The 217,546-nt window shown below is 47.8% G+C and overlaps 1 protein-coding gene across 1 annotated transcript; it reads right to left on the bottom strand.

The window, feature by feature from the left end:
- Window positions 1-24,881: 24,881 nt before the first annotated feature.
- Window positions 24,882-166,953, bottom strand: rnf24 (ring finger protein 24). Its single transcript, XM_078408219.1, has 6 exons — window positions 166,453-166,953; window positions 81,994-82,143; window positions 68,904-68,946; window positions 64,752-64,793; window positions 29,225-29,304; window positions 24,882-26,475 (listed from the first exon to the last, which is right to left on the bottom strand). Exons 2-6 carry the CDS (start codon window positions 82,134-82,136, stop codon window positions 26,364-26,366), a joined length of 420 nt encoding a protein of 139 aa, XP_078264345.1. The 5' UTR covers window positions 82,137-82,143; window positions 166,453-166,953; the 3' UTR covers window positions 24,882-26,363.
- Between the last annotated feature and the right edge of the window lie 50,593 nt (window positions 166,954-217,546).

Here is a 217,546-nt window from a genome sequence, read left to right as displayed (position 1 = left end):
GAAGCAACCACCTTCTGCAAAGATTCACAATAAAAGATAAAATACCCCAAAAGTGCTGTTAAATAGTTCTCATAATTTGCTACCATTTCCTCCTGATTAGTTGAGACAAAAGCACATTTTTTGAATCCCTTCTCTGAATTTCTCTCTGCTGGGTTTAAGATGGACAGCAGCTTCCTTGGAATGTGTCTACGTGTCCTTGTTTGCTCTGATCTCATGTCACTGTGACACATCAGGCCTTGTTCTGGGGCCTGAATATGTGTGTAAAACACAAAGTGCTGGTGGAACTCAGCAGGTCAGGCAGCATCTCTGGAGAACATGGGATAGGTGACCTTTCCGGTCAGGACCCTTCTTCAGATTGTTCTTCGAGTATTGCACATAAAACTCCAAGGATAGATAATGATTTCCACAGTAAAGATTTTACTGACATCTCCCCTGATTCGTTCCCGATCTCTTTAGATCTGTATCTGTAATCCTCGACCCACTATCTTAAAGGCAACAACCTCTCTCCAATTACAATATCTAAAAGCATTATGATCTTGAGCAAAACACAAAGTGCTGGAGGAACTCAGCGGGCCCGGCAGCATCTGTGGAGAGAATGAACAGGCGGCGTTTCGGGTCAGGACTCTTCTTCAGACTGATTGGAGATGGGAGGCGGAAGCTGGAAAAGAGAGTTTTGGGTGGGACAAATCTCTTCACTGGGATGGTGAATCTGGAATTCTATGTCACAGAAGGCAGTGGAGGCCAAGTCAGTGGATATATTTAAGGCAGAGATAGATAGATTCTTGATTACTACGGGTGTCGGGTTATGGGGAGAAGGCAGGAGAATGGGGTTAGGAAAGAGAGATAGATCTGCCATGATTAAATGGCAGAGTAGACTTGATGGGCCGAATGGCGTAATTCTGCTCCTTTCACTTATGATCTTATGAAATCCTTGCAAGTGGAGACACAAGGAAGGGCGGGTGCTGAAATCATGAGTAAAACAAGGTGCTGGACTAACTCAGCGGGTCAGGCAGCATCTGTTGGAGGGAATGGCTGGACCATCGTGTGACAAGTATGTACCGTTTGCAGCCCCATTACCTCTCTTTAGACTTTAGAGATACAGCGTGGAAACAGGCCTTTCGGCCCACTGAGTCCAATCTGACCAATGACCCCCCCCCGTGCACTAGCACTATCGTACACACTAGGGACAAGTATTTTCTTATTCTTACAATATGAAAACAGGCCATTCCGGCCATTTAGTCTATGGTAGCTCTTAGAACGTTCCCCATCTATTTACCTCTATCTACATTCACTCATATATCCACCAAACGCCTGCACCATCCTCACCCTGATTCACCTATCACAAAACTAGCAGTGGGTATTTAACCGATTAGGCCCTGTGGGAGGAAACCAGAGTCCCCAGGGGAAACCCTGCAGTTTACAGGTAGAATGTGCAGCTCCACACAGACTACCAGAGATTGGGATCAAGCCCCTGTCTCTGGAACTATGTGGTAACAGCTCCATCAACCTCGGTCTAGAAAACAATGGACCCTGTCACTTGGTGTCAGAGTAAACATAAATCATCCAAAAGACACCAGTGGCTCCCCAAAGTCTTTCCCTTGTGAATATGACGTGAACGCTGCCAAATTGTGATTAGTTTAGAGATAAGGCATGGAAACAGGCCCTTCGGACCACCGCGTCCACACCAACCACCGAGTTTAGTTTAGTGAAGTTTAGAGATACAGTGCCCTTCGGCCCATTGTGTCCGTGCCAACCAGCGATTACTCACACACTAGTTCTATTTTACAAACTAGGAGCAATTTACAGAGGGCAATTAACCTACAAACCTGCACGTCTTTGGAACGTAGGAGGAAACCAGAGCACCCCGAGACAACCCACATGGTCACAGAGAGAACGTATAAACATGTCAAAATAAAATTGTGAAAATAAAATTATCAACCTATGTTGCCACTTCTAATCGAAACATAGAAAAATAGGTGCAGGAGTAGGCCATTCGGCCCTTCGAGCCAGCACCACCATTCCATATGATCATGGCTGATCATCTAAAATCAGTTCCCCGTTCCTGCTTTTTCCCCATATCCCTTCATTCCTATAACCCTAAGAGCTAAATTTAACTCTCTCATGAAATATGATAATAATAATCTTTGGATGTGCACTAAGGTCCCTCTGTTCCTCAGTATAGTATTCCCTTTTAAAAACAGGATGGTGCATATATGGAATAAGCTGCAAAAGGACCTGGTAAAGGCGACTACAATTAGACATTTAAAAGGCACTTGAACAGTTTCATAGATAGAAAAGAGAGGAAAAGATCTGGTAGGCACACAGTCTCTTGCTCAGTCCCCGTGGGCAAGTAGGGGAATCGAGGACCAGAGGACATAGGTTTAAGGTGAAGGGGAAAAGATTTTATTGGAATCTGAGGGGTATCTTTTTCACGCAAAGAGTGGTGGGTGTATGGAACAAGCTGCCAGAGGAGATGGTTGAGGCAGGGACCATCCCACCGTTTAAGAAACAGTTAGACAGGTACATGGATAGGACAGATTTAGAAAGATATGGGCCAAACGCAGGCAGGTGGGACTAGCTGGGACATGTTGGTCAGTGTGGCCAAATTGGGCCGAAGAGCTGGTTTCTAAACTGTGTGACTATGACTCAATGAAAGATTTTGGAGGGATATGGGCCAGGCACAGAAAAGTAGGACTAGCTCAGTCTGTGAACTTAGTCAGCATGGACAAGTAGAACTGAAGGGCCTATTTGGCCCAATACTTCTGGTCACCTTAGGTAGGATGTGATGATATTGGAGAGGCTGCAGGTACAGTTGACAAGGACTTTGTCAGGGCTGGAGAATTCTGCATGGAGATACAGTAGTGGCTGGTATTGTTTCCTATAAAACAAAGAAGGCTGAGAGTTAAGAAGATAAATATATTTATAACAAAAGGTCAAAAAGAAGGACAGGGTAGAGTGGCTAGGAGGACATATGTCATAAGGCTATTTTATAGAATGGCTGGGCCAGATTCGAGGAAATATTTCCTCTCCCAAGAGGTTTTGTTCACGAATGAGAGGACTAGATCGGGTAAACGCACATAGTCTCTTGTCCAGAGTAGGGGAATCGAGAAACAGAGGACGTAGGTTTAAGGTGAAGGGGGGATAGATTTAATAGGAACCTGAGGGGAAACCCTTTTACTCAAAAGGTGGTGGGTGTATGGAACGAGCCGCCGGAGGAGATAGTTGAGGCAGGGAATATCGCAACATTTGAGAAACAATTAGGAACATGGATAGGACAGATTTTGAGGGATATAGGCCAAATGCAGGCAGGTGGGACTCGTGTAGATGGGGCATGTTGGTCGGCGTGGGCAAGTTGGGCCGAAGGGTCATTGTTTCCACACTCAATGAATATGACTCTTATCTATAATGACAGAAAATACTTAGTAGGTCAGGTTGCAGCTGTGGGAAGAGAAATAGGGTCATTGTTACAAGTCAGATACCCCCATCAAAATGATATCCTCCACACTGCAGTTGGGACTAAAATCTGGAAGGTGGGATTTGTCTAAGTAGCCATTGTGTTGTGTCACTGGCCTGGCCACATAGGGCCATGTGGTCTAGGGTTGCCAACTTTCCTATATTAGCCGGGACATTCCGTATTTTGGGCTAAATTGGTTTGTCCCGTACGGAACCGCCCTTGTCCCGTATTGGGCCCGGGGCGAGCTGTTGGCCCGGACACTGCACGCCCGGACAGTGTAGGCTAACAGAGTGTGTTCGGGGAACGGGGCTGAGTGTGTTCACCAAACGAAAGTTGCATAGCAACCCGCCTCCCGGCCTGGGCGGCCGCCATTGGTGGAACGGGAGCTGGCTGGGTGAGGTCACGTGGGGCGAGGTGGTGACGTCACCTTTTGTCCCTTATTTGGGAGTTCGAAAGTTGGCAACCCTAATGTGGTCTCTAAGTCTGAAATTTCTATATAAATAACATTCACAAAATATACACGTGACATTTCAAGTTGCTTGTGTCTTCCAGGGCCAGCACTTACGTTTAAATGGTGTAACCCAACAGCTGGTATGTGCCTTGTTTGTATTGTAAATAAATCTCACCAGAGCACTCCTGACTTTCCACAGTTGAATCAGGCTTCCTGATGATTTGAGTTAGTGAAAAAGGATTGCAGAGGAAGGAACTGCAGATGTTGGTTTATACTGAGATAGACACAAAGTGCTGGAGTAACTCAGTGGGTCAGGCAGCATCTCTGGAGAAAAAGAATAGGTGGTCAAGTGGTTAACCAGTGGTCAAAAAGGCTTTTGGCACATTGGCCTTCATCAGTCAGAGTATTTAGTATAGAAGTTGGGAGGTCATGTTGCAGTTGTATAAGACGTTGGTGAGACCGCATTTATAATATTGTGTTCAGTTCTGGGCACCATGTTATAGGAAAAATATTGTCAGGGTTGAAAGAGTTTCAGAAAAGATTTATGAGGATGTTGCCAGGACTAGAGGGTGTGAGCTTTAGGGAGAGGTTGAGTCGGCTTGGTCTCTATTCCTTGAAGCGCAGGAGGATGAGGGCAGATCTTACAGAGGTGTACAAAATCATGAGAGGAATAGATCGGGTTGATGCACAGAGTCTCTTGCCCAGAGTAGGGGAATCGAGGACCAGAGGACATAGGTTCAAGGTGAAGGGGAAAAGATTTAATAGGGATCCGAGGGGTAACTTTTTCACACAAAGGGTGCTGGGTGTTTGGAACAAGCTTCTAGAGGAGGTATCATATCATATCATATATATACAGCCGGAAACAGGCCTTTTCGGCCCACCAAGTCCGTGCCGCACAGCGATCCCCGTACATTAACACTATCCTACACCCACTAGGGACAATTTTCACATTTACCCAGCCAATTAACCTACATACCTGTGCGTCTTTGGAGTGTGGGAGGAAACCGAAGATCTCGGAGAAAACCCACGCAGGTCACGGGGAGAACGTACAAACTCCTTACAGTGCAGCACCCGTAGTCAGGATCGAACCTGAGTCTCCGGCGCTGCATTCGCTGTAAAGCACCAACTCTACCGCTGCGCTACCGTGCCGCCCTTGTTGAGGCTGGGACTATCCCATCGTTTACGAAACAGTTACACAGGGACATAGATAGGACAGGTTTGGAGGGATATGGACAAAGGGCAGGCAAATGGGACGGGTGTAGCTGGGACATTGTTGGCCGGTGTGGGCGAGTTGGGAAGAAGGGCCTGTTTCCACACTGAATCACTCTATGACTATGACTCTAGGTGACTTTTCGAAGGTATCACAAAATGCTGGACTAACTCAGCAGGTCAGGCAGCATCTAGGAGAGAGGGAATGGGTGACACTCTTCTTCAGACTTTGGGGAGGAAGCGAGTGATTCAGGGCAGTAATGGGACAGCTCCCTGGCTGACTGATGTCATTAGTATGTGATAACATCATATTGTTTTGATCACAAATGCCATTCTCATCTCTTGTTCCCTCAATTAAGTACTTTCGTTATTTGCCGTTCCAGGTTACTCTCTAGTTTTAGAATCGTAGATAGATTCACATGGCATAGAAACAGGCCCTTCGGCCCGACAAAATCAATGCTTACTATCAAGTACCCACAGTGGCGCGGCGGTAGAGTTGCTGCCTTACAGCGCCAGAGACCCAGGTTCGGTCCCGACTACAGCTGCTGTCTGTACAGAGTTTGCACATTCCCTCTCCGGGTTTTCTCCGGGTGCTTCGGTTTCCTCCCACATTCCAAAGATGCACAGGTTTGTAGGTAAACTAGCTTCTGTAAACCGTCCCTGGTGTTCAGGATAGAACTAGCGTATGGGTAATCGTTGGTCGGCAGGGACTCAGTGGGTCGAAGGGCCTGTTTCCACGCTGCATCACTAAACTAAACTAAATTAAACTAAATTACCCATTTACACCAATCCTAAACTAACCCCATTTTATTCTCCCCACAATTCCACCAATTCCCCCTCCCCCAGATTCTGACACACTCCCACACACTGGCGGCTATTTACAGCAGCCAATTACTCTATCAACCCGCACGCCTTCAGAATGTGAGAGAAAACAAGAGTATATTATACATCAGTTGAGTTTAGTTTATTGTCACGTGTACTGAGGTACAGTGAAAAGCTTTTGTTGCTTGCTAACCAGTCAGCGGAAAGACAATACACGATTACAATCGAGCCGTTACGGTGCATTGATACATCATCTCGTTTAGGTCACAAATGTCATTCCCATCTCCTGAGTTCTCGGAGGAACCTCATGTGGCCATTGGAAGAACGTGCAAACTCCAAACAGGCAGCGCCGGAGGTCAGGATCGAACCCGTGTCACAGGAGATGTGAGAGAGCAGCTGCGCCAGTGTACCGCTTAGCTCACTGTGCTAACTGATGCACCGCGGGGTCTTTGAAGGAGAATGTGTAACAGTAATCTGCCCTTGTCTGGCAGGATCACATTCCTTCCCTCCTTTCACTGCCGACGGAACCAAAGCTGCAGCCTCCGGCTTTAATCGCTGCCAACGGCACGTGTGCGATTGTCTCAGTGCCCCCAGGATGCCACCGATACTGGACGAGAAGAAGGCTTTTACATCCAATTAATCCAAGGACCTGGAACCTATCACTGCTCGCTGAACTATTTTACAAAGGTGCAGCCCACAAAGATGTCATTCAGGCCATAGAAATCAAAGCCATTTTGATAGAGTTAGCAATCAATCCCACCCCGACACTTTCCCCTTGCCCGACCAATAGACAATAGACAATAGGTGCAGGAGGAGGCCATTCTGCCCTTCGAGCCAGCACCGCCATTCAATGTGATCATGGCTGATCATTCTCAATCAGTACCCCGTTCCTGCCTTCTCCCCATACCCCCTGACTCCGCTATCCTTAAGAGCTCTCTCTTGAATGCATTCAGAGAATTGGCCTCCACTGCCTTCTGAGGCAGAGAATTCCACAGATTCACAACTCTCTGACTGAAAAAGTTTTTCCTCATCTCAGTTCTAATTGGCCTACCCCTTATTCTTAAACTGTGGCCCCTTGTTCTGGACTCCCCCAACATTGGGAACATGTTTCTAATGTGTCCAACCCCTTAATAATCTTATATGTTTCGATAAGATCCCCTCTCATCCTTCTAAATTCCAGTGTATTCAAGCCCAGTCGCTCCAGTCTTTCAACATATGACAGTCCCGCCATTCCGGGAATTAACCTAGTAAACCTACGCTGCACGCCCTCAATAGCAAGAATATCCTTCCTCAAATTTGGAGACCAAAACTGCACACAGTACTCCAGGTGCGGTCTCACTAGGGCCCTGTACAACTGCAGAAGGACCTCTTTGCTCCTACACTCATCTCCCCTTGTTATGAAGGCCAACATTCCATTGGCTTTCTTCACTGCTTGCTGTACCTGCATGCTTCCTTTCAGTGACTGATGCACTAGGACACCCAGATTTTGTTGTACATCCCCTTTTCCTAACTTGACACCATTCAGATAATAATCTGCCTTCCTATTCTTACCACCAAAGTGGATAACCTCACACTTATCCACATTAAACTGCATCTGCCATGCATCCGCCCACTCACACAACCTGTCCAAGTCACCCTGCAACCTCATAGCATCTTCCTCACAGTTCACACTACCACCCAGCTTTGTATCATCTGCAAATTTGCTAATGGTACTTTTAATCCCTTCATCCAAGTCATTAATGTATATTGTAAATAGCTGCGGTCCCAGCACCGAGCCTTGCGGTACCCCACTAGTTACTACCTGCCATTCTGAAAGGGACCCATTTATCCCCACTCTTTGCTTTCTGTCTGTCAACCAATTTCCTATCCATGTCAGTACCCTACCTCCAATACCATGTGCTCTAATTTTGCCCACTAATCTCCTATGTGGAACCTTGTCGAAGGCTTTCTGAAAGTCAAGGTACACCACATCCACCGGCTCTCCCCTGTCAATTTTCCTAGTTACATCCTCAAAGAATTCCAGAAGATTAGTCAAGCATGATTATATGAAAAAGTATATGAAAAATGAGTATATGAAAAAGCGCTATATAAATTAAAAAAATAAAAAATAAATGTATTATTATGATTTCTCCTTTGTAATTCCATGCTGACTCGGAACGATCCTGTTACTACTATCCAAATGCTCTGCAATTTCGTCTTTTATAATTGACTCCAGTATCTTCCCCATTCGTTACTTCCCCATCAAGTATTTCATGGAGAACGTACACCTCAGAAGGAGGCCATTTGGCCCATCACGTCTGTGCTATTTGATAGGTAGCAACCCAACCTAAACCCATGAGGTCACAGATCCCCATCTACTTGTCCAAGAAGTTCCATACGTGACGAGGGGCTGTGTCTCCAACTCCAACCAAGAAGCACTTAGAAAGTCTAGGGGAGAAAGTAAAAGGAAAATTAGGAAAGTACAGAGTGTGGAAAATATACTACTGGCTGGTTAAAAAAAATATCCAAGTGTGTTTTACGTAAGTAAGGAACAATTGGATAGCTAAGAAAAGCACTCCAGCAAAGCATTCTTCAAGGATATTACGTGAAATATTGGATGGGATAAACATGGTATAAGAGGAAGTATGAAGAATCTGGAATTTAGAAGGATGAGAGGGGATCTTATCGAAACGTATAAGATTATTAAGGGGTTGGACACGTTAGAGGCAGGAAACATGTTCCCAATGTTGGGGGAGTCCAGAACAAGGGGCCACAGTTTAAGAATAAGGGGTAGGCCATTTAGAACTGAGATGAGGAGAAACTTTTTCAGTCGGAGAGTTGTGAATCTGTGGAATTCTCTGCCTCAGAAGGCAGTGGAGGCCAATTCTCTGAATGCATTCAAGAGAGAGCTGGATAGAGCTCTTAAGGATAGCGGAGTCAGGGGGTATGGGGAGAAGACAGGAACGGGGTACTGATTGAGAATGATCAGCCATGATCACATTGAATGGCGGTGCTGGCTCGAAGGGTCGAATGGCCTCCTCCTGCACCTATTGTCTATTGTTTAAGAGGGGTAGCATCGTTAAACGAGGAGTAATTAGTGGATCTGGATGAAACGTGGTAAAGGAGAAGCAGGAGAGGGCTGTTTGGTCCCTTGAGCCTGCTCCACTATTCAATATTAGTCATAGAGTGATACAGTGTGGAAACAGGCCCTTCGGCCCAACTTGTCAACACCGATCAACATGCCCCATCTACATTCTTCCCACCTGCCTACATTCGGCCCTGCAAGTCTACTCTGCAATTCAATCATGGCTGATCTATCTCTCCCTCCCAACCCCATTCTCCTGCCTTCTCCCCATAACCCCTAAACCCCATACTAATCAAGAATGTATCTATCTCTGCCTTAAAAATATCCATTGACTTGGACTTCACAGCCGTCTGTGGCCCTTATCCCTCTAAACCCGTCCTGTCCAAGTACCTGTCTGAATGTTTCTTAAACATTGCCAATATTATCCGGCTGATCCTCTGTCTCGTACACCTTGCCACCCTCTCCACATTACCTTTTGTGTCAGGCAATCTCTTCACCTTGCTCTCTAAATATATTTCATGGCTCTATGGGTCAAACGTGTACATACAGTATGGGACTGGCTGGATGGGCACTTGGTCAGCATGGACAAGTTGGGTCGAAGGGCCTGTTTCCATTCTTTATGACTCTGGGACTCTATGACTTGCTCTCCAATTAGGGTTGCCAACTGTCCCGTATTCATATCATATCATATCATATATATACAGCCGGAAACAGGCCTTTTCGGCCCTCCAAGTCCATGCCGCCCAGCGATCCCCGCACATTAACACTATCCTACACCCACTAGGGACAATTTTTACATTTACCCAGCCAATTAACCTACATACCTGTACGTCTTTGGAGTGTGGGAGGAAACCGAAGATCTCGGAGAAAACCCACGCAGGTCACGGGGAGAACGTACAAACTCCTTACAGTGCAGCACCCGTAGTCAGGATCGAACCTGAGTCTCCGGAGCTGCATTCGCTGTAAAGCACCAACTCTACCGCTGCGCTACCGTGCCGTATTAGCCGGGACATCCCGTATTTTGGGCGGGCCGGCCTTTTCCCGTATTAGGCCCGGGGGGTGCTGAAGGCCTGCACCCTGTAGGTCCCAACAGTTTAGGTCCCGACACTCTAGGTTTCCGACATTTTAGCTCCGGACGGTCTAGGTCCGGAGGCCCGGGCGCCGCCTAATGGAGGTTGCATAGCAACCCGCCTCCCAGCCTGGGCGGCCGCCATTGGTGGAGCGGGAGAACGTGGCCGCTGGCTGGGTGAGGTCACGTGGGGGCGGGGCAGTGACGTCACCTTGTCCTGTATTTGGGAGTGAGATAGTTGGCACCCCTATCTCCAATGGACTCAGCAGCAGAGAATCCGACAGATTCACTCTCTATATGTACATTAACCTATCAACCAGACGGCTTCCTCAACACTGCATCCCCATGACGATCCTCGCCTCACTCTATCAAAGATATTCCTGTTGTCTCATCCCTCTCTCCCTTCACCCGCTCTGAAACTTAAAACTAACTTGGTTCTCTCCTCCATAGCTCAGATCTGAAACGTTAACTCTGCTTCTCTTTCCACCGATGCTGCTTAATCTGCTGAGTCTTTCCAGCAATTTATTTTCATATTTCAAATTTATTTAGTCTGGGATAGGCAGCGTTTTAGAGTAAAGGAATTTCTCCTCATCCCAGTCCTTAATATCTTACGCCAAGTAAGATGCCAAAAAACATGTCCAGTCCTTAGGTTTACGGCGTAGAATACAAAGACAAGGAAGTAACAGAGACTTTTCCAAGATGGCATCCAGACCAGGTCACTCTCTGCCTGCTGGTCCTAGAAGTGGATCTGCAATCATGCATTGTCATAAGATCACGTGATAGGAGCAGAATTGGGCCATTCGGCCCATCTACTCCGCCATTCAATCATAGAAACATGGAAACAGAAAATAGGTGCAGCATAGGAACCTACGCTGCACTGCCTCAATTACAAGGATGTCCATCCTCAAATTAGGAGACCAAAACTGTACACAATACTCCAAATGTGGGCTTACCAGGGCCCTATACAACTGCAGAAGAACCTCTTTACTCCTATGCTGAAATCCTCTTGTTATGAAGGCCATTAGGATTTCTTCACTGCCTGCTGTACCTGCATGCCAACTTTCAGTTACTGGTGTACAAGGACACCCAGGTCTCGCTACACCTCCCCCTTACCTAACCTAACACCATTGAGATAATAATCTGCCTCCTTGTTTTTGCCGCCAAAGGGGATAACCTCACATTTATCTATATTATACTGCATCTGCCACGCATCTGCCCACTCACTCAACCTGTCCAGGTCACCCTGCAACCTCCTAACATCCTCTTCACAGTTTACACTGCCATCCAGCTTTGTGTCATCCGCAAACTTGCTAGTGTTGCTTCTAATTCCTTCATCCAAATCATTAATATATATGGTTTCTATCCATGTCAACACCCTACCCCCAATACCATGTGCTCTAATTTTAGTCACCAGTCACCAATCTCCCGTGCGGGACCTTATCAAAGGCTTTCTGAAAGTCTAGTTACACTACATCCACTGGCTCCCCTTCATCCATTTTACTTGTCACATCCACAAAAAATTCCAGAAGATCAGTCAAGCATGATTTCCCTTTCGTAAATCCATGCTGACTTGGACTTATCCTTTTACTGCTATCCAAATGCACCGTTATTACCTCTTTAATAATTGACTCCAGCATCTTTCCCACCACCGAAGTCAGGCTAACTGGTCTGTAATACCCCATTTTCTCTCTCGCTCCTTTCTTGAAAAGTGGGATAACATTAGCTATCGTCCAATCCAGGAACTGGTCCTGAATCTATTGAACATTGGAACATCAAAGGTATCACAGAATGCTGGAGTAACTCAGCAGGTCAGGCAGCATCTAGGAGAGAGGGAATGGGTGACGTTTGGGGTCGAGACACTTCTTCAGACTGATGTCAGGGGGGCGGGACAAAGAAAGGATATAGGTGGAGACAGGAAGACAGTGGGAGAACTGGGAAGGGGAGGGGGGAAAAAGAAAGAGACAGGGGAACTATCTAAAGTTGGAGAAGTCAATGTTCATACCATTGGCTGCAAGCTGCCCAAGCGAAATATGAGGGGTAGTTGAAGTGCTCAGCCACCGGGAGATCAGGTTGGTTAAGGTGGACTGAGCGAAGGTGTTGAGCGAAACGATCGCCGAGACTGCGTTTGGTCTCGCCAATGTAGAGAAATTGACATCTAGAGCAGCGGATACAATAGATGAGGTTGGTGCAGGTAAACCTCTGTCTCACCTGGAAAGACTGTTTGGGTCCTTGGATGGAGTTGAGGGGGGAGGTAAAGAGACAGGTGTTGCATCTCCTGCGGTTGCAGGGGAAAGTGCCCGGGGAGGGGGTGGTTTGGGGAGGAAGGGATGAGTGGACCAGGGAGTTATGGAGGGAACGGTCTCTGCAAAATGCAGAAAGGGAAGGAGATGGGAAGATATGGCCAGTAGTGGGGTCCTGTTCGAGGTGACGGAAATGTTGGAGGATGATTTGTTGGATACGCTGGCTGATGGGGTGGAAGGTGAGGACGAGGGGGATTCTGTCCTTGTTACGAATGGGGGGAGGGGGAGCAAGACCAGAGCTGCGGGATGTAGAAGAGACCCTAGTGAGAGCCTCATCTATAATGAGAGAGGGGAAGCCCCGTTTCCTGAAGAATGAGGACATCTCTGACGCCCTAGTGTGAAACACCTCATCCCGGGCGCAGATGCGGCGTAGACGGAGGAATTGGGAGTAGGGGATAGATTTTTTGCAGGAGACCGGGTGGGAAGAGCTGTAGTCCAGATAGCAGTGCGAGTCAGTGGGTTTGTAGTAGATGTCAGTCACTCGTCTGTCTCCTGTGATAGAGATGGTGAGGTCCAGAAACAGGAGGGAGATGTCGGAGATAGTCCAAGTATATTTAAGAGCAGGATGGAAATTGTTAGTGAAGTGTATGAAGTCAGTGAGTTCTGCATGGATACAAGAGGTAGCACCAATGTAGTCGTCGATGTAGCGGAGGTAGAGTTCGGGGTTGGGGCCGGTGCACAGGGATTGTTCGACGTACCCGACAAAGAGGCAGGCGTAGCTAGGGCCCATGCGAGTGCCCATAGCTACGACTCAGGTTTGGAGGAAGTGGGAGGGGTCAAAGGAGAAGTTGTTGAGGGTAAGAACCAGCTCTGCTAGGTGGAGGAGAGTGTTAGTAGATGGGGATTGGCTGGTTCTACGGTCGAGGAAGAAACGGAGGGCTTCAAGACCATCCTTGTGGGGGATGGAAGTGTAGAGTGAGTGGATATCCGTGGTGAATATGTGTGGTGCCGGCCCCGGGGAGGCGGTGGAGGTCGGCAGCAATTGTAGCGGTTGTAGCCTATTTATTTTGCGGTAGCAGTCCCGTATTTATTGGAAAATTGGAAAATAAATATTGGAAAATGATCACCAATGCGTCCACTATTTCTAGAGCCACCACCCTGAGGACCCTGGGATGCAGACCATCAGGCCCAAGGGATTTATCATCCTTCAGTCCCATTAGTCTACCCAAACTATTTCTTGCCTAATGAAAAATTATTTCAGTTCCTCTACCCCCTAGATCCTCTGTCCTCCAATACATCTGGGAGATTGTTTGTGTCTTCCTTAGTGAAGACAGATCCGAACTACCTGTTCAACTCTTCTGCCATTTCCTTGTTACCCATAATAATTTCACCCGTGTCTGTCTTCAAGGGACCCACATTTGACTTTGCTACTCTTTTTCTCTTAACATATCTAAAGAAGGTTTTACTCTCCTTTATATTCTTGGCCAGCTTCCCCTCGTACTTCATTTTTTCAGCCCGTATTGCCCGCTTTGTTACTTTCTGTTGTCCTATGAAAGTTACCCAATCCTCTGGCTTCCGGCTACTCTTTGCTATGTTATACATCTTTTCTTTTAGTTTTATTCCATCCCTAACTTCTCTTGTCAGCCACAGTTGCCTCCTACTCCCCTTAGAATCTTTCTCCCTTTTTGGAATGAAATAGACAATAGACAATAGACAATAGGTGCAGGAGTAGGCCATTCAGCCTTTCGAGCCAGCACCGCCATTCAATGCGATCATGGCTGATCACTCTCAATCAGTACCCCGTTCCTGCCTTCTCCCCATACCCCCTCACTCCGCTATTCTTAAGAGCTCTATCCAGCTCTCTCTTGAAAGCATCCAACGAACTGGCCTCCACTGCCTTCTGAGGCAGAGAATTCCACACCTTCACCACTCTCTGACTGAAAAAGTTCTTCCTCATCTTCTGGATTATGCCCAGAAATTCCTGCCATTGCTATTCCACCATCATTCCTGCTAGGATCCTTTTCCAGTTGACCTTGGCCAGCTCCTCTCTCATGCCTTCATTGTCCCCTTTGTTCAACTGCAACACTGACACTTCCGATTTAACCTTTTCCTTCTCAAATTGCAGATTAAAACTAATCATATTATGATCACTACCACCAAGTGGTTCCTTTATCTCAAATTCTCTTTATCAAATCTGGTTCATTGGACAACACAAAATCCAGAATTGCCTTTTCTCTGGTAGGCTCCATTACAAGCTGCTGTAAGAATCCATCTCGGAGGCACTCTACAAACACTCTTTCTTGGGGTCCAGAACCAACCTGATTTTCCCAGTCTACCTGCATATTGAAACCCCCCATCACCACAGTGGCATTACCTTTGTTACATGCCAGTTTTAACTCCTGCTGCAACTTACACCCTACATCCGGGCTACTATCATGGCTGTTCCATCCCGCCCTCCTCTTGCTTTCCTGATTAGTATGGGTGTCATAACCACCGACACCCGTACGAATCAAGAATCTATCTATCTCTGCCTTAAGTATATCGACTGACTTTGCCTCCACAGCCTTCTGTGGCAAAGAATTCCACAGGTTCACTACCCTCTGACTAAAGAAATTCTTCCTCATCTCCTTTATCGAAGAAAGACCTTTCATTCTGAGGCTGTGACCTCTGGTCCTAGACTCTCCCACTAGTGGAAACATCCTCTCCGCATCCACTCTATCCAAGCCTTTCACTACTCTGTATGTTGAAAGACTGGAGCGACTGGGCTTGTATACTATGGAATTTAGAAGGATGAGAGGGGATCTTAATGAAACATATAAGATTATTAAGGGATTGGACACGCTTGAGGCAGGAAACATGACAGTAAACGTAACAATAAACTAAACTAAACAATGAACCTTTTCTCAGAGGGCATTGAATCTCTGCAGTTGCCTGTCCTGAAGGGCTGTGGAGGATAGATCATTGACGGCATTTAAAAAGGGCAACACGGTAGAGTTGTTGCCTTACAGCGCCAGAAACCCGGGTTTGATCCTGACTACGGCTGCTCTCTGTGTGGAGTCTGTACGTCCTCCACCTGACCTGCGTGCGTTTTCTCAGGGTGCTCCTGTTTCCCCCCCACACTCCAAAGATGTACGGGTTTGTAGGTTAAATGCTTCCATAAAATTGTAAATTCTCCCTGGTCTGGGTAGGATAGTGTAAGAAAATAACTGCAGAGGCTGGTACAAATCGAAGGTATTTATTCACAACTCTGCTGGAGTAACTCAGCAGGTCAGGCAGCATCTCGGGAGAGAAGGAATGGGTGACGTTTCGGGTCGAGACCCTTCTTCAGACTGGTAGGATAGTGTTAGTGTACGGGGATTATCTGATCGCTGGTGGGCTGAAGGGCCAGTTTCTGCGCTGTATAACTAAACTAAACTAAACTAATACATTGTTTGAGAAAGAACTGCAGATGCCTGTTTAAATCAAAGGTAGACACAACATGCTGGAGTAACTCGGCGGGACAGGCAGCATCTCTGGAGAAGGGGAATGGGTGACGTTTCGGGTCGAGACCCTTCTTCAGACTGATGGCACGTTCTAATGCACAGTAATAATAAACGAATACATTTTCTGGTGTGAAGTTAACTGGGATTTAGTATTGATTTTGGAAAGCTGCGATATGCTCAGACAGAAGATGAGCTGGTGGAATGTTGCCCTCATTCCTGACATGACGTGGAGGCCCTGGAGAGGGTGCAGGAGAGATTTACCAGAATGCCTCCAGGGGTGAGAGACTGGCGCTGAGACGTCAGAGAAACAGGATTTGTTTTCCATGGAACTGGGAATATTCGCAAGGTTATCCGATTTAATCTCATGGGCGGTATTTATAGGGTGGAGGGAGATTGGAGATTGGATGTCAGATTGGAGGGAGGGAGAACCTGTAGAGGGGAGGGAGGGAGGGAGGGACGGAGGGAGGAGGGGAGACCACAAGAGGGGAATGGGTGAGTGAGCGAGAGAAACACTGCAGAGAGGAGGGAGGGAGGGAGGGAGGGAGGGAGGGAGGGAGGGAGACCCACAGAGTGGAGAGAGAGTGAGGAAGGAAGGAAGGGTGGGAGGAAGGGTGGGTGACAGGATGCAGGTGATCAACAAAGCAACTAAAAGCGGCATGGGAAAAATATAACCCAGCAAATGGTCTGAGTCTGGAATGCACTGGCAATGTAGCAGTTGAGGCAGAGGGACAGTAGGAAGTCATGGGCTGAATGGCCTTTTCCTATGCTGTAACTATGCTGTGATTCTGATTCCGTGCACCCTTCGCACCCCCACAGGGTAGTGGCTGAGCTATTCAGCCACTCTGCTGTTCCGTCAGTGGGAGGAACAGATCGGGTAGAAGCACAGAGTCTCTTGCCCAGAGTAGGGGAATCGAGGACCAGAGGACATAGGTTCAAGGTGAAGGAGGAAAGATGCAGAAAGGAAGCATGTAGGTACAGCAGGCAGTGAAGAAAGCCAATGGAATGTTGGCCTTCATAACAAGAGGAGTTGAGTATAGGAGCAAAGAGGTCCTTCTGCAGTTGTACAGGGCCCTAGTGAGACCGCACCTGGAGTACTGTGTGCAGTTTTGGTCTCCAAATTTGAGGAAGAATATTCTTGCTATTGAGGGCGTGCAGCGTAGGTTCACTAGGTTAATTCCCGGAATGGCGGGACTGTCGTATTTTGAAAGACTGGAGCGACTAGGTTTGTATACACTGGAATTTAGAAGGATGAGAGGGGATCTTATCGAAACGTATAAAATTATTAAGGGGTTGGACACGTTAGGGGCAGGAAACATGTTCCCAATGTTGGGGGAGTCCAGAACCGGGGGCCACAGTTTAAGAATAAGGGGTAGGCCATTTAGAACAGAGATGAGGAAAAACTTTTTTAGTCAGAGAGTTGTGAATCTGTGGAATTCTCTGCCACAGAGGGCAGTGGAGGCCAATTCTCTGAATACATTCAAGAGAGAGCAAGATAGAGCTCTTAAGGATAGCGGAGTCAGTGGGTATGGGGAGAAGGCAGGAACGGGGTACTGATTGAGAATGATCAGCCATGATCACATTGAATGGCGGTGCTGGCTCGAAGGGCCGAATGGCCTTCTCCTGCACCTATTTTCTATTGTCTATTGTCTATTTAATAAGAATAAGAAGAATGACTGAGGGTGGTGGGTGTATGGAACGAGCTGCCAGAGGAGGCAGTTGAGGCAGGGATGATGGACGATGTTTAAGAAACATTGAGACAGGTACATGATTAGGACAGGTTTAGAAGGATATGGACCAAACGTAGGCAGGTGGCACTAGTGCAGATGGGACATGCTGGTCTGTGTGGGCAAGTTGGGCTGAAGGGCCTGTTGCCACACTGTATGACTCTGTGACTATGTCAGTGCATTCAGTCGACGTGGAACAGCATTGGCAGGAGGCAGGAGGCCCCAGGGCGTGTCGGAAAGTAAGTCGGAGCATTAACCAGGGATAAGATCACTGAACAAACAGCACACGCAAACTCAGACCAACGCTGGAGTTAGTTGTGGTGATTTTTCCTTTGTTTGTCTTGCTGAAGAAATCCTGATGTGGAGGCAGCTTGTTGCGAATGCACTGCCAGGTCCAAGTCAGAGTCGGGTTCCAGTTGGGTCGACCTCTGCAGGCAACGTGATCAGTTTAAGCTGTGTTTACCGCTGTGTTTCCTGAGGCTCAATGCTGGCAGCGATTCTTTGAAATTAAAAACACAATCAACAAACTTTGAGGAAAAGTTTAGTTTCCTGGATGGGAGTGCCGGGGACAAAATTAAAGGTGGAAAATGTGCTTAGGCCTTCCAGCCTAAACTCCCTCCCTGTAGGTTCCTTGTCCACATTCCATGTGCACATTGATATCGCAGGCACCTCTTTGGATGCAGAGTTATCCTAATGGACTAATAATTCAATGACCTGACTTCATATCCCACTCTGGCAGCTCTGGAATTTCAACCCGGAAATTAAAAATAATCCATTCGTAGGTAAAGAAGGCTATTGGTTTGGGAACAGCTCCATCCAAGACCGCAAGAAATTGCAGAGAATTGTGGATGCAGCCCAGGCCAACGTACAAACCAACCTCCCTTCCATTGTTAGATCCTTTTCACCAGAGATTCTGTCTGACCTGCAGAGTTACTCCAGCATTTTGTGTCTATCTCCCTTCCATTGACTCCCATCAACACCCCACGCTGCCCCAGCTACCCCAGGTACTCCATCTTCTCCCCTCATCCATCAGGCAAGAGGTACCAAAGTGTGAAAACGCACTCCTCCAGATGTAGAGACAGTTTCTTCCCAGCTGTTATCAGGCAACTGAACCATCCTACCAACAATTAGAGAACGGTCCTGAGCTACCACCTCCCTCATAGGAGACCTTCGGATTACCTTTAATCGTACTTTACTGGACCTTATCTTGCACTAAATGTTATTCCCTTTATCCTGCATCTGTACACTGTGGATAACTTGATTGTAATCAAGTGTAGTCTTTCCGTTGACGCAACAAAATGCTTTTCACAGTGCCTTGGCATACGTGACAATAAACTAAACTAAACTAAACTAAAGCTACCAGATTGTTGTAAAAAGCTACCTGGTCTGTGAGGCAGGGGAATCTGACATCACTCCCTGCTCAGACCTATCTATATGTGACTCCAAATCCACAGTATTTCAGATTGGTCCATCATGGGTACTGACCTCCCCACCAGCATCACCAGAGACCCACACCACCCTGGCCACACACTCATATTTATATATATATATATATATATATATATATATATATATATATGCAGTTGTGCAGGGCCCTAGTGAGACCGCACCTGGAATATTGTGTGCAGTTTTGGTCTCCAAATTTGAGGAAGGATATTCTTGCTATTGAGGGCGCGCAGCGTAGGTTTACTAGGTTAATTCCCGGAATGGCGGGACTGTCATATGTTGAAAGACTGGAGTGATTAGGCTTGTATACACTGGAATTTAGAAGGATGAGATGGGATCTAATCATATTTCATATTATTTATTTTCATATTTCAGATACAGTGCGGAAACAGGCCTTTTCGGCCCACCGAGTCCGCGCCGCCCAGCGATCCCCGCACACTAACACTATCCTACACACACTAGGGACAATTTTTACATTTACCCAGTCAATTAACCTACAAACCTAATCGAAACATATAAGATTATTAAGGACACGTTAGAAGCAGGAAACATATTCCCAATGTTGGGGGAGTCCAGAACCAGGGGCCACAGTTTAAGAATAAGAGGTAGGCCATTTAGAACGGAGATGAGGAAAAACTTTTTCAGTCAGAGAGTTGTGAATCTGTGGAATTCTCTGCCTCAGAAGGCAGTGGAGACCAATTCTCTGAATGCATTCAAGAGAGAGCTAGATAGAGCTCTTAAGGATAGTGGAATCAGGGGGTATGGGGAGAAGGCAGGAACGGGGTACTGATTGAGAATGATCGGCCATGATCACAGTGAATGGCGGTGCTGGCTTGAAGAGCCAAATGGCCTCCTCCTGCACTTACTGTCTATTGTCTATTGTATTCAGTCCTGAACCGAAATGTCACCTATTCGTCTCCTCCAGAACTGCTGCCTGTCCCACCGAGCTGCTCCAGAACTTTGTGTGCTTTTTTTCCCAATAAAGTGGCTTGATTGAGGCCAGGAAAATGTTTGTGTTCTTAGGCAGGCGATGTATGGGGAAAGTGACTGATACAGCACAGCAGAATGGGCCCAGCACAGAATGACCAACCGCGCGCGCCTGGTCCAAGCCTTTGGCACCACTATCCAGTTGATCCCTGTTCATGCTCCACAGACCATCTAGAGTCAAGAGTGTTTTATTGTCATATGTCTCAGCTGCTGGTTTACCAAAAGCACAAAGTGCTGGAGTAATTCAGGGGCTCAGGCAGCAGCTCTGGAGAACATGAAGAAATGAAGTTTTCAGGGCCGGGGCCTTTTTTCAGACTGATTGCGGGTTTGGGGAAGTGGGCGGTGGGGGGAAGAAAGCTGAAAGACTTTTCCTCCTCCATACATTCGGTGGAAAGTTCTCAACCTGAAACGTCACCAGACGTTCTCCAGAGATGCTGCCTGACCCACTGAGTTTTTCCAGCATTTTGTGCCTTTAATTATTCCTATCTCAATAGACAATAGGTGCAGGAGGAGGCCATTCGGCCCTTCGAGCCAGCACCGCCATTCAATGTGATCATGGCCGATCATTCTCAATCAGTCTCCCGTTCCTGCCTTCTCCCCATACCCCCTGACTCAGCTACCTTTAAGAGCTCTATCTAGCTCTCTCTTGAATGCATTCAGAGAATTGGCCTCCACTGCCTTCTGAGGCAGAGAATTCCACAGATTCACAACTCTCTGACTGAAAAAGTTTTTCCTCATCTCAGTTCTAAATGGGCTACCCCTTATTCTTAAACTGTGGCCCCTAGTTCTGGACTCCCCCAACATTGGGAACATGTTTCCTGCCTCTAACGTGTCCAACCCCTTAATAATCTTATGCGTTTCGATAAGATCTCCTCTCATCCTTCTAAATTCCAGTATACAAGACCATCTCCTTCATGCGTCACATGCTGACCATTTCCAGCATACGCCTTTTGGTTTTATTTCTGATTTCCAGTATCTGTAGTTTGTTTTTTAAACTTTTCCTCTGGCAAGCTTGCTTCAATAACACAAGGAGCTGATTTTATCTTGATAGGACATGATGTGATTTCAAAGCTTAGCAAAATTAGTTGCTATAATTCACAAAAATAGATAACAGTCTGCTGTCATTTTTGTGTGTGTGGGTGTGTATGCGCATGTGTATATGTGTTTGTATGTATATGTACGTGTGTGTACATGTGCGCACGTGTGTGTGTATATGTGCATGTGCGTGTATATGTGTGTGTGTGTGTGCCCGAGCTTTTATGTATGTGTGTGTGTGTGTGTGTGTGTGTGTGTGCGTGTACATGCGAGTATGCATGTGTATGTGCACATCCAAGTATGTGTGTGCACATGCATGTATGCGTGTGTACGTGCGTGTATGCATGTGTACGTGCGTGCAAATGAAGCAGAGGCTAAACATATATCTCCCTGGAGAATGCGTTATAATGTTCCCATGTCTGCACTGGGCAGATCGGGTCAGCCCCACCCAAGGTTCCAGTAAGAGAAGTGGAAAATCTGGGAACTATTCAGGGAGCACTTGAGGAGAAGGAAGCAGAGTGAATATTTCACCAGAACTTGGCTTTGCAGCTTCCACAGTATGAGGCGTCAGTACTGACAGCCCTGTGAAAGGGCAGCCAGCTGCACATTCCTTTCCTACAGCAAGAAACCTCTCGTTCAAACTGAAAGAAAAAGCCATGCAAAGCTGAAAAGATTATTAATTATGAAAGAAGATTCAAAATTTTATATTCAGTAAAGAACATAGAACAGCACAGTGTGGGAAGGAACTGCAGAAGATGGACACAAAATGCTGGAATAACAGTGGGACAGGCAGCATCTCTGGAGAGAAGGAATGGGTGACGTTTTGGGTCGAGGTCCCTTCTTTAGACCACGTCTGCAGAAGGGTCTCGACCCGAAATGTAACCTATTCCTCCACTCCAGAGATGCTGCCTGTCCTGCTGAGTTACTCCAACATTTTGTGTCTATCTTATAGAACAGCACAGGAATAGGCCCTACCACCACCACATCTGTGCATGCACATCATTAATTTCCTTCTATTTTCTGCATATCTATACATTTTATATAGAGTTCGTGGAAATGGGTGGTTGGTGGTCAGCACAGACATGGTGGGTCGAAGGGCCTTTTTTCCCCATGTTGTATCATTCTGTGACTCTAATTGAATGGCAACTCAGATCAAACAAGCGGGGAGAGGGGGGAGGAGAGAGGGGGGGAAGAGAGAGGGGGGGAGGAGAGAGGGGAGAGGGGGGGAGGAGAGAGGGGGGAGGGGAGAGAGAGAGGGGGGGAAGGGAGGGGGGAAGGGAGAGAGGGGGGAGGAGAGAGGGTGGGAGGAGGGAGGGGAGGGGGAGAGAGAGAGGGGGGGAGAGAGGAGGGGGGGAGAGAGGAGGGGGGAAGAGAGGGGGAGAGAGGGGGGGAGGAGAGAGGGGGGGGAAGAGAGGAGGGAGGGGGGGCGAGAGAGGGGGGAGAGAGGAGGGGGGGAAGAGAGGGGGGGAGGAGAGAGGGGGGGAGGGGAGAGGGGGAGGAGGGGGGAGGAGAGAGGGGGGGAAGAGAGGGGGGGAAGAGGGGGGGGGGGAAGAGAGGGGAGGAGAGAGGAGGGGGGTGAGAGAGAGGGGGGGTAAGGTTAGAGTTAGGGAGTGGCTCAGTTGGCCGAAGGGCCTGTTTCCATGCTGTATCTCTAAAGTCTAATGAGTGCTAAAGGGAAGTTGCAAAATGGAGCCCGGATGCAGTTCCGAGACCCTGAGGTGGACAATAAAGGATTGGGAAGTTCAAGGAAAGCCTGAATTGGATCAGAGTGGATTGGGATGAAAAGTTGCTTGTGATGAGAGCAACTGGATCTTATTGGGTTGTACATTCTTTACTTTATACTTTATCACTTGATTGTCACATGTGACAAGGCAGAGTGAGATTCTTTGCTTGCGTGCACAATGTATACAAATAGCGGCCACCTACGGCACTGACAAAGCTACAAAGTACTACATCAGGTAACCCCATCACCGGCAGAATATTCTGAACACTGCAACAAGGAAGCATCGGTCGGACTTTGCTGACTTTACCTTGCACTAAACGTTATTCCCTTATCATGTAAGGCCGCCACAGTGGTGCAGCGGTAGAGTGGCTGCCTTACATAGAAACATAGAAAATAGGTGCAGGAGTAGGCCATTCGGCCCTTCGAGCCTGCACCGCCATTCAATATGATCATGGCTGATCATCCAGCTCAGTAACCTGTACCTGCCTTCTCTCCATACCCCCTGATCCCTTTAGCCACAAGGGCCACATCTAACTCCCTCTTAAATATAGCCAATGAACTGGCCTCAACTACCTTCTGTGGCAGAGAATTCCACAGACTCACCACTCTCTGTGTGAAGAAATGTTTTCTCATCTCGGTCCTAAAAGACTTCCCCCTTATCCTTAAGCTGTGACCCCTGGTTCTGGACTTCCCCAACATCGGGAACAATCTTCCCGCATCTAGCCTCTCCAACCCCTTAAGAATTTTATATGTTTCTATAAGATCCCCCCTCAGTCTTCTAAATTCCAGTGAGTATAAGCCTAGTCTATTCAGTCTTTCTTCATATGAAAGTCTTGCCATCCCAGGGATCAATCTGGTGAACCTTCTCTGTACTCCCTCTAAGGCTAGAAGGAGCTTGCAGCGCCGGAGATCCCGGTTTGATCCCGACTAAAGGTGCTGTTTGTACAGAGTTTGTACGTTCTCCCCGTGACTCTTCTCCGAGGTCTTCAGTTTCCTCCCACACTCCAAAGACGTACAGGTTTGTAGGCTAATTGGCTTGGTGTATGTGTAAATTGTCCCTAGTGTGTTAATGTACGGGGATCGCTGGTCGGTGCGGTCTCGGTGGGCCGAAGGGCCTGTTTCCGCGCTGAACAGTACCTCTAAAACTAAAACTAAAAAATGTATCTGCACACTGTAGATGGCTCAATTGTAATCGCGTATAGTCTTTCCGCTGACTGGGTGGCACGCAACAAAAGCTTTTCATTGTACACGTGACAATAAACTAAACTAAAACGGAAACTAAAAAGCAGAGCTTTAAGGAAGAGCCTCGTCACACCCCATCTTTGCAGAAACTTCTCCTTTATTTACAATTCCAGTCAATCACATGCAAATGTTCTCTGAAATACAGTGCAATTAATTAGCAAAACAAAAGCCATCCAAATTTCAAAATAGCAATTAAATATACAAAAATATAGCTTACAAATAGCAATGTTTTAAAATATATTCTGCTGCCGAATTCTTATATAAACACGTCTATGAAACCGATAAGCTGCGTTTCATAAACATTAGGGGGAAGATTTATTACATGGTGTCAATAGAAGACCACCTACAAGAAGGCCACAGCAGCTGCCCAAGGTGACGTTGCTAACTGCGTTGTTAACCGAGGTGGGGCGGCGGGGGGTGCAGGGAGGTGTGGGAGGAGAGGGGGCGCAGTGGGTGGGTGAGGGAGGGAGTTACAGGGAGTGGGGGAGGGAACATGCAGGGAGTGGGGTGCAGGGGGGAGGGGCAGCAGTGGGGAGCAGGGAGGGGGGGAGGGAGTGGGGTGCAGGGAGGGGTCGGAGGAGGGGCAGAAGTGGGGTGCGGGGAGGGGGTGCAGGGAAGGGGGTAGGAGGTGGGATGCAGGGAGGGAGGAGGGGGGTGCAGGGAGGGGGAGGGAGTGGGGTGCAGGGAGGGGGGAGTGGAGGAAGTGGGGTGCAGGGAGGGGGAGGGGAGGAGGTACGGTGCAGGGAGGGTGGGAGTGGTGTGCAGGGAGAGCAGGAGAGAGTGGGGTGCGGGGAGGGTGTGCAGGGAGGGGAGGAGGTGGGGTGCAGGGAGGGAGGAGGGGGGGTGCAGGGAGGGGGAGGGAGTGGGGTGCAGGGAGGGAGGAGGGGGGGTGCAGGGAGGGGGAGGGAGTGGGGTGCAGGGAGGGGAGGAGGTGGGGTGCAGGGAGGGAGGAGGGGGGGTGCAGGGAGGGGGAGGGAGTGGGGTGCAGGGAGGGGGGAGTGGAGGAAGTGGGGTGCAGGGAGGGTGGGAGTGGTGTGCAGGGAGAGCAGGAGGGAGTGGGGTGCAGGGAGGGGAGGAGGTGGGGTGCAGGGAGGGGGGTGTGGGGAGGATGCAGGAAGGGCGGGAGGGAGGGAGGTGGGGGTGCAGAGCGGGGGGAGGGGGTGTGGGCATACAGTGCTGGCACCTGGGGGGATGAATAGGGAATCCAGCTTCGGCTCACACGAGCGCCCCGGGACTTCGTTCGACACTTAACCCACTGGCCTCCCGATAGAGGCCGGGTAACTATGGACATTCCCTGCGCTTTGACAATCTTGCGGCACCGGCTGAAACATAAATCTCCAAGCCATCCCGCCTCGCACGTCGCAGTGCGGCAAGGGCACTTTCACAGGATTAGGCCATTCGGCCCATCAAGTCTACTCCGCCTGTCAATCGTAGCTGATCTATCTCTCTTTCTCCTCATCCCATTCCTCTGCCTCCACCCCACAACCCCTGACACCTGTACTGATCAAGAATCTATCTGTGTTTGTCGTAAAAATATCCATTGACTTGGCCTCCACAGCCTTCGGTGGCAATGAGTTCCACAGATTCACCACCCTCTGGCGGAGTAGAAATTCCTCCTCGTCTCCATTCTAGAGGAACGTCCTTCTATTCTGAGGCTTTGACCTCTGGTCGCGTCTGTTCCCTTTGACCGCTATTCCCTTAAAATGACGCTGCAACTTTCTCGCCATCGGACTCGCTGTAACTTGAAGGTATAAATAATTCCCTCACCCCCCCCCCCCCCCAGTACGCAACGTGTAGCCCTTACTCTGCCCGGCTGTACTGTGAATGACAGTGGTCGGGCGGACGAGGAGGAAGGAGAGTCAGTGTAAAGTGCCCCCTTTTGCCAATAGCTCTTCAATGTGGCCGCCGCACTTACTAAGGGAAAGGTCCAGTAGCAGTTGTAGTTGCTGGCAAATCCAATGACCAAAGTGCTCAGGTCGTTCCCCTCCCCTCCCCTCCCCTCCCCTCCATTCCCCTCCCCTCCCCTCCCCTCCCCTCCCCTCCCCTCCCCTCCCAGTCCGCACCGGGTGACAACCAGCGCCCCTACACGGCCTGGCCGCTGTTGGCACGGTGATCAGTCTGGAGAAGGGTCACGACCCATTCCTTCTCTCCAGAGATGCTGCTGCCTGTCCCCCGCTGAGTTACTCCAGCATCTTGCGTCTGTCTTCGATTGTGGTTCTGCCGCTGGGCATCTCACCCCTTGTCGGTTTTGCCGGTGTGGGTCCGTCATTCACGCAGAAATAAGAAACGGTAGAAAAAATAAAAAACAACGGCAACGAGAATTCTTTTTTTTTTAAATGGTAAATCCTTCCCGGGTGTTGCTCTACAAACAGCCGGGGTGTGTTGGGGGCGGTTGGTGGGGTGAGACGTGGATGGTTACACCAGATTGTCAGTCCCGTTCACCGCTCCGGGCTCCTGGTCAGTTTGGAGCACGGGCGTGTTGCACAGCGGGCAAACCTTCCGCACCTCCAGCCACTTGATCAGACACCTGCCCGCAAAGAGAAACAAAACAAAGGGTTATACACAAAATGCCGGGCGGGGTAACTCAGCGGGGGACAGGCAGCCAGCATCTCTGGAGGGAAGGGAATAGGTCGACACCTTTCTTCAGGCTGAGAGTCAGGGGAGAGGGAGACTCGGGATATGGAAAGGTGCAAGCAACAAATGAATGAAAGGACAAATACAAACGGACAAATCAATGCCAGCAACAACGTTCAAAGGAGATTAGACAATAGACAATAGGTGCAGGAGGAGGCCATTCGGCTCTTCGAGCCAGCACCGCCATTCAATGTGATCATGGCTGATCATTCTCAATCAGTACCCCGTTCCTGCCTTCTCCCCATACCCCCTGACTCCGCTATCCTTAAGAGCTCTATCCAGCTCTCTCTTGAATGCATTCAGAGAATTGGCCTCCACTGCCCTCTGAGGCAGAGAATTCCACAGATTCTCAACTCTCTGACTGAAAAAGTTTTTCCTCGTCTCAGTTCTAAATGGCCCACCCCTTGTTCTTAAACTGTGGCCCCTTGTTCTGGACTCCCCCAACATTGGGAACACGTTTCCTGCCTCTAACATGTCCAACCCCTTAATAATCTTAATGGTCCATTGTTGGCTGTGGAGAGGGTGATAACGAGTGGACACAAACAGTGAAACTAAGCAGGACGACAGTGACACTGGTCGGACGGACTATGTCAGACTGAGATTCAAGGGAGAGGGACACGAAAAGTACAGAACAAATCAGAGCCGGCACGGGTGGCCAAGGGAAGGTGGGGCCCACAGTGGTCCAGAGAGAGGGACTGCAAGTGTTACTTGAAGTTAGAGAAATCAATATAATAATAATAATAATAATACATTACATTTATATAGCGCTTTTCATATACTCAAAGACGCTTTACAGGGATTTAGAGAACATAGGGAAGTGAATAAATAGATAAATAAGTAAACGAACAGAGAAAGGAGACAGAGGGAGGGTGGGGTGACCTTCAGTGGTTGAAGGCAGTGCTGAACAGGTGAGACTTCAGTGATGTTTTGAATGTGGTGAGTGTGGAGTGTGGAGAATATTCATACCGCTGGGTTGGAAGCTGCCCGAGCAAAATATGAGGTGCTGTTCCTCCAGTTGTGTGTGTTTGGCCTCACTCTGACAGTGGAGGAGGTCCAGGGCAGAAAGGTCGGTGTGGGAATTGAGATTTTCTTTTTAGAGATACAGCGTGGAAACAGGCCCTTCGGCCCACCGAGTCCGCGCCGCCCAGCGATCCCCCAACATTAACACTATCCTACACACACGAGGGACAATTTTCACATTTACCCAGTCAATTAACCTACATACCTGTACGTCATACCTGCACCTGCACAGGAACTATAGAGGAAAGGTTTGGAGGGCTATGGACCAGGTGCAGGTCAATGGTAAATGAGAGGAACATGGCAGCACTGCCCAGCAGCTGCGGCTCCCTGCAGTCCGTTTGTCTGAAGATCTCGGAGAAAATCCACGCAGGTCACGGGGAGAACGTTCAAACTCCGTACAGACGGTGCCCGTAGTGAGGATCGAACCTGAGTCTCCGGCGCTGCATTCGCTGTAAGGCAGCAACTCTACCGCTGCGCCACCGTGCCGCCGAGATACTGGGAATCACATTGCTGGGCCACGTCTGCTCACAGTAAGGTCCATGGTACAAGATTTTCTCATTGAGGTCCCAAAGTGAGCTTTGCAGGCTCTTCCATGTTCAGCTTTAACCAGTGGGTTAAAGGAAAGGAGCATTTCCTTGCCCCCTTGCGCTCAACATCACAGAAGCACTTCATTCTCGGCCCATGAAGAGTTACGGGTAATTTTACACCCTTTATCCTATGTTGACTCCGTTTACACCTCACGCTGCCTCGGCAAGGCCAGCAGCATAATCAAGGACGAGTCGCACCCTGGCCACTCCCTCTTCTCCCCTCTCCCATCAGGCAAAGGCTACAGAGGTGTGAAAACGCACACCTACAGATTCAGGGACAGTTTCTTCCCAGCTGTTATCAGGAAACTGAATCATCCTACCTCAACCAGAGAGCAGTCCTGAACTGCTATCTACCTCAATGGTGACCCTCAGACTGTCCTTGATTGGACTTTGCTAGTTTAACCTTACACTAAATGTTATTCCCTTATCATGGGTCTATAAATGGACTGGTTGTAATCATGGATTGTCTTTCTGTTGACTGGTCAGCACGCAACAAATGCTTTTCGCTGACACGTGACAATAGACTAAACCGGAAACTGAAATCAGGAGCGTTCTGGATTTCTATTTGGTATCTCCGGGGGAACACGGTGGCGCAGCAGTAGAACTACTGCCTTACAGCGCCAGAGACCCGAGTTTGATGCTGACTACGCGTGTTGTCTGTACGGAGTTTGTACCTTCTCCCCGTGACCTGCGTGGGTTTACTGCGAGATTTTCGGTTTCCTCCCACACTCTAAAGACGTCCAGATTGTAGGTCAATCGACTTGGTGTAAATGTAAATTGTCCCTAGTGCGTGTAGGAAAGTGTTAGTGTGCGGGGATCGCTGGTCGGTGCGGACGCGGTGGGCCGAAGGGCCTGTTTCCGCGCTGTACCTCTAGACTAAACTAAACATAACAAAATGCGCGGCTTTCAGCTGTCAAAGCTGGTTGCTGCCAGAAATGGCTAACTCCCCCAGGCAGGTCACGCACACACACACACACACACACACACACACACACTGTCGCACTCCCCCTCAGCGCCACACTCGGCCACACTCACTTTCGGTGGAAGGCGTGCTTGCACGGGCAAATCCCCAGCTCGTCCTTCGACTTGAACTCCTCCAAGCACACGGCGCAAATCTGTAAGACAAAACAGGGACACAAATCAGCGGTGGGTTGAAGGAAGGCGCAAACAGAAATGAAAGGAAAGGCGACTGAATTACTCCGACTGGAGTAATTACTGGAGTAACTCAGGGGGACAGGCAGCATCTCTGGAGTAACTCAGGAGGACAGGCAGCAGCATCTCTGGAGTAACTCAGGAGGACAGGCAGCAGCATCTCTGGAGTAACTCAGGGGGACAGGCAGCAGCATCTCTGGAGTAACTCAGTGGGACAGGCAGCATCTCTGGAGTAACTCAGGAGGACAGGCAGCATCTTTGGAGTAACTCAGGAGGACAGGCAGCAGCATCTCTGGAGTAACTCAGGAGGACAGGCAGCAGCATCTCTGGAGTAACTCAGGAGGACAGGCAGCAGCATCTCTGGAGTAACTCAGGGGGCCAGGCAGCATCTTTGGAGTAACTCAGGAGGACAGGCAGCATCTTTGGAGTAACTCAGGGGGACAGGCAGCAGCATCTCTGGAGTAACTCAGGAGGACAGGCAGCATCTCTGGAGTAACTCAGGGGGCCAGGCAGCATCTTTGGAGTAACTCAGGAGGACAGGCAGCATCTTTGGAGTAACTCAGGAGGACAGGCAGCAGCATCTCTGGAGTAACTCAGGAGGACAGGCAGCAGCATCTTTGGAGTAACTCAGGGGGACAGGCAGCATCTCTGGAGTAACTCAGGGGGCCAGGCAGCATCTTTGGAGTAACTCAGGAGGACAGGCAGCATCTTTGGAGTAACTCAGGAGGACAGGCAGCAGCATCTCTGGAGTAACTCAGGAGGACAGGCAGCAGCATCTTTGGAGTAACTCAGTGGGACAGGCAGCATCTCTGGAGTAACTCAGCGGGACAGGCAGCAGCATCTTTGGAGTAACTCAGGAGGACAGGCAGCAGCATCTCTGGAGTAACTCAGGAGGACAGGCAGCAGCATCTTTGGAGTAACTCAGGGGGACAGGAAGCATCTCTGGAGTAACTCAGGGGGATAGGCAGTATCTCTGGAGAGACGGAGTGGGTAGGAAGGAAGGAATGAATTATGCTGAGTTTAGTTTAGTTTAGTTTTAGAGACACAGCGTGGAAACAGGCCCTTTGACCCACCCAATCCGCGCCGACCAGCGATCAGAAACTACTACTACCCTACACACCTAGTGTGTATAGGATAGTGTTAATGTGTAGGGATCTCTAGTCAGTGCGGATCATTCATTCATTCATTCATTCACCAGGTGGGCCGAAGGGCCTGTCTCCACGCTGTATCTCGAAACTAAACTAATGTACTTGAAACGCTGCAGCAAGCTGTGACATTGTTCCTGGCCAGGTGCAATGAACAGCCTTGACTTTCGGTACCAGAGATGAGTATCAGTTCTGGAGGAACTCAATGGGTCAGACAGCATCTGTGGAGGGAAATGACACATGAGGTATGCCAACTTCATTGGAGAGAATCTTGGTGGTGGTTTGATTGAAACATTGACTGGTAGTCTGCAGGTAAATGGAACCACAACTCACGCGACAAGTGGGTGCCATCATTAACGCAGAGGGTGGCAAGTGAAGGGTTTTGGCTGAACCATTGTACACACAATGTGATGAATTCACAGAAGAGCATGGCCGAGAAAGCCCGGGAGAACAAGGCAGAAAACTAGTCGAGAAAGCAGGCGTAGTTCAGTTGTGTTTAGGTTAGAGACACAGCGCGGAAACAGGCCCTTCGGCCCACCGGGTCCGCCCTGACCAGCGATCCCCATACACTAACACTGTCCTACACACACTCGGGCCAATTTTACAATTTTCACCAAAGACAATTAGCCTACAAACCTGTACATCTTTGGAGTGTGGGAGGAAACCGGAGCACCCGGGGATAATCCATGTGGTCACGGGGAGAACGCACAAACTCCGTACAGACAGCACCCGTAGTCAGGATCGAACCCGGGTCTCTGGTGCTGCAAGGCAGCAACATTACCGCTGTGCCACCGTGCCACCCTATTGAATGAAAGGCACCTGCACAGGGACTATAGAGGAAAGGTTTGGAGGGCTAAGGACCAGGTGCAGGTCAATGGAAAATGACAGGAACATGGCGGCTCTGCCCAGCAGCTGCGGCTCACCTGCAGTCCGTTTGTCTTTTGAGTTTTTTGTCTTAATTGTAGTGTTTAGATATGATGTAGTGTTTTTTGTGGTTGTGAACTATGTTGGGGGGAGGGGGGGGGAGAACTGTAAAATTGTCTCTTCCGAATGGAGACCCGACCTTTTGTTTTCTAGGTCGTGTCTCCGTTCCCGCTGCGGCCTACCATCGGCCAAACACCTGGAGCTGGCGGCCTCCAGCTGGGACCACCTGGGGCTCTGGTTCGCAGAGCCCGCGGACTGTACTCACCACCTGCGGAGCTGGCTGCCTTCGGAGGCTGTGGTGGCGCTGCGAGAGCGGCTGCGACACGCCTCCGGAGGCTTCGGCCGCGGGCCGCATGGATGTCGGAAGCTCCCAGGCCCTGCCCTGGGTGGGGGCCGACATCGGGAGCTCCAGCAGCGGCAGTGTCTTCGCCCACCCTGAATAGCGGGGCTTGTGTCAGCCCGCTGCGGACATATCACCGTCCGGCGCGGCCTGGAACCGGCCACGGGATTTTTCCCCGCCCGGCGGGGGCTTCAATGTCGGGAGCCCCGACCGCCCCGACGTGGCAACTTCAACAGCCTGACCGCGGGAGGAGACGGCAGGGGAAGAGAAAAGACATTCTGGCCTTCCATCACGGTGAGGAGGTGACTGGAGGAGACTCACTGTGATGGATGTTTTTTTTTGTTTTGTGTTGGTTTTGTGATTGTGTGTGTTATTGCTTATTTGTATTGCTCTTATTATTGGACTGTGGGTAACGGAATTTCGTCCAAAAGCTGATTCTGATTCTGATTCTGAAGCTGGAGTAGGCCACTTGGTCAGCACAGATGAATTGTAGCCTGCTTTTAGGTTGCTCCATAACCACATGATTCAGTGGTATCCACTGAAAAGTCTTTGGCAGGGCTATGCGCTAGGAGAATGGGTGTGTAGAGATGTGAACCTGGAGATATAACTCAGGCTGGACAGGAAGATGACAGTCTCTCCTCTGACACCTGTCCTGATCCCAAACATCCACTGGTTGAGCCCCCTACCTGTGAGTCTGCAGGTAAATGGAACCCTAACTTACATGACAGGTAGGTGCATCATGAGCTCGGAGGAATAGAGGTATATAAGATCATGAGAGGAATAGATCGGGTAGATGCACAAGGTCTCTTGCCCAGAGTAGGGGAATCGAGGACCAGAGGACATAGGTTCAAGGTGAAGGGGAAAAGATTTAATGGGAATCTGAGGGGTAACCTTTTCACACAAAGGTTAGTGGTTGTATGGAACAAGCTGCCAGAGGAGGTAGTTGAGGCTGGGACTATCCCATTGTTTAAGAAGCAGCTACACAGGTACATGGATAGGACAGGTTTGGAGGGACCTAATGTTGGCTGGTGGGACTAGTGTATCTGGGACATGTTGGCCGGTGTGGGCAAGTTGGGCCGAAGGGCCTGTTTCCACACTGGGTCACTCCATGACTCTATGAATGCAGTGCAGGGTTTTGATGGAACCATTGTACACACAGTGTGATGCATGCACAGAACGACTGCGAAAGCACGAGAGAGAACAGGGCCGAAAACCAGCCGGGAAGCCACGCGAAGCACACTCTCTCTACGTGCAGCAACCCTCGAGAGGGCCCGTTATATTTTTTTCTCTAAGCGGTTTGACAAGAAAAACAAAAGTTGCATAACACGGATTTTGCAGGAGATTAGTTTTAGTTAAATGCCAAGAAGAATTATTCTCGGAGGTGTAAGTAAATAAATCTGCCTTGGCCTTTATCCAGTTGGGTGACTTCCTGGGAGCGCCTGGTGAAAAGCACTGGGTCACTGCCTCAACGTTTCACAGCAGCTGTCCATAATCACCTGGTCAGGAGTGCAATGAGATCATGTTGGCCTTACCTCCTGCGCTCCAAGGACGTGGAAAGCCCTGAGGATTTGCTCACCGGATGAGGCGATTGCCTGCTTAGTTTAGTTTAGTTCAGAGATACAGAGATACGGATACAGGCCCCATCCGCCCACCGGGTCTGCGCCGACCAGCGGTCCCCGTACATTAATACCATCCGACACACACTAGGGACAATTTACAACTATGCCAAGCCAATTGACCTGCAAACCTGTACGCCGTGCAGCGTAGGTTCACTAGGTTAATTCCCGGAATGGCGGGACTGTCGTATGTTGAAAGGCTGGAGCAATTGGGCTTGTATACACTGGAATTTAGAAGGATGAGGGGGGATCTTATTGAAACGTATAAGATAATTAGGGGATTGGACACATTAGAGGCAGGAAACATGTTCCCAATGTTGGGGGAGTCCAGAACAAAGGGCCACAGTTTAAGAATAAGGGGTAGGCCATTTAGAACGGAGATGAGGAAGAACAGTCAGAAAGTGGTGAAGGTGTGGAATTCTCTGCCTCAGAAGGCAGTGGAGGCCAGTTCGTTGGATGCTTTCAAGAGAGAGCTGGATAGAGCTCTTAAGGATAGCGGAGTGAGGGGGTATGGGGAGAAGGCAGGAACGGGGTACTGATTAAGAGTGATCAGCCATGATCGCATTGAATGGCGGTGCTGGCTCGAAGGGCTGAATGGCCTGCTCCTGCACCTATTGTCTATTGTCTATTGTCTATTGCCTTTGGAGTGTGGGGAATTAACCAGAGATCCCGGAGAAAACCCACGCAGGTCACAGGGAGAACGTACAGACAAGCGCCCGTAGTCGGGATGGAACCCGGGCCACTGGCGCTGTAAGGCAGCAACTCTGCCGCTGTGCAACCGCGCCACCCACGTGATTGACGAGGTTGCTTCTGTGGGCTCATCATTCCAAACTACCCGACCGCTGAGGGGGAATGTGGAAATGTCCCTGGCTCCAGATATATGCCAGAATCCAGCCAACGTCTGTGACATGGGTGGCACGGTGGCGCAGCGGTAGAGTTGCTGCCTTACAGCGCCAGAGACCCGGGTTCAATCCTGACTGTGGGTGCTGCCTGTACGGAGTTTGTACGTTCTCCCCCATGACCTGAGTGGGTTTCCTCTGGGTGCTCCACTTTCCTCCCACACTGCAAAGACGTACAGGTTTGCAGGTTAATGTAGGTGTATGTAGGTTAATTGGATTGGTAAATGTAAAAGTTGTCCCTAGTGGGTGTAGGATAGTGTTAATACGCGGGGATCGCTGGACGGTGCGGTCCTGGTGGGCCGAAGGGCCTGTTTCCGCGCTCTATCTCTAAACTAAACTTGCAGGCGCCGCCATGTTTTGGCGCTTTTTCCACAAGTCCAAAGTCAGTTCCCCCCCCCCCCGTGCTCGGTCTGTTGCAGATGATCAAGCTCTGTGTTTAATACTGGTTCTAGACAAATAAACTGTCTGAACTTGAGTGCAGATGTCTCCCAATAGTATTTTTTTTTTTTCAGTTAAAGGAAATATTTTGCTGACTCTGTGTGGAAACAAGAGGCCATCGTGATACACCACGAACTATGGAGCAAAGGTGTTGACAGAATAAAGTGCTGACAGAATGAGAGTAAAGTCTTCCTCCAGATGTATCTAGCAGATGGCCAGAGACTTGGAGAGAGAGGGGAAGCATCGTGGCACGGATTGGGGAACAGCTCCACCCAGGGCCGCAAGCAATTGCAGAGAATTGTGGACGCAGCCCAGACCGTCACGCAGAGCAACCTCCCTTCCATTGATTCCACCTACACCTCACGCTGCCTCGGCAAGGCCAGCAGCATATTCAAGGATAGGTCCCACCCTGGCCACCAGATTCGGGGACAGTTTCTTCCCAGCTGTTATCAGGCAACTGAAGCATCCTACCACAACCAGAGAGCAGTGCTGAACTACTATCTACCTCATTGGAGAACCTCAGACTATCTTTGATTGGATTTTACTGGACTTTATCTAGCACTAAACGTTATTCACGTTATTCCCTTTATCATGCACTGTACATGCTTGACTGTAAACATGTATGTATTTCCGCTCGTAAGTAGACCATAAAATGCTGAGTAAATCAGCGGCACAGGCAGCATCTCTGGAGAGAAGACTTGCCTGTGTCTCCATACTCAAGGTATATATTTCCATTGGCTGGTGAGCATGCAACAAAAGCTTTTCAGTGTACCGCGGTACATGTGACAATATACTAGTGGAGGAAAATAACTGCGGATGCTGGTATAAATGGAAGGTATCACAAAATGCTGGAGTAACTCAGCAGGTCAGGCAGCATCTCTGGAGAGAAGGAATGGGTGACGTTTCGGGTCGAGACCCTTCTTCAGACAGATGTCAGGGGGGGCGGGACAAAGAAAGGATATAGGTGGAGACAGGAAGACAGTGGGAGATCTGGGAAGGGGGAGGGGAAAGAGAGGGACAGAGGAGCTATCTAAAGTTGGAGAAGTCAATGTTCATACCGCTGGGCTGCAAGCTGCCCAAGCGAAATATGAGGTGCTGTTCCTCCAGTTTCCAGTGGGCCTCACTATGGCACTGGAGGAGGCCCATGACAGAAAGGTCAGACTGGGAGTGGGAGGGGGAGTTGAAGTGCTCAGCCACCGGGAGATCAGGTTGGTTAAGGCGGACTGAGCGAAGGTGTTGAGTGAAACGATTGCCGAGCCCGCGTTTGGTCTCGCCGATGTAGAGAAGTTGACATCTGGAACAGCGGATACAATAGATGAGGTTGGAGGAGGAGCAGGTGAACCTCTGCCTCACCTGGAAGGACTGTTTGGGTCCTTGGATGGAGTCGAGGCGGGAGGTAAAGGGACAGGTGTTGCATCTCCTGCGGTTGCAGGGGAAAGTGCCGGGGGGGGGGGGGGGGGGGGGGCGGTTTGGGTAGGAAGGGACGAGTGGACCAGGGAGTTACAGAGGAAACGGTCTCTGCGGAATGCAGAAAGGGGAGGGGATGGGAAGATGTGGCCAATAGTGGGATCGCACTACTCCGTAAAGGTCTCGACCCGAAACGTCACACATTCCTTCTCTCCAGAGATGCTGCCTGATCTGCTGAGTTACTCCAGCATTTTGTGACAATGTACTAAACTCAACTCATGTTCAGAAAACAACTGTGAATTTCCTTTGCTGTAGTGTTCCATGTTCTCTGAATTGGAAGAGAAGTGTTTCCAAAGTTCCTCTACTTTAACTCAATCTCCATCCGACAAAGGTTGAGGGGGGGACCTCATTGAAGCTTACAGAACAATGAAAGGCACAGATAGAGTGGGTGTGGAAATGATGTTTCCACTGGTGGGAGAGTCTCGGACCAGAGGTCACAGCCTCAGGATTAAAGGGCGCTCTTTTAGAAAGGAGGTGAGGAGGAATCTCTTTAGTCAGAGGGTAGTTAATCTGTGAAACTCATTGCCACAGAGGGCTGTGGAGGCCAAGTCAGTGGATATTTTTAAGACAGAGATGGACAAATTCTTGATTAAAATGGGTGTCAAGGGTTTTTTGGGGAGAAGGCAGGAAAATAGGATTAGGAGGCAGAGATCAGCCATGATTGAATGGTAGAGTAGACTCGATGGGCCGAATGGCCTACATTCTACTCCTATAACTTGTGAAATCCCCACCATCGCCCTCACTGGCTTGTTGCCATTGCTTAAGGAACCTCGCCAAAACCTTCTCTGAAAGGCAATGGGGGTTGGGCATTAAATGCTAGTCAGGCAAACAATCTCCAATGAACATAACAGAGGGTTGCATGATGCACCCTGTCTCCATCTTTCAATCCCACTGCTCGCAGTGAAATTCCTAAACAAAAGTGCGGCACAGTGGTGCAGCAGTAGAGTTGCTGCCCTGCCCGAGAGACCCAGGTCCGATCTTGATTACGGGTAGCTGTCTGTGTAGAGTTTCTACGTTCTCCCAGTGACCGTGTGGGTTTTCTCCGGGTACTCTGGTTTCCTCCCAAACTCCAAAGAGTTTGTAGGTTATTTGGCTCCTGGAAATTGTACATTGCCCCTGGTGTGCAGGATAGTGCGAGTGTACAGGGTGATCGCTGGTCGGCACGGACTCGGTGGGCCGAAGAGCCTGTTCCCCAGCCTGTATCTCCAACGTCTAAGAGTCAGCCCTGCTGACTGGGGATGAGTTTTGAACCACATATTTCCAAGAGTTGGACGGTGTGCAGTACAAGGCTTGAGAAGAAATGAAAGTGCAGAACAAGTGGCCCTGTTCATCACACTGACCAGACACCCCACCATTGACTCCATCTACATTCACGTTGCCATGAAAAAGCCACCACCATAATCAACGACTTGTCCCAACCCTGTCATTCCTTCTTCCCCAGCTCCTGTCAGGCAGAAGTTACAGAAGATACAGAAGCTTGAAAATGTGCACCACCAGACTCAGGAACAATAGACAATAGGTGCAGGAGGAGGCCATTCGGCCCTTCGAGCCAGCACCACCATTCAATGTGATCATGGCTGATCATTCTCAATCAGTACCCCGTTCCTGCCTTCTCCCCATACCCCCTGACTCCGCTATCCTTAAGAGCTCTATCTAGCTCTCTCTTGAATGCATTCAGAGAATTGGCCTCCACTGCCCTCTGAGGCAGAGAATTCCACAGATTCACAACTCTCTGACTGGACAGCTTCTTCCCCTCTGTGATCAGGATATTATACAGTCCCTTATAGGCTAGGGGACTGTCCAATTCACCCATATTGCAATGCAATGCATTGCGGATATTGGACTTTGTCTATGGAATTGGGGCATTATATTGTGGAGAGCTAGAGAATTAATAACATGTAATACAGCTGTATAAGATCACCACTCAGCCTACTGTACTCAAGGAAAAACATCTAAGCCTGTCCGACCTCTCCCTGTAGCTCAGACCCTTGAGTCCTGGCAACTTCCTTTTATTTTGAGATACAGTGCGGAAACAGACCTTTTGGCCCACCGAGTCTGCACCGACCAGCGATCCCCGCACACTGACACTATCCTACACACGCTAGGGACAATTTACACTTATACCAAGCCAATTAACCTACAAACCTGTAACATCTTTGGAGTGTGGGAGGAAAGCGAAGATCTTGGGAAAAAAAACAAATGGTCACGGGGAGAACGTACAAACTCCGTACAGACAGCACCCGCAGTTGGGATCGAACCTGGGGTCCTCTGGTGCTGCAAACGCTGTGAGGCAGCAACACCACCGTCGTGCCACCGTGCCACCCTTTGCACATCTTGCCACACTCTAAGAATAAAGGGGAGGCCATTTAAAACTGAGGTGAGAAGAAACATTTTCACCCAGAGAGTTGTGAATTTGTGGAATTCTCTGCCACAGAAGGCAGTGGAGGCCAATTCACTGGATGAATTTAAAAGAGAGTTAGATAGAGCTCTAGTGGTTAGTGGAATCAAGGGATATGGGGAGAAGGCAGGCACAGGTTACTGATTGTGGACGATCAGCCATGATCACAATGAATGGCGGTGCTGGCTCAGAGGGCCAAATGGCCTCCTCCTGCACCTATTTTTCTATGTTTGTATATTCTCTGTATACTTTCCAGCATAGTGACATCTTTTCTATTGCAGGGGGACCAAAATGAAACACAATATTCCAAATGCTCCGACATTTGGATAGGAAAGGTTTAGAGGGATACTAGACCAAGTGGACCCGTTGGGCCCAAACCTCTCCTGCATTGGTGCAGCACCCTCTCCTCCCCACCTCCCCTCTCCCCCCCTCCACCTCCTCCCCTTCCCCTCCCCCCCACTCCATCCCCCTCAACCCCCCCTTATCATCCCTCCATCCCTTCCCTCCCTCCCTAGGAGATAGATTTAAACTTTAAAATGTGAATAGCTTTAAAAATATAACACCGATTTCAATGAAACTTCTTCCATTAGCACCAAAGGGACGACGGTGAGTGAGGTGGGCCTAAAATTGTTGCGCTATCATATACCGTTTTAGTTGTAGATCAGGAACAAACAAACAAACAAACGAGAGTATTGGTATATAGATGGGCCAAACGCGGGCAGGTGGGACTAGTGTAGACGGGGCATCTTGGTCTGCATGGGCAAGTTGGGCCAAAGTACCTATTTTCTGTGTTGCATGACTCTATATTTATATTCGGTATCTTCCCCTTTGCTCTACCAATTGTAGTTGAGTTTGACGTGATTGCCTTCATGTACAGCAAGATCCAATCTAATTAGATAACATGCAAAAGAAAATGTTTCACACACTGTACATTGGTACAAGTGACAATAAAAATCCTAAACTTAGACCTATGATGGTGTAGAGGAAACTAAACGGCACTATAAAGACAAACAGAAAAATCTGGAGTCAGGCAGTGGGTCAGGCAGCATCTCTGGAGAAAATGAGTATGTGACACTTCGGATCAAGACTCAAGGACAGTCTGAAGCAGGGTCTCGACTCGAAACATCATCTATTCCTTTTCTCCAGGGGTGGTGCCTGACCTGCTGAGTTACTCCATCTTTTTGTGTCTGTCCTGTTTAAACCAGCATCTGCAGTTCCTCCTTACATCTGATAAATTACACTATGTACTGTATAATAGACAATAGACAATAGGTGCAGGAGTAGGCCATTCAGCCCTTCGAGCCAGCACCGCCATTCAATGCGATCATGGCTGATCACTCTCAATCAGTACCCCGTTCCTGCCTTCTCCCCATACCCCCTCACTCCGCTATCCTTAAGAGCTCTATCCAGCTCTCTCTTGAAAGCATCCAACGAACTGGCCTCCACTGCCTTCTGAGGCAGAGAATTCCACACCTTCACCACTCTCTGACTGAAAAAGTTCTTCCTCATCTCCGTTCTAAATGGCCTACCCCTTATTCTTAAACTGTGGCCCCTTGTTCTGGACTCCCCCAACATTGGGAACATGTTTCCTGCCTCTAATGTGTCCAATCCCCTAATTATCTTATATGTTTCAATAAGATCCCCCCTCATCCTTCTAAATTCCAGTGTATACAAGCCTAATTGCTCCAGCCTTTCAACATACGACAGTCCCGCCATTCCGGGAATTAACCTAGTGAACCTACGCTGCACGCCCTCAATAGCAAGAATATCCTTCCTCAAATTTGGAAACCAAAACTGCACACAGTACTCCAGGTGCGGTCTCACTAGGGCCCTGTACAACTGTAGAAGGACCTCTTTGCTCCTATACTCAACTCCTCTTGTTATGAAGGCCAACATTCCATTGGCTTTCTTCACTGCCTGCTGTACCTGCATGCTTCCTTTCATAAATATTAAATATCCAAGATGCAGGACAGAATGCCACTGGAGATCCTTCTTCCCTGTAGCTATCAAACTGTATAACTGTACAAACTGTACAGTCTTCCCCTTCTGTCATGGGGTAGACTGAGACTGACCCCCCCCTCCCTCCACCCCCCCCCCCCCACCCCCAATCTTTGCACCGCCCCAATCCTTTCCACTCGTCACTTTAATTTCATGTATTTTGTGTTTTTGTGTTTTTTATGACTGTTGGAAGATCAATTTCCCTCCTGGGATAAATAAAGTTCTATCGTTTCGTATTGTATCGTAAATAGCAGTTCAAAGACGTAAAAATATCAATGTTTTAACAAATATTCGCCACTAAAACTGGAACCGTAAATGACACATTAAGATTTTGGACCAAGGTATCACACTGCAATTTCACGCTCGCACCATTTTATTTGCCTAAAGCATCACAACACGCTTACTGTAAATTAAAAAAAACGCCCTCTTTCATTACTTTTGACAGAGGTTGCTGATGATAAACAGCAAATTTACCAGCCAGTACACTATCTCAGCAGCAACACTGCTCCGTTTTCAATCAATATTCAGCGCTCAAAACACTGTCCCCATTGAAATCATGGATCTTTTAATCAGTGCATTCTCCAAACAGAATACGATGTCACTGTAAACTTGTAAGATTTTGCCCTTGGGGCTCGTCTGCACAAAAAAACATTTTTGTTTTGTGCTCTTTCTCTTTATGGTGTAAATCTATTTCTGAAACACGTCTCAATTAAGGCTGTGTTTAAAAAAATAAAAGCGCCCTTTTTCTCTCGTCCAGGCTTTGCTTTTCGTGCGGGCATTTTTCCAACATTTCTCTGTGAGATGTGATAAAGCACAACCAAATTAGGCTGCGTTTAGAGGGCTCTTCTACCAAAGGCACATCTGGTACAGCTGCTGCCTCACAGCTCCAGCGAGAAAGGCTCTCGACCCGAAACGTCTCCCATTGCTTCTCTCCAGAGATGCTGCCTGTCCCCCTGAGTTACTCCAGCTTTTTGTGTCTGTCTCCAGCAACAATAGACAATAGACAATAGGTGCAGGAGTAGGCCATTCGGCCCTTCGAGCCAGCACCGCCATTCAATGTGATCATGGCTGATCATTCTCAATCAGTACCCCGTTCCTGCCTTCTCCCCATACCCCCTGACTCCGCTATCCTTAAGAGCTCTATCTAGCTCTCTCTTGAATGTATTCAGAGAATTGGCCTCCACTGCCCTCTGAGGCAGAGAATTCCACAGATTCACAACTCTCTGACTAAAAAAGTTTTTCCTCATCTCTGTTCTAAATGGCCTACCCCTTATTCTTAAACTGTGGCCCCTGGTTCTGGACTCCCCCAACATTGGGAACATGTTTCCTGCCTCTAACATGTCCAACCCCTTAATAATCTTATACGTTTCGATAAGATCCCCTCTCATCCTTCTAAATTCCAGTGTATACAAACCCAGTCGCTCCAGTCTTTCAACATATGACAGTCCCGCAACTTGGGTTCAATCCTGATCTCGGGGCCTGTCGTCGTGGGATCTGTGCACTCTCTTTGTGACTGCGTGGGTTTCCTCTGGGTGCTCCCATTTCCTCCCAAAAATGCACAGATTGGTGGATTAATCGCCACTGTAAATATCCCGCGCGTGCAGGTGAATGGTAGAGTGCAAGTGAGTGGAGGAATATGGGCATCATCAATAAGAATGTGGGGAGAATACAATGGGATCAGTGTAAGTGGGTGCTTTACAGTCAATGTGTCCGACAACCTCACTGCCTGCATGTCCAGATATCCCACCCCACTATAAACAACTCCCCCCCCCCCTCACCCCCTCACAACAAGAAAAATAACATGCATCTGACACTGAAATCCCATCACATATCACCATTGTACGAGTCATTGCTGAGACCACATTTGGAGTATTGTGCTCATTTTCTGTCATCCTCCTAAATGAAGGATGTTGTTAAGCTAGAAAAGAGTGCAGAGTAGATCTACAAGGACTTCGACAGGGGATGGCACGGTGGCGCAGCGGTAGAGTTGCTGCCTTACAGCGCCAGAGACCCGGGTTCGAACCGCCCATGGGTGCTGTCTGTATGGAGTTTGTACGTTTGACCTGCATGGGTTTTCCCTGGGTGCTGAAGTTTCCTCCCACATTACAAAGACATACAGGTTTATAGGTTAATTTACCTCAAGTAAATTGTCCCTAGTGTGTAGGATAGTATGGGGATCGCTGGTCGGTGTGGACCGAAGGGCCTGCTTCCACATTGTACCTCGTAACTAAACTAAACGACGACCTTAGTTATAGGGGGAGGTTAGGCAGGCTAGGACTTTATTCTTTGAAGCGCAGGAGGGCGAGGGGTGATGTTATAGAGGTGTATAAGATCACGAGAGGAATAGATAGGAATGCATAGAGTCGTTTACTCAGAGTTGGGGAATCAAGAACCAGAGGACATGGGTTTAAGGTTGAGAGGGGAAAGATTTAAAAGGATCATGAGGGGCAACTTTTTTCACAGAGAGGGTGGTGGGTGTATGGAATGTGCTGCCAGAGAAGGTAGTTGAGGCAAGTATAAAACAACATTTAAAATAGATTTGGACAGGTGCATGGATAGGAAAGGTGGGCCAAACGTGGGCAGGCAGGACTGATGCAGATGGGATATTTTGGCTGGCAAGGGCAAGTTGGGCTGAAGGGCCTGTTTCCATGCTTTATGACTCTATATGGCCGATTCTCGGACAAGGTCTGAATATGTATCCTGGCCATCCAATTATTCCTAGAGTCATGGAGCTTCTTTCAGTTTAGTTCGGAGATGCAGCATCCCTTCGGCCCACCTAGTCCGCACCGATCAGCAATCACCCCGTACACTAGCAATATCTTACAGAATAAGGGCACTTTACAATTTTATCGAAGCCAATTAACCTACAAACCTGTATGTCTTTGGACTGTGGGAAGAAACCGGAGCACCCGGGGAAAACCCACACGGTCACAGGGAGAACGTACAAACTCCGTACAGACAGCACTCATAGTCAGGATTGAACCGGGTCTCTGGAGCTGGAAGGCAGCAACTCTACCGCTGTGCCACTGTGCTACCCCTCTGGTGGAAAGATGCCCTGAGCTCATTCTGCAATCTCTCTCTCTCTCTCATTCTGCAATCAATCTCTCTCTCTCTCTCTCTCTCTCTCTCTCATTCTGCAATCTCTCTCTCTCTCTCTCTCTCTCTCTCTCTCTCTCTCATTCTGCAATCTCTCTCTCTCTCGCTCTCTCTCTCTCTCTCTCTCTCTCTCTCTCTCTCTCTCTCTCTCTCTCTCTCTCTCTCTCTCTCTCTCTCTCTCTCTCTCTCTCTCTCTCTCTCTCTCTCTCTCTCTCTACCTGGGATTGCTGCAGAGATCTCTCTCCCACTCTCAGGATCTTTTTAACAACTTTAATTTCTCGACCTATCTATACTATCTGCATGAGTGTAGGATCCCTCAAAATATTTCATTGAGCAGAGACTACAGGCCAGAGTAAGCTCACCAGTACAATGTCAATTCTTTTAATCATTCTCCTTTCAGGTCCCTGGTCACCAGGACGATGACCAAACTGACCCTTATTTTTTCAGCCTGGACCTGAATGACCTACCTACCGTAACAGAGAAGGCATTCTCTGTATTATGGTACCTTCCGTACTATAACAGAGAGATCATTACTTTTAAAAGGGGATGTTTGAAGAAGATTTTCCTGCTAACATTGGGAATGGCAGAGATAAGTGTAGACGAGAGACGAGCAAAGTTTAGTGGATTTAGTTTAGGAAAAAAACTGCAGATGCTGGTTAAAATCGAAGGTAGACACAAAATGCTAGATAACTCAGCGGGTCAAGCAGCATCTCGGGAGAGACACAAAATGCTGGAGTAACTCAGCGGGTCAGGCAGCATCTCGGGAGAGACACAAAATGCTGGAGTAACACAGCGGGTCAGGCAGCATCTCGGGAGAGAATTTCCCATGGATTTAGTTTAGCTTAGTGTAGTTTAGAGATACAGCGCGGGAACAGGCCCTTCGGCCCACTGAGTCCGTGCCGACCAGCGATCCCTGTACACGAACACTATCCTATACACTAGGAATGACTTACCATTTTTACCATAGCCAATTAACCTACAAACCTGTACGTGTGGGAGGAAACCAGAGCACCTTGGAAACCCACGCAGGGAGAACATATAAACTCCATACAGATGGCACCCATAGCCAGGATCGAACCTGGGTCTCTGGTGCTGTAAGGCAGCAAACTCTACCGCTGCGCCACCGTGCCGCCCCACTGGATTTGAATGGCCTACCACACATAACAGTGTGTGGTGGGTCATAACATAAAGCAGGCTCGGCGATCGCTTCGCTCAACACCTTCGCTCAGTCCGCCTTAACTAACCTGATCTCCTGGTGGCTGAGCACTTCAACTCCCCTCCCACTCCCAGTCTGACCTTTCTGTCATGGGCCTCCTCCAGTGCCATAGTGAGGCCCACCGGAAATTGGAGGAACAGCACCTCATATTTCGCCTGGGCACCTTGCAGCCCAGTGGTATGAACATTGACTTCTCCAACTTTAGATAGTTCCTCTGTCCCTCTCTCCTCTCCCCCTTCTCAGTTCTTCCACTGTCTTCCTGTCCCCACCTATATCCTTCCTTTGACCCGCCCCCCTGACATCAGTCTGAAGAAGGGTCTTGACCCGAAACGTCACCCATTCCTTCTCTCCTGAGATGCTGCCTGACCTGCTGAGTTACTCCAGCATTTTGTGAATAAATACCTTCGATTTGTACCAACATCTGCAGTTATTTTCTTACACATAACAGTGAGATCGCTGCTTTTAAAAGGGGACATTTGTAGGAGAATTTCCTACTAACTTAGGTAATGGCTGAGATACGAGTAAGCAGGAGATCCGCAAAGTATAGGGGATGTTTATCTGGAAGAGAGGAATAAATCGAAGCGGGGAATTAGGGGATTAATCTCACCTTGCACCTGAGTCTGCTGATAGAACATAGAACAATGCCAAAGTTTAAGCAGGGATTGTGTAGACAGGAACTGCGGATGTGGGTTTACACGGAAGATAGACACAAAAAGCTGGAGTAACTCACTGGGTCAGGCAGCATCTCTGGAGAAAAGGAATAGGTGACGTTTCGGGTCGAGACCCTTCTTCAGACTGAGTCCTTGAGTCTTAAGAAGGGTCTTGGCCCGAAACGTCACCCATCCCTTTTCTCCAGAGATGCTGCCTGTTTAAACAGCGGGTGGATGGGTTTTGACCTTACAGCAACGAATTAATCTGCTTGTGGTTCCGTACAAAAAGGAGCATTACCATGCCATCCTGACCTTATAACGGAAGGTGGACCTTATAACGGAAGGTGGGGAAGGGAGGATTCATGATGCCAGAGGTTTCAGGTCTAGGAGTGTGACAAAGCCACACCTTCAGATTCAGGGACAATTTCTTCCCAGCTGTTATCAGGCAACTGAATCATCCTGCCACAGCCAGAGAGCAGTGCTGAGCCACTATCGACCTCATCGGTGACTCTCGGATGATCTCTGATCGGACTTTACTCGACTTTACCTTGCGCTAAACATCATTCCCTCATCATGTATCTGTATACTGTGAGTGGCTCGATTGCAATCATGTATTGTCTTTCCACTGACTGGATAGCACGCAACAAAAGGTTTTCACTGCACCTCGGAACAAGTGACAATAAATTAAACTAAAGAAAGTGGCAGAGAGCTGCTATTTTGACATTGTAACCATGCAAGGTTATAAATAGTCCCTCGATGTTAACTGCTGCAACGCCAGGACTGCAAGTGTTTACCAGCTCGGCAGAGTGCTCGTCTCAGCAATGAGCTGCATTTAGAAACTCACAGTGCAGATGAGGCTGTGAAAATATTATCCACCTACTGACATCTCTGCCATTCCCAATGTACGTATGCTGCCAGACCTCAAGGGCCTGAGTGAAAGGGAGAGGTTGAACAGGCAGGGACTCTATTCCCTGTAGCGCAGGAGGATGAGGGGTAATCTTTATAGAGGTGTATAAAACCATGAGAGAAATTGATCGGGGAGTCGCACAGTCTCTTGCCCAGAGCAGGGGAATCGAGAACCAGGGGACATAGGTTTAAGGTGAAAGGGGAAAGATTTAATAGGAATCTGAGGGGTACCTTTTTCACACAATGGGTGGTGGGTGTATGGAACGAGCTGCCGGAGGTGGTAGTTGAGACAAGGACTATCGCAACTAGGGTTGCCAACTGTCCCGTATTAGCCGGGCCATCCCGTATTTTGGGCTAAATTGGTTTGTCCCGTACGGGACCGTCCTTGTCCCGTATTAGGCCCGGGGGGGCGCCGTAGGCCTGGACGTTGTAGGCCAGGACGCTGTAGGCCCGGGGAGCGCTGTAGGCCTGGACGTTGTAGGCCAGGACGCTGTAGATCCGGATGCTGTAGGCCCGGACGCTATAGGCCCGGGGGCCGCTGTAGGTCCGGACAGTGTCAACCAGGCTGCCGCCATTGGTGGAGCGGGAGCATGTGGCCGCTGGCTGGGTGAGGTCACGTGGGGCGTGGGGCGGTGACGTCACCTTGTCCCTTATTTGGGAGTGAGATAGTTGGCACCCTTAATCGCAACGTTTAAGAAATATTTAGACAGGTACGTGGATAAGACAGGTTTAGAGGGATATGGGCCAAACGCAGGCAGGTGGAACTAGCGTAGATAGGACATGTTGGTCGGTGTGGGCAAGTTGGGCTGAAGGGCCTGTTTCCAGGCTGTGTGACTCCAAGTAGGAAATTCTTCTTCAAATATCCCCTTTTAAAAGTAATGCTCCCACTGCTACGTCCGGTACCAAACCCAGGCCCAGATCAAGTCTGGAAGTCAGACGAAGGGTTCTGACCTGAAACGTCACCTATTCCTTTTCTCCAGGGATGCACTCCATCCTGCCTGAGGTAAACAAACCCTTGGCCCATTAACTTCTCCAAGGCTTTTCTTCGTGTCCACAGCTTGCCGATGGATTTCAATTTGTCTCAGTTGCCAAAGGGAGCGAAAATAAACAAGCTCGGCAGCAAGACATTTTCGAGCTCAGCTAAATTCCAATGGAGTTTTGCAAAGAGAAACATAGCCGACAAGGTCAGATGACGGACACAAAATGCTGGAGTAACTCAGTGGGTCAGGCAGCATCCCTGGAGAAAAGGAATAGGTGACGTTTCAGGTCAGAATCCTTCTGACTACCTAGATGGTCAGATGATAGACAATAGACAATAGGTGCAGGAGTAGGCCATTCAGCCCTTCGAGCCAGCACCGCCATTCAATGCGATCATGGCTGATCACTCTCAATCAGTACCCCGTTCCTGCCTTCTCCCCATACCCCCTCACTCCGCTATCCTTAAGAGCTCTAGCCAGTTCTCTCTTGAAAGCATCCAACGAACTGGCCTCCACTGCCTTCTGAGGCAGAGAATTCCACACCTTCACCACCCTCTGACTGAAAAAGTTCTTCCTCATCTCCGTTCTAAATGGCCTACCCCTTATTCTCAAACTGTGGCCCCTTGTTCTGGACTCCCCCAACATTGGGAACATGTTATCTGCCTCTAATGTGTCCAATCCCCTAATTATCTTATATGTTTCAATAAGATCCCCCCTCATCCTTCTAAATTCCAGTGTATACAAGCCCAATCGCGCCAGCCTTTCAACATACGACAGTCCCGCCATTCCGGGAATTAACCTAGTGAACCTATGCTGCACGCCCTCCATGTGGTACTTGGTTGCTTTCTGTTAGAGTCTTAGAGTCATAGAGTGGTACAGTGTGGAAACGGGCCCTTCGGCCCGACTTGCCCACACTGGCCTTCATGTCCCAGCGCTACTAGTCCCACCTGCCTGCGCTTGGTCCATATCCCCCCAAATCTGTCCTAGCCATGTACCTGTCTAACTGTTTCTTAAAAGTTGGGATAGTCCCAGCCTCAACTACCTCCTGGAGTAAGCTTGCAGGCCCGGCAGCATCTCAGGAGAACATGGATAGGTGATGGGAACATTATCTAGTCTTATCAATCTGCTGATCATGTGAGCTTGCTACGCACCAGTCAGTGGCTGTGGCTAAGACACCCAGGCACAGCTTTATGAAAGATCACACTCCAGTGAACCCATCTACACTTCACACTGATCGGTGTTTAATGTTAACTCCCTTCATCTTCCAACACCCATAACAAATTGCAGAGAGTTGTGAACGAAGCCCAGACCATCCCGCAAACTAATCTCCCTTCCACGGACTCCATCTACTCTCCACTCCGCCTCGGCAGGGCCAGCAGCATAATCAAGGACCACTCTCACTCCCTCCTCTCCCCTCTCCCCTCGAGCAAGAGGTACAGAAGTGCAAAAACGCTCACCTCCAGATTCAGGGACAGTTTCTTCCCAGCTGTTATCAGGCAACTGAACCATCCTATCAACGACTAGAGAGCCCTCCTGAGCTACCGTCAACCTCATTGGAGACCCTCAAGCTATCTTCAATCGGATTTTACTGGACTCCATCCTGCACTAAACGTTCTTCCTTTTATCCTGTGTCTGTATACTGCGGAAGGCTTGATTGTAATCATGTGTAGTCATTCCACTGACTGGATAGCACGCAACAAATAAAAAGCTTTTCATTGCATCTCGGTACACGTGACAATAAACGAACTAAACCAAACTTTGTAAAGTTAACTTTTTCTAATCCAAAATGGTGCAAATTCAGCCACTCTTTCTATTTAAGTTTACGCTGACCTTGGTGGGATTAGGGGCTTTTCCAAAGCGATTCCTAATGAGAAACTGTACTCACCACTCTCACCAACTTCTACAGATGCACCATGGAGAGCATTTTATCAGGATGCATCACAGCTTGGTTTGGGAACAGCCCCATCCAAGACCGGAAGAAATTGTGGAAACAGCCCAGACCATCACACAAACCAACATCCCTTCTATTGACTCCATTTACACCTCACGCTGCCTCGGCAAGGCAAGCAGCATAATCAAGGACAAGTCGCACCCTGGCCACTCCCTCTTCTCCCCTCTCCCATCAGGCAAAATGTAGAGAAGTGTGAAAACACACACCTCCAGATTCAGGGACAGTTTCTTCCCAGCTGTTGTCAGGCAACTGAACCATCCTGCCACAACCAGAGAGCAGTGCTGAACTACTATCTACCTCTTTGGTGAACCTCGGTCTATCTTTGATCGGACTTTGCTGGCTTTACCTTGCACTAAACATTATTCCCTTAACATGTATCTATACACTGCAAATGGCTCGATTGTAATCATGTATTGTCTTGTCAAGGATGAGAGGAGATCTTATCGAAATGTATAAGATTATTAAGGGGTTGGACGCGTTAGAGGCAGGAAACATGTTCCCAATGTTGGGGGAGTCCAGAACAAGGGGCCACAGTTTAAGAATAAGGGGTAGGCCATTTAGAACTGAGATGAGGAAAAACTTTTTCAGTCAGAGAGTTGTGAATCTGTGGAATTCTCTGCCTCAGAAGGCAGTGGAGGCCAATTCTCTGAATGCATTCAAGAGAGAGCTAGATAGAGCTCTTAAGGATAGCGGAGTCAGGGAGTATGGGGAGAAGGCAGGAACGGGGTACTGATTGAGAATGATCAGCCATGATCACATTGAATGGTGGTGCTGGCTCGAAGGGCCGAATGGCCTCCTCCTGCACCTATTGTCTATTGTCTATTGTCTTTCTGCTGACTGGTTAGCGCGCAACAAAAGCTTTTCACTGTACCTCGGTACACGTGACAATAAACTACACTGTAACTGAACTTCTTTCTCCGTCCTCTCTTGGTTTTTTCCCCAATTGGAACCACACACAGCTGAGAATTAGCTTTTTAAAAAAAAAACTGTCGGCACCTCAGATTGAAATGTCCAACACGCGGTAAATCCTCTGCCTAAATCAGCAGCAAAATCGACTTTCCAGAGTGAATTGCTTTCATCCCGTCTGGAATCCCACACTTATTGAAACATATAAGATAATTAGGGGATTGGACACATTAGAGGCAGGAAACATGTTCCCAATGTTGGGGGAGTCCAGAACAAGGGGCCACAGTTTAAGAATAAGGGGTAGGCCATTTAGAACGGAGATGAGGAAGAACTTTTTCAGTCAGAGAGTGGTGAAGGTGTGGAATTCTCTGCCTCAGAAGGCAGTGGAGGCCAGTTCGTTGGATGCTTTCAAGAGAGAGCCAGATAGAGCTCTTAAGGATAGCGGAGTGAGGGGGTATGGGGAGAAGGCAGGAACGGGGTACTGATTGAGAGTGATCAGCCATGATCGCATTGAATGGCGGTGCTGGCTCGAAGGGCTGAATGGCCTCCTCCTGCACCTATTGTCTATTGTCTATTGAAGTGACCTTATGAAGTGAATGTTACCTCTGCACTTCTGGGTCATCTCTCCCTACTCCCACATTATCCCAAAGCTGGAGCGGATCAGGATAGGATCAGTGGAGGAAGGAACTGCAGATGCTGGTTTAAACCGAAGATAGACATACATTCTCTATCCCTCCTCCCACAACCAAGTCGCACCAGCTTCTCGTTTTCACCCAACAAACAGCTCACAATGAATGGCCTGTTTCCTTTATCATCATGACCTTTTTGCATCTCTGTTAATCATTGTTCTTTATCTGTCCACATCATCGTCTATATCTCTCGTTTCCCTTATCCCTAACCAGTTTGAAGAAGGGTCTCGACCCGAAACGTCACCCATCCTTTCTCTCCAGAGATGCTGCCTGTCCCACTGAGTGACTCCAGCTTTTTGTGTCTATCGTTGGATTGGATTAGTGTTCTGATGAGTAGCTTCCTGCCAATTGTGTAACCCTGGCGAATAGTTTAGTTTAGATTAGTTTAGAGATACAGTGCGCAAACTGTCCCCTCAGCCCACCGAGTCCGTGCCGACCAGCGATCATCCTCTACACTAGTACTATCCTACACACCAGGGTCAATTTTTTTTTTAACCAGAGCCAATTAACCTACGCACCTGCACGTCTTTGGAATGTGGGAGGAAACCGGGGCCCCCGGGGAAACCCACGCGGTCACGGGGAGATCATACAAATTCCATACAGAGAGCACCAGTGGTCAGGAAGGAACCCAGGTCTCTGGCACTGTAAAGCAGCAACTCTACAGCTCCACCACCATGCCGCCCTAAAATAGGCTGAAGCGCTTTCCATCATCTTTCACCAATGAATCAAATTTCTCGTTTTAGTTGGCAAATAAAAACATAAAAACTGCTTGATTGTGAAAGAGGAAATCCGGCAATCTGGCAAGAAACGAAAGTTCTTTGACAATTAGTTGATGGTCTCGGGAACGGCGGAGGTTGCGGGAAGATCTGGTTGAAGTATATAAAATTCATAAGTCACAGGAGCAGAATTAGGCCATTCGGTCCATTGAGTCTACTCCGCCATGCTATCACGGCTGATCTATCTTTCCCCCTCAACCTTCTCCCCATGACCTTTGACTCCCGTACTAACCTTTGGCACCTGTACGGGTCCCGTACCCGTACCCAATGACGTAGTCTCCACAGATGCCTGTGAAATTATCACGGGCATAGATAGTGTAGACAATCAGAACCTTTTTCCCAGGGTACAAAAATCAATGACTTCATTGGTACATGCGCGCAGTCACAGGAAAATCCCTTTCATGCACACAATTCTGTGAGCAGCTTACTATACATACACAGGGCATAGCTACAAGGTAAAAGGGGCAAAGTTTCCAGGAGATGTGCAGGTTGTTTTTTTACACAGACGGTGGTGAGTACTGGGGGCAGATATGATAGTGGCATTTAAAGGACTTTAGGACAGGTGCATGGATATGCAGGGTATGGAGAGATATGGGTTATGTGCAGGCAGATACGAATTGTTCGGTATCATGTTCGACACAGTCATTGTGGACGGAAGGGGCTGTTTGTGTTCTATGTTCAATGTTTTCGAGAAAAAAAAATCAAGTTTTTCCACAATGGGATTGTGCTTTCGAATATAGTCTTTCTTGTGTGAAATATGTCGTATCATCTTGTGGGGACACCAGGGGGCTTTATGCGACATCGAATACATTTGTGAACCGACAGCGTGCTGCCATCTCCATCACAGAGACTGGTTGTAAGCACAGTCGTTAAGATGTAGAAAGGAGAGGACACAGGGAGAGGGATCCCAGCTTACGGACAAAGGCAACAATGGGTGAAGGAAGATAAGACACACAATGCTGGCTGGAGTCACTCAGCGGGACAGGCAGCATCTCCAGAGAGAAGGCATGTGGGATGTTTCGGGTCGAGGCCCTTTTTCTTCTTCGTCATCTATTCTCGACCCAAAACGTCACCCATTCCTTCTCTCCAGAGACGCTGCCTGTCCTGCCGAGTTACTCCAGCTTTTAGTGCCTATTCTCCAGAGACGCTGTCTGACCCAATGAGTTACCCTCAAGAGAGAGTTAGATTGGGCTCTTAAAGATAGCGGAGTCAGGGGGTATGGGGAGAAGGCAGGAACGGGGTACTGTTTGTGGATGATCAGCCATGATCACAGTGAATGGCGGTGCTGGCTGAAAGGGCCGAATGGCCTACTCCTGCACCAATTGTCTAATGTCGACCCCAGCTTTTTGTGTGCGTCTTCGGTTTAAATCAGCATCTGCGGTTCCTTCCTACACAATGGGTGAGGGAAATTGGCGCAGACAAGAGGTCAGGGGAATACTGGGAGATGAGTGTCGTAGGAGCGGGAGAGCTTCCCACATTCCCCCATCCGGACAAGAAACTCTCCCCTGCAAAGTGCATCTTCCCAAATCCAGAGCAAAACACAGCGTGCTGGAGGAATTCAGTGCGACACGGAGCATTTGGGGAGGGAATGGACGGGTGAAGTTTCAGGCCAGACTGAACAGTTCAGGGTCTGAACAAGGTGAAAGTTTTGGACACCGTATCTGAGGAGGGATGGGCTGGCATTGTAGAGGGGCCAGAGGAGGTTTATGAGAGAGGTGTCGGGGGGCGGGGTGGGAGATTGGGTTACGGTATGATGAGCATTAGAGGGCACTGGGCCTGTTCTCGCTGGAGTTTAGAAAGATGGGGGGTGGGGACGGGACGACCACATTGAAACTTACCGAATAGTGAAAGGCCTGGATAGAATGGATGTGGGGAGGATATTTCGGCCAGTGAGAGAATCTAGGACCAGAGGCCAAAGCCTCAGAATTAAAGGATGTATCTTTAGAAATGAGATGAGGAGGAATTTCTTTAGTCAGAGGGTGGTGAATGGGTGGAATTCGTTGCCACAGACGCCTATGGAGGCCGTCATTAGGAATTTTTAAAGAGGAGATTGAAAGGTTCTTGATTAGCCAGGGTGTCAAAGATTAAGTGGAGAAGGCAGGAGAATGGGGTTGAGGGGGAAAGATAGATCAGCCTTCATTGAATGGTGGTGTAGACCCGACGGGCCGAATGGCTTAATTCTGTCCCTATGACTTATGAACATAAACTTAGGGTCTTGATCGAAACGTTGTCTATCCAATCCACTCAGATGCTGCCTGATGTGCTGAATTCCTCTGGCACTCAGGATTCCAGCATCTACAGTCCCTAAATCTACTCTAGACCGGCTTAAAGAAGATGGGTCTCCATCGGCTTCCACCACCAGCAATTTCCTTCCCTCCATCCTCTGCTTGGCCTGGCCGTGCAGTTTCTTTGCTGAATCCCTGCTTTCCTTGTGCCAGACTCCGGCAGCGAACATTGACAGGGGGGGTGGGGTGGGGGTGGGGATGGGAGGAGAGTGTGGGAACTAGGAAACATCTGCGTAGATAATGACCCCAGCTTTTACACAGTGGCCGCAGGTCCAAGAAGAATGCTCACGTTGTCGTCTGACACAGCAATCTCCCATTTACAATTCTACCTTACAGCATTGTGTGCCGCGGCCCGACGCTGAAAATTCAGGTTGTCAAATTAAAATCTGCAATCATGAGATTTCTAATACTTTGGCAGGTGAGTTTTATCCGTGTCACCTTCCTGACTCTGTGCAGTTCCTTTAATGGCGAAACCCTCAGAGGTCAGTCTAAAAATAGAAGGTGAGCCAGCATCAGGAGGGGTTTGTCGAGTAAACACGTCGAGAGTTCTGTTTACTGCACATCTTCCCGTCTGAGCGCAGACACAGTTACACCCAACGAAGGCACAAAATGCTGGAGTAACGCAGCGGGTCAGGCATCATTCTAGCCTTAGAGGGAGTACAGAGAAGGTTCACCAGATTGATCCCTAGGATGGCACGACTTTCATATGAAGAAAGACTGGATAGACTAGGCTTATACTCGCTGGAATTTAGAAGACTGAGGGGGGATCTTATAGAAACATATAAAATTCTTAAGGGGTTGGAGAGGCTAGATGCGGGAAGATTGTTCCCGATGTTGGGGAAGTCCAGAACTAGGGGTCACAGCTTAAGGATAAGGGGGAAGTCTTTTAGGACCGAGATGAGAAAACATTTCTTCACACAGAGAGTGGTGAGTCTGTGGAATTCTCTGCCACAGAAGGTAGTTGAGGCCAGTTCATTAGCTATATTTAAGAGGGAGTTAGATGTGGCCCTTGTGGCTAAAGGGATCAGGGGGTATGGAGAGAAGGCAGGTACAGGTTACTGAGTTGGATGATCAGCCATGATCATATTGAATGGCGGTGCAGGCTCGAAGGGCCAAATGGCCTACTCCTGCACCTATTTTCTATGTTTCTATGTTTCTATCTCAGGAGAGAAGGAATGGGTGACGTCTCAGATCAAGACCCTTCTTCAGACTGATGTCAGGGGAGGGGGCGGGACAAAGAAAGGATGTAGTTGGAGACAGGAAGACTAGTGGGAGAACTGGAAAGAGGGAGGGGATAGAGAGGGAAAGCAGGGACTATCTGAAGTTAGAGAAGCAACGAGGGTAGAGGTTTCTGGATCTCCGAGGGTTAAAAAGGAAATCAAAGTCTTCCCTTGTCTGACTGGAAAACTTTGCCGCTCTTGGTCTGACCAGCTTTATCACCTGCCATAACCATGATATCATAGAGTCATAGAGTCTTACAATTGGAAACAGACCCTTCGGTCCAACTTGCCCACACCGGCCAACATGTCCTATCTACACTAGTCCCACCTACCTGCACTTGGCCCCTATCCCTCCCTCTAAACCAGTCCCCATCCAAGTACAATGGTACATTGTATAGCCATATCAATACTTGTTATGCGTGTTGGCACGATGGCGCGGCGGTAGAGTTGCTGCCACATTCCAAAGACGTACAGGTATGTATGTTAATTGTCTTGGTATCAGTGTACATTGTCCCTAGTGTGTGTGGGAAAGTGTTCTTGTGCGGGTATCGCCGGTCGACGTGGACTCGGTGGGCCGAAGAGCCTGTCTCCTCTCGTCAAAACTAAACTAAACGAACAATGATACATTTTAAAACCATCACAGAATCTGGTCAAATGTGAGGTGACACTACAACTAAGCTCACCACTGATTCATAAGTTGTACATTGCCAATGCACCCAGAAAACATATAGATGAAAGACAAACATACTGCAGATGCAGAGAATCTGAGATATAAACAGGAAATACTGGAAACACACAGCAGGTTTGGCAGCATTTGTGGAAAGTGAAAGAGTTCGACAATAGACAATAGGTGCAGGAGGAGGCCATTTGGCCCTTCGAGCCAGCACCGCCATTCAATGTGATCGTGGCTGATCATTCTCAATCAGTACCCCGTTCCTGTCTTCTCCCCTGACTCCGCTATCCTTAAGAGCTCTATCTAGCTCTCTCTTGAATGCATTCAGAGAATTGGCCTCCACTGCGTTCTGAGGCAGCGAATTCCACAGATTCACAACTCTCTGACTGAAAAAGTTTTTCCTCATCTCCGTTCTAAATGGCCTACCCCTTATTCTTAAACTGTGGCCCCTTGTTCTGGACTCCCCCAACATTGGGAACATGATTCCTGCCTCTAACGTGTCCAACCCCTTAGAATCTTATACATTTCGATAAGATCTCCTCTCATCTTTCTAAATTCCAGTGTATAGAAGCCTAGTCGCTCCAGTCTTTCAACATATGACAGTCCCGCCATTCCGGGAATCAACCTAGTAAACCTACGCTGCACGCCCTAAATAGCAAGAATATCCTTCCTCAAATTTGGAGACCAAAACTGCACACAGTATTCCAGGTGTGGTCTCACTAGGGCCCTGTACAACTGCAGAAGGACCTCTATGCTCCTATACTCAATTCCTCTTGTTATGAAGGCCAACATTCCATTGGCTTTCTTCACTGCCTGTTGTACCTGCATGCTTCCTTTCAGTGACTGATGCACTAGGACACCCAGATCTCGTTGTACGTCCCCTTTTCCTAACATGACACCATTCAGATGATACTCTGCCTTCCTATTCTTACCACCAAAGTGAATAACCTCACACTTATCCACATTAAACTGCATCTGCGATGCATCTGCCCACTCACACAACCTGTCCAAGTCACCCTGCAACCTCATAGCATTTTCCTCACAGTTCACACTACCACCCAGCTTTGTATCATCTGCAAATTTGCTAATGGTACTTTTAATCCCTTCATCCAAGTCATTAATGTATATTGTAAATAGCTGCGGTCCCAGCACCGAGCCTTGCGGTACCCCACTAGTTACTGCCTGCCATTCTGAAAGGGACCCATTTATCCCCACTCTTTGCTTTCTGTCTGTCAACCAATTTTCTATCCATGTCAGTACCCTACCTCCAATACCATGTGCTCTAATTTTGCCCACTAATCTCCCATGTGGAACCTTGTCAAAGGCTTTCTGAAAGTCAAGGTACACCACATCCAACGGCTCTTCCCTGTCAATTTTCCTAGTTACATAATAATAATAATATAATAATAATAATAATATTCATTTATTGTCATTGCAACGAGTACAACGAAATTAAAAAATAGCCAATCCTGATGGTGCGTACAAACATATATGCAATAAATGCAAAAACAAATAAATACATCCTCAAAGAATTCCAGAAGATTAGTCAAGCATGATTTCCCCTTCGTAAATCCATGCTGACTCGGAACAATCCTGTTACTGCTATCCAAATGCTCTGCAATTTCGTCTTTTATAATTGACTCCAGCATCTTCCCCACCACTGATGTCAGACTAACTGGTCTATAATTTCCCGTTTTCTCTCTCCCTCCTTTCTTAAAAAGTGGGACAACATTGGCTACCCTCCAATCCACAGGAACTGATCCTGAATCTATAGGACATTGGAAAATGATCACCAATGCGTCCACAATTTCTAGCGCCACCTCCTTAAGTACTCTGGGATGCAGACCATCAGGCCCTGGGGATTTATCAGCCTTCAGTCCCATCAGTCTACCCAACACCATTTCCTGCCTAATGTGGATTTCCTTCAGTTCCTCTGTCACCCTAGTATCTCTGGCCACTAGAACATCTGGGAGATTGCTTGTATCTTCCTTAGTGAAGACAATTCAGCTGGGAGATCTTCAGTCTCTGATCCGAAACAATAAAGTTGTCTCCTTCTCATCTCTGGTCTTTTTCCACCCATCTGCCGATCAACGGCCTCACCTGTATCCACCTATCACTTGCCTGGCTTTGTCCCGCCCCACCTTTGTTCAAGATTTCTCCACCAACGATACTAGAGGAACAAGATAGACCACCCGACCCTAAAAACCATAGTACGTCAAGGCGCCATTTTAGTAGGCAGAAACTAGCAGAAACATTTTAAAAGAAAAATAACAAAAATCGGTGAATTGATAGATGAGATATATTCTGCATTTTGATGGTATCATCACCCATACTGTTCCCCCAAAACATTGATTACACTGCGAGAGGCATAACGAACGGCGGGTTTTGTCTACTAAAATGGCTCCTTTGCGTACTACACTTCAGTATACGCGATTTCAATGGAGTGGTCCATCTTGTTCCTCTAGTATCTTTATTCTCCTCTATTACAAGAAGTATGAAGATGAGTCCTGATCCAAAACGTCGCCTATCCATGTCCTCCAGAAATGCTGCCAGACTGAGTGGCTGAGTTACTCCAGCACTTTGTGGTTTTTGCTCAGGATGCCAGCCTTTGCAGTTCAGTTCCCAGTGTCTATGTTAATTCTGATCCTCTCTCCACAGATGCTGCCTGATCTGCTGTGTGTTTCCAGTATGTCCTGTATTGATCTCAGCACATATTTAGAGGGATACGGGCCAAACATTGGCAGGTGGGACTAGTGGAGAAGGGACATCTTGGTTGGCGTGGGCAGGTTGGGTGAAGGGCCTGTTTCCACGCTGTATGACTTCTGATTTTGTACTGTTTTCCTCTTCTGACACTGGGACTGTCTCTCCCTTATCCCGGTGCAGGAGGCTGTGCAAACGTCACACTCCGTAACTTCCATACTAAATTAAATGTTCACCTTTCTCGTTTTAGCCCATTTCTTCAAACAAATCTAAGGTCCTCTGCTGAAAGATTTCTAAAAAATCAGCAGATGCAAAATACCGCAGAAGCTGGAGATCTGAAATAAAATCAGAACTTGCACATGCATAGACGACTAAGACATACATTAGTTTAGTTTATATTCACGTGTACCGAGGTACAGTGAAAAGCTTTTGTTGCGCGCTAACCAGTCAGCGAAAAGACAGTACATGATTACAATCGAGCCATTTACAGTGATTAGATACATGATAAGGGAATATATTCACAAAATGCTGGAGTAACTCAGCAGGTCAGGCAGCATCTCGGGAGAGAAGGAATGGGTGACGTTTCGGGTCGCCGGAAACGTCACCCATTCCTTCTCTCCCGAGATGCTGCCTGACCTGCTGAGTTACTCCAGCATTTTGTGAATAAATACCTTCGATTTGTACCAGCATCTGCAGTTATCTTCTTATACTACAAGATAAGGGAATAACGTTTAGTGCAAGGTAAAGCCAGCAAACTCCGATCAAATGAGGTCCAATGAGGTAGATAGTAGTTCAGGACTGCTCTGAAGAAGGGTCTCGACCCGAAATGTCACCCATTCCTTCTCCCCAGAGATGCTGCCTGTCCCGCTGAGTTACTCCAGCATTTTGTGTCTTTCTTCGGTTTAAACCAGCAACTGCAGTTCCTTCCTACACATTTCGTCTGCTCTCTAGTTGTTGCTTTTGATGATTCAGTTTTGCCTGATAACAGCTGGGAAGAAACTGTCCCTGAATCTGGAGGTGTGCGTTTTCACACTTCTATACCTTTTGCCCGATGGGAGAGGGGAGAAGAGGGAGCGGGAGAAGAGGTTACATTTGGTGAAACATAGAAACATAGAAAATAGGTGCAGGAGTAGGCCATTCGGCCCTTCGAGCCTGCACCGCCATTCAATATGATCATGGCTGATCATCCAGCTCAGTAGCCTGTACCTGCCTTCTCTCCATACCCCCGATCCCTTTAGCAAAAAGGGCCACATCTAACTCCCTCTTAAATATAGCCAATGAACTGGCCTCAATTACCTTCTGTGGCAGAGAATTCCACAGACTCACCACTCTCTGTGTGAAGAAATGTTTTCTCATCTCGGTCCTAAAAGACTTCCCCCTTATCCATAAGCTGTGGCCCCTGGTTCTGGACTCCCCCAACATCGGGAACAATCTTCCCGCATCTAGCCTCTCCAACCCCTTAAGAATTTTATATGTTTCTATAAGATCCCCCCTCAGTCTTCTAAATTCCAGCGAGTACAAGCCCAGTCTATCCAGTCTTTCCTCATATGAAAGTCCCGCCATCCCAGGGATCAATCTGGTGAACCTTCTCTGTACTCCCTCTAAGGCAAGAACGTCTTTCATCAGGTTAGGAGACCAAAACTGCACACAATACTCCAGGTGCGGTCTCACCAAGGCCCTGTACAACTGCAGCAGAACCTCCCTGCTCCTAAACTTAAATCCTCTTCGGCCCATTGAGTCTAACGGGACTGTTCAGGAACAATGCAGTTTATTTATCCTGGCTACCCCTTCTTGTTTTTCTATCAGTAAATGCGCAATGCGCTTCAACAATATTTCACAGCTCTCTGCTTCTGTTGTCCCTTGAGGCAATGCCTTCACAACATACAGAAGAAACTCCACCTCGCTAATGTAACAAAAATAGCTGATGCTGTTTTGTGCGTTTATTTGGTGACAGTTGCCACAGGCTGCAACAACACGCAGAGAATAAAAATAGAAAACCATGTCACGGTGAAGGGGAAAAGATTTAAGAGGGATCTGAGGGGTAACTTTTTCACACAAAGGGTGGTGGGTGTATGGAACAAGCAGCCAGAGGAGGTAGTTAAGGCTGGGACTATCCCAACGTTTAAGAAACAGGTACGTGGATAGGACAGGTTTGGAGGGATATGGACCAAGCGCAGGCAGGTGGGACTAGTGTAGCTGGGACATTGTTGGCCGGTGGTCAAGTTGGGCCGAAGGGCCTGTTTCCACACTGTATCACTCTATGACTCTGTCCCTGATACATCATGTATAAAAGTGGAGTGCCAAGTAATGTAACCTCAGCGAATAGCTCAGGCAGCATCCCTGGAGAACAAGGATAGGAGACGTTTCAGGTTGGGACCCTCCTTCAAAGTTCATAAGCCGTTGGAGCAAAATTAAAACCATTCGGCCCATCTAGTCTACTCCACCATTCAATCAAGGTTGATCTATCTTTCCCTCTCAACCCCATTCTCCTGCCTTCTCCTCATAACCCTTGACATCCTTACTAATCAAGAAATTGTCAATCTCCACCTTAAAAATACCCAACGCCCTGGCCTCCACAGTCGCCTGTGGCATTGAATTCCACATTTACCACCCTCTGACTAAAGAAATTCCTCAAAGTGGAAAGCCGTTGAGACAGAGGTTCACCTGCACCTCCTCCAACCTCATCTATTGCATCCGCTGCTCTAGATGTCAACTTATTTATATCGGCGAAACCAAGCGCAGGCTCGGCGATCGCTTCGCTGAACACCTGCGCTCGGTCCGCATTAACGCAACTGATCTCCCGGTGGCCCAGCACTTTAACTCCCCCTCCCATTCCCAGTCTGACCTCTCTGTCATGGGCCTCCTCCAGTGCCATAGTGAGGCCCGCCGGAAATTGGAGGAGCAGCACCTCATATTTCGCCTGGGCAGTTTGCAGCCCGGTGGTATGGACGTCGACTTCTCCAACTTCAGATAGCTCCTCTGTCCCTCCCTTCCCCTCCTCCTTCCCAGATCTCCCTCTATCTTCCTGTCTCCACCTATATCCTTCCTTTGTCCCACCCCCGACATCAGTCTGAAGAAGGGTCTCGACCCGAAACGTCACCCATTCCTTCTCTCCCGAGATGCTGCCTGACCTGCTGAGTTACTCCAGCATTTTGTGAAAGAAATTCCTCATCTCCCTTCTAAAGGTGAGTTCTTTTATTTCCCCTTTGCTCTACCTATTGCACGAGTTTGGCTTGATTGCATTTATGTACAGCATTATCTGATCTGATTGGATAGCATACAAAAAAGGCTTTTCACTCTGCCTCGGTACACAAGAGTATAGGAGCAGGGAGGTTCTGCTGCAGTTGTACAGGGCATTGGTGAGACCACACCTGGAGTATTGCGTACAGTTTTGGTCTCCTAATCTGAGGAAAGACATTCTTGCCATAGAGGGAGTACAGAGAAGGTTCACCAGATTGATTCCTGGGATGGCAGGACTTTCATATGAAGAAAGACTGGATAGACTCGGCTTGTACTCGCTGGAATTTAGAAGATTGAGGGGGGATCTTATAGAAACTTACAAAATTCTTAAGGGGTTGGACAGGCTAGATGCAGGAAGATTGTTCCCGATGTTGGGGAAGTCTAGAACAAGGGGTCACAGTTTAAGGATAAGGGGGAAGTCTTTTAGGACCGAGATGAGAACGTTTTTTTTCACACAGAGAGTGGTGAATCTGTGGAATTCTCTGCCACAGAAGGTAGTTGAGGCCAGTTCATTGGCTATATTTAAGAGGGTGTTAGATGTGGCCCTTGTGGCTGAAGGGATCAGGGGGTATGGAGAGAGGGCAGGTACAGGATACTGAGTTGGATGATCAGCCATGATCATATTGAATGGCGGTGCAGGCTCGAAGGGCCGAATGGCCTACTCCTGCACCTATTTTCTATGTTTCTATGTTTCTATGACGATAATAAACCTAAACCTCTCGTTCTTGATTCCCAAAGCCTGGTAAAGAGACTGTGTGCATTCACCATATCTAAGCCCCATATGATTGTAGATGCAAGGAACAAAATCTCAGCCTGCCCAACCTCTCTCTAGCTCAGATCCTCAAGTTTAGTTTAGAGATACAGCGCGGAAACAGGCCCTTCTGCCCACTGTGTCCGTGCTGACCAGTGATCCCCGCACAGTAACACTGTCCTACATACACTAGGAACAATTTTACATTTAAACCAAGCCGGTTAAGCTACAAACCTGTACGTCTTTGGAGTGTGGGAGGAAACCGAAGATTTCAGAGAAAACCCACGCAGGTCACGGGCAGAACGTAGAAACTCCGCACAGACAGCACCCGTGGTCAGGATTGAACCCGGGGTCTCTGGTGCTGTAAGGCATTAGCTCTACCGCTACGCCATTGTGCCGTCCATCCTTGTCATACACTCTTTGCAGCTAATCGACATCCTTCCGCTAGCAGGGTGGCCGAAACTGAACACAATCCTCCAAGTGTGGCCTCTCATGTGCAGTCTTGCACAACTAAAACATAACATCCCAACTTCCATTCTTAATTCTCTGACAGATGAAGGCCTGTGCACAAACAAGCATATTCACCACCCTGTCTATCTGTGAAGCTACTTCCAAGCAACTATGTACCTGTACTCCTAGGTCCCTCTGTTGCACAACACTCTTTAGCGCCCTACACCACTGTGAAGGTCCTTCCCTAGTTTGACTTCCCAATGTCCAACACTCACAACTAAACTCCATTTGTCATTCCTCTGCTCTCTTACGCAAGGTAAATCCTGACCAAGATTTTGCTGTAATTCTCAATAGCCGTCTTCACTGTCTTCAAAACCACCAATTAAAATGCCAACTGCAGACCTACCAACTATATATACCTTGTACATTTTCAAAGGGTGTGGTAAAACAAACAAAACATTAACAAAGGTCGTTGTGAAACAAACTTGATGAACCCTTTTCTAAGTTCCTCTGGCACTTTGTGTACATCGGGGGAGCAAGTGCCAGAGGAGTGGGGAGAGAGGGCCGGAGGAGTAGGGAGAAGGAGGGCCGGAGGAGTGGGAGAGATGAGGGGGGGAGGGGGGGTGGTGACGAGGTGGTGAAAGTGGCCCGGGGACTTGAGAGAAAAGAGCCGAGGAGCGAGGAGCGAGGAGTGAGAGGGCCGGGATGTGTGGGGAGACAAGGCCAGTATTCCAGCAGAGAGGTGCGGAGGAGTGAGGTGTTTGGGTGAGGCCGGAGGTGTGCGGAGTAGGAAGAGGGCCGGAGACTGGGCGGTTGGACGGTGACGTGCCGGCTGCCCATTGGTCCGCGCAGCCCCGTCGCCAACACATTCTAACCGCGGCGTTGCCAACACATTCTAACCGCGACATTGCCAACACATTCTAACCGCCGCATTGGCAGCACATTCTAACCGTGGCGTTGGCAACACATTCTAACCGTGGCGTTGCCAACACATTCTAACCGCGACGTTGCCAACACATTCTAACCGTGGCGGTTGGCAGCGGCGCGCGCAGCGCAGCGTCCCTCAGTGGGATGCCAATTTCAAGCATTTAGCGGGCCCTCTAAAGCGTGGGGCCCGTTGCAAATGCTACCTTTGCTACTATGTTAATCCGGCTCTGCTGCAGCACTTTGTGTTCCATGCAGGATACCAGCACCTGCAGTTCTTTGTGCCTTCACCTGTTTTCCATGGATGCTGCCTGACCTGCTGTGCTTTAGTTCACGATGCAATAATGTGTAGTCAGACAGTATAACTTGAACAGTCAGTTCTTCAACGTGACACGTTAACCTTGCACGTGTAGGCCTGCAGTACAGTAACGTGAAGGGTCTGCAGTGTAGGCTAACAATAACGTGCAGGTATGCAGTATAACTTGCTCAGCCTGGCCTTCAATCTTACCTTTCACGCTACAATAACATGCAGTTCAATTTGCTCAAAAAAAGACACAGACTGCTGGAGTAACTCAGCGGGTCAGGTAGCATCTCTGGAGAGCACTGATAGGTGGCGTTTTGTCGACCAGCACACTGTGTCTTTTTTTTGTTGTAATCCAGCGTCTGCAGTTCCTTGAATCCAGGTTTAACCTATTGAGTGTGGGTTGGAGACAGTGAGCAGGGTAAAGATACAGCAGCACAAAGAGTTAAACAGAGAGCCTCGGTAACTTCTTACCTCATGCAAATTGAGTTCTTTTACTTTCTCTTTCAGTATGACCTGCAAAACAAACAGGAATCACAATGGGTCACATTGAGAAAATTCCCGTCATTTACAAAATATTATTCAATAAAACCCACCAGGAGATAACCATAACATATTGCCTGGTGTTTATTGCCACTATCTGTCAGAGCTCTATAGTCCTATTCTGAGGCTTACATTCCTCATCTTCTACTTTAGATTTAGTTTTTCTTTAGAGATACAGCGCGGAAACAGGCTCTTCGGCCCACCGAGTCTGCACCGACCAGCGATCCCCGCACATTAACACTATCCTACACACACTTGGGACAATTTACACATACACCAAGCCAATTAACCTACAAACCTGGAGTGTGGGAGGAAACCAGGGATCTCGGAGAAAACCCACGCAGGTCACGGAGAGAACGTACAAACTCCGTACAGACCTCACCCGTAGTCGTGATCGAACCCGGGTCTCCGGCGCTGCAAGTGCTGTAAGGCAGCAACACCACCGCTGCACCACTGTGCCGCCCGCTAATCTCCCTTACTCCCACCTTCCCACTCCCATTGCTCCCAAGTCAAGGCATTTACCTCCACCACTTTGCATGCAAAGATTTCCGTGTTCCAATCACCAAATGAATTACAGGATTTCCCCTTATTTCCCTTTGGGATTTTGCTGTGAATCTCTGCTGTTTATTGCTTCAAGATGTGAATTCCTGCAAAAAGCAGGAAGGTTCTTCCTGTAACCGGCCCATTTCGAACAAAACAACCCGAGGGGCTATCCCAACTTTTTAAGAAACAGTTCAGACAGGGACATGGATAGGACAGGTTTGGAGGGACATGGGCCAAATGCGGCCACGTGGGACTGGTGTAGATGGGACATGTTGGCCGGTATTGGGCAAGTTGGGCCGAAGGGCCAGTTTCCACGCTGTATGACTCTATGTCTCTAAAATAGCAGGAGCAGGCCACTCAGCCCATCTAGCCTGCCCGGCCATTCAACAGGATCATGGTTGATCTGTCCCAGCCTTCATCTGCTCTTTTGCGCTGGCTCCCCATATCAACAAACATATCCACGATCTTTTAAACATTTGTCCACCTCCTCTTTAAAGATCCCCTATGCTCTAGAATTCCAGAGACTCTCTGCCAGACGAGTTTTCATAAGAGTCACGTAGCACAGAAACAGGCCCTCTGGCCCACACTAACTAACCATCAAGCACACATGATCATCAAATACATAAGAACTGTTTAACAAAAAATAATGTTATATTTTGCCTTGTGAGCAGATTTCTTTGAACACCCCCAGGCTTTTCATGTTCCCTGTTGCTCTCCTCTCATTTATTGTGCATGTTCATTTACACTAATCCTACTTTTATTCTGCCAACATCCTCTAGATTTCCCTCATAAAGGCCTGTTTTTGTGTTCTATCACTCCTCATCACAGAGTCAATGGTCCAATGGTACTTTATCGTGACATGTACTTAGGAGCAGTGTAATTTCTTTTTTTGCGCACAGTTCAGTACAAATCTTACTACACATAGGCACAACCAAATTAAATACAAGATTGTAGGAATAGTAGATAACAATTTACAAGAATGATCACAAGAATTTACAAGAATGATCTCAGGAATGAGTAGGTTATGATGAGCATTTGACAGGACTGGGCCTATATTTGCTGGAGTTTAGGAGAATGAGGGGGGGGACCTCATTGAAACGTACAGAATAAAAAAGCTCGGATAGAGTGGATGTGGAGAGGATGTTTCCACTAGTGGGAGAGTCTAGGACTGGAGGTCATTGCCTCAGAATTAAAAGACGTTTTTTTAGGAAGGAGATGAGGAGGAATTTCTTTAGTGAGTCTGTGGAATTCTTTGCCACAGAGGGCTGTGGAGGCAAAGTCAATGGATATTTTTAAGGCAGAGATAGATAGATTCTTGATTAGTACAAGTGTCAGAGTTTTATTGGGAGAAGGCAAGAGAATGGAGTTAGGAGAGATAGATCAACCATGATTGAATAGCGGAGTAGACTTGATGGGCCAAATGGCCTAATTCTACTATCGCTTATGATCTTATGAACACAGAGACAGTACACAACATAAGAGTTATAAAGCTGTACAGCATGGAAACAGGCCCTTCGGCCCAACTTTCCCGTGCCAACCAAGATGGCAAGCCCCATTTGCCTGCATTTAGCCCTTATCCCTCTAAACTCTTCCAGGACATTCCAACTGTAACCCACCCCCCCACACACGTGTGCACTGATTGATACCTTCTTGAATTATGTCGAGTGTTTAATGTGGATAAGTGTGAGGTTATCCACTTTGGTGGTGAGAATAGGAAGGCAGATTATTATCTGAATGGTGTCAAGTTAGGAAAAGGGGACGTACAACGAGATCTGGGTGTCTCAGTCACTGAAAGGAAGCATGCAGGTACAGCAGGCAGTGAAGAAAGCCAATGGAATGTTGGCCTTCATAACAAGAGGAGTTGAGTATAGGAGCAAAGAGATCCTTCTGCAATGTACAGGGCCCTAGTGAGACCGCACCTGGAGTACTGTGTGCAGTTTTGGTCTCCAAATTTGAGGAAGGATATTCTTGCTATTGAGGGCGTGCAGCTTAGGTTTACTAGGTTAATTCCCGGAATGGCGGGACTGTCATATGTTGAAAGACTGGAGCGACTAGGCTTGTATACACTGGAATTTAGAAGGATGAGAGGGGATTATTAAGGGGTTGGACACGTTAGAGGCAGGAAACATGTTCCCAATGTTGGGGGAGATGAGGAAAAACATTTTCAGTCAGAGAGTTGTAAATCTGTGGAATTCTCTGGCTCAGAAGGCAGTGGAGGCCAACTCTCTGAACGCATTCAAGACAGAGCTAGATAGAGCTCAGGGGGTATGGGGAGAAGGCAGGAACGGGGTACTGATTGAGAATGATCAGCCATGATCACATTGATTGGCGGTGCTGGCTCGAAGGGTCGATTTGCCTACTCCTGCACCTATTGTCTATTGTCTATTGTTGTGCTCTTTAGCCCTGGGGGCCTTTTCCAGTTTTAGCTCTACAGCTCGACTAATTACTTCCCCCTTGCTGTTTTAAGTTTATTCTCGACTGTAGATTCAATTCCATCACTTTCTTTAATCAAAATCTGCAACTGAGGACCTCTGCCGTTTCTGCTATTATTTTGATTGTCTTTATGTGACCCAGTCTTTTATGTCCCTTATATATGAACTGTTTGAAGAAGAGATTTTATATTTTGCCTCATTAGTGGTTTTCTTTGAACATCCCCAGGCATCTCATGTTCCCTGCTGCTCTCCTCTCCTTTATTGTCCACATATTTTATCTTCACGGTTTAAGAATAAGGGGAAGGCCATTTAGGACTGAGACGAGGAAAAACCTTTTCACCCAGAGAGTTGTAAATCTGTGGCATTCTCTGCCACAGATGGCAGTGAAGGCCAATTCACTGGATGTTTTCACAGAGGGTTAGATTTAGCTCTTGAGTCTAAGGGGATCAAGGGATGTGGGGAAAAAGCGGGAACAGGGTACTGATTTTAGATGATCAGCCATGATGGGCCGAATGGCCTACTCCTGCACCTATTTTCTGTTTCCATTCTATGTTTCTGTGCTATAATCACAGTCAGTCACAGAGGAAATATGGGGTCACAGTTTAAGGATAAGGGGGAAGTCTTTTTTTTCACACAGAGAGTGGTGAATCTGTGGAATTATCTGCCACAGAAGGTAGTTGAGGCCAGTTCATTGGCTATATTTAAGAGGGAGTTAGATGTGGCCCTTGTGGTTAAAGGGATCAGGGGGTATGGAGAGAAGGCAGGTACAGGTTACTGAGCTGGATGATCAGCCATGATCATATTGAATGGCGGTGCAGGCTCGAAGGGGCCGAATGGCCTACTCCTGCACCTATTTTCTATGTTTCTATGTCCCCTTTGAGCTCTCATTTTCGTAACCTTACCCTTCCATAACTCTTGTTTCCCTCTCCCCTGACTCTCAGTCTGAAGAGCGTCTCGACCCGAAACGTCACCCGTTCCTTCTCTCCACAGTTGCTGCCTGACTCTACTGAGTTACTCCAGCATTTTGTGTCCATCTTTGATGTAAATCAGCAACTGCAGTACCTTCCTACACATCATTAACTTGTCTGGTTGGTTTAGTGGGTCTTACCTGCTTATAGGCATAGAGCTCCTTGTGTGCTTGGTGTCGTAACCTGTGCAGAGGAAGAAAAGAAAAAATAAAAGTTGGCCGTTCCTACAACTGCCAAGGTATTTCACTGCAACAGTACACCACAGTTTAGTTTCGTTTAGAGATACAGCGCGGAAACAACCTCTCATCCCACCGAGTCCGTGACGACCAGCGATCTCTGTGTTAATACTGTCCTACACACACTACGGACAATTTTACATTTACATGCCAAGCCAATTAACCTACATACCTGTACGTCTTTGGAGCGTGGGAGGAAATCAAAGATCTTGGAGAAAGCCCACGCAGGTCACGGGGAGAATGTACAAACTCTGTACAGACAACACCCGTAGTCAAGATCGAACCCGGGACCCTGGCGCTGTAAGGCGGTTGTTCAACTGCTACACCACCGTGCTGGTCTTTTATACTTTTATGCTTTCCACTTTAGACATACATAGTGGAAACAGGCCATTCGGCCCATCGAGTCTGCGCCGACCAGCGATCACCCCTTACACTAACACTATCCAACACATTGGCACAAGCCAACGGACCAACAAACCTGTCCGTCTTTGGAATTCTGCACTTCCATCTGGAAGAGATGCCATCTTTGGCATAGAGACATAGAAACATAGAAAATAGGTGCAGGAGTAGGCCATTCGGCCCTTCGAGCATGCACCGCCATTCAATATGATCATGGCTGATCATCCAGCTCAGTAGCCTGTACCTGCCTTCTCTCCATACCCCCTGATCCCTTTAGCAAAAAGGGCCACATCTAACTCCCTCTTAAATATAGCCAATGAACTGGCCTCAACTACCCTCTGTGGCAGAGAATTCCACAGACTCACCACTCTCTGCAGTAGCAGATGCAATGGCAATGCATTCATCATCATATCATATCATATATCTACAGCCGGAAACAGGCCTTTTCGGCCCTCCAAGTCCGTGCCGCCCAGTGATCCCCGTACATTAACACTATCCTACACCCACTAGGGACAATTTTTTTTACATTTACCCAGCCAATTAACCTACATACCTGTACGTCTTTGGACGTCATGTACACATTGGCCTTTATGTGCAGGCACACATGCACACAGTTAAACCGTTCACATTTTATTCCACTATTTATTTCTGAGTGTCTGTACCTTCTCTCATTTAGATAGACACAAAGTGCTGGAGTAACTCAGCGGGTCGGGCGGCATACCTAGAGAAAAAGGATGGGTGACGTTTCAGGCCAGGAGCCTTCTTCAGACTGAAAGTAGAGGGGAGGGAACTGGAGGTAAGCAACTTTGTGTCTATCTTCCGTATTAGCCAGCATCTGCACTTCCATTCCACACCCTTTGTCCTTTATCTGCGCATTGTGGATGGCTTGATTGTAATCATGTACGGTCTTTTCTTTGATCAGATAGCATGCAAATAAAAGCTTTCCACTCCACATGTGACGATAATAAACCAAACTAAATTATATTCTTCTCTGTTAGGAAGGATTGTGGGGACTAAGGGCCAAATTCAGGCAAATGGGACCATTATGCCAACTTGGCTAGCATGGGCAAGGTGGGCTGAAGGGCCTGTTTCGGTGCGGTCTATGACTGCACCCACAGACAAGGTTTTGAATAAATCCACAGTTGCATGATGCAATGTTCACACCAAATATCAAATATGGTTGCACATGTACTGAGGTGCACATTGGCATGGGTTTATCATTATCACGTGTTTTGAGACACAGGGCAAAACCTGCTATGCATGCTCGTAGGCAAATAATACCACTCGTGGGTGCAGCGAATACTTTTGCAAAAGAGAAAACAAATAGGGCGTAGAATATAGTGCTGCAGCTACGGAGAAGGTGCAGGTAAAAACAGTCCATAGGCTGCAGTGAGGTGGATCGTAAAATCAGCAATCTAACGGGACAGTATATAGATGGCAAGACCCTAAACTGTTCAGTGTGGAGGAAAGAACTGCAGATGTGGTTTAACTCGGATGTAGACACAAAATGCTGGAGTAACTCAGCAGGACAGGCAGCATCTCTGGAGAGAAGGGCTGGGTGGCAATAGACAATAGACAATAGGTGCAGGAGGAGGCCATTCGGCCCTTCGAGCCTGCACCGCCGTTCAATGTGATCATGGCTGATCATTCACAATCAGTACCCCGTTCCTGCCTTCTCCCCATACCCCCTCACTCCGCTATCCTTAAGAGCTCTATCTAGCTCTCTCTTGAATGCATTCAGAGAATTGGCCTCCGCTGCCTTCTGAGGCAGAGAATTCCACAGATTCACAACTCTCTGACTGAAAAGGTTTTTCATCATCTCAGTTCTAAATGGCCTACCCCTTATTCTTAATCTGTGGCCCCTTGTTCTGGACTCCCCCAACATTGGGAACATGTTTCCTGCCTCTAACATGTCCAACCCTGTATCTCTAAATCTAAAAACCCCTTAATAATCTTATATCTTTTTGTATTAAACCTTGCCCCTCTCATCTAAAACCTATGGCCTCTTGATTTGATTTCCCCTACCCTGGTTAAAAGACTTCTGTAATTTGATGGGGGATATTCTGAGTTTATTGAAAGGCATTTGAAACGCAGGGGATCTCTATAACTTTTAATACCTTGCCTGGATTACAGCACCAATAATAATTTCCGGTAGTTAAGATAATGAGAGGCCAGACTTAGCATTAATATTTATAGTGCTGCTTTATTGTAAACAGCTGAAGGTTTACAAGCAAAGCCAAACCCCAATAATTTAGACGGATGAGAGGGGGATCTTATAGAAACATATAAAATTCTCAAGGGATTGGACAGATTAGATGTAGCAAAAATGGTCCCCATGTTGGGGGAGTCCAGAACCAGGGGGTCACAGTTTAAGAATAAGGGGTAGGCCATTTAGGAGTGAGATGAGGAAAAGCATTTTCTGCCAGAGAGTTGTGAATCTGTGGAATTCTCTGCCACAGAAGGCAGTGGTGGCCAATTCACTGGATGTTTTCAAGAGAGAGTTAGATTTAGCTCTTAGGGCTAACAGAATCAAGGGATATGGGGAGAAAGCAGGAACAGGGTACTGATTCTGGATGATCAGCCATGATCATATTGAATGGCGGTGCTGGCTCGAAGGGCCGAATGGCCTACTCCTGCACCTATATTCTATGTTTCTATCTTTCTAAAAATCTGCTCAGGTTTGTTAGCTAACCTCCCTGGTAGATTCTGGCTAGGTTTCTCTATCTCTCTCAGAAATAAAGAAAAGTTATTGCCCTCAGACTGTGCATTTTTAAGGATGCACCAACATGTTTCTCTACCTCTTAAGCAAAATCATTTTAGTTTGGAGGACATATACAGTAAATAGCTAGACTCTTTACAACATTGATATGTAGAGGCAACTGAATGGGATCAAGGCAGGGCTGGTGGTGAGAGAGGGGGGAGAGAGAGAGGGGGGAGAGAGAGGGGGGAGAGAGAGGGGGGGAAGAGAGAGGGGGGAGAGAGGGGGGGAGAGAGGGGGGGGGAAGAGGGGGGAGAGAGAGGGGGAGAGAGAGGGGTAGAGAGACCAACACATACACATTCCTGTTCTCCTATTTCCCACTCTCTGCCGACCGGAGGCCCTGGGCTAATAATTACAAGAGCCGTTGGTTAACCTTGGCTTGCCACAGGAAAGAGTGTTACCCAAACCTCAATAAAACACCGCACCTGCCCAATGTACTCAGTGAGCCACAAGAGAGGCAGTCAAGGCCAGGCCGGCTGTGCTGACGGCAGGGTGTGGAGCGGGCCAGCTTGATTGGCAATGACAAACCGCAGGGTGTTTTTCAACCAGTGGCTCCGTAAAGATCCCCCTCATAAAACCAGTTGCGTAATCTGCGACGGTCGCCAATACCGAGCGCTGGTTGCGGAGGCTGTCAAAGCATCGGAGCATCTGACGCCGAGTCAATTTGGCGCACTTACGGGATCACGGAGAATTTTGCAGCAGGGCTGGGGCCGCTCGGAGTGTCTGTGGTGAGATTTATGCTGCGCTCGAGCCTCCGTCTCCATCTGCCCTCTTTCCCTAATGAATTTGTTCAGCTTTCCACTGAATGCATCAATGAAATTTGCGCCAAGCGCCCTTGCCAATGTGAATGAGCGCCACGTTCCCCCTGCTCCATCTATGAACAAAGAGGTTCCCCTGCATTTCTCACTGGATTTAGGTTTAGTTTTAGAGATGCAGCATAGCAACAGGCCTTTTGGCCCACGAGGTCCGCGCCGACCAGCGATCGGCAAGGGGTTTGGATGTATACTAGTTTTATTCTTCACACTAGGGAGCTGCCAGCCTTGTTTCTCGCTTATCTCTGTCCTTGCACTGTGGCATTCCTTCTTCTGACTCATAGAAACATAGAAACATAGAAAATAGGTGCAGGAGTAGGCCATTCGGCCCTTCGAGCCTGCACCGCCATTCAATATGATCATGGCTGATCATTCAGCTCAGTAGCCTGTACCTGCCTTCTCTCCATACCCCCTGATCCCTTTAGCAAAAAGGGCCACATCTAACTTCCTCTTAAATATAGCCAATGAACTGGCCTCAACTACCTTCTGTGGCAGAGAATTCCACAGACTCGCCACTCTCTGTGTGAAGAAATGTTATTTGACTTAATGTTATTAACTCTGGTTATTTGATGAAACAGAATCCAACATTCAACTTTGATTCAGTACTAATCTTTGCAAGATTGCAATTTGACACTAAATATGCTCGTCTACAAAGTTATTTCTCATCAGCTGGAATTAGTGGTAGCTGCCTCACAGCACCAGAGACGCAGGTTCGATCCTGGCTACGGGTGCTTGCCTGCATGGTGTTTGTATGTTCTCCCCGTGACCTGGGTGGGCTGTCTCCGGGGTACCCGGTTTCCTCCCGCACTCCAAAGGCGCACAGGTTTGCGGGCTAATTGGCTTGGTAAAATTGTAAATTGTCCTTCGTGTGCCTAGCTAGGATAGTGTTAGTGTGCGGGGTTCGCCGGTCGGTGTGGACTCGTTGGGCCGAAGGGCCTGTCTCGGCGCGCTATCTCTAAACTAAACTGAACTAGTGCATCGTTGAACAGCAGAGCGAAGAACAGGCCCTTCGGCCCACCATGTCAGTGCTGAACAGGATGCCAATCTAAACTAATCTCTTAGGGCAGGACAGTAGAGCTGCTGCCCAACCTCACAGAGCCAGAGACCCGGGTTCGATCCTGACCACGGGTGTTGCCCCACATCCTGAAGACATGCAGGTTTGTAGGTTAATTGACCTCTGTAAATTTTCCCCAGTATGTAAGGAGTGGGCAAATAAACGGGATGACTATTAGACTTTAGACTTTAGAGATACAGTCCAGAACAAGGGGTCACAGTTTAAGGATTCCAGAACAAGGGGTCACAGTTTAAGGATAAGGGGGAAGTCTTTTAGGACCGAGATGAGAAAGTTTTTTTTACACAGAGAGTGGTGAATTTGTGGAATTCTCTGCCACAGAAGGTAATTGAGGGCAGTTCATTGGCTATATTTAAGAGGGAGTTAGATGTGGCCCTTGTGGCTAAAGGGATCAGGGGGTATGGAGAGAAGGCAGGTACGGGATACTGAGTTGGATGATCAGCCATGATCATATTGAATGGCGGTGCAGGCTCGAAGGGCCGAATGGCCTACCCCTGCAACTATTTTCTATGTTTCTCTGTTTCTATGAAATAGGAGTTTCAACCCACTAAGTCCACGCCGACCAGCGATCACCCTGTACGCTAACACGATCCTACACATTAGGGACAATTTACAAATTTACCAAAGCCAATTAACCTACAGTCCTGTACCTCTTTGGAGTGTGGGAGAAAACCAGAGCACCCGTAGAAAATCCATGCAGTCACAGGGGGAACGTACAATCAAAGTACAGACAGCACCCATAGTCAGGATCAAACCCATGTCTCTGGCACTATAAGTCAACGACTCTACTCCTGTGCCACTGTGCCACCCAACACAACCAGTGAGAACAGTGAATCCATGGTCTTGTGAACATTACTTAGAAACAAAGAAACATAGAAAATAGGTGCAGGAGTAGGCCATTCGGCGTGGGATTGATGGGGGATGGAGATGGGTAGATCGGGTGGCAGGGGCAGGGGAAGGGGAGATTAAGTAGATGAAAACAGGAGGGGCTTGGATAGAGTGGACGTGGGAAGGATGTTTCCACCAGTGGGAGAGTCTAGGACCAGAGGTCATAGCCTCAGAATTAAAGGACATTCAATAGCCAATAGACAATAGGTGCAGGAGGAGGCCATTCGGCCCTTCGAGCCAGCACCACCATTCAATGTGATCATGGCTGATCATTCCCAAACAGTACCCCGTTCCTGCCTTCTCCCCATACCCCCTGGCTCCGCTATCCTTAAGAGCTCTATCTAGACATTCGTTTAGGAAGGAGATGGGGTGAAATTTCTTTAGTCAGAGGGTGGTGAATCTGTGGAATTTGTTGCCACGGAAGGCTGTGGAGGCAAAGTCAGTGGATATGTTTAAGGCAGAGATAGATAGATTCTTGATTTGTTTGGGTGTCAGAGGTTATGGCGAGAAGGCAGGAGAAAGGGGTTAGAAGAAAGAGAGATAGATCAGCCATGATTGAATGGCGGAGTAGACGATGGGCCAAATGGCCTAATTCTACTCCTATCACATGCTCTTATGAAGATAGAGCAAGGACCTGGTTGGTGTTAGGTGTGACCAGAAGAGGGCGGGAGGCATCATGGACTGATGGATACAGGTGGGGGAGGGAGGGGGAATAGGAAAGGTGCACCAAATGAGAAGAAACACGCACATTCATTCCCTCTATTTCCCGGGCATGGGTTCTCAGCCCCATTCTTTCCCCAGAAAGAGTCCAGGGCCCAGGTAGATAGCCCACCCCTCTAGCAATCAGTCTGAAGAAGTGTCCCAACCCGAAACGTCACCTATCCATGTTCTCCAGCGATGCTTCCTGACCTGCTGAGTTACTCCACCATTTCTTCCTATGGTTTCAACCAGCATCTGCTGTTCCTTGCCATTACACATAGAGTTCCCTGGGTCTTTCCATTTCACCACAGTGGTTGAGGCAAGGACTAAACTACCTCCTCTGGCAGCCCATCCCATACACTCACCACCCTTTGTGTGAAAAAGGTACCTCTTAGATTCCTATTAAAATGTTTCTCGCTTCACCTTAAACCTATGTTCCCTGGTTCTCCATTCCCCTGCAACGTCATGCAGCGTTAAAATCCATTTGGCCCATATCCCTCTAAACTTATCCACTCTCCAGTGCTGAAACATCCTTTAGACTTTAGCGATATGGCATGGAAACAGGCCCTTCGGCCCACAGAGTCCATGCCAACCAGCAATCATCCCATGCATGAGCAATATCCTACACACTTGGGACAAAAATATATATTTTTTACCGACGACAATTAACGTAAAATAACTGTGCGTCTTTGGTTTGGGAGGAAATCGGAGCACATTCTTGCTATTGAGGGCGTGCAGCGTAGGTTTACTAGGTTAATTCCCCGAATGGCGGGACTGTCATACGTTGAAAGACTGGAGCGACGAGGCTTGTATACACTGGAATTTAGAAGGATGAGAGGGGATCTTATCGAAACATATAAGATTATTAAGGGGTTGGACACGTTAGAGGCAGGAAACATGTTCCCAATGTTGGGGAGTCCAAAACCAGGGGCCACAGTTTAAGAAGCGAGAGAGCTGGATAGAGCTCTTAAGGATAGCGGAGTGAGGGGGTATGGGGAGAAGGCAGGAACGGGGTACTGATTGAGAATGATCAGCCATGATCACATTGAATGGCGGTGCTGGCTCGAAGGGCCGAATGGCCTCCTCCTGCACCTATTGTCTATTGTCTATTGTCTAATAAGGGGTAGGCCATTTAGAATGGAGATGAGGAAAAACTTTTTCAGTCAGAGAGTTGTAAATCTGTGGAATTCTCTGCTTCAGAAGGCAGTGGAGGCCAATTCTCTGAATGCATTCAAGAGAGAGCTAGATAGAGCTCTTAAGGATAGCGGAGTCAGGGGGTATGGGGAGAAGGCAGGAACGGGGTACTGATTGAGAATGATCAGCCATGATCACATTGAGGGTGGCACGGTGGCGCAGCGGTAGAGTTGCTGCCTTACAGCGAATGCAGCGCCGGAGACTCAGGTTCGATCCTGACTACGGGTGCTGTCTGTACGGAGTTTGTACGTTCTCCCCGTGACCTGCGTGGGTTTTCTCCGAGACCTTCGGTTTCCTCCCACACTCCAAAGACGTACAGGTTTGTAGGTTAATTGGCTGGGCAAATGTAAAAATTGTCCCTAGTGGGTGTAGGATACGCGGGGATCGCTGGGCGGCGCGGACCCGGTGGGCCGAAGGGCCTGTTTCTGCGCTGTATCTCTAAATCTAAAAAGAAATCTGAATGGTGGTGCTGGCTCGAGGGGCCGAATGGCCTTCTCCTGCACCTATTGTCTATTGTCTATTGCCTATTGTCAGATGGAGAAAACCCATGCAGTCACGGGAAAAATGTACAAACTCCATACAGACAGCACCCATAGCCAGGATTGAACCCGGGTCTGCGGCGCTGTGAGGCAGCAACTCTACCACTGCCCCATCAGTGATGCCATTGATTATTATTAGCTGAAGGTTAGACAAAGGCACCCTGTTTTACCAACACAGGCATGCATGCAAATTAATTCAAATTAGGTGACATCATTCCCACAATGTTTCCTTCATATTACTGTTCAGAGAGCTGGAATCCTGGTAAAGCAAAGATATATGGATATATACATGTAAATATACAGCGATCAGCCAAAACATTATGACCACCTGCCTACTATGCTGTTGGTCCTCCGTGTGCTGCCAAAACAGCGCCGACCCTCCGAGGCATGGACTCTACAAGACCCCTGAAGGTGTCCTGTGGTATCTGGCACCAAAACATCAGCAGCAGACCCTTCAAGTCCTGTAAGTTGCGAGATGGAGTCGCCATGGATCAGACTTGTCCATCCAGCACATCCCACAGGTGCTCAATCGGATTGAGATCTGGAGAATTTGGTGGCCAGGGCAACACGGTGAACACTTCATCATGTTCCTCAAACCATTCCCCAACAATGTGTGCAGTGTGGCAGGGCGCATTATCCTGCTGAAAGAGGCCACTGCCATCAGGGAATACCATTGCCATGAAGGGGTGTACCTGGTCTGTAACGATATTTTGGTAGGTGACACTTGTCAAATTGACGTCCACACGAATGGCCGGATCTAGGGTTGCCCAGCAGAACATTGCCCAGAGCATCACACTACCTCCACTGGCTTTTCGTCTTCCAACAGTCGGTTCGGACCAGTCGGGATAGCCGTCGTTGCCCTCGTGCATCGATGAGCCTTGGGCGCCCAACACCCTGTCACCGGTTTTTGGTTTGTCCCTCCTCGGACCACTAGCGGCAGGTACTCACCACTGCTGACCGGGAGCACCCCACAAGCCTTGCCATTTCAGAGATGCTCTGACCCAGTCGTCTGGCCATAACAAGTTGGCCCTTGTCAAAGTCGCTCAGGTCTTTACTCCTGCCCATTTCTCCTGCATCCAACACATCAACTTCAAAAACTGACTGTTCACTTGCTGCCTAATATATACCACCCCTTGACAGGTGCCATTGTAACAAGATAACAAATGTTATTCACTTCACCTGTCAGTGGTCATAATGTTTTGGCTGATCGGTGTATATATATATATATATATATATATATATATATATATATATATACATACATATATATATATACATACATACATATATATATATATATATATTTGTATTACATAAGCCTGACAGGATATATCGTCAAAATGTGTAGGAAAGAGCTGCAGATGCTGGTTTAAATCGAAGGTAGACACAAACTGCTGGAGTAACTCAGCGGGACAGGCAGCATCTCTGGAGAGAAGGAATGGGTGACGTTTTGGTTTGAGACCCTTCTTCAGAAGTGTGTTCAATTGTCATAGGTAGCGACAAAAGAAGAATAAAATTCTTACTTATTGAAGCTTAACATTCACATTAGTGCAAGACCCAGATAACATAGAATAATTTACAAAATTCAATAAATTGAATTGAATAGAGTTGCTGCCTTACAGCGCCAGAGACCCGGGTTCCATCCCAACTATGGGTGCTGTCTGTACGGAGTTTGTACATTCTCACCGTGACCGCGTGGGTTTTCTCCGAGAACTTTGGTTTCCTCCCACACTCCAAAGACGTACAGGTTTGCAGGTTAATTGGCTTGGAATAAATGTAAATTGTCCCTTTTGTGTGTAGGATAATGTTAATGTACGGGGATCGCTGGTCGGTGCGGACTCGGTGGGCCAAAGGGCCTGTTTCCGTTCTGGGTTTGGTCTAAACTAAACTAAAACTAAATTAAATCAATATCCGTAAAAAACCCCAAAGTCCTTAATGCAAGCAAGACAGTCCATACTGAGTTTAGTTTAGCTTATTTACAAGATACACTGTGGATACCTTTGACCCACTGAGTCCATGCCGACCAGAGTTCACTCTACATTAGTTTCATCCTGCACACTAGCAGGATAAATTTACAGAAGCCAATTAACCTACAAACCTGCAGGTCTTTGTAATGTGGGAGGGAACCGGAGCACCGGGAGAAAACTCACGCGGTTACAGGGAGAAAGTACAAAATCCGTACGGACAGCACCCGTAGTCAGGATCGAACCTGGGTCTCTGGCGCTGTTAGGCGCCAACTCTACCGCAGGGCTAAGTAAGGGTTCTTTCCCTGTCCTCTCCCTGTTACTGGCTCATTAACTTCGTGCCCGAGGATTTGCTGGGGGGTTTGACAATTTCCCACACTGCTTTTCAGGTCGGGGGTCCTGACCTCCGCCCTCTCCAAAGCCTTTCAGCCCATTTCCCCAAAGGCCCACACTGAGCTCAGCTGCCTTCAACAACCCCACCCATTATCTACACCCTCCATGATGGCCGCTGATTGTTGACTCCCCATTAGACTTTATCTTGAATTTAGTTTAGTTTAGTTTAGTTTAGAGACACAGCGCAGAAACAGGCCCTTCGGCCCACCGGGTCCGCGCCGACCAGCGATCCCTGCACATTGACACTATCCTACACACACTAGGGACAATATTTACATTTTACCAAGCTAATTTACCTACAAACCAGTATTACCTGAATGGTGATCGATTAGGAGAAGGGGAGATGCAACGTGACCTGGGTGTCATGGTGCACCAGTCATTGAAAGCAAGCGTACAGGTGCAGCAGGCAGTGAAGAAAGCGAATGGTATGTTGGCATTCATAGCAAGAGGATTTGAGTTTAGGAGCAGGGAGGTTCTACTGCAGTTGTACAGGGCCTTGGTGAGACCGCACCTGGAGTATTGTGTGCAGTTTTGGTCTCCTAATCTGAGGAAAGACGTTCTTGCCTTAGAGGGAGTACAGAGAAGGTTCACCAGATTGATCCCTGGGATGGCGGGACTTTCATATGAAGAAAGACTGGATAGACTAGGCTTGTACTCGCTGGAATTTAGAAGACTGAGGGGGGATCTTATAGAAACATATAAAATTCTTAAGGGGTTGGAGAGGCTAGATGCGGGAAGATTGTTCCCAATGTTGGGGGTGTCCAGAACCAGGGGTCACAGCTTAAGGATAAGGGGGAAGTCTTTTAGGACCGAGATGAGAAAACATTTCTTCACACAGAGAGTGGTGAGTCTGTGGAATTCTCTGTCACAGAAGGTAGTTGAGGCCAGTTCATTGGCTATATTTAAGAGGGAGTTAGATGTGGCCCTTGTGGCTAAAGGGATCAGGGGGTATGGAGAGAAGGCAGGTACAGGTTACTGAGCTGGATGATCAGCCATGATCATATTGAATGGCGGTGGAGGCTCGAAGGGCCGAATGGCCTACTCCTGCACCTATTTTCTATGTTTCTATGTTTCTATGTTTACGTCTCAGGAGTGTGGGAGGAAACCGAAGATCTCGGAGAAAACCCGCGCAGGTCACGGGGAGAACGTACAAACTCCGTACAGACGGCGCCCGTAGTCGGGACCGAACCTGCAACTTAACCACTGCACCACCGTGCAGCCCAGAATTGTCAACTCTAGGGTTTTGTGCTCTGTTCACTTTATGTCTTGGCTGTTCCACACCTCCTGAACCTGCTCCAGATCCACCACACCCCAGAATACTTCTTGGCTCCAGTTCTCATTGTTTGTGCAAAACCTACCTTCATCAGTTCAACAAGAGAGTCAAGAACATTCAACTCTCATTTGTACCTAAACGGAACATTGAAAACACTACTTGCAGCAGCACAACAGGTACTTTGCACAAAGCACTCAATTGATAAAACAAAACCAAAAAAAGTTCAATAAAAACCCTCCACAAAATTAGTGCAAAACAAAACAAAAGCCTGAAGTCCCGAGTGCATCCAAGACAGTTTGCAGTTCAGAGGTTAGTTGGCGTTTGTAGTGTTGATAGGCTGATAGGTGTTAGGAAGAAGTTGTTCCTTCTTCACAGTTTTCAGACTCCTGTGCCTTCTTCCAGATGGCAGGTGTGGAATGAGAGCATAGCCAGAGGTGGTGAGGATCCTTGATGATGCTGGCTGCTTTTTAGAGGTCTCTTCAATGGTGGGGAGATCAATTGATGGACCGGGCAGTGTCCACCACTGTGAGTCATAGAGTGATACAGTGTGGAAACAGGCCCTTAGGCCCAACTTGCCCACATGTCCCAGCTACACTCCAAACCTGTCCCATCCATGCACCTGTCTGACTGTTTCTTAAACTCTGGGATAGTCCCAGCCTCAACTACCTCCTCTGGCAGCTTGTTCCATACACCCACCACACTTTGTGTGAAAAAGTTTTTCTTTTTATGGTCTTCTTCATTCATGGGTGTCTGAGTTTTCCAGGAATGAACGAGATTACAAATTACAATGATTACAATATCCACCATGGTCTCTTCAAAATTGCTTTCAAAATTCCCTGCTGACACTCCATAGAATTTAACTCTGTGTCCAAATTTCACCACAGGGCCTGGAGTCAAATATTACTTGCTGAGGGTCCTGGTGAGGGTTTTAGTGTGTGTTAATGCGCATTGTCTAGAATCGAGAATCCCCCCCACCCCACCCAACACTGAAGCCATCTCTTACCTGATTAAGTAACAGCAGAACAGTAAGCTGAGGATGAAGACAAAGATTGCTGTTCCGAAGACCACAATGTAGATGTTGAGGGGGAGGTTCTGGAACCCAATGTTTGGCATCCTGGAGCTGTACAGCTGGAAAACCGTGCTCATGGGCAGCCTGCAGGAGGCGGGGAGGGAGAGGAAGAGGGAGAGGGGTAGGGAAGGAGAGAGGAGAGGGAAAAGCAAAGGGAAGGAGAGAGAGAGAGAGAGAGAGAGAGAGAGAGAGAGAGAGAGAGAGAGAGAGAGAGAGAGAGAGGAGAGGGAGAGAGAGAGAGAGAGAGAGAGGGAGAGGGAGAGGGAGAGGGAGAGGGAGAGGGAGAGGGAGAGGGAAAGGGAGAGGGAGAGGGAGAGGGAGAGGGAGAGGGAGAGAAAGAAAGAAAGAAAGGCATTGGTTAGTTCATAAATTCTTAAGTTCAGAAGTTCTAGGAGCAGAATTAGGCCATTCGGCCCATCAAGTCTCCTCCGCCATTCAATCATGACTGATCTATCATCCCCTCTCAACCCCATTTCCCATAACCCCTGACTCCCGAACTAATCAAGAATCTGTCAATTTTCACCTTAAAATTACGGCCTCCACTGCGGTCGGTGGCAATGAATTCCACAGATTCACAGCCCTCTTACTGAAGAAATTCCTCCTCATTTTCTTTTTAAAGGTACATCCTTTAATTCTGAGGCTATGGCCTCTGGCCTTAGACTCTCCCACCAGTGGAAACATGCTCTCCACCTTCACCCTATCCAGGTTAGTATTTGTCAGCACTGCCTTAACCAACGCTAAACTTGTCCGTGCTTCACCGTTGGGATGTAGAGAGGAAATTAACCAATTAGAAACATAGAAACATAGAAAATAGGTGCAGGAGTAGGCCATTCGGCCCTTCGAGCTTGCACCGCCATTCAATATGATCATGGCTGATCATCCAACTTAGTATCCTGTACCTGCCTTCTCTCCATACCCCCTGATCCCTTTAGCCACAAGGGCCACATCTAACTCCCTTTTAAATATAGCCAATGAACTGGCCTCAACTACCTTCTGTGGCAGAGAATTCCACAGACTCACCACTCTCTGTGAAGAAATGTTTTCTCATCTCGGTCCTAAAAGACTTCCCCCTTATCCTTAAACTGTGACCCCTTGTTCTGGACTTCCCCAACATCGGGAACAATCTTCCTGCATCTAGCCTGTCCAACGCCTTAAGAATTTTGTAAGTTTCTATAAGATCCCCCCTCAATCTTCTAAATTCCAGCGAGTACAAGCCGAGTCTATCCAGTCTTTCTTCCACCCTCACCGCCTCATATTCCACCCTGATAGATTGCTCACTGCATGTTATTCTTTGACGGAAAACTATGCTCAATGGTCCAATGGTCCTTCATTGTCACCTGTTCCAAGGTACAGTGTAATTCTATTTTTGCACACAGTTCAGCAAAGTATTCCTGCACATAAGCCCAATCCTAGATTAAGTACAAAGTGCATAGAAATAGTCCACCGAGACAATATACAAGAGTTGCCAGGTTTTGGCATCATTTTCAGAGTTTGTATTGTTTTCTGTGCGTGGGGAGGAACTGCAGATGCCGATTCATGCCGAAGATAGCACACAAAGTACTGGAGTAACCCAGCGGGTCAGGCAGCATTTTTGGAGAAATGGAATGGGTGACATCAGAACGATAAAAGCCGGAGCAGGGCAGTGTTGGATCCATGGAGTGGTGGTCACAACCAGCTCACGGCAGTGGCTGCAGCCGCACCTGGATGAGAGCACAGCTCAGAGCACAGTCCGACACTCACCTGCGCAGGTCGGCCAGATAGGCTGTCATCTTCTGGAGCACAGGCAACTGCCTAGCACCTCACCGCGATTTCTTTGCACAGAGGGTACAGAGGAGATTTACTAGAATGTTGCCTGGGTTTCAGCACTTAAGCTACAGAGAGAGGTTGAACAGGTTGGGTCTTTATTCTTTGGAGCGTAGAAGGTTGAGGGGGGTCTTGATAGAGGTTTTTAACATTTCAAGAGGGACGGACAGAGTTGACGTGGGTAGGCTTTTCCCTTTGAGAGTGGGGAAGATTCCAACAAGGGGACATAACTTCAGAATTAAGGGACAAAACTTTAGGGGTAACATGAGGGGTAACTTCTTTACTCAGAGGGTGGTGGCTGTGTGGAATGGGCTTCCGGTGGAAGTGGTGGAGGCAGGCTCGATTTTATTATTTAAGAGTAAATTGGATAGGTATATGGATGGGAGGGGATTGGAGGGTTATGGTCTGAGAGCAGGTAGATGAGACTAGGTCAGGGCGGCACGGTAGCGTAGCGGTAGAGTTGCTGCTTTACAGCGAATGCAGCGCTGGAGACTCAGGTTCGATCCTGACTACGGGTGCTGCACTGTAAGGAGTTTGTACGTTCTCCCCGTGACCTGCGTGGGTTTTCTCCGAGATCTTCGGTTTCCTCCCACACTCCAAAGACGTACAGGTATGTAGGTTAATTGGCTGGGTAAATGTAAAAAAAAAAATTGTCCCTAGTGGGTGTAGGATAGTGTTAATGTATGGGGATCGCTGGGCGGCACGGACTTGGTGGGCCGAAAAGGCCTGTTTCCGGCTGTATATATATGATGATGATATGAAAGTGGTCGGCGTGGACTGGTAGGGCCGAATGGGCCTGTTTCCGTGCTGTAATTGTTATATGGTTATATGGTTAAAGGCCAGGGCAAACCTCGGCAGGCATTTCCCTGCATGACAACCCATGACTGGTTCCACCCTTGTCTGCCGACCACATCACCACCAAATCTGTCTGGGCTCTTTGTCATATTAACCCTTTGAGTGCGTGGCTCCACCTCTCCACATCTTCATGAGTCCAGAAGTGATAGGAGCAGAATTAGTTGGGAGCAGAGCAATAATCTCTGCTTTGTCGTGATCGCTAGCAGCTCAACAAGAAAAAACCAGCTCACCGTCTATAGGTTCAATAGGTTCATGTCAACGGAGCAGAATTAGGCCATTCGGCCCATCGAGTCCCTATCCGCCATTCAATCATGGCTGATCTATCCTTCCCTCTCAACCCCATTCTCCTGCCTTCTCCCCATGACACCCTGACACCCGTACTAATCAAGAATCTATCAATCATCCACCTTAAAAATACCCATTCACCTGGCCTCCACAGCTGTCTGTGGCAATGAATTCCACAGATTCATCACCCTCTGACTAAAGAAATTCCCCCTCGTCTCCTTTCTAAAGATACGTCCTTTTTATTCTGAGGCCAAGGCCTCAGTTCCTAGACTCTCCCACTAGTGGGAACATCCTCTCCACATCCACTCTATCCAAGCCTTTCACTATTCGGTAAGTTTCAATGAGGTCTCCTTCCCTCTGATTCCCACCTCAGATCGAGAGAGGAGATTGCAGGTGTTTTGACACAATAGTTCATATGCGCTTAACCAAAGTCCGATGAAGCTCCATCAAGACATCCTGACTCTTATACTCAATGCCCCAACCTATGAAGGCAAGCATACCATAAGCCTTCTTTCCCACTCCATCCACTTCTGTTGCCATTTGAGTGCAGCTTCCATAACACTCAAGAAACTTGACACAATACAGGACATAACAGACCATTTGATGGTCTCCCAGTCTCCAACCATTCACTCACACCACCATCAACGCATGTTAGTGCCATTTAAAGGAAGCACCAGCAACTCATGCTTGGTAGTTCATATGTTCATGTTCATATGTGATAGCTGCAGAATTAGGCCATTCGGCCCATCAAGTCTACTCCGCCATTCAATCATGGCTGATCGATCTCTCCCTCCTAACCCCATTCTCCTGCCTTCTCCCCATAACCTCTGTACTAATCAAGAATCTATCAATCTCCACCTTAAATATAAGCATTGGCTTGGCCTCCACAGCCTTCTGTGGTAATCTGGGGAGAGTTCATGGGAATATGGGGAGATTCAAGTGGGTTCGTGTGAAGGGGTACTTGGTTAAAGCATGGGGTTTGTGGGTTGAAGGGCCTGTGTCCATGCTCTCTGACTCCTTGACCCAATGACTCAAGCTTATGTGGTTCAATGTTTCATTTCTTGGGAGGGCGATGCAGAGAGAGGCTGAGCTTCCCTTCTTGCTATTAAACCAGAATACAATTCAGCTGGCACATTCATGCTGGACCCCAACTTTCTATGACATTTCCTAATTCAGGGCAGCACAGTAGAATTGCTGCCTTACAGCGCCAGAGACCTGGGTTCAATCCTGACTGTGGTCTGTGCAGAGTTTGCGCGTTCCCCCCTGTAACCTGGTGTGGTACATCCGGGTGCATCCGGGTGCTCCGGTTTCCTCCCACATTCCAAAGACGTGCAGGTTAATTGGCTTCTGTAAATTGTTCCCAGTGTGTCGGATAGAACTAGTGCACGGGTGATCATTGGGTTGATGCGGACTCGGAAAGCCGAAGGACCTGTTTCCTCGCTGTATCTCTGAATGGAACTGAAGTAAACTGGACTCGAAGACTGAGGGGACATTTGATAGAAGTAGATCAAACTTATGAGAGACATAGATAGGGTAGACAGTCAGACCTTTTCCCCAGGGTGGAAATGTCCAACACCAGAGGGCATAGCCATAAGGAGACGGGGAACGTCCAGTGGAGATGTGCAAGGCATGTTTTTGTGACACGGAGAATAGTGGGGGACTGGAAGGCATTGCCAGGGGTGGTGGTGGAGGCAGATACGATAGTGGCATTCAAGAGACTTTTAGATAGGCACATGAACGTGCAGGGAATGTGAAGGATATGGATCAAGAGTCAAGAGTGTTCAAGAGCGTTTTATTGCCATACTAATAATAATAATAATAATACATTTTATTTATATAGCGCTTTTCATATACTCAAAGACGCTTTACAGAGATTTTGAGAACATAGGGAAATTAATAAATAGATAAATAAGTAAATAAATAAATGAACAGAGAAAGGAGACAGAAGGTGAGGTGACCTTCAGTGGTTGAAGGCAGTACTGAACAGGTGAGACTTCAGCGATGTTTTGAATGTGGTGAGTGTGGGGGAGTCTCTGACGGTTTGGGGTAGTGAGTTCCATAGGGTGGGAGCAGCGATGGAGAAAGCCCTGTCCCCCCAGGATCTGAGTTTAGTCCGGATGTGGGGGGATAGGAGATTGGCAGCGGCAGAGCGGAGGGTGCAGGTGGGAATGTGCCTGTGGAGGAGGTCGGTCAGGTAGGATGGGGCCAGGTTATGGAGGGCTTTGTAGGTTATGAGGAGGATTTTGTACTGGATTCTCTGGGGGATGGGGAGCCAGTGGAGTTTATAAAGGACGGGGGTGATATGGTCACGGATCGAGGTGTGTGTGAGTAGACGGGCAGCGGAGTTTTGAATGTATTGAAGTTTATTGATGATTTTTGAGGGTGCGCCATAGAGGAGGCTGTTGCAGTAGTCCAGACGGGAGGTGATGAAGGCGTGGATGAGGGTTTCTGCAGCTGTGGAGGAGAGGGATGGACGGAGACGGGCAATGTTTTTGAGGTGGAAGAAGGCTGTCTTTGTGATGTGTTTGATGTGTTTGTCGAAGGAGAGGGTTTGATCAAGGATGATTCCAAGATTCCGGATGTGAGGTGAGGTGGATACTGGGAGACCATCAATGTTGAGGATGATGTTTTGGGTGGATTTGGTGAGCGCTTTTGGACCAATGATGATGATTTCAGATGATACTAGACCAAGTGGACCCGTTGGGCCCAAACCTGTCCTGAATTGGTGCAGCACCCTCTCCACCTCCCCTCCCCCTCTCTCCCTCCCCTCCCCCTTCCCCCCCCCACACTCCATCCCCCTCAACCCCCCTCCTCCCCCCCCTCCCTCTCTCCCTCCTCCCTCCCTCCCCCCCATGGAGATAGATTTAAACTTTAAAATGTGAATAACTTAAAAAAATATAAGACCGATTTCAATAAAACTACGCGCCTTATCACTAAAGTGACAATGGTGAGTAAGGTGGTCCTAGAATTGTCGCGCTGTCGTGTACCGTTTTGGCTGAAATTCAGTCACAAACAAGATAACAAACGAGAATTTTAGTATATAGATTTCCCAGATAGAACAATGAAATTCTTACTTGCAGCAGCACAACAGAATATGTAAACACAGTAACACTGTAAACAATATAGTAAACGAGAAAAACAAAAAAGTTCAGTGTATATATATACACATACCCACATGTACACACACATATACACACACATACGTATATAGAGCATGCATATATATATATATATATATACGCGCGCACACACACGAGCACACGCACACATACGTACACACAAAAAACCCCCAATAATAGTGCAATAATAACAACAATAGTCTATGTAGTTCTAAGTTTATTTGTGGTTGTAGTGTTTAATTGTAATAGCGCTAATGCGTTTAAATGCATTAGCAGCTTGTCAGTTGCAGCGCTGATTTCTGCTGTTTCTTTTATACAGGTACAAGCTTTTATAAGCAGAGCTACGAGACGTGATGTTTTTCTGCTGTGTTGCTGCTGCTGGCAGCATGTCATGCACAGGCAGCTGAGTTCAGTTGAACTGGGTATCATGTTTTGCACAAACACTGTGCTGTCCTATTCAATGTTCCATGACTCTGTTAATGAGGACGGAGGCTCGTGAAATTGATTCAGAAGGGGCAAACTGCATCGTGCAATATTAGTGGCAAATGAGTAAACCTTAAAGTGTAATGGCCTTTGTTAAGGTAACAGGAGGAAGAAATCATTAACATGTTTTTGGCTATTACTAATAGAGGCCAGTGCGAGTTCAACTTGCACTCACTCCAACAATGCGTTGGTAGTGGGGTCAGTGAATGGAGTGAAGGAGTCAGTGGAGTCAGATTAAAAGGACATACCTTTAGAATATACATTAATGATTTGGACGAAGGGATTAAAAGTACCATTAGCAAATTTGCAGATGGTACAAAGCTGGGTGGTAGTGTGAACTGTGAGGAAGATGCTATGAGGTTGCAGGGTGACTTGGACAGGTTGTGTGAGTGGGCGGATGCATGGCAGATGCAGTTTAATGTGGATAAGTGTGAAGTTATCCACTTTAGTGGTAAGAATAGGAAGGCAGAGTATTATCTGAATGGTGTCAAGTTAGGAAAAGGGGACGTACAACGAGATCTGGGTGTCCTAGTGCATCAGTCACTGAAAGGAGGCATTCAGGTACAGCAGGCAGTGAAGAAAGCCAATGGAATGTTGGCCTTCATAACAAGAGGAGTTGAGTATAGGAGCAAAGAGGTCCTTCTGCAGTTGTACAGGGCCCTAGTGAGACCGCACCTGGAGTACTGTGTGCAGTTTTGGTCTCCAAATTTGAGGAAGGATATTCTTGCTATTGAGGGCGTGCAGCATAGGTTTACTAGGTTAATTCCTGGAATGGAGGGACTGTCATATGTTGAAAGACTGGAGCGACTAGGCTTGTATACACTGGAATTTAGACGGATGAGAGGAGATCTTATCGAAACGTACAAGATTATTAAGGGGTTGGACACGTTAGAGGCAGGAAACATGTTCCCAATGTTGGGGGAGTCCAGAACAAGGAGCCACAGTTTAAGAATAAGGGGTAGGCCATTTAGAACTGAGATGAAGAAAAACTTTTTCAGTCAGAGAGTTGTGAATCTGTGGAATTCTCTGCCTCAGAAGGCAGTGGAGGCCAATTCTCTGAATGCATTCAAGAGAGAGCTAGATAGAGCTCTTAAGGATAGCGGAGTCAGGGGGTATGGGGAGAAGGCAGGAACGGGGTACTGATTGAGAATGATCAGCCATAATCACATTGAATGGCGGTGCTGGCTCGAAGGGCCGAATAGCCTCCTCCTGCACCTATTGTCTATTGTCTATTGTCTATTGTCTATAAAGGGGATTCAGAATAAAATCACTGAATAGCAACTGAATCATCCTACCACAACTAGAGAGCAGTGCTGAATGCAGTCTTTGATTGGACCTTACTGGCTTTACCTTGGTCTAAACATGATTCCCTTATCATATATCTACGTGACAATAACCTAAACTGAAACTAAAAGGACGTACCTTGAGAAAGGAGATGAGGAGGAATTTCTTTAGTCAGAGGGTGATGAATCTGGGGATTTAATTGCCACAGATGGTTGTGGAGGCCAAGTCAGTGGATATTTTTACGGTGGAGATGGATAGGTTCTTGATTAGTACGGGTGTCAGGGGTTATGGGGAGAAGGCAGGAGAATGGGGTTGAGAGGGAAAGATAGGTAGCCATGATTGAATGGCGGAGTAGACTTGATGGGCCGAATGGCCTAATCCCTCTTCTACAACTTATGAACTAATGAAAGGTTGTGCATGGGGCGCCTAATAAAAGGACTGCTGTATCCAGTGTGGTATCGAGCTCCCTGAGTATTGATGAAAGAGTCAAGTATTTAATTGTTATATGCACCAGGCATGGAATAATCATTCTGATTTAGTAATGACCCGATAGTGAGTCACGTGCACCTCCCTCTACATTCAGACCATAATAATCTGAGGATATTATTATTATTATCATTATTGCCTGCATGACCAATACAGGGCACAGCAAGTTCACCCCCGGCCTCACCAGCAACTCCAATAATAAATCGAGAATTACTCCAACTCACCCCATAATAAAATCTTAAATAGTGCAACCTGTACATGACACAAACTGCTGCTACTGTGCGTAGGTGGAGGAATGAGTGGGTGATTGTGGATGGAGTGCCCTTCAAACAGGCTGCTATGCCCCGTATGGTGTCAAATTTGGCCCATCTAAACCATGAATAATCTTCTTCTTCTTGCATTTGAGGCAGCAGAAGTTATGTAACGCCCTCCAGGCGCTGGAGCCAGTGCAATGTGCTGTTGTCGAGGGCCATGAGGTCTACCCCTCCACCAGGGGGGCGGAGGACAGTGCAGTCGAAACTGAGGAGCTGCGCTGTTTTCTGGTCTGCTCCACACACGCAGGCTGCTGATGAACGCAACCCCCAACGATGCATGTTGGCGTTGAACCGGCCGACCCCTGTATGGAGCCGGTTCAGGGCGACCCACTCTTTGCGGGGCATGTCCGAGCCGGGTGGGGCTGTGGTGTTCGGTGCGACAGTGAATTGAGGAGGTGGCGATGTCTGTTCCCAGCTGGTTCTCTGTGCTCCTAGTATGTTGAAACCGGAGCCACAGAGGGTCGCTGCATGACGGCCATGAATAATAATTCCCAATGGAAATGAACCCCCCCCCCCCCCCCTCCAGTTGCTGGAAAGCTAAAAAGTGCCAGAAGTACATGGTGGGTCAGGCAGCATCTGCGGAGAGAGAGACACAGCGCATGTCTCATGTTCATCAGGACGGCGCAGTGGCACAGCGGTAGAGTTGCTGCCGTACACAGCCAGAGACCCGGAGACGATCCTGACCACTGATGCTGTCTGCACGGAGTTTGCCGTGTGTCCCATTCTGCTTCCATAATTGGGTCACACTGATAGTTAATTAGTCTGGAGACAGCGCGGTAGCGCAGCGGTAGAGTTTCTGCCTTACAGCACCAGAGACCCGGGTTCGATCCTGCCCATGGGTGCTGTCGGTATGTACGTTCTCCCTGGGACCGCGTGGGTTTTCCCCAGGTGCTCCGGTTTCCTCCCGCACTTCAAAGATGTACCAGGTTTGTAGGCTTCGGTAAAATTGTAAATTGTCCCTAGTGTGTGTAGGATAGCGATAGTGGGCGGGATCGCTGGTCGGCATGGACTTGGTGGACTGAAGGGCCTGTTTCCTGAACTAAATTAAGAGCGTTCATTAGAATTATTAGGATGAAGTTGATTGAAACATTATCTCAATTTTATCTCTCCCACAAATGCTGCCTGACCTGCTGAGGATTTCCAGCAGTAGCAACATTCAGTTGCTCACTCCTTAGTGTTGATCTTACCCTGCTCAGTGTTTTAATGGCCACCGCCTTCACGTCCCCATAGCAGAAGTGTCCATGTCGCGGGGCTGGAAACTGGATGTGTCTTGGCCTAATTCTGCTACCATCATCAGTTATTGTACAAGTGATGGCTCCCACTGATTGTCACCGGAAGCTTGCGCCCTTTTCAGGATGGAAGATGACAATGATGTAACATTTGAAACATGGATGATGGACATGAAAGAAGAAGAAGACTGCCTTCATCTTCCAACATCTGCAAGAAATCGCAGAGAGTTGTGGACGCAGCCCAGACCATCACGCAAACCAACCACCCTTCCATTGACTCCTCACGCTGCCTTGGCAAGGCCACCAACATAATCAAGGACTGGTCTCACTCTGGCCACTCCCGCTTCTCCCCTCTCCCATCGGGCAAGAGGTTCAGAAGTTCGAAAACGCACACCACCAGATTCAGAAACAGTTTCTTCCCAGCTGTCATCAGGAAACTGAACCATGCTATCACCAACTAGAGAGCGGTCCTGGGTTACCATCTACCTCATCTAAGACCCTCGGACTGTCTTTTATCCATCTTTACAGGACTTTATAGTCATAGCCATACAGCAGGGAAACAGGCCCTTTGGCCCAACTTGCCCTCGCCAACCAACATATCCCATCCAAACTAATCCCACCTGCCTGCTTTTGGCCCATATCCCTCTAAACCTGCCCTGTCCATTGATCTCTCTAAATGTTTCTTCAACATTGCAATAGAACCTGCCTCACTTCCTATACCTTGCACTATAGGTCATAAGGAATAGGAGTAGAATGAGGCCATTCGGCCCATCATGTATATTCCGCCATTCAATCACGGCTGATCTATCTCTCCCTCCTCACCCCATTCACCTGCCTTCTCCCCATAACCTCGGATACCTGTACTAATCAAGAATCTATCTCTGCCTTAAAAATATCCACTGACTTGGCCTCCACAGCCTTCTGTGACAAAGAATTCCACAGATTCACCACCCTCTGACTAAAGACATTTCTCTGCATCTCCTTCCTAAAAGAACATTATTTAATTCTGAGGGTATGACCTCTAGTCCTAGACTCTCCCATTAATGAAAGCATCCTGAACATGATTGCCTTCATCCTGTATTTGTACACTGTGGGCAGCTCGATTGTAATCATGTTTTGCCTTTCCGCTGACTGGATAGCAGGAACCAAAAAGCTTTTCACTGTAGTGTAAGAAAATAGCTGATACAAATCGAAGGTATTTATTCACAAAATGCTGGAGTAACTCAGCAGGTCAGGCAGCATCTCAGGAGAGAAGGAATGGGTGACGTTTCAATAGACAATAGACAATAGACAATAGACAATAGGTGCAGGAGTAGGCCATTCAGCCCTTCTAGCCAGCACCGCCATTCAATGCGATCATGGCTGATCACTCTCAATCAGTACCCCGTTCCTGCCTTCTCCCCATATCCCCTCACTCCGCTATCCTTAAGAGCTCTATCCAGCTCTCTCTTGAAAGCATCCAACGAACTGGCCTCCACTGCCTTCTGAGGCAGAGAATTCCACACCTTCACCACTCTCTGACTGAAAAAGTTCTTCCTCATCTCCGTTCTAAATGGCCTACCCCTTATTCTTAAACTATGGCCCCTTGTTCTGGACTCCCCCAACATTGGGAACATGTTTCCTGCCTCTAATGTGTCCAATCCCCTAATTATCTTATATGTTTCAATAAGATCCCCCCTCATCCTTCTAAATTCCAGTGTATACAAGCCCAATCGCTCCAGCCTTTCAACATACGACAGTCCCGCCATTCCGGGAATTAACCTAGTGAACCTACGCTGCACGCCCTCCGTCGAGACCCTTCTGAAGAAGTCTGAAGAAGGGTCTCGACCCGAAACGTCACCCATTCCTTCTCTCCTGAGATGCTGCCTGACCTGCTGAGTTACTCCAGCATTTTTGTGAATAAGCTTTTCACTGTACCTCGGTACAGGCAACAATAAACTAAACTGAACCGGGCAATAGCCACCACTCTTTGCCACCTGCTTGATTCATCACGTATGATGAATGTTTTTCTGTGAATTACAGTGTTGAGCAACTGCAGCAGACATTGCCACACAATTATTCATTAGTCACTGGGAGCATGAGGAAGGAGACAAAATAAACCAGTAGATCTGCCCGCCCCCCAATCCAGGTGGCATTGTTTGTCGGCTGATGGGCATCTCAGCAATGCTGATTGCAGGGGGTTTCCTGTTCTGAATTCCACAGACGAAATGTGTAGGAAGGAACTGCAGATGCTGGTTTAAATCAGACTGAGCCACAGGCACTGGTTAGACTCAATCATGGGGTCCGTTAAGTGTTGTAAAAGATGAACAGATCCCGAATTCTGAGAGAGCTGAGCGTCACTTTGGTAATTTACACGCTATAGAAACATAGAAAATAGGTGCAGGAGTAGGCCATTCGGCCCTTCGAGCCTGCACCGCCATTCAATATGATCATGGCTGATCATCCAACTCAGTATCCCATACCTGCTTTCTCTCCATACCCCCTGATCCCTTTAACCACAAGGGCCACATCTAACTCCCTCTTAAATATAGCTAATGAACTGGCCTCAACTACCTTCTGTGGCAGAGAATTCCACAGATTCACCACTCTCTGTGTGAAAAAAAACGTTCTCATCTCGATCCTAAAAGACTTCCCCCTTATCCTTAAACTGTGACCCCTTGTTCTGGACTTCTCCAATATCGGGAACAATCTTCCTGCATCTAGCCTGTCCAACCCCTTAAGAATTTTGTAAGTTTCTATAAGATCCCCCCTCAATCTTCTAATTTCCAGCGAGCTTATATTCACTGGAATTAGAAGGATGAAGCACGTAAAATTCTTTAGGGATTGGACAGGCTAGGTGCAGGAAAAATGTTCCCTATGTTGGGGGAGTCCAGAACCAGAGGTCACAGTTTAAGAATAAGGGGAGGCCATTTAGGACTGAGATGAGAGAGTTGTGAATCTGTGGAATTCTCTGCCACTGAAGGCAGTGGAGGCCAATTCACTGGATGTTTTCAAGAGAGTTCTTAGGGCTAATGTAATCGAGGGATATGAGGAAAAAGCAGGAACTGGGTACTGGTTTTGGATGATCAGCCATGATCATATTGAATGGCAGTGCTGGCTCAAAGGGCCGAATGGCCTACTCCTGCACCTGTTTTCTATGTTTCTATGTTTCAAAATCCGGAGCCATACGTCTGTCACCGGGCTCTGTAGCTGCAGTATGTCTCCTTTCCTCTTCTACACGTTCTAATTTTGGCTCTGAAACAAGTAGGTGCCTTGATGCCACCGAATGCTTTTATAGGTTGCGCTTACCAGCTTGTGATGATGCCCTTTTATTTGAGGGATGGATTCAGTGCATCTTTTTATGCTGTTTCCTTCAAATGCCACGAGAGCAAGACTAGCCTATGTGCTGAAAACTAACCTGCCATCTCTCAGTACTTCTGTACATTCCAGACATAGGTTTAACAATGAAGGGGGATAGATTTAATAATGACCTGAGGTAATTTTTTTACACCATAGGTGGTGGGTGTATGGAACGAGCTGCCAGAGGAAGTAGTTGAGGCAGGTACTGTTGCAATGCTTAAGGAAGATTGAGACAGGTAAATGGATATGGGCCAAACGCATCGTAGGTGAGACTAGTGTAGATGAGGCATGTTGTTCGGTGTGGCCAAGAATGACTCTATGACTATAGTCTCACTATTTCTGAGTTACAACTAATGCCTATCTCGGGACTATAGCCAAAACGTTTGCAAAAAAATGCCAAACATTTAAAGGTTTATTAGGAACCTCTATCTACTCTCCCTTGTCTTCCAACTTTACTACAGTAGCCTTTTGAGGGGTAGTCAGTGTTTCTTGGGAGATATTTTGTTGCTGGAGGTTCCTACTGATCAAAGGCCTCATTTGGCCAAACTACAGGACGTAGGTTTAAAGTGAGGGGGGGAGGAGGGGGGGGAAGATTTAATAGGAACGTGAGGGGTAACCTTTTTCCACAAAGGGTGATAGACGTATGCAACGAGCTGCTGGAGGAGGTGGCTGAGGCAGTACTATTATAATGTTTAAGAAACATTTGGACAGGTTTAGTTTAGTTTTCAGTTTAGAGATACAGTGCGGAAACAAGCCCTTCGGCCCACCAGGTCCGTGCCGACCAGAGATCCCCACACATTAACACCATCCTACACTCACTGGGGACAAGTTTTACATTTACCAAGCCAATTAACCTACTAACCTGTACTAACCTTTGGAGTGTGGGAGGAAACCGAAGATCTCGGAGAAAACCCACGCAGGTCCCAGGGAGAACGTACAAACTCCGTACAGACAGAATGTGTAGTCGTGATCGAACCCGGGTCTCCGGCGCTGCATTCGCTGTAAGGCAGCAACTCCACCGCAGCGCCCCTGTGAGACTAATGCAGAAGGAACATGTTGGTTGACGTGGGCAGGTTTGGCCGAAGGACCTGTCTCCTTGCTGTATCTAAACTAAACTAAACTAAACTAAACTGTGTTTCACTCTCCTGCCACTGAAAATGGCTTATTCTATCAGAATCCAGGTGCCCTCTCTTTTCTGCCGTGGACTTGGGGAACCTATGAATGTGATCCCATAGAAGTTTGAACACATCTGTTCAATACCTCCCAGAACCATAGGAAAATAAAAATCTGTAGTTGCTCATATCTGAAATTAAAACAAAACGCTAGAAATACTCAGCAGCTCAGTCTGTGTCGGCAAGGAGACAAACGGCAATATTGTTTTAAGTCTCGCATCAGTCACAGAAGATCTTCAAAGGGTTGAGTTGAGTTTAGTTTATTGTCTCCTGTACCGAGGTACAGTGAAAAGCTTTTGTTGCGTGGTAACCAGTCAGCGGAAAGACAGTACATGATTACAATCGAGCCGTCACAGTGTACCGATGCATGATGAAGGGAGTAAATGTGCCTAACGTTTAGTGCAAGATAAAGCTTGTAAAGTCTGATCAAAAATAGTTTGAGGGTCGCAAATGAGTTTGACAGTAGTTCAGAACTGCTCACTAGTCGTTGGTAGGATGATACCTTTGCTCTTAAGAATAAGTGAAAAAGCATTCCCTGCCTCTCTACCTAACTGGTACCTTCATTCCAGCATAATCTTGCTCTGCAGAATCTTCAAATCGCTTCTTGAAGACAGAGCAAACCCATTTGCTGTAATCTCACACAAGGCAACCAGTTTAGGGTAGCTACCCCACTCATTCCCCATTCCTTATTCATCTCCTACCCCAGGTCATAGTCATACAGCATGGAAACAGGCCCTTCAGCCCAACCTGCCCATCTGCACTAATCCCGCCGGCCTACATTTGGCCCTTGGCCCACTAAACCTATCCTATCCATGTGCTTGTCCAAATGTTATTTAAACTGCTCGGTCTGAGACAAGGCCATTTCTGCTCAGTTCTGTGCACAACGACAATGATTAATCCTTGGGCATGGCAGGGTGCCCAGTCAAATGACTCAGGGCACGTATGACTGCAAGTCACTCTCTCCCACAGCTCCGGCCCTACACTCCACACAGACCGAATGGCACAGAAGTTGAAGTTTGTAAGCAAGGACCAACCACGCAGGGACTGGGAATGGGGTATGAGAGCTTCCTCACGACACCCAAACAAAAAAAAATTAGGAAGGTTGTCCCACACGTAAAGAGAATGCTACTCTGGTCCAAAATGTAGGAAAGGCAGGGCGGCACGGTGGCGCAGCGGGAGAGTTGTTGCCTTACAGCGCCAGAGGTCCAAGATCGATCCTGACTACGGGTGCTGCCTGTACGGAGTTTGTACATTCTCCCCGTGACCTGCGTGGGTCTGGTTGCCACCCACACTCCAAAGACGTACGGGTTTGTAGGCTAATTGGCAAATTGGTAAATTGTCTCTGGTGTGTGTAGAATAGTGTTAGTGTGCAGTGATCGCTGGTGGGCCTGGACTCGGTGGGCCGAAGGGCCTGCTTCCGTGGTGCATCTCTAAACTAAACTAAACTAAACTAAACTAAAAAGACAGCAGCCTTGCAGTGGAGCACTGCACAAACCTATCAGAAGGATTCTGAGCACAATGTAACTCTGTCATATGTTCATAAGTTATAGGAGCAAATTAGGCCATCCGGCCCATCAAGTCTACTCCGCCATTCAATCATGGCTGATCCATCTCTCCCTCTCAACCCCATTCTCCTGCCTTCTCCCCATAACAGAATAACGGGTAGGCCATTTAGAACGGAGATGAGGAAAAACTTTTTCAGTCAGAGAGTTGTGAATCTGTGGAATTCTCTGCCTCAGAAGGCAGTGGAGGCCAATTCTCGGAATGCATTCAAGAGAGAGCTGGATAGAGCTCTTAAGGATAGCGGAGTCAGGGGGTATGGGGAGAAGGCAGGAACGGGGTACTGATTGAGAATGATCAGCCATGATCACATTGAATGGCGGTGCTGGCTCGAAGGGCCGAATGGCCTCCTCCTGCACCTATTGTCTATTGTCTATTGTCTATAACTCCTGACAACCTGCTGCCTTCTCAATCACTTCACTCCCTTTCTCCTCAGCCCTGTGAATGTTTCTTATTCAAGTAGTTACCCAACTCCATTTCAAGAGCCATTGAATCTGCTTGCTCTATTCAGACAGTGTCTTCCAGAGTTGAGCCACACAGCTGCACAAGACGTTGATAAGGTCACGTTTGGAGCACTGCGTGCAGTTTTATTCGCCCCGCAATGTAAGGACGGCATGGAGCTGCATTGGGCACAAACGAGATTTACCAGACGTTACTGAGACTGGAGGGGTAGGCTAGGACTTTATACCCTGGAGCATCAGGGACTGGGAGTTGACCGTATAGAGTCAGAGAGTCATACCCCGTGGAAACAGGCCCTTCGGCCCAACTTGCCCACACCGACCAACATGTCCCATCTACTAGTCTCATTTGCCTACGTTTGGTCCATATCCCTCTAAACCTATCCTATCCATGGATCTGTCTAAATGTTTCTTATATGTTGCGATAGTACCTGCCTCAACTATCTCCTCCAGAGATATATAAAGTCAGAAGTGCTATAAGTGGGATTAGTGTTAGTGAGGAAAGATTGAAAAGACTAGGCTTGTATTCACTGGAGTTTAGAAGGATGAGAGGGGATCTTATAGAGATGTATAAAATTATAAAAGGACTGGACGAGCTAGATGCAGGGAAATTGTTCCCAATGTTGGGGGAGTCCAGAACCAGGGGCCGCAGTCTTAGAATAAAAGGGAGGCCATTTAAAACTGAGGTGAGAAGGGACTTTTTCACCCAGAGAGTTGTGAATTTGTGGAATTCTCTGCCAGAGAGGGCAGTGGAGGCCAATTCACTGGATGGATTTAAGAGAGAGTTAGATAGAGCTCTAGGGGCTGGCGGAATCAAGGGATATGGGGAGAAGGCAGGCACGGGTTATTGATTGTGGACGATCAGCCATGATCACAATGAATGGCGGTGCTGGCTCGAAGGGCCGAATGACCTCCTCCTGCACCTATTTTTAATATTTCTATATTTCTATGTTTCTATGCTCGGACTTTATACCCTGGAGCATTAGGGACTGGGTGTTGACCTTATAGAGTCAGAGAGTGATACAGAGTGGAAACAGGTCCAGCCAATTAACCCGCTCTTTCTGAGCATTCCAGTTCCACCATTGAACACCACTCTGAACACCTGCACTAAACTTTCTGATAGGGATTGTAATGAGCACGGGTTACGGACATGAAGCCCGTATTTACTTGAGTTCGGACGGCAAGGCAATGAAGTCACAGATGATTCTGTTTGATAGCAGTTATCCAGAACAGCAAGAAATTATTTCCTCTTCTGGTGGGAATTCATAATGAAATACCAATTTCATCATGAGATCGGGTAGACGCGCAGAATCTCTTGCCCAGAGTAGGGGAATCGAGAACATGAGGACCTCGGTTTAAGGTGATGGGGAGACAGATTAAATGGGAATTTAGTCAGAGGGTGGTGAATCTTTGACACAGAAGTGCTGTGGAAGACAAGTCAGTGGATATTTTTAAGGCAGAGATAGATAGGTTCTTGATCAGTACAGGTGTCAGGGGTTATGGGGAGAAGGCAGGAGAATGGGGTTAGGAGGGAGAGATAGATCAGCCATGATTGAATGGCGGACTAGACTTGATGGGCTGAATGGCCTAATTCTACTCCTATCACTTTTGACCCTATGAACCTGATGGGTGACTTTTTCACACAAAAGATGGTGGGTGCATGGAACGATCTGCCAGAGGAGGTAGTTGAGGGAGGTACTATCGCACCGTTTAAGAAACATAGGGACATGGATAGGATAGGCTTAGAGGGATATGGACTAAACACAGTCTGGTGGGACTAGTGTAAATGGGACACTTTGGTTGGTGTAGGTATGTTGGACCGAACGGTTCCACGCTCTATTGAAGCCGGGACTAAGTTTAAAGTTGCACTGCGTCTTTCCTACGTTACAACAGTTTGAAACTGGTCCGTTCCCCTCCTCTCCTGCCGGAACCTGACACTGCACGTATCTTGCACAACCCTTACACACACCAACCGATGGAGATTGATTGTTGCAGCCGGTCGAAGATTCCAGTTTAGTTTAGTTTAGAGATACAGCACGGTAACAGGCCCTGCGGCCCACCGAGTCCGTGCACCGACCAGCGATCCCCGCACATCAACACTGTCCTACACACTCTAGGGATAATTTACACATACGCCTAGCCAATTAACCCACATGCCTGTAGGCCTTTGGAGTGTGGGAAGGAACCGAAGATCTCGGAAAAAAACCCACGCGGTCACGGGGAGAACGTACAAACTCCGCACAGACGGCGCCCATAGTTAGGATCGAACCCGGGTCTCCCGCTGCAAGCGCTGTAAGGCAGCAACTCTACCGCTGTGCCACTGTTTCTTGTGCCAAGGTCACCCATCCTGGGTTTTATCCACTGGCATTGCCCGCTTTCCTGTACACTTCACTCCCACTGTACCTGACATACTGCTCCTTACCTCGCTTCACCAACTAACCAGGGTGAGAACATAAAACTGTACAGCACAGGGACAGGCCTCTTGGCCCACAATATCAGTGCTGAACATGATGCCAACTTAATCTCCACATGATCCGTATCCCTCTGTTCCCCAATGTGAATGAATGAATACGTTTATGGGCCAAGTATGTACACATACAAGGAATGTGCCTTGGTGCTCCGCTCGCAAGTAACAACACGAACATACAGTAAACAATTGAGAATAAAGCATAAAACATTAAAACATTATTCGCTCGTGTGTCAGACGACATTCTGCCATCGCTTTGCCACAGCCAGTGCCACACCTGTGCCTCTGCGGAGATCGTCCGCAGTGCATGCCTCTCCGCCGCAAGTCAGCAGGTGGGCCATTGTCTGTACCCCTCCACAGTTGCATTTGTCAGAGTCCGAGAAGCCCCACTTCTTCAGGTTGAGCCCGCAACGCCCCACTCCAGTGCGGAGGCGGCTTAGGGCTTTCCAGGTAGTATAAGGCAGGTGGTGTCCTGGAGCCATCTGTTGTTTGGTTTTGTTATCTGACACCGTTGGCTCTAGTTCCATGAAGCTGTTTTCCGACTCTTCAAGCATTTCTTGGCATGTTGGTGATTGTGCAAGGGGTGATGGGGGGGTCTGTGTCCGTATTGAAGCGTTCTACTGCAGCTGCCCGATCACGTCTTCGAGATGATTCGTCGATGCCAGCCAGCTCGTACAGATGTTCAACCTTTGTCGGCTTCAGGCATCGTGTGATTTTCCTGCAGGCAGTGTTCAATGCAGAGTCTACCTTGCATGCATGTTGAGAGCGGCTCCAGACGGGGCTTGCATATTCTGCCACTGAGAAACAGAGCGCCAGGGCTGCTGTGCGGATTGGTGTTGGGTCACTTCCAAATGAACTGTTTGTCAGTTTTTCGATGACATTGTTCCGAGTGTTGACCTTTGCCTTGGTTTTCTCAACATGTTGGCCATATGATAACGTGCGATAAAACATTAAGCCTACAACATTACAGTTTAGACAATAGACATTGTACAGATAAAGGATAAAGGGAATAAGGTTTAGTGCAAGATAAAGTCCAATAAAGTCCTATTAAAGATAGCCCGATGAGGTAGATAGTAGCTCAGGACTGTTCTATAATTGTTGATAGGATGGTCCAGTTGCAATAGACAATAGACAATAGACAATAGGTGCAGGAGGAGGCCATTCGGCCCTTCGAGCCAGCACCGCCATTCAATGTGATCATGGCTGATCATTCTCAATCAGTACCCCGTTCCTGCCTTCTCCCCATACGCCCTGACTCCGCTATCCTTAAGAGCTCTATCCAGCTCTCTCTTGAATACATTCAGAGAATTGGCCTCCACTGCCCTCTGAGGCAGAGAATTCCACAGATTCACAACTCTCTGACTGAAAAGGTTTTTCCTCATCTCAGTTCTAAATAGCCTACCCCTTACTCTTAAACTGTGGCCCCTTGTTCTGGACTCCCCCAACATTGGGAACATGTTTCCTGCCTCTAACGTGACCAACCCCTTAATAATCTTATACGTTTCGATAAGATCTCCTCTCATCCTTCTAAATTCCAGTGTATACAAGCCTAGACACTCCAGTCTTTCCACATATGACAGTCCCGCCATTCCGGGAATTAACCTAGTAAACCTACGCTGCACGCCCTCAATAGCAAGAATATCCTTCCTCAAATTTGGAGACCAAAACTGCACACAGTACTCCAGGTGCGGTCTCACTAGGGCCCTGTACAACTGCAGAAGGACCTCTTTGCTCCTATACTCAACTCCTCTTGTTATGAAGGCCAACATTCCATTGGCTTTCTTCACTGCCTGCTGTACCTGCATGCTTCCTTTTAGTGACTGATGCACTAGGACACCCAGATCTCGTTGTACGTCCCCTGTTCCTAACTTGACACCATTCAGATAATACTCTGCCTTCCTATTCTTACCACCAAAGTGGATAACCTCACACTTATCCACATTAAACTGCATCTGCCATGCATCCGCCCACTCACATAACCTGTCCAAGTCACCCTGCAACCTCATAGCATCTGCCTCACAGTTCACACTACCACCCAGCTTTGTATCATCTGCAAATTTGCTAATGGTACTTTTAATCCCTTAAATCCCTTAAACATGTGAGTGAAATAAACCACAGCAAAAAGAGACTACAGACTTTTGGTTATTGAGTAGAGCTACTACTCGTGGAAAAAAAGCTGTTTTTATGTCTACACCTATCTTAAAGCCTCTTAAATGCCAATACAGTATCTGCCACTGCCCCCCTCAGCAGTCACCATTCTCTATGTCAAAAACACACCCACCATTCTCTATGTAAAAAACTTGCACATGCACATCTCTCATCTATATACTGAAACTCTCGTTTGTTTGTTTGTTTGTTCCTGAACCACAGCCAAAATGGCGCGACAATTTTAGGCCCACCTTACTCACCATCGTCCATTTGGTGCTAATGGAAGAAGTTTCATTGAAATCAGTGTTATATTTTTTAAGTTATTCACATTTTAAAGTTTAAATCTATTTCCATGGGAGGGGGAAGGGAGGGAGGGGAGGAGGGAGGTTAAGGGGGGGGTTGAGGGGGATGGAGTGAGGGGGAGGTGGGAGGGAGGGGGATGGGGGGGGGGAGGGGGGGAGGAGAGGGTGCTGCACCAATGCAGGAGAGGTTTGGGCCCAATGGGTCCACTTGGTCTAGTAATTTTACAAACGTCTAATGGCTTTTTCTCAGCACATTTGCAATCACAACCAATGCTTATGAGTTCCTAAGTCATCGGAGCAGAATGCCATTCGGCCCATCAAGTCCACTCCACCATTCAATCATGGCCGATCTACCTTTCCCTCTCAACCCCATTCTCCTGCCTTCTCCCCATAACCTTTCACACCCGTTCTGATCAAGAATCTGTCAATATCCACTTTAAAAATACCCAATGACGTGGCGTCCACAGCCTTCTGTGGCAATAAATTCCACAGATTCACCACCCTCTGATGAAATAAATTCCTCCTCTCCATTATAAAGATACACCCTTTTATTCTGAAGGTATGGCCTCTGGTCCTGGACTCTACCACCATTGGAAACATCCTCTCCACATCCACTTTATCCAGGCCTTTTACTATTTGGTAAGTTTCAATGAGATCCCCCCCCCCCCACCCCCTCTCATCCTAAACTCCAGGGAGTACAGGCCCAGAGCCTGCAAAAGTTCATTATACGTTGCCCTAATCATCCTCGGGATGTGCACACACACACACCTCCATGCAGCACTACTCTCCGAGTCTGTCACACTGTTTACCAAATACAAAAGTCAAAGCACTGTGGATGTTGGGAATACACATCAGGTACGGCAAGTTAAATAAAGACTAGCAAGGTCATCAGTGGTGGAATGCTGGCCTGGGAGAGGATACGGACACTGGGCTCGCTTCTCCTGCCAGTGAATTTGGAGGCTTTTGCAGAATGTGTTGGTGCGACATTGACTGTAAGTGTGCACCATCTCCCAAAACAACCACCACACATCCCATCCTGGAACCTCCGACTTTTACTGATGGAGGAATCTGCAGTTCCCACATCAGCCACCTCAGAACCCAAACCCAATCTCCCTTTCCTCCCCCACCCCTATCCCCCTGACTCGACCCAAAACATCACATATTCCTTTTCTCCAGAGATGCTGTCTGACCCGCTGTGTTACTCCAGCTTTTTGTGTCTATCTTCCCTTCCATTGACTCCATTTATACCTCACGTCTGGTAAATGCAGCACTCCCTCACCCATACGGTGAAGGTTACCTTGAGTATGGGTAGAAAGGAGCCTCAGATTCTGGTTTATACCGAAGACAGACACAAAGTGCCGGAGTAGCTCAGCAGGTCAGGCGGCATCCAAGACCGCAAGAAATTGCAACAAATGACGGAAGCAGCCCAGACCATCACACAAACCATCCTCCCTTCCAATGACTCCATTTACACCTCACGCTGCCTCGGGAAGGCCAGCAGCATAATCAAGGACGAGTCGCACCCTGGCCACTCCCTCTTCCCCCCCTCTCCCATCGGGCAAGAGTTGTAGAAGTGTGAAAACGCACACCTCCAGATTCAGGGACAGCTTCTTCACAGCTGTTATCAGGCAACTGAACCATTCTACCACAACTAGAGAGTGGTCCTGAATGACTATATGCCTCATTGGGCATTCTCGGACTATCTTTAATCGGACTTTCCTCGATTTTATCTTGCAGTAAACGTCATTCCCTTATCATGTATCCGTACGCTGTGAAAGGCTCGATTGTAACCATGTATTGTCTTTCCGCTGACTGGATAGCACGCAACAAAAGCTTTTCACTGTACCTCGGTACACGTGACAATAAACTAAAACTGAACGGACACTGAAACTGAAAACCCACAAATCCACAGTGGAAGCAAATTTACCTCAATCCCAAGGCACTGGTCAAGAATGAGGAGAGGAAACAGAGTTAACTTTTACACTGATGCAAGGAACTGCAGATGCTGGTTTACAAAAGAAACCCACAAAGTTCTGGAGTAACTCAGCGGGTTAGGCAGGATTGCTGTAGAACATGGATAGGTGATGTTTTGGGTCGGGACCTTTCTTTAGTCTGAAGAAGGGGCCCAACACAAAAAATCACCTATTCATGTTCTCCAGAGATGCTGCCTGTCCTGCTGAGTTACCCCAGCACTTTGGGGTCTTATAAAAAAAAACTTTTTCGAAATGAAAGTGTGCCCTTTCATTAAACCTGAAGTATTAATTATTCCTCCTCCGTCTTAAGTAGTGCCACGACCCAAAATGTCATCTGTCCGTTGCTCCTCACATGTCGGGTTGCCAACTTTCTCACTCCCAAATAAGGGACAAAAGGTGATGTCACCGGCCCGCGCCCCCACCCAGCCTGCGACCATGTGCTCCCACTCCACCAATGGACCGCCTGGGCCGGAAGGCGGGTTGCTAAGCAACCTCCGTTAGGCAGCGCCTGGGCCTCCGGGCCTACACTGCCGAGGCCTATAGCACCCCCCGGGCCAAATACGGGACAAGAGTGGTCCCGTACGGGACAAACCAATTTAGCCCAATATACGGGATGTCCCGGCTAATACGGGACAGTTGGCAACCCTACACACATGCTGCCTTCAGCAGTTTGTTTATTCAACATGAATGTTACCTGTTCAGTATCCCTATCATTTGCCGTTTCAATTTCTCTTTAATCAGACCTGTTGTTCTGAGGATAGCACTGCTACATCTAAGTGAGAGGCCTGTGGGTTCTAATCCCAATCCCAAAACCAGACAGACATTTGGATCCGGTTCCAATAGAACTTTGTAATTAGTTTAGTGTTAGAGATACAGTGCGGAAATAGGCCCTTCGACCCACCGAGTCCGTGCTGACCACCAACCCCGCATACAGGAGCACTATCCTACACACACTTGGGACAATATACTTTTACACCAATCCAATTAACCTTCAAACCAGTACGTTTTCGGAGTCTGGGAGGAAACCAAAGATCTCGGAGAAAACCTCCACAGTCACGGGGTGCAGATTACACAAACCAATCTCCCTTCCATTTAAACCTCACGCTGCCTCAGCAAGGCCAGCAGCATAATCAAGGACGAGTCGCACCCTGACCACTCCCTCTTCTCCCCTCTCCCATCAGGCAAAAGATATAGAAGTGTGAAAATGCACATCACCAGATTCAGGGACAGTTTCTTCCCAGCTGTTATCAGGCAACTGAATCACCCTACCACAACCAGAGAGCAGTGCTGAACTACTATCTACCTCTTTCATGTCCCTCGGACTATCCTTGATCAGACTTTGCTGGCTTTACCTTGCACTAAACGTTATTCCCTTCTGTATCTATGCACTGTAAATGGATTGATTGTAATCATGTGTTGTCTTTCTGCTGACTGGTTAGCACGCAGCAAAAAGCTTTTCATTGTACCTCGGTACACATGACAATAAACTAAGCTGAAACTGAACCTGAGAACGTACAAACTCCACATAGACAGCACCATTGTCAGGATCAAACCTGGGTCTCTGGTGCATCTCCTTTAAACTTTGCCCCTCTCACCTTCAAGCTATGCCTTCCAGTATTTGATTTTTCTATCCTGAGAAAAAAGATTCTGACTGTCTACCCTATCTACGCCTCTCATAATTTTATACACATCTCAAAGACCTGCGGGTTTGTATGTTAATAGGCCTCTGTAAATTGCCACGGGTGTGCAAGAAGTAGGAAAACCGAACCAGTGTGAACAGCTGATCGATAGTCGCCGTGGACTTGGTGGGCTGAAGGGCCTGTTTCCATGCTGTGTTTTTCAATCAGGTCAATCAATCAATTAACGTATTCTGCCTGTTCAATGGTACTTTATTGTCACATGTACTGAGGTGCAGTAAAATTAATGTTTGCATACAGTTCAGTACAAGCACATCTTTAGGTACAGTACAATTGTTTTGGAATAGTGCATTGAGACAGTGTGCAGTCACCAGGTTTGGCACCATCTTCAAGTCCCTGTTGTAAGTGCAAAGATTCTTAACCTGACCATGATGGCCGGTTGTCCTGGCAGCATTGCAGGGTCGGCCTGGCCAAGTGTGAACCTTGTGTGAGCTCAGTGTGTTTAAACTATTTTAGTTTTTAGAGATACAGCGTAGAAATAGGCTCGCTCCTTCAACCCACAGAGTCCACGTCGACCATCGATCACCCATACACTAGTTATCCCACTTATGCGTCCTGCACACTAAGGGCAATGTACCGAGGCCGTTTAACCTACAAACCTGCATGTCTTTGGAATGTGGGAGGAAGCGGGAGCACCCGGAAAAAACCCATGCAGTCAGGGGGAGAGCGTGCAAACTCCGTACAGACTGCACCTGTAGTCAGGATCGAACCCGGGTCTCTGGCGCTGTGAGGCAGCAACTCTGCCGCTGCGCCACCGTGCCACACATCCTTTTTTAAATTGCAATGCCGGCCAACCTTGCAAAATATCATATATCATATATATGCAGCCGGAAACAGGCCTTTTCGGCCCTCCAAGTCCGTGCCGCCCAGCGATCCCCGTACATTAACCCTATCCTACACCCACTAGGGACAATTTTTACATTTTACCCAGCCAATTAACCTACATACCTGTATGTCTTTGGAGTGTGGGAGGAAACCGAAGATCTCGGAGAAAACCCACGCAGGTCACGGGGAGAACGTACAAACTCCTTACAGTGTAGCACCCGTAGTCAGGATCAAACCTGAGTCTCCGGCGCTGCATTCGCTGTAAAGCAGCAACTCTACCGCTGCGCTACCGTGCCGCCCACTGCATTGCATTGAAGCACTGCATTCACTGTAAATCATTGGAGCGCAGCCTTAGAACACAACACACACTCTGACGAAAAATGCGTTTAAGCACTTTAGTTATTTTAAGCGGCCAGAGAAACATTTGGGGGGAAAACGAAAAATCCGATGACACATTAACCTCAACTTCATTGTATCTGCCAGCACTTGAGGGGAAAATATAAATGCTCTTTGGAAGCGCTGTGGTAGAGTTTAGTCGTTAAGTAATGACAATAGACAATAGACAATAGGTGCAGGAGTAGGCCATTCAGCCCTTCTAGCCAGCACCGCCATTCAATGCGATCATGGCTGATCACTCTCAATCAGTACCCCGTTCCTGCCTTCTCCCCATATCCCCTCACTCCGCTACCCTTAAGAGCTCTATCCAGCTCTCTCTTGAAAGCATCCAACGAACTGGCCTCCACTGCCTTCTGAGGCAGAGAATTCCACACCTTCACAACTCTCTGACTGAAAAAGTTCTTCCTCATCTCCGTTCTAAATGGCCTACCCCTTATTCTTAAACTGTGGCCCCTTGTTCTGGACTCCCCCAACATTGGGAACATGTTTCCTGCCTCTAATGTGTCCAATCCCCTAATTATCTTATATGTTTCAATAAGATCCCCCCTCATCCTTCTAAATTCCAATGTACTGCAACACGCCTGCATCTGCCGGTGACAGTCTCCCAGTAGTGCTTTGGTTAACATCTCTAGATGGAACCCCTACGCATATGCAGTCTCTGCACAGTGGCTGCCCACACACAATGGTGCAAAGAGAGGACTCCGGCTATTGTCTGCGGGAGCCCTTTTGATTTTGAAAGTAAGCAGAGCAAAATCCAGAATGTCATTCATCAATTAGTGCAAACGTCACCATGCGGCTGTCTATCGGCTGTAAAATATTCCACCGCCCTTTACCAGCTCACCAAGAGGGCACAGTGCATGAGAGTCACACAGCGTGGAAGCAGGCCCTTCGGCCCAACTCAACCCAGTTCATTGACAGTTTCTTCCCAGCTGTTATTGGGCAACTGAATCATCCTCCCAACAATCTAGAGAATTGTATAAGAAAATAACTGCAGATGCTGGTACAAATCGATTTATTCACAAAATGCTGGAGTAACTCAGCAGGTCAGGCAGCATCTCGGGAGAGAAGGAATGGGTGACGTTTCGGGTCGAGACCCTTCTTCAGACTGTAGGAAGGGTCTCGACCCGAAGCGTCACCCATTCCTTCTCTCCCGAGATGCTGCCTGACCTGCTGAGTTACTCCAGCATTTTGTGAATAAATCTAGAGAATTGTCTGCATGGAGTTTGCACGTTCTCCCCGTGTCCGCGTGGGTTTCCTCCGAGATCTTCGGTTTCCTCCCACACTCCAAAGACGTACAAGTTTGCAGGGTAATTGGCTTGGTGTAAATGTAAATTGTCCCTAGCGTGTGTAGGATAGTGTTAATGTGCGGGGATCGCTGGTCAGTGCGGACTCGGTGAGCCAAAGGGCCTATTTCTGTGCTGTATCTCTAAACTAAACTAAACTAAACTAAGCAGTCCAGAGCTACTATCTACCTCTTTGCAGACCCATGGACTCTCTATAATCAGACTTTATTGGACTTTATCTTGCACTGAACGTTATTCACGTTATTCCCTTTATCATATCTGCACCATGTGAATGGCTTGATTGTAATCATGTATTGTCTTTCCAATGACTGGTTAGCATGCAACAAAAGCTTTTCACTGTACCTCGTTACACGTCACAATAAATGAAACCAAATTAAACTAAACCTACGCCAACCAACATGCACCATCCGCACTACTCCCACCTGCCTGCCTTTGGCCCATGTCCTTCGGAACCTAATTAAAAGGAACTGCAGATGCTGGTTTATACCAAAAAGATAGACACAAAGTGCTGGGGTTTGAAGAAGGGTCCTGACCCGAAATGTTACCTATCCATTTTCACACATGATCACATTTTCACTGATCCGCTGAGTTATTCCAGCGCTTTGTGTCTATCCTTCTAATCCCATCCAATCTATGTACCTGTCCAAAGGTATTTTAAACGTTGTGATCGTACCCCTGCCTCAAGTCCCTCCTCTGGCAGCTTGCTTCATATACTCTTCTGCGCAATTGCCCCTCAGGCTCCGATTAAATCTTTCCCCCCCACCTTAAACCTATGTCCTTTGTCCATTGCACACTTCTGTGTGGTGAGTAGTATGTCATGGACACAGATAGAGCCAAAGCTCAGAGATGCACTGGAGGTTGAGGAGGGACCTGACAGAAGTATATAGAACGTTGAGAAGCATGAATAATATAGACGGAAATGTCAAAGACGACAGGGCACAGGTTTAAGGTGTTAGGGGCAAAGTTTAAAGGGTATGTGGGGAGCAGTGTTTTGTTTTCTTTGCACAGCGGGTGCTAGGAGCCCTGGAATGCACAGGGGTGATGGAGGAGGAAGATAGAACAGTGAAACATGAGGCTTTAAGATATGTAGGAAAGGACGGATATGGATCATGTGCAGAAGGAACTGCAGATGCTGGTTTATACCGAAGATAGTCAATAAGCGCTGTTGTAACTCAGCGGGTCAGGCAGCGTCTCTGGAGAAAAGGAATAGGTGATGTTTTGGGTCGGAACCCTTATTCAGACATGGAACATGTGCAGAATTAGTTTACATTGGCATCATGTTCGGCACAGACATTGTGGGTCGAAGGGCCTTTTCCTGTGTGGTACTGTTCTACGTTCTATAAAAGGAGGTTATTTGGCCCACTTCACCCACTCTTTGAAATTAGTTTTACACCATCAACATCTCTTGTATTTCAGCAATGGACTTCCTTTCTCTGATCATGGCTGATCATCCAAAATCGATACCCCGTTCCTGCTTTGTCTCCATATCCCTTGATTCGGTTAGCCCCAAGGGCTATATCTAACTCTCTCTTGAAAACATCCAGTGAATTGGCCTCCACTGCCTTCTGTGGCAGAGATTCCACAGATTCACGACTCTCTAGGTGAAGAAGTTTTTCCTCATCTCAGTCCTAAATGGCCTACCCTTTGTTCTTAAACTGTAACCCCTAGTTCTGGACTCCCCCAACATCGGGAACATTTTTCCTGCATCTAGCACTGTTAAATCCATGGCCCTCGATCCAAGTTTAATCTCTGCTGACACAATGAACAATAATCCGCATTGGTTGGATTCTCGAACGAGGAATCCTTCTCTCTCGGTGCTGGCATTTTTCAGCAATGGCTTATGCAATTCTTCACAAAATGCCAAAACAAACTTGGCTCAAATCACTACTGCGAAAATGTGCAGCAGTTCATCTTTGTATTGAAACATTTATGGATAGAACATGGAGATCCATGTTCTCCAGAGATGCTGCCTGACCCCGCTGAGTTACTCCAGCGCCTTGTACCATTTTTTTTTTAAAGCCAGCATCTGTGGTTCCTTACGTGCCTCCATTTATTTTACATTTTCATTTTACAAGAAAGATTTAAGGGGAACACCACAAGGAGCAGCTTTTTCACTCTTTCACTTTCCCACTCTCTACACCCTAGGGGCAATTTACAGAGGCTAATTAACCTGCACGCCTTTGGGAAGTTGACGAGGCCAATTATTCGGCCATTCAGCCCATCAAGTCTACTCCGCCATTCAATCATGCCTGATCTAACTCTCCCTCCTAACCCCATTCTCCTGCCTTCTCCCCATAACCTCTGACACCTGTTCTAATCAAGAATCTATCTGTCTCTGCCTTGAAAATATCCACTGACATGGCCTCCACAGCCTTCTGTGGCAAAGAATTCCACAGATTCACCAACCTCTGACTAAAGAGCAGTGTGCTCAGTTTTGGTCACCTTGCTATAGGAAGAATACCAGATGCTGGTAAAAATCGAAGGTATTTGTTTCACAAAATGCTGGAGTAACTCAGCAGGTCAGGCAGCATCTCAGGAGATAAGGAATGGGTGACGTTTCAGGTCGAGGCCCTTCTTCGGACTGATGTCAGGGGGGGCGGGACAAAGCTAAAGGAAGATGTCATTAAGCTGGAAAGAAAGCAGATTCCATGTCCAATGGAATGCATGGGATGAGATGGTAAACAAGGATGGCTACAACTTTTAAAAAAGACACAAAGTGCTGGAGTAATTCGGTGGGACAGGCAGCATCCCTGGAGAACATGTATACGTAACGTCTGACGTAGGATCAAAATTAGGCCACTCGGCCCATCGAGTCTGCTCCACCCTTCCATCATGGCTGATCTAATTTTTCCCTCTCAAACTCTATCTCCTATCTTCTCCCCGTAACCTTAGACACACTTACTAATCACGAGCATATCAATCCCCATTTAAAGAAATACCCAACCACTTGGCCTCCACACCCTTCTGTGGCAATGAATTCCACAGATTCACCACCCTCTGACTAAAGAAATTCTTCATCATCTCCTTTCTAAAGGTACGTCCTTTTATTATGAGGCTGTGCCCTCTGGTCCGAGACTCTGCCACTAATGGACACATCCTCTGCCCATCCACATGTTATCAGGCAACTGAATCATCCTGTCACAACCAGAGAGCAGTGCTAAACTACTATCTACCTCATTGGTGACCCCCGAACTGTCTTTGATCGGACTTTGCTGGCTTTACCTTGCACTAAACGTTATTCCCTTATCATGTATCTCTACACTGTAAATGGCACGGTTGTAAATCATTTATTGTCTTTCTGTTGACTGGATGGCACGCTTCAAAAGCTTTTCGCTGTACCTCGCTCGGTACACGTGACAATAAACTAAACTGAAACTGAAACCCGATCTAGGCCTTTAACTATTCAGGTAAGTTTCAATGAGGTAAAGGTCACAGTGTCATAGAGTCCTACAGTGTGGAAACAGGCCCTTCGACCCAACTTCCCCACACCAGCCAACATGTTCCATCTAGACTAGTCTCACCTACCTGCATTTGGTTCATGTCACTCTAAACCTGTTCTATCCATGTAACTGTCCAAATATCTTTTAAAAGGTGTTACAAGAACCTGCCTCAAATACCTCCTCTGGCAGCTCGTTGCACGCTCCTACCACCTTCTGTGTGAAAACGCTGCCTCTCAAATTCCTGTTAAATCTTTGGCCTCTCACCTTAAACCTATGTCCTGTGGTTTTCGATTCCCCGACTCTGGGCAAGAGACTCTGTGCGTCCACCCGATCTATTCCTCTCATGATTTTACACACCTCTATAAGATCACCCCTCATCCTCCTGATTTCCAAGGAATAGAGAGAGACCCAGCCAGCTCGACCTCTCCCTACAGCTCAAGCCTGTCAATCAAGAACCCATCAAATATCCACTTAAAAAATACCTAATGACTTTAGGATTTCCAGCTTTCTCTGCATGAACAGAGCCTGTGCCTGTTTAACAGCAGAGCTACGATGAGGCCCACTTGCTGGGCTGGAAAGCTCTGCCGGGTTTTAACAGGACAATTAAAAAAGGCTTATCCTGCCTGGAATTTCTATTGTGCATCTGCAGTCGATGTGCAGCAATCAGACACGTCGGTTCACAGGGCCACACGGCACCACTTCATCTTGATCTGATTTAAATCATCACCTTGTGCCTTACTGCAGGGGTGTTGACAGATACTCATTCACGAGGATGCCCCGCACAATCCCTGTAAAGGTTCCTCAAAAGAAATAAAAAACACAAGGGCAATTAAAGCTGCCTTGATTCAGCAAAGCACTTCCTCTTTCCAAAGTTCAGGGAAAGGACAGGGCTTTGAATGGACGGCACGTGGAAGCCCTGCGCTTGTGTTCAGTGATGAGCCATCGCTGGGCTATTTATTGCGTCACTAAAACTGAGGCCTCTCTTCTGTTAGGGTGATGGAAGTGATCAAAGTCCACCTTCCCCTCCCCCTCCCCCTCCGCCCACCTCCTTCCCCAACACTGTAGCTTCTCTGCCCTCTCTCTTTGGAGCCCACCACCCAAACAAGGGGCTGCCTGGTGGAGGGGGATTACCTTCAGACCACTTAATAGTCTTGAACTATTTTATCAATGGGATTTCTCCAAATTTCCAACCAGCCTTTGGCCTTTCTCAAAATTTCCCCAGATTTCCAGTCAGTCTGTGATGCTTTCCGTAACAATGCCATTTGACCCATTGAGTCCAGGCCAGTTCCAAGCAGTACAACTGCATCAGTCTACTTTCCCCTCCTCCCTGTTGAGTCATAGAGTCATACTGTGTGTAATCAGGCCCTTTGGCCACTACACTATGCCCACAACCCTCTCAACCTGCCCTATCCATGTACCTGTCTAAATGCATCTCAAACGTTGCGAGTTCCAGAACCAGGGGACACAGTCTAACTTTTTTGACCCAGAGGGTTGTGAATTTGTGGAATTCTCTGCCACAGAGGGCAGTGGAGGCCAATTCACTGGATGAATTTAAAAGAGAGTTAGATAGAGCTCTAGGGGCTAGCGGAATCAAGGGATATGGGGAGAAGGCAGACACAGGCTATTGATTGTAGATGATCAGCCATGATCACAATGAATGGCGGTGCTGGCTCGAAGGGCCAAATGGCCTCCTCCTGCACCTATTTTCTGTTTCTATGATTCTATGAGCGTCCCTGCCTCAACTACCTCCTTCAGCAGCTCGTTCCATACACCTACCACCCCTAGGTGTGAAAAAGTTACCCCTCAGGTCCCAATAATATCTTTCCCCCTTCATCTTAAACCTTTGCCCTCTGGTTCACGACCCCCCGACTCTGGGCAAGAGATGAGAAGCGTGTTTACCCGATCGATTCCTCTCATGATTTTATGCGCCGTTCCTCCACTAACATCCGCCTTTGAGTAATTTTCCCCAAATGAGTTCTCCCGGAGGGGAAGGTTGCTTGCCAAGATCTCACTTTGGGAGTTTAGCGTCCACGCCATGCATGATTATTCGACTATTAGATATTCTGAAAATCTTGGGCACCGTTGCACAGTTACAGGGAATCAAACCAGAATCTCACAAATACAAGACAGCTATTCAGGCTTCACTTGTGCATCTCGGAGGAAGAGTGTGGGCAGGACTGCAAATGGAATAACAATTTTAAAAAATGCCTGAAATGCTGAGCAGACCAGGCAGCAGTTGCAGCAAATGGAACGGGGCTAACTTTGAGGTCAACCACCCATTACCGGAACCGAGAACGAGAAAATTAGGGTGGCACCACTAATTGGTGGTGCAGAGGTGGAGTTGCCAGAGACCCGGGTTTGATCCTGACTACGGGTGCTCTCTTTATGAAGTTTGTACGTTTTCTCTGTGTCCTGTGTGGGTTTTCACCGGGTGCACCGGTTTCATAGAAACATAGAAAATAGGTGCAAGAGGAGGCCATTCGGCCCTTCGAGCCAGCACCGCCATTCATTGTGATCATGGCTGATCATCCACAATCAGTACCCCGTGGCCAACTTCTCCCCATATCCCTTGATTCCACTAGCCCCCAGAGCCCGATCCAGCTCTCTCTTAAATTCACTCCCACACTCCAAAGACGTACAGCTTTGTAGGTTAATTGGCTTCAGTAAAAACTGTAAACTGGCCCCAGTGTGTGTGTGTGTGTGTGTGTGTAGGATAGTGTTAGCGTGCGTGGATCGCTGGTGGGTGTGGACTCTGTGGGCTGAAGGGCTGTATCTCTAAACGTTTCAACGCTGTATCTCTAAAATGAAAAACGATGTGTTTGACATTGCAGAGAGGGATAGTTGGGAGGAAGGCAATAAAACAAGTTGGGAACCAGAAACCTTGGAGGTCAAACGTGGCAAAAGAGATAGATGCACATTTCATTACAGGTTGGCATTCCTACTAGTGTCTGAAAATTCAATACATCTGTATGTGCAAATAAAAACTCTGCAGTTGCTGGAAATAGTCATGCAGCAAGGCAGCAGGCCACTTTGACCAAGATGCCCCATCTAAGCTAGACTCCACTTGCCCTTATTTGGCCCATCTATATACTAAAACTCTCGTTTGTTTGTTTGTTTGTTTGTTCCTGAACTACAGCCAAAACGGTACACGGTAGCGCTACAATTTTAGGCCCACCTTACTCACCGTCGTCCCTTTGGTGCTAATGGAAGAAGTTTCATTGAAATCGGTGTTATATTTTTTAAGTTATTCACATTTTCAAGTTTAAATATATCTCCTAGGGAGGGAGGGGGAGGGAGGGAGGAGGGAGGAGGATAAGGGGGGTTGAGGAGGATGGAGTGGGGGGGGAGGGGAAGGGGTGGGGGGGAAGGGGGACAGGAAGGGGGGTGGAAGGAGGGGGAGGGGAGGGGGGAGGGAGGGGAGGGGGATGAGGGGGAGGGGGGAGGAGGAGGGGAGGGGGGGAGGCTGAAGGGGGGGGGGGGGGGTGGGAGAGGAGGGTGCTGCACCAATGCAGGAGAGGTTTGGGCCCAACGGGTCCACTTGGTCTAGTATCCCTCTAAACCTTTCTTATCCATGTACCTGTCCAAATGTCTTTTAAATGTTGTTACAGTACCTGACTCAACTACCTCTTCTGGCAACTCAATCTATATACCTATCATCTTCTGTGTGGAAAATCTTGCCTCTTGAATTCCTATTAAATCTTTCCCCTCTCGCCTTAAACCCGTGGCCTCTGGTTTTTGACTCCCCATACTCTGGGTAAAAGACTGTGCATTCCCGCCATCTATTCCCCTCACAATCTCATACACCTGGGTTCCAAGGAATTAATTCCTAGCCTGCCAATCCTCTCCCTATGGTTCAGGCCCTCAAGTCCTGGCATGTGCTTGTGTACGTGTCAGTGGTAGATACCTCTGTGAATGTGTGCATGAGCGAGCACGTATATGTGTGTGCATTGTGCATGTGTATTTGTGTCTTTAGAGTCATAGAGCCAAACAGCAGGGAAACCAGCCCTTCGACCCAACTTGCCCACACCAGTCAACATGTCCCATCCACACTAGTCACACCTGCCTGCATTTGGCCCATATCCCACTAAACGTCCAGACCCATGTACCTGTCTAAATGTATCTTAAACATTTTGATACTAACTGCCTGAACGACCTCCTCCAGCAGCTCGTTCCATGCACCCATCACCCTTTGCGTGAAAAATTAACCCTTCAGATTTCTATAAATTCTTTCCCCTGTCACCTTAAACCTATGTCCTCTGGTTCTCGATTCCCCTACACTGGGCAAGAGACTGTGCGTCTACCCGATCTATTCCTCTCATCCTCACCCCTCATCCTCCTGCGCTCCAAGGAATGGAGCCCTAGCCTGCTCAACCTCTCCCTTTTGCTCAGGTCATCGAGTCCTGGCCACATCCTCGTAAATCTTTGTGTGTGGTGTATATTTATGTATTTGTGCGTCATCAGATTGGCCTTGCTGACAGGATCAATTACCTATCACAGTCATGTCCAAATTGCTCCGCCGTTCATTGAAATAATAATTTAAACTCTTTTCTGAGGTTCCAATTAAAAACCATACATTTCAAAATGGAAAATCACATTAATCACACGATAAATAGATAATTTCACACAATAAATGGATGTTGCCAGGACTGGAGGGTGTGAGCTATAGGGAGAGGTTGAGTAGGCTGGGACTCTATTCCCTGGAGCGCAGGAGGATGAGGGGTGATCTTATAGAGGTGTATAAAATCATGTGAGGAATAGATCGGGAAGATGCACAGAGTCTCTTGCCCAGAGTAGGTGAATCGAGGACCAGAGGACATAGGTTCAAGGTGAAGGGGAAAAGATTTAATAGGAATCTGAGGGGTAACTTTTTCACACAAAGGGTGGTGGGTGCATGGAACAAGCTGCCAGAGGAGGTAGTTTTAGGCAGGGACTATCCCAATGTTTAAGAAACAGCTAGATAGGTACATGGATAGGACAGGTTTGGTGGGATATGGACCAAGCGCGGGCAGGTGGGACTAGTGTAGCTGGGATATGTTGGTCAAGTTGGGCTGAAGGGCCTGTTCCCACACTGTATTACTCTAATTAAAAACCCCCAGAATATGTTCTTCCTTCTCGGACTCAATTGGGCAAAATGTTTCAATAAAAGTCAACCGTGTCCTTGTTTCGAGATCCTTGTAAAAGTGGAGAGCATTAGAAATGTTTCTGATATTGGCAGAAGTGACCTCCCCCCTCCTCCCCCCCCCCCCCCCCCCCCCCCCCCCCCCCCCAGGGAATGTCGAGCTAACTGGCAGCCCTTTACAAATATCGCCAGGCGCTGAGCTGGCAAATGGCCTGGATGACCATGAGAAGGCCTGCAAGTAAACAGCTCTTCTCCGTCTGCTGAAACCACCGCGGCATTAGGAACGTCTACCTTACTAGAGGAGATCGCCTGATAATCTCGTCCAAGACTGCAAGATGTTGCAGAGAATTGTGGACCCAAACCAACTGCCCTTCCATTGACTCCATTTAAACCCCACCCTGCCTCGGCAAGGCCAGCAGCATAATCAAGGACGAGTCGCACTCTCTCTTCTCCCCTCTCCCGTCGAGCTAAAGGTATAGAAGCGTGAAAACACACACAATCAGATTCAGGGACAGTTTCTTCCCACTTGTTATCAGGCAGCCGAATCATCCCACCACAAATAGAGACCAGTCCTGAACTACTATCTACCTCATTGGTGACCCTCAGGCTTTCTTTGGAGTCAAAAAGTCAGAGAGTCATAGAGTGATACAGTGTGGAAACAGGCCCTTCGGCCCAACTTGCCCACACTGGCCAACATGTCCCAGCTACACTCATCCCACCTGCCTGCGTTTGGTCCATATCCCCCCAAACCTGTCCTATCCATGTATCTGTCTAATTGTTTCTTAAACGTTGGGATAGTCCCAGCCTCAACGTCCTCCTCTGGCAGCTTGTTCCATACACCCACCACCCTTTGTGTGGAAACGTTACCCCTCAGATTCCTATGAAATCTTTTTCCCTTCACCTTAAACCTAAACCTACATCGGACTTTATTGGCTTTATCTTACACTAAATATTATTCATGTTATTCCCTTTATCCTGTATCTGTACACGGTGAAGGGCTCGATTGTAATCATGTATTGTCTTTCCGCTGACTGGTTAGCACACAACAAAAGCTTTTCACTGTATCTCGGTACACGTGACAATAGGCTAAACTAAATAGTCTGAACTAAACTTTACACTCCACAGGCAGAGAGAACTCAAGGGGTTTCAGAGGGAAAGGGTGCCAGGAGTTAAACATGAGTTAGGCAAGACCTCCAAAATGGCGGGGCGTCTCAGAAGGTAAAAGTTCATGAAACCTAATGCTGCGGTAACGCGACCCATCATCCCATCTTGGAATCTGACACAAGACGAGTAACGCTGAGTCATCAGGGCACCGGGATCTAGAATCTTCTCCAGCCTCGAAGTGGGAATCGAAGTGGTAAACGTTAAAAAAAGGCACAAATTGCTGGAGCAACTCAGCGGGCCAAGTGGCATCGTTGGAGAATATGGAGAGGTGACGTTTCAGTTCGGAAACCTTCTTCGGACTCTGCGGAAGGGTCTAGTTCCGAAACGTAAAGCCTGAAGGGTCCCAACACGAAACGCCACCTCTCCATGTTCTGATCCACGTTCGGATGGCTTGATTGGAATCATGTACCGTCTTCCCGCTGACTGGACAGCACTCCAACAAAAGCTTTTCACTGTACCTCAGTCGGTACACATGGCAATAATCCAAACTAAACTCCAGAGTTGCTGGCTGACCCACTGTGTTACTCCAGCATATTGTGTTGTTTTTTTTGTAACCCAGCATCTGCAGTTACTTGTGTCCGAATGCAAATGTAGGCTTCCCAACATCGACTGTTACATTGTACGACAGACTCCGTTTCCTCTCACTGCCTGGTATGTAGGAGGCCACAACAGAATCTCTGGGAAGCACGTGTAACATTTATAAATAAATACTCCTGTCAGGTTAAGCTGCAGACACTTGTGTTTTGATAGACACAAAGTGATGGAGTAACTCAGTGGGTCAAGCAGTATCTCTGGAAACAAAGGATGGGTGGCGTTTCGGGTTGAAAGCCTTCTTCAGACTGAAAGTAGAAGGGAGGGGGAACTGGAGGTAGGAAGTTCATAACTTCATAAGTGATAGGAGCAGAATTAGGCCATTCGGCCCATCAAGTCTACTGTGCCATTCAATCATGGCTAATCTATCTTTCCCTCTTAACCCCATTATCCTGCCTTCTCCCCACAACCGCTGAAATGGTAGGAGGTAGGAAGGTTCTGGCCTTTTTCTACCTCCTGCACCCCCCTTTACTTTCAGTCTGAAGAAAAGGTTCTGACCCGAAACGGCACCCATCCATTTTCTCCAGAGATGCTGTCTGACCCGCTGAGTTACTCCAGCACTTTGTGCCTATCCTCCATATACCCCAGTATCTGCAGTTCCTTCCGACACACTTGTGTTTTGACCCCTGACAGAAATAACAGCACAAAGCTGGGCCTGAAGAGAGCAGCTTGGGTGATCGATGGTTGGCGTGGACTCGGTGGTCCGAAGGTCCCGCTTCCACTCTGCATCTTTCAATCAGTCAAAACCTGCTGTTTCGGCTCCTCCATGTCTTTGGTTCACAGACGTACCAGGCTCGCTAGCTGCTCTGTTACCTCGGCCTATTATTGGAGTGGCGGCACTGTGGCGCAGCGGGAGAGCTGCTGCTTTACCACGCCAGAGACCCGGGTTCCATCCTGACTTGTCTGGGTGCTAGTCTGTGCGGAGTTTGTACGTTCTCCCTGTGACTTGCGTGGGTTTTCCCCGAGACCTTCAGTTTCCTCCCACACTCCAAAGACGTACAGGCTTGTAGGTTAATCGGCCTGGTATAAATGTGAAGGATTGTCCCTGGTGTGTGTCAGATAGTGTTAAGACAATAGACAATAGGTGCAGGAAGAGGCCATTCGGCCCTTCGAGCCAGCACCGCCATTCAATGTGATCATGGCTGATCATTCTCAATCAGTACCCCGTTCCTGCCTTCTCCCCATACCCCCTGACTCCGCTATCCTTAAGAACTCTATCTAGCTCTCTCTTGAATGCATTCAGAGAATTGGCCTCCACTGCCTACTGAGGCAGAGAATTCCACAGATGTGCTGGGATCGCTGGTCGGTGGGGACTCAACAGGGCGAAGGGCCTGTTTCCGCACTGTATCTCTAAACTAAACTAAACCTACAGGGTTGTAGGTTAATTGGCTTGGTATAAATGTAAAGGACTGTCCCTAGTGTGTGTAGGATAGTGTTAATGTGCTGGGATCGCTGGTCGGCGCGAACCCGGTGGGCCGAAGGGCCCGTTTCCGCACTGTATCTTTAAACTAAACTAAACTATTCCGTGTGACTTTACTGCCATTTAATTACTTTTAATTACTTTTAATGTCGAAACCTAGGAACTGCAGATACTGGCTTTCAAAAAAGGACACAATGTGCTGGAGTAACTCAGCGGGTCAGGCAGCATCTCTGGAGGTCATGGATAGATAGGTGATGCTTTGCATTGGGACCCTTTTTCAGACTGATTGTATTGGAGGAAGGAGAGGGGATGGAAGATGGGACAGAGGAGAGGCAGGACAAAACGTGGCAGGTAATAGGTGGACGCAGGGGAGGGGGGGCTTTGGGAGGCAGATGGTTGGAACAACGGCCTGGGAGTGAAGCAGAAGGTGGAGGACGGAAGGATTGGGAGTGTTGTCGCTGTTGTAGCCCAGGAAGCAGAGATCCCATAAATAACCCATGCGATAATGAGCAGATAATTTGATTTTTTTGGAAAGAGAATTACTCCTGGCTCCGACGCCCGGGAAAATTCCCCCGACACTCTGAAAAAAATGGTGGAATTTGTTGTTTTTTTTAAGCCAACTGGAGTGAGCCGAGGAAGAAGGTTGCAGTGTTCAATCGAGAGCCAAGTTTCCACTGGCGAGAATAAAGCTAACAGCAGGATCCTTACAGTGAGCGTTGGAGTTTAGTGCTCTACTGTAACATTCGCTCCAGCCAGTGCCTCCCTCCTCCCCGTCTATGCAACTCCCCCTCCCCTCCCCCTCTCCTCAGGCCAACATTTTAATAGCTCCATCCTGGCCCGATGTCAAGTTTTGTCTGGAGGTGTTCCACTGCTGGTGGCTTTGGAGGTTTCAAGGCTGTGGAACCTGTCGAAATTCGCAGTCTGGACCGAGTTCAGGTTTCTGCGTCTTTAGTGCAAACTAGGCACAAAACAAAATACAGGCAATGTGGGAAAAAAGGCCCATAGGGACAAACAGGTAAAGATCAACTGCACTGGAAGTCTGGACCTGTTGTGAGCGCCATTCCAGAAGGGATTTAATAACAAGCCAGCACTCTGTTAGTTCCAGAGAAAACAATCTAAGTCTGTCCAACCTCTCCCTGGAGCTAATACCCTCTAATCCAGGCATCATTCTGATTAGCTGTTTAGTTTGGTTTAGTTTAATTTAGAGATACAGCGTGGAAACATGCCTTTCGGCCCATCGAATCCACACCGATCAGCGATTCCCGCACATTAACACAAGCCGACACACACTAGGTATGAATTACACTTATGCCCAGTCTTCAAACCCAAGCCAATTAACCTACAAACCTGTACTTCTTTGGAGTGTGGGAGGAAAACGAACGTCTTGGAGAAAACCCCATGGGGTTATTGCAGAAGGTTTGCCTCAGCGTTTGGTTAGGCAGCATTTGGAGTATTGCATGCAGTTAGAGTCGCCCCGTTACAGGAAGGATGAGGAGGCTTTGGAGAGGGTGCTGAGGAGGTTTACCAGAATGACATAGAAACATAGAACTGCAGATGCTGGTTAATACACAAAAGGACACTAAGTGCCGGAATAAATTGAGACGATTGAGGGGGATCTTATCGAAACTTACAAAATTCTTAAGGGGTTGGACAGGCTAGATGCAGGAAGATTGTTCCCGATGTTGGGGAAGTCCAGAACAAGGGGGTCACAGTTTAAGGATAAGGGGGAAGTCTTTTAGGACCGAGATGAGAACGTTTTTTTTTCACACAGAGTGGTGAATCTGTGGAATTCTCTGCCACAGAATGTAGTTGAGGCCAGTTCATTGGCTATATTTAAGAGGGAGTTAGATGTGGCCCTTGTGGCTAAAGGGATCAGGGGGTATAGAGAGAGGGCAGGTACGGGATACTGAGTTGGATGATCAGCCATGATCATATTGAATGGCGGTGCAGGCTCGAAGGGCCGAATGGCCTACTCCTGCACCTATTTTCTATGTTTCTATGTTTCTAAATCAGCATGTCAGGCAGCATCTCCGGAAGAACATGGATAGGTGGCATTTAGGGTGTCGACCCGAAACATTATGTATCCGTATTCTCCAGAGATGCTGCCAGGCCCAGTGAGTTACTCCAGCACTTTGTGTCCTTCAGCATCTGCAGTTCTATGTTTCTGACTAATGTTAGTTTAGGTTTGGGATTATTATTGTCACAGGCACCGCGGGGACAGTGAAATGCTTTGTTTTGCATGCTTTCCAAACAGATCAGACATGCTATGCATCAATAAAATAACATTTATTAATTTAAGCTTTAAGAATCTGAGCCGGTATTTGGCCGTCTACTCCCCCACTGACGTTATCTTCAGGGAAATGTTTCAGCTGCGTGTTCCCAAGCCCCCGACGCATTGACCTTGTTGCCACAGCAGGCCACTGCACCAGACTCTGCATTCATCGCCCTGCGAGACTGGAGCAGGGCAGGACAAGATAACTCACAGCAACAATAAACAAAAGCATTGCCATTTGAAATGATAGTTGGAAGCAGTGCGATAATATCAGCTTTGCCATGATTATCTGCAGTTAAGAAACCGTTAGACAGATACATGGATAGGGCAGGTTTGGAGGGATATGGGACCAGGGTAGTAGTTGGGACATTGTTGGTCGGTGTGGGTCGGTTGGGCCGAAGGGCCCGTTTCCACACTGTATCACTCTATGACTCTATCTAAGTCTACTCCTCCATTCAATCTTGGCTGATCTATCTCTCCCTCCGAACCCCATTCTCGTGCCTTCTCCCCATAACACTTGGCACCGGTACTATCAACAATCTATCTATCTCTGCCTTAGAAATAAATATCCATTGACTTGGCCTCCAACGACTACTGTGGCAATAAAATCCACAGATTCATCACCCTCTGACTAAAGAAATTCCTCCTCATCTCTTTTCTAAAGCTACGTCCGTTTATTCTGAGGCTATGGCCTCTGGTCCTAGACTCTCCCACTAAGGTCATAAGGAATAGGAGTAGAATTAGACCATTCGGCCCATCAAGTCTATTCTGCCATTCAATCATGGCTGATCTATCTTTCCTCCTAACCCCATTCTCCTGCCTTCTCCCCATAGCCTCTGACACCGGTACTGATCAACCGCACTGGTGGAAATGTCCTCGCCACATCAACTCTATCCAGGCCTTTCACTATTCGGTAAGTTTCAATGAGTTCCCCGCTCATCCTTTTAAACTAACAGAACTACATTTAATCTTGAAGTCTGCCAGAGCTAGTTTTGCTCCATGAAAAATGGGCGGCACGGTGGCGCAGCGGTAGAGTTGCTGCCTTACAGCGAATGCAGCGCCTGAGACTCAGGTTCGATCCTGACTACGGGCGCCGTCTGTACGCAGTTTGTACGTTCTCCCCGTGACCTGCGTGGGTTTTCTCCGAGATCTTCGGTTTCCTCCCACACTCCAAAGACGTACAGGTATGTTGACTGTGTAAAATGTAAAAAAAATTGTCCCTAGTGTGTGTAGGATAGTGTTAATGTGGCGTGGCGGCGTGGACCCGGTGGGCCTGTTTCCGCGCTGTATCTCTAAATCTAAATCTAAATCTAAAACACCCCTTGTCCTGGCACTGATGCTCGCGCTGCACACAGACGATGCCTGGAGTCCATGAGACTCCCCAGATCACATTCCACAGAGCAAACAACTATTTCCCTTCTCGCGTGTCTAAATCCGACTCTGGTTTCATTCCATTTCTCCAATCCCTGGTTGTTCTCAATAGTGCTACGGCGATGCGGCACGGTGGCGCAGCGGTAGAGTTGCTGCCTTACAGCGCCAGAGGCCCCGGTTCCATCCTTACCACGGGTGCTGCTGTCTGTTTGGAGTTTGTACGTTCTCCCTGTGACCACATGGTTTTTGTCCTGGTGCTCCGGCTTCCTCCCACAATCCAAAGACGTACGGGTGTGTAGGTTAATGTGTAAACTGTCCCTAGTGTGCAGGGCAGTGCTAGTGTACGCGGTGGTCGCTGGTTGGCGGGGACTCGGTGGGCCGAAGGGCCTGTTCTCTAAAGTCTAAAGTAAAGCTGCATCTCTAAAGTCTAGGGTGAAGCAACTTCCATTTGTGATGAGCCGCTGATATAGCAAGATGTTCCCAGGGAAGGTGTTGGTGAAACCCTTTCATAGTGATACCGAGTAGCAGACTAAGATGTGCTGGAAGGAACAGTGTACAGGAGTAACAAAAGGCAGCGAGGTTCCAGAGTAACAAAAGGCAGAGAGGTTCCAGAGTAACAAAAGGCAGAGAGGTTCCAGAGTAACAAAAGGCAGAGAGGTTCCAGAGCGAATTCTTCGGCTGACAGCCTTGAATTGACCATCAGTGATGGACAGTTTCGCATGGGGTCAGGAGCGGAGGGGAGCAGGGGCTTAAGAGGGTGCAAGGACTGGTGAAACGACAGGAATAGGGAAGGCCGAGGCCATGGGAATGATTCCTGTGCACATTCCAAGGCCATATGTCCGTTGTATGTCGAGTAGTGCTAGTCCACGGGGTGATCGTTGGTCGGTGCAGATTCCGGGCCACACACAGGGCCGATGAACTTCCGAGGCGTCGCGGTTGCACCCCGGCAGCAGGCCCGGCTCGCCCACCGCAGAACCACAGGGCCCGCCTAGAGTGGAAGCCCCGTCCGAGCCTCGTCTCCTGCTCCCATCTCCTCCCCAAAGACCGGGAACCAGAGAGAGAGAGAGAGGGTGGAGGGAGTCGACGACGGTGGCGGACGATGGACAAAGGGGGTCTTTCTGTCCGCACCTCCCCCGGGTACGAAGCCTGAAGGAGGCCGGGCGAGGAGAGGGACGACACTTCTCAGGGTGATCCCGATGGAGGCAATGGCTGCAATGGGCCTTTGTGGACATTGGAAATGGCACCAAGAAGCAGGAACAGGGCACTGATTTTGGATGATCTGCCCCGATCGTATTGAATGGCGGAGTTGGTTCGAGGGGCCGAATGGCCCACTCCTGCACCTCTTTTCCATGTTTCTAATTTATGTTTTTGTGTGTTGACTGAGTCAATGTGCCTTTAATGCTGCTGCAAGTAAGATTTTCACTGTATCTGTACCTCACTGCACTTATGCAAATGACAATAAACTCAACTTGACTCGACAAGTTGACTTGACTTAACTTGACTCGCTTTTGGACTCTGCCTCTAGTTTTGAAACCTGGGCTCCCATGTGTTTACTCAGTCCAAAGGTTTTCACTGCAATGAGTCAAGTACGGCACGGCGGCGCAGCGGTAGAGTTGCTGCCTTACAGCGCCAGAGACCCGGGTTCCATCCTGTCTACGGGTGCTCGTCCGTACGGAGTTTGTACGTTCTCCCCGTGACCTGCGTGGGCTTTCTCCGAGATCTTCGGTTTCCTCCCACGCTCCAAAGACGTACAGGCTTGTAGGTTATTTGGCTTGCTATAAATGTAGATTGTGTAGGGCAGTGTTAGTGTGCGGGGATCGCTGGTCGGTGCGGATTCGGTGGGCTGAAGAACCTGTTTCCGCACTGTAAATCTCGAAACCAAATTAAAAGTGGAGCACAGAATACGGTGCTATGTGATTGGGTTTCCAGTCCTGGACATACAGCCAAGAACTGCCATCCCCATTAGGGTGAGAGTGTGGGGGGGAAGCACCCCTTGTGTCACCAACTGCCTTCTTAATCCTGGCGTGGCTGGGCTTTGAAGATTTCACAACAAATGGCACAACACATCTTCCGACGAGATTGCAGCAACATTCTCTCTCACTGCTCCCCCCTCTCTGAGTTCTTTCCTGTCACATTTCACAGCAAGCTTTACGTTGGGCAGGAGGCTAGACCGAGGAAGTTTGTGCAATGAACTATTTATTTAATTATGTAAACAAACCCGATCAATCCAATGCGCCTTTGACCAAAGATAGGGTTTCAAAAGCAATTGAAAAAACTACTTCAGGGGGTCAGGCAGCATCTGTGGAGGCAATGCTTCGGGTCAGGAAACGACACCAGCTCATGATACCTGGTCTCGACCCAATGACCCTGGCCTCCACGGATGGTTGCCCTGCTGTCAACCCCAGCATTTTATTTTTTTTGTTCCTGTCGTCTCTTATGACTCTTTGGATTTCAAAAGTTGTTTGGTCGACCAGAAAGTCTGTTAGTAAGCAATACAGTGGTGAGATCTAGACACAAAACGCTGCAGTCGGCCAGCATTTCTGGAGAAAAGGAATATGCGACATAGAAAAATAGGTGCAGGAGTAGGCCATTCGGCCCTTCGAGCTATACTGGTGGGGTCGTAGGAGCTGTTTCCACGCTGTATCACTAAACTAAACAGATTGCCAGGTTGGTGATAGACTTTGTGATGGTGGGGCTTTAGAATGTGAACCATTGATTGGGGATTCGGGAGAGGGAAGGGGAGGGGAAAATAAAACACGCAGGGATTTACGTCCAGTGGTCCCCATGGGAAAAAATGTGTGGATTATTGACGACTGTACTGGGGCTTGTGTTTATTTACCCCACCCCATTACTGAATAACCCATCCAGATCACCCTTGATGGGGGAGACTTGTGTTCAGCACAAGAGGGGGGGGGCTTGCATCTCAATGCCAGTTTCCGGCCCTGAACTTAGAGAAACCTTGGAAAATAACTCGAAAAATATGAAGCTAAAATATTTATCCATGGTGCAGAGGGAAGTAGTACTACTTCAACATTCATCATATCATATCATATCATATATATACAGCGCGGAAACAGGCCTTTTCGGCCCACCAAGTCCGCGCCGCCCAGCAATCCCCGCACATTAACACTATCCTACACCCACTAGGGACAATTTTTTACATTTACCCAGTCAATTAACCTACATACCTGTACGTCTTTGGAGTGTGGGAGGAAACCGAAGATCTCGGAGAAAACCCACGCAGGTCACGGGAAGGACGTACAAACTCCTTACAGTGCAGCACCCGTAGTCAGGATCGAACCTGAGTCTCCGGCGCTGCATTCGCTGTAAAGCAGCAACTCTACCGCTGCGCCACCGTGCCGCCCTACCACATTCCTACCACAGCAACACATGCATTTTCAATGACACTTTGCCACATCAGTGCTTCTATTTCCTCTTACAGACTTCTTCAGATGCACCAGAGAAACCACACTGTCAGGTTGTGTCACAGCTTGGTTTGGGCACAGCGGTGCCCAAGAGCACAAATTGCAGAGTTGTGGATGTAGCCCAGTCCACCACACAGACCAGACTTCTCGCATTGACTCATAAGGTCATAAGGAATAGGAGTAGAATTAGGCCATGCCCATCAAATCTACTCCGCCATTCAACCATGTCTCATCTATCTCTCCCTCCTAACCCCATTCTTCTGCCTTCTTCCCATAACCTCTGACACTCCATCTATACTTCACGCTGCCTCGGAAAAGCAGCCAACATAATGATAGGCTTGTCCCAGCCCGGCCATTCCTTCTTCTTTCTGCTCCCGTTGGGCAGAAGATAGTGAAGCTTGAAAGCGTGCACCACCAGACTCAGGAACAGCTTCTTCCTCTCTGTTATCAGGCTTCTGAACAGAGCTAGGGTATTGTGTAAGAAGGAACTGCAGATAGGTGCTGGTTTAAACCAAAGATAGACACAAAAAGCTGGAGTAACTCAGCGGGACAGGCAACATCTCCGGAGAGAAGGAATGGGTGACATTTCGAATGGAGACCCTTCTTCAGACTGGTTAGGGATAAGAAAACAAGAGAAATGGGCAGTGATGTGGACAATAGACAATAGGTGCAGGAGGAGGCCATTCGGCCCTTTGAGCCAGCACCGCCATTCAATGTGATCATGGCTGATCATTCTCAATCAGTACCCCGTTCCTGCCTTCTCCCCTTACCCCCTGACTCCGCTATCCTTAAGAGCTCTATCTAGCTCTCTCTTTGATGCATTCAGAGAATTGGCCTCCACTGCCTTTTGAGGCAGAGAATTCCACAGATTCACAACTCTCTGACTGAAAAAGTTTTTCCTCATCTCAGTTCTAAATGGCCTACCCCTTATTCTTAAACTGTGGCCCCTGGTTCTGGACTCCCCCAACATTGGAAACATGTTTCCTGCCTCTAACGTGTCCAACCCCTTAATAATCTTATACGTTTCGATAAGATCTCCTCTCTTCCTTCTAAATTCCAGTGTATACAAGCCTAGTCGCTCCAGTCTTTCAACATATGACAGTCCCGACATTCCGGGAATTAACCTAGTAAACCTACGCTGCACGCCCTCAATAGCAAGAATATGCTTCCTCAAATTTGGAGACCAAAACTGCACACAGTACTCCAGGTGCGGTCTCACCAGGGCCCTGTACAACTGCAGAAGGACCTCTTTGCTCCTATACTCAAGGTATAGTCTAGAGAGATAAAGACCAATGAATGAAAGATATGCAAAAAAAGTAACGATGATAAAGGAAACAGCCATTGTAAGCTGTTTGTAGGGTGGAAATGAGAAGCTAGTGCGACTTGTGTGGCGAGAGATAGAGACAGTTCTCTAACTTCAAGTAACCCTTGCATTCCCTCTCTCTCTCTCTGTCCCTCCCCCACCCTAGTCGCCCCACTAGTTTCACTGTTGCACTTGTTAGTTTCACTCATTATCACCTTCTCCAGAGTCAACAATGGACCATTGTGGGCTCCACCTTGACCATCATCGCTGGGTTTAATTTGTCCTTTTGCATACCTTCCATTCATTTGTTCTTTGCCCCTCTTCATATCTCTAGTTTCCCTCTCCCCTGACTGTCAGTCTGAAGAAGTGTCTCGACCCGAAACATCACCCATTCCTTTTCTCCAGAGATGCTGCCTGACCCGCTGAGTTACTCCAGCATTTTGTGTCTATCTTTGTTATGGACACAGAGTGCTTGAGTAACTCAGTGCATCAGGCACCAATGAAGCTGAGTACATTTGGAAATCAGGCACAAGAGGTGTCTAAATATTTGATCAGCTGCGTACTTCAGTTTTAACTTTCACTGTGTTTAAATGAGACTTGAGATAGAGAGACTGAACAAAGGAGTTTCAGTTATGATAGCCGAGATCCAGAAAGAAAATACTTTAACCTGTCAGCCTTGTGTTCTCGCATGACACTGCATCTGGTTTAATGTCACAGTTTTAAAATTCCTCATTCTCCTATTATAAAAATATGGTTGTTCCCTATTGTCGTAGCCTCATGTATCCCCTGCTGCTGTGACCTGTAATGTTTTGGAATATTGTGTTCAGTTCTGCTCACCCTGCTTATAGGAAGGGTGTCGTTAATCATAGAGTGAGTGATACAGCGTGGAAACAGGCCCTTTGGCCCAACTTGCCCACAACATACGCCAACTACACCAGTCCCACCTGCCCGTCTTTGGTCCCGATCCCTCCAAACCTGTCCTATCCATGTACCTGTCTAACTCTTTCTTAAACATTGGGATAGTCCCTGCCTCGAGTACCTCCTCTGTATCACTCTATGTCTATGATTGGAGCACAGAGAGGTTTGGAGAGAACATTCCAGGACTCTCCAGCTTGTTCCATACACCCACCACCCTTTGTGTGGAAAAGTTACCACTCAGATTCCTATTAAATCTTTTCCCCCCTCACCTTGAACCCATGTCCTCTGGTCCTCGATTCCCCTTCTCTGGGCCTACTCAAGTGATAGGTTAGAATCAGAGAGGGATACAGCTCAGAAACTGGCCCTTCGGCCCATTGTGACCATGCTGACTATCAACAACCTACTAATCCTGCATTAGATTTCAATAATTATTTTAGAAATCACATGAGGCTGAGGGGTAATCTTATAGAGGTGTGCAAGATCACGAGGGGAATAGATAGAGTGAATGCATAGAGTCTTTTACCACAGTAGGGGAATTGAGAACCAGCGGACATTGGTTTAAGGTGAGGGGGGAAGGAGGGACAGCTTTTTCCACACAGAGGGTGCTGGGTATACGGAATGAGGTGCCAGAGGGTGCTGGGTATACGGAATGAGGTGCCAGAGGGTGCTGGGTATACGGAATGAGGTGCCAGAGGGTGCTGGGTATACGGAATGAGGTGCCAGAGGGTGCTGGGTATACGGAATGAGGTGCCAGAGGGTGCTGGGTATACGGAATGAGGTGCCAGAGGGTGCTGGGTATACGGAATGAGGTGCCAGAGGAAGTAGACACAAAATGGTGGAGTAACTCATCACGTCAGGCCGCATCTCTGGAGAGAAGGAATGGGCGACGTTTCGGGTCAAGACCCTTCTTCAGACCCATTCCTTCTCTCCAGAGATGCTGCCTGTCCCACTGAGTTACTCCAGCATTTTGTGTCTACCTTTGATTTAAACCAGCATCTGCAGTCCTTTCCTGCCAGAGGAAGTAGTTGAGGCAGGTGCTATAACAACATGTAAAAGACATTTGGACAGGTGCAAGGATAGGAAAGGTTTAGAGGGATATGGGCCAAACATGGGCAGGTGGGGCTAAAGTAGACTGGGCATCTTGGTCGGCATGACCATGATGGGTTGAAGGGCCTGTTGCCATGCTGTATGACTATGACTTCTACACATGCAAACCCTTCCTATTGCTCCATAACTACTTCTCCATAACTACAACCTGCCGAGACAAAATCGCCTGCAATTCCTGTTTCTTGGGTAAGCAGTTTTAAATCTCGCCGCCACACGGCCTTCAGTTGCCAAGGAACAGAGTTCAGGAATTTTCTCTCCAACCCTCTCTGGGCTCCCATCATGGACACTGAGTGATACAGTGTGGAAACAGGCCCTTTGGCTCAACTTGCCCACACCCCATGTCCCAGCTACACTAGTCCCACCTGCCTGCATTTGGTCCATATCCCTCCAAACCTGTCCTTATCGCGTACGTGTCTAACTGTTTCTTAAACGTTGGTATAGTCCCAGCCTCAACTAAATCCTCCTCTGGCAGCTTGTTCCATACACGCACCACCCTTTGTGTGGAAAGGGTGCGCCTCTCTTTTTTAAATGAAGAAGCACTTTAGATTTTCTTCTGTGGACCAAGTCTACCCGAAAACACCTAACTGGCTTAGTAACAACATTTGTTTGTTCAGGCTTTTGAGAAATGTCTTGGGACAAGCTGCTATATTTATGGTAAGGTATCAAAACAAGGTTCTGCTGCTGTGATTGTTGTTTGTAGAGCAGCTAATCGGTACATCCCAAAGCTCTGACTCAGAAACAAGGCAGTGCAGTAGTTGTGACTCTGGGGATACAGGGCCTGGGATTATGTGAAGCAGAGGCTGATGAGCCTTGTATTCCCTGGGCAGCTTGCAGCCCAGTGGTATGAACATCGACTTCTCCAACTTTAGATAGTTCCTCTGTCCCTCTCTTCCCCTCCCCCTTCCCAGATCTCCCTCTATCTCCCTCTATCTTCCTGTCTCCACCTATATCCTTCCTTTGTCCCGCTCCCCTGACATCAGTCTGAAGAAGGGTCTCGACCCGAAACGTCACCCATTCCTTCTCTCCTGAGATGCTGCCTGACCTGCTGAGTTACTCCAGCATTTTGTGAATAAATGTTCTTCAACGTGGTCCACTGCAAAGGTGCGAGATGAATCTGATGGATCTGTAACCCTTGTTCAAGATGTGGACTCGTATACATCGGCGAGACCAAACGTAGACTGGGTGATCGTTTCGCGGAACACCTTCGCTCAGCCCGCCTGAACCTACCTGATCTCCCGGTTGCTGGACATTTTAATTCTCCTTCCCATTCCTACACAGATCTTTCTGTCCTAGATTTCCCCCATTGTCCAAGTGAGGCTAAACGCAAATTGGAGGAACAGCATGTCATATTTTGCTTGGGCAGCTCACAGCCCAGTGGTATGAATATTGATTTCTCTCAATTCAGGTAGCCCCGGCATTCCCTCTCTCTTGGGACTATCGCAACATTTAAGAAACAATTAGACAGGTACATGGATAGGACAGGTTTAGAGGGATAATGGGCCAAACATAGACAAGTGGGGTTAGTGTAGACGGGACATGCTGGCCGGTGTGGGCAAGATGGGCCAGTGGGCCGGTTTCCACACTGCACCACTCTATGACTCCATGGCTATCAGCAGCAGTCTCCAGGTCCAACATTTTACAAGTGCTGTGCAACTGATGCTTGTAACGACAAGGGGAAGCTATGTCAATGGTGTACAGGCAGACAGGCAGCACGAAACGTCCTTTGTACTGGGACTCAGGAGTAACATGCCAGTGCTGGGAAGATTATTTTATTTTTAGAAGCACCGAAACAGTTAACCCTCGGGGCTGGAGCAAGCTGGCTTCAAAAGCTCGTCTTCGCCAACACAGCAGATCCCAACACCCCAGCTAAAGCAGCATTGTGCTCTTCTCAATGCCTCCATTGCAAAGTCTGGCACGGCTAACGTAAAAATTGCTGCGTTTATCTTAGAATCCTGCGCGATTCAGCAGATTTTTTGTTTAAAAAAAAAATCAGCAGCTTCTAACTGTACAAACTATTCAAAACAGTTGAGAGCAAATGAACTGGTCTTGCGTGGTTGTGCAACGCTGACATTTTGAGTGGCTAATATTTGCCAATCCTGCCTCACTCACCCTCTCGACTCACTTCTGCGGCTGACAACAGTGTGAATATTTGGACTCTGGTTGAGCTGAGCCCACAGAGACTGTTTCCCAAATCACTTTACTGGTAACCAACTTCCAGAAGAGAATTAGCCATGTACAGGACAGGACAGATAAATAATTGCGGTGCTGTGGGGTAAGAACAGAGGTTGAACAAAACGAGATGGGGCTAAATGGCCTCTTTCCCAGCTTCACGTGGCAAATTTGGAAACTTTTCCCCCATCAAGGCAGAAGAGTCAGAATTCAAATTTCCCTCTACACAAAAATGTAGGCAGACAGCGAGGTGGTTAGTTGCTCAGAACAGCTCTCTAATTGCTGGTAGGATGGTTCAGTTGACTGATACTCCCTCTTCTCCCCTCTACCATCAGGCAAGAGGTACAGAAGTTTGAAAACGCACCCCTTCAGATTCAGGGACAGTTTCATCCCAGCTGTGATCAGGCAATTGAACAGTTCAGTGCAATTCAGTTCAGTTTATTGTCACGTGCACCGAGGTACAGCAAAAAACTTTTGTTGCGTGCTAGCCAGTCAGCAGAAAGACAATACATGATTTCAATCAAGCCGTCCACAGTGTACAGATACAGGATAAAGGGAATAACGTGAATGATGCTGTGATCGAACCCGATAAAATGCTTTCTGTGGCGCATCTGTAGAAGTTGGTGGGAGTTGGGGACCTGGCGCACTTCCTAAGCCTTCTAAGGAAGAGGAGGTGTTGGTTCTGCAGCAGTTAGTGGCGCTGTGCCTCATGGTTGTTGGGATCGATCCGTATCTCCGGTGCCATCTGTGTGTTTAGTTTTGTTTCGTTTATTATTATTGTTACGTGCACTGAGGTAAAGTGAAAAGCTTTTCTGATGCCTGCTATCCAGTCAGCTAAAAAAAGACTATACATGGTTACAATCAAGCAGTCCACAGTATAGAGATACAGGATAAAGGGAACAACGTTTAGTGCAAGATAATGGTGAAGTCCGATTAAAGATAGTCCAAAGGTATCCAATGAGGTGGATGGAGTGGGGGGGGGGGTGGGTCAGGGCTGCTTTCTCGTTGGTGAAGAGATGGTTCAATTGCCTGATCACAGCTGGGATGAAACTGTCCCTGAATCTGAGGGTGTGTGTTTTCAAACTTCTGCACCTCTTGCCTGATGGTAGAGGGGAGAAGAGGGAGTATCAGGCAACTGAACCATCCTACCGGCAATTAGACAGCTGTCCTGAACAACTAACCACCTCAAACTATTTACCTCATTGGAGACCCTCGGACTATCTTTGATTGGACTTTGCTAGACTCTACCTTGCACTAAATGTTATTCACGTTATTCCCTTTATCAAGTATCCAAACACTGTGGAAGGCTCGATTGTAATCATGTATTGTCTTTCTGCTGACTGGTTAGCACGCAACAAGAGCTTTTCACTGTACCTCGGTACACGTGACAAAAAACTGAACTCAAACTTAAACTACAGGAAAGCCTCCTGTGTGCCATTTCAACCACTTTATTTATGTTTTGCTCAAGAAAACACTCATCAATCATTACCCTCAGTTTCCAGTCACAGTTCCAGTTTTAGGTCTGACTCGTGGCTCTCCTGGACCCCTGGGCATTTGTTCACTCTTGTGGGACTTTGTCATGAGCTTTCATAAAACACACAGAGGCTACATTGTACCCTCCTTATTAGACTAACCATCAGTCTGATGCAGCCCTTCCCTTAAAATAAGTCCCTGCTGACTGCCCCTGATTCATCTGTGACTTTCTGACCTACCTCAACTCCTTAATACTTTGAACTCCGGCACACTTTAATTCTCCTTCCCATTCCCACACGGACGTTTCTGTCCTAGGTCTCCTCCATTGTCAGAGTGAGGCCAAACACAAATTGGAGGAACAGCAGCTCATATTTGGCCTGGGCAACTTACAGCCCAGTGGTATGACATTTGATTTTTCTAACTTGAAGTTATCCCTGCATTCCCTCCCTCTCCATTCCTACCCCACCCAAGTCGCAACAGCTTCTCATTCTCACTTAGCAAACAGCTAACAATGGCCTGTTTCCTTCGTCATTACATTTTTTGCATATCTTTCATTCATTTGTTCCATATCTCTCTACAGCACCATCTATATCTCTCTTGTTTCCCTCTCCTTTAGGGTTGCCAACTGTCACGTATTAGACGGGACATCCTGTTTTTTGGACTAAATTGGTTTGTCCCGTACGGGACCGCCTTTATCCCGCATTAGGCCCGGGGAGCGCTGTAGGGCCGGACACTGTAGGCCCGAACACTGTAGGCCCGGGGGCCGCTGTAGGCCTGGACAGTGTAGGTCCGGACACTGCAGGCCCGGGGGCCGCTGTAGGCCCGGACACTGTAAGCCCGGGGAGCGCTGTAGGCCTGGACAGTGTAGGCCCGGACACTGTAAGCCCAGGGAGCGCTGCAGGGCCGGACACTGTAAGCCCAAACACTGTAGGCCTGGGGGCCGCTGTAGGCCCGGACAGTGTAGGCTAACGGAGTGTGTTTGGGGAGCGGGGCCGAGTGTGTTCGCCTAACGGAGGTTGCGTAGCAACCTGCCTCTCGGTCCGGGCAGCCGCCATTGGTGGAGCGGGAACACGTGGCCACTGGCTGAATGAGGTCAGTTGTGGGCGGTTGCTTCACCTTTTGTCCTTTATTTGGGAGTGGGAAAGTTGGCAACCCTACTCTCCCTTGACTCTCAGTCTGGAGGGTCTCAACCCGAAACGTCACCCATTCCTTCTCTCCAAAGATGCTGCCTGAATCGCTGAGTTACTCCAGCATTTTTTGTCTATCTTCGGTTTAAACCAGCATCTGCAGTTCCTTCCTAGACTTTCTAATTGAAGATGTTTTTGTGTCTCAGAAAGATACTGAGTTGGTGTGTGTGTGCCTTCTGTTTTTAACAATAGTAAGAGATTGTCAGTTCTCCAATCCTCCTGTATCCAGGGGAGGGTTGAATATTGCAATATAATCCCTTACATCTTTTAACAGCCTGATATGTACCACCTGGGCATGTTTAATTTAATCATTCAAAGTCACCATAACTTTATCAAGTCACCATAACTTCAGGAAAATACTTCTAGATTTTTTGCGTTTGTGTACAGACCTGCCTTTCTTCTTAATAACCATGATTCACATATAGGTACTGTTGCAGTGTCGTGGAGCACAGAGGGGACTCACGTTGTCGACCTCCCCGTGGTGAGCCCTGTCGACTGACCTCAGTCAGACGAACGACAACGGAAGCAGAAGCAGCTTCATAACCTCTCCTGCCCCAAACGCCAGAAGAAGATGGAGCACAGAGGCAGTGCAGGGCGGCACGGTAGCGCAGCGGTAGAACTGCTGCCTTATAGCGCCAGAGTCCCGCGTTCGATCCTGACCACAGGTGCTGTCTGTGTGGAGTTTGTACGTTCTCCCTGTGACCGCGTTGGTTTCCACGTTGGGTGCTCCGGTCTCCTCCCACGTCCCAAATATATGCAGTTTTGTAGGTTAATCGGCCGCTGTAAATCGGCCCTAGTGTGTAGGGTGCAAAAGTGGGATAACATGCAACTAGTGCATGGGTGATCGATGAGTCGGTGTGGACTCGGTGGGTTGAGGGGGCCTATTTTCAAGCAGGTTTGTTGGTTTATTGGCCTCTGTAAATCGCCCCTAGTGTGTAGGGTGCCAAAGTGGGATAATGTAGAATGAGGGTATGGGTGATTGATGGTCAGCGTAGTCGGTGGACGGAAGGGGCTGCTTCCATGCTGTTTCTTCAAATAAAACTAAATGGTCACACTGAAACAGACACATCGCTCTGACACATCGAGTCTTCACCTACCATCGAGTACCTACCTACGGCACGGTGGCGCAGCGGTAGAGTTGCTGCCTTACAGCGAATGCAGCGCCCGAGACTCAGGTTCGATCCTGACTACGGGCGCCATCTGTACGGAGTTTGTACGTTCTCCCCGTGACCTGCGTGGGTTTTCTCCGAGATCTCCGGTTTCCTCCCACACTCCAAGACGTACAGGTATGTAGGTTAATTGACTGGATAAAATGTGAAAATTGTCCCTAGTGTGTGTAAGATAGTGTTAATGTGCGGGGATCGCTGGGCGGCGCGGACTCGGTGGGCCGAAGGGCCTGTTTCCGTGCTGTATCTCTAAATCTAAATCTAAATCTAAAATCTACCCATGTACACCAATCCTATGCTATTCCCATTTTATTCCCCCCATGTTCCAGCCAATCTTCCCGGACCCTTCCAGTGCCCAAACAAACTTGGGTCATTTAACCTCCCAACTTGCACGTCTTTCAGATATTTAGTTCAGTTTATTGTCACGTGTACTGGGGGTACAGTGAAAAGCTTTTGTTGAATGCTAACCAGAGAGCAGAAAGACAATACATGATTACAATCGAGCCGTCCACAGTTTACAGATGCACGATGAAGGGAGTAACATGAATAACGTTCAGTGCAAGATAAAACCAGTAATTAATTAATAAACCAATCAATCAATCAATCAATTAATTGATTAACTAATTAATTAAACACAAACAGGAAACACTGGAAAAACCCCAGTGGTCAGGCAGAACCTGCGGAAGATAAAGCAAGATCAAAGATAGTCCGAGGATTTCCAATGAGGTAGATAGTAGTTCAGGACTGCTCTCTGGTTGTGGTAGGATGGTTCAGTTGCCTGATAACAGCTGGGAAGAAACTGTCCCTGAATCTGGAGGTGCGCATTGCCTGATGGGAGAGGGGAGAAGAGGGAGTGGCCAGAGTGCGACTCGTCCTTGATTATGCTGCTGGCCTTGCCGAGGCAACGTGAGGTGCAGATGGAGTCAATGGAAGGGAGGTTGGTTTGTGTGCCGATGTGCCCACCTCGTCAGTAGTTGGCACACACACACACACACACACACACACACACACACACACACACACACACAATGGGTTGAATTGCCTCCTTGCGTATTGTTGATGTTCTATGATTCACAGAGGACAGAATGTGCCGGTGGCCCTCTGCCGTTGACTCGGTGCCAAATGCTGATGGAAGGTGGGTCAGCTCTGGCTAGGGAACACTGTGCAGGTGGCAGAGCAGCTCGACACCTGTCCCAACACACTCAAATCAGCAGGTGCGGCATAAGCAGGCTCAGGCTGACCTGTAGCCAAGGTTAGCTTGAAGATACAGCGTGGAAACATGTCCTGCAGCCCACAGACACCACAACGACCACCCATTCGCACTGGAGTCTGAAGAAGGGTTTCAACTCGAAACGTCACCAATTCCTTCTCTCCAGAGACGCTGCCTGACCCGTGGAGTTACTCCAGCATTTTGTGTCTATCTTCGGTGGAAACCAGCATCTGCAGTTCCTTCCTATACTTAGTTTAGTTTAATTTATTGTCACGTGCACCGAGGTAAGGTGAAAAGCTTTTTTGTTGCGTGCTAACCAGTCAACGGAAAGACTGCCATGATTACAATCGCGTCATCCACACCATACATACAGTAGAGGTTTGAAAGAGTGCAGGGATTGAAATGAGTGATGGCAGATCCACTTCTGGGACTATGTTGTCCCACTTACCCGTCCACTCCCTACACCCCAGGGGCAATTTACACCAGTCAATTCACCTACATACCCTGCACGTCTTTGGAACGTCTTGGGAACGTGGGAGGAAACCGGAGCACCCATAGAAAATCCACGCGGCAACAAGGAAATGTACTAAACCTGGAAATGCACTAACCCTGGAGTCAGAGAAGGAGAACGTGCAAACTCCACACGGACAGCACCCGAGGTCAGGATCGAACCTGGATCTCTGGCTCTGTGAGGCAGAGGTTCTACTAGCTGCACCACTGTGCCGCCTAAGGTGAGGGAATTGCTGCAACAAATTATTCATCGAAGTATAAGAAAATAACTGCAGATGCTGGTACAAATCGAAGATATTTATTCACAAAATGCTGGAGTAACTCAGCAGGTCAGGCAGCATCTCGGGAGAGAGAAGGAATGGGTGACGTTTCGGGTCGAGACCCTTCTTCAGGCTGAAGAATTATTCATTGAAGTGGTGGGTTGTCAAACTGAAAAACCTACAAGAAAAACTGGTGCTGTCAAGCATCTTCTCTGTCGAGCTGCACATTATCTGTTCCTCGTCACTGGATGAGGATCTTGGCTGTCTCCACATAGTTTATTTTATTGTCGCGTGTGCCGAAGGTACAGTGGAAAGCTTTTTTTTTTGCCTGCAGTCCAGTCAGCGGGAAGATTAAACATGATTAAAATCCAGCCATCCACAGTTACAGATAAAGGGGATAACGTTTAGTGCATGATAAAGTACAGTAAAGTTTAATTCCAATTAGAGATCACAGTTAGAGCGAGAAATGCTACTGTTGGAGTAGAGGTTTCAGAAAGTTTTCTAACAGTAGTTTAGTTTAGAGACACGGTGCAGAAACAGGCCCTTCGGCCCACTGAGTCCATGCCGACCGTCAATCCCCACACATGAACACTGTCCTACACACACTAAGGACAATTTGCACATACACCAAGCCAATTCTTGGAATCATCCTTGATCAAACCCTCTCCTTCGACAAACACATCAAACACATCACCAAGACAGCCTTCTTCCACCTCAAAAACATCGCCCGTCTCCGTCCATCCCTCTCCTCCACAGCTGCAGAAACCCTCATCCAAGCCTTCATCACCTCCCGTCTGGACTACTGCAACAGCCTCCTCTATGGTTCACCCTCAAAAATCATCAAACTCCAACACATCCAGAACTCCGCTGCCCGTCTACTCACCCACTCCCCGATCCGTGACCACATCACCCCCGTCCTTTACAAGCTCCACTGGCTCCCCATCCCCCAGAGAATCCAGTACAAAATCCTCCTCATGACCTACAAAGCCCTCCATAACCTGGCCCCATCCTACCTGACTGACCTCCTCCACAGACACACTCCCACCCGTACCCTCCGCTCTGCTGCTGCAAACCTCCTGTCCTTCCCCCATCCGGACCAAACTCAGATCCTGGGGGACAGGGCTTTCTCCATCGCTGCTCCCACACTCTGGAACTCACTACCTCAAACCGTCAGAGACTCCTCCTCACTCACCACATTCAAAACATCACTGAAGTCTCACCTGTTCAACACTGCCTTCAATCACTGACCGTCACCCCACCTTCTTTTTCATTTTCTCTTCGTTTACTTATTTATCTATTTATTTTCCTTTATGTTTTAATAAACCTTGTAAAGCGTCTTTGAGTGTTTAGAAAAGCGCCATATAAATGTAATGCATTATTATTATTATTATTATTATTATAATTAACCTACAAACCTGGACATCTTTGGCGTGTGGGAAGATACCAAAGATCGCGGAGAAAATCCACACGGTCACGGGAAGAACGTGCAAACACCATACAGACAGCACCCGCAGTCAGGATCGAACCTGGGTCTTCGAAGCTGCAAGCGCCGTAAGGCAGCAACTCTACCGCTGCGCCACCGTGACCGCCCTCAGTATCTAACAGTATTGTGATAGCATCCACATCTTGCAATAGTCCAGGATGTCTGCCACCACCTCTTTCTGAATGCCACCAGGGTAGGGCAATGAATGCCAGCCTTCATAACTTCATAAGTTCTAGGAGAAGAATTAGGCCATTCGGCCCATCCAAATCTATTCCGCCATTCATTCATGGCTGATCAATTTTTCCCCCTCAACCCCATTCTCCTGCCTTCTCCCCATGGCCCCTGACACTAATCAGGAGTCTGTCAATCTCCGCCTTCAAAGTATCCATTGACTCGGTCTCCACAGGCTTAGGAGGCAATAAATTCCACACATTCACTACCCTCTGACCAAAGAAATTCCTTAGAAGGACACAAAAATCTGGAGTATCTCAGCGGGTCAAACAGCATCTCTGGTCAAAGGAATAGGTGACATTTTGGGTCGAGACCCTTCATCAATAGACAATAGACAATAGACAATAGGTGCAGGAGTAGGCCATTCAGCCCTTCGAGCCAGCACCGCCATTCAATGCGATCATGGCTGATCACTCTCAATCAGTACCCCGTTCCTGCCTTCTCCCCATACCCCCTCACTCCGCTATCCTTAAGAGCTCTATCCAGCTCTCTCTTGAAAGCATCCAACGAACTGGCCTCCACTGCCTTCTGAGGCAGAGAATTCCACACCTTCACCACTCTCTGACTGAGAGTCAGGGGAAAGGGAAATGAGAGATATAGACAATGATGTAGAGAGATATAGAACGAATGAATGAAAGACATGCAAAAAAGTAACGATGACAAAGGAAGCAGGGCATTGTTAGCGTGCGGGTAAATTCCATCTCATCTCATCTCAAAAGGTACATTCTCCTTATTCTGAGTCTATGGCCTCTGGTCCGAGACTCCCCCACTAGTGGAAACATTCTCCCCCACATTCACTCTATCCAGGCCCTACCCGCCTCCCCCTCCCCCATGCCCAAGAATGGGTTTTGCACTGATATAGAAACATATAAAACAGGTGCAGTAGGAGTAGGCCAATCGGCCCTTCGAGCCAGCACCCACCATTCAATGTGATCATGGCTGATCATCCAGAATCAGTGCCCCCGTTCCTGCTTTCTCCCCAAATCCCTTGATTCCGTTAACCCGACATACTCTGTCAGTGTGACATGAAGAGGAAAGCGAATGGTATGTTGGCATTCATAGCGAGAGGATTTGAGTATAGGAGCAGGGAGGTTCTGCTGCAGTTGTACAGGGCCTTGGTGAGACCACACCTGGAGTATTGTGTACAGTTTTGGTCTCCTAATCTGAGGAAAGACATTCTTGCCTTAGAGGGAGTACAGAGAAGGTTCACCAGATTGATCCCTGGGATGGCAGGACTTTCATATGAAGAAAGACTGGATAGACTGGGCTTATACTCGCTGGAATTTAGAAGACTGAGGGGGGATCTTATAGAAACATATAAAATTCTTAAGGGGTTGGAGAGGCTAGATGCGGGAAGATTGTTCCCGATGTTGGGGAAGTCCAGAACCAGGGGTCACAGCTTAAGGATAAGGGGGAAGTCTTTTAGGACCGAGATGAGAAAACATTTCACACACAGAAAGTGGTGAGTCTGTGGAATTCTCTGCCACAGAAGGTAGTTGAGACCAGTTCATTTGGCTATATTTAAGAGGGAGTTAGATGTGGCCCTTGTGGCTAAAGGGATCAGGGGGTATGGAGAGAAGGCAGGTACAGGTTACTGAGCTGGATGGTCAGCCATGATCACATTGAATGGCGGTGCAGGCTCGAAGGGCCGAATGGCCTACTCCTGCACCTATTTTCTATGTCTATGTTTCTATGAAGGAAAGCACTTAAGGTCTTGCCAACTAGGACAACGGGCTCTACTGCGTACAGTACTTGCTGTAGATAATTTTCCAATAAATGATTAAAGAAATACATTCCCTGTGCCAGGAACATTTTCCTTGTCAGCATCCTTGAGACTCCCTCAAATGCCAATCATTGTGATAACAGAAGTGAATTACAACCCATTGAGAGTGAGGACAATGGAGAAGTGTTGAAAAAGAAACACTTTCTTTTAGAGATACAGCCTGGAATCAGGCCCCATGGCCCACTGAGTCCGCGCCGACCACAATCACCCGCACGCTAATTTGATCTTACGCTCTAGGGACAATTTACAGAAGCCAATTAACTTACAAACCGGAGGATAACGGAGCACCTGGAGAAAACCCATGTGGTCACAGGGAGAACGTACAAACTCCGTACAGGCAGCACGATTCTGTCAAAACTCTTGCAAAGTGATCACGATGTAGAAACAAAGGCATAGAAACATAGAAAATAGGTGCAGGAGTAGGCCATTCGGCCCTTCGAGCCTGCACCGCCATTCAATATGATCATGGCTGATCATCCAGCTCAGTAACCTGTACCTGCCTTCTCTCCATACCCCCTGATTCCTTTAGCCACAAGGGCCACATCTAACTCCCTCTTAAATATAGCCAAATGAACTGGTCTCAACTACCTTCTGTGGCAGAGAATTCCACAGACTCACCACTTTTTGTGTGAAGAAATGTTTTCTCATCTCGGTCCTAAAAGACTTCCCCCTTATCCTTAAGCTGTGACCCCTGGTTCTGGACTTCCCCATGTGATGGATAATTAATGGGCAAAAATTAATTGTACATGGTAATTGTACATGTAATTGTGCAGTGTGGCACAGCAGTAGAGTTGCTGCTTTTCAGTGCTTACAGCGCCGGAGACCCGATTCCAGGTGCCGTCTGTACGGAGTTTGTACCTTTCCCCGTGACCGCGTGGGTTTTCTTCAAGATCTTAGGTTTCCTCCCACACTCCAAAGACGTACAGGTTTGTAGGCTAATTGGCTTGGTATAAATGTAAAATTCTCCCCAGTGTGTGTGTGGGATAATGTTAAGTGTGTGGGGATGGCCGCTCGGTGTGGACCTGGTGGGCCGAAGGGCCAGTTTCTGCGCTGTATCTCTAAACTAAACTGAACTGAGGCGTTATTCCTGAGATAGAGCCTTGCCGGTATTTCTGAGCACAAAAGGAAGAAATGTGTCTACTAGAGTTGTGGTCAGCCATAACATTAAAGCCAGACACAAGTACAGGCCCCAACTCAAGCCCAGCACCCAGCTGGGTCCTGTCAGGCTCGTCTTGGGAAGTCAAACCCTGGAGCCATGTGAAGATTCACAGGAAGTTCTCTGTTCATTCACTTTTGCAATGTAGGTCTGCCATTAGGTCCATTCTTGCTTGGCTTTGGGAAGTTTCACCAGCTTTAGGTACTGTGACTAGAGATACAGCACAGAAACAGGCCCAGTGGCCCACCGAGTCCGCGCTGATCAGCGATCACCCCATACACTACACTATTCTGCACACGAGGGACAATTTACAATTTCACCAAAGCCAGTCAACCTACAAACCTGTGCGGCTTTGGAATGTGGGAGGAAACCGGAGCACCTGGAGAAAACCCACGCGGTCACGGGGAGAACTTACAAACTCCAGACAGGCAGCACCCGTAGTCAGGAACGACTACGTTCTAGGTCAGCAACTCTACTGTGACACCCTTTCAGATGTACTTCAGATGTGATCTCATAGACATTCAACATAAATGGAGCTGAATGTCCCATTTTTGTGTTTAATTCTCCTTGCAACAAACAATAACAATTTCTTAGCTTTCATAATTATTCACTTCTACAATCGGGCTGGAGGTACAGAAGCCTCAAGTGTTACACATCATCATGTTCAGGAGCGGGTTCTTACCTGCAGGTATCAAGTTCTTGAACCGACCAGCATTACCCAAATCACACCCCGGCCACTCCCTCTTCACCCCTCTCCCATCAGGCAAAAGGTATAGAAGTGTGAAAACGCACACCTCCAGATTCAGGGACAGTTTCTTCCCAGCTGTTTTCAGGCAACTGAATCACCCTACCATAACCAGAGAGCAGTGCTGAACTACTATCTACCTCATTGGTGACCCTTGGGCTATCTTTGATCGGACTTTACTGGCTTTACCTTGCACTAAACGTTATTCCCTTATCATGTATCTATACACTGTAAATGGCTCGATTGTAATCATGTATTGTCCTTCCGCTGGCTGGCGGCGCTGCCATAGCAGCTGCGGCTTACCTGCTGTCCATTTGTCTTTGTGTTTTTGTTGTTTTTTTGTCTTAATTGTAGTTGTGATGTGGTGCTTTTGTGTTTGTGTACTATGTGTGTATGTGGGGGGGAGGGGGGGAATTGTAAAAATTGTAAATATGTGTCCCTTCCGAACGGAGACCCGACCTTTGTTTTCTGGGTGTTGTCTCCGTTCCTGCTGCGGCCTACCATTGGCCCAACTCCTGGAGCTGGCTGCCTCCAGGGCTCTGGTTCGCAGAGTCCGCAGACCGGACTTACCATCAGCGGAGCCGGCCGTCCTCGGAGGCTGCGGGAGCGGCTGCGACTCGCCTTAGGTTCGGGCCGCGTGGATGCCGACATCGGGAGCTCCGGCAGCGGCAGCGGGTTCGCCCGCCCCGGATCGCGGGGCTTGGGTCACGGACATTTCACCGTCCGGCGCGGCCTAAAATATGCCGCGGGATGTTTCTCTGCTGGGCGGGGGCTTCAATGTCGGGAGCCACGACCGCCCCGACGTGCAGCAACAGCGGCAGCAGCAGCGTGTTCGCCCGCCCCGGATCGGACTTATCATCGGCGGAGCCTGCCGTCTTCGGAGGCTGCGGGAGCGGCTGCGACTCGCCTTAGGCTCGGCCCGCTGCGGACCGTCCGGCGCGGCCTCCAACCACAACAACCTGACTGCGGGAGAGGACAGCAGGAGAAGGGAAAAGACATTGTGGCCTTCCATCACAGTGAGGAGAGGACTGGAGGAGACTCACTGTGATGGATGTTTCTTTGATGGATGTTTCTTTTTTGTGTGTTTTTGGGGTTGTGTAATTTTAATGCCTATTTAATGCTTTTATTGTTGGACTGTGGGTGACTGAATTTCGTCCAATATTGGATGACAAATAAAGCTATCTTGAATCTTGAATCTTGACTGGCTAGAACGCAACAAAAGCTTTTCACTGTACCTCAGTACACATGACAATGTTTCTCTGTTTTATTTATCTGCTTCTGTCTTATGATGTGGAGGCCAATTCTCTGAATGCATTCAAGAGAGAGCTAGATAGAGCTCTTAAGGAAAGCGGAGTCAGGGGGTATGGGGAGAAGGCAGGAACGGGGTACTGATTGAGAATGATCAGCCATGATCACATTGAATGGCCGTGCTGGCTCGAAGGGCTGAATGGCCTCCTCCTGCACCTATTGTCTATTGTCTATTATCTATGATGTGTTTTTAAAATTATATTTTGTTTTATTGTTTTGCTTCACTGCTATTTTGGCTAGTTAGGGTAAAGCTTTGTTAAGCATTAAGGGTGGGCACAATAAGCTTTGGCTTCTGCCTACGCCTTTTTTTTCGGTCAGAGAATATCATGTGTGATTATATTGTTTTATTTTTGATACAATAATTTCGTACTATTTAACTTTCACAACTGTATGGTCAATCTGTTGTACTGTATTGACCGGAACAATAAATAAATAAATAAATAAAGATGTAAGGAGAAAACTGAACTGAACTAATCTTACCTCAGCACCAGAACACTTTGGACTGCCTCTTGTATCCGTGCTCCCCATTGATGCTACCTGACCTGCTGAGTTACTCCAGAACTTTTGTACTACCAGGTAATTGTACTTGCTCTAATTGCATCTTGCACTCATCACTTATTCTTCTTTGCAGTCTTTTTTCTTTTGCAGTCTTTTTAGGGTCTTGCAGAATCAAGTAATTTATCTATAATTTATACTATTGTTTATTGTCTGAGTCTATGTGCTTGTGATACTGCTGTAGGCAGGGTTTCCACTGTACCTGCACCTGTATAGTACACGTGTACACTTACTTGTACAGTACATGTGTACTTTGTACTGTACACTTGTACACTTGTACAGTGCCTTGTGCATTTGACAACAATCTCAATTTGACTTGACTCACCTGACTCACCTGATAGCTAAGACAGACACAATGGTGACTTTGAAAACACCAGGTTGTTGGATTACCTGGTTCACTGATCTCCTTCATGGAAAGAACCTGCCAGGCTGTCATGCCTGACGTCCCAACAGAATTGGTTCTTACTGAAGATAGACACAAAATGCTGGAGTAACTCAGCGGGACAGGCAGCATCTCTGGAGAGAAGGAATGGATGAAGTTTCGGGTCGAGACTCTTCTTCAGATATCAGATGTCTGAAGAAGGGTCTCGACCCGAAACGTCACCCATTCCTTCTCTCCAGAGACGCTGCCTGTCCCTCTGAGTTACTCCAGCATTTTGTGTCAATCTTGGAGAGAAGATTTGCAGGTCAACAGAAAACAGAGAAAAGAAACAACTATATCGCTTGGGCAGCTTACAACAATAGACAATAGACAATAGGTGCAGGAGGAGGCCATTCGGCCCTTTGAGCCAGCACCGCCATTCAATGTAATCATGGCTGATCATTCTCAATCAGTACCCCGTTCCTGCTTTCTCCCCATACCCCCTGACTCCGCTATCCTTAAGAGCTCTATCTCGCTCTCTCTTGAATGCATTCAGAGAATTGGCCTCCACTGCCCTCTGAGGCAGAGAATTCCACAGATTCACCACTCTCTGACTGAAAAAGTTTTTCCTCATCTCTGTTCTAAATGGCCTACCCCTTATTCTTAAACTGTGGCCCCTGGTTCTGGACTCCCCCAACATTGGGAACATGTTTCCTGCCTCTAATGTGTCCAACCCCTTAATAATCTTATACGTTTCGATAAGATCCCCTCTCATCCTTCTAAATTCCAGTGTATGCAAGCCTAGTCGCTCCAGTCTTTCAACATATGACAGTCCTGCCGTTCCGGGAATTAACCTAGTAAACCTACGCTGCACGCCCTTAATAGCAAGAATATCCTTCCTCAAATTTGGAGACCGAAACTGCACACAGTACTCCAGGTGCGGTCTCACTAGGGCCCTGTACAACCTAATAGTATGAACGTTGATTTCTCACATTTCAAGTAAATCCTGCATTCCTTCCCTCCCTCCCCTCTCCTCCTCATCATCCTACCTGATCCACTGTTTGCATCCTTGTATCCCTCTTATCAGCACATCTTCCCCAGCCAACAACGGGCCGTTATGGACTGCACCCTTCCTGAGGTCATCTCTTGCCGGCCCTGTTTTATTCTGGCCTTTTCTTGCCTCCAGTCCTCCAACTCCCCCACCTCTATCTTTCAGTCTGAAGAAGGGCCTGTGATCAAAACGCGATTTCTGTTTCACAAAACCATGTTGACTTTGCCTGATGACCTTAAATTAAGTGCCCTGCCATAATGTTTTTAGTAGCAGCTTTGAACATTTTCCTTTTGACAGATGTTATCTCGCCAGCTTTCTGTGTCCCTCCCTTTGAAATAAACTCATTACAGTGACTGATTTACCAAACAGAGGATCACAGTTGTGTAAGAAGGAACTACAGATGCTGGTTTAAACCGAAGACAGACACAAAAATGCTGGAGTAACTCCGTGGGTCAGGCAGCATCTCTGGAGAAAAGGAATAGGTGATGTTTCGGGTCGAGACCCTTCTTCGGACAGAGTCTGGGGTATGGGAACCGAGAGATATAGACTGTGATGTAGGGAGATGTCGAACAAATGAATGAAAGATATGCAAAAAAAGTAACGATGATAAAGGAAACATGTCATTGTTAGTTGTGGGCTAGGTGAAAACGAGTTACAGGCAATGAGACTCAACAAGATGACTTTGAAGCTAGTACAACGACGGGTGGGGGAGGGACGGAGAGAGAGGGAAAGCAAGGGTTACTTGAAGTTAGAGAAATCAATATTCATACCGCTGGGTTGCAAGCCGCCCAAGCGAAAATTAGGTGCTGTTCTTTGCGTTTGGCTTCACTCTGACAATGGAGGAGGCCCAGGACAGAAAGGTCTGTGTGGGAATGGGAAGTGGAATTCAAGTGTTTGGCAACTGGAAGATCAGGTCCAGATGAAGATGTTCAGTGAAACGATCGTGCAAGTCTGTGCTTAGTCTCGCCGATGTATGAGAGTCCACACTTTGATCAGCGGATACAGTAGATGAGGTTGGAAGAGGTGCAAGTGAACCTCTGCCTAACCTAAAAAGACTGTCGGGTTAGTTTAGAATTTATTCTTCCAAAAGCTAGGAATTCTGAATATAGGTACTCCTCCCGCTTTTAATGGGAAAAGTCAAGTCAAGTCAAGTCAAGTTTATTTGTCACATACACATGCACGATGTGCAGTGAAATGAAAGTGGCAATGCCTGCGGGTTGTGCACAAAAAATAATTACAGTTACAGCATATAAATCAAAGTTAATACAGAGAAGACAAAATTTAGTCCCTGGAGTTATAAAAGTTAACAGTCCTGATGGCCTGTGGGAAGAAACTCCGTCTCATCCTCTCCATTTTCACAGCGTGACAGCGGAGGCGTTTGCCTGACCGTAGCATCTGGAACAGTCCGTTACTGGCGTGGCAGGGGTCCCTCATAATCTTGCTTGCTCTCGATCTACACCTCCTGATGTATAGGTCCTGCAGGGGGGTGAGTGTAGTTCCCATGGTGCGTTCTGCCGAACGCACTACTCTCTGCAGGGCCATCCTGTCCTGGGCAGAGCTGTTCCCAAACCAGACTGTAATGTTGCCGGACAGGATGCTCTCTGCAGCCCCAGAGTAGAAGCAATAAAGGATCCTCAGAGACATTCTGAATTTCCTCAGCTGTCTAAGGTGGTAAAGGCGCTGCTTAGCCTTACCCACCAGTACGGCAATGTGCGTTGCCCATGTCAGATCCTCTTTGATGTGGACTCCCAAGTATTTGAAACTGCTCACCCTATCCACAAAGATGTAGTTTCTTCTTAAATTCTAAACCGCCCATCATACCATCATTCTTTTTGAGTACTCGATACTTAAAGCCACATTTCTGCAATTTTTTCAAGTCTTCACCTTTTGCGGAAAAGTTCCATACAAATGCACTGGCCCCTCACTTGATATGCCTTGCCTCATTGTTGCATTCACTCTCTTAGTGACATTTTCCATTCTGCATTTTCATCTTCCAGAGATCACTGAATCAGTGCACCTAAATCTCCCTGTTCTTGCACTTGGTTACGAACCTCAACAGTTAGCAATCACTTCCCATCCATGACCCAATTTCTACCTCGGCTGGGACGGTGGTGCAGCGGGTTTGACCCTGACTACGGGTGCTGTCAGTATGGAGTTTGTACGTTCTCCCCGTGACCTGCGTGGGTTACCTCTGCTCCGATTTCCTCCCACACTACAAAGACGTACAGGTTAGTACCCTAATTGGCCTGGCGAAATTGTAAAACTGTCCCGAGCGTGTGTAGGATAGTTTTAGTGTGCGGGGAACGCTGGTCTGTTTCCAAGCTGTATCTCTAAAACCGCTGGTCTGTTTCCAAGCTGTATCTCTAAAACAAAAAATAAATTAAAAAAACTTATTACCTTTCTGTGCATTGGACTGCCATTGTCACCTGCTTTCACCCACCCTAGAGTTTGCTCTGGATAGAACCCATTTTCAGTGTTATAATTGTTAATGTCGATGAACTGACAAAATTCATGTTGATGTTGTGCCTTCTATGCTCTTTACATTAAATGGAAAATATATGTGATCTCAACACAGATTAGGATGATGTCCTCTGTCTCTCCTTCCTTTCGAACTCAATGACAGATTACCAAATACACTTGTTTGAAACTGCGAATGCAATCGAAGTTTGGGAGGAAGCAAATATTTGAGGAATGACAAGGGGTGCTCTTTGTGGTTTGGAATAAATGAGATGTATTAATCGCATTGCTCTTTGACATTTACTTGAGCCTTAATTATGTAGAGTAGGGATTTGGTAGGTATCACCAGATACTTAAACAAAGTCAAATTAATTGTTTTGCATTTGACTGGACTGACTAATTGATCCCGAATTTAATTTTAAATATGGCAGTCCATGTACGATGTGAATCTTGCTGTGTACTGATCTGAGAGTTGGTGGACATTCATAAATTCATAAGTGATAGGAGCGGAATTAGGCCATTCGGCCCATCAAGTCTACTCCGCCATTCAATCATGGCTGATCTATCTCTGCCTCCTAACCCCATTCTCCTGTCTTCTCCCCGTAACACCTTGACCACGTACTGATCAATAATCTATCCAACTCTGCTTTAAAAATATCAATTGACTTGGCCTCCACAGCCTTCTGTGACAAAGAACTCCACAGATTCACCACCCTCTGACGAAAGAAATTCTACCTCATCTCCTAACGAAAGGAACGTCCTTTAATTCTGAGGCTATGACCTCTGGTCCGAGACTCTCCCGCTCGTGGAAACGTGGCAATGGCTTTGCTTTTTGCACAAGATCACCGTAGACGATAGGTTGACAGATGACAATAGACAATAGGTGCAGGAGGAGGCCATTTGGCCCTTTGAGCCAGCACCGCCATTCAATGTGATCATGGCTGATCATTCTCAATCAGTACCACGTTCCTGCCTTCTCCCCATACCTCCTGACTCCGCTATCCTTAAGAGCTCTATCTAGCTCTCTCTTGAATGCATTCAGAGAATTGTCCTCCACTGCCTCATCTCAGTTCTAAATGGCCTACCCCTTATTCTTAAACTGTGGCCCCTTGTTCTGGACTCCCCCAACATTGGGGACATGTTTCCTGCCTCTAACGTGTCCAACCCCTTAATAATCTTATACGTTTCGATAAGATCTCCTCTCAATAGACAATAGACAATAGACAATAGGTGCAGTAGGCCATTCGGCCCTTCGAGCCAGCACCGCCATTCAATGTGATCATGGCTGATCATTCTCAATCAGTACCCCGTTCCTGCTTTCTCCCCATACCCCCTGACTCCGCTATCCTTAAGAGCTCTATCTAGCTCTCTCTTGAATGTATTCAGAGAATTGGCCTCCACTGCCCTCTGAGGCAGAGAATTCCACAGATTCACAACTCTCTGACTAAAAAAGTTTTTCCTCATCTCTGTTCTAAATGGCCTACCCCTTATTCTTAAACTCTCATCCTTCTAAATTCCAGTGTATACAAGCCTAGTCGCTCCAGTCTTTCAACATATGACAGTCCCGCCATTCCGGGAATTAACCTAGTAAACCTACGCTGCACGCCCTCAATAGCAAGAATATCCTTCCTCAAATTTGAAGACCAAAACTGCACACAGTACTCCAGGTGCGGTCTCACTAGGGCCCTGTACAACTGTAGAAGGGCCTCTTTGCTCCTAACTGCAGAAGGATCTATCTGCTTCCGTTGCAAAGAACTCCACAGATTCACCACCCTCTGACGAAAGTAATTCCACCTCATCTCAGATTCCACCTCAGATTTATAGTTGCAAAAGAGTTAAAAGCATCATTTGAGGACCTGGGATTTGTTGTTGTTCCACTTGCTAGTTTGCAATCATCTCACCTCACCACAGCCAATCACTTGGTCATTCATGTAGAAACGACGAGCTGATTTACAAATGAGGACACAAAATGGCGGAGTAACTCAGCGGGTCAGGTGGCATCCATTGAGAACATAGATAGGTGACAATTGGACCATTGTTCAGACTGACGTGAAACGTGACCAATCCATTTTCTCCAGGGATGCTGCCTGACCCGCTGAGTTACTCCAGCACATTGTGTCCTAATTTGGCCATTCATCTAACTTGTTTCCATCTTGAATGGCTATATCTTCTGTTCAGGAACCCAAAGGAACGGTTGCACATTTGTAAACCCCTGTTGATGACACACTGAGCATGTCACCTTGTCTGTCGTTGCTGTAGATACATTTAGCGTCATAGAGTCATAGAGTGATGCAGTGTGGAAAAGGCCCTTCGGCCCAACTTGCCAACACCGGCCAACAATGTCCCAGCTACACTAGTCCCACCTATCCGCGTTTGGTCCATATCCCTTCAAACCTGTCCTATCCATGTACCTGTCTAACTGTTTCTTAAATGATGGGACAGTCCCAGCCTCAACTACCTCCTCTGGCAGCTTGTTCCATACACCCACCACCCTTTGTGTGAAAAGGTTACCCCTCAGATTCCTATTAAATCTTTTCCCCTTCACCTTGAACCTATGTCCCCAGTTCCTCGGTTCCCCTATTCTGGGCAAGAGACTCTGTGCATCTACCCGATCTATTCCTCTCATGATTTTGTACACCTCTATAAGATCTCCCCTCATCCTCCTGCACTCTATGGATAGAGACCCAGCCTACTCAACCTCTCCCTATAGCTCACACCCTCTAGTCCTGGCAACATCCTCGCTAATCTTTTCTGACCCCTTTCAAACTTCACCATATCTTTCCTATAACACGGTGCCCAGAACTGAACACAAAATTCTAAATGCGGTCTCACCAACGTCTTATACAACTGCAACATGACCTCCCAATTTTAATACTCAATACTCTGACTGATGAAGGCCAATGTGCCAGAAGCCTTTTGACCACCTTATCTACCTGTGACTCGACCTTCAAGGAACCATGCGCCTGTACTCCTAGATCCCTCTGCTCTACAACACTCCCCAGAGGCCTACCATTTACTGTGTAGGTCCTGCCCTTGTTCGACATCCCAAAATGCAACAGCTCACATTTCGCATGAAATTCACATTAGGCAGTAAATGGTGTTGGGTAGACTGATGGCACTGAAAACTGATAAATCGCCAGGGCCTGATGGTCTGCATCCTACTGTACTTAAGGAGGTGGCTCTAGAAATCGTGAATTGAAGGGTAGCTAATGTTATCCCACTTTTTAAGAAAGGAAGGAGAGAGAAAACAGGGAATTATAGACCAGTTAGTCTGACATCAGTGGTGGGGAAGATGCTGGAGTCAATTATAAAAGATGAAATTGCGGAGCATTTGGATAGCAGTAACAGGATCATTCTGAGTCAGCATGGATTTACGAAGGGGAAATCATGCTTGACTAATCTTCTGGAATTTTTTGAGGATGTAACTAGGAAAATGGACAGGGGAGAGCCAGTGGATGTAGTGTACCTGGACTTTCAGAAAGCCTTTGATAAGGTCCCACATAGGAGATTAGTGGGCAAGATTAGAGCACATGGTATTGGGGGTAGGGTACTGACATGGATAGAAATTTGGTTGGCAGACAGGAAACAAAGAGTAGGGATTAACGGGTCCCTTTTAGAATGGCAGGCAGTGACTAGTGGGGTACCGCAAGGCTCGGTGCTGGGACCGCAGCTATTTGCAATATACATTAATGATTTAAATGAAGAGATAAAAAGTAGCATTAGCGAATTTTCAGATGATACAAAGCTGGGTGGCAGTGTGAACTGTGAGGAAGATGCTATGAGGTTGCAGGGTGACTTGGACAGGTTGTGTGAGTGGGCGGATACATGGCAGATGCAGTTTAATGTGGATAAATGTGGGGTTATCCACTTTGGTGGCAAGAAAAGGAAGGCAGAGTATTATCTGAATGGTGTCAAGTTAGGAAATGGGGAAGTACAACAAGATCTTGGTGACCTTGTACATCAGTCACTGAAAGGAAGCATGCAGATACAGCAGGCAGTGAAGAAAGCGAATGGAATGTTGGCCTTCATAACAAGAAGAGTTGAGTATGGAAACAAAGAGGTCCTTTTGCAGTTGTACAGGGCCCTACTGAGACCGCACCTGGAGTACTGTGTGCAGTTTTGGTCTCCACATTTGAGGAAGGACATACTTGCTATTGAAGGAGTGCAGCGTAGGTTTACTAGGTTAATTCCCGGGATGGCGGGGCTGTTATATGTTGAAAGAATGGAGTGACTGGGATTGTATACACTGGAATTTAGAAGGATGAGAGGGGATTTTATTGAAGCATATAAGATTATTAAGGGATTGGACACGTTAGAGGCGGGAAACATGTTCCCGATGTTGGGGGAGTCCATAACCAGGGGCCAAAGTTTAAGAATAAGGGGTTGGCCTTTTTGAACGGAGATGAGGAAAAGTTGTGAATCTGTGGAATTCTCTACCTCTGAAGGCAGTGGAGGTCGATTCTCTGGATGCTTTCAAGAGAGAGTTAGGTAGAGCTCTTAAAGATAGCGGAGTCAAGGGATATGGGAAGAAGGCAGGAACAGGGTACTGATTGTGGATGATCTGCCATGATCACAGTAAATGGTAGTGCTGGCTCGAAGGGTCGAATGGCCTCCTCCTGCACCTATTGTCTATTGTCTCACATTTCTCTCTATTAAATTCCATCAACCATTCCTCCGCCCACCTGGCCAATCGATCCAGATCATGCTGCAACCTTTCACAACCGTCTTCACTATCTGCAAAACCACTCACTTTTGTGTCATCAGCAAACTTGCTAACCTTGCCCTGTATGTCTCATCCAAATCAATGACGTAGATGACAAACAGTAACGGGCCCAGCACCGAACCCTGAGGCACACCACTAGTCACAGGCCTCCAGTCCGAGAAGCAACCTTCCACCAACACCCTCTGCTTCCTTCCTTGGAGCCAATTTGCTATCCATTCATCTATCTCTCCTTGGATCCCATCTGATCTATCCTTCCTGAGCAGCCTCCCATGCGGAACCTAGTCGAACGCCTTACTGAAGTCCATATACACCAATTAGGTAGATAGTAGTTCAGCACTGTTCTCTGGGTGTGGTCAGATGATTCAGTTGCCTGATATCAGTCCTTATTTGGATCGTTAGTAGGCATCATCGCATGTGATGAAGTGATCCTACTCAAATGAAGAAAGTTGGACATTTTCCTGTTGTCTTTTGTACTAATGGCCCAATGACAAAGTTGAAAGAAAACCATTTTGTCCTAAAAGCAAGACTTGTTTTATAACCACCAAAGTACTTTTGAAGTTACGTCGATGCCATAGGAATGACACAGGCAGCAATTTGTTCATGGAAGCCCCCACAACCAACAGTTGTAACAACCAGGTCATCTGCTCAAATGATATGAATTGTAGAAGGGAGTAGAGTAACTTGAAATCCCTCCTGAAAATGTGGTACCTGGGCCAGGTGAGACGGCCCATCTCGACCTTATCGGCCAATTGGCGGCTTGAATTTGTCCCTCTTGACCCTCAGCCTGGCCGGAGCCGGCAGATCTGTTCACGTTCACAGGTTATGGAGTAGAATTAGGCCATTCAGCCCATCGAGTCCACTCCGCCATTCAATCATGGCTGATCTCTGCCTCCTAATCCCATTTTCCTGCCTTCTCCCCATAACCATTTACACCCGTTCTAATCCAGAATGTGTCTATTTCTGCCTTAAAAATATCCACTGACTTGGCCTCGACAGCCACAGATTAACTACCCTCTGATGAAAGAAGTTTCTCCTCGCCTTTCTAAAAGAGTGCCCTTTAATTCTGAGGTGATGACCTCTGGTTCTAGACTCTCCCATGAGCAGAACCATCCTTTCCACACCCACTCTAACTATGCCTTTCATTATTCTGTAAGTTTCAATGAGGTCCCCCCTCAACCTTCTAAACTCCAGCAAGTTTCTAAACTCCAGCCCAGTGCTTTTAAACGCTCATCATATGCTAACCCACTTATTCCTGGAATCATTCTTGTAAACCTCCTCTGGACCCCGTCCAGAGCCAGCACATCCTTCCTCAGATATAGGGCCCAATAAATAGTCCACTTCCGAGGCCAGCTTTGTGGGCCGAGATCACGGCTACTCCGTGACCTAAGCAGACCGTTACGCCTCCTCTCGGAGGCCGTGACCTCTGTCGGTACGGCAAAATGGACAATCCAGAAAGGCTCTGGAAACAAGGATGCCAGAAAATCGGTGGTGGACCGGTACTATTGACTTGATCAATTTAGTTTGTTAATCCCCGTCTGACCTTTCTGTCATGGGCCTCCTCCATTGTCATAGATAGGCCCAGCGCAAATTGGAGGAACAGCACCTCATATTTCGCTTGGGCAGCTTACACCCCAGCGGTATGAACATTAATTTCTCTAACTTTAGATAGCTCCTCTGCCCCTCTCTTTCCCCTCCCCCTTCCCAGTTCTCCCACTGTCTTCCCGTCTCCAACTACATCCTTTCTTTGTCCCGCCCCCTCCCCTGACATCAGTCTGAAGAAGGGTCTCGACCGAAACGTCACCCTTTCCTTCGCTCCAGAGATGCTGCCTGACCCGCTGAGTTACTCCAGCATTTTGTGACACCTTCGATTTGTACCAACATCTGCAGTTAATTTCCTGCACAACCTGACAAGAATAGTTAATGATTTCGCAAAGATAAAAGCGAAAACAAATGTAAACACTGAAGCAACATGCTTGCTGCCCTGATCTCGACTCTGTGAGCAATCAACACATATACTCAGAACATCTCCGACTACAGCAAAGGACCAGCATCGGTTATCATCTGTACTTTATGGAGCACGGATTTCTCTCACAAACATTGGGAAACACTGAATTACATTAAACTGTCCCTTCAATTCACACGTCCTAAAGTGCAACATATTTGTGTGGGAAGGAACTGCAGATGCTGGTATAAATTCCTTAGTTCGACACAAAAAGCTGGTGTAACTCAGCGGGACAGGCAGCACCTCTGGAGAAAAGGAATAGGTGACGTTTCGGGTCGAGACCCTTCTTCAGACTGAGGGTCGGGGGAAAAGGAAACGAGAGATATAAACGGTGATGTAGAGAGATATAGAACAAAAGACCAAGTGGTCCCGTTGGGCGCAAACCTCTCCTGCATTGGTGCAGCACCCTCTCCTTCCCCCCTCCCTCCCCCCCTCCCCCCTCTCCATCCCCCTCAACCCCCCTTATCCACCTCCCTCCCCCTCCCTCCCTCCCTCCCTCCCTCCCTCCTCCCTCCCTAGGAGATAGATGTAAACTTAAAAATGTGATTAACTTAAAAAATATAACACCCGATCTCAATAAAACTACTTGCTTTACCATGAAAGCGATGACGGTGAGTAAGGTGGGCCTAAAATTGTCAAGTTATCGTGTACAGTTTTGGCTGTAGTTCAATCACAAATAAACAAACAAACGAGAGTTTTAGTATATAGACGAATGAAAGATATGCAAAAAAGTGACAGTGATAAAGGAGACAGGCCATTGTTAGCGGTGGTCTAGGTGAAATTGAGTTACAGACAATAAGTCTCAACAAGACAACTTTGAAGCTAGTGCAATGACTTGGGTGGAGGAGGGATGGAGAGAGAGGGTTGCACATGTTACTTGAAGGGTAACTATTCCTTTTCTCCAGAGAACCGTCTGACCCACTGAGTTACTCCAGCTTTTTGTGTCTATCACAACACATTTGTCTGTGTTAAACCACATTCTCCACACACTAGCCCATGTCCCGATCAAACTGGTTTCTGCCCAGCTCATCTTTTACCACGTTTGTAAGTTTTGTATCATCTGCAAACTTGAAAACAGTACTCACTATATTGTGGGTCCATTACATTTATTTATTTTGTCAAGATAAAATATAAATCCTCGGAGACCCTCGGACTATCTTTGATTGGACTTTACTGGACTTTATTCTTGCACTAACCGTTATTCGTGTTATTCCCTTTATCGTGTCCCTGTGAATGACTCAATTGTAATCATGTGTCATCTTACTGCAGACTGGTTAGCACGCAACAAAAGTACCTCCAGTACACATGACAATAAACTAAACTAAACTATGCATCTAAACAGAAAGTGAACAGAGTAAGCAGAATCGGTAAAATACCCACATTGTTCTTCATGGAAAGAAAAGGAAATGAATAATGATCTGCACTGTCTAGGTCTGGGTTTCTGCCACAAGATGACTCCACCCATGTAAGGCATTCCCTCTGAAGATAGAGCAGATACTAAGAATGGAATGTTGTTCTGTGAGATGTCTATTTCTGAATCCTCTCCCCATTTAGAAAATAGTCTACGCTTTTATTCCTACTACATGAGCTCCACATTTTGCTGCACTGTATTGCATCTGCCATTTCTCTGCCCACTCTCCCAACCTGTCCATCAACAGAGTCCCTGCTTCCTCTGCACGACCTGCCCCTTCACCCATCTATGGATCATCTGCAAATACTTAGCCACAAAGCCTTCTTCAATTCCCTCATGCAAATCATTAATATACAACGTGAAGAGTAGCGGCCCCAGCACTCAATAGTCAATAGTCAATTTATTTGTCACATACACATAAATGTGCAGTGAAATGAAAAAGGCACTGACACCTGTGGAACTGCTAGACACTGGCAGCCAACCGGAAAAAGCCCCCTTTATTGCCACTCTTTGCCTTCTGCCATCCAGCCAACCTGCTATACATGCTTAGCATCTGCCCTGTGATACCATGGGCACTCATCTTCTTTTGCAGCCTCAGGTGTGGCACCTTATCAAATGCCCTCTGATAATCCAGGCATGTCTGGGTGCTGTGGGGGAGTCTCTGGTTTATATGCCATGAATCCTGCAATGGAATGGAACAGCTGCCTCACACGCCACGGATCGGGGTTTGATCCTAATGCCGGGTGTTGTCAGAGGACATGTGGAGTTTGCAAGTTTTCTCGGTGACCACATGGGTTTCCTCCTGATGTCCCAGTTTCCACCCACATCTCAAAGATATGCAAGTCGAGAAGGTAAATTGGCCACTGTAAATAGTCCCTAGTGTGTGAATAAATGGTAAAATCCAGGGGGAGATTAGAGACACTGCATGGAAACAGGCCATTTGGCCCAACCTGCCCACACCGACCAACATGTCAGATCTACACTAGTCCCACCTGCCTGCATTTGGCCGATATCCATCTAAACCTGTCCCATCTGTGTACCTGTTTAAATTGTTCTTAAACGTGCGATAGTATCTTACCTCAAATACGCTCGTTCTGTAGACCTACCACCCTCTATGTAAAAAATTTACCCCTGACATTCCTATTGAATCTCCCTCCCCCCCCCACCTCACCTTAACCCTATGTCCTTTGGTTCTCGATTCCCCTACTCTGGATAAAAGACTATACATTTACCCTATCTTTTCCTCTCGCGATCTTATACACCTCTTCAAGATTACCTCCCGGGATTCAAGGAATAAAGACCTAGCCTGCTCAACGTCTCCCTATATCTCAGGCCCTTGAGTCCTGGCAACATCCTCGTAAATCTTTTCTGCACCCCTTCCAGCTTAACAACATCTTTCCTCTAACAGGGTGACCATAGGTGAACATAATTCTCTAAATGTGGCCTCACCAATGTCTTGTACAACTGTAATATGACCTCCAAACTTCTATACTCAATACACTGCCTGATGATGGCCAATGTGCCAAAAGCCTTCTTGACCACCCTGGCGTAGCTTTCAAGGAATTGTTTCCTTGAAGAGTTGTTTAGAAGGATGAGAGGGGATCTTATCGAAACGTATAAGATTATTAAGGGGCTGGACACATTAGAGGCAGGAAACATGTTCCCAATGTTGGGGGAGTCCAGAACCAGGGGCCACAGTTTGAGAATAAGGGGTAGGCCATTTAGAACGGAGATGAGGAAAAACTTTTTCAGTTAGAGAGTTGTGAATCTGTGGAATTCTCTGCCTCAGAGGGCAGTGGAGGCCAATTCTCTGAATACATTCAAGAGAGAGCTAGATAGAGCTCTTAAGGATAGCGGAGTCAGGGGGTATGGGGAGAAAGCGGGAACGGGGTACTGATTGAGAATGATCAGCCATGATCACATTGGAATGACGGTGCTGGCTCGAAGGGCCGAATGGCCTACTCCTGCACCTATTGTCTATTGTCTATTGTCTATAGTCTATTGAAGAGAAGGTGGGGAGAAAAATAAAGGATTGATGGAGGATCGGTGTAAATGAGTGGTTGATGGTTGGTGCAGACAATGACCTGTTTCAAGACTTGATTTCTCTATAAAATGTTGTTGGCTCGAAATATCCTATGAATTGGCTCAGCAAGTACAAAGGTGACAAGGGACGGGGTAATAAATTGTATGATTTCCAGTCACACCCTCATCCCGAAAAATGGACAAAAACAAAATTACTTAAGTTTAGTTCATTGTCACGTGTACCGAGCGAGGTGCAGTGAAAAGCTTTTGTTGCCTGCTTACAAGTCAACGGAAAGACAATACATGATTACAATCAAGCCGTTCGCATTGTACAGATAAAGGATAAAGGGAATAAGGTTTAGTGCAAGATAAAGTCCAATAAAGTCCTATTAAAGATAGCCTGATGAGGTAGATAGTAGCTCAGGACTGTTCTATAATTGTTGATAGGATGGTCCAGTTGCAATAGACAATAGACAATAGACAATAGGTGCAGGAGTAGGCCATTCGGCCCTTCGAGCCAGCACCGCCATTCAATGTGATCATGGCTGATCATTCTCAATCAGTACCCTGTTCCTGCTTTCTCCCCATACCCCCTGACTCCGCTATCCTTAAGAGCTCTATCTAGCTCTCTCTTGAATGTATTCAGAGAATTGGCCTCCACTGCCCTCTGAGGCAGAGAATTCCACAGATTCACCACTCTCTGACTAAAAAAGTTTTTCCTCATCTCTGTTCTAAATGGCCTACCCCTTAATTCTTAAACTGTGGCCCCTGGTTCTGGACTCCCCCAACATTGGGAACATGTTTCCTGCCTCTAACATGTCCAACCCCTTAATAATCTTATACGTTTCGATAAGATCCCCTCTCATCCTTCTAAATTCCAGTGTATACAAACCTAGTCGCTCCAGTCTTTCAACATATGACAGTCCCGCCATTCCGGGAATTAACCTAGTAAACCTACGCTGCACGCCCTCAATTGCCTGATAACAGCTGGGAAAGAAACTGTCCCTGAACCTGGAGGTGTGTGTTTCCACACTTCTGTACCTCACGCCTGATGGGAGAAGGGAGGAGAGTGAGTGAGAGTGCTGCTCGATTATGCTGGTGGCCTTGCCGAGACAGGGTGAGTTGTGGATGGAGTCAATGGAAGGGAGCTTTATCCCTTCCCCTTGGTTTCACATGGTCAACCATTCGTCCATGAACACTCTTGTCAGGGCAGACTGCCCAACGCCACACGTCCTTTGCTGGATGTTGAAGTCTCATCACATCTCCCAGCCCTTTGTTAAACTTCTGCCAGAGGTGCTTTAATGACTCGTTCATTAGAGGCAATATTACAGGACTGCACAGAGGGCGGCACGGTGGCGCAGCGGTAGAGTTGCTGCCTTACAGCGAATGCAGCGCCGGAGACTCAGGTTTGATCCTGACTACGGGCGCCGTCTGTACGGAGTTTGTACGTTCTCCCCATGACCTGCGTGGGTTTTCTCCGAGATCTTCGGTTTCCTCCCACACTCCAAAGACGTACAGGTATGTAGGTTAATTGACTGGGTAATATGTAAAATTTGTCCCTAGTGTGTGTAGGATAGTGTTAATGTGTGGGGATCGCTGGGCGGCGCGGACTCGGTGGGCCGAAGGGCCTGTTTCCGCGCTGTATCTCTAAATCTAAAAAAATCTACAAAGCAAACGGCCGAGCAGTAAATGGGAGATTTATTATTATTTCCTTGGGACGAAGCAGGAGGCCACTCGGCCCATCGAGTCTGCCCTAGGTCTTGGGGTGACTGTTCCTCCACTCCTTTCCTTGGAACTTATTCTCTCCCATTTGCACGCCCGATATTCCTGCCACTCGGCCCATCGAGTCTATCGGTAGGAAGGAACTGCAGATGCTGGTTCACACCGAAGACAGACACAAAATGCTGGAGTAACAGTGGGACAGGCAGCATCTCTGGAGAGAAGGAATGGGTGTCGAGACCCTTCTTCAGACATGGCCAGCTCCACGTTTTCCCTCGTCATCTATTTTCTCTATATGCACACCCAATCCCCCTGCACTTGTGCACACTGGCAGTTATTTGCAGTAGCCAATTAACCATTAGGTCCATGTTCATAAGTTATAGGACCAGGATTAGGCCATTCGGCCCATCAAGTCTACTCTGCCATTCAATCATGGATGATATATTTTTACCTCTCAACATTCTCCTGCCTTCTCCCCATAACCCCTGACACCAGTACTAATCATGAATCTATCAATCTCCACCTTAAAAATATCCATTGACTTGGCCTCCACAGCCGCCTGTGGCAATGAATTCCACAGATTCACCATCCTCTGACTAAAGAAATTCCTCCTCATCTCCTTCCTAAAGGAACCTCCTTTTATTCTAAGGCTGTGGACCCTGGTCCTAGAATCTCCTACTAGTGGAAACATCCTCTCCACATCCACTCTATCCAGGCCTTTCACAGTTCGGCAAAGTTTCAATGAGGTCGCCCTCCCCACCTCATCCTTCTAAACTCCAGCGAGTGCCTTCAAAAGCTCATTATATGTTAACCTGGTATCACTGGTATCAATTCCTGGTATCATTGTTTTCATGTGTTTATGCTTTGTTATTAATTGTTAACTGTATGTTTGTGTTGTCATTTGTGAGCGGAGCACCAAGGCACATTCCTTGTATATGCACATACTTGGCCAATAAAGTTATTCATTCATTCATTCATTCATTCATTCATTCATTATAAGAGCTGGATATAGCTCTTAAGGATAGCTGAGTCAGGGGGTATGGGGAGAAGGCAGGAACGGGGTACTGATTGAGAATTATCAGCCATGATCACATTGAATGGCGGTGTTGGCTCGAAGGGCCGAATGGCCTCCTCCTGCACCTATCAGATGTACAGCACTTTGGTCAACGTGGGTTGTTTTTAAATGTGCTATACAAATAAAATTGACTTGACTTGACTTGACTTGACTATTATCTATTGTCATTCATTCATTCAGAGAGCTGGAGTAACTCAGCGGGTCAGGCAGCATCTCAGGAGAAAAGGAATGGAAGGAACATCTCAACCCGAAACGTCACCCATTCCTTCTCTCCTGAAATGCTGCCTGACCCACTGAGTTACTCCACCTTTTTGTGTCTACCTTCGATTTGTACCAGTGTGTGTGATCTGCAGTTATTTTCCTACACAGTCAATTCCTGGGATCACTCTCGTAAACTGTGGACCCTCTCCAGCGTTAGCACATCCCTCCTCAGATATGGGATGGGATGGGATGGGGTGGAATCACTCCAGCAGCTGCTGAAGGAGTTGAAGAGGGAGAACAGAAGCTGCCAGCTGACTAACACAGGCAGCTTGTGCGGGGAGGTCCACAATGAACCAAGCTGACCGCTCCAAGCTCAGCCCACACACGGCTGACTGACCCGGGAGCAGAGCGCTCGTACGCCCGGGGCACCTTGCAACAGCTTCACATTCACACGGGTTAAATTAAGCTCTCTCTCCACTCTCTCTCCACCCCCCCTCTCCACAAACCACCCACCCTCTCCACCCCCCACCCACCCTCTCCACAAACCCCCCCCTCTCCACCCCCACCCACCCTCTCCACAAACCCCCCCCCCTCTCCACCCCCCACCCACCCTCTCCATAAACCCCCCCCTCTCCACCCCCCTCTCCACCCCCCACCCCCCCTCTCCACCCCACCCCCCTCTCCACCCCCCACCCCCCTCTCCACCCCCACCTCTCCACCCCCCACCCCCCCCTCTCCACCCCCCACTCCCCCTCTCCACCCCCCACTCCCCCTCTCCACCCCCCACCCATCCTCTCCACAAACCACCCCCCCTCTCCACCCCTCTCCACCCCCCCCCTCTCCACCCCCCCTCTCCACCCCCCCCCTCCCCACCCCCCCCTCTCCACCCCCCCCCCTCTCCATCCCGACAAAGAAAGAAAACTCCACCAACAGCCCCAGAGCAATATCCCATCTGCGAGTATTTAAAAAGCTTCCCTGCCTCCCCAACCCCAATGACTATAATTGCGGTTGCGGTGCGGTCTGGAAGCTCTCCCGTCTGCGAGCTGGCTGGGGGTGGGTGGCTGGGGGGGGGGTGGGGGGATTAGCAGAGGTCGAGAAGAGAATCCATACCATTCTGCAGCACAGCTTCAGACTGGAGCCCCTGGCAACAGACCGCCTGATTGAATTCAGGGACTCTGCGTGTGTGTGTCTCTGTGTGTGTGTGTGTGAGAGAGAGAGAGAGAGAGAGACAGACAGACAGACAGAGACGGAGAGACAGACAGAGAGCGAGAGAGTGAGACAGACAGACAGAGAGAGTGTGTGTTTGAGTGTGTGTGTAGGTATGTGAGAGAACGAGCGTGTGAGTGCATGAGACAGAGTGTACGTGTGAGTGTGTGTGTAGGTGTGTGTGTGTGTGTATGAGACAGTGTGTGTGTGTGTGAGAGAGAGAGAGTGTGTGTGTGTGTGTGAGAGAGTGTGAGTGTGTGTGTGTGAGTGTGTGTGTATGAGACAGAGTGTGTGTGTGAGTGTGTGTGTGTGTGTGTGTGTGTGTGTGTGTGTGTATGAGACGGTGTGTGTGGGACTGTGTGAGACAGTGTGTGTGTGTGTGTGCGAGAACGAGCGTGTGTAAAAAGTGCATGAGACAGAGTGCATGTACGTGTGTGAGTGTGTGTGTGAGACAGTGTGTGAGCCGAGAATCTCCCCGCTCCACATGACCCTCTCCCCGACTCCTCCTTAATTAAAGGATCACCCAAACTTCATGCAGAACCCCGATGGGTTTTGTTTTCTTGCCCCCCCCCACCCCCCACCCCCCCACCACCCACCACCCCGCCATCACACAATAACCCCACCACACGCCCGCTTACACCGCTACTAAGTGGAAATTAACCAGGTCTCCACAGCGATTTGATCGCCGGGTTTCCCCATACATCTCTCGCGGGCTGGAGATACAATTACACACAGGACAAAACAAGGGTCGCTCTCATCCCCCACCCCACCGCCGCTTCCTCCAGGCAGCTTCCCCCCCCTTTCAAAGCAGATATATATATTATTATTATATATATATAGGCATTAACTATCAAAACGCCCGTAGGTTAGATTTCAACAAGATTTCAACTATTCAATGAAAAAGATACAAATCACCTAAATAATTCGAGTGATATTGCCTCCCTGAATATTTACACAGCGTTGTTTTTATACGGAACGGATAAACAGAAACAAGGCACCCACACAAACACATACGCATATGTATTTAAGCATTTAACTCTCAACACACGCTTGCTTACGCTGGAATTCAACAAGATACAACAATCAAAGAAAAAATACAAATCACCAAAATAATTCTGCGATCGACATAATTCTGCACAGCATTGCTTTTACAGACACAGAAATAAACTTAATTGTGAATTAACTATGTATATATAAATATATATATATATACATAGTTAATTCACAATTAACAAAAGTATATTTATATATATATATATATATATATACACATGTACCTATAATTTAAAACTGAACTCACCAGATGGCGACTCGACCGTATCCCGAAAGCCAAATAAATCGTCTTTATTTTCAACGTGGTTTTTGTTTTGTTTTGCGTGGTGTTTAAATGCAAAGAGGCTTTGTGTTAGAGGCGGCGTACAAAATGTAACAGTGGGACTGACAGTGGCAGTCCCGGTCGCTCTGGCTGACAAGGGGCAGTTCCAGTTTTACTGGGAGTGGGGAAAGCACACGCTGCTTTCAGAGCCACGCTTTGTTCTCGGCTTCTTTCTTTTTTTGTTAAACTGTGCACTCTCAAACCAAACGGGTCTGAGTTCTTATTTCCCCTTCTCTTTCTGCTTTAGTCCTACTTGATGCTTGCTTGCACGTGTTGGCTGAAGGTGACACAGAGAGAGAGAGAGAGAGAGAGGTGGCGGCGGCGGTGGTGGTGGCTGGACTGTCTCGACCCACTGGTCCTGATGAAGACCTTCTCATGGACTTTCCCTGCCGCACTGTGCAGCAGAGGCGGCGGCGGCACAGAGCCCAGCCACTGAGCGTCAGCGAGCAGGAATGTTGTGTGGTGGCTGCGAGAGGAGGGGAATATAAGACGCCAGTTTTTTCGCTTCGCGTCCCCTCGCACCCGCAGGTCGCCTTCCTACCATTTCTGAAACGCTATTTTAAGGCAGAGTCCCTCAAACAAGGGAAAAGGGCTATCACCACATGAGTGGCAAGGGTGTTTTATGTAAAGAAAGGTTCAAACACTAGTATGTGTGTGTGACACTATTGAATATGTAGACACTGAGAATGGATGAAGAGTGAATTCAAAATAAAATCTTATCTACAAAACAGATAAGGTCCCTCAAAGGAGATTCGTGGGCAAAATTAAAACACATGGTATTGGGGGTAGGGTACTGACAACGATAGAAAAATGTAGGAAAATAACTACAGATGCTGGTATAAATCGAAGGTCTTGGTGTGCAGTTTTGGTCTCCAAATTTGAGGAAGGATATTCTTGCTATTGAGGGGTGCAGCGTAGGTTTACTAGGTTAATTCCCGAAATGGTGGGACTGTCATATGTTGAAAGACTGGAGCGACTAGGCTTGTATACACTGGAATTTAGAAGGATGAGAGGAGATCTTATCGAAATGAATAAGATTATTAAGGGGTTGGACACGTTAGAGGCAGGAAACATGTTCCCAATATTGGGGGAGTCCAGAACAAGGGGCCACAGTTTAAGAATAAGGGGTAGGCCATTTAGAACTGAGACGAGGAAAAACTTTTTCAGTCAGAGAGTTGTGAATCTGTGGAATTCTCTGCGTCAGAAGGCAGCGGAGGCCAATTCTCTGAATGCATTCAAGAGAGAGCTAGATAGAGCTCTTAAGGTTAGCGGAGTCAGGGGGTATGGGGAGAAGGCAGGAACGGGGTACTGATTGAGAATGATCAGCCATGATCACATTGAATGGCGGTGCTGGCTCGAAGGGCCGAATGGCCTGCTCCTGCACCTATTGTCTACTGTCTATTGTCTATTGAGAATGTATGAAGAGTGAATTCAACATAAAATCTTATCTACAAAACAGATAAGGTCCCACAAAGGAGATTCGTGGGCAAAATTAAAACATATGGTATTGGGGGTAGGGTACTGACATGGATAGAACATTTTAGGAAAATAACTGCAGATGCTGGTACAAATCGAAGGTCTTTATTCACAAAATGCTGGAGTAACTCAGCAGGTCAGGCGTCTGATGTCAGGACAATAGGCTCTTGAATGTCAAAAAAACTAAGGAGCTGATTGTGGACTTTAGAAGGGCTCAACATCCAAGGACGTAGACGCCATTGGAGATAAATGGGTCTACTGTGGATAGGGAGAGCAGCTTTAAATACCTGAGAGTCCACATCAAAGAGGATCTGACATGGTCCACTCGTCCCTTGAGGTGTTGTTCCTCCAATTTGTGGTGGGCCTCACTATGTCACTGGAGGAGGCCCATGACAGAAAGCTCAGACTGGGAGTGGGAGGGGGAGTTGAAGTGCTCAGCCACCGGGAGATCAGGTTGGTTAAGGCAGACTGAGCGAAGGTGTTGAGCGGAACGATCACCGAGCCTGCGTTTGGTTTCGCCGATGTAAACATGTTGACATCTAGAGCAGCGGATACAATAGATGAGGTTGGAGGAGGTGCAGGTGAACCTCTGTCTCACCTGGAAAGATTGTTTGGATCAATGGATGGAGTTGAGGGGGGAGGTAAAGGGACAGGTGTTGCATCTCCTGTGGTTGTTGGGGAAAGTGCCCGGGGATGGGGTGGTTTGGGTAGGAAGGAACGAGTGGACCAGGGAGTTACGGAGGGAACGGTCTCTGCGGAACGCAGAAAGGGGAGGGGATGGGAAGATGTTGCCAGTAGTGGGGTCCCATTGTAGGTGACGGAAATGTTGGAGGATGATTTGTTGGATACGCTGGCTGATCGGGTGGAAGGTGAGAGCGAGGGGGATTCTGACCTTGTTACGAATGCGGGGAGTGGGAGCAAGAGCGGAGCTGCGAGATGTAGAAGAGGCCCTAGTGAGAGCCTCATCTATAATGGAAGAGGGGAAGCCCCGTTTCCTGAAGAATGAGGACAACTCTGACGCCCTAGTGTGAAACACCTCATCCCGGGTGCAGATGCGGCGTAGACGGAGGAATTGGGAGTAGGGGATAGACATTTTGCACGAGACAGGGTGGGAAGAAGTGTAGTCCAAATAGCTATGCGAATCAGTGGGTTTAGTAGATGTCAGTCACTAGTCTGTATCCTGTGATGGAGATGGTGAGGTCCAGAAACGGTAGGGAGATGTCGGAGATGTTAAGAGCAGGATGGAAATTGGTGGTGACGTGTATGAAGTCAGTGAGTTCTGCATGGGTACAAGAGGTAGGGACAATGCAGTCGTCGATGTAGCGGAGGTAGAGTTCGGGGATGGGGCCGGTGTACGTCTGGGACAGGGATTGTTCGACGTACCCGACAAAGAGGCAGGCATAGCTAGGGCCCATGCGAGTGCCCATAGCTACGCCTCTGGTTTGGAGGAAGTGGGAGGAGTCAAAGGAGAAGTTGTTGAGGGTAAGAACCAGCTCTGCTAGGCGGAGGAGAATGTTAGTAGATGGGGAATGGCTGGTTCTACGGTCGAGGATGAAACGGAGGGCTTCAAGACAATCCTTTTGGGGGTTGGAAGTATAGAGTGACTGGACAAAAGTCACTGGACAAAGAGTTTCTCTGTACCCTCCCTCTTCCCAGTTCTCCCTCTATCTTCCTGTCTCCACCTATATCCTTCCTTTGTCCCGCCCCCCTGACATCAGTCTGAAGCAGGGTCTCGACCCGAAACGTCACCCATTCCTTCTCTCCTGAGATGCTGCCTGACCTGCTGAGTTACTCCAGCATTTTGTGGATAGAAAATTGGTTGGCAGACAGGAAACAAAGAGTAGGGATAAACGGGTCTCTTTCAGAATGGCAGGCAGTGACTAATGGGATACCGCAAGGCTCAGTGCTGGGACCGCACCTATTTACAATGTATATTAATGATTTAGATGAAGGGATTACAAGTAAACATTAGCAAATTTGCAGATGACACAAAGCTGCGTGGCAGTGTGAACTATGAGGAGGATGCTATGAGGATGCAGGGTGACTTGGACAGGTTGTGTGTGTGGGCAGATGCATGGCAGATGCAGTTAAATGTGGGTAAATGTGAGGTTATCCACTTTGGTGGCAAGAAAAGGAAGGCAGATTATCATCTGAATAGTGTCAAGTTGAGAAAAGGGGACGTACAACGAGATCTGGGTGTCCTAGTGCATCAGTCGCTGAAAGGAAGGATGCAGGTACAGCAGGCAGTGAACAGGGACCTGGTGAGACCACACCTGGAGTATTGTGTGCAGTTTTGGTCTCCAAATTTGAGGAAGGACATTCTTGCTATTGAAGGAGTGCAGCGTAGGTTCACGAGGTTAATTCCCGGAATGGCAGGACTGTCGTATGTTGAAAGACTGGAGCGACTGGGATTGTATACACTGGAATTTAGAAGGATGAGAGGGGATCTTATTGAAACATATAAGATTATTAATGGATTGGACACGCTAGAGGCAGGAAACATGTTCCCGATGTTGGGGGAGTGTAGAACCAGGGGCCACAGTTTAAGAATAAGGGGTAGGCCATTTAGAACGGAGATGAGGAAAAACTTTTTCACCCAGAGTTGTGAATCTGTGGAATTCTCTGCCTCAGTAGGCAGTGGAGGCCCATTCAAGACAATCCTTGTGGGGGATGGAAGTGTAGAGTGACTGGACAAAAGTCACTGAACAAAGAGTTCCTCTGTACCCTCCCTCTTCCCAGTTCTCCCTCTATCTTACTGTCTCCACCTATATCCTTCCTTTGTCTCGCCCCCCTGACATCAGTCTGAAGAAGGGTCTCGACCCAAAACGTCACCCATTCCTTCTCTCCTGAGATGCTGCCTGACCTGTTGAATAAATACCTTCTATTTATCCCAGCAACTGCAGTTATATTCCTACACTAACGTTCCAATGATGCTACTTGCTTGGGATGGGAGTAAAACTGTTTGCCACTGCCTCAGGTAGAGACACTGGGTTGGAATCCTACTCCAGACACTTGAGCACTTGGTCACGTTGTACTGAGGGAGTGTGGTGTTGCCAGAGGTGCCATTTTTTGACTGTTTAATGATAAAATGTGGCTCCCACAGATGGACGGAACCTCGTGGCAAAATGCAGTGGTGTTTTTCTCGTATCTCCTCACACATTCCTCCTGGATCAATGAAGAGTGAGAAGCTAAGGTCTGAACAAGTGTCCTGCTCCGAAAGATCGTCCATCCATGTTCTCCAGAGATGCTGCATGACCTGCTGTGTTACTCCAGCACTTTGTCTCCTTTAATAAACTGAAGCAGACTTTCTGCACTATTTTGCACTATTATTTTACTCTCCCCGCTTTCTCATTAACTCCACCCTACAGTTTGCACTATGACTTTATGTTTATTTTTTTATAAGTTCATAAGTTCATAAGTTATAGGAGCAGGATTAGGCCATTCAGCCCATCGTTTACTCCGCCACTCAATCATGGCTGATCTATCTCTCCCTCCTAACTCTATTCTACTGCCTTCTCTCCATAACCCCTGACACCCGTACAATACTTGTGGAGGCCAATTCTCTGAATAATAATAATAATAATCCATTTATTTTATATAGCGCCTTATCACATGCTCAAAGCGCTTTACAAAAACAATTAACATAGAAACAAACAGACAAACTATCCTGACGGAAAAGCGGCAAATACACAACGCCAGCGTCCTCTCACGTCAGGGTCCGGCAGTAGACATTAAAAAGCACAAGATACACAGATATAATTTTTTACACAAAACAGCCATCACAGTGATTGCTCTAGGCACACCCTCACTGTGATGGAAGGCAAAAGTCTTATCTCCTCCTCATTCTTCTCCCGTGGTGCCACGAGGTGATCGAGGCTCTCAACTTTTTGAAGCCCCCACCGGGCGATGGAAAGTCCCAGGGCCGAGCCGAGCAGGCCGATGAAAGTCCTGAGCCCCCACCGGGCGATGGAAAGTCCCAGGGCCGAGCCGAGCAGGCCGATGAAAGTCCTGAGCCCCCACCGGGCGATGGAAAGTGGTGCGGCCGAGCCACGCAGGGCGATGAAGGGCCTGCGGGCGGGTTGATCGTACCTCGCGCTTCGGGGCGGTCGAAGCTGCTACGGCTGGAGCTCACAAAAACCGGTCACCAGCCAGGGACCTGCGAGCTCCCGATGTTGCGGTCTGCAGGGCCCAAGGCCGAAGCCCCCGAGATGGTAAGTCCAGGCCCTGCGGCCGGAGTCTTTGAGGTCGATCCCAGCTGGAGGCCGCCGACTCCACGATGTTAGGCCGTAGCGCGAACGGAGATACGACACGGTAAAGGTCGCATCTCTGTTGAGGAGGAGATTAGAAAAAAGGTTTCCCCCAACCCCCCCACCACCCCCCTACATACACAGAATTAAAAATAAAACAAAACGTACATTTAACAACGACAATGACAAAAAAACAACAACAAAAAACAGAGAGACTGCCGGTGAGCCGCAGCTGCAGAACACAGCCACGCCCCCATTCAAGAGAGAGCTGGATAGAGCTCTTAAGGATAGCGGAGTCAGGTGGTATGGGGAGAAGGCAGGAACGGGGTACTGATTGAGAATGATCAGCCATGATCACATTGAATGGCGGTGCTGGCTCGAAGGGACGAATGGCCTCCTCCTGCACCTATTGTCTATTGTCTATTGTCTAATACTGAAGTTCTTCTTTGTTGTTTATTGTGATGTTTACAAAATATTATGTTTACGTATCTGTTGTGCTGGTGCAAGTAAGAATTTCATTGTTCCGTTTTGGGACATACGGTCTGACAATAGCACACTCTCGATTCATGAATTGCTCTCTGGTGACTCCTGCTGGTGGTAGGCAGAAGTGCTGCAGGTTGGCTCCAATTCCCCAATGATCACCAATGCATTTTTGCTTAGATTGGGTGTGAAGTGTTGCCATAAAAACTAGGTAGCGCAGGCAAGGTTGGCGAGGATGAAACGTGTTAAACACATGAAAGTAAAGTCAACCTTTGTACCACACTTTTGGTGAGCTTGCCTTTCTGAACCCAAGAGAAACTTCCTTAAAAGGGTAGGTAGGGAGGAACTGCAGATGTTGGTTTACACTGAAGATAGACGCATAAAGCTGGAGTAACTCAGCGGGTCAGGCAGCATCTCTGGAGAAAAGGAATAGGTGACATTTCAGGTCGAGACTCTTCTTCAGACTCAATAGGTGAAGTTTCAGGTCGAGATCCTTCTTCAGTTAGAATAGAAGGGAGGCCATTTAAAACTGAGGTGAGAAGGAACTTTTTCCCCCAGAGAGTTGTGAATTTGTGGAATTCTCTGCCACAGAGGGCAGTGGAGGCCAAATCACTGGATGAATTTAAGAGAGAGTTAGATAGAGCTCTAGGGGCTAGTGGAATCAAGGGATATGGGGAGAAGTTGGGCACTGGTTACTGATTGTGGATGATCAGCCATGATCACAACGAATGGCGGTGCTGGCTCGAAGGGCCGAATGGCCTCCTCCTGCACCTATTTTCTATGTTTCTGTGTTTCAGACCGTTATTTCCTTATCCTGTTCAATCTGAGACGGGAAACTGGGAATGCTAATACCTGGAGGCTTTACCCAGAGAGAAGATGGTGTCCTCATGTGGCAGCATCTTGGGTGCCACATTGGCCAAAGTGCAGTCTAGCTGACCAAGTACATTTTGAAGAGTGGTCCATCTTGAAAGGCAAGATCACCAAAAGTGGGGTACAAATGTTGACTTTACTGTCATGTGGAGCCTTCTTCGACTGTGGCTACATTGTATACCATCTGCAACAGGCACCACAGTTGCTAAACTCAAGAGCCCTACTATGGTTTGATGTTCAGCACCGTTGAATTCTGTAAGCGCGGGCCTGTCTGTACAGGAACGGCTACATCGTGTCGCCACTGAGCTACCGGCTCAGCCCAGGAGTCGACCAGAGCTTGAGGGCCGAGGAGCTGCAGGAACTGAAGAGGTTGATCGGGGGGAAAGAGCTTCGAGACGGGCCGATCCTCGATCGGCAACAAGTGGCGGGGCTGAGAGGGCCAACTGTCAGGGCCTGTGCCAGGGCCCTTGTAATCTCAATCACAGACTGCTCCCGGCAGGTCAAGAAGATCCCGTCTCTCTCAATAGCTCAAGCTGCACTTTACACAAAACGCCGACCAGTTAATGGCAAAGGGGAGGCGCCTCTTCTCGAGGTGGTTTACGCCTGTTGTTTAACAAACGGGACAGCCCAGTATCACCATCAAATACCCTGCCGTCTCAATCTATGTCAGCTTGACATAGATGACCAAATCTACATCAAACCCAAACCTATCAGGAACAGATGAGGGCATTCGATTCAATTCGAGATACCAGCTACCAAGACAGATGTGTAGAGCAATTCATTCATCCCTCACACAATTAAGGCGTGGAATAGTCTTCACCCTACTATAGTTACTCAACCAGACGCAACTACATTTAAGGCAGCCCTTCTTCCCCAAGAAGCCCTTCTTGCTTAAGTCCATACTCCGCCACCTCCAGTTTAAATTCCATTTGGAATATTTTGGAGGACCGAGGACCAAGAACCAAGAACCAAGTGTTGGAGTAACTTGGCAGGTCAGGCAGCATCTCTGGAGAACATGGGTAGGTGATGTTTTAGGTCATATTATCCCACTTTTTAAGAAAGGAGGGAGAGAGAAAACGGGAAATTATAGACCAGCTAGTCTGACATCAGTGGTGGGGAAGATGCTGGAGTCAATTATAAAAGACAAAATTGCGAAGCATTTGGATAGCAGAAACAGGATCGTTCCGAGTCAGCATGGATTTACGAAGGGGAAATCATGCTTGACTAATCTTCTGTAATTTATTGAGGATGTAACTAGGAAAATTGACAGGGGAGAGCCGGTGGATGTGGTGTACCTCGACTTTCAGAAAGCCTTCGACAAGGTCCCACATCGGAGATTAGTGGGCAAAATTAGAGCACATGGTATTGGGGATAGGGTACTGACATGGATAGAAAATTGGTTGACAGACAGAAAGCAAAGAGTGGGGATAAATGGGTCCCTTTCAGAATGGCAGGCAGTGACTGGTGGGGAACCGCAAGGCTCGGTGCTGGGACCGCAGCTATTTACAATATACATTAATGACTTGGATGAAGGGATTAAAAGTACCAGTAGCAAATTTGCAGATGATACAAAGCTGGGTGGTAGTGTGAACTGTGAGGAAGATGCTATGAGGTTGCAGGGTGACTTGGACAGGTTGTGTGAATGGGCGGATGCATGGCAGATGCAGTTTAATGTGGATAAGTGTGAGGTTATCCACTTTGGTGGTAAGAATAGGAAGGCAGATTATTATCTGAATGGTGTCAAGTTAGGAAATGGGGACGTACAACGAGATCTGGGTGTCCTAGTGCATCAGTCACTGATAGGATGCATGCAGGTACAGCAGGCAGTGAAGAAAGCCAATGGAATGTTGGCCTTCATAACAAGGGGAGTTGAGTATAGGAGCAAAGAGGTCCTTCTGCAGTTGTACAGGGCCCTAGTGAGACCGCACCTGGAGTACTGTGTGCAGTTTTGGTCTCCAAATTTGAGGAAGGATATTCTTGCTATTGAGGGCGTGCAACGTAGGTTTACTAGGTTAATTCCTGGAATGGCGGGACTATCATATGTTGAAAGACTGGAGCGACTAGGATTGTATGCACTGGAATTTGGATGAGAGGGGATCTTATTGAAACGTATAAGATTATTAAGGGGTTGGACACGTTAGAGGCAGGAAACATGTTCCCAATGTTGGGGGAGTCCAGAACAAGGGGCCACAGTTTAAGAATAAGGGGTAGGCCATTTAGAATGGAGATGAGTAAAAGAAACTTCAGTCAGAGAGTTGTAAATCTGTGGAATTCTCTGCCTCAGAGGGCAGTGGAGGCCAATTCTCTGGATGCTTTCGAGAGAGAGCTAGATACTCCTAAAGCAGGTCACAGCCATCGCTGTACCCGGCTCCCAGGACCAGCAGCAGGTCACAGCTCCACCACGCCCACAGACACCGCGCTGGGCCCACAGTCCCCACCAGGCAGAGTCCCACAGTGCCGCTGGGTTCTACTGCCCACCCCCTACTACAGGGAACCACAGCAAGGTTTCCACTGGGCCTCCCCCTTCCCTCTCTAGCCAGGCGACCCTAACTACTCCCCACATCGGTCCTCATGCCCCCCTCTGCCCTGCTAACCCACCATCCCCTCACCATACATCCCCTCCACATGCCCCCCTGCCTCCATCCGACCCCAACCCCCACCATTGCCGGGTCCCCCCTGACCTCCCCCTTTCAGACACCGAACGGTCTGTCCTCAGCAGAGGCCTTACCTTTGTTCCCCTCCGCCCCCACATCAACGAGTTCCGCGTCCGCCATGACGTGGAGCTCTTCTTCCGCCACCTCCGCCTCCGAGCCTTTTTCCATGGGAAGGAGTCCTCACCCCCCAGTGATGACCCCTTCTCCCGTCTCCAGCGGACCCCCTCCTCTTGGACCCCCCCCCCCGTTTGGCCTACTACCCTCACAAGAACTTTTCATCTCCAACTGCCGGCGTGACATTAACCGCCTCAAATTCTCCACTCCCCTGACTAACTCTAACCTCTCCCCTCCTGAAGGTGCAGCCTTCCACTCACTCCGCAACAACCCTGACTTAGTCATCAAACCCGCTGACAAGGGAGGGGCTGTGGTAGTCTGGCGTGCTGACCTCTACCGGACCGAGGCCAGACGACAACTCTCAGACACCTCCTCCTACTTATCCTTGGACCATGACCCACCGACGAGCCCCAGACCTTAATCATCAACACCATCACGGACCACATCATCTCCGGCGCTCTACCCTCTAATGCCTCCAAACTTATCGTTCCCCAGCCACGCACGGCCCGGTTTAACCTTCTACCTAAAATCCATAAACAGAACTGTCCCGGCAGACCCATTGTCTCTGCCTGCTCATGTCCCACCGAACTTATTTCCACCTACCTCCACTCCATCCTATCCCCCCAGGTCAAATCCCTCCCCACCTGTTTTGTAATCAATTCATTACGAAGTATTTGGTGAACCATAAAACATTTATTAAACCCATGCAGAGAGCAGCACACCTGTGCGTTCCTCATTTCAGCTCACAGACTAACAGACTAACCGAACAAGCATCAAACTAACTATATCAAACCTACCTAAATCCTGGACTGGATTACAAAGTGGAATGTGTACCATGCATAGGATATGTGGTGAAGGTTATATAGACAGAGATAAATATGGTTGATCTACACCACCTACATCCAAGACACCTCACATGCTCTCCGTCTCCTCGATAACTTCCGGTTTCCAGGCCCCCACTCCCTCATCTTTACCATGGATGTCCAGTCACTCTACACTTCCATCCCCCACAAGGATGGTCTTGAAGCCCTCCGTTTCTTCCTCGGCCATAGAACCAGCCAATCCCCATCTACTAACACTCTCCTCCGCCTAGCAGAGCTGGTTCTTACCCTCAACAACTTCTCCTTTAACTCCTCCCACTTCCTCCAAACCAGAGGCGTAGCTATGGGCACTCGCATGGGCCCTAGCTATGCCTGCCTCTTTGTCGGGTACGTCGAACAATCCCTGTTCCAGGCGTACACCGGCCCCATCCCCGAACTCTACCTCCGCTACATCGACGACTGCATTGGTGCTACCTCTTGTACCCATGCAGAACTCACTGACTTCATACACTTCACTACCAATTTCCATCCTGCTCTTAAATATACTTGGACTATCTCTGACATCTCCCTACCGTTTCTGGACCTCACCATCTCCATCACAGGAGACAGACTAGTGACGGACATCTACTACAAGCCCACTGACTTGCACAGCTATCTGGACTACACTTCTTCCCACCCTGTCTCCTGCAAAAAGTCTATCCCCTATTCCCAATTCCTCCGTCTACGCCGCATCTGCGCCCGGGATGAGGTGTTCCACACTAGGGCATCAGAGATGTCCTCATTCTTCAGGAAACGGAGCTTCCCCTCTCCCATTATAGATGGGGCTCTCACTAGGGCCTCTTCTATATCCTGCAGCTCCGGTCTTGCTCCCCCTCCCCCCATTCGTAACAAGAACAGAATCTCCCTCGTTCTCTCCTTCCACCCCATCAGCCAGCGTATCCAACAAATCATCCTCCAACATTTCCGTCACCTCCAACGGGACCCCACTACTGGCCACATCTTCCCATCCCCTCACTTTTCTGCGTTCCGCAGAGACCGTTCCCTCCGTAACTCCCTGATCCACTCGTCCCTTCCTACCCAAACCACCCCATCCCCGGACACTTTCCCCTGCAACTGCAAGAGATGCAACACCTGTCCCTTTACCTCCCCCCTCAACTCCATCCAAGGATCCAAATAGTCTTTCCAGGTGAGACAGAGGTTCACCTGCACCTCCTCCAACCTCATCTATTGCATCCGCTACTCTAGATGTCAACTTATTTACATCGGCAAAACCAAGCGCAGGCTTGGCGATCGCTTCGCTCAACACCTGCGCTCGGTCCGCATTGACCAAACTGATCTCCCGGTGGCCGAGCACTTCAACTACCCCTGCCATTCCCAGTCTGACCTTTCTGTCATGGGCCTCCTCCAGTGCCATAGTGAGGCCTTCCGGAAATTGGAGGATAGCACCTCATATTTCGCCTGGGCAGCTTACAGCCCAGCGGTATGAACATTGACTTCTCCAACTTTCCTCTGTCCCTCTCTTCCCCTCCCCCTTCCCAGTTCTCCCTCTATCTTCCTGTCTCCACCTATATCTTTCCTTTGTCACGCCCCCTGACATCAGTCTGAAGAAGGGTCTCGACCCGAAACGTCACCCATTCCTTCTCTCCTGAGATGCTGCCTGACCTGCTGAGTTACTCCAGCATTTTGTGAATAAATACCTTCGATTTGTACCAGCATCTGCAGTTATTTTCCTAGATACTCTTAAAGATAGCGGAGTCAGGGGGTATGGGGAGAAGGTAGGAACGGAGTACTGATCGTGAATGATCAGCCATGATCACATTGAATGGCGGTGCTGGCTCGAAGGGCCGAATGGCCTACTCCTGCACCTATTGTCTATTGTCTATCGATAGATCAGATTGAATGGCAGAGTAGACCTGATGGGCCGAATGGACTCATTCTTCTCCTATAACCTATGAACATATGAACCAGCAATTAACCGTACACCAGCACTATCCTACGTACGAGGGACAATTTACAGAAGCCAATTAATGTACAGACCTGCATGTCTTTGGGATATGGGAAGAAACCAGAGCACCTGGAGGAAACCCACACAGTCACAGGGAGACCGTGCAAACTCCGCACAGACAGCACCCGTGGTCAGGATTGAACCTGGGTCTCTGGCACTGTAAGGCAGCAACTCTACCGCTGCGCCACCTTCATTGGAAGCACTGCAGTAGTTCAAGACAGTCAGTCATGGCTGCCTCCTCAAGGGCAATTGAGGATGAGCAACAAATGTTGGCATTGCTGGCAACGCCCACATCTTGAAGAACGAGTAAATGAAAAAATACTGCGTAGCTATTATCACAATCCCGTGTTTCACTTCAAAGCCTAGAGGCATAATGCTTTCATTCTTGTTTTTTGAGTTAAGGGTGCGTAGCAGTGCCATGGTAACATGCAGAGGATGCATTGTGTCCGTTGAATGGGAATGATGCTAAATATGGACTATGTATAAATTTGTGCAGAGGTTGCATTTGGAGCCAGTGCATGGGGTGGAGGAGGGGAGCATTGTCGGTGGAGACGGGGGAGGGGTGGTGACGAAAGACGCCTGAGGGTAAGAGGCCTTCCGTGGACGCTGGTCGCCGCGGGAGGTCGAATGTATTCTTGACAAAGTTGGTGGGATTTTAATTTGATATGTGTTGTTTTTGTAAACTGCCGATATGGGCAGCTTTTGATTTGGTCACATTACCACTTTGTATGTTTGTTTTGTTTTTGGAATAAAGTATTTGTAATTTTTTTTAAAAGAGGGTAAGAGGTGGAGGAGAGGGAGCAGGCAATGGTGAAAGGGCCAGGCACCTTCTCCACTCACTGGCTTCGTGTGATTTGTTTCTTCGGGAAAACACTGAATCGTTTAAACTTGCAAAGAGTCATAGAGTCACAGAGCCATACATCATGGAAACAGGCCCTTCAGCCCAACTTGCCCACACCGCCCAACATGCCCCTCTACACTATGCCCACCTGCCCGCGCCTGGCCCATAACCCTATCTTATCCATGTTCCTTTCCAAATGTCTCTTAAACATAGCGATAGTATCTGCCTCAACTACCTCCCCCGGCAGCTCATTCCATATATCCACCACCCTTTGTGTAGAAAGGTTACCCTCAGGTTCCTGTTAAATCTTTCCCTCAATCTTTTCCCCAAATCTTTTCCAAAAGTGCTAGTTTTTTTTCTCTCTCTCTCTGTCTCCTGATCAAAGCCAAGTTGCAGATACATTAGAGTGATTTGGAAAGACTGATTGTGTAGGAAAATAACTGCAAATGCTGGTACAAATCAAAGGTATCACAAGATGCTGGAGTAACTCAGCAGGTCAGGCAGCATCTCTGGAGAGAAGGAATGGGTGACGTTTCGGGTCGAGACCCTTCTTCAGACTGATGTCAGGGGGGGCGGGATAAAGAAAGGATATGGGTGGAGACAGGAAGACAGTGGGAGAACTGAGAAGGGGGAGGGGAAAAGAGGGACAGAAGAACTATCTAAAGTTAGAAAGTCGATGTTCATACCGCTGGGCTGTAAGCTGCCCAAGTGAAATATGTGGTGCTGTTCCTCCAATTTGCGGTGGGCCTCACTACGACACTGGAGGAGGCCCATGACAGAAAGGTCAGACTGGGAGTGGGAAGGGGAGATCACAAAATGCTGGAGTAACTCAGCGGGTCAGGCAGCATCTCTGGAAAGAAGTGACTGATAGTGCATCGGGTATGGCCATTGCATTGGGATCCACTCTCTGTTAGTCAGCAAGTTAAAACCATTGAGTGCTGGAGTAACTCAGCAGATCAGGCAGCATCTCTGGAGAACATGGGTAGGTAACGTTTTGGGAATGGACCCTTCTTTAGACTGATTCTGCAGGGGGGGATAGAAAGCTGGAAGATAGGAGGGGCAGGGCAAAGCCTGGCGAGTGATAGGTGGATAGGGGTGAGTGTGGTTTATGATAGATAGGTGATTGGTCAAAGGCCAGAGATGAAAAGACAGGGTGCTGGGGAAAAAAAAAATCATGAGTTGCAAATTGTGAAGCTAGAGGAAGGAATGTAGTTGGAGGAGGGGAGAAATAGGTGTGAGTTCAGGCAGGGAACAGGGGAAGGAGGGGGGGAGAGGGGAAAGGGGCGAGTGGGGGGCAGAAGGTGGGTGGTGGGGATTGTGGTTACTTAAAGTTGGGGAATTAAATGTTCATACCGCTGCGTTGTAAGCTACCCAAGCAGGATATGAGTGCTGTTCCTCTAGTTTGCATGTGGCCTCACTCTGGCAATGGAGGAAGCCCAGGACAGAAAGGTCAGTGTGGGAATGGGAAGAGGAGTTAAAATGGTTAGCAACTGGGAGATCCAGCAGGTCTTGGCGGATGGAACAGAAATGTGTGGCGAAAAGGTCGCCAAGTCTACGCTTGGTCTCGCCGAATTACAGGAGGCCACATCCTTCCTCCAGCTTCACAATTTGCAACTCTTCAATCCTTTTGTCTCATACCTTCTGTCTTTCCATCTCTGGCCTTTGTCCAACCACCAACTACCTATCAACATCCCCCTTACATCTAGTTTTAGTTTTTAGTTTTAGAGATACAGCACGGAAACAGGCCCTTTGGCCCACCGGGTCCGTGCCGACCAGCGATCCCCACACATTATCACTATCCTACAGCCACTAGGGACAATTTTTACATTTACCAAGCCAATTAACCTACAAATCTGTACGTCTTTGGAGTGTGGGAGGAAACCGAAGATCTCGGAGAAAACCCACGCAGGTCACGGGGAGAACGTACAAACTCCGTACAGACAGCACCCGTGGTCGGGATCGAACCTGGGTGTCCGGCGCTGCATTCGCTGTAAGGCAGCAACTCTACCACTGCGCCACCGTGACCGTTATCTCGCCACCTATTACCTACCACACTTTGTCCTGTCGCTCCATTCTTCCAGTTTTCTTTCCCTCCCCCTCGCAATCAGTCTCAAAACGGGTCCCGAACCTAAACATGACCTATCCATGTTCTCCAGAGATGCTGCCTGACCCGCTGAGTTACTCCAGCACTTTGTGGCTTTTTTTTTGTAAGCCAGCATCTGGAGCTCCTAAATTATTCTGTTATCTGACCCAGTACTAATCCACCCTGAAGCTCACTAAATACTTCAGCAACTGGCACTTAAATAATCAATGTGTTCCTGCCAATTTGATCCAATACATGTTACAGTGAGACATTTTCAGGAAATAATGAGCCTGCATATTGGAAAAGGGTAGAGGGACATGTAAGGGTCGTGCTTATTAAAAGCTACGTTGAAAATATCTTTAGTTTGGAGATACAGCATGGAACCAGGCCTTTCAGCCCACCGAATCCACGCTGATCATTGATTGCCCATTCGCACTAGTTCTCTGTTATCCCACTTTCTCATCCATTCCCTGCACACTAGGGAAAATTGACAGGGGCCAATCAACCTACAAACCAGCTCGTCCTTGGGATGTGGGGGGGGAAACCGGAGCACCCGGAGGAAACCAACGCAGTCACCCGTTCAAACTCCACACAGACAGCACCCGAGGTCAGGATTGAACCTAGGTCTCTAGCACTGTGAAATAGCAGCTCTATCAGTTGCGCCACAGTGCTGCCCTAAAACGGGGTAGGACGAAGTTTGGGTTAGGTTGTTTATGGGAACAGGCATAGCCCATTTAGGGGCCACCAGTCAATTAAATCATGGCCCTAAAGTGAGCAAAGTTCATTCACCACCCATGATCCTTCCTAACTGTTTAAAAGAAAACAATCTAAAGTTTGAAGTTAAAATCAGACTCAGTATCTACACCGTCCATGCAGTTTAGTTTAGTTTAGTTTGGAGATGCAGCGCGGAAACTGGCCCTGCGGTCCACCGAGTCTGCACCGGACTAGCGATCACTGCACATTAACACAATCCCACACACACAAGGGACAACTTACACTTATGCCAAGCCAATTAACCTACAAACCTGTACGTCTTTGGAATCTGGGAGGAAACCGAAGATCTCGAAGGAAACCCACGCTGGTAACAGGGAGAACGTACAAACTCCATACAGACAGCACCCGTAGTCGGGAGATTGAACCCGGGTCTCCGGTGCTGTAAGCGCTGTAAGGCAGCAACTCTACCACTGCGCCACCGTGCCGCCCCTGTGACCGTATAGGTGTGTGTCCTATCCTCACTCCCGAACAACTTGCCGGCAACTTTTGGGCAATATTCTCTTGTTTCCAGCTTCCTGGTCAATGGAAATAGTTTCTATCTACGATACCATCATCATTAGTTCATAGGTCATTGGCGCAGAATTAGGCCATTCGCCCGTCAAGTCTACTCCTATACATCAGGAGGTGCAGATCAAGAGCAAGCAAGATTATGGGGGACCCCTGCCACCCCAGCAACGGACTGTTCCAGCTGCTACGGTCAGGCAAACGCCTCCGCTGTCACGCTGTGAAAACGGAGAGGACGAGACGGAGTTTCTTCCCACAGGCCATCAGGACTGTTAACTATTATATCTCCAGGGACTACATTTTTTTCTGTATTAATTTAAATTTTTATGCTGTAATTGTAATTTTTTTGCACAAACCGCAGGCATTGCCACTTTCATTTCACTGCACGTCTTGTATGTGTATGCGACAAATAAACTTGACTTGACTTGACTTGGCCATTCAATCATGCCTGATCTATCGTTCCCTCCCAACCCCATTCTTCTGCCTTCTCCCCATGACCCTTGACACCCTTCCTAATCAAGCGTATCTGTCAATCTCCGCCTTAAAAATACGCAGTGACTTGGCCTCCACGGCTGTCTGTGGCAATTTGCTTTAATATCATGAAAAGTAATCAACTATTAATCTTCTAAACTGCAGAGAGTACATTCACATCATGCAGCCTATTGTAGATCAGGTGACATTCTAAACCTAAACTACAATGCCGTCAAGATTGATTCAATGATGCTTTATTGTCACTTGTCCCAAGGTGCAGTTAAGTGCTTTGTTTTGTGAACAACCCGGTGAGATCGTAAGGCAGACCTCACCTAGGCAGTACACAAGCATCACCACGTTTTTGGTTTGGCGCTTACAAAGTTACAAAAGTTCACCGAACATTCCTATCTCCAGTCTGTCGCCACATGTGTCAGCAGACTCTTCCCCCCCCCCCCCCCATGCCGTCCTCCCCCTTTATTCTCGATGGCCCCTTGCTGGGTCCCCCGTTCTTGACGGTCCCCCTTGCTCTCGAAGGTCCCCCTCGCTCTCGATGGTCCCCCTTGCTCTCGAAGGTCCCCCTCGCTCTCGATGGTCCCCCTTGCTCTCGAAGGTCCCCCTCGCTCTCGATGGTCCCCCTTGCTCTCGAAGGACCCCCTCGCTCTCGATGGTCCCCCTTGCTCTCGATGGTCCCCCTTGCTCTCGATGGTCCCCCTTGCTCTCGATGGTCCCCCTTGCTCTCGAAGGTCCCCCTCGCTCTCGATGGTCCCCCTTGCTCTCGAAGATCCGCCCTGCACTCAAGGTGCGAGCTCTGGTTTCCTCCCACACTCCAAAGACGTACCGGTTTGTCGGCGAATTGACTTTGGTAAAAAATCTAAATTGTCCCCAGTGTGTGTAGGACAGCGTGAGTGTGCGGGGATCGCTGGTCGGCGCAGACTCGGTGGGCCGAAGGTCATGTTTCCGCACTGTGTCTTTAGGCTAAACTAAACTAAACATTATAGTGTGGCGGTCCCTGGGGATCAGGCCACTCCTTGGGTCAGCCCCCTCGTCAATTGACGGACAGGCGTAAGGGGTTAAAGGTCAGCCCGTTGGGAGGTGTGGTTCATCCCTAGGTGGACTACGGTGTGAGCAGGAGCTCACAGCCTAATAAAGACCGTTAACTAAACCTGCCTGGCGTCCTGCCTTTTCTCTGGCCTCCGCCAGGCCACTACACTGGTGACCTGCCCAGGAAGACATAGAAATAGGCCCTTCAGCCCACCGAGTCCACGCCGACTATCGATCACGCACTCACACCAGTTTTATGTCATCCCACCTTCTCATCCGCTCCTTACACACTAGGGGCAATTTACAGAAACCAATTAACCTACAAACCTGCATGTCTTTGGCATGTGGGAGGAAACCAGAGCACCCGGAGGAAACCCACACGGTCCCAAGGGAGAACGTACAAACTCCACACAGGCAGCACCAGAGGTTGGGATCGAACCCGGGTCTCAGGGGCTGCGAGGCAGCAACTCTACCGCTTGCACCACTGTGCTGTCTGGATCTGCCCAGGAAGACATGAATCGTGAACCGGTTTTATGATCACGTATTTTGTTGGCACCAATAAATGGTGCAGGATTTTGACCCAGCCACGATGCGAGATTGAAGATTTATGGCAGGTAATTGGATAGGAACTTGGAACTAAAGCGTTTCCACGTCTATTCCTGTTCATCATTTCGATTCAAGCTCTGTTATTGTTTCCCAAGCCTCCAATCCTTGAGGGATTAACTCTGGAGTGAGCATGTGGTGTTTGGACATGTGTGCTTCAGGGATTGGAACGAGACACAAATACTTCTGTTGCAGGTTAGTCTAGCCGAGTGCTAATGTAATACAGGTGGAAGCAGGCCCTTCGGCCCACTGAGCCCACGCCGGCCATCGATGGCCCGCTCACGCTGGTTCAGTGTTGTCCCATGTTCTCATCCACTCTCTACACATTAGAAGATAGGCACAGGTAGCTGGAGTAGCTCTGCGGGTCGGACAGCATCTCTGGAGAGAAGGAATGGATGATGTTTCGGGTCAAGGCTCTTCTTCAGACTAAGTCAGGGGAAAGGGAAACAAGAGATATACAGTAGATGGTGATCTAGAGAGATATAGGGATGAAATCCAAAGGCTGGCAGCATGGTGTTCAGTGAACAATCTTGTCCTGAACTCCTCCAAAACAAAGGAACTTATAATAGACTTCAGGAAAACCAGTGCAGAACACGACCCACTCTACATCAATGGGGTCTGTGTGGAAAGGGTACCCGCTTTCAGGTTCCTGGGTATGCACATCGCAGAGGATCTTACCTGGTCTACCAACACTATCACCACAGTGAAGAAGGCACAGCAGAGACCACTTCCTGAGGATCCTCAGGAAGACCAACCTGCAGGAGAAGCTCATGATGTCCTTCTATCGCTGCTCCATCGAGAGTGTGCTGGCATACTGTATAACCACATGGTATGCCAGCTGCTCAGAAAAGGACAGGAAGGCCCTTCAGAGGGTCATCACGATGGCCCAGAAGATCATCGGCTGCTCACTGCCCTCCCTGGAGCACCTGTTCAGCCTACACTGCCTCAGTAGAGCAGGCAAAATAATAAAAGATCCATCCCACCGCGGCCACCGTCTGTTTGTTCATCTGCCCTCTGGTCGACGTTTCAGGTCGATCAAATCCCGAACAAACAGACTTAAGAACAGTTTTTACCCCAGGGCCATACGAGAACTGAACACTACCTTCTGCACTAGGCAACACTGTTAAAACTTTTGTACTTAATATAATTGTATTTATTTGTTTTTGCATTTATTGCATATATGTTTGTACGCACCGTCAGGATTGGCTATTTTTTAATTTCGTTGTACTCGTTGCAATGACAATAAATGAATATTATTATATTATTATTATTATAGGACAAATGAGTGAAAGATATGCAAAAAAATAACGATGATGAAAGAAACAGGCCATTGTTAGCTGAGGGCAAGACAATGAGTACAGACAATGAGACTCAACAAGACGACTTTGAGGCTGGTACGACTTGGGTGGGGGAGGGATGGAGAGAGAGGGGGAGGGATGGAGAGAGAGGGGGATGCAAGGATTACTAGAAGTTAGTGAAATCAATATTCATACCGCTGGGTAGTAAGCTGCTCAAGCGAAATATGAGGTGTCGTTCCTCCAATTTGTGTTTGGCCTCACTCTGACAATGGAACAGGAATAGGAATACTTTATTGTCACATGTGACTCGGCACAGTGAGATTCTTTGCTTGCGTACCCAATGTGTACATATACAATGGAGGAGGCCCAGGACAGAAAGGTCGGTGTGGGAATGGGAAGGGGAATTAAAGTGTTTGGCAACCGGGAGATCAGGTAGGTCCAGGCGGACTGAGCGTAGATGTTCAGCGAAACGATCACCCAGTCTGCGTTTGGTCTCGCCGATGTATACGAGTCCACATCTTGAACAACGGATACAGAATATGAGGTTGGAGGAGGTGCAAGTGAACATCTGCCTCACCTGAAAGGACCGTCGGGGTCCCTGGACAGAGTCAAGGGAGGAGGTATAGAGGGCAGGTGTTGCATCTCCTGCGGTTGCACCCAATTGACCAGCGGGCTGCGCCATCTTTGGGACGTGAGAAGGAGTCCGCGCAGTCACGGGGTGATCGTGCAAACTCCACACAGACAGCACCCAAGGTTGGGATCAATCCCGGGTCTCGGGCATTCTGGGACAGTGGCTCCACCAGCCGCACCACTGTGTCCACTTGGATCCAGTGGAAAAGGTCATGTCATAATGGATAGGAGTAGAATTAGGCCATTTGGCCCATCAAGTCTACTCCGCCATTCAATCATGGCTGACCTATCTCTCCCTCCTAACCCCATTCTCCTGCCTTCTCCCCGTAACCTCTGACACCCTGTACTAATCAAGAATCTATCTATCTCTACCTTAAAAATATCCACTGACTTGGCCTCCTCAGCCTTCCTCAGTTGCAAAGAATTCCACAGATTCACCACCCTCTGACTAAAGAAATTTCTCCCCATCTCCTTCCTAAAAGATTGTCCTTAAATTCTGAATTCTAAAATGTTAAATAACAAGAGAAAATCGAAGGGCGGAGGGTATATGGAATGAGCTGCCAGCACAGGTAGTTGAGACAGGTACGATAACAACATTTAAAAGACATTTGGACATGTACACGGTTAAGAAAAGTTTGGAGGGATCACGGGTAAGTGGGACTAGCTTGGATGGGGCTTCATGGACCAGTTGGGCTGAAGGGCCTGTTTCTGTGCTGTGTGACCATACCACATAACTATTTGCATCCAATGTCTACATGATATGATATGATATGAAACATCTCCACACAGTAAGTAATTTTCAGTGTGCAAAGTCCACTGGACTTGCATCTGTGTTCTATATAGGCACACGCAAGAAATAACACCATGCCTGCTGGGTGGGGCAAATTCTTAGGTCCTGTGGTAAGCAGCACACTGGGCTTGAATAAAATGAATTAAACTTTTGTAAGACAGAGACCCAAGAAGCTGCAGATAGGGGTAGTAGTGAATAGTGAAACGCCTGGCTGGAGTGAATGTGAAGGGGATTTTTCCCTCTCGTGGGAGAGTCTAGGACCAGAGGCCATAGACTCAGAATAAAAGGATGTACCTTTAGAAAGGAGATGAGAATAAATTAATTTTATCAGAGGATGGCGAATCTGTAGAATTCATTGCCGCAGACGGCTGTGGAGGCCAAGTCAATGGATATTTTAAAAGCAGTGATTAACAGATTCTTGATTAGTACGGGTGTCAGGGGTTATGGGGAGAAGGCAGGAGAATGCAGTTCAGAGGGAAAGATAGATCAGCCATGATTGACTGGCAGAGTAGACTTGATGGGCCGAATGGTCTAATGATGCTCCTGGAACTTTTGAACTGATGAAGCGGTTGTTGGGGTGGAGATACCTTAGATAGACACAAAATGCTGGAGTAACTCAGCGGGACAGGCAGCATCTCTGGAGAGAAGGAATGGGTGAGGTTTCGGGTTGAGACCCTTCTTCAGACTTGATCTTACATCCTGCTTGGGACCCAACTGGGAAGTCTGAAAATGGAGCTGGGAGCCCCATGAGACAAGATGGTGGCAACATTAAGTGTTGAACAAAGAGACGTGGCAGTGGTAGTGAATCTGGGTCAGGACATGGTTGAAGAGCAGGAGAAAAGCAGCAATCGCCACGGCCGGGCCACGCCGGGCGATGAAAGGTCCCGGGAATGGGCCGTGTCAAGCCTTGGGATTCGGGGCAGACGAAGCTGCTGTGGCTGAAGCTCCCGAAAAGTCGGTCGCCAACCAGGGACCTGCGCGCTCCCGATGTTACAGACCACGCGGCCCGCGGCCGAAGCCTCAGACGCCTCCGAAAGCCAGCCAGCTCCGCGAGTCCACAGGCTCTGCAACTGGAGCCCTCAAAGTCAGTCCCAGCCGGAGGCCCCCAGCTCCTCAATGTTAGGCCGCAGCGCAAACGCAGATACCACACGCATCTCTGTCGAAGAAAGAGATTCAAAAAGGTACCCCCTCCCCCACATAATACACAACTAAAAATAGACTGTTGCATACATCTAACATTAATGATAAGACAAAGAAGGAAGAGAGGCTGACTGACTGCAGGCGAGTCGCAGCCGCCACCACTACTGAGCAAAACACAAAGTGCTGGAGGAACTCAGCTGGTCAGGCAGCATCTGTGGCGGGAATGGACAGGCGACATTTTGGGTCACAACCCTTAGGGACTGATGACCACTGAAAAATTTCAGACAACTGAACCATCCTGCCAACAACTAAAGAGCAGTCCTGAGCTACCATTCATTTCACTGGAAACCCTCGGTCTATCTTTAATCGGATTTTATTGGACTTTATCTTGCACTGAACGTCATTCCCTTTATCTTGTATCTGTGGATGGCTCGATTGTAATCATGGATAGTCTTTTGTGTAGGAAGGATCTGCAGGAGTTGGTTTAAACCGAAGACAGACACAAAATGCTGGAGTAACTCAGCAGGACAGGCAGCGTCTCTGGGGAGAAGGAATGGATGATGTTCTGGGATGAGACCCTTCTTCAGACTGAAAGTCATGGGAAAGGGAAACGAGGGATATGGACGATGATGTCGAGAGATATCAATCAAATAAATGAAAGATATGCAAGGAAGTAACAATGATAAAGGAAACGGGTCATTGTTAGCTGGAGCTAGGTGGGAACGAGAAGCTGGTGGGACTTGGGTGGGGGAGGGATGGAGAGCGAGGGAATGCAGGGATTACTTGAAGTCAAATCAATATTCAAGAGAAATCAATATTCATAGTCTTTTTGCTGATAGACAGAAAGTGCTGAAGTAACTCAATGGGTCAGGCACCATCTCTGGAGAAAATGGATGGGTGACGTTTCGAGTCGAGACCCTTCTTCAGACCTGACTGGATAGCGTGCAACAGAAAGCTTTTCACTGTACCTCGCTCAGTGTTCACATGACAGTAAACTAAACTAAACTAATAGTGCTTGAGTTTCATTATTGCATACAGTTTTCATTTCTTTTAAATAATGATCTTTATTTTCTGTTAATTGGTAGTCAGTTTTCGTGGTGGGTGAATCAGATTGAACAGGTTGAACACTCTCCTTGGAAATTAAATGGCTTGTTAAGTATCTATTAAATGCTTGTGTGGCATGCAAGTACACATTACATGGTGCTTAAACTGTTCTCTGAGGGTGCTCATGAATAGACCATTAATGAAAATTGCACAAAACAGTGACAGGAAGTTACACTGCCAATTGTGTAACGCAAAACCTGCCTTGGATCTGAACACATTGGACCACAGCTGTGAGTCTGTCTTCACTATGCTCCATTGTAATCTTCTTCAATTTTCTGAGTTCCATCCTAATTACTTGTTCAAAGCGGGTATAATCATCACCACAGACTTGTGTGTGTGTGTGTGTGTGTGTGTGTGTGTGTGTGTGTGTGTGTGTGTGTGTGTGTGTGTGCGTGTGTGTGTGTGTGTGTGTGTGTGTGACAGGATGCAGGTGGAGCAGAGATACAGAATGGAAGCCTTGTGTGTGGCCTGGATGACTGGTTGTCATAGTCCTGTTGCACTGCTTTCCACTTCAATCTTTACCAAGTGCTACGCAGTCAACGAGGTTCGGTGTGCAGGAAGGAACTGCAGATGCTGCTTTACACCAAAGATAGACACAAAAATAGACAATAGACAATAGACAATAGGTGCAGGAGGAGGCCATTTGGCCCTTCGAGCCAGCACCACCATTCAATGTGATCATGGCTGATCATTCTCAATCAGTACCCCGTTCCTGCCTTCTCCCCATACCCCCTGACTCCGCTATCCTTAAGAGCTCTATCTAGCTCTCTCTTGAATGGATTCAGAGAATTGGCCTCCACTGCCTTCTGAGGCAGAGAATTCCACAGATTCACAACTCTCTGACTGAAAAAGCTTTTCCTCATCTCAGTTCTAAATGGCCTACCCCTTATTCTTAAACTGTGGCCCCTTGTTCTGGAATCCACCAACATTGGGAACATGTTTCCTGCCTCTAACGTGTCCAACCCCTTAATAATCTTATACGTTTCGATAAGATCTCCTCTCATCCTTCTAAATTCCAGTGTATACAAGCCTAGTCGCTCCAGTTTTTCAACATATGATAGTCCCGCCATTCCGGGAATTAACCTAGTAAACCTACGCTGCACGCCCTCAATAGCAAGAATATCCTTCCTCAAATTTGGAGACCAAAACTGCACACAGTACTCCAGGTGCGGTCTCACAAGGGCCCTGTACAACTGCAGAAGGACCTCTTTGCTCGTATACTCAACTCCACTTGTTATGAAGGCCAACATTCCATTGGCTTTCTTCACTGCCTGCTGTACCTGCATGCTTCCTTTCAGTGACTGATGCACTAGGACACCCAGATCTCGTTGTACGTCCCCTGTTCCTAACTTGACACCATTCAGATAATACTCTGTCTTCCTATTCTTACCACCAAAGTGGATAACCTCACACTTATCCACATTAAACTGCATCTGCCATGCATCCGCCCACTCACACAACCTGTCCAAGTCACCGGGCCAGGCAGCATCTCTGGTGAAAAGGAAAAGGAAGGGTCGGGTCGAGACCCTTCTTCAGAAGCAAGTAAGAAGTAAGGCGTAAGAGTGTCAGGGGTTATGGGGCGAAGGCAGGAGAATGGGGTTGAGTGGGAAAGATGGATCAGCCGTGATTGAATGGCGGGGTAGGCTTGAAGGGCTGAATGGCCTAATTCTACTCCTATCGTTATGACCTTATGACCTTATATCAGTGAACCCCTAATAACCCGTGCTGACAATGTTTCCTTAAGGACATTGGATGATAAGTATAATTATTGATTCGTACCGGTGTCAGGGGTTATGGGGCGAAGGCTGGAGAATGGGGTTGAGAGGGAAAGATGGATCAGCCATGATTGAATGGTGGAGTAGGCATGAAGGGCCGAATGGCCTAATTCTGCTCCTGGCACTTATGAACTTAGGTAGGACAAGTGTACATGGGGCATCTTGGTCTGCATGGACAAGTTGGGCTGAAGAGTCTGACTGCATGACTCTATGAATGGATAACATATTGATTGAGGGATGTATGGGTCAGGTCAGGTCATGTCAGGTCAGCAGGAATCACTGCCATGGTCTTTTAAGGACAGCAGAATGGGGCTTCAGTATAATGCTTCATTTGTCAGGACACCTTCCCATTCCCACACAGACCTCTTTGCCCTGGGCCTCCTCCTTTGCCAGAGTGAGGCCACACGTAAACTGGAGGAACAGCGCCTCATGTTAAATGGCTTGTTAAGTATCTATTAAATGCTTGTGTGGCATGTAAGTACGCATTACATGGTGCTTAAACTGTTCTCTGAGGGTGCTCATGAATAGACCATTAATGAAAATTGCACAAAACAGTGACAGGGAATTACACTGCCAATTGTGTAACGCAAAACCTGCCTTGGATCTGAACACATTGGACCACAGCTGTGAGTCTGTCTTCACTATGCTACAGCAACTCCAGCATCTGCATTTGCTTGGGTGTTTCATGTTCTCCAAGAAGCACCTCCCCCATCTCTCTTTCCTATGCCCCACATCCACCCCTCCCCCTCCCCCCTCCCCCCCAGTCCTCCCCGTGCCCACCCATGTCTCCTACTATTCACTCCTTTTCCCCACACCCTGTCCCCTTCTATCCATCTCTCTCCCTCTGGCCTTACATTTCATTCCCTTCCTTCCTGACACCCTTTTGTCTCCTTTATACTACTGGCCTTTCACACTTGCTCCACCCATTTGCCAATCCCCCCGCCCCCCCCCCCCCCCCCCCACCTCCCCACGACAATGTCTGACCTGAAACATCACCGACCCATGTCTTCCAGAGATGCTGCCAGACTCGCTGAGTTACTCCAGCACTTTGTGATTTTTGTTCCCAATGGGATGTGGGTGGAAACCAGAGAACCCAGGTAAAACCCACATGATTGCGAGAAAAAAGCATAACTCCACAGAGCAGCAGTGGAGGTCACGTTTGAACCTGGGTTATTGGAGCTGTGAAGCAGCAGGTTTAGTTGAGTTTAGAGATACAGCGCAAAAACAGGCCTTTCGGCCCATTGATTCAGCGCCGACCAGCGGTCCCCGCACGCCTGCACTATCACACACACTAGGGGGCAAATTTAATGTTGCCCAAGCCAATTAACCCACAAACCTGTGCGTCTTTGGAGCGTTAGAGGAAACCCAAGCACCCGGGGGAAACCATGGGGAGAGCGTGCAAACTCGGTACAGCCGGCACCCGTAGTCAGGATCGAACCTGGGTCACTGGCGCCGTAAGGCGGCAACTCTACCACTGCGCCACCGTGTGGCCCTAATGTGCCACTTCTTCTGGCAGAGGAAATCATCCTTACCTGATTCGGCCGGTATGTGATTCCACCTCATTAAGCCACTGAGATATTAGAAACATAGAAACATAGAAAATAGGTGCAAGAGTAGGCCATTCGGCCCTTCGAGCCTGCACCGCCATTCAATATGATCATGGCTGATCATCCAGCTCAGTATCCCGCACCTGCCTTCTCTCCATACCCCCTGATCCCTTTAGCCACAAGAGCCACATCTAACTCCCTCTTAAATATAGCCAATGAACTGGCCTCAACTACCTTCTGTGGCAGAGAATTCCACAGATTCACCACTCTGTGTGAAAAAAAAACGTTCTCATCTCGGTCCTAAAAGACTTCCCCTTATCCTTAAACTGTGACCCCTTGTTCTGGACTTCCCCAACATCGGGTACAATCTTCCTGCATCTAGCCTGTCTAACCCCTTAAGAATTTGGTAAGTTGCTATAAGATCCCCCCTCAATCTTCTAAATTCCAGCGAGTACAAGCCGAATCTATCCAGTCTTTCTTCATTTGAAAGTCCTGCCATCCCAGGAATCAATCTGGTGAACCTTCTCTGTACTCCCTCTATGGCAAGAATGTCTTTCCTCAGATTAGGAGACCAAAACTGTACGCAATACTCCAGGTGCGGTCTCACCAATGCCCTGTACAACTGGCATATTAAGGGCTCTTTGTCACCTTCTCAAAGGCATTGGTCGATGGGCAATGAATGCTGACCTTCAGCAGGCATGTCGAGGTCCTGAAAAATGAATGAATAGAAAATATTCTTCTCAGGACTTCTGGTACTTTTATTCATTTCAATGCAATTCTTTTGTCCTGTAAATTCTGGAGAATAAAGACTCATTTTACTTGCGTCGAGCTCAAGCCTGCTTTCACCCCTGTCGAACGAACGTTCTGTGACATCCTCTCTGAGCAAAGGCTATTTTTATCTGTGGACAATGAATTATATTCAGATCAGGTTTTGCTGCAACTCTTCCTTGTTCTCATACTCTGAGCCCCAAGAACAAATGGCTTAAACAACACTTGTCTCATATAAGTTCCAGGAGCAGAATAAGGCCATTTGGCCCATCGTGTCTACTCCACCATTCAACCATGGCTGATCTATCTTTCCCTCTCAACCTCAAGTTCCTGCCATCTCCCCATAACCCCTCACACCCTTGCTGATCAAGAATCTTCTATCTCCGCCTTAAAATATCTATTGACGGCCTCCGTAGCCTTCTGAGGCAATGAATTCTACAGATTCACCACCCTCTGACTAAAGAAATTCCTCCTCATCTTTCTAAAGGTAAGTCCTTTTATCCTGAGGCTATGCCCTCTGGTCCTAGACTCTCCCACTACTGGGAACATCTTCACATTCACTCTATCCAGACCTTTCACTATTTGGTAAGATTCAATGAGGTCCCCACTCATTCTTCTAGACTCCAGCGCGACAGGCCCAGTGGCATCAAAGGCTCATGTTACGTTCACCCAATTATTCCTGGGATCATTCTCGTAAAATTCCTCTGGACCCTCTCCAATGCCAGCACATCCTTCCTCATAGAAGGCAGCACGGTGGCGCAGCGGTAGAGTTGCTGCTTTACAGCGAATGCAGCGCCGGAGACTCAGGTTCGATCCTGACTACAGGCGCTGTACTGTAAGGAGTTTGTACGTTCTCCCCGTGACCTGCGTGGGTTTTCTCCGAGATCTTCGGTTTCCTCCCACACTCCAAAGACGTACAGGTATGTAGGTTAATTGACTGGGTAAAATGTAAAAATTGTCCCTAGTGTGTGTAGGATAGTGTTAATGTGCGGGGATCGCTGGGCGGCGCGGACTTAGTGGGCCAAAAAGACCTGTTTCCGCGCTGTATCTGAAATATGAAAATAATATATATATGTGTGGCCTAAAACTGCTCACAATGCTCCAAATGTGGTCTGACCAGTGCCTTATAAAACCTTAGCATTCTACCAATTCCACTTTCTAATGGTGATATCTTTGAATGGGGGAAGGTAGATTACAACACTATTAGGCAGGAGCTAGGAAGAGTAAATTGGGAAGGCAAGGAACAGCAGATGCCGGAATCTTGCAGAGAACACAAAGTGCTGGAGTAATTCAGTGGATCGGGCAGCATCTGCGGAGGATATGGATAGTCAACGTTTCTAGTTGAAACCCTTCTTCAGGCTAATTCAATTAACCTCCTGACCCATACACTTTTCGGAAGTGGGAGGAAATCGGAGCATCAGAGCCAGAGTGGGGAACCCCCACAAGTCACAGGGAGAACATGCAGACTCCACACAGACAGCAGCAGAGGTCAGGATTAAACCGAGGTTTCTGGAGCTGTAAGCCAGTGGCCCTACTAACTGCACCACAGTGGCCCTACTAACTGCACCACTATGCTAAGGGGGAAGTCTAGTTATTTAAAACATTCTTGGTCCAGTTCCATTGAAAAGTTGAGCAGAACACAGAGTGCTGGAATAACTCAGTGGGTGAGGCAGCATTTGTGGAGGGAACTTATAGGCGACCCTTATTCAGACTGGTCTAGATCCTAGCATCTGCAGTTCTTTGTATATCCATTCCCTCCACAGATGCGGCGGACAGGGGTGCAGCTGGTAGTGCCACTGCCTCCCAGCGCCAGAGACTGGAGTTCAATCCTGACCTCAGGTGCTGTCTGTGTGGAGTTTGCACGTTCTCTCACTGTGACCACATGTGATTTCTTCAAGTGCTCAGATTTCCTCCCTCTTCCCAAGACATGTGGGATTGTAGGTTAATCGAATTAGTGTAAACGGGTGATCGATGGACGGCGTGGACTCGGTGGGCCGAAGGGCCTGTTTCCATGCTGTATCTCTAAACTAAGCTAAACTTAATGCTGCCTGACCCACTGAGTTACTCCAGCACTTTGTATTTTGGTCAAGATCGCAGCAACTGCGGTTCCTTGTATCTTGACCTAAAATGTTAACTCCACTGTAGACGCAAAATACTGGAGTATCCCAGCAGGACAGGCAGCAGCTCTGGAGAGAAGGAATGGGTGACGTTTCAGGTTGAGACACTTCTTCATCAGTCCTTCTCTCCAGAGATGCTGCCTGTCCCGCTGAGATACTCTAGCGTTTTGTGCCTACTTTCGATTTAAACCAGCAATTGCAGTTCTTTCCTACACATGTTAATAGACAATAGACAATAGACAATAGGTGCAGGAGTAGGCCATTCGGCCCTTCGAGCCAGCACCGCCATTCAATGTGATCATGGCTGATCATTCTCAATCAGTATCCCGTTCCTGCCTTCTCCCCATACCCCCTGACTCCGCTATCCTTAAGAGCTCTATCTAGCTCTCTCTTGAATGCATTCAGAGAATTGGCCTCCACTGCCCTCTGAGGCAGAGAATTCCATAGATTCACAACTCTCTGACTGAAAAAGTTTTTCCTCATCACCGTTCTAAATGGCCTACCCCTTATTCTTAAACTGTGGCCCCTTGTTCTGGACTCCCCCAACATTGGGAACATGTTTCCTGCCTCTAACGTGTCCAACCCCTTAAGAATCTTATACGTTTCGATAAGATCTCCGAAACTCCACTTCTCTGCAGCGAGTTCCCCGCTGAGTAGCTTATTATTAAAGATGTAATAGCAGCACATGTGGATAGCAGTAACAGGATCGGTCCAAGACAGCATGGATTTGTGAAGGGGAAATCATGCTTGACTAATCTTCTGGAATTTTTTGAGGATGTAACAAGTTAAATGGATAAGGGAGAGCCAGTGGATGCTGTATATCTGAACTTTCAGAAATCTGATAAGGTCCCACACGGGAGATTTGTGGGCAAAATTAGAGCACGTGGTATTGGGGGTAGGGTATTGACATAGATAGAAAATTGGTTGGCAGACAGGAATCAAAAAGTAGGACTTAACGGGTCCCTTTCAGAATGGCAGGCAGTGGCTAGTGGGGTGCCGCAAGGCTCGGTGTTGGGACCGCAGCTATTTATAATATATATTAATGATTTAGATGAAGGAATTAAAAGTAGCATTAGCAAATTTGCAGATGATACAAAGCTGGGTGGCAGTGTGAACTGTGAAGAGGATGCCATGAGGATGCAAGGTGACTTGGATAGGTTGTGTGAGTGGGCGGATGCATGGCAGATGCAGTATAATGTGGATAAATGTGAGGTTACGGCGGCAAGAACAAGAAGGCAGATTATTATCTGAATGGTGTCAAGTTAGGAAAAGGGGACGTACAACGAGACCTGGGTGTCCTTGTACATCAGTCACTGAAAGTAAGCATGCAGGTGCAGCAGGCAGTGAAGAAAGCTAATGGCATGTTAGCCTTCATAACGAGAGGATTTGAGTTTAGGAGCAAAGAGGTCCTTCTGCAGTGTACAGGGCCCTGGTTAGACCACATCTGGAGTATTGTGTGCAATTTTGGTCTCCTAATTTAAGAAGGACAGTCTTGCTATTGAGGGAGTGCAGCGTAGGTTCACGAGGTTAATTCCCAGGATAGCGGGACTGACATATGATGAGAGAATGGAACGACTGGGCTTGTATTCACTAGAATTTAGAAGAATGAGAGGGGATCTTGTAGAAACATATAAAATTATTAAGGGATTGGACACGCTAGATGCAGGAAACATGTTCCCGATGTTGGGGGAGTCCAGAACCAGGGGCCACAGTTTAAGAATAAGGGGTAGGCCATTTAGAACTGAGATGAGGAAAAGCTTTTTCACACAGAGAGTTGTGAATTTGTGGAAATCTTTGCCTCAGAAGGCAGTGGAGGCCGATTCACTGAATGCATTCAAAAGAAAGTTATATAGATCTCTTAGGGCTAGAGGAATCAAGGGATATGGGGAGAAGGCAGGAACGGGGTACTGATTGTGGATGATCAGCCATGATCACATTGAATGGCAGTGCTGGCTCAAAGGGCCGAATGGCCTACTACTGCACCTATTTTCTATGTTTCTATGTTTCTATGCAGCTACAGTGTTTTCTGTTTTCTAATTCTTTTCAGAAAACAGCATTTAACTCTGCCTAATAATAGTGGTTTTCTGTGTTGCCACTCAGGAATAATGGAATCAACATTATTCCAACAACTGTTGGAAGGATATGGGCCAATTGCAGGCGGGTGGGAGTAGTGTAGACAAGTGGCTGGGGTGGGCAAGTTGGGCAGAAGTCATGCTGCATGACTCGATGTTGGGTTAACTGGTGGAAGATTGCCGTCACTCATTGCAACATATGTACAATCAGTTTTGGAAATGTTTGAACAGATGCGGCCCTGGAATGTAGCCCACCCCCTCACCACTAACCCGGTTTCCCTTTTCGCAGGTAGTAAAACATGGCCTGCTTCTTGTCTGAATAGCGATTTAACTTCCTCAGCCAGAGAACTGAGAATAAAAGGACGTAATTTTAAAAAGGAGATGAGGAGGAACATCTTTAGCCAGTGGATGGTGAATCAGTGGTGAGGCCTGGGTAGAGTAGGATAGAGTCTCGGACCGGTGGAGATAGCCTTGGAATAAAAGGACGCCTTTCGGGATATCTTTGGCCAGTGGGTGCTGATTCTGTGGAATTTGTTGCCACAGACGGCTGTGGAGGCCAATATTTGGGGTATTTTTAAAGCGGAGATTGACAGGTTCTTGATTTGTAAGGGTGTCAAAGGTCACGCGGAGAAGGCAGGAGAATGGGGTTGAGGGGGAAAGATAGATCAGCCATGATTGAATGGCGGAGTTGACTTGTGGCATCTGTAGACATTAGTGAGAGTTGTCGGGGCCATGCCAGCCCGGGTTGTTCACAGTGGCCCCACGGGTCCGTCTTTGTTCGGCTCCATGGTGCATACTGTGGTAGAGTTGCTGCCTTTCAGCGCCAGAGACCCAGGTTCGATCCAGATTACGGGTGGTTGTCTGTATTCTCCCGTGACGTGCGTGGATTTTCTCCGGGATCTCCGGTCTCCTCCAACACTCCAAATACGTGCAGGTTTGTAGGTTAAGTGGACTGGCTTGGTATAACTGTAAATTATCCCTCGTGCGTGTAGGATAGCGTTAGTGTGTGGGGTCGCTGGTTGGCGCGAACTTGGTGGGACCTTGTAGAACATCTCTGCGGAGAGATGCACAGAGACCCAGTTCCGTGAGCTTGGTGACTAGTTTGAGGGGGATGATTGCATTGAAAGCTGAGCTGTAGTCAACAAACAAGAGCCTGACGTATGTGTTTTTACTGTCCAAATTGTCCAGTGCAGAGTGGAGAGCCAGTGAGATCGCATCCTCTGTTGACCTGTTGTGGCGTTAGGCAAACTGTAGTGGGTCCAGGTTCGTGTTGAGGTAGGAGTTGATATGCACCATAACCAACCTCTCAAAGCACTTCATCACCGCGGACGTCAGCGTCACCGGTCGGTGGTCATTGAGGCACCACACCTTACTCTTCTTGTCCACCGGAATTATTGATGCCCTTTTAAAGTAGGTAGGGTAGGAACCTCAGACCTCAGTAATGAGAGGTTGAAGACGAATGGCACAAAATGCTGGAGTAACTCAGCGGCATCTCTGGAGAGAAGGAATGGGTGACGTTTCGGGTCGCTGAGTTACTCCAGCACTTTGCGTCTATCTTCGGTGTAAACCAGCATCTGCAGTTCCTTCCTACACAAAGGTTGAAGATGGCCGCTCAAACACTCCGGCTAGTTAGTCTTCACAGGTTTTAAGAACATGACCACATGCAACCATTGAAGCCACTGTCAATGCGTGTGTTTTATAGCATTTGAGTATTACTGGCTTATAATTAAGCATCAGCAGCTATTCGAAGGGCCGAATGGCCTCCTCCTGCACCTATTGTCTATTGTCTATTGACCCTTCCAAGTTTAAGGATCTCGGTTCAGTTTAGTCACATGTACCGAGGCACGGCGAAAAGCCCTTGTTGCGTGCTAACTGTGTCACTCGTTCTTCGTTTACAGTGGGAGGAAAATTGTCCACGATTCAATCTGCTCTCTGCTTTCCCAACTTTATTGTGGGCGGGAACCTGAGCCGTGACCAAATCTCAATCTTTTCCCAGAAGTCGACTTGCAGGAGGAATGATCCCAGTCCAGGAAGATGATTGATTGGGAACAGATACTCGGAGAGTGGGCGCGCCTCACCCCTGCTGCTCTGTAACTCAAACCTTACACCACGGCGCGGAATTAATTCAACTGGAAAGGAGAAGGAAAATATTTTCCTCCCCAGAGTTATAATATTACATTTGACACTTTTTAGAGCAGGGAGCAGAGTCGGATTTTTTTTCTAAATGGAAAGATGAGGGAAGATTTAACAGAATGGGTTCAGAAAGAGGAGTGGATTTGTTGGGAGCGCTCTCTCCATCCTCTGACAGAAAGATTGATAACAAGCGTGAGTAGATAAAACCCAGGCGGCAACACAGAGGAACTTAGACTTCTTTACATAAATATACTTTATTCTTAATAAAACACAATAATTACAATTGATACACATTTTTTTCTTCGATTCAATCGATTCAATTCATTGTAGACCATAAGGCCAGGAGACACAAGAGCAGAATTAAGCCATTGAGTCTGCTCTGTCATTCGATCAAGGCTGATCTATCTTTCCCTCTCAACCCCATTCTCCTGCCTTCTCCCGAGAACAATCACCAGGCAACACAAAGTGATGGAGAAACTCAGTGGGTCAGGCAGCATCTGTGGAGGAATGGACAGGCCATATCTTGGGTCAGAACCATTCTTCAGACCCCCCCCCCCCCATGTTCCTTTCCATCAAATGGATTTCATGGTGCCATTGATGTTACATTAATGCTTTAACAGAGTGATGGTGGGAGGAGGGAGAGAAAGCTGGAAGAGAGGTGGTGCAAGTGATAGGTGGATACAGGTGAGGGTGGAGTAAGTGACAAAGGCTAGAGATGAAAAGCAGACAAAAGACAAAAGGTGTCAGATAAGGGGAGAAGAGGAAGAAAAGCCAGAGGGAGGGATAAAGGTGGAAGGGGACAGTGGGAGATAAAGGGGAGAGAGTGGGATAGTGGGAGAAAGTCTTGAACAGTCAATCTACTCCTTTGCAGTCTGGCCCATTCCGGTCCATGCCTCCTCTTCCTTGCACGTAACCCATTGATGAATGGACCCAGTCGGGCAGAGTGTTAGACGCTTAACGTAGGAAACAGCAAAGGACAAGATAAGAGATGTTGCATAATAAGACTTGTGTCAAACCATGCATCCCATCCATGATTGCAAGAGATTGCAGAGAATTGTGGACACAGCCCAGACCATCAAACCAACCTCATCTCCGTTGACACCATTTATACCTCACGCTGCCTCGGAAAGCCCACCAGCGTAATCAAGGACGAGTCGTACCCTGGCCACTCCCTCTTCTCCTCTCTCCCATCGGGCAAAAGGTATAGACGTGTGAAAGGCCTGAATAGAGTGGATGTGGAGAGGATGTTTCCACTAGTGGGAGAGTCTAGGACCAGACGTCATAGCCTCAGAATTAAAGGACGTTCCTTTAGGAAGGAGATGAGGAGGAATTTCTTTAGTCAGAGGGTGGTGAATCTGTGGGACTCATTGCCACAGAAGGCTGTGGAGGCCATCAATGGATATTTCTAAGGCAGAGATAAACAGATTCTTGATTAGTGCGGGTGTCAGGGATTGTGGGGAGAAGGCAGGAGAATAGGGTTAGGAGGGAGAGATAGATCAGCCATGATTGAGTGGCGGAGTAGACTTGATGGGCCGAATGGCCTAATTCTGGCCGCATCACTTAAGAACATGAAGTTATGAAGAGGGTTGGGCAAGAGTGTACGGTCTGCAAAGGAAAGAGTTTAAAAGGAACATGGGAAGAAATTGTCGTGAAATAACACCATCCTTCAAATAATTTGAACGGAAAATGAGTGACTACAGCAGACAAAGCAACTCACAACCTGTTGAACAAAGCCGCCTATTATTACAACAAACATCTCACAACTTGGTATAGCTATTTTAGGCCTAACAATCAGCATTCAAATGTAATTATAGCACGTTCACTGCTCCTTTGTATGTATAACCTGCTAAACTAAACACGGGCTGCCATTATATGCCTAATTAAATTAAAAGTGCTGTGCTTTTCGCTAAATCAATGGCCAGTTATGGCTGTGGTTCTCTCTCTCTTGGATCCTGTACAGGGACAAAGTGACATTTGCTAGAGAGGACAAACTGTTTGATCCAGCATTGCCTTTATTTAAATTGGACAACCTCTTTAAAGCTCTGGGGGTTGTGACCAGTTTTCTAAAAAAAAAACATTTTAATTTGCCAGAGGATTGAAGATTTGAACTGGAAAACCTGATGAAAGGTTTCTCCAGCTTTAGAAGAATCTGTGGACTCGGTCCAAGTTCACGTTAAATCAATTCCACAAGCCAGGTTCACAGACGGCAGTGGAGGCCAAAGCAATGGGTATTTTTTTAGAGATACAGCGCGGAAACAAGCCCTTTCGGCCCACCGGGTCCGCGCCGACCAGCGATCCCCGCACATTAACACTATCCTAGACCCACTGGGACAATTTTTATTTACATTTACCAAGCCAATGAACTTACAAACCTGTACGTCTTTGGAGTGTGGGAGGAAACCGAAGATCTCGGCGAAAACCCACGCAGATCACGGGGAGAACGTACAAACTCCGTACAGATAGCACCTGGAGTCAGGATCGAACCTGAGTCTCCGGCACTGCATTCGCTGTAAGGCAGCAACTCTACCGCTGCGCCACCATGATTTACAGGTCTTCATTAGAAGAGGTCAGAGGTTATGTGGAGAAGGCAGGAGGCTGGGGTTGAGAGGGAAAGATAGATCAGTCATGATTGAATGGCGGAGTAGACTTGATGGGCCGAATGGCCTAATTCTGCTCCTAGAGCCTAAGGACTTATGAAGAAAGAGGAGGGAAGTGGGTTGCCCGAAGGGGGAAGACACATGCTGGCCGGTTGATGATCAAACCTACCTCATGCCCTTGGGGACCCTATCTGTCACCAAAGCCTGGGACTGGTGTGTGATGAGTTTGGTCTCCCCACCTAAGTTTCTGTGAGTAACATTCTCATCCTCTCATCCTGGCCCTGCCACGATCTAGAAAAGATTCCGTTTGAAGGCGGCACAGTGGCGCAGCGATAGAGCTTCTGGCTTTCAGCGCCAGAGACCTGGGTTCGATCCTGACCACGGGATGCTCCCAGTATGGAGTTTGTACGTTCTACCTGTGACCGCGTGGGTTTTCTCTGGATGCTCCAGTTTCCCCCCACTCTCCAAAGACGTACAGGTTTGTAGTTTAATTGGGTTTTCTAAATTGTCCCTTGTGTGTAGGATAGTGTTCGTGTACAGGGTGATCACTGGTCAGCGAGGACTCAGTTTCTGTGCTGCATCTCTAAAGTTTAAAGTCTTAGACAAAGCTGACTTCCCATGGTATTTTAAGATGTTCAGTAAATTGAAGGGCCAGGATAGACAGCGGAGGACATGGCAAGGATTTCCCCTCTGATTAACCATCTACTTTAGGGCAGCAAACACTCTTAAAGAGTACCGCTTCCATTCAAGAAAAGCAAACTTAAAGAGAAGCACTACTCCTCTCTTTAATTCCCCTAATTAAAGAGTTTTGCTTTACCCATAAACAGTCAGTTACCTTCAAAGTCCAACGGTAAGTTTGATGTCTGCCACACTGAAATCAGAGCATAAACCTTTCCGTGTTACCCTTCAATGCAAATTCGACTTCAAACCTTCCCAAATAGTTATTAGCACTATACTGGTCACACTAAGAAATCATAAGACATTGGAGCATAATTAGGCCCATCGAGTATGCTCTGCCATTCGATCATGGCTGATCTAGTTATCCCCTCTCCACCCCATTCTCCTGCCTTCTCCCTGTTACCTTTGATGCCCTTACTAATCAAGAACTTATCAATCTCCACTTTAAAAATACCCAATGACTCGTTCTCCACAGCCGTCTGTGCAATGAATTCCCCAGATTCACCACCCTATGGCTAAACAAATGTCTCCTCATCTCCATTGTAAAGGTACGTCCTTTTATTCTGAGGCTGTGCCCTCTGGTCCTAGACACTCCCACTACTGGGAACATCTTCTTCACGTCCACTCTATCTAGGTCTTTGCCATCGACAAATGCCATCGGTTGCCCGTGAGGTTTGCTGCGCACTGTAAAAGCCATTTTGTTTGCTGCAGTCGAAAGCTGGCATTTCTTCGCTTGTTTTTCTTCAGTAATCTGGGACACAAGTCCTGATTTTTTCGGTCACCTTTGGTCTGGTTTTGCTTAGATTCCTCATGGCACGTGGATTAGGTTCTAGGATTTGCAGGGAATGAACGGACTCGAATCACAATCAGGCAGAGGAGCTTAGTTTAGTTGGCGTCATGTTCCACACGTACATTGTGGGCCAAAGGGCCTGTTCCTGCACTGTCCTGTCCTAGGTTCTATGTTCCCAACAGAGGAATCATGTCCTTTCGCCATGAGAAGGACGAGGGTAAATCGCAGATCTCAATGAGACTTTAGACTTTAGATATACAGTGTGGAAACAGGCCCTTCAACCCACCAAGTCTGCACCCACCAATGTGATCATGGCTGATCATTCTCAATCAGTACCCCGTTCCTGCCTTCTCCCCATACCCCCTGACTCCGCTATCCTTAAGAGCTCTATCTAGCTCTCTCTTGAATGCACTCAGAGAATTGGCCTCCACTGCCTTCTGAGGCAGAGAATTCCACAGATTCATAACTCTCTGACTGAAAAAGTTTTTCCTCATCTCCGTTCTAAGTGGCCTTCCCCTTATTCTTAAACTGGTTCTGGACTCCCCCAACATTGGGAACATGTTTCCTGCCTCTCACGTGTCCAACCCCTTAATAATCTTATACGTTTCGATAAGATCCCCTCTCATCCTTCTAAATTCCAGTGTATACAAGCCTAGTCGTTCCAGTCTTTCAACATATGACAGTCCGTTTCAACATATTACAGCCATAGTCAGGATCGAACCCGGCCCCTAGAGCTGTAAAGCAGCAACTCTACCGTTACGCCACTGTGCAACCCTTTATCTTTGTTTTTCCAAACTGTAATCAAAAGGCCATAATCCTAAAGACATGTCTAATCCACAAGATATAATCCAAAAAAAATCGATCCTCAGGATGGTTGCAGACGGAGGTGAAGGATTCATTGAGCTGAAATCTTTACTCAATTTCCCTATCCACCTTATTGACTATGGTTTTAATTTAGACAATAGACAATAGACAATAGGTGCAGGAGTAGGCCATTCAGCCCTTCGAGCCAGCACCGCCATTCAATGCGATCATGGCTGATCACTCTCAATCAGTACCCCGTTCCTGCCTTCTCCCCATACCCCCTCACTGCGCTATCCTTAAGAGCTCTATCCAGCTCTCTCTTGAAAGCATCCAACGAACTGGCCTCCACTGCCTTCTGAGGCAGAGAATTCCACAGAATTTCAATTTGCTCCCTTGATTTTGCACACAATTAAACGCTGCCCTGACATCGGAGGCAGTGATTTTGCCTCATTTTTGGACAATCAGTCCAATGTGCACATTTGACCAAAGCAGTAATCACAGTGAGTCCCATTTTTTGGTGAGTTACTGCTGCTTTAAGAAGATCATCCAGAGGATCCAAACATTGCTGCAGGGTTAGGATTTACGATATGATACGTTACGATAAAACTTTATTCACCCCCCGGAGGGAGATTGGTCTGCCGACAGTCACAACACACAAGGTACACGAAAACTTGAAATTAAAAGTGAAAACCAAAAGAAAAAGACAAACGCCTGTTGTCTGCCTGCCGTGGGCTCAACGCCTTCACCGGAACAAACAAACAAACACAGACTTATCCCCTGGGCTGAGGATTCTAGACTAGAGTGCCCCCCCCCCTCCTCCCCCACACCGGGTCCTCCTCTGTTCTCCGACCGTCCCTCACGGCCGTCCCCCCATGCTGGATCCCCATTGTCTTCCCCTCCCCCTCCCTCAGGCTCATCGACTGCGAAGCCCCTCTGCCACCAAGGCTCCCGTTGCCGTCGAGGCCCACCCTGCCGCCACTGGGACCCCACTTCCGCCGCCGCCGAGTCTCCTGCTGCCGCCAAGTCTCCCGCTGCCGCTGCCGAGGCTCCCATCGCCGCCACGGCTGAGGCTCCTTCGGCCCAGAGAAGCCTCGCCGCCAGGCTTGTGCCCGGATGTGCACTACCCCTTGCATAGCGCAGTGGCCTGGGTTATTTCAATTAATAACCCAACTTGTCTGTGTGTTTGGAGTTACATATTAGCTAGGCAATGGCACGAGTGACCCAGAAACGTTTTTAACCACAATCTCGTGATGTGGCATAGTCCTTCAAACAACTTCAGGTTTCTGGATAGACACAGAATGCTGGAGTAACTCAGCAGATCAGGCAGCATCTTTGGAGAAAAGGAATAGGCGACGTTTCAATAGATAATAGACAATAGACAATAGGTGCAGGAGGAGGCCATTCGGCCCTTCGAGCCAGCACCGCCATTCAATGTGATCATGGCTGATCATTCTCAATCAGTATCCCGTTCCTGCCTTCTCCCCATACCCCCTGACTCCACTATCCTTAAGAGCTCTATCTAGCTCTCGAATGCATTCAGAGAATTGACCTCCACTGCCTTCTGAGGCAGAGAATTCCACAGATTCACAACTCTCTGACTGTTTCGGGTGGGAACCCTTCTTCAGACTGAAAGACAGAGAAGGCCAGAACGAAACAGGACCAGCAACAGTTGACCTCAGCCAGGAAGGGTGGAGTCCATAATATCCCATCGTTCTCCACCCATTCTTGCTTCTGAGAGAATATTCCAGAAGTTAGTCAGAGATTCATAGAATTAAAAGCATGGAAACAGGGCCTTAGCCCAAGTCATCCATGCAACCAAGTTGCCTAACTGAGCTAGTCCCACTTGCCTGCACCTGACCCATACCTATCCAAACCCTTTCTTTCCATGTACCTGTTGAAGGGCCTTTTCAATGTTGCAATTATACCTACCTTAACAACTTCCTCTGGTAACTTGGAGTGGCACAGTGGCGTTGCGGTAGAGTTGCTGCTTTATAGCGCTTTCAGCGCCAGAGACCCGGGTTCGATCCCGACTATGGGCGCTGTCTGTACGGGAGTTTGTACGTTCTACCCGTGACTGGGTCGGTTTTCTCCGAGATCTTCGGTTTCCTCCCACACTCCAAAGAGGTGCAGATTTGTAGGCTAATTGGCTTTGTATAAATGTAAATTGTCCCTAGTGTGTGGAAGGTAGTGTTAATATGCGGGGATCGCTGGTCATCGCGGACTCGGTGGGCCAAAGGGCCTGTTTCCGTGTTGTATCTCTAAAACTAAAAACAAAATCTACAACTCATTCCTTGTATTCAACACTGTATCAAAAATTTGCCCCTCAGATCTTTTTGAAATCTTTCTCCTCTCATCTTATCCTGTGCCCTCTAGTTTTAGACTCTATTTTAAGAACTTGAAGCTTGAAGCTTCGTGTATTGCCTCAGTGCAGTCTACTGTTCTACACTACCATCACCCTAATTTTACCAACCTCAATGGTTCAATAGTACTTCATTATCATTTGTACCCAGATACAGTGAAAATCTTTGTTTTGCATACAATTCTGAAAAATCATACTATACATAAGCACAATCACCAATAGGTGCAACAGTGCAGTGATTGTAGTTTAGGAATAGTAGACTTCACCAAGGCAGCACACAAAGTGATAGTGGCATTGCGTTTCTGGCGCCATCTTGTGGCCTTTACGATTTGTTCATAAAATGGAGTCCTATCTTGGCCTTGCAGGCCCGTTGTCCTGGTGATGGCACTGGGTTTGTGCTGCAGGGGTCAGCCTGGTGATGATGTTTCTGTCCTCCACCCCTTTGCCATCGCTCCGCGCCGCTGGACGCCGCATCCGATCGACCTGCAAACACGCCGTCCCCTCGCCTTCCTACCGCTCAGCCTCTATGCCTCCCGCAGCCGAACTTGGAACCCCTAGAGTGCCTCAGAGGGTCCAGGAGGTCAATCCCCATCCGACTCAACCTCTCCTTATCGCCAATATACTCCAATCCAGGCACCAACCTGGTGAAACCTCTTCTGCACCTACACCCACAAAGCCTTCACATTCTTGATTGGTACGGGTGTCAGGGGTTATGGGGAGAAGGCAGGAGAATGGGGTTAGGAGGGAGAGATTGATCAGCCATGATTGAATAGTGGAGCTGGCTTGATGGGCCAAATGGCCGAATTCTGAGGGAAAAGGGACCTGCTTCTGCACTGTATCTCTAAACTAAACTAAACTAAACTAAACTAAACTAAACTAAACTAAACTAAACTAAACTAAACTAAACTACACTAAACTCAACTCAATTCAACTCAACTCAACTCAACTCAACTCAACTCAACTCAACTCAACTCAACTCAACTCAACTCAACTCAACTCAACTCAACTCAACTCAACTCAACTAAACTAAACTAAACTAAACATCCACTGCCTAAAGTGTAAGAAAATAACTGCAGATGCTGGTACAAATCGAAGGTATTTATTTCACAAAATGCTGGAGTAACTCAGCAGGTCAGGCAGCATCTCAGGAGAGAAGGAATGGGTGACGTTTCGGGTCAAGACCCTTCTTCGGCCTGAGTTACTCCAGCATTTTGTGAAATAAATCCACTGCCTAAATCTCATCAATCATCTTTGCCACCTCCTCAAACCACTCACTCAAATGTCTGACCACCTCTCGTTATGTTGCTGGTATTTGGAGTGGTGGGGGCAGATACACTAGGCCACTGCAGCAGTAACGCATGCTGTTTCCCAACTCTCTCCATTATTCCTCATGGCAACCTGCCACGGCGGTTCAAAGACCAGAGATGTAAAAAGACCTTTATTACCTTTTCGACACTGTGCTCATTTGGTTTGGAGATCGCGCTGTTTTGTCTTGCAGCTGAGAATTATGTAGATCACGGATTGCATTGCGAGCCAAAATTTCCATGACATCTGCTCCAGTGGCTCGAGTGAAATGGTGGTCACGTGAGCAGACTTTACGCAGGAATTCACAGTCATTGTTTAACTTTCATCTGGGTTATAAACAACATTTTTGATGCAGTGGCAAGTTGAAGATTTCAGGTTCAGAATCCACATAGAAACATAGAAAATAGGTGCAGGAGGCCATTCAGCCCTTCAAGCCAGCACCGCCATTCATTGTGATCATGGCTGATCATCCACAATCAGTAACCCGTGCCTGCCTTCTCCCCATACTCCTTGATTCCACTAGCCCCTAGAGCTCCATCTGACTCTCACTTAAATCCATCCAGTGATTTGTCCTCCACTGCCCTCTGTGGCGGAGAATTCCACAAATTCACAACTCTCTGGGTGAAAAAGTTCCTTCTCGCCTCAGTTTTACACTCATTAGCTTGGGTGTGAAAAAGGGTCTCCACCCAAAACATCACCTATTTATGTTTAGTTTAGAGGTACAGCGTGGAAACAGGCCCTTTCGACCCACCGGGTCCGCGCCGACCAGCGATCCCCGCACACTAACATGATCCCATACCCACTAGGGACAATTTTTGCATTTACCACGCAATTAACCTACAAACCTGTACGTCTTTGGAGTGTGGGAGGAAACCGAAGATCTCGGAGAAAACCCACGCAGGTCACGGGGAGAACGTACAAACTCTGTACAGCCAGCACCCGTAGTCGGGATCGAACCTGAGTCTCCAGTGCTGCATTCGCTGTAAGGCAGCAACTCTACCGCTGTGCCACCAGGCCGTCTGTTCTCCAGAGATGCTGCTTGACCCGCTGAGCTACTCCAGTTTTTTGTCTATCTTCGATGTAAACCAGCACCTGCAGTTCCTTCCTTCACTTTATTAGTTAGCTTAGTTTGTCTTAGTTTAGCTTAGTTTAGTTTAGTTTAATTTAGAGATACAGTGTGGAAATAGGCCCTTCTATCCACCGAGTCTGTGCCGACCAACAATCACCTGTACACTAGTTCCATCCGACACATTCGGGACGATTTACAGAAGCCAATTAACTTACAAACATGCACATAGAAACATAGAAACATAGAAAATAGGTGCAGGAGTAGGCCATTCGGCCCATTCAATATGATCATGGCTGATCCTTCAGCTCAGTAGCCTGTACCTGCCTTCTCTCCATACCCCCTGATCCCTTTAGCAAAAAGGGCCACATCTAACTTCCTCTTAAATATAGCCAATGAACTGGCCTCAACTACCTTCTGTGGCAGAGAATTCCACAGACTCACCACTCTGTGTGAAGAAATGTTTTCTCATCTCGGTCCTAAAAGACTTCCCCCTTATCCTTAAGCTGTGACCCCTGGTTCTGGACTCCCCCAACATCGGGAACAATCTTCCCGCATCTAGCCTCCCCAACCCCTTAAGAATTTTATATGTTTCTATAAGATCCCCCCTCAGTCTTCTAAATTCCAGCGAGTACAAGCCCAGTGTATCTAGTCTTTCCTCATATGTAAGTCCCGCCATCCCAGGGATCAATCTGGTGAACCTTCTCTGTACTCCCTCTAAGGCAAGAACGTCTTTCCTCAGGTTAGGAGACCAAAACTGCACACAGTACTCCAGGTACGGTCTCACCAAGGCCCTGTACAACTGCAGCAGAACCTCCCTGCTCCTAAACTCAAATCCTCTTGCTATGAATGCCAACATACCATTCGCTTTCTTCACTGCCTGCTGCACCTGCATGCTTGCTTTCAATGACTGGTGCACCATGACACCCAGGTCCCGTTGCATCTCCCCTTCTCCCAATCGGTCACCATTCAGGGAATACTCTGCTTTCCTTTTCTTGCCGCCAAAGTGGATAACCTCACATTTATCCACATTATATTGCATCTGCCATGCATTTGCCCACTCGCCTAATCTATCCAAGTCACTCTGCAGCCTCCTAGCATCCTCCTCGCAGCTAACACTGCCACCCAGCTTCGTGTCATCCGCAAACTTAGAGATGTTGCATTCAATTCCCTCGTCCAAATCATTAATATACACTGTAAATAACTGGGGTCCCAGCACTGAGCCTTGCGGTACCCCACTAGTCACTGCCTGCCATTCCGAAAAGGACCCGTTTATTCCTACTCTTTGCTTCCTGTCCGCCAACCAATTTTCTATCCACCTCAACACTGAACCCTCAATACCGTGTGCTTTAAGTTTGTACACCAATCTCCTATGTGGGACCTTGTCGAAGGCCTTCTGAAAGTCCAGATATAACACATCGACTGGTTCTCCCTTATCCACTCTACTAGTTACATCCTCGAAAAATTCTATAAGATTCGTCAGACATGATTTGACTTTGGTAAATCCATGCTGACTTTGTCCGATGATTTCACCACTTTCCAAATGTAATGCTATCACATCTTTAATAACTGACTCTAGCATTTTCCCCACTACCGATGTTAGGCTAACTGGTCTATAATTCCCCATTTTCTCTCTCCCTCCCTTTTTAAAAAGTGGGGTTACATTAGCTACCCTCCAGTCCTCAGGAACTACTCCAGAATCTAAAGAGTTTTGAAAAATTATCACTAATGCATCCACTATTCCTGAGGCTACTTCCTTAAGCACTCTGGGATGCAGCCTATCTGGTCCTGGGGATTTATCTGCCTTTAATCCATTTAATTTACCTAACACCACTAACAGCACATCTTTCAAATATGGGAGGAAACCAGAGCACACAGAGAAAATCCACGCGGTCACTGGGAGAACGTGCAAACTCCGTACAGACAGCACGCGTAGTCAGGATCGAACCCGGGTCCCTGGCGCTGTAAGGCAGCAACTCTACTGCTGCTCCACTGTGCTGCCTTCACCTTAAACCCTTATACCCTTGCCTTGCCTTCCTTCTTTTATCTCACAAAACAGTATTAAAAAAATCTACACCTACAAAGAAGAACATGTCTCTCAGTGATATTCTATGGAATAAATACATGAGAGACTGTCTTTGCTGACATAGGATTCAGTCAACAAACCAGTTAACAGTAACAGTTAAAGAAACACAGTAAATGATGACAATTATCCCTATCTTTATTTTTATTTATAATGAATGTCTCTTGCTATCCACTTTGCTGCTGCAACACTGTAAATTTCCCCGGTGTGGGACAAATAAAGGAATATATTATTATTAGTAGTAGTACACAGAGGACCAAAGGTCCAAAGATCCAGAGGGGAGATGAGAAATTTCCATTAAGACATGATCTGGAAAGTGCTGCCTGAAATGGTAAAAGTGAAAAACAAAAGGACTTCGGACCAGATGGAGTGACTTTCTAAAACTTGGCAGAGAGGGATTTCAATCACAAACTCACAATCTCATCTCCCAGATCTTGGGAGAGGAGTACAGATCGGGGATGCAGTAATTGTGACTAGTTTCACGATAGGGAACGGATCTAATCGTGGTAATTCGGAAGGGTGTTGGAGCCGAACGCTGGAGGGAAATCATCTTCAGGTACCTCCTCCACCACACGTTGGCGGTGCGGATGCCGATTTTGGGCCCCATATCTGAGGAAGGATGTAATGCTGGCATTTATTTTGAGAGGACTAGAATACAAGGACAGGGATGAGGGGAGATCTCAATGAAACCTGCGACATAATGAAAGGCCTCGGTAGAGTGGATGTGGAGCGGATGTTTCTAGTAATGGGAGAGTCCAGAACCAGAGAGCAGAATAAAAGGACACAGAGGGTGGGGAACCTGTGGAATACATTGCTGCAGACGGCTGTGGAGGCCAAGACAGTAGGTTTTTAAAGCGGAGATTGATAAGTTCTTGTTTAGAAAGGGCGTCAAAGGGTACGTGGAGATGGCAGGAGATTGGGGTTGAATAGGATAAATAGATCAGCCATGATTGAATGGCGGAGTAGACACGATGGACTGAATGACCTAATTCTGCTCCTATGTCTTATGGTCTTATGGATCAGTTTGAAGAAGGGTCCCAACCCAACCAGGGATGCTGCCTGACCCGCTGAGTTTCTCCAGCACTTTGTGTCTTTTTTCTTGGAAGTTGATGCCAGGCCCCAACATCGAGAGTAAAAATTGCTTGGTCTTTTACCTCATGGCTTCCCAAACCAAACCATTTATCAGCGATGGCCTGAAGCCCTGCGAAGCGGCCGATAAAATGAAGGACAGAGAATTGAGTTGATTCAATGGCTGAGGATCTCTGTGCTTCGCTGCACTCTACTGCCCTCTGCTGTGCATACTCTGGATAGCGTGCAAGTTCACTGATGAACATTGGGTTTATGGCATGGTCTGGTATCATAGGGTACTTTAATTGTCACGTGTACCGATGTACAGTCAAATTCAGTTTTGTACACAGTTCAGTACAGGTATCACTCTTCTTAAAGTGAGGCGCGGTGGCGCAGCAGTAGAGTTGCTGCCTTACAGCGAATGCAGCGCCGGAGACTCAGGTTCGATCCTGACTACGGGCGCCGTCTGTACGGAGTTTGTACGTTCTCCCCGTGACCTGCGTGGGTTTTCTCCGGGATCTTCGGTTTCCTCCCACACTCCAAAGACGTGCAGGTATGTAGGTTAATTGACTGGGTAAAATGTAAAAATTGTCCCTAGTGTGTGTAGGATAGTGTTAATGTGCGGGGATCGCTGGGCGGCGCGGACTCGGTGGGCCGAAGGGCCTGTTTCCACGCTGTATCTCTAAATCTAAAAAAGAAATCTAAATACATATTTCAAGATTTCGAGATCAATTTATTGTCACATGTACCAATTAAGGTACAGTGAAATTTTAATTACCACACAGCCATGCTAAGTGAAAAGCACCAAGACACACAGCCACATGAAATAAAATTTAATATAAACATCCACCACAGCAGATTCCACATTCCTCGCTGTGATGGAAGGTAGTAAAGTTCAATCGTCTTCCTCTTTGTTCACCCGCGGTCGGGGCTGTTGAACCGCCCGCAGCCACAGCTGCCGACTGTCCGAAGCCCTCATGTCGGGATGATCGAAACTCCCGCATCAGGACGGTTGAATATCCGATAAGCATCTCAGACACAGTACAAGTGTATAGCAGTGATACACTGAGATAATATACAGAGTCTGCTGCCTGTCCCACTGAGTTACTCCAGCATTCTGTGTCTATCTTCAGTGTAAACCACCATCCTACACAGCACACAGATTCGCGCCATATTCAAGTCCCAGTTAGACAATAGACAATAGGTGCAGGAGTAGGCCATTCGGCCCTTCGAGCCAGCACCGCCATTCAAAGTGATCATGGGTGATCATTCTCAATCAGTACCCCGTTCCTGCCTTCTCCCCATACCCCCTGACTCCGCTATCCTTAAGAGATCTATCCACCTCTCTCTTGAATGCATTCAGAGAATTGGCCTCCACTGCCTTCTGAGGCAGAGAATTCCACAGATTCACAACTCTCTGACTGAAAAAGTTTTTCCTCATCTCCGTTCTAAATGGCCTACCCCTTATTCTTAAACTGTGGCCATTGGTTCTGGACTCCCCCAACATTGGCAACCTGTTTCCTGCCTCTAACGTGTCCAACCCCTTAATAATCTTATATGTTTCGATAAGATCCCCTCTCATCCTTCTAAATTCCAGTGTATACAAGTCTAGTCGCTCCAGTCTTTCAACATAAGTGCGGTAAGTGCTGGGACCTTGAAGGTCTGTTGTCCTGACAGCGTTGCAGGCTGGGCCTGGCTGAACGTAGCGTGATGTCCTCCACCACTGCTCCATCTTTACTTTCGAACCTTCAGGCAAAAGTAACCAGACCAGTAACATGGCCAGGTACTATTACAGGAAGGATGTGGAGGCTTTGGAAAAGGTACAGAGTTGGGCAGCACGGTGGCGCAGCGGTAGAGCTACTGCCTTACAGCGCCAGAGAACCGGGTTCAATCCTGACCACGGGTGCTTGTCTGTGCGGAGTTTGTACGTTCTCCCCGTGACCTGCGTGGGTTTACTCCGAGATCTTCGGTTTCCTCCCACACTCCAAAGACGTACAGGTATGTAGGTTAATTGGCTGGGTAAATGTAAAAATTGTCCCTAGTGGGTGTAGGATAGTGTTAATGTACGGGGATCACTGGGCGGCACGGACTTGGAGGGCCGAAAAGGCCTGTTTCCGGCTGTATGTATATGATGATATGATGACCTGCGTGGGTTTCCTCCGAGATCTTCGGTTTCTTCCCACACTCCAAAGACGTACAGGTACATAGGTTAATTGGCTTGGTTAAAATGTAGAATTGTCCCGAGTGCATGCAGGGTAGTGTTAATGTGCGAGGATCACTGGTCCATGCTGACTCGCTGGGCCAAAGGGCTGTTTCTGCGCTGTATCTAAACTAAACTAAAAGGAGGTTTACCAGAATGATGCCAGGATTAAAGGGTACTGGCTACACGGAGAGGTTGCGTAGACGTAGATTGATTTCTCTGGAATGCTGAAGGTTGAGGAGAGACCTGACAGAGATATGTAAAGTTATGAGAGGCCTAGATAGGGTGGACAGCGAGAACTGTTTTCCCTGGGTGGAAATGTCAACAATGCCGGTCCAGAGTGACGGAGGAGGCCCTGCAGCTGCCTGGGGCTTACATGGGCTTACCTGGATCAGGTGAGCTCCAGTACATCCAGCATGTGGACCGGACTATGGACTTTGGACTTTTTCTTTGTGTAACTGGAGCCAAAATATGGTGATTGTGCATGTGTGAGCTGTACAAAAATGAATTTCACTGCACAGTGCATACGTGACAATAAAGAACTATTGAGCTATTGAAATACTAGAGGGCACAGCTTGAAGGTGAGAGGGGCAAGGTTTAAAGGAGACGTGTAGGGAAGATTTTTAACAGATGGCGGTGAGTGCCTGGACTATGCTGTTAGCAACATGGAAACATAGAAAATAGGTGCAGGAGGAGGCCATTTGGCCCTTCGAGCCAGCACCGCCATTCATTGTGATCATGTTTGATCATCCACAATCAATAACCCGTGCCTGCCTTCTCCCCATATCCCTTGATTCCGCTACCCCCTAGAGCTCTATCTAACTCTCTTTTAAATTCACCCAGTGAATCGGCCCCTAAAGCCCTCTGTGGCAGAGAATTCCACAAATTCACAACTCTCTGGGTGAAAAAGTTTTTTTCTCACCTCAGTTTTAAATGGCCTCCCCTTTATTCTTAGACTGTGGCCCCTGGTTCTGGACTCACCCAACATTGGGAACATTTTTCCTGCATCTAGCTTGTCCAGTCCTTTTATAATTTTATATGTTTCGATAAGATCCCCTCTCATCCTTCTAAACTCCAGTGAATACAAGCCTAGTCTTTTCAATCTTTCCTCATATGACAATCCCGCCATCCCAGGGATCAATCTCGTGAACCTACGCTGCACTGCCTCAATTACAAGGATGTCCTTCCTCAAGTTAGGAGACCATGTTCTCCAGGAATGCTGCCTGACCCGCTGGGTTACTCCAGCACTTTGTGTCTTGCCTTGGTAAAACCAGCATCCGCAGTTCCTTGTTTCTACATTTTGACGACTACACTGTGAAATTTCCTCAAGGTATTCCTACTTTCAAGACGTTCTCACCCTCTCTCTGACACCCTCTCTCTGACACCCTCTCTCTGACACCCTCTCTCTGACAGGAGGTTTGTGACACCCTCTCTCACTGCCTCCCCTCTGTGAAGCCTGAAGAAGGGTTCCGACCAAAAATGTCACCTCGCCATTTTCTCACCTCAGTTTTAAATGGCCTCCCCTTTATTCTTAGACTGTGGCCCCTGGTTCTGGACTCCCCCAACATTGGGAACATTTCAGGGTGGTGATGGTAACAGATAAAGCAGTGCATTTAGGAAACATTTGGATGGGCACATAAATATGCCGGGAATGGAGGGATTTGGATTATGTGCGGGAAGATTAGAGTTGGTCTTGGCATCATGTTAATTG

This window comes from Rhinoraja longicauda, chromosome 1 (genome assembly GCF_053455715.1).
Source record: "Rhinoraja longicauda isolate Sanriku21f chromosome 1, sRhiLon1.1, whole genome shotgun sequence".
Taxonomy (NCBI): domain Eukaryota; kingdom Metazoa; phylum Chordata; class Chondrichthyes; order Rajiformes; family Arhynchobatidae; genus Rhinoraja; species Rhinoraja longicauda.
Note: the sequence above shows the minus strand (reverse complement) of the source record. Positions and strands in the feature narration are given on the sequence as shown.

Coding starts and splice junctions, on each gene's coding strand:
- rnf24 (XM_078408219.1), bottom strand. CDS start 82,136: ATGAGCACGGTTTTCCAGCTGTACAGCTCCAGGATGCCAAACATTGGG. Junction 29,305..64,751: donor AAGAACTCAATTTGCATGAG/GTAAGAAGTTAC, acceptor TTTGTCTTACAG/ATTTGCGCCGTGTGCTTGGA. Junction 26,476..29,224: donor AAGCACGCCTTCCACCGAAA/GTGAGTGTGGCC, acceptor CTTTGCGGGCAG/GTGTCTGATCAAGTGGCTGG.